Source organism: Artibeus jamaicensis, unplaced genomic scaffold, assembly GCF_021234435.1.
Source record: "Artibeus jamaicensis isolate MK-2021 breed Jamaican fruit bat unplaced genomic scaffold, CSHL_Jam_final contig_76, whole genome shotgun sequence".
NCBI lineage: Eukaryota > Metazoa > Chordata > Mammalia > Chiroptera > Phyllostomidae > Artibeus > Artibeus jamaicensis.
In genome coordinates, this window is record NW_026521954.1 from 25,810,359 (window position 1) to 26,085,358 (window position 275,000).

The 275,000-nt window shown below is 61.9% G+C and overlaps 5 protein-coding genes, 2 long non-coding RNA genes and 1 pseudogene across 19 annotated transcripts; 4 read left to right on the forward strand and 4 right to left on the reverse strand.

The window, feature by feature from the left end:
• Window positions 1-241: 241 nt before the first annotated feature.
• Window positions 242-3,185, reverse strand: LOC119035554 (uncharacterized). 2 transcript variants are annotated; one of them, XR_005079826.2, is made up of 4 exons: window positions 3,123-3,185; window positions 1,941-2,472; window positions 899-1,210; window positions 242-722 (listed from the first exon to the last, which is right to left on the reverse strand). It is a non-coding gene; the product is annotated as an uncharacterized LOC119035554 (long non-coding RNA). The 2 variants fall into 2 exon arrangements; XR_008392848.1 differs by having other exon boundaries at window positions 899-1,255.
• Window positions 3,186-3,394: 209 nt separating this feature from the next.
• On the forward strand, window positions 3,395-42,934 carry SH3TC1 (SH3 domain and tetratricopeptide repeats 1). 8 transcript variants are annotated; one of them, XM_053672346.1, is made up of 19 exons: window positions 3,395-3,546; window positions 4,876-5,042; window positions 15,849-16,068; window positions 18,418-18,495; window positions 19,924-20,051; window positions 21,061-21,166; window positions 21,838-21,984; window positions 22,604-22,805; window positions 23,533-23,609; window positions 24,337-24,532; window positions 26,745-26,878; window positions 27,560-27,601; window positions 29,287-30,951; window positions 32,984-33,164; window positions 34,185-34,335; window positions 35,528-35,650; window positions 36,358-36,508; window positions 37,352-37,548; window positions 39,057-42,934. In XM_053672346.1, the coding sequence occupies exons 3-19, from the start codon at window positions 15,897-15,899 to the stop codon at window positions 39,312-39,314; spliced, it is 4,008 nt and encodes a 1,335-aa protein (XP_053528321.1). In that variant the 5' UTR covers window positions 3,395-3,546; window positions 4,876-5,042; window positions 15,849-15,896; the 3' UTR covers window positions 39,315-42,934. The 8 variants fall into 8 exon arrangements, with proteins under 8 accessions (XP_053528321.1, XP_053528320.1, XP_053528326.1 ...); XM_053672345.1 differs by lacking the exon at window positions 4,876-5,042; XM_053672344.1 differs by lacking the exons at window positions 3,395-3,546; window positions 4,876-5,042 and adding an exon at window positions 12,469-12,663.
• Window positions 7,158-15,144, reverse strand: LOC128628445 (uncharacterized). The gene is made up of 3 exons (XR_008392822.1): window positions 15,034-15,144; window positions 11,655-11,754; window positions 7,158-7,501 (listed from the first exon to the last, which is right to left on the reverse strand). It is a non-coding gene; the product is annotated as an uncharacterized LOC128628445 (long non-coding RNA).
• A 14,087-nt stretch (window positions 42,935-57,021) lies between the features above and the next one.
• On the forward strand, window positions 57,022-85,407 carry HTRA3 (HtrA serine peptidase 3). Of its 2 annotated transcripts, XM_037126978.2 has the most exons (9): window positions 57,022-57,643; window positions 67,756-67,855; window positions 70,320-70,542; window positions 71,813-72,007; window positions 72,624-72,656; window positions 74,206-74,320; window positions 81,065-81,113; window positions 82,667-82,762; window positions 84,445-85,407. In XM_037126978.2, the coding sequence occupies exons 1-9, from the start codon at window positions 57,259-57,261 to the stop codon at window positions 84,608-84,610; spliced, it is 1,362 nt and encodes a 453-aa protein (XP_036982873.2). In that variant the 5' UTR covers window positions 57,022-57,258; the 3' UTR covers window positions 84,611-85,407. The 2 variants fall into 2 exon arrangements, with proteins under 2 accessions (XP_036982873.2, XP_036982875.2); XM_037126980.2 differs by lacking the exons at window positions 81,065-81,113; window positions 82,667-82,762; window positions 84,445-85,407 and adding an exon at window positions 75,234-75,964 and having other exon boundaries at window positions 57,164-57,643.
• Window positions 85,408-98,480: 13,073 nt separating this feature from the next.
• On the reverse strand, window positions 98,481-130,329 carry ACOX3 (acyl-CoA oxidase 3, pristanoyl). Of its 4 annotated transcripts, none has more exons than XM_037126857.2 (18): window positions 130,172-130,329; window positions 122,566-122,723; window positions 121,953-122,186; window positions 120,890-120,964; window positions 120,345-120,434; window positions 119,670-119,813; window positions 119,110-119,198; window positions 115,111-115,207; window positions 113,365-113,547; window positions 112,708-112,830; window positions 111,261-111,381; window positions 109,237-109,359; window positions 108,332-108,445; window positions 106,587-106,702; window positions 103,891-104,065; window positions 102,875-102,942; window positions 101,021-101,107; window positions 98,481-99,127 (listed from the first exon to the last, which is right to left on the reverse strand). In XM_037126857.2, exons 2-18 carry the CDS (start codon window positions 122,707-122,709, stop codon window positions 99,011-99,013), a joined length of 2,100 nt encoding a protein of 699 aa, XP_036982752.2. In that variant the 5' UTR covers window positions 122,710-122,723; window positions 130,172-130,329; the 3' UTR covers window positions 98,481-99,010. The 4 variants fall into 4 exon arrangements, with proteins under 4 accessions (XP_036982752.2, XP_053528376.1, XP_053528377.1 ...); XM_053672401.1 differs by having other exon boundaries at window positions 115,096-115,207; XM_053672402.1 differs by lacking the exon at window positions 130,172-130,329 and adding an exon at window positions 130,015-130,127 and having other exon boundaries at window positions 115,096-115,207.
• A 4,671-nt stretch (window positions 130,330-135,000) lies between these two features.
• On the forward strand, window positions 135,001-153,647 carry TRMT44 (tRNA methyltransferase 44 homolog). The gene is made up of 11 exons (XM_037126923.2): window positions 135,001-135,613; window positions 137,790-137,904; window positions 139,875-140,094; window positions 141,455-141,523; window positions 142,195-142,302; window positions 143,325-143,396; window positions 144,549-144,655; window positions 145,315-145,498; window positions 146,668-147,058; window positions 149,245-149,361; window positions 152,405-153,647. Exons 1-11 carry the CDS (start codon window positions 135,025-135,027, stop codon window positions 152,629-152,631), a joined length of 2,199 nt encoding a protein of 732 aa, XP_036982818.2. The 5' UTR covers window positions 135,001-135,024; the 3' UTR covers window positions 152,632-153,647.
• Window positions 153,648-176,051: 22,404 nt separating this feature from the next.
• CPZ (carboxypeptidase Z) lies at window positions 176,052-191,944 on the forward strand. Its single transcript, XM_037126767.2, has 11 exons — window positions 176,052-176,187; window positions 177,849-177,881; window positions 178,718-179,092; window positions 181,281-181,496; window positions 183,214-183,410; window positions 183,944-184,105; window positions 184,487-184,645; window positions 186,179-186,314; window positions 187,834-187,973; window positions 190,727-190,826; window positions 191,486-191,944. The coding sequence occupies exons 1-11, from the start codon at window positions 176,097-176,099 to the stop codon at window positions 191,830-191,832; spliced, it is 1,956 nt and encodes a 651-aa protein (XP_036982662.2). The 5' UTR covers window positions 176,052-176,096; the 3' UTR covers window positions 191,833-191,944.
• Window positions 191,945-253,383: 61,439 nt separating this feature from the next.
• Window positions 253,384-253,478, reverse strand: LOC119035614 (uncharacterized; annotated as a pseudogene).
• Window positions 253,479-275,000: the final 21,522 nt, after the last annotated feature.

Consider the following 275,000-nt stretch of genomic DNA (forward strand, 5'->3'; position numbering starts at 1 on the left):
AGATAAGGCGATTTGTTTTTTTCCGAAGTGAATTCCAAGCTCCACAGCACCAGTCCCCAGGGCAAGACGATGTACGCGTCCCATCATCCACAGCCAGAACCCGCTTGGGGACCAAAAGGGGCCACACATGAAACCCGACAAGCACAGAGGAGGCCCGCGTGGGGGGCGTACAGGCTCAGAGACCTAAAGCAGCCACAGGGTCTGGAATACGCACTTTTAAAAAACCCTCATCTGAGGATATATATATTTATTGATTTCATTCTTTTTAAAGATTTTATTTGTTTGTATTTAGAGGGAGGAGAAGGAAGGGAAAAAGAGAGGGAGAGAAACATCGATCAGTGGCTTCTTATAGCGCCCCAACCAGGGACCAAACCCGCAACTCAGACGTGTCCCCTGATGGGGAGTTGAATTGGTGGCCGTTCACTTTTCGGACACACAACCGGCTGAGCCGCACTGGTCAGGGCCAGACTCACTGATTTCAGAGAGTAAGAAAGGGGGAGGGGGAGGGGGAGAGAGGTCAGTTGTCTCACACGTGCTCTCCAACCAGGGACCAAACCAACAGCCTAGGAACGTGCCCTGATCGGGGATCGAACCCACGGACCAGGGCTGACCTGAAAACTTCTGAACTGGAAACAAGTCGTGGCGGGCAGTCCTGTCCTAGGCTGCAGTGTCCTTGACACAGGCCGGTCTGTGCCTTCACCGAGCCCGACGTCTTGCTGCGTCTGTGATGACGACACTCCACAATGTCTCCGAGGTCTCTTTTCCAGACTCCTCGGGGCACAGTCTCTCCGCCCCCCAACCCCCGGGCAGAGGCCACCGGAGCCCCTCGAGTCACCTTGTCCCCCACACGCCCTCCCCACGCGCTGGACGGGTTCACTGATAACCATCCCGTGCCCACCCGCAGAGAAGAAGCGCGAGTCTCCGTCTCCCTCTTCCTCCGGCCTCCGCGGTCTCCCTGCTCTGCTCCCTCCCGCCTCCGGAACCACCAGCAGTGAGTTTCCTGGGACCCCCCCCCCCCGCCCCTGCATCTTCTCCTTTGCTTCTGGTGTATAAAATACGAGGCAAAGTGGCCATTTTTCGCAGCTTTCTCCCAATGCGTTTGAGAGTCTGCTTCCTGGCAGCTGGCGTCCGTTTGGCTCCAATAAACGTGCAGAAGTTCCCTGCCGTGTGGCCGATTCTCACCTGGACCCCTCACGCGTGCCGCCTGAACCTGGCAAAGCCCAGGGCAGGCTGCCGTGAGCCTGAGGGTTCACACCTAAAGAGAAGGGGCAGCGGCTTCTCACGCTGGCTCACCCCGAGGTCCTCAGGGATGGGGGGACGGAGCCCAGCCCAGCCACCCCCCCAGATGGCAGATGGGGATGCTGAGGACCAGAGAGAGCGCTGCACTGTCTGCGATGGAGCTGTGATTAAAAACTCAGGGCTCCAGCCCTGGCTGCTGTGGCTCAGTGGCTGGGCATCCTTCACAGACCGAAGGGTAGCTGGTTTGATTCCCGGTCCAGGTACATGCCCGGATGCCCGGGCTGTGGGCCTGATCCCCTGATGGGGGTGTGTGTGTATGTGCATGTGTGTGTGCACGCGCGTGCATGTGTGTGAGGGACACTGTTTGGAGCCCTCAGCATTTGTGTCCTTCATTCCTCACAAGCCCTGATGAGGCAGACCAAACACCTCCTGTTCTTCCATTTCAAAGACAAGGAAGGGGAGGCACAGGGAGGTTAAGAAACTTGCGTGAGCCCTGGCTGGCGTGGCTCAGTGGATTGAGTGCCGGCCTTTGAATCGAAGGGTCGTGGGTTCAGTGCCCAGTCAGGGCACGTGCCTGGGTTGCCAGCCAGGTCCCCAGTAGGGGGCGTGCAAGAGGCAGCCATACATTGGTGTTTCTCTCCCTTTCTTTCTCCCCCCTTCCCCTCTCTCTAAAAATAAATAAATAATGTTTAAAAAGTAACCTGGCCTGAAGTCTCACAGCCAGTGTGGGAGCAGTGGGCCCGTCCCTGGTGGTCCGCAGGTCTTTGGAGGGCCAGGGAGGCAGGGTGGGCCCCAGGCCCCAGGCCCCAGGCGACTGCCCACCTGTGTCAATGGGGGACTCGATGTAGGACAGGGGCCCAGACTTGCCCGGCTGAGGCGGGTCCATGAGAAACCAGTACGATTCCCTGTCGAGCGGAGTGAGGCAACAGAAAAATGGCTCAACAGGGAGTTTGGGGGGCGGGGGTGTACTGGGGGGAGGAACAGCCGGCCATTAGCAGTTAGGGAATAAATCTAAAGGCCCATCCTCCCCCCCCACCAGGTGCCTGAGAGCAGACGGTTCCAGTCCCCCTAGCCAGGGGCCAGGGCCAGACGAACCAGAGACGGAGGGAACCGCAACCAGAGCAGGGCCCGGACGCCTTCCCGCTCGCTGCCGCGCCAGCACGTCCAAGGACTCGCCGGAAAGCTGGAGAGTGTCCCATTGGGATCCTCCCGGGGGCGGGCCAAACTTCCCGTCTACAGGAAACAGATAAAACCCTCCGGACAAAGGAGGCCAGCAGTTCTTTGAGCACAGGCACCCCCCCATCCTCCCTTGCTTCCCCAGGGGCCCAGACAACACCCCCATCCGGGGAGCAGGGCCCTCAGCAGCTCCCTGATTCTGTCCCCAGAGCCCTTCCTTTGGCGCACTGATCTCAGCCTTAGTAAATTCACTCTTGCTTTCACCTGCACTCCTGCCTGGACATTTGTCCTCCGCCTCTGGAACCTGGAGTCGCCCGCCGGGGCTGGGGCAGGGCCAGCCCACTGAGTGGGAGTGGCCCGGTACCGGGCAGAAGACCCCTTGGGAACGTGCCATAAGCCCAGGTTCCTGGGCCCTGTTACCCTGAACACGCCCTGGGGGAGCCGCTGTGAGCGAGTCTAGGACGCAGCCTCTCCGGACCCCAGGGGGAGAGGGAAACACTCTGTGGCCCACTGCGGGCGTCACGCTGGGCCCAGCACTCAGCACTGCTCGGTGACCATCTGCCGGACTCCAGGCAGCCGCCCCGCGGGCCCCACTGCAGGAGGCAGCCAGGCGGCGAGAGTGCGAGCTCTTCTCCGCCCGGCTGGGGGAGGCCCAGCAGCCCTCCAAGGGCCCAGCCCCCCTCGTCTAAGAGGCCAGGGTGCAGCACCTGTGCGCAGGTGTGGCCTATCCACAGCCCACCAGACGGCTGTGGGGGCCCAGCCGGCCCCCCGGGCGGCTGGCTGCTCCCCGCCCAGCTCGGGAATGCCGGAATGCCACTCCTCCGATGCGCGCTCCGGAATGCGGCCGGCCGGGAATGCTGACACTTCCCTACGGCCCCGGTCGGGTGATAAGGAGGAGAAAGGTCAACAAGGAGACTTGGCCCCTTCCTGGTGGGCGGGTCAGCCCGGGCACAGCCAATGACCCCGAGGACTGCTCCGGCCACCCAATCGGATCCGGAGCCGGGAGGGCCAGCCTGGCTGAGAATGTGCGCCTTCCTGTCCCATTCTGTGCGGCACTTTGGGGACCCTCGAAGGGGCCCTGAGGAGTCTCTCTTCCTTCCTCGGCAGCGGCAGCGTCTGCCCCCTGGCAGGGTAAGTTCTAGATCCCTAGCCTGGGTCTGTCCCTGGAGGGGCTGTCCCCACACTGCAGCCCCTAGCCCCCTGCTGGGTCACCTGTTGGAACAGGTGGGGTGCACCCCAAAACTGGACTGGCTGGGGAGCAGGGCTTAGGTGGCCAAGAAGGGCCAGCCTGGTGTCCCCACTTCTGAGAAAGGGGCCAAGAGCCCGGCGGGTGGAACTGGATGTTGTCAAGCTGGTAGCCATAAGGGGGGGAGGTGCTGCCCCATGGGTCCCATTGAGAGAGGAGTGTCCTGCTGGGTCAGTGCGGTGCCACCCAGTAGCCCTGCAGAGGGGCAGAAGCCCTGGGCTGGGGGCCAGCTGGGTCCTGGCTCCCCCCCACACCTCCTCCTTAGAAGTCTGCACAACAGGGACGGGTCTCTGCTCCTCCTCCTCCTTCCCTGCCGCCACCCAGGTCCCTCAGGGGCCAAAGTCTTACAAGCCCTGTGAACCTTCCCTCCTTCCCTGAGGCCGGGCATGAGAGCGGGTTCTGAGCAGGGTGGGGGCCTGACCAGAGCGGGGGAAGGAGAGGCTGGCTGTGGGTTCTGCAAGTGCTGGCTGGTGCCAGGGCAGCTCTGCGGCTCAAGGCCTCAGTTTCCCCCATGGGCACAGGGGGCCTGCTGGTCACCCCTCCCTGCCCACAGGGCCGTGGGGATCAACTCCCCAGGGGTGCAGCCCAAGGCAGAGCGTTGCTCACAGCACTTCACGTTGGACAGACCCGAGGGCAGTCACTGTGCGCTCTGGGCAGGAAACTCCTCTAATCTAATGAGTTTTGCTGCTCAGGTCTTCGCCATCTCAGCCACTGGGGGCTCCTTCGGTGGCTCCTTTGTCCCTGGACATCCCATCATTGCAGGGTCTCGCTTATTCTCTGTTCACTCCCTCATTCACTCACTCACTCCTTACCCTTCTGGCACGAACCCGCAGGGCTCGCCCTGGGTGGGTTCTGGCCGGTCCTGGAACCAGTTGCTGGCCCAGAGTCCTGACCTGGGCACCGGGAGAACGGTCTCGGAAACCGAGGCCCCTCCATGGCCCGGGCTGCTCCCGGTGTCCTTCGCTTTAGGGCCTCTTGGCCAGCAGAGCCTGCACACAGAAGCGTGTGTACCAACGTGGGCACGTACCTGTGTCTATAAGTGTGAAGCACACTCGCTCACGTCATACACACGTCTACAGTTAGTGTGCTGGGTTGGCCAAAAATGTCTGCTCAGTTTTTTCCATAAAATAAAAGGCTGGCTTGCCATTTTCGCCAATAGCATATTGATCTGGGTATTTTGAGGCTGTCGGTGACCTCTCATTCGTGGCTGCTAGGGGAGAGAGGCCGGGGGCTGCTGAACCTCTTCCGATGCAGGACACAGCTCCGCCGCAAATAATTGTTTAGCCGAAATGTCAACAGAACTCCACAAACCACTTCCGACACGTTCCATCGGTCCCGGCGGCTTCTCCACACACCGCACAAATCTTTCCTCGCACTTCAGGTGTGTTTTTACCTTTCTTGAAATAATACAGCATAATATGCCAGAAATGTTGCGTATTTTCTTCCATCTTCAATATTAAAATGGCTGCAGGAAAATTCACCCATTTTGATAAGTCTTTTTTAGCGCACGCTGGTAGGACGGCTGTCACAACACGATCTAGCAGAATCGTTGTGAATGGAGTTGAGGACAGCTCGGCGCTGCCCGGGCATCGCACAGAAAACACACGAGGGACTTTTTGGCCAACCCAATAGATGTGACCCGCCCTCGAATAGACGTACATACGTCTGTAAGTTTCCCAGCACACACTGCGTGCATGTGTGTCGCTAATGCGTGTCTATTTGTCACACGTGCACCTGTGTGAAGGGAGCCGTGAGTTCACACTGCTGTCTCCTCCGACCCCACCCCTCAGCTCGGTGGGGGGCCCTCCTGCCTCTCTCCTTGGTTTCCCGAGCCGCCATCCATTCCGATAGCCAGGTCGCTGGCTCCCGCCGCCCGCCCTCCTCGCCGACCGGTTCACATCCAGCCATCCCATCCTGGTACAGCAGGGAGGACTCTGGCACAGCGCCCCCCGCGGGGAGCCTCCAGGTCCGTGGCAGCCCTGTGCACACATGCCGTCCACCCTCCTCCGACCCCAACCCACCCCCAGGGAGGCTGCTGTGTGCGTTCGTCCACCCATTTCCCTCCGTGTCCTCCCTTGGGCTCCTCTGCTCCCCTGGAACTGTTCTTATTGCTCTGTTCTTATATGTGCTGTGTGCTGCCAAGCTCAGTGTCTTTTGACAAGTGTGCAGTGCCATGTGCCCCCGCTCACAGAGTCAGGCAGAAAAGCCGTCGTCTAACAGGGTCGTCCCCTGAAGGGCCAGCACAGGACAGGGGTCCTAACCCGAGAGCTGGACAGGGGACTGGACACGCGGTCACCATGCTGCTCCCCTCTCCCCCACTCCCCGAGCCGGCTTCTCGAGCCTCTTCGACCTGCGGAGTGTGGCGGGTGCTTGGCTTACCTGACACCCGGGCTGTTCCCGAGGCGCTGCTGCTGTCAGGGGGTCCACACCCTGGCACCTGCAGAGTGATTTCCTGGAGGTGGGGCTGCCGGTCAAAGGGTGGACACGTGTGAGGTTCGATGGCCGCCGGTTGGCAGCTGCCCTCGGCCGGGCCCGAGCACGGCTTCTGCCCCGCCGTCAAAGGTGTGCTGACATGCCGGGTGTGGCCAGGCTGGGGGACACAGGGTGTTGGGGTCACTCTGCGCCTCTGTGCGGGGGGATCGAGCATCACTGCACACACTCGAATGAGGCCGCCGACAGAGGGGCCGCCCCCGAGCCGGCCCTCACGGCTCGCCCACGGAGCCCCTGGTCTTCCCTCCTGACGTGGGCCTCGGGGTCACCTGCACAGGGGGGTCTAACTGAACAGAGCTGCTGGCAGGGGTCCGGCCCAGCCAGGCTCTGACCCGGAACCAGCAGCTGTCTTGTTCGTTAAAAGTTAAAAGTGAAGGGACCGAGAGGAACGCCAGACAGATCCCAACGGCAGTGCCCCGCACACGGCGCCAGGCGCCACCGGCTTCCTGGGGCTGGGAGTTCTGGGGACCAGGCTGCCGCGCTGTAGGTTTGGCTCTGGCTGACGCTGCCAGCCCCGGCTCTGCCCCTCTGGATAACATGGTAATGACGTCTCTCCTGTGTGGGACCCCAGGTCCACGCCAGGGGTGCTGGGTCCAGGAGCTGCCAGGGCTCAGAATCTATGCTCTTCCTCCCTGTCACCCCCGACGTGCGCGGTCCGTGTGGGTGTACGAGATTTGGGCACTCGGGAGGTTGTGCCGCAGGTGGGACGTGCCCATCCCACAGTGGGCGCTCTGGCTATGTTCCCCTCCCCCCAAAACGTGACCCGTGAGGCCCACAGCTGGGTGGCTGGCATGGGAAGGGCACAGGTGTGGACGTCTGTCTGGCAGGGCTGCTGCTCGCGGCCATCGAGAAGCCTGTGACCAGGGCCCCGTCCCCAGGGGGCAGAGTGTGGTGGCCCCACACTCTGGGCCCCAGGCCCCGCCCAGCCGGGCTCACCAGACGAGGCTGGGAGAGGCCCTGGGGCCCACTGTGTGATCCCGCCCAAGCCAGCTGCTCCCTCCCTGGAGAGCCAGGAATCAGGGTGGGACCGGACCCCCGGGGGCAGGAAAAGGTAGGCGTGGCGCGTGACTTTGCCTGCTCAGAGGCATGCGTGTCCCGGACTCTTCCCCTCTGCAGGGTCCGAGGCGCTTGGTTGGCCTGTTGCCCCCTTGCTGGTGCTTCTGTTCGTTAGCCATTCAACAAACATGAGCCGAGTGTCCGTCCACGGCCGGGAGGGTGCTCCGGATTTCACCGGGGCAGCCTGGGTAGAGACCCCAGTCTTGGCGCGGTGTGATCGGGGCCCGGGGGCAGAAAGGGCTGGCATGTCCTCCATCTGCAAAGGCTGTGGAAGGAGGTGACATGTGGGGACACCTGCGGGGAGTAGGCAAGAGCTGAGGTCAGTGCCCGCAGGAGGCCACTAGGAAGGGGGACATGCATGTGCCAGGGCCACGGGGGACATGTGGAATCCTGAGCCCAAAGGCCCCCACCATGGCGCTGGGCGGGGGCCCGGGTGTGAACAGGTCTGGGCAGTCCAGGGACGCAGATGATGGAGGGGCCAGCCCTGAGGGAGGTTCAGGGAATGGCAGGAGGGCTGCGTTACGGTGGGGGGTAGAGGCGAGGCAGTTGTCCAGCCCCAGCCAAGGGGACCGCCCAGGAGTGCGGGCTCAACCCTCATCTCCGAGGTGGCACCTTGTTCGTCAGTGTGGACATGGACGGCTCTGCAAGTCCTACCTGGCTGCTGGCATTGGAGGGGGTGCTGGGCCTGCTGGAGGCGGGAGGAGGGGTTGGGAAGGAGGGCGGGGCCAGCCGGGCAGGGAGGCCCGTGGGTGAGGCCAGAGAAGCGACCCTGGCACTGAGCAGCAGGGTGGCTGCTGGTGGCCCTGACAGGACAGTTTCAGGGATGGGGGTGAGGTAAGGCTGTTTTGGGAGGGGAAAAGAAACCGGGCTGGGCCCCAGAACCTGGGCAGTGCCCTGAGGACTGACCGCACCCCCAGGTCTCGGCGTGGCCCGTGGGGACACTGGGGAGCCCTGTGGCAACTCCCTCCAGCCCTCCCGACCCCTGGTTTCCTCAGCGGCGGGTCCTGCGAGGACGATAGTCACAGCCCCCCACACCCCGTGGCTGGGCTCCAGAGAGTGTCCAGCATTCCAGCAGCAGGTGGGGGTCCACACCCTGAGTCAGTAATGTTGGGGTTCTGGGCAGTGAGGGCCAGTGGGGTCGGGGTGTTCCTGGGGTTCATTATAAGGTGGGGTGACGCCCCAGGCTCCCAGGGAAGTGGCGGTTGTAAAACACATGCCATGTCCCCCACTGTCTGCTCAGTGCACCCCCTCCTGGTCACCCCACGACCTTGCACCTGCCGGCTACAGTGTGACAGGTGACAAGGAGGAGGGACCAGCCTGGGCCTCGCGCCAGCTGTGGGCCCTGAAAACAGCCTTTAATGCCTTTCGCCGGCGGGCTCAGTAGGGAGCAGCCCTTCTGAAGCTCTGCCCCAGGTGGGGGCGCAGTCACCCTGAGTGCCCCTGGGGAAGGAGCCCCCGACATGGACAGGCCCAGGCCCCCCATCAGCTGCTGAGGCAGCAGTTCCCCACCGGGAGGGCCAGGCCACCTGATGGGGCCAGAGCGGGACAGAGGCCCAGGCCAGGCGGGGTGGCCCAGGCCGCAGGAACTGCTGACCGCTTCCTGCGGGCCGCCACCCGGCCTGGGGTGGCCACGGGTCACCTGGAGAGCCTGTTGGTCCCAACGCCCTCGTCCTGCAAAGAGCAGTTTCTGCAGTCACGGGGCCTAGCGCCCGCCCATCTTTGACCCGCAGGGTTTCGGCCGTGAAGGCGAGAGTCATGAATACAGAGCCCCGTCCCACCCCTTCCCTGGGCCGGGCTCCAGGCCAGCAGCTTCTGCCTCTGTCCTCGAGATGCATCTGCGCTCAGACTTGGTGCGGGAGGGGCTCAGGAATATGCTTCTTGGAAGGTGCCATCTGTGTTCCTGTGTCTTTCTGGGAAACTGCATTAAGCTGGGTCACATCTGCATGTCACCATGTTGAACCAGGAAAGACAGGGGTGCTGCAGGGCATGGGACCACGGCGGGGCCACCCCCTTTCGGCCACCGTCCCCACGTAAGGGCCAAGTGACCTGGGGCAGGGCCCATCTCTGCCCGAGTCCCCCTGTCCCCCCCGAGAGCCTGCAGGACTTTGCTCCCCTGCCACCTGTCTTTGGCCCTCATCTCTGATTGTGGACACCCGTCCTGCCCTCCTGGGACATTCTCGTGACCTTGAACCCCACATACCCTGGTCCCAGTGTGGTGGGGACACCTGTGTGCTGGCTCCTCCCGCTCTAGTGGGCAATCCTGAGATCTGCCTCCACTAAGCCCACCCCACTCTCTAGATGAGGGACCCCCAGCCCCGTGGGCACATCCAGCCCACCGGCCACCATGGGCTGTGTCTGCTCTCACGCAGGCGTGGCAGGGTTGTGGCAGAGGCCCGCCCCCTGGCCCCTCACACAGAGCACCGGCCCTGGGACAACCTGCAGAGCGGGAGCCACGCCCCCGCCCCCCCACAGGCCTGCAGGCCGGGCGCCTCACTTACACCTACCGTGGATGGACCCTCAGGGGTGGGGACCACCCAGGCCGGTCCTCCGCTCCCTCTGTCTGCTGTCACCTGGGAGTGGCTACGGAGGCTCAGCCACTGCCCCCCTGGGAGCAGGGCAGGCTGTCCCAGCCCTGACCCCCTGCTAAGGCCACACAACCACGTGGGGGGCAGAGCTGCTGAGCTCAAGGGCACTTAGGGATCGCTAAGCCCAGCTCCACCATTGGAAAGGGGAAACTGAGGCTCAGGGAGTGACGGGCCCACCCAGAGGGGCACCGGGCCGGGCTGGACTGGGGTTGAGAGCAGCCTCTCCCAGGTGGGGCTGTGGGTCCTGGAGGTTGCAGCCTCCAGGAGGGACTGTGTTTAAAAAGCCCTCCGACCTGGAAGGCCATGTTCTGGAAGCCCGTGGGGGGCGCGCTGTGAAGCGTTGGGGCGCCCCGTGCAGAAGGAGGAGCGCTGGGCGTGGTCGGGGAAGCCTGGGGAAACCCCCGCTGGCCTGGGGCCACGGGCACAGCTGCGGAGACAAACAGGATGTGGGTCGCGGGTGGTGGGGACAATGGCCAGGGGAGGAAATGTGTCCGGACCCTTTTATGGACGTGGGGCCTGCCTGGGGCCTCTTCCCACACGGTTTCCAGCACAACAAGCAGCAGAAGCCACGCCTGTCGTGTGCGCACGAGGCGGGTTCCGGAGCACAGGGCCGGCCGCCTCACACGCGGGGCGGAGGCCAAGGCCAAGGCCAAGGCCAAGGGCAGGAAGGAGGCCTCGTGCCCTCTCCCGGCTCCTCCCTGCAGCCCCTTCCAGGCCTCACGGGGCAGCAGGCCCGGCCAGTGCTGTTGGGGGGCATCCGGGCCCGGGGACTGGCTCTCCAGACCCGCTCCTCTCTGCCCGTGCCTGCAGAGCCCCGCGCCCTGGCCCAGGGGAGCCCTGGACACCGGCGTCCGTCACCTGAACAGTAACTGAGTTTGGCTACATCGAGCGCTCTGTGCTTGGCCGGCTGCAGAGCGCCCAGGTCTGCTGACTCCTCAGGACGGCCGGGAGCGAGGGCACAGGGTCAGCCCAGCCCCACCTGCAGTGGGTCCTCTGTACACAAACACCAGGGTCGTGGCACCGGCACAGCAGCGCCGGTGTTCACAGTGGATGTGGTGGCCTCGGGCTGGGCTGGCTCCTGCCCTGAGTGCCAGTCGTGCTGGAGATGAGGGGACCCAGGCTTTCCCCCCGGGGGGAAGACCAAGAAGGCGCCTGGGAGGCCCCAGGCACAGTAGAGGAGAACAGGACCGGCCAGCGGGGCTCACCTCTGGACGGGGACAGAGGGCTGGCCCAGGGGAGCGGCCCCACGAGGGAGTCCCCATGGCATGAGGAGGCTGCAGGAAGGTCCCACCGCCAGGGCTGTGCGAGGGGTGGTGTGTCCCTGTATCAGGGGCAGCGGGGAGCTGGACAGGGCACCCGCCCACTGGAGCAAGCTATCAAAGAGGGTAGGGTGGGCCCGTGTCCCAGAGGGGGCTCCTGGGCCTGGTTAAGGCTCCCGAGGCCCAAGGCGTAGGCAGTGGGGGACACTGGGTGGCTGCACTGAGGCCTGGAGTTGATCAGAGAAAGGCCAGGCGGGTGGGGAGGTGGGGACAGGGCCCTGGGCGGGAGTGGCTTGGCCTCACCCAGAAACAGCTTCACCTAGAGCGACAGTCCTCAACCCAGGTGACATAGCCACGCCTCACCCTGGACAAATGTCTGAGGCTGTGTGTGGTTGGCACAGCTGGGGAGGGCCAGGGTGCCGCCAGAATCTGCCCATGGCGGCTCCTCCCCAGGACACCGGCGCTGCGGTTGGAAGCGCTGGCCTTTGGGCTTCGACGTCCCTCAGATGGGGCTCCAGCTCCTCTTCCAGTTGTCACTGGCCCTGGGCATGTTCCACGACCCTGCTGAGCCTCAGTTTTGAGTCTGGAAAACAGGCACCTTACCACTTCACCTGGAGGCTGTCCCTGGCGTCACCAGGCTGTGTGCGAAGGTCCGGATCGCCCTCCCTTCCTTTTCTTTTCTCTTTTCTTTTCATCGACTGAACTTCAGAGAGAGAAAGGAAGGGGAGGAGAGAGGGAGACATTGGTTTGCTATTCCACACGTTTATGCCCTCACTGGTTGCTTCCTGTGTGTACCCTGACCGGGAACATATCCCACTTGTGTATCGGGACGACGCTCCAGCCAACGAAGCCACCAAGCCAGGGCCACCCCCCAACCCAATTCTTGATTTCCAGGGCTGGGCGGGGACCAGAGAGCAGACGAGAGGGAAGGCGGGGTGCAGGAGGGCAGGCCCACCCCAGCTCAGTTCCCGCTTCTGCTCTGAGACAGCAGCAGGCCCAGCGCGAGCTCCCAGGCGAGCAGGGCTGGTGTCCCTGTTCTCACACCCAGGTGTGGGCTGAAGCCAGCGGAGAGGAGGGAAGGAGCACTGGGGGCCGACCCTTGTAACCTTGTCGAAGGGGACCGGTGGGAGGGAGGCGCACCTGCCTCTGTGGGGGTGAGTGCACGCACACCCCTGCGAGAGCGTGCCCCCGAGGGCCCGTGCGTCTTCGTGCATGCGAGTGCCCTACGTGGGAGAGGAACAGAGCCGGGCTGAGGTCGGCAGGGAGGCCTGGCAATGGCTGACTTCCCCAATCCTGGCGTCCCCGGGCCTCTTTCCCGCACCTGGGGGCCGGGCAGAGGGCTGGCAGGAGGGCCTGGAGCCGGCCCAGGAAGCAGCTAATGATCAACTGGCTGTCTTGGCTGGGCCTGCCTCTTGCCACTGGCCCCAGGCGCAGGGAGGAAGTGGGGCAGGAAGCAGGGGGCGGTGGCCGCCGTGGAGCAGTCCGTCTGGCTGAGGGCGGCCCTGCCTGCCCTGGCTGGCAGAGACGGCCTTTCGGGGCCAGCCAGGGAGGAGCCAGGAGCAGCGACCTGGCGTCTGCTGTCCTGGGAGCTGCCTCTGAGGAGCAGGCGCAGGTATGGGGGTGCCGGACAGGCGGGTGGCCAGGGCCACATTGTGGGGAGGGGGTGACAGTGGTGAGGACTGGCCTGCAGAGCAGGGCCTGGCCACAGCTGGATTGAAGAACAGTCTCATGTCCTTCCCTTTCAGGGAGACGTTCCTGACCCTCTGGGAGGTGGGGGAGCAGACCTGAAGTCTGGGCAGCCTGGGGGTGTGGGCCCAGGCAGACAGGTCCCCAGAAACACAGCCCACGCCACTTGGCAGTGAGGGGGCCAGTGATGATGTCACACCTGACAGAGCGCTGTGTCCCCCTTGACCTCTGCTGAACCTGCTCCCCCAGGGCTCAGCTGGTGAGTCCCCAGCCGGCAACAAGGGGGTCTGTGGCAGCTCAAGTGGGATCTCTCCCCAGGGGGGCACCAAAGGGGCCCTGCCAGGGTGGCACCGTAGGTGTGGCCTGGCCACTCTGAGGCTATCACTTCTGGGCCAGGGAGGGGCACCAATCAGGAAGGACTCAGACTCAGGCCTCGCGACCCCAGGTCCTGCCCTGGGCTTGTGACCCGGGGATGCCTCTGAGACCCGGCTCCCAGGGGCCCCTCTGGGAACCCTAGACGTGCCCTGTCTGCAGGGATCCCCAACATTGTACATTCTCAGGGGCTCCTAGAAATGACGGCTGGCAGAGCAATGTCGGGTTGTTTGTCACCGACTCAGCATGGGGTGGCCTCCCAGAGTCCTGTCCCAGGAGCTTCGGCTGAACCCGTGGTCAGGGGTGGGGCAGGGGTTGAAGCAGTGCATCCGTGTTAGGCCCGGGGCTCAAGGGCGTGGACCCACCTGGATCCTAACCTCACCGTTCAAGCCCAGCTGAGTCCCTGGCTGACCACCTCCATGCCCGAGTCGGGGGTGGTGCGGGCACTCAATGAGACTAAAGTCCTTTCCTTCTGCTCACGAGGACGCCCTGGTGTGGGGGAGGCTAGCCCTCTCTAGTAGCAGGCAGAGTCAAGGCGCAGAGTCCCGGAGCCACTGCGACCAGCCGCGACTCAGCCCGCATGCCGGGCTGGCTTCACCGCCACAGGCTGGAGGCCAGCAGTCTGACATCACAGTGTCACAGGGCCAACTCCCTCCACAGGCCCCGGGGAGGCACCGTCCTGCCTCTTCCAGCTCCGGGAGGCCCCAGGCAGCCCCAGACTCAGGGCCTGGTCAGGCCTGTCTGTCCTCTGCTGTCCCAGGGCCTCTCCCTGTGCCTGTCCCTCCTCTCGTTCTGAGGATACTGGGCACTGGGTTCGGGGCCCAGCCTTCTCCAGCGTGGCCCTCTTTCCAAAGGAGGTCACCTTCTGAGGTTCCAGGGGGACAGTGTTTGTTCACCCCAGCACAGGAGGCAGCCGGACAACCCTGGGAGGGGCTTCCTGGGGGCATGGCCAAGGTCTGCTCGGGCCCTCAACCTGTTTGTCCAGCACGAGCCGCATGGGAGCGCCGGCCAGGCCCCCAAACCCGTTGGAGCCTGGGCTGGTACCACGTCCTCCCCTTCCGTGGGGCCCCCACTTTGTAAGCGCCAGCTGTACCCCAGGGGCACCGCTCATTCGGTCCACCAACCTCCTCATTGGGCAGATGTTCTCGTCAACGGAGGCGAGGAGCCCAGAGGAGCAAGGCCGGAGGGAGGAGGCGCTCTGTGAGGTGCCCGAAAGTGACCCCGCCAGCCGCCCCTGGGAGCCGAGGACAGCCCCTCTGCAGCCTGCTGGCCCCGAGAGGCCATTTCGGGGACCAGTAGGGGGCGGGGAGGGAATGCTTCCACAGAGGCAGCACCCACTTCCTCTTCGCCGGACTGTCACCAGGAGCTTTATGCCTACAGTTGTCCCCGGTGGCCCCGCCTGCCTGGCAGGGCCCTCAGGGAGCCCGTGGGAGGGCCCCCAACACACACGTGGAAGGCTGGCCCTGCTCCCCGGGAGGCCAGAAGGACGACAGGTGCATGTCTGGGGCGGGTGTGATGGTGCCAGGTACCCAGCGGTGGGAGACCTGCGCCACCTCAGGGGCACATCAGTCCTGGCTCCCGAAGGACGAGGTGGCAGAGAGGGAGAAGGACGAGGACCCAGGTGGGGACAGGCTTCAGGACTGGAGACCGTACAAACAGGGTCCCAGCTGGCCAGGGACCCAAGAGCTCTGATGGGACGCCCGGTGGGCTGCAGTGGGTCGCAGCAATGCTGGCTTGGTGGCAGGGGTGGGGGTCGTGCCGGAGCCTGTGTTTGGGGCCGAAGCTGGGGGTCTGCCCACTGTCCCTATCGCCCTGTGCCTGCGTTCCCTGTCTGAAAGGGGGCTCTGCGTTCTTCTGGGTTCTCCGGCTGTGGTGAAACCCCCAACCCAGGAGCAGGGTCTGCCCGCTGCAGAGGGCCTCTCACCTCTGGCCCGGGAGGATGAGGCAGGACCACTGGCTCTTGGATAGGCTGAGGGCACCCCCGGGTGCCGAGAAGTATCTCTTCTGCGTCGGCCACTTCCACTTCCCTGCCCTCTGTCACCTGCTTCCTTCCACCCCAGGTCTGGGGCCTGGCCCATTTCCTGACAAACAGGATGCGTTGGGAGACACGGCCAGAGCCAGGCCCCTCCCAGTGGGAGGGACGGACCCACGGAGCGGGTTGTTCCAGCAGCCCCAGGACCCCCGGGCATCCCAGCTCGCCGAGGCCGGTGGGACGGGGAATGATGCAGTTACCTATGGGAGATAAGCATCTTGGGGGTCCTCGGAATGTTTCAGCCCCACCGGCCGGGCATGCAGGGGCCTGGTCCTCGGAGCACAGTGCCATGGTGTGAGATGGGGACGTCACAGCTCCTGTCCCTACGAGTCACCTTGCTCGCATGTTGTCTGGGCATTCTCGGTCATATCTGGGTGTCAAGGGTGTGGTGGGCTCTCCAGTGACCCCTGACTGCCAGGACAACCCCCCGGCTGGCCAGGGGGCGTTGGCAAGGCCACCATGCAAACGTTGGCAGGTGGCTGCAACAGCCTATTCCAGGGGAACCAGAGCTCGTCAGGGGGCTGGTGACCCACAAGCAGACCCACAGAGGCTGAGTAGGGCCCTCCAAGTACAAAGGGGTGGGGGCGGGGGGCTCCTCTCCTCTTGATCCCAGCTCTGGAGGCAGGGTCCATGTGGTCCCGCTGGTGGCCCGTCTTCCCGGGTGGGAGGTCGTCCCCACCCACCACCACCCTCACCTCTCTCCACAGAAGGCAGCCTGGCATGCCGAGCCCTGGGCACTGAGGACGTGGTCTGTCATGAAGGGCCCAGCGGAGGTGGCCTCAGAGGAGCCGGCCCTGATGGGGAGGGTGACTGCGGCGGGGCCCTTAGGTGGTGGCGGTGGCACCGGGGACCACAAAGAGGCTGTGAGCTCATTGACCAGCTGCCGACAAGCAGGACCTGAGGAGGCCCAGGCCAGGGCCAGAGATGGTGAGTGCGGGGAGTGAGGGGCGCCCCTGGGTCTCCCAGCGGGGGCCGGAGTGCCGCCTGCCCTGTCCCGTGTCTACTGGAACAGACCGACTGCCCAGTGAGTCCCCTGCGGCCAGCCACAACTTCCAGGGGTGCGTCAGTAATGAGCACACTGCAGGGAGAAAGGGGAAGGGGCTTGGAAATGCTGAGCCGCTGCCCGGGGACTCTGTTCGAACTGTGCTCCCACCGCCTGCTTTCTTCTGGACGTCAACCCCGGGGGCTCAGGGCGGGCGTCCCTTGGTCCCCGGCACAGACTGAGGCGCAGAGAGGGGAGGGACCGTGGCCTTTTTAGTCCACTTGCCTCCTCTCTATCAGTGCTCGTGGTGTTGTTTGTACGTGTCCTGGCCCCAAATCCTTGGGCATGCGTACTTCCTAAAACCCGGACATGCTCATACAGAAGCACAGTGCGAGGGTTCCAGATGACGGCCCCCACCTCCAGCTGGCCCTGCCACCTGTCCCAGGAACGTCCTCCGAGGCGGAGGAAACCCTGGGTGTGCCAAGCGTGCAGTGCCACGGCTCTGGGCAATGTTTAGAAGGACACAGCTGGTCGTTCTGCAGAAGAGCCCTCCCTCCGTGTGGGCACAGCCGATGACTGCCCACGGTGGTGGCGGGCATCTGGGGCAGGACCAACCGCTGAGGGCTGTGTCCCTCAGCGCAGCGCAGCGTGCAGCCTCGGTGGCGATGTGCCCGCATGCTGGGGACCTCCACCTTGACCACTCGGCTGAGGGACGTTGAACGTTCCTGCCTACCGAAAGGTTGTTATTCTTTTGTCACTGCTGCGCGGCCTGTGAGAAGACACCCAGAGACAGTGTCCCTGTCCCCTTCCTCGTGGAAGTCACGCTTCCTGTTGGAAGTCATCTATCACCCGTGCCTGGTTCTTGATGGAAATAATAACTGTGGTGATGGCGACCTGCTCCCCCGCTGTATTTCTCTTCTTCATCAATTGGCTTTCGACTCTGTCGAGGTCTGTCCCCTCTCCTCGCCATGCCTTCAACTGTGGGCTCATTGGTCCAGACTTCGTTCTCTGGACTGTGTCACTTGCCATCCTTGTGCATTTCGTCACCCAGATTACCCCAGCTTCGGCTTCTTCACACGTCCCCGCCATGCTGTGAGCACACCCTGCGCTTGGGGCTCCCAGGCCTGGCCGGCTCCCCACCCCAGCCCTGGAAGCTGCTGAATTGGGGGACAGCGCTTCACCCCCAGATCTGGAGGCCACCTGCTTTTCCTGATCAGACGGGCTTCTCGGAGTCCCTGTGCATGCACGGGTCTCAGGCGGGGCTGGGGACACAGAGGGGGGCCCCCAGGTAGGGGCTCTGGTGGCACACGGGGTGGGGCTGGTGCACCGAGGTGCTCCAAAGGCACCATTGGGAAGAAAGCAGGAATGGGTGCCCTTGTGCTGCCCAGCCCAAGGCCTCCCGGCAGTGCTCAGCCCGAAGCCCTGGAGGTCCCACGGTCTGTGAGAATCATAGGTTTTGCCCAGGCAGATCCGCCTTGGCCCCAAGGCCCCAGCTGCTCATCCTATTTTACAGATGGGTAACTGGAGCTGTGCAGAGACCAAGCACCGGGCCCAGGTGCACGCTGGGAGCGGCCTCAGGATGGGCTGCAGCAGGGGGACGGCAACAGAGGCCTGAGCTGCCATTCAGTTCACGAGTCCACCCCTGCTCTGTCCCGGTGTGAGCCCTCCGCTGACCTTGAGCTCCGGGCTAGGCCTATCTTGCTTGCCCTCACCAGGCAGTGAGCCACCCCCCCAGCCTCACGAGGCCTGTGTCACCCCCAGCAACGGACTGGGGCAGCTGGATCGGGACGCAGCTCTGCCTGCTCCCGACCTGGGTCACAGAATACTGACCCCGGAGAAGTCCAGACCCTCCTCCCAGACCCCACACACGCTACCTCCTGTGGCTAAAGAGGTTGGCGTTATGGGATGGCATTTAGAGTCTGGAGGCGGGGCCGTTCTCTGGAGGTCGCAGTTGGGGAAATCCACTGTGGTGGCGGGCCAGGGGCCCAGGGACGCGGGAGCCGCCAGGAGCTGAGACAGGCAAGGAGCCCGCAGAAGGAGGCGGCGCTGCCCACACCCGACGTCACCTGCCCAGGTGCCGCGCCTCGCTGCTTTCTGAGGCCACCAGGCTTGCAGCAGCTTCTCACAGCCTCCCGTCCTTGCTGGCTTCTGTGACCCTGGAGGAAAGGACTCCAGCGCTTGAGGGGGTGTGGACACACCTCTTTTGTTCCAGAAATAGCCGGGGGGCTGGGGCCTGTGTAGGGGACAGAGGCCTGTTGTCACCTGTGCTACACAGACCTGCCCTGTTGTTACAGATGCTGCCCCTTCCTCCGGTGTCTCTCCGACATCTGCCGCCCGGACCCCTCCCGGCCAGATGGGCGCGTACCCGACAGGTAGACATCCTCCAGCGCGATGCCGCCCAGCAGGCGTCAATCAGATGGGGATGCGAATGGGGGACCCCTGGCCCCCTTCCCTCCGTGGGGGAGGGGGAGGGGCTTGGGAAATGTGGAGCCCCAGGTCCTGTGCCCACCTGGTTCCATTACTGGAGCTGGGCCCAGGCCTCTGCATTCCGTGGGGGCAGAAGCCCGGGTCACCTGCGCGTGCAGAGTGCTTCCCTGGACTGTTTCATCTTCTCTGAAAGGGGTGTGGCCCTAAAAGCCACATGCCACTCCCCTCTGAAAGGGGAGGGGAAGGGACACTCTGGGGAGGCTGACGGGGTGAGGGACGTGGTAGAAACTAGACGAAGAGCCCCCAACAGAGGGGAAGGGCCCTCTGGGAGGTGTGCAGGGAGCGCGGATTTCTACAGGGTATGGACAGTGGGAGACCCTGGGCTGTAGTAAGAACCTGCCCCCGCCCCTGGGGCCCCACCCCTGACCCCCAGCTGTGCGGGACATGGAGACCCCGGTGTCATTGGCGTCTCACCTTTCCCTGCCCCCCCCTCTTTCCTTTCCGGTGGTCAGTGTCCTCCGTGGCCAACTGAGTTGACCATGGCGAACTGAGCAGCAAGGCAGAGTATTTTGAGTTTGAGAACAGGACCCCGCCCTTCTGCGGGAGTTGGAGGGGCCGAACCTCAGAACCAGTCGTGAAATGCCGGCTTCCTGCAGGGGAGAGGGCCTGACCCCACATTCTCTCCAGAACCTCTGCCACTGGCCTGCCCCACTGGGGCGGGGGGGGGGTGTGTTTGCTCCATGGCCCTTTGCTAGAAAGTTCTAAGACAGACACAAGTCTTGTTCAAAAGGTGCGGGAATCTCTCCCTCCCCGTCCTCTCTCTCCCTCTCTGAACCCCCCAGAGTAGCCCCTGCTCCAGGGACTCAGTGCTGCACGGGCCTCCTGGTAGGACGGGGTGGGTCGGTGGGTGGCATCTGAGCTGAGGTCTGCGTCACAGGGCTGCCGGCCAGACCTGGCATTGTCGGGACGGTCCGTGGGGTTCGCCGTGGAACCCTGGGGCCTGACAGAGGAAGGCGGGGTGGCCTGAGTTGGGCTGGGGAGGGGGAGGAAGGGGGGTCTGTCTGCGGGGCAAATGCTGCAGGTGGGGTGCCCCTGTGTGGGACTGGGTCTCAGTGACTCAGGACACCTGTGGAAAGCTCATTTGGGGCCGTCCTCCCCTGGACTGGACCAGGAGCCCCCTTCTTCCCATCACTCCAGGGTGCAGGCAGCAAGCCCCCTCATTCACCACAACGGGAGCTGGGCCCGGGACACAGACCCCTGAGCAGGGCTGGTACAGGCAGTGCCAGGCGCAGGCATCGAACCCGGGTCCCCCAGTGGTGTACTGGGGGCTCGAGAGGGAGGCAGGCTGCCTGACTTTGGTCTGCCCCCTCCAGACCTGACCTTGCAGTTGCTGGCCATGCGGAGGAAGAGTGGGCTGCTGGACCCCGGTCTGCAGCAGGCCCTGCGGGCCCGGCTCCGCCTGCTGGAGAGCGACAGCGGGGAGGTGGCCCGCACGCTGGGGGTGAGCCTGGCACCCCCGGGGCCTAGGGCACAAGGGGGTCACGCCCGGGCGAGCACAGGGCTGGGGTCCTCACGTGACCACAGGACCGGGAGGGACTGGGCCAAGCAGACAGGATGGGAGGAGGGCCCTGGAAGCCCAGGCCTTCAAGGGCCAAGGCCATGGGCAGGGAAGCTGTCCTCTGACCTCACCTTGTGATGGCGCCATGACCTGTCCCCATCTGATCTCCTGGGTGGCTGGCTCCTTGGATTGCCCAGACCCAGCCGCTCCAGGGCCACCGTGTACCCCATGTCCCCCATTCCTTCCTGCCTCTGCCCTCCACCAGCTGGGCTCACGGAAGTCCCTTCATGGGGAATAAGAGGCCTGGTGTGAGCCTGTTTCTGATGAAGCCCACCCCCGTCGGCCCCTGCAGAATGGACAGTCTGTCCTGCAGGAGAAGGGGGCTAGGCCTGGAGACCTGCCCTTGGCCAGGGTCTTGGGGCGGGACACACAGCCACCCTCTGACCTTGCAGTCTTCCCTTGGCCCCTGCCCCTCAGCCTCTGTGAAGCCAGCTTCCTGAGCTGCTTATGGGGGGCTTAGAATTATTACCGAGGGAGTGGGGGGAGGATCCACACACAGCACCCCAAGCTCAGTGCTCAGCAATCAGCCCCCCGCCCACCGATGACCCCAGGCGAGAGCACTGTGGCCCCGAGTGGTGGGTCTGGGCTGACGGGCCACTGAGCCATCACTGAGGGTCCGGGAAACAGGGAGGCTGAGGGCAGGCCCGAGCCGGGACAGCGCTGGTGGGAGGGGCGGAGGCAGGCGGCGCGGTGGGGGAAGGGGTGGGGGTTGCCTGCACATGGCCATTCCGGAACCCTGGAGGGTGGGACCCATGGTGGGGCACTGGGGAGCCGGCAGCGGGTGGGGGGGCTGTGGAGGGGGGCGGCTTGAGAGCTGGAGGGGAGCAGCCTGGGCTGGGGAGGCCCTGCAGCTGCCGGGACCGTGTCCGATTCCCGCTTCTTCCCCTGCAAGGAGCTCTCAGCCCGGCTGCTGTCCATCCACAGCGACCAGGACCGCATTGTGGTGACCTTCAAGACTTTCGAGGAAATCTGGAAGTTTTCCACCTACCACGCTCTTGGTAAAGCCGTGCCCTCCTAGAACACGTGACAAGGACGCCCCTCACTAGACACTGGTCACACGCCGAGCATGTCGGGGCTTTAGGGCAGATGAGTGCAGGGCAGCCTGTCGGGGGAGCTTCAGGGTCAGCGTGCTCCCCGTCATTGTCAGGTAGGGGCGCGGCGCACGGTGACGCTCCCAGTGCACGAGCGGCTCGGGCCGTGTTGGAATCCTTCCCACCCGGCTTTGCCTGACTGGCCCGACTGCCCTGGCCCAGGCCGGGAAACTGCTGACTTCGCCTCGTCCTATGGGGAGGCACTGGCAGGGTCTGCTGGAGAACCGTGCTCCTCCTCCCCCTGTCTGAGAGCTGGGACGTTTGGAATGACAATCAGGGGGACAATCCTTGTGTGCCTGGGGGGACACCCCTCCCGCCCCATGCACATGACCTTGTGGGTGGCCCTGGCCCCTCTCACAGAGGAAGAGACTGAGGGAGTGGCCTTCCCAATGCACAGAGGGGTCACATAAGTGCTCCGTGGCCACCGCTGGTCCCCTTGCAGCTCAGACAGGCGGCCAGCCTGGGGTGGGGATGGCCCTGTGAGTCCCAAAAGCAGGGCAGGCATGTCGCTGGGCCTGGCCAGGTGGGCTTCCCCGCCCCCTCCCGGGTCTGAGGTGGCCAGGCCTGTTTGCCCTCAGGTTTCACTCATCACTGCCTGGAAAACCTGCTGGTGGACCAGGCCTTCTGGCTGCTGTCGCCTGCTGACGATGAGGAGACGACCGTCCAGGTCCACGTGGATGAGGAGGCGCTGAGGCTGACGCACGAGGGCCTCCTGGTCCAGGAAGGTGAGCTCTGCGTGGGCGGCCACGACCCCGCCAGCTCCGTGCTGTGCTGGGCCCCCGCGGGGTCTCAGGTGGCAGGAGGGCTCCGGAGGTGCTGGTGTGCACACGGAGACCCAAGGGTGTGGGCAGGCGACCCCAACAGGGACGCGCCCGGGCGGCAGTGCTGAGCTATAGGATGAGGTCCACTCCCAGAGGCATAGCAGGCTTTGCAAGCACCACCCCCACCCGCCCCCTCCCCGTCCTACCGCGTCCTACCCTGGCCACAGAGGAAGACAGGCGGCCAGCTGTGGTCAAACTCCCCCAGGGTTATCCAGGCAAGGAGGTCCTTGGCCCCTCACAGCACAGAAGGGGAGACTGAGGCCCTGAGGGTTTTCGGCCGAGCTGGGCTCCCAGGGGAAGTCCAAGCAGAGCCGGGGCCCAGCCCAGGCCCAGTCTCCCAGTGGGGCCCCTGGGGCTCCGGGGTCCTGGTGGCTGGTGTCTGTGGGTGCAGACACCGAGGCTGGAGTATCCTGCGGGTGCCACCCCTACAGGGGCCCCCGAAGGACAAACGGGTGGTCCCACTGCAAAGCTACAGTTGCCTCTGACCAGCCACCCCAAGTGACCACCTTCTGCTGCTTTGAAGGGCCTTTCTTTGTCCGGTGTCCTGACCTCTACGTGAGAGCCACAACTGTGCCCCAGGGTGCAGGGAGGGGCCCCCAGCCCCTCAGGTGGGCTTCAGGGGCTTCCCTGGGAGAGGCAGCCCCGGCGGCCAGCTCTTCGGGTCCCAGCACACCCACCGAGGCCGTGGCCGCGTCTGCAGGGGAACCTTTGATTCCGTTTCATCAGTAGGTACCGACCTTTGTTCATCTGCTTCCTACTGTGTGGGCTCTGGGAGGCGCCCCTGGGCTGACGGGACAGGGATGGGGGCAGGGCAGAGAACCAGGTGAGCCCCCACAGACCCCGGTGCCCCCTCCTGCTGCCTCCCGGTCACCTGCATCGCAGGAGACAGGGCACTGACAGTCTCCGACTGGCTGGTGCTGGGCTGAGAGGCCCCGGATGTGCTGTCGGGGCTCCCATGTCAGAGTCTGGCCGGTTCTGGAAAGTGTTGAGGGAGCTGCACACGTGTGTGCCCACAGCACGGGAGCACACAGGTGTCTCAAACGTCACCCAGGGTGGAGGGACCTGGGGGAGGCCAGGACACGTCTCCTGGAAGCTCCTGCTCCCATGCTGTGGGCACACCGGGGGGCATGAACTTGGCTTGGAGCTTCCTGGCAGCCAAAGCAAAGAGAGAAAGTTGATCTTCTGATGTTCAGTGTCCTGGAAATAACAGGTTGCAGCGGGCGTCAAGGGCCACCGGTGCCCCAGGGACCTGGGCCAGGGCTGGGGAGCTGGCAGGGCCCTGGGGGCGGGGCCAAGACCACACACCTGGGCAGGTGTGAGTGTGCTTGGGGGGCAGGTGTAGGGCCTGCAAGAGGAGTCCCCAGGGGCTGCTAACTCACCCAGGCTCCGCACAGCCCCAGTCCGCCCCACCCCTGACGCCCTGCAGCCAGGCCCTCCCTCTCCCCTCTCCAGGTGGGCTCTCCGGGTCCCCTGGGACCCCTTCGAGGACTCTGTGGGTGGACCAGTGACGCCGGACAGCCAGCAGATGGGTAAATGTTTCCACTGGCTTTTCTCCCCTGGGAAAAAGACCGGGTGAGGAGGGGCAGGCACCAGTATTCTGGAAGCTTCTTCACTCTCCTGATGCTCCCCAAGCCAGAAAACGATGCTAGAACCCTGTCCAGTTCCCAGGTGATAACCGAGGTGCAGAGAGGCCAGTGGGCCATCGCTGACCGCAAGGCAGGGCCGGGGCCTGTTCACTCTACCCCTAAGTGTGGCTTCCATGGCTCACGTTCGGCATGCCGGGGGTCCCTGGGGTGGGGGGTGCTGGGACCGGGTGGGCTGCAGCTGGATGCCGCAGCAGCACTAACAGAGGGTGCTGAGGCCGGGGGTCTTCTTTCCAGAAGCCAGTGGGGCTTCGACCCTGGGCTCCTGGTCCAGTGCTTTTTGCTCCGCCCTGGCTGGCTAGTGTTTGGGTGGCTGGCGCCCCTGTTACATGGACATGAGGCCGGCCCCATGAGAACAGGAATGGGAGGGACCCATATTTATAACTGCTTGCGCCCTGGGCGGGTGGGACGGAGGGAGGGGCCCCAGCCCCAGTGAATGAACGTCTCTGGCCCTCAGTTCCTCACACTCAGTGTGGGGACCCCGTGGATGTCCAGCCCCTTGTGTGCGGTGGCCAAGCTTTGCCGCAATGCCGGACAGGAGCTGCGTGTCCCTGCTGAGGGCCACCGTCTGCCCCCTAGCACTCAGCACTGACCTCGTGCCCTGCCCCCGCAGCTGTGGGCCTGGCCTCCGCAGTGGCCGACTACCAGGGCTCCGGGCCTGAAGAGATGACCTTCCGCAGTGGCGACCTCATCGAGATCCTGGGCGCCCAGCTGCCCGGCCTGCCCTGGCTCCTGGGCCGGCACGTGTCCTCGGGCCAGGTCGGGTTTGTGCGGACGAGTCTCATCCGTGTGCAGGGCCACATGTCTGAGTGAGTGGCTGAGGCCCCACCCCTTCCCGAGCCCGCCCCGCCCCTGTGGGAACCTGCCACTGTGTACCTGCTTCCCAGGTGACAAGCCTGGACTTGGTCCTGTACCACACCTCCCAGGTCTGCTCCCAGCTGCAGCCCCAGGGCTGGAGAGGCACCTTCCCCTCTGCGCCCCTGCGTCCTTGCTCCCGGGGCCGCCCGGGCCCTTCTCTGAATCCCAGAGCTGTCCCGGGCACACCAGAGTCCGGCGCTGTCATGACACAGCGCCTGCAGCTCAGGGGCCATACCACAGTCTCCCCCACTCTCTTGTCACCTGCACGTCCCTGCTGCCCGACCCTGAACAGCAGTGGGGTTCTCAGGAGAGGGGTCGGCAAGCTCTGCTCAGGGGGAATTCCATTCCCCTGGACTTGACCTCTCCTTGCCAAGACTTGGGTCAGGAAGCCCAGAGAAAGTAGCTTGGAAAGGACCTTTCAGGTGGGTCCTGAGTCCGTCCCCACCCTCGGGGACTCACCTCTACCATCCAGCCCTGACTTCCCGTCTCATGCCTGCTGGCCCTGGGGGAGACTAGCTCCTTCCAGAGCAGGACTCAGGGCCCCCTTTGGCTTCATGATGGACCCCAAGGTCTTCTTGCCCCCTCATGGCGGTACCTGCCGGCTCCCTTTGCCTGCCCGTCAGGAGCAACCCGAACCTGGCTGGGCCCGGTGCTGAGAGCGGCAGCCAGACCAGCTTTTCCCAAAGCGTGTCCCCTCCCCTTCCTGTCCCGAGCACGCATCACAGACCTCGCCTCGCTCACACGAGCGGTGCTGGGCCCTCCACGAGTCCCATGTCCTGCCAGCAGGCTCAAGGTGGGCGCCAGGGGGTCAAAAGCACTCCTTTTTCCGTGGGTGGGGGGGTGCTTCCACACCGATCCGACCACAGCCCTGCAGCTGCATTCTCTGGAATGCTGTCTGGGGACCCTTGTGTAGATTGTCCCCACTGTCTCTGGGGAGGCCACGTGGCTTAAACAGGTCCCAAACTTAACAAGTGTCTGAGCTGGAGGCCCCGGGTAGGGGCTGAGCAGTCTGTCCCCATCCCTTACCCCGAAAGGGCGAGGGGCCTGGCGCCACTTGTCCTGTCTGCAGCCCGAGACCCTACCGCCTTCCCTCACTGGCTCCACGAACGGTCACTGTAGCCTCTCAGTTCTGGGCCCCGAGCTTCGCCCTCCGTTCAGGGAGCCCCCAGATGGCCCCTGTCCCCAACCCCCACACCGTCCCTGCCTCGGGCAGAAGTCGCACTAAGAGCACCCAGTGCCCACGTGCCCTTCGCCCCGGCTGCCTGGACGCCCACTTAGGTCATTCACTGTCTCTTCCTTCTCCTTCTAGAGTTTTCTGAGCCCTTTGAGGGTGAGTTGCAAACACGATGCCCTTCACCCCTAAACAGTGCAGTGTCTCCCCAAATCAGGCCCCAGCTCGCGCAGCCTCAGTGCGGGGGACAGAGACGGGATTACCCCAGACCCGTGCCGCCGCCCGCGGGACTGGTTTCCCCTGCCAGCGCCCTCCGAAGCCGGAGGGAGTCCCAGAACCCCCGCCCCAGCCGCCCTGTCTCCTTAGCCTTGTCCCCTTGATCTGAAGCAGTTCCTCTGTGGCTCCTGTCCATTATGACACTGACATTTTTTCGACATTTATCTTGTCGAATGTCCCACAAGCTACTCTATCTACGACCTTCTCAAAAAACGGCTTCCCCCAGGTTTCAGAGTTGCAGTTTCACATTCTGTGGATGTGCAGTCCTACAGGCAGGAACAGCCTCCTCCCTCCCTCCCTCCCTCCGTTCCCCATCCTTCCTCCCCCGACCTCACGGAGCCCACGTGTGTTTGTGCCGGGTGCTGTGGGACGCACCGCGGGGCGTGTGTGAGGAGCGTGCTGTGTGCGGGGCCCGTCTGCCCGCACCACCCCGGCCGGCCTCCCGGGGAAGGGCATTTGGGGCGGGGCTCTGTGGGCTGCCCAGGAGCCCCTTTCCGCGGCCACCGTGGCTGCTGCGCCTGTCACAGCCAGTTGTGTTCTCTGGCCCCATGAGACACCCGCAAAGGCAGTGTCTGTCCTGTTTTCGTTTGTCACCCGAGTCCTTGTGCCGGCTGGGAGCAGGGACAGTCTGTAAAGGGAGGGAGCGGGGACTGGTCCTCCCGGGCGACCATCGCTTCGGAAACTTGGATCTCAGACGAAGCGCTTCTCCTCCCCAGGCTGGACAGCGCAGTCTTCCTCTGCGAGGAGGAACGGGCCTTCTTCAGCGAGGCGGGCCGCTTCTCCGAGGAGGACGCGGCGCGGCTGCTGAGGAGGCTGTCGGGCGCGGACGTCTGTTCGGTGTATAGCCTGGGTGCGTGCCGGCGCCTACACGCGCACCTCCGCCTGCTTGCTGACCTCGTCCGCCAGGAGCAGGGGTGAACTCCCCAGATCGCACAGTTCTGTCTCTCTCTAAACGGGCGCACTTACACTTGACCTCGGAGTAGCAAGGCTGGGCCTGGCCTGCCGTGTCTTCTCCTCCCTCGGAAGCCCCGCTGGGACCCGAGCTTGGGGGCCAGCCTCTCTCTGCCGGATGCCGCCCAGCTCCCTGCAGCTGGGCCCCCACGGCTGACCCAGTTAGCACCTGACACATCTTTCCTCAGTTCCTTTCTCGTGGACTCCCACGGCAGCCCGGCGAGCGCTGGGGCGGCCCGCTTTAGGGGGTGGACATGGAGGCTTGGGGGGCGCTGCCCTCGGATGAGGGTCAGAGCAGCCTGCTCCCGGGAGAGCCCGTGGTGTCCGGGGCAGCCCGTCCCCAGAGAGGCAGCAGTGGCGGCCACAGCCTCTAATGCGGGGCGGGGGATGGGTGAGGGTGGGGTGGGCAGACCCTGGAAGGTGTGGCTTCTTGGCCCCTCAGCGGTGGCCCCAGAGCCCACACCTGTCACGGCCGCTGGATTGGAGGTGCCACCATGCAGGGTCACCCCTCTGCCCGGCACAGCCCTGGACCCTGAGGAAGCTGGCTGGTAGCTGACCTGTCTCTTCTCTCCCTCTCCAGACACACTAGGGGAAGCCGAGGCCGAGCCGCCAGAACAACAAGGTGAGTCCTCCCAACACGGCAGGGGACTCCTCGGGCCTCAGGGCTGGGCCTCGGGGGACAGCGCCAGGGAGAGGCCCAGAGCTGGTGGCCCACGGGTGTCCGGCACAGACCTCCCTCGTCCACAGGGGGTGCTGGCGGGTGAGGGGAAGGTGAAGCACCCTCCGCCACGGCAGCGGGCCCCATCAAACATGCCTGGTCCCCCGGCCCTGTCCCCAGGTAAGCCGGGCGCACCCTCACTGTCTGGGCCCAGGCCAGGCCCTGGGTTTCTCCGCACAATCCAGAGCAGCTGAAGATCCCTGCGTTCTCTGCGTCAAAGGGCGAACAGGCTCTGAATTTGGAGCCTCCCCCCCCCCCCCGTTGGAGAAACCCCTGCAGGGTCCACTCCTTTCCCTGAGGAGCTGGTCCAGGGAGAACCCCCCTTCCGCCTCCCAGACCCCATTTCCCCCCAGCAGAGGGGCCTCACGCCGCCAGGCCCACTTGCTGCATCAGACGAGGGTGTGTTCTCAGCAAGTCCAATGTGAAGTCAAGTCCAACTTGCCACTATTTAGTTTTTTATTCCTGGACTTCACGGACTAATAAGGGCACGGTTATTTTCGAACAGTTTTTTATGAGAATTTGAAACAGAAGAGTCTTTGGCCGGTTCTTTCCTCCAAACAAATTCCCCTGAAAGCCGGTGTTTTCCCAGCAGGAAGTGGGGCGTGTCTGCTCCGAGACACTGGACAGGGCTCTGGGTCTGCCGCTTTCCAAAGCCAACAGACAAGGCAGGAGGTGTGGGTAGCCCGGTGTCCGGTGTCCCCAGATTCTCCAGCTCTTGCCCTTTTTTCTTTCTTTTTTTTAAAAATTATTTTTAAAAATATTTTATTTATTTATCTTTAGAGGGGAAGGGAAGGAGAGAGGGAGAGAAACATCAATGTATGGTTGCCTTTTCTGCCTCCCCTGCTGGGAACTGGCCTGCAGGGAACTGGTCTGCAACCCAGGCATGTGCCCTGACTGGGAATCGAACTGCGATTGTCTGGTTCGCAGGCCCGCGCTCAATCCACTGAGCTACACCAGCCAGGACCCCCTTTTTTTCTTTTTAACCCTTTCGTGCCTGTGGGCCTCCAAGTCTCAAACCAGCCAAGCTGGGGGGTTTGGGAGTCCTTCCCAACCTTCCCTGCGGGAAATGGCCGCACATTAGAGAGGGGCCTTCCTGCACCGTGGCCACTTGTCAAGTCTGTGGGGCGGCTCTGGAGCTCAGGCTGGTCCACCCCTTCCTCTGATTGGCTCTTGATGGTGTTACTGGGATGCCTGCGCCTGAGTGGAGGCTCCAGGTGCTGACACAGCCACACGTGGGCGGTTGTGGCACTGATGGATGTCCTGTTAGGTGGTTTGGGATCTTTCCAAAGGGAGAGAGGATCGCTGAGTAGTGATGGAGCTAAGTCACCCGTCTCCTGAAACTGCTCTCACACAGGAAGAGTAAGAAGAGGAGACCACTGGATGCTCGGCCGCACTGACCTGTGTTCCTCCTGTAACCATATGATTAAGCTCCCACTGTGTGCTGGCCTCCCGTGGGTGCTGGGCACTTCCTGGGAAGGCGGTATTTGCAAAGTGCCACCAGAGGGACAGTGTGCCCAGGGAGGGACGTCCCTTCTCCACCCTGGACTCGGATGAGACTCTAATCCATCTGGGGTTTTGTTGACTTGCAGAAATGCCTCTGCCTGGCCTGCACCTAGAGCCACATGAGACCCTGCAGAAGGTGAAGAATGTTCTAGAACAACGAAAGTCCTGCCCCAGCTGCCCTGAGGAGCCAGTGTCTTGGGGTCTCCACACGGTGTCCAGCGGCGTGAGCTCGCCAGACGCCGAGGAGCCCTCCTTCTGCCTGGACGCCGAGGATGCCTGGGCCGACCCGGAGGCCCTGGGCTCACTGCTGCGGTTCCTGGACGCCCCCGGGCACGAGGCCGGCTTCCAGGGCCTGTACGACCTCTCCCTGCCGGCGCTGAGCACCATGTTCCGTGGCTTCGCCGACGAGGAGGAGCTGGCTGGGCGCCTGGCGCAGGCCCGGGGGGTGGCCAAGAAGGAGGACTTCCCCCTGGCCCTGGGCAGGCTCTGCTTCCTCCTGGGGCGGCTCTGCGTGCGGAGGCTCAAGCTGTCCCAGGCCCGAGTGTACTTCGAGGAAGCGCTGGGTGCCCTGGGGGGCCACTTCGGCGACCTCTTCCTGGTGGTGGCCCTGTATGCCAACCTGGCCACCATCCACCTGAAGCAGAAGAACAGGGAGAAGTGTGGGCAGGTGGTGCCCAGAGCCGCTGCCCTGCTCATGGGGACAGCCGGCCATGTCTGCAGCACCGGGGCAGAGGCAGAGGTCCTGAGACTCGCCCTGCGCAGGGCCATCGGCAGCCGCAGCCTGCAGGCTGAGGCCCGGGCCTGCTTCCTGCTGGCCCGGCACCACGTGAGCCTCAAGCAGCCCGAGGCGGCCCTGCCCTTCCTGGAGAGGCTGCTGCTCCTGCACGGGGCCTTGGGGGCCCCGGAGGCCCTGTGGCTGGCGGACGGCTACCTGCTGCTGGCAGACATCTACAGCCGGCAGTGCCTGCCCCACCTGGCCCTGAGCTGCGTCAGGGTGGCCTCGCTGCGGACGCAGGGCTCGCTAGCCAGCTCGCTCAGGAGTGTGGACCTGGTCCTGCGGAACACCCCCCTGCTGCCCCGCCTCCCCGCCCAGATCGCTCACTACCTCAGGCAGGCGCTGGCCGCCACGGCCTCAAGCGCAGGGCCGGCCCACCGCGGCAGCCTCTGCGCCAGCCTGGCCCGGCTGCACGGCCACCACGGGCAGCACGGCAGGGCCATCTCCGCCATGCTGCAGGCCGTGGAGGCTCATGCCACGGCGGGTGGCGGCCTGCTCGTGGACCGCCTGGTGGCCCTCGCCCGGCTGCACCTGCTTCACAGGCAGAACTCGGTGGCCCTGCAAATCCTGGAGTCTGTCCTGGACGCAGCAGTGGCCAGTGCGGACCAGGAGGGTGCGATCGCCAACATGGCAGCCATCGCCCTGAAGAGGATGGGCAGGACCCGGCAGGCGGCCGAGAGCTACTACCGCGCCCTGCAGGTCGCCAAGGGCCAGGGCCAGCCGCGGAACCAGGCAGTGGTCCTGGCCAACTTCGGGGCACTGTGCCTGCAGGCCGGGGCCAGCAGGCTGGCCCAGCACTACCTCCAGGAGGCCGTGTGGCTCTTCTCACGGCTGCCCGGCAGGGAGTGTGGCCGGGACTTCACCCAGGTGCTCCTGCAGCTGGGGCAGCTGCACATCCACCAGGCCCTCACCCAGCAGGGCAAGTGCTACTACGAGTGGGCCTTTCTGGTCGCCGTGGAGATGGACCACGTGGAGAGTAAGTGCCATGCAGCCTCCTGGAAGGGAGACAAGTGTGCTTCTCACATCCGCTCAGAGGGCACCTGGGGCTGCGACTCACCGTGGGCGGCACCTCTCCACCCCCGAGAACGCTGAGGGGAGGAAGCTGTCGCTACCTGCACGTGCTGGAGGGTGTTCCCACACTGGACCAGGCGCCACCACAGGGCCACCCACCTGTCTTGGTCTGCCTGGGGCTTCCTGCCCTGAGCTCCGGAAGCCCCACAGCCTGGGGAATTCCCACAGTCGGGCAGATGTGGGAGGGTCACCCTGGACGTAGCCCAGGCCGGGTGGGGGGCTGAGCAGAGACCTCAATGGGCTCTGAACACATGGGCGATTTAGCAGGGGCATCCTGAGCCTCCAGCAGCACCTCACAGCAGACACCTCCCAGGTGTGGTGGCCCCAGGGCCGAGGAGCATTAGCTCTACCAACAGTCCCTGGTGAGTGAGTGCACCAGGCCCTGGGTGGCTCTAGTGGGGAAGAGGCCCAGGTCACAAAACCACAAAGTGGGTCCTCAGTGTGGGGATGGGCAGCTCCTGACCCCAACTCATGGGTCAGGGAAGCCTGTTTAGTGTGGGACCTGAGGGTTAAGGAGAGTTTAACCCGGGTGCTGGCAGAAGGTTCAGCTTGTGCAAAGGCCCTGGGGTACATGAGCTGGGCCAGGCACTGAGGTGGTAGGAACCTCCACTGGGGGCAGGGCAGGAGTAGGAGAGCCCAGGCTGTGGTTCAGCACTTTCCCTGAGACCACTGGGGAGCACTCTCTGAGGCTGGCAGGGCCCCCCAGAACCTCCAGAAAGAGCCACGAGCCAAGCCAGGGGACTGGGGACCTGTGGCCTCAGGCAGGTGCGGGTGGGGCCGGCCAGTGGCCCTGCGGGCCCCTCAGGGCACTCGGGGATCAGAGTTGGAAAAGAGAAGCTGGGGCACCTGGGGGATCCCGTTGTTCCCCGCTGCCACCCCCGTACTGAATAGCAAGGAGACGAGGGCTGGGTGACCCCCCAGGGCCACCTGGTGCTGTTCCAGGCCGTGGTTTAGGCTGCTTCAGTCACTGGCGTCCTCTTAGGCATTTGTCCCCTCTCTCTGGTCATATGATAAGCCTGCGTGCGTGACGCACAGCAGTCTGTCATCCCCCTTCCTTTCCGCGAGGCCGTGACCCTGGTGACAAAGTCCAACCTCTGCAGTTGGCGCCCCTCTGTCTCCCTCGGTCGGTCCAGCTACAGAGTCGTTCATGTCGTTCATCTTGTCAAAGAACCAGCTCCTGGTTTCGCCGATGTTTCAGTTTTTCTATTGTCTATTTTTTTAATTATGTCTTTGAATCTTTCTAAAACTTTTTATATTTATCGATTTGAAAGAGAGAAAGAAACACGTATTTGTTGTTCCACTTATGCACTCATTGGTCGGTTCCTGTATGTGTCCTGACCAGGGATCGAACCTGGAATTTCGGCGTATCAGGACGACGCTCTAACCAAGTGAGCCACCTGGCCAGGGCTGTGGACCATTTTAACAGACAAAGCTCTCAACTGGCCCCAGGCCCCTGCTTTCAGACTAGGCAACTAACGCTGTGGTTGGGAGCCTGGCGTCTGGATAGAGCATCGGTTCTGGAACGCCAAGACGGAACTGGCACCCCCTTCCCCCGCGTGGGGGGGCTTGACCTGGGGCTCAGCCGGCCCACCTGCCCCATGGGAATGCTGGTGTCCAGCCTCATCAGCTCGGCGTGACCAGCTGTCCTGGCCGGAGGAGCTCTGCAAAGCAGGAGCCAGGCGTGTTGCTGGGAGAGTCTGGCCAGGACCCCAGGCTTGGGGTTCATCAAAACAGCTGTGCCGTCTCTCCAGCACCCCTAACGTGGCCAGCCTGGCCCTGGCCGGACCTCAGACAGATTCCTCAGCCTGTCTGGGCTCGGGTTCCCAGCCTGCCAGGACCCCGGCTCACAGAGGTGTGGGAGAGGCGGGCACACAGCAGGGCCCTTACGTTGCCGTGATGAATGACCTCGACCTCTTCCCTGTGTCTGCCCTGCCCAGGCCAGCTGCGTGCCGTCCAGCGGCTGTGTCACTTCTACAGTGCGGTCAAGCCCAGGGCGGCCCAGTGCGTCGTCTACCACGAGTTCCAGCTCGCACTGGCCCGGAGGGTGGCTGACAAGGCGCTGGAGGGGAAGCTCCTGGAGACCATCAGCCAGCTCTACCTGTCCCTGGGCACTGAGCGGTGAGGCCTGGCTCTGCGGAGCGGCGGGGTGGCGAGGACGCTAGGCTGGCCTCCCGGGTGCCCAGTGCCAGCAAGCACCCAGTTGGCAGGCCTGGGGTCGTGCGGATTGATGATGACAGAGGAGTCCCCTGTCACCTGTCCTCAGTCTCCGCTTGCACCCCTCCCGGGGTAGGCTGAGCATGTCCTGGGCTGTTCTTTCTGCGGCGGTGGCTTCTGTAAGCTGACGTCCGCCTGCCCTGTGCCTGCTCGCACGGGCCCAGTGTGGACATGAGGACAGCAGCCACCTCTGTCTGGAGGGGTCTCGTGCACAGGAGCACAGAAGCTGGCTGCCCCATCAGCTTCCCCTGGGGCAGGGCTTCAGGGTCACGTGCCCCTTGTGAAGCCCACACTGAGCTTCCTGACCAGGTGGGGTGACAGATGGCTGGAGCCACGCAGCCCACAGGGCCCGGCAAAGCCCTTCAGTGTGGGGATTCTCGGAGAGAGGGAGGAGCCGGGCTTCCTCAGGGCCTGGCAGGGCCAGTCCTGGGCCTGGGTTTCATGGCAGAGCCCGTGGGCCAGTGTCCTGGACCCACGCTTCTCAAAGTGGGGTCCCCAGACCGGAGTGTGCTGGAAGTGCCTGCTCCTGGCGCCACCCCCGAGTTCACAGCGGGGAGCAGCGTCCAGCCTCCTGTGATTACGGCTTGTGGGCGGCTGCGGCTCCCTCCAGTCCGAGCCTCGGCCCAGATGCTCTCTGGATTCCACCCAGTGCCCGGTTCCTGCTGGGCCCAGACAGGTTGGTGGGCGGAGTCAGCACAGCGCACGCCTCCCGGACACCTGGCTAACGTGTCCCTCCAAAGAGCCTCCCGTCTTTGCCAGACGCGCCCTGCAGCCTGCGTGCTCTGCGTTCTCCCTCAGCCTGGGCGGGGCAGGCTCCGCTCCCACTCGTCGCCAGCACCGGCCTGGCCCTCGGGAGAGCCCAGTTCCCTCCCACGTGGCAGCCGGCCTCAGGGGGCTTGTTCTGACCCTTGCGTCTAATTCCAGGGCCTACAAGTCGGCACTGGACTACACCAAGCGCAGTCTGGGGATATTCATTGACCTCCAGGAGAAGGAGAAGGAGGCATACGCCTGGCTGCAGGCTGGGAAGATCTACTACCTCCTCCAGCAGAACGAGCTGGTGGACCTGTACATCCAGGTGCGAGGGGGGGGGGGCTGGTGCACCTGCACATCCAGGTGTGAGTGTGGGTGCACATTCACTCACTCAGTCATCCCTAAGCCACTGCTGAGCTGCGCACCAGATGCCCATGCCACCTCCCCGCTTCCCCTAGACTCCGCCCCCTGCCCCGCAGCCCCCAGCATCTTCCACAGACATCTCGGCTCCTGGGGGCCAGAGGCATATGCCCTCACAGACGCCCCCACTGTGCTGATACACAGCAAAAGCTCCACACGTGTGCACACAGCGTGCCCACGGCTTGCTCTTGCATCATGTGGCACGCCCCTTTAAACATGGCGTGACTTGGGACAAACTGGGAGGTTCACAATCCTTGTGAGGTGTCTCCTTTTCCACTACCTGCTCTGCACCTCCCCAGGCCAGGGGCTGAGGCTCCCAGGTCCTCGGTTTCCGGCTGCGGGGAAAGGCCCCTTGAACAGGACTGACTTGGGGCCCCAGGGCCTCAGCAGGGTGAGAGGGTGCAGAAAAGAACGGGAGGGTGTGCTCTTGTCTGCCCGGGGTCAGTGAGGCTGCCTCGAGTTGCAGCGAGTGGGGGTCCAGCAGCAGGGCTCACAGGCACAAGGGCCCAGAGGTGCACAGGAGGGCGGCAGGTCCGGGACTGCCCACGGCTGGGTGTGGCTGGATTGCCAGCAGGGTCTGGTCCTCTCATTTCCTCAGTAGCACTTGTTGAGCACCTGCTATGCGCCAGGCACTGTGCCAGGCCCCAGACGCGGCAGAGAAGCCAAGAGCCGCAGTTCTCTGGTGGAAAGATGGACAGATACGTGCCATCGGGTGTTGCTAAGGGACAGAGAGCACAAACAGTGGGGCGGGAACCCCACGAGGCCGGAGTGCAGGGTGCCGTGGTCTGGGCACGGCGGCGGGATTCGGGAGCCGCCTCTGAGCCCTGCACCAGGCTCCATGCCTGCCGGCTCTGGGCCCGTACCAGGACAAGCCTCCTCCGGGAACACAGGGCTGAACGGCTCACCCTCACACCACTGGGTGACGATGAGCCCGAGGTGCACAGGACTAGTCACTCCTGAAAGGTGTGAGGGACAAGGCCCCCAACGCACAAGTGCTCCAGGGTGGCCAGGAGTGGCTGCCAGGTCCCCATGAGGTGGGCGGGCCCCCGCCCTGCTGGCGCCCTGGGGGTCTCACGAGAGGCGCCGCATCCCCACAGGTCGCTCAGGATGCGGCCCTGTACACGGGGGACCCCAACCTGGGGCTGGAGCTATTTGAGGCAGCTGGAGACATCTTCTTCAACGGGACCTGGGAGCGAGAGAAAGCCGTTTCCTTCTACAGGGTGAGGGGCCTGGGGGCGGTACGGGGGCGGGGGGAGGCCCAGTGGGCATCCTGGGTGGGCCGAGGCACAGGTACTGCAGGGCAGTGCCTCCCAGGAGGCAGCGCTGTCTGGGAGGGTCATGACCCCCTGGCTCCCACCCACAGGGACGGGAAGGAAGGGCCGTGAGGGCCACAGGCAGACACAGGCTTGCAGTGCACACCCCAGTCACTTCCAATGACCCCGGGGTGTCAGCCCATCCCTGCTTTACAGATGAGGAAGCTGAGGCTCCGAGAAGCAGGGGGGTATGCCAAAGGACAGAGCACAACAGCAGGAGGATGGGGACCAGGGCCCAGTCTGCACGGGCCCCTAGGGAGGGCGGCTTCTCCCCTCCCGTCTGTCCAGCTCCTGGCAGGCGGCTCAGCCCTGGGGTCCAGATAGACGTGGCGTTTGCAGAGCACAGAGGGTGTTGGACCCCCGATCAGGCCCTCACTGCCCAGGAGCAGAGCGGCTGGTCTGAGCGAGGCAGTGTAGACAGGTGTCCTGCCGGCCACACCCCACTTACTCATGGCCCTGTGGGTGTCAGGACCTCTCTGAGCTGACCTTTCCATCAGGGGACAGTGGGACGGTGAGGGTGGGCAGCTCCCAGCACTCTGTTTGGGGCTCTGAGGGTCTTGGGTGTGGGCTGGCCACTGTAAGAGGTGGCCTGACCTCCCTGCCTGTGTGGACAGGACCGGGCGCTGCCACTAGCTGTGACCACAGGGAACCAGGAGGCAGAGCTTCGGCTGTGCAACAAGCTGGTGGCACTGCTGGCGGAACTGGGGATGGCGCAGGAGGGCCTGGAGTTCGCCCACGTGGCCCTGGCTCTCAGCATCTCCCTGGGTGAGCCCCGTGCCCCTGGGCCCAGCCTCCACATCAGAGATCAGGAGGGCCGGAGCTGGAGGTGAATGGGAGGCAGGGTGGGACTGGCCATCCATCCATCCATGGGCTGCCCTCTCCGTGTGAGTGGGCAGAGAGGAGCTGCAGCCTGCCTCCCAGCCCCTGCCAGGGCCTGTTCCCTGTGTGGCTGGATGTGACCAGCTCAGTGGCTCCTCATCCCTCCCCTCGCCAACCGGGAGACCAGCCACTGTGCCCTACATCCCAGACACTCCAGGCTTCTCAGCAGCCCTGAGCCTGCCAGGGCATGTTCTGGCCCTTCCCCGCAGGGGGCAGCCCTTGCTGTCCTCTGGCTGGCACAGTCCCAGTCCCCTTTCCAGAAGCCAGCCCCTCGGTGCTGAGCGTCCCTCCATCCCGGTACCTGACTGTACTGAGAGGGCCGGGCGCACAGAGGGTGTGAAGCAGGGTTTGCACGCAGGCCCCAAAGTACCCACCTGGAAGGGGAGGTGGGCGCAGCTGGTCTGATGACTTCCCAAGGATGGGGCGGGGCTGCAGCTGATACACCAGGAGGGTCAGATGTCACATCTGAGGTGGACCAGAGCCCTGGCACTGGCAGGTTCAGACTGAATGGCTTTTGGGGTCTCCTAGTCCAAAACAGCAACCAAAGCACCCCATGCAGGCCTGGAGGCGGAGCCTCCAAGTTCTCAATGTTACCATGCCCTGCAGCAGGCAGGGGACAGGCATTACTGGGCCCCCCTCACGGACGGGAAGAGTGAGACTCCTGACGGGCCTGCGGCCCTGCCGCCTGTGCAGCGTGTCCTCACGTGTGGCCCTTTCCTGCATCTCCAGGGGACGGTCTGAATGAGCGGGTGGCCTACCACCGGCTGGCCACCCTGCACCACCGGCTGGGCCACGGCGAGCTGGCCGAGCACTTCTACCTCAAGGCGCTCTCGCTCTGCCGCTCGCCGCTGGAGTTCGACGAGGAGACGCTGTACTACATCCGAGTGTACCTGGCGCTCGGAGACATCACCTTCTACCAGCTGAAGGTGAGTGCGGGGAGGGGCGCGGGGCTCCGGCAATCAGGGAACAGGGAACCATCTCCTGCCTCAGGTGGGATCTCCACTCAGTGCCAGAGGCCTGGGTCCAGGTCTTCTGTCCGGTGAGTCCCAGGCCCCAGGGGCGCCGGGCCTGGCTGTGGGGAGCCGGTGTGGTCAGCAGACTGTCCGAGCTCCCAGCAGGGCCAGGCCCTGCCCTTTAGAGCTCAGGGTCAGTGGAGGAGGCTGACATGGGAACAGAGGGCAGCAGCCACTGGGTAAAGGACGAAAGGAAGTATAACCGGGGGGGCCTCCCGGAGGAGGTGACACAGTGCTGAGTCTGGACAATCGAACAGGAGTTAGCCACAGACATGTGGGAGAGGAAAAGGACCTCCAGGGAGGGGGGGGGGGGTCTCACCATTATTTCTATGATGCAAGATCTAACCCAAAGCCTGGCACCTCTTCGAGGAAGCCTGCCAGTCTGTGCAGAGCTCTTCTTGGGATCTCCTGCCACGCTGAATCCTCCCATCGCCTGGGGAGGGTGGCTACAATCATCCCACTTCACAGGAGGAATCTTGGCGGTGACTTGCCTCGGGGTTCCAGGCAGGGACACCAGTCCAGGCAGGCACATCAGAGCTGGTCGCCTTGGCTGTGTGCTAGCGACACCTGCTGGTCAGGAGTGGTCACTGCGGCCTCCGGCTGTGCTGGAGCCAGGCGGTTCTGGGGGCCCTGTGGACAGTGGGAGTCCCCACTGCAGCTGAGCTCTGTGCGACCCCAACTCTGAGACTTCCAGGCTGCGGTTGGAGACAGGAATGGGGGGGTATCCTGACTTGGGACCTTGGGATGGAGACAAAGATGCCTCTGAAATAGGAGTGGGGGTCCGGGGGTGGTCCCGCCCCATCAAAATCACTCGGAGAGCTTCCAGAGGTGACACTGCAGGGCTGTGTGTCTGGAGGGGCCCGGCTGTGCTGGCCTGAGTGCAGACACCGGCTGGAGGGACAGGAGCCATGATGGCCCTGGGCTGGGGTGGGCCCTGTGGGGGGCTCTGGGAACTGCAGCCAGGCCCCACCTCATGGCAGAAGCCCAGGAGGAAGCCACATGGGTCTCCGGGTGGAGGGGGCAGCCTGGGCTGCGTGGATAAGACAGCGGCTGGAGGAGCTAGGGGAGCGGACTACAGGGTGAGAGGCCCTGGCTCCAGGGAGGGAAGGGGGAACCAGAGCAGGCTCTGGGTAGGGGGTCGGGAGGGACTCGGGGTGACCAGGCCCACGCAGATGTTCGGGTGCGCCCCCAGACATCAGGCAGCCACTCTGGAGCAGGTGGGCTCCTCCCAGAACACCACCAGGGGCACCTTCGCCTCTGGCCTCGCAGGGGTCCTGCCTGCAGCAGGCTGCAGCCAGTGTGTGGTGACTAGTGTGGGTGGAGATGCCGAGGGGGGCGTGGGAGCAGCTCGCCCCGCCCCCTACTCAGACACAGGGTCAGTTCACGTGCAGTCCCTGCTAAATGTCACGTCCGCCCCTCAGGACCCGTTCGACGCAGCCGGGTACTACCAGCTGGCGCTGGCGGCGGCCGTGGACCTGGGCCACAAGAAGGCCCAGATGAAAATCTACACACGCCTGGCCACCATCTACCACAACTTCCTGCTGGACCGAGAGAAGTCTCTCTTCTTCTACCAGAAGGCCCGGGCCTTCGCCTCTGAGCTCAACATCCGCAGGGTCAACCTGGCCCCCCAGCACCGCTGGGGGCGGGCACCCTGGCTGGCCTCCGGCCACCCGCCCTGAGGGCCCGTCCTCTGGGAGTGGGGCCTGGTGGCTCATTTTCTGGGAAACAAGGTGGGGGGGCCGAGCAGCACTAAACGTTCTTGCAGTCAGCTCCTCGAGTCCGCAGGCAGCGCCCAGGGCCAGGCCCTGTCCAGGGGGCCACGCTGCTGCTGCGCCCTGCCCTCAGGTATAAGTGGGGGGCCATGAGTCCAAGGCACCCAGGCCAGGTCCAACGGCAGCCACTCAGGGTGTGGCCTTGGGCAAGTCACTCTCCCCCTCCCTTCCCAGAGCCCTCACTGCGCTCTGCCTTTCACCTCCAGGTGTCCCTGTGAGGTTGGGGCCGTTGTGGGCCCCTTTTACAGCTGAGAAAACAGAGGGCCAGAGAGGGCAGGTGCCTCGCCCACGGGCACACGGCACAACGGTTGGCACCAAGCCCCAGAGATCAGCGCGGTGAGCAGGTTAGCACGTCAGGGTCCGCCTGCCTGGAGGAAGGCTGGAGGCCTGCCGCCCACCCCGGCCCCACCCGCCTGCTCCCACCAGCCCAGGGTGAGAACCCCAGCATCCTCACTGAAATCCTCCTCCAACTTCCAGACAGGGAGCCCCAGGCCCAGGGGGGCGTGTCCAGGTCCTTGTCGCCCACAGGGCGCTTCTGTTCTTAACTTATTTTGTGAATGAGGCGGAATTGACACAACATAAAACCAACCTCTTCAAGTGACAGGCTCAGTGGCACTGTTCCGATTCGTGATGCTGAGCGGCCACCACCCCTGTGTGACACGGGCCTCATCCCAAGGAAGCCTGCACCCAGGAAGCAGTTACTTCTCATCCCCTCTCCCCAGAGCCTCTGTTCACAAAAGGGGAGACCAAGGCCGGGAGGGGGCTCACTGGTGTGGGCCGAGTGCTGGTTTCGTCCTGGGTCTGGGTGTGCACCCGGGACAGGTGGTGGAGCCCAGGGGCCCAGTGGCAGGGAGCAGGGGAGATCCATCGTTACTCCTCTGGTCCTGGGGTACCTGGAGCCCCAGAACCCGGCCCAGAGCTGAAGGCCTCCCACCAGGGGGCAGCAGAGAGCTTTCCAGAACCCACACCCAGGGGAAGGAGCCCGTCCCTGCAGAGTTGCTGACAAAGCTAACCCTGACCCCAGTCCGCCTTCTCCATGGCTGGGCTGAAAGTGGGGAGGAGGCCACACTGCAGTGGACAACAGGAGGCCTGAGGAAGCGCCTGTCACAGTAGCCCCGGGGACACAGATCCCTGAGGCCTGCGACCGGCCAGCCAGCACCCCAGTCCTGGGCCTGCAGCCACTCGGGTGGGGTGGGACCCGCAGCAGGTCACCCATAGACCACCCGCCTCGGACAGCGTGGCCTCGGCACCCGCACCCTCCCCATCTGGCCACAGCCCCCAGTGCACTTCAGGCACTGGCCTCCCGGGCCCCCAGTGCCGTCCTGGAGGTCCAGGGGGGAGGCTCAGTCGTCCACACCCCGGGGTCAGATTCCAGCCCCCCACTTGCAGGTGGTGGGATCGGTGGGGACAGAGTTTATTTCTCCCAGTGCCAGCTGGTGACGCTGACAGGAGGCGGGCAGACCCTGCACCGGGTTGAAGCGAGGACCTCAGCAGCCGGCTTGGCTCGGCTCGGCATAGATCCCAGCTAATCGCGGCCTGGTTCCTAGAATGATACTTATTTCTGTGGAAAGGGCGCGGGCAAACGCGGCTACAGAGCACGAGACCCAGGGCTGCCTTCCTCTGGCCGAGTAGCTTAACCACTTAGACCCCTCGGTCTCTTCTTTGGTAACCTGTCTGTCACCAAAGACAAACCGCACCTCCAGGCTCTGAGGATGAAGAGAGACTGTGTGCTGGGCACAGAGAGACCTCGAGACATTGGGCAGCCAGCCCCCCGTCTGTGGCTGAGGTGAGGGGTGGGCAGGTAGAGGCCGGGGCTTGATGGGCTGGGCCCAGGCCCCCAAGGTCAGGACCCCGGGCAGCAGCCCCAGAGCCCTCTTTTCAGCAGAGTGGCCGTGAGGGGGGCACATGCCTGGCACTGAGTCGGCACTCAGCCCCGTGCCCTATGGGCACCAAATCCAGAGCCCCACCGGGGGTTACCGGGCAGGTTTTAGGAGAAGGTGCCAGTGTCTTAACTCAGTCACCTTCCCATACTGGCTCACTGCACACCTACTGCGTGCAAACTCATCAACGACTGCAGGCCAGGGCACTGGGGCCCCTGTGGAGAACTCCCGGGGGAGCCCCTAAGATGGCACAAAATCACACTCATTGCGGGGGGGGGGTCTGGGGAAGCTCTGCCACCCACCTCCCCCAGCAGCAGGGAAGCACCCGGCCTGGAGTCACGCTGCTCCTGACCGAGGGGCACTGGAGCGCCATGCAGTCTGGCTGTCTGCACCCTCCGTCTCTGCTCCGACATCATCCACGGGGCCAGTGTGAGCCAACCCAAGGCGGCTTCTGGATTGGATAAGGAGACCATAGCTCAGAGAGGGAGTGTGACTATCCCCAGGACACACAGAATCACTGGCTGTTATTATCACTATGGGGGTGTGAGGAGGTGGACGTTCCTCTCTGTGGAGAGGGGGTTTCTCTCCCCGATCCCCCCACTGGTGGGCTTCCTGGGAGACGGGAGGTGGGAACGCCTCTGGGAGAAGTGAGCTCCCCATCGGTGGAGGAGTTCAAGTGGCCACAGAGGGTGTCCCACATGGACAGAGAGGTGCATCTAAGTGACCCTGCGAGAGTGCAGGGCGGGGCGTCAGGGGGCCCCCAGGGCTCCAGGCGGCACCGTCCAGGACCCCAGTGGCATCTGGGGACATTGTGGTAGTGGTTGCTAGTGCCCTGGGCCCAGGCGGGGGACTGTTGGGCGCAGGACATGTCCGCAGTGGGGTGGGTGGGTCCCGGCCAGGCCAGGCTGTGCCTCTCTGGCAGTGTGGCCTGGGGCCCCGCAGAAGGCGTCCTTCCTGTGGCAGGGGCCTGCCCTCTGGGCACCTGGATTTCTGGGCCTATAGCAGGGTAGCGGTCCCTGCCAGGCTATTAAGAAGAGGAGCGCCTGGCCGTTGCCCCCAGGGTGGTTAAACTCACGGGGCTGCTGCGAAGGCAGGAATAAAAACACTGGCGCGTTCCGACCCAGGCGGAAGGCAGGACGCTACCCGGGCTCTTTATAACCCTCCCTGGAGCGTGGGTGGGAGGGAACGTCTGGGTTCCCGCACGTGGGGAGGGAGAGCGTTTGCAGGAGGGAGTGAAGTCTCTCACCAGTTGCCTGTTACTTAAACGAGATGCCATCCAGGTGGGCCTGACCTGGTCAGGTGAACCCTTTAGGAGGGGCCAGGCTTCCCAGCTGGGAGAGCGGTGCGGCCACAGACCTTCTCCCACGGCCTCCAAGAGGCCCACAGCCACGGGACGAGCTTCCTATGGGGGGCGCCCCGAGCAAGAGGCTGAGCAGTGTGGCCAGCGGCTCCCAACACCACGTGGGCCTCAGTCCTGCAGCAGCAGGGATGGAATCTGCCAGCCACCAGGAGGCCTGACTCTCGGGGGTCATCACAGCCCCAGCAGTCCCTCAGTCGCAGCCTGCGGAGACTCTGAGCAGAGAGTGGGGCCCCGACTCCGGATCCACAAACACTGAGATAATAAATGGTGTTGTTTTCAGCTGTTAAGTGTGGGACCCTTTGTTACAAAGCACAGGTAACAAGCACCTAGGCTTAGCCCAGGTGTCCCTGCAGCCCGGAGCCCCACCTGGAGGCTCACCCCGACAGGCCCCCCGCCTCCCCCGCCTGCCCTCGCCTCGGGCTCCACGCACAAGTGCACGAGGTTGAACTTGAACTCCCGATGCTGAGGAGGGCGGAGGGCCAGGCCTCCCGCCACAGGCTCCTGGCCACCCTCCAGCTCCATTGAGGGGCCTCCGCTGAGCCCAGGGGTCCTTGCCCCCAGCAGGCCAGGGCCCCGGGCCGGAGGGGCTCTGGGCTGGCCCCCAGGGGCCACCATTGGGGGCTGCAAGCCTGGCCCTTGTCCACCCACCGCTGTGCTCCTGAAGCTAGCCTTCACCGCCCAGCCAGAACCAGAAACGATTTCACAACCCCGGCCTCTGGGCTGGGTTTGCAGGCGCCCCAGAAAGAGGGAATACAAGGCCTGGGGTGTCTCCGGGAAACAGGGGCGTCCCTCCCAGAACAAACAGCATGGGCTCGTCTGCAGGCTGAGGGAACCTCTCTGGGAACCTACCAATTTGGGGGGCTGTGAGGCTGAGGGAGGGCAGAGCTGGGTTCCCAGAAGAATCGAGGGAGGCCAGCTGTCTCAGGCTCAGTGCAGGGCCCTGCCCCAGAGGGCATCGGGGGCAGCCGAGGGGGCAGTTTCCTGGCAGGACAGGGACTCTGCTCTCTGCTCACCTTCCACCCCACCAGCCCCCTCCCACCCTGCGCTGGCCCTGCCTGGGCTTCCAGAGGACCACAGGCTGGAAGGGAGGACCCAAGGAGTGGGGTCATGACCCCGCACACTGCGGGTGTCCCGACCCAGCTGAGCAGGCACGCCCGTTCCCAACACGGGCCAAGTGTGAAGTTGGCCGGGCCCTGACCCGGTCCCAACAACATCACGTCTGCTTTTCGGGACACACCCCAGGGGCCCTGCCAGGGCCGGGGAAGCTGGGGGGGCAAGGAAGGGGGCCCTCCCCTCCTCACCTCTGCCTGGCCCGTGGGGGACAGCCCTTCGAGCCTCACCCCAGTCTCCAGCCAGCACATGGGGCAGATCAGGAGAACCCCCAGAGCCCTGTGTGCCGGCCGGATGCACTCGGGACCAGTCCTCCGTGGCCTTTTGTCCCCACTGCATGGGACGGATACTGGGCAGCGGGCACAGCCCACCACACCACACACTGGGACGGCAGGAGCCATCTGCTCCCGGGTTCCGGGCCGAGGCCAGTGGCTTCCATGCTTCTAGGCGACGTCACCCTGTAGGTCAAGTCCCAAAAAATGCAGCAAACCAAGAAAAAAAAAACAGACTTGAAGTGTCACAGAGACAAGTGGACGTTACTCACAGGCAAAACGACTGTTTACGTGGAGAACCCCAGAGAGGCGCAGGCTCGGGGCACACGGACCGACCGAGGTCCCCGGGCAGGGTGAGCACGCGCGGGCCCCTCGGCGAGTGGCTGGGACGGCTGCTCTGAAGCTCACACAATGTGGAGTGTCACAAAGAATTTGAGATACCCCGAAATAAATCTAACCAAGTATTTACTGTGCTCGTGGGTACCAAAACTCACTGTGGTAAGTAGAGATGTCGGTTCTCTTCAAGTTGACGTACGGCTTCCGGGCAATTCCAAAACAACATCCCACAGGGTTTATGTAAAACTTCATAAACCTTCTAGGATTTATGTGGCCGGAGGAGCCCTGGGAACAGCTGCTCCGGAGGCGAGCGGAACAGAGCAACCACTCCGCACCGCTCCGCTTCCCGGGCCGTGGACTCGGCAGGCGATGCACCAGGCAGGCGATGCACCAGCCCGCCACTGAAAGCCCCCGCTCCCGGGCAGCTCCTGTGTCCCCGTGGGGTCGCGTTCCAGTTCCTGCTCCTACTAGAAACCGCTGTGACCAGGACTCCGGGCGACACGCTCGCCCGGCTGAGTGAGGTGGTGGTGCCTGCTGGTGCCAGGTGCTGAAGTCACAGGCCCAGGACGCAGGCCCACAGCCCCTGCCCAGGGCTTTGTTCTGCCTTCCCTCCCCCTCCTTCAAAAGCCCCTGCCTGCCCTGAGAGGGGAAGGTGGGCTTTGCCACGAGAGTCCCTCACCTTCCAGGCGGCCAGCACCTGAATATGCCACTTCCTTTACATCAGTACCTGTGTCTCCGGGAGTGGCTTTGCGAAGCGGGGTGCAGCCGACCCTGCGCTGGGTTACAAGAGGAAGAGTTGGGGCGCGGCCTTTGCCCTGCCAGGCCCGATGGTTTAATATAAAGTTATTTCATGAATACCGAATAGCGCTGGGACAGGGACCGATAGCCCTGCCCAGGAAACGCCAGGCAGCCTCGGACTGAATGAGCCGAGGCGGGACCCCTCATGCTGCCCGTGCAGGGCGCTTGGCCGCCCCGTGGGAATTGGGGTCCCTGCCTCAGGACCTCCTCAAAGTGCCCTTGCTCTCAGATGAAAACACACAGTATGGAAAAGCAGACACCATGTGAATTTCTAACACACAAAAAGTGAGAGTGTCTCATGAGCCGGGGTGGGGAGGGATGTCCCCAATGAACAGATACCAGAGAGGGAAGGACCGAGGGACCCGGTACACAAAGACTGCAAAGCAGGGTGCGTGAGAGACGGGGGGACAGGGTGAGACCAGGGGAGAGCAGGGAGGAGGGGCCCCACACGGGTATACAGAGCGGGGCAACCTCGGGGACGTCGTACGTGAGGACAGCCCCAAAGGCGGTCCTCCGGGGCTGGGGACCGGGCGGGGTCCCTGCCTCCCTGGGACCCCTGGGCGGGTGTAACCTGGCAGGTCAGGGAAGGGCTTGGCGCCCACACGGAGGGAGATTCGGAGATTTCCGCTCCGAACCCTGAGCAGGGCGTCCTCTTCCAAGATACCCCTTAGGCGCCCCTTCCCGGGGCCTTTTTTTTTTGCTGTGAGTTACTGTTGTGTATAATTTCCGCTGAGGACAGGCCGAGCTGCAAGCTGTTGGACTTCCTGCCGTGGAGGACTTGGCCAGGCTGCGTGCTGGACAAACGCACGTTCTCCACTTTCTGCTCCGGACCACCGCACGGGTGCTGGGCCGGGCCTCGCGTTTCCAGGACGCAGCATGGCGGAGGCCCGGGAGGGCAGAGCCAGGCTTCTCCGGTGGCGGCCGGCTGCCCCGACCCGCACCCAGGGCGGCGTGTCATCCACAGGCACCCTGGGGTGGTCAGGCTGGAGTGGGAGCCTGGACACGGTCTGGGGGGGGGCTGGTGCTCTCACTGCTGCCTCCTCGTCACTTGAGTGTGTGTTGACACTTTGCTTATCTTGTTAACGATTTATTTATGTGACCGTGGCCTGAGGCCTTGGTCTGTTCCCCTGCAGCTGGGGAACAGAACCGCTTTTCAGAGTCAGAAAACCGGTGGCAAGACGTGGCACTTGCCACGTGCCTGTGGCCGGGCTGAGAGTCCAGCTGGAACTCCAGGGGCCGGGTGGGCCTGAGGGCAGCTGGAGGGTCCACCAGGGGCGGGACCACCCCTGCATCCTCACTGTCCGTCTCCGTGGGAGCCGGGCGAGGGGCCATCGCCTGTCCCCAATGCCTGGCGTGGCTTCTGTTTTCCTGGAACGACGCTTTTTCACCTCCCGTTTTAAAACAACCCCTGGTTTGGAAGAAGTTGCAGAGGTTACACGGGGAGGCCCAGTGAATGAAAAAGACATTCACACCCACTCACACACTGACACACAGCCACTCTCACCCCACTGACACTCTCACACCCCACTCAAGCCCATGCACACCCTATCACACACACTGTCACACACTCAATCACACCTCCACACACCACACTCACACTCACACTCAATCCCTCCCCCACCCCCGGCCCCCTCGCAGACCCGAGGGAGAACAGCAGCCCCGGCGTGAGTGAGGACCGGCTCGCCCATGGGGACTGGGGCCAGTGTTCGCCGCCCCCCCCCACCCTTGGCTGCAGAGACAAATCACCGTGATCGCAGCAACCAGAGCAACAGAAACTGGTCCTCTCAGCATCTGGGAGGCCAGAAGTCTGAGCCCAAGGCGTCCACATGGCCACCCCTCCGGAGGTCCCAGGGGGGGTTCTTCCCACCTCTCCCAGCTCCTGGTGGCCCCAGACATTGCGGGGGCGGTGGCTGCATGGTGCCCAGGCTCCGCCTCCATCTTCGGGAAGCCTCCTCCCCCTCCCCCTCTCCCCCTGCCCCTCCCCCTCCTCTGTGCGTCTCACTCGGACACTCACTGTTACACTGTTACGTAGGGGCCTCCCCGATAGTGCAGGGCAGGGTGGTGTCGAGGTCCTGAAGTGACGCTGCGTTCACAGGACTCTGCGGGTCAGGATGGGGACGTGCCCCGTTCAGGGCCTCCCTTTAACCTGCGCGGGGGCGACCTGCAACCCAGTTCCCCCCCCGCCCCCCCCTTATGCTTTGCTACTTTCTAAATCATCCACAATGATACTTTATTACTAGACACAGTCAGATAATGCTAACCCTGCTATTCACGAACAAGTTTCATAAAATTAGTTACTTTTCACAGCTTGAGACAGAAACAGACAGGGCGAGTTCGTTGACAAGGAGGGAGCCAGCCGGACCCTCCTGGGTGTTTGGAAGTCCCCGTCCCCACCCCCACCCTGAGCAGGGCTGCTCGCTGCCTGAGTGAGTGGCTGCGTCAGCACGTCAGGAGAGCTGTCTCGTCACCCCCACTTCACGGGTGAGAAAGTGGCACCTGCACAGCTGGGCCCCGTCCCCAGGACACACAGCTGGGCCCCGTCCCCAGGACACACAGCTGGCACAGCAGAGCTGCGGCCTGGACGGTGTGCGTGGCTCAGGGATGGTTTCAGCGCAGACTTTGGCGGAGCATAGACTGGAAGTCACGCTCCTTCGGCTGTCCCAGGCGAATGCAGTGGTGCTCAATAAATGCTCCTGGACCCCGTCTCCTTGAGGGCAGGGCTTGTGTCGAATGCGCTGCTGCGTCACCAGGGTCCTCCTCGGGGCTGGGGCCTGGCGAGGCCAGCGGGAGCGTGCCCTCGAGGCGGGACGGGGCAGCTGTGGGGCTGAGCCGCAGCCCGGGCCCCCGGGTGCTGCTCGCTGGGTCTGCCACCCGGCGGGCTTTGTGCCGCCCTGGCCTGCGGTGCCTCACCTGCACCTAGAGGTGGCCCTCTGTCAGCCACTGCCACACTCTGCTCCTCCGGCAGTAAACAGAAAAGCCAGTTGTCTCCCCGGGGACCCGGCCTTCCGGGCAGCGGAAGGCAGCACGGAGCCCTCGGGTTCCCAGGCCAGAGACCACAGGACCCCCGTCTACTCCTCTTCCTCCCAGAAAGAGTCCCGGGACCGCAGGGCTGGGAAGAGCTTTCATCCCAGGCTGGGATCGGGCCTTAGAGACCTGGACATCCGCTGGCGAGACGGTGGCTAGAGTTGGACACAGACTCCCCCCACCCTGGGTTGCAGAGTGACCACCCACGGGGCAGGCCCCCACCTCACACAGTGCACATGTGTGTGCATGCAGGCACCACACTTAACGCATACATGTGTGTGCACACACATGAACAGGACTCGAAAATAACTATTAAAAGTTACACCCTCAAAGCCTGTTTAGCAGCAGGGAGGCCATCGACACACCGCCTGGGCCACCTTGGAGGGTCCCCAGCTTTGACAGGGGGTGGGCAGGCATGCACCACTGCCACCCTTTTTCACTGGGGGGGGCACGGCGACCCCTTTCGCATGTGGAGGACATCATGCCGCCAAGGCCCGCTGTGCGGCGGGGAAGGAGACAGTGTGTCGGTGTCACCCGCGCCCCGAGGGACGCACCTGCAGCCGATGTCTGGCAAAGCCTTCGCCATTTCCTCCGGTGAGTCCCTGGGGACCCCGCAGCAGCCTGTGTGAGAATCCGCCCCCGTCTGTGGTCCATCCGCTCTCCCGCCCCCACTCCCGGGTCCCTCAGAGCAGGAGGCGCCTCTGGATGGGGGGGGGGGGCGCCTTGAAACTGTCCTTGGTTTTGTTCAAGCAACCACACGACTTTCCTCCCAGCCACAGAACCACACTGCTTGTATCTGAGTGACCGTCCCCCGGCCCAGACCATGGTGAGCAGGGCCAGGGTGCTGGGGATGGGTCCCAGAGGCCTGGCCCTGTTCATGGAAACCTTGGCCCATGGCGCCATCTTTCTAGTGGATTCCGTGGAAGACCCCTCCCCGTGGCGTGACTGCACACACTGTTCATGGGACATGGCGCTGGGCTCCTGGCAAGGCTGAGGCGATCCTGGTGCCTGGGGCGTGGCCCACCTAGGACACCCTTCCATGCCCAGGGGTGGGGACCCTAGGGCGGGTCCGGGAGGGGGGCCCGGGAGTTCCGACATGGGTCAGAAGCACGTGGGCATCTGGCCATTGGCAACAGCACGGACGCACCTTGAGGGCCTTGTGCCAAGTGAAACGGGTTCGAGAAAGAGAGTGCAGGGGGGCATCTCTGATGAGTGGAACCTGAGAAGGCCGAACCCGCGGGGACGTGCTGGTGGGCAGGGCGTGGGGGGGGGGCAGGCGTTGGTCCACGGGCACAGACGCCCAGGTAGAAGATGAGCACGTTCTGGGGACATGCCGGGGACGTGACGCACTGCATGGTGGTCACAGGAACGTAAAAGCTGCTAAGGAGCAAACCTTAAGTGTTGTCACCACAAAACAGACTCGGCGATTGTGTGACGAGACGGAGGTGGCAGCTGTGGCAGCGGTGGCGGTGTTACAAGGCAGACACACGTCAGACCGACGCCATGTACACCGTGAGGTCCCACGAGGCTGCAGGTCGGCTGCACCACAGCAACACGGGGGACAGAACAAATGGAGTGTGAACCTTGCCAGGCCCGCATCTGGGACTCGTCCTGGGAGGGGGGGCTGCCTGAGCCAGGGAGCAGCACCTGCAAGATGCAGGCTTGGCGTGTGGCAAGGCGGATGGTTTTAGTCCGGGCCGTGGTGGCCCAGGAAAATGCAGGTGACACCTGCCACATGGGGCACTGAGGGAAAGCCCGGGGCCAGTGTGAGTCCAGGGGCCAAGCCTGACCCCGAGGGCTGGGGAGGCGGGGCTACACCAAGCGCTGAAAGATGAGGAAGAGTCGAGGGTGGAAGAAGGAGGGTGGAGGGTGGCGGAGAGGGAGGGTCGGGGGGGAGCAGAAAGCTGCTGCTGCGGGGAACCCGCACCTCAGGGAAGGAGAGGGCTGGGGGAGCCCCAGGAAATGACGGGGGGGGGCGGCGGGGGGGGGGGGAGGCAGGCCTGGGCTGGGCTGGCGGAGGAGCCCCTTCCACTTCCCCAGCAGACAGGGCATGCCTCAGGGGTGAGGTCACCGGGGGCCACTGGGCCAGAGCAGGAGGGGAAGTGCTGTGTCAGCACCAAGCTGCCTCGGAGGCTGGGGTGACACTGAGGCCTCTCTGGCACGGGGCGCCGCGACGGCCGCATGGCCCAAGCTTCCTGCCAGTCGTGCCAGAAAATTACAGGACCCGGGCCACCGCTTGGTTGCCACAGGCTCCTTTGTCCCCCCGTCCCCCGCACCGCCCCTGTGTCCTTCAGGGCAGCACTCTTGTGCCGCGCCCCTCCTGCAAGTGTGAAGGCTGCAGGGACAGCAAGCGGATCTCAGCTCAGCCACCGAAGGGCCGACCCGAAGCTGGGCCCCACCGGGCAGTGAGCTGACTGGGTCCTGAAGGGTGGGGCTGTCCGCTGGGTGGTGGAGGGCAGGCCTGGAGCTGAGCGGGGACAGCGGCCCCAGCCTGGCTGTGTCCCCAGCAGTGGGCTTGCCTCTTTTGTGGCACTTTTTCCTGTCTGGCCAGCCAGCTCCCCGGCAGTGGCCGAGACAGTACACAAGAGGGCAGCAGCCAAGTGCGCCCATTCTCCAGAGGAGGAGACTGAGGACCAGGGTGGCGGAAGGCTCTGCTGACAGTCACACAGCGGTCAGGGCACAGCTTGGGTGCTCTGGGTGCGGAGCTGGCTACATGGGTCCCAAGGCACCAGGCGTTGGCCACACCCATTAGATGCATCCCTGAGAGGTGCCACCCAGAGAGCGCTGTGGCCCCGCAGTCCCGGATGTTCAGTGTGGCTGGGCTCTGGGCCCCAGGGCACATGCCGCGTCTGGGAGAAGCTTCCTGGGCAGAGGGAGACGCACAGGCTCTGGATGGAGACAAAGCAGGATGCGAACCCCAGCTGCGCGGTCCTGGGTGAGCCCCTTCCCTTCTCTTAGTCTCAGGTCCCCACCGGTAAAATGGGGACCTTGTGCTGTGTGCCTGGCACACAGTAGATGCTCTAAAAACGGTAGGTTATGGACCCCACTACGCGCAGCTGACTTCTGCTGGTGAATCTGTGTCTTCTCCCAGGGCCTGGCTGGGCACGGCCCCTGTACACCCGTCTGTGCTATAGGTAATCACAGGAAACCCAAGTCAGACTGACTTCAACATCTTAGGGGATTTGCTGACTCCTAGAGCTGACAAAGCAGCTTCAGGAACAGCATGATCCAGGTGCAGATCCACCCTGCAGGGCCTTATAAATTCTCTCCTTATTCAGTTCCTCTCCCAGGGTCCACAGAGGGCTGCCAGTCCCAGCTTTCCTGGCTCCCACACCCAGGGAAAGAGTCTTTCTGAGCAGGAGGGGGAGGCACTGCTCCAGCAAAAGTCTTGTATGGAATTGGCTCTCGTGGGTTAAAGAATGCACCACCAAACCAATCACTGAGGAAGGCGGGGGGGAAAGACTCATGGGCTCAGCCAATCAGGATTTACCCCTGGCTGGCTCTGGGTTCAGTGCCACTTGAGTTTCATGATCAAGAACAGGAAGCCAGCCCCCTGTTGATAGGGAGAATGGGGAGCAGTTCTGGAAGGACCCTGCGACCTGCCTCCAGAGCTGGACACTGCCATGGTGTGGATGCTGGGGGTCTGCCCAGAGTCCAGGCTGAGAGGGGTGGGGGCAGGTGAAGGAGGGGCTCCCACCAGACGGGCGCAAGCACTGGAAGATGCTGAGTGGGGCCTGTAGGCTCCTGTGGGGCCCCTTCTGGCTGAAATGGCTCACCTTTGTGACTGTGACCGTGTGACGCCAGCCTTTGATATCCCCGCCCCACGACCCCCTCTTCCAACTGGAGCCGGCTGTGTGACCCTGGGCAAGTCCCATCACCTCTCTGAGCCTCGGCACTCTTCCCTGTGACGTGCAGCAATGCAGTGGGGATGACACTGTTCCTGGGCTCAGAGAGTGCCCTGCAGACCCCTGCCCGTGACACCGGGTGGCCAGAGCGGCTCTGCTGGGGCAGCCACCCCCAGCCCCGGAGAGGACCAGGCGGCTCCTCCAGGAGCACAGACGGCGGCTCCTCCAGTGGGAGAGAGGCCAGGCAGCTCCCAGGAGAGCATGCAGTCGGCGGGGCAGGGCAAGCCGCGTGGCCAGACAGGGCGGGCAGGACCAGTCCTCCCCACGTGGAGAGGCCATTCCGGTCCAGGAGAAGGCTCACGCCCAACTGGGGTGGGGATGGGGCTGGGGGGGGGGTGATTTCCAAGAAGGGCTTGGGCCGAGGTCACTCCCAGCCAAGGGCTGTCGTCTTATGAGGAAGAGAGAAGACCAGCCCCCGCTCTCCTGGCCCAGAGGCCCCGACCACACCCCTTCCATCCCTCCCACCCCAGGGACCCTCCCACCGGTGCCCTCACTTCCTGTCCTGCCAGGTCTCCGCATCCTGGCCTCAGCACCTTTGTTGCCTGTGTTTCCAGGTGTCGGCGGGCCTGGTGCAGCGTCTCTCCAAGAGTTCGGGGCTGGCAGGACTCGTTCCCTTTTGGCTGTAGGACTGAGGTCCCATTTTCTTGCAGGCTGTCAGCTGGCGTCCCCCAGCTCCTACAAGTCGCCCCCAGATTCTTGCCTTGAGACCCCTCCATGGGCCCCTCACACTTCCAAGTTCTCTACCCTTTGGGCCTCTGACTTCAGGGAGGGCCCAGCCCTGTGCTGTGGCCTTGGGCACATCACCCCCCCTCCCAGTGCCTGGGCAACTGCACCTGCGAGATGGGGGACGTAATAGCACCTGCTTCCCAGGGCCCCCAGAGCAGGGCGCGTGCTGGCCACTGCTGTGCCCGCCTCCCCGCTCCTGCAGGCCAGGCCCAGGGCCAGGCGGGGCGAGGAGGGCGGCCCCCTGTCAGCGTGGGGTGTCAAGGGGGGGCTGCAGACAGAGCGTGTCCCACGTCACCACCCCGCCCCACCCCAGCCCGGAGCAGGGCCCACCCTCTGAGTCACCCACTCATGTCAGAGGACTCGTCTTATCGCACATCGGGGTGTGGCCAGGGATGGCCTTCCAGGTCCCCAAAGTGTGGTAAGCTCTGAACTCATCCGATGAGAAGCCTGGGCCCAGACAAGGGGCCAGTCAAAATGCCGAGCCTGCCCCGAGTTTGGAGAGTGTGGCCTGAGAAGCAGGTGCCGCCCCACATGCGTGTGGCACCCGTCCAGCTCCAGGCAGAGCTGGGGGTGGCCCTGGGGGGGGGGTGGGGGAGGTGAAGGCCCTGGTTCCCCACCAGGTCCTGGCTGAAAGGGCTCAGTTCCGTTCCCAGCACCATAAGTAGCGCAGGCGCCACCCCCGGGTTAATGGGACATGGCCGCTCCCCATCTGAAGGGGTGTCAGGCGTGGCCCCGCCGCTGTGGGACCCTGAGCCTTGCGGACAGCAGCCCCTGGGCCCAAGAACTCAGGGGGTTCCCCTGAGGGCACTGCCCAGAAGCTCAAATAGACAGAGTCTGCAGGGGACGCCCCTGCCTCCGGAAACCGCTGGACACCACTACGACTCCGGCATGTGGGAAATGCCCGGGCCCACAGGGTCCTCCAGCTCTAGGCCAGGGGGCAATGACTCAGACCCCTGGGACACGCTGGGTCGGAGAGCCCCTCACCAGAGCACGGGGGTCCTCACAGACAGGCCTCCAACGTCCTTCCTCCCCCCAGCGTTCACTGCTCCTCCAGAGTCCCCGGCCCTGCTGCGAGGTGTGGGCGGGCCCCGGCCCACCCCGTGGGGGAGGTTCGCGGGGCTCTCCACCTGTGGTGACGTGTGTTGGTAGAGGGACATGGGGAACTGGCATGGGGAAGGCATTCTCGTGAGAGTGAGGGAGGCCGCTTCTCACCAACCTTAACAGCAGGCTCCTGCTCCTAAGTTAGCTTCTAAGTCATTCCACCAAGCTTGGGCACTACTGTAGAAGTGGGTGCTCCCCACCCACCTCCCCCAGGATTGGCAGAGTCTCCAGCTGACTCACGGAGCTTCTGGCAGGATCCCCAGTCTGCCTTGCCCGCAGTCCGCACGGAGGAGTCTCCCACAGGACTCCAGGTAGAAGGTGCTGTCCGGACGTCCCACGGTTCTCTCCCTGAGGAGCGCTCCTCCCCTCCCGGTAATTCGCATCAGGCTGCTCTGAAGCATCCAGCTGTGTTCATCACACAGGCGTCCTGTTTCCCTTTTTGCCCTGGCTGCCAGGAGCCTCGGAGCACCATCTATGGGCACACACTCAAAGGCAGCATCTCGTGATAAGGATGTGCACCTTAACCTCACCCCTGGCTTCTCATTACGTTCCTACCACTCCACTCGGCCCCACTCTGGTTCTCGCCTCTCCTTATCTTGTTCTCGTTTGTGAGAGCTTTAACTATTTGGGGGTGACGAGAGGAGTAAACACAAACAAGCAAATGATAAGTGTGTGTGAGTGGAACCGGCCTCCCTGCGCTGGTCGGAGAAGGGACTGTGATAACACTCGAGAGAGGGCCAGGCGCGGTGCCCGGACGCACTAGCAGCCCCCACGTCCCTGCAGGGCCTGACCGGAGGAGCAGCCCCCGACCTGCAGAAAGCATCACCTGGGCGCACTCCAAGGACCCCTCCCCCACGGGAGGCGCAGAGCCCAGGTAACGAAGCAGAAGCCCCTGCTGGTTGGACTGGCAGAGCCAGAAGCAGGAAAGCGAGGGAGCAGCAGGGGGCGCTGCTTCCCTCGGATCCCTCACCGCCCCGGTTCTGGAACCCGATTCCCTTTTTTGAAGCCACACAGAATAGTCTGGGCCTGGGCCAGCCCATGCTCACCGCACCTCTTCGAGCTGGCAGCCCAGGCTGGGAAGAACAAAGGGGACTCCGGGGGACAGCTCCAGGCTCCGAGTGGAGAAGGGAAGCTCCTGGGTGTCCTTTCCCTCAGCCCCAGCTTCCCCTCTGTCCAAGGAAAAAACATCCCCTTTGCAGGGTGGTGGTGAAGATCAGGCCAGAGGCAGGACTTGACGGGCAGGAAGACCCAGGCCTGAGTCCCAGCCCGCCACATGTGGTGGCCTTCACCGACCAGAGCCCCCCTCCCGGGGTCGCAGCCCCCACCCCCAGAGGCCAGGATCTGTGAGTGAAACGAGGCATGCGGAGCCCCCCGAACCCCACAGGGCCCGCACAGCGGCAGGTGTTGTCCGTGCTGAACAGGACAGGGCCTGCGGGCTCCGGTCAGCGGCGACAGCCAGCCCTGCCTCCTCCCTAGACTCGGTTTCCCCATCTAAGCAAGAAAGGTTTAGAAGTGTGAACTCTGGACCCTGTCATTTAGGGTTCTTCCAAGGAAAGGCCTCCACCCCCACTCCCCACCCCTGCCAACGTCTCCAAAGCAAAATGCACTTGCAGGTTTCTGACCCAGAAACACTTGGCCCATTGCCCTTCGTCCGGGGGAGGCCCCGGCCCTCTTTGCACCCCACCTACCTGTGGCCGCCTGCCTGCGGCCCATCGCAGCCACGCCACTCCGTGGGCGCTCACACCTGGGCCTCCAACACACCTGTCTGACCCCTCCGCAGGCACTGCCTGTCCTTCGAGGGCCCCACGGCCCTCACACTAGGACCCCCTCACTGCCCCAGACCCCACCCCCTCCACTCTCCCCCGCCTCTGAGCCCAGGGTTCCTAACCTGTGTGCCCATGAACTTGTGTGAAAACAAACATCTCGATTCTCACCAGCATCTCCCCCCGAAGCTTCCTGCAGTGGGGAGGCAGCTCTGAGCCACAGCCCGCCTGAGACCCTGTCCCCCAGGAAGAGCACAGGTGTCCCTCGCCACACTGTGTCACCGGGGCAGCTCCGACGTCCCTCTGTTCCCTGCTACTTGGAAGTCTCACTGCTAACCTGCCACCAGCTGGGATGGCTGATAACGTGTTCAGAGAAGCCCGGGGCACAGTGTGGGTTCATTCCTCATTTCACTAAGTGCATTCCAGTCTCATTGTTTCCCTTGCAAGGCTGTGAGTTTGCTGAGCGCATTTAAAAAACACCATTCTGAGCCGGGCTCCCCAGCTTTCACCAGGGGGCCCAGGGGCTCCCCGCGGGTACCCCACCGACTGCAGCCGGGGGAGTCTCCTCCCGACCGCTCTGTGGTGCCGCCTCTGGAGCCTTGGACTGAGTGATGACCAGCTCCTGGTAGTGGCCTCAGGTCCTCGTCACCAGGCTCTGCGCCCCTCAGGGCAAGGTGCTGAGTTTAAAGTGACCCTTCAGAGGCTGTGGACGGAATAAGGAGAATGGAATAGCATCCATTTTCTGTTAGCCTTGTGCCCAGCAGAAAAAGTGCACCCCACCGTCTACTCTGTGGGGTCCCCCCACCCCCGTGTGAGATGGCAAAGAGGGGACAGAGGCACAGAGCTGGGAGCCTGGGAGAGGGCGCCCTCCCGGCTCTAAGGACCCGGGAGTCCTGGCAGGGGCAGGCGCTCCCTGAGGCTTTGTCCCCGAGGCAGCTGGGGTCAGAGGGACCTCCATCACCGCTGATTTGGGTCGCACAGGCCCTGTGTGAGGAGGCCTGGGGGGAGTTGGGGGGAAGGGGGAGGGGTAGGCTGGGGAGGAGGAGCAGCTCAGGCCCCTGGAACCCTAGACACCGACATGCCCGGCGCAGGGACTCCAGTGGAGCCTGAGACCTGCACCCTGGTGGCTCCCCTCCCCGCTGCTTCCACCCCTCCAGGTCACCAGCATGTCCATTATGAGTTTCCCAGACCAGGAAGGCCCAGTTCTGCTGCCGCTGCCTCTGCCTCTGCCGCCGGGTGGGTCCAGGCCTGGAAGGCCGGGCGGGGGCTGGTTTGGGCTGGGGCGGGGCTGGCGGAGGGGGCGGGCCGGCTAGAGTTTTGCCTTTAAATGCGGTGAGGCCCGCTGCACACAGACTGTTGGCCTGGAGGGAGCCTCTTCTGTCCTGGAGACCCGGTCCCCGTCGGTCATGTCCCTGCAGTGCCAGCACCCGCCCTCCTGAGCCTGCTGGCGCAAGCGGTCCGCGCCGGTCCCCAGCCTCAACGCAGGCGCCGGACCTTTGGCCCGGACGCGGCCTCGGTGTCCTCGCCGGCCTCGGGCCGGGTCTCCGAGTCCCCGTCCGCTGCCCGCCCATCCGCTATGCTGGCGCGGGTGCTGCTGCTGGCCGCGCTGGCCGCCCTGGCGCTGGCCCGGGAGCCCCAGGCGGCCCCGTGCCCCGCGCGCTGCGATGTGTCGCGGTGCCCAAGCCCCCGCTGCCCCGGCGGCTACGTGCCCGATCTCTGCAACTGCTGCCTGGTGTGCGCCGCCAGCGAGAGCGAGCCCTGCGGCGGGCCCCTGGACTCACCGTGCGGGGACAGCCTGGAGTGCGTGCGCGGCGTGTGTCGCTGCCGCTGGGCGCACGCGGTGTGCGGCACCGACGGGCACACCTATGCCAACGTGTGCGCACTACAGGCGGCCAGCCGGCGGTCGCTGCAGGTCTCTGGGTCGCCGGTGCGCCAGCTGCAGAAGGGGGCCTGCCCATTGGGTAAGTGCTCCGGCCGGGGCGGATCGCAGGCAGGGGCGGGGGAGGGGACCTGAAGCCCTCTCCTGGGGAAACTGAAGCTCAGAGCGAGGGTAGAGCCTCAGGGTCCGCCATGCCTGGGCACAACTGGAGCGCCCATTAGAAATCATCTAGCCGCCCTCTGGTTTTCCAGATGGGGAAACTGAGGCCCAGAGGGGTTACCTGGCTGTCTCCGAGGTTGGCCAAGGTGCCGGGCAAAGAACAATCTTTCCCGGCCCTGACTCCCGGCTGGGCGCCCTCTGGAGCAATACTCGGCGTTTTCTTTCCTCTTAGCTGCACTTAAAGGCTCGTCTCCCTTGGGCTGTCTGGGAACAGTGAGCGGAGCCGGCATGTGGGCTCCTCACCGAGTGGGGCTCCGTGGGCAGCCCTGCAGACCCCAAGTGGTCGCCACCCCCCAACTTAGAGTTGGCCCTGGCTGGCTTCTTGCCACACAGGTTGACCCTGTGCATGGAAGAAAATGCTAGAAAATCCCGCTGTCCCCTTATTTGTTTCGGCTGTCCCTTAGGAAGGCAGGCTCCCACACGAGGTCAAAAGGTATTCCCGGTGCCCTGTGTTGGGCCCCGAGGTCATGGGTGAGGCTGGTGTGGGCCCTCAGCCTGCAGCCTCAGGGGGACGGGGCGGCCTTCCAGGAAACTGGCAGGGAAGGAGGGGTCACCGGACCAGCTGGGGAGGCCGGCTGTTCGAGGTGGGCGAGTGGGAGGGGCAGACAGCCCCGAGCACCTGGTGTGTGGGGGACGAGCATGTGCCGGAGCGTGTTGTATGTGTGCATGCGCATGCGTGTGACACCCGAGGCGAGTTGGCAGGGACTGGGTGACCAGTAGCCACAGCCCGATGCCGACAGCTCGGGCTTCGTTCTGGAGGCCAGGCTTCCCACGACGCCTGGCGCTCGGAAAACAACCTGGAAAGGTTGGGAAGGGGAGCTCTGCCCCTGCAGGGCGGGTCGCACTGGACTCCCTCGGAGGTTCTGAGAAAGCCTGCGGGGAGAAAACACGCGTGTGCACACCGACAACAGGACCCAGGGCTCCCCAGGGGGATTTCAACTGAGAGCACTGCTCTCCCGGAAGAACATGCCTGACCTGCTCCCCGCACTCTCCCGGGACCAGGAGTGAGGTGGGGCCGGCTCTGACTGCTCCGAGGAGCCACCACCGGCCCTCGGGAGGAGAGCATGGTTCCCCTGGCTGTCGGGGAGGTGGGTGCTGGGCCTTGAATGGGTGCTGCAGGCCCATCTGGGGTGGCCCATCTGCTCCAGGGCTCGGTACTGGCGGGCCCAACTCGGGCCATGCCGACGGGTCTGGGAGGTGGAGGGCTCAGGGTGGGCGCCTGCCCACTGCAGCCTGGTTGTGTGGGCGGAAACCCCCCAACCCTAACCCCACCATGCGGTAGACCTACTAAACTGAGACTCCGGGTCTTGGGGGCAGGCGGGAGGGTGGAGGCCTGCTCCTTGACCGACTGTGTCTGCCCTGTGACGTCTGCCCCTGTGGCCGGGCTGGCCCTGGGCTGGTGACAAGGCCCCTCCATGAGGCAGACACTGTGCCCTGGAGAATCTCCAAGGATGGGAAGGGGAAGTGGCCTGCTGACCACAGACAGCCCGCAGACGGCTCAGCAGGCAGCAGGGGGTGTCGGGCCTGGGACATGGGCAGGCGGGGGCATCATGGGCTGGGCCGCCCCGGTACCTCTTACTCGTAAGGGCCTTAGACAAGTCAGGGGGCCTCCGTCTGCCCACCTGGAACGTGGGAGTGAGAGTAGTGAGTACCGGGAGTTGCTGCGTCAATGGGCTGCCTGTGACGTCATGCACTAGTGTCACTGTCACGGCTCCTGCCTCCCCCAGTCTGTCCCGGTTGCAGGGTCAGGACACCTCGGTGCTGCGCTACCAGAGTGGCTCTCGCCAGGCAAAGGGAGCGAGGACGGAGGAGAGAGGGGTGCGGCGAGGCCTGGGGGCAGGCGGAGAGCCGCAGTCCTGGTTCTGGCGGTCCCAGAGGGCCCCTGGGCCCCAACGCTCCACTCGACACTTAGATTTCCACAAAGTTCCGCCCTCGAGGAGTCCTTGCTGGGCCCGTCTCTTGCCAACGCAGGCTCATTTGCGAATCTGGTCCTTCCTACACCTTAGATGTGCCCATGGAGGAGGTAGAGGGCAAGTGACTCGTCTGAGGTCAGTCGGCCAGGAAGTGACTGTGCCAGGCTGGCCCTGGGGTCTGTCTGGCTTTGAAAGCCACACTCTCTGGGTCCCAGGCTTTCTCCTGCCACTGGGAGGCAGGCAGCAGGGTCCCCGACACCTGGGGTCAGGCCAGGCCTGGGTCTCCAGCTCCATTCCCTTCAGCTTCCACAGAGGGTCCGCCCCCCCCTCTGGAGGGACTGGCCAGAGGCAGTGGGCAAGTCTCTTCCCACCCCCAGCTGACCCTCACCAGGGCTGCCCTGGCGTGTACCCGTGCCCAACTCGTCTAAGGGCCTTTAAGCAACTTTAAGCAGGAGCTAAAGATAGGGTCCGGGGCTGCAGTCCTGGGTGTCAGCTGGCCGTGGTCCTCCACCAAAAGGGCCACCCTGTGAAGCTTAGGTCCGAAGCCTTGTCACCTTTGACCCTCCACTCCTCCCTGTTACTGAGCTTGCTCCCACCTGAGGCTCTAGCTCCGCCTTGGCACCTGCCCCCAGCTGGGCATCGCTCCTGTTGCCCTGGTGATGATGGCCTCCACTTTCATCCCCCCCTGTCCCCTCCTCCCTCCGAGCACTTCTGGGCAGAGCCACCAGGACAGCCTTGCAAAATCTGCCCTGCCTGTCACTGGCGGGACCCCTCGCCAGCTCCCCAACACCTACCCTGACCCCGGAGTCCCATGCCATCTGGCCCCTCCCACCCTGAACACTGCCTCATCCGTGTGCTCCGGGCTCCCTCCCACCTCAGGACATTTGCATAGGCTGCACCCACTGCCCAGAGTCCCATTCCCTCCCCTTCCCGTGGCCAAGTCCTCATCCTGCCTTGGCCAGGATGTCCCTCCACCCTGGAGCCACCTTCCCTGACCACCACGCCTGGCCGCCCCCTTCGTTAGCCTCGTGAGCACACCCTGGGCTCCACTTACACCCTCGCACCCTCCACCTTGACGTGGAGGCTTCTCTGTCTCACCAGGCTCTGGGCTTCACAGGGTGGGCGACTGGTCGTTTGGTCCCTGCCGGGCCCGGCCCAGCACCTGATGCCCAGTAGGTACTGTGAGTCCTCATTCTGTGGGAATCTCCTACAGCCCTCCCAACCATCCTTGCATACATCCAACGGCGGGGGGCTCACCACCTATCCGGGAGGCAGTGCCATGCCCTGGTGTGGAGGAATGCCACCATGGGGCGATAGTAGAAGTCAAGGTGAAGGCCTACACAGAGAAGAGGCCCCCTTTCTGCCCCAGAACCAAGGGCCTTAGAGGCCACTCTGCCTCACCTGCCTGCAGACAGGCCTAGGAGTGTGCCCTGAATTCAGAACCTGGAGCCCTGGGGTGGTTTACGACTTGGTGTTTAATACTCAGCTTTTATTATGCAAGCCCCAGTAGGCTCTTACTGCAGCTCTCAGTTTTATTTATTTAAGAGCTTTGGTTGGCTTTTGATTTTTAATCCTCTTAGCAAGTCAGGCTAGAGGATTAGCCTCCCCCGCCGTCCCCCCACCGGCTCCCTCCTCTCCCTCGGGATGGCAGAGCTGAGCTGCAGCACCTGGCCCTGGCTGGGCCGCCGCACCAGGGTCGCTGGGGGACAGGAGGCCAGCCGGGGAGGACCGGAGAGGAGCGGCCAGCCCAGGGCACTGGCCTGGCACACAGCCCTCGGCCGTCCACCAGCTCATGTCTGTGGGGTCCCTGCAGACTGGACAGGGGAGCTGGCCTCTGCGTCTGTCCTGACCGAGGGCCTGAGTGCCACCTCTCCCCATGACCTGCGTTGAGGAAGAGCAGCCACCCGGTACACCAGGGTCAAGGGCGAACGAAACACAGGCCTGGTCTCTCACTCACATTACACACACGTGTGCAGGTGCTCTCACGCGGCCCTCTGCCAGAACAAACTCAGGGCGGCGTGGCGAGCTGCCCCGGGGACTCCAGTCCCAGTCCCTGATTGTCTTGTAGCTCTCTGCCCACCCGGGGGCCTCAGGCCCCTGAGGAAGTGGCCTCTGCCTGCTTTCCGAGAGGGTTTCGAACAATCAAGTAAGAGAATAAAGTCAAAGACCGCTTGTCCTCAGGGCAGCGGAGATATGGCCAGGATGTGTGTGTGGCCCTAAACACCAACGCCAGCTGCAGCGTGGGACACAGGTGGCCCCGGAGCAGTGTGGCGCACCCCTGCCGGTGGGCGGTGTGCCAGGGCCATGGGCAGGGCCAGCGCTGGGACCCAGCTCTGCTCCCGGCGTCCAGCTGCTCGGGGACCCGTCCTAGCCCCACCACTCCCCATAGCCAGCCCCTGCAGGTCTCCTAGGCTCTGCGAGCCTCAGTTTCCTCCTCTGTGACATGGGGATGGCAGCGGTCCCCCTCACTGGCTCACGGGACGGCCCGTGACGGGGCAAATGAGGAGCGCTTTGCACGGCGTGGAGGCCGACAGACATCCATGCCTACACAACCAGAAATGGACAGGCCAGACTTCTGACGTAGATGGAGCTCGTGAGTGTGAGGGCAGGGGTCAGGGAGCCCGAGGGCGGGCCCGTCAGGACAGGGGCGCATCCTACAGACAGGGTCCAGGTGGACCCCACCTTGGCTTCGAGGTGTGGTGGACCCTGCGGGCGGCCTGGAGCCCCGCCTCATCTGCGAGGGTGCAGGTGGGCAGGTGGACTGTGATAAAGCATAACCACCTCCTCTTCCTCAGGGCTGGGTGCAGCACCCAGGGAACCCACAGCTGGAGCCGCCAGGCTGGCCCCGAGCCAGTCTCAGGTCCCTGTGTGGGAGTAGCCAGTCACATCGTCTGAGGACTGGAGAAGCCTGGGGCAGGGGACAAGCGATCTGGCTGTGGGCCGAGGGTGGGTCTCTTGTCTCCTGTCCTCTAGGAACCTCTTGGCCTCGCCTGAGTGACAGGCTGAGGGCTCCTGCCCTGCAGACAGGTGGGGAGGGTGGGGAGGGTTCGCTGTAACCCTGCAGGCCCCAAGCGCATCCACCGTGGGCGTGGTGAGCAGTGGAGGGGGAGCCGAGGCTGGGTCCTAAGGACAGGGACTGCCCCCCCCCGCCCACCACCCCCCTGTGGGATCTGAAGCCACTGTCCTTGGCTGGAGGGAGAAGGTTCACTGGGGACAGACAAGTTTTCAAGAGGAAGAAAAACACAGGGCCTGTCTGGGAGCTGATTGGACCAGGAGAGGTCCCGGGGCCCCACAGCCTGGCTTGGTGGGGGCGGGGCCTGGGGTGGGTGCCGGGGCGCCTGGGGGGCCCTGCTCCCCTGTCCCTGGAGCACATCCATGCACCCCCTGCTCCTCCACTCGTTACTCATTCTCTCGCTGCTCCCTGCTGTGGGTCAGGGACACCCGGGCCACAGGGACAGATGGAGGAGCCAGCTGTGAGGAGAGGTGGCCACGGAGCCTTCTGAGTCAGACCAGCTCCCAAGAGGAAGTGTCTTGTCCGGGCCTTGAGGGACGAGGGGTGGGCGGAGGCCGGGGCCTTCCAGAGCCTGTGTGCTCAGGGAGGCGGAGCCGGGGCCAGGGTACGGGGCAGCAGGCAAGGCTGCGGCCCTGCAGGGAACCTGGACCCCAGGGGCTGCTGGGAAGTGGCACCTGGCCTGCAGGCTGTGGTCACCACCACGGGCAGATCGGCAGGGTCCCGGACCCAAAGACGGCCCATCCGTCCCTGGGCTGTGCCTAACCACTGGGTGACATGAGTCTTCTGAGTGCACAAGCAGGGGGCAGAGGGGCAGGGTCCCTGGGACTGGGTGCCAGAGCCGGGCAGGGGGAGGTGGAGGTGGCATGCGCAGTTGGTCTGCAGTAGTCCTGGGCTGTGGGGTGCACGGCCCGCTCGGCAGCACTAGGGGGCCTGCGGGGGTGCGCCCCTCAGTGTCCCCGTCTGTCCGAGGCAGTTAGGACTGTCCAGAGCCTGCACGGAGCAAGTCACCTCGGGGTGAGCGCTGTCCCCGAGCCCTCCAGGTGGCCCAGCATGGCCGCTGTCTCGGCAGGTGGAATGCCCGCCCGTGTCTCCCCTCCTTCCCGGTGGGGCCCTTATTGTCCCCAGAGGCGCCTCGGGACACCTGGCCCGATGGCTTTCCTCTGACAAGTTCCTCCGACTGAAACGCCCAAGGCCTGTGGATTAGTTTATTTTTAAAAAAAAAAAAAAAAAAAACTCGAGCAGCTGAGTCTGGTCGAGACTGACTGTTGACTTCAGAGCTTTGGCTCGAGGATGAGGACGGGGTGGGGTGGGGTGGGGGTTGTCCAGCCCCCAAATAAACAAACAGTCTGCTTCCCAGCCCGGGGCCGAGGTTTTCATGTGGAAAGTGGCAGTGGGAACCGAGTCCTCCCTTCCCACTGATTCAGGGGTGATTCATTCGTGTGGGGGAGAAGCACCAGGAACCAGGCCCTTCTCCCCCCCCCACCCCACCCCAGCCCTCCCCTTGCCCCTCCCCTGCCACCATCAGCTTAAAGGGCCAGGGCCTGGCTGAGTCCCTGTCAGCAGCTGGCTGGCCTGGGCGCCCAAAGGGGTGCTTCAGATCCTGGGGTCTGGGAGGCTCAGCCTGCAGTCCGTGGGACCTTGGGCCAGTGCCAGGCCTGTCCCCACCCCCACCCAGCTTTGCCTCCAGCCTCAGGGTCCTGGTCTGGAACCTGGACATGACACCGCACTTGGGAGGCTGCTCCTACAAGACCTGCTGGCTCTGTGGTGGTGTTTGCAGACCTGCTGCTTCAAGGGGTCCGGGGCAGCAGCCTGCCCTCCCTGCCCCGCCCCCACTCCCATCCTTCTGGATGGGTGTTTCTGGGCCCCGCCTGCCTGTGCTGGGTCCCCGGAGGCAGACCCGGAAGGCCCTGATTCCGGGTGGCCGCTGCTGCGGCCCGTCCTTGGGGACAGGGTGCCTCAGCGCCCGCCTTTCCGCTGCCACCCCAGCCCCATCCCCAGCCCTCCTCCAGGCTTTCCTCTCTCTCTTTTCTATTTTTTAGATATATCTGCATATATTTGCCTGTGGCAGAAAATTTGGAAGGTCTGTGAAAGACAAAATCACCCCTAACTCCCCTGCCCCCAAGTAGCCACCATGAATTACTTTGATGTGTTTTCGGCCAGTCTTTGACTCCTGGGGATTTGACAGAGGGTGATTTTTTAAAAAAATCACGGGGAAAATTGAGGGTCGCCTGTTCTAAGTGGTCTATAGAGAGACCACATCCGAAGAACACTGTCCGCAGAGGCCACCAGGCCGCCCAGATCTCTGGTGGCATAAGGTCAGGGCCTCAGTGGCCGAGGCACTGTGTGGCCTCCCAGGGCACACGGGACCTGGGCCTGGCCAGTGGGGGTGGACAGACGTGCCTTACGGGCTTCCAGCCCCCATGTGGAAGCCACTGAGAGCCAGAATGAGGCCGTGTGGGAACGTGGCCTTTTCTGATCAGACACATGATTCTCTCGTGGTAGCCACGCAAGGCCCCGCTCCAGGTCAGCCACATCCACCCGCAGCTGACTTCCCACGCGATGCTGGACCTTTGCATGGACCATTCCGCTGCCCAGTGCGCTATTCCAGGCCTGGGGTCAGGGGCACCTTGGGCTTCCCTCTGTCCATTCACTGGCCACACTGTGCCATGTGTGGCTGGTCATAGGCTGCATCAGCACAAGTGCACGCGTGGAAGGCACTTGGTACTCACGGGTGGGATACACTGCACACGAGAGCCAGTGCTGTGGGGGAGGCATTGTGCTGGGAGCTTGAGCAGGGAGACGCTCATTCTGACTGGGAGGAGTCTGCTGGAGGGCTGCCTGGAGGAGGTGGGATGTGAACTGTGCGCAGGAGCATCTTGGGAGGGAGAAGTGGAGAGTGGTCCTTGCACGAGGAGGCAGAGTGGTGGGTGATGGAGCAGAAACTCAGGGTGAGTGGCCCAGCAGGTGACAGTGCAGGGTGGTGGGTGGTGCCAGGCCTCACCCACCTGGGACTGCCCACCTGGGACAGCAGCCCCAGCACAACAGTGGGGCGTGAGCCTCGGGCTGGGGTAAATCAAGCCCCGGTATGTATGGGAGAGCTGCAGACCTTGCCAAATCCCCCCAGTCGCTGCCCGCCGGGACTTGGGGTCTTCCAAGGCCCCGGGCCATGGGGACGGCCTGGTGGGGAACGTCGTGTTGGAGACAGACCTGGACAGGGGCGGGGTCCCGGACTGGCTGGCCCCCTTCCTCCTGCCTGCAGTCTCGGGAACAAGTGCAGGCTCCCGGGGCCCCGGGCAGGGCGGGCGGAGCTGAGCTGCCTGGTGGGCAGCCTCACCCTCAGAGTGCCTGGGAGCGCTCTGCCCAGAGTGGGGCAGCCGTGCGGAGCACCTGTGTGTCCTGGGAGCCCAGAGCCCTGGCTTGAAAAGGCTGGTTGGTAACCTGCCTCCGACCTTACCCCGCCCCACCCAGGGGACTGTCTACGAGGAAGGCTCTCTCACTGTGGCCCCTGGCTGCTGGTCGCAGGACCGTCAAGGAGTCGGGCAGTGGCTGGCAGCGGGCCCCCTCTCCCGGGCAGGCGGCCTTTGATTTCAGGCTGGCAGATGCTCTGTGGCCAGTGCCCGTGGCTACTTGAGGCACAGTGGAAGGGTCAGTGGGTGGGCCCTTCTCACCGCCCCTGACGCAGAGAGTGAGGCCAGCGCTCCTGCAGGCCCTGAGTCCCAGACCACACTTCATGGACAGCTGGGGCCTTGGGGACACCAGGTGGGGCATGAGGGGCCCCTAAGGAAGGGAGCCTGGATGTGTGTCTTCGGGCCAAAAGGTTCCTCTCACTGAGCTTCAGTTTCCCCACTTGGAACATGGAGGGCCATCCCCGGCTGCCTCTGAACAGTCGGGACATTCGTTGGGACAAGGGGAGGGACTGCATTTGCCGTTGCTGGGCAGGACGGTGGGCCCGGGCCGGCTCCCGGGGCTGCACTCAATGTCACCCCCCGTCCCCTCAGACAACCTGGAGAGCCAGGCTGTCTTTCAACCCCGACGCTCGGTCACTGCCGGGGTGGAGCAGAGAGGCAGCAGCTGCCACGCTGGACGTGACGGGTTCGGCCTGCTTTGCTGACCGACATCAGGGTGGCAGGCTGGGTGGTGGCGTCCCCGGCAGGGAGCTTCACACAGCATAAGTTGCAGACGGTGCCAGATTCCATGGGTGGGGGCAGGGGGTCTTCAATCTCATTTTAGATGAAGAGTCAAGGGTCAGAGAGGGGGAGTGATTTGCCCGAAGCTGCACAGCTGCAAAGTGGCCTTGCCGGCCTCCAGGCCCGGGCATGTGGGGTGCACAGCCCAAGGCTCATTCCGGGCCGAGGGACCACTGCTGGGGCTCCAGATAGTGCCCATCACAGGTGGGGGCCCGTGGCACCTTGGCACAGGCCTCAGCAGGGGAACCAAGGGCCTGGAGCCAACAACGTGCCTCCAGCCTGCGGCCCCAGGAGGCAGCAGGCCTGCTGCTGACGGCAGCAGAAATCTGAGCTGCGGAAGGTTCCAGAAAAGTCTGCGAACAGCTTGGCAAGTCAGGCTGGGGTGGGGCCAAGTGAAATGCAGATGGGAGCCCAGGGTGGCCCCCACGGGCCCGGGCAGGTCAGCCAGGGCAGCTCAGGGGGGAGGACCCCAGGGCAGGGCCAGGGCCGGGGCCAGTTCCAGTGCCTGCGTTGCCGCGTGTGTGCAACAGAAGCACCAGGGCCCAGGGGATCAGCCCAGACCCAGCCTGAGCAGCCCGTCAGTGCTGTGCCGCCCAGGGCAAGTGTGCTAACCTGTCTGAACCTCCTGGCTGGCGAGGCAGCCTCCAGGCAGCTATGTCAGGGAGCTGGGCATTAACAGTTCTGGGGGAGAGTGAGACCCGTTCCCGATGTGTGGGTGTCACTGCACTGCTAAGCATGGGGTGTCCCCAGAGGGCCATGAACCCAGGGGGGTCTTGTGGGGGAGACTCCTGCCCCTCCCCCAGGCAGGGTCTGGGTGGCACCTGGGACTCACTGAGGCCCCGGGTTCTTCCTGCCAGTGCAGGTCTCCACAAGCTGAGCAGCCCGAGGTACAAGTTCAACTTCATTGCCGACGTGGTGGAGAAGATCGCGCCAGCGGTGGTCCACATTGAGCTCTTCCTGAGGTGCGTGGAGCCCCCTCCCTGTCCGAGGCGTCCCCTCCACCGGCTGAGGCCCAGACTGGACTTCATGCTGGTACTGGGGGCAGTAGGAGCCAGGGTGGGCTGGGGTCAGGCGAACCCCGCCCAGATCCCTGACCTGGGCAGCAACCTCGCCCCCCCATGGAGCTGTAGCTGCTGGACAGTGCACAGTGGGCAGCAGCTGCGGTTCTTTTCATTCATACAAGAAACCGACTTTATTGAGCAGCTACTATGTTCTTAAATTCCAGAGGGGCTGTGGAGGAAAGCTTAGTGAGTGAGCATGGTCCCTGGCCCTGGCACAGGGTCCCCTGCTCGCCGGGCCTGAGCGTGCCCAGTGGGAGCCCTGGTCACTGGCATCACTGCCCATCGCTGGAGGGCAGGCCCAGTGCCCACCGGCAGCAGTGTGCCACAGGGGCAAGCAGATGGGAGGCAGGAGCCCGGCCCTGTCAGAACAGCGGTCCCCTCAGACACCTCCTGTGTGTCCCCTCTGCGGTAGCTGCTTTGCCCACGTTTCTCAGACAGCCCTGAAGCACCGCCCCCCCCCGCCCCCAGATGAGAGGGAGCCAGGCACCTGTGGGACTCACCCTGAGATTCAGGCCTAGGCATCCCCCGGTGCCTGCGCCCCAGTACCCTTCCATTCTCTGGCCCACGGCATTTTCCCATGCCCCCCAGAGTAGGCTGTTGTGTCCCCATTTCCTGCCTGCGGGAGCAGAGCCCGGGCCCTTCCCCTGGGCTCACAGAGCTACTGAGTGCCCAGGGGGTGTGACCGAGTTCCCCGGGCCTCAGAGCCCGGCCCCACCCTCTGCCCCACTCTGACCTGTGGCCTTTCTGTGGGTCCCAGACCCTGAGATGTGTCACTGAGGAAATTATCACTGAACATGCTAAGTGGCACTTGCGAGAGGTCCCTGGCCCTGCAGGTGACTTGGGCTGGGGCCGGGCTCGCCTCTGCAGAAGGCTCCAGGCCCCGGGCCCTGAGCCAGCTCACTGCTCACCGCAGCCCAGCCCGGCAGGCGGTGGCGGTTCCGCATCAGCCTTAGAGTCTGGCGTCCTAGGGATGGGGGCCAGATCCCAGATACAGACGAGATCCCAGACAAGGCGAGATGGTCACCGAGCAGGGGAGGGCTCCGCTATGACCCCAACCCGTGTGAGCAGGCCCCCGGGCCGCCTCAGGCCCTTCTCAGACAAACACCCAGCACCGTGCGCGTCAGCCAGGCAGGCGCCGGCGGCAGGTTCTCAGGTGCGGCCCTGCCCAGGACACACGGTGCCGGGTGGGCACAGGCTGTGGTCGCCCGAGAGGGGCCGAGTCCCCAGGATGCCCGGCTCACACCCCTGCTCTGCCCTTTGCTGGCCTGGCCCTGGCAAGTGACTCATTTCTCTGGGCCTCGGTTTCCCCACCTGTGCACTGGAGACCTACCCACCTTGTAGGGCACCTACCAGGAGCATCGAACAGCTTCGTCCCTGGTTCACAGGGAATGCTTGGTGGCGCTAGCTGCGGTCACTGGTCCCGCCCAGCCAGAGACTCAGTTCCCTAAGAAATCCCACCCCGCTTTCGCTGGCACAGTTTTCTCACTCATTTCTGCAAAGCCGCCTCCCACACCGAGCCCTTGCCCCCCCCCCCACCGGGCCCTGGAGGAGGCCCTGGGCTCCGTCTGCCCTTCTGCCTCCCTCCACCCCGGGACGGGGCCGTGGCTCCTACTCAGAGGGCTGGGCATCGTCGCCCATCAGTGAGGACCCACCTTGAACCCACGCCAGCTGCCTTGCCCCTCGATCCCTGTTGCCCTGCCATGTCCCTTGCTCCTCCTGCCCCTGTGTCCTCAGAAGCGTGGAAAGGTGTGGCACTCCCTGAGTGGAGGCCACCGCCTGTGCTGCTCGGCCGGCCCCTTGGGGCTCCCAGGCAGCTGGCCGAGGGCAGGGTCGAGGGGAGGTGCCAGTGCGCCCCCCTCCCCAGTGCTTGCCCTCACTCCCAGTCAGAGCTTGGGGACACTGACATGCCCTGGGGACCGGCTGGCGACTGCCCCTGCTGCCAATAATGCGCTGCCTCCAGGGCTGCAGGCCCCGGGCCCCCCACCCCGAGCAGAGTGGGGGTTGCTGTCACCAGTTGCCCGGATGGGGAGGCCGCGGCTCAGAGAAGCGCGGCGCGGCGGCCCGCCCACGGACAGGCAGGCACGTGGAGGCCGCCCCTGCAATTAGCACCCCGGTCGGTCTGGCTCCAGTGTCCTGTTGTCCGAGTGGCGAGTGTCGGCTGTGTCATCACAGGTCTGACTCGATGGCCTGGTGTCTCACCCGGCAAATTGCAGGTTCGACATTACTGCCCCTTCCGGTGGCTATAAAATGGGGCAGACTTAGTGACCTGGCCAAGACCACGGCCAGGAAGCAGGAGAGTAAGTGTTTGGACTTGGGCCTGGGGGACCCCGCACGGGCTCAGCCGTCACTGTGTCCCCTCCCACAGACACCCGCTGTTTGGCCGCAACGTGCCGCTGTCCAGCGGCTCCGGCTTCATCATGTCGGAGGCTGGCCTGATCCTCACCAACGCCCACGTGGTGTCCAGCTCCAACGCCGTCTCGGGCCGGCAGCAGCTCAAGGTGCAGCTGCAGAACGGGGACACCTACGAGGCCACCATCAAGGACATAGACAAGAAGTCGGACATCGCCACCATCAAGATCTACCCCCACGTGAGTGGGCGGCTGGGCTGGGGCACCCTCCCGGGCGCCAGAGCATAGGGACTTGGCAGCCAGACCCCTCGTGGACAGCTGGAGGGACCGGGCCCCAGGGACCGGCAGCTTGCACGGCTGTGGGTCAGGCCGGACAAGCACGAGGCTGCTGGCCACTGCCACAGGCACCGCCACGCAGGGGTCCTCCAAGGCGCAGGGCCGCGCTCTCCCTGCTGGGACCACTGCAGGAGTATAGCCGTGCCATGGGTGTGACAGCGGAGGCCAATGGGGAACCCTTGGGACGTACGTCCTGTCCCTCCACCTCCACCCTGGTCCCCCAGCTGCTGTGAAGAGGACAGCGTGGCCCCTGCGACCTGGGCATGGCCGTCTGCCGTCCCTCCTTGAGCAGCTTCTTATCTAGAGAGAACTCCAGACCCACAGAAGCTGCGGAAGTGGTGCCCAGAGGGCCCTGTGGCCCCCCAGCTCCCCCGGGGTGACATGAGACATAAGGGGTGCAACACCAGCCCCAGGAAACTGACGTGGCTTCAGGCACAGAGCTTCAGCCTGCGCCGATTCCACGTGCGTGGGTGCGGGCGTGGGCACTTTAGCAGTTCCTTACAGGCGCAGGGCACCCCCTCTGGCCCAGTCCCCACCGCGTCAGAGCTCCCGGCCCCATTGTAGAGGCAGCTGGAGAGACGGCTCCGCTGCCCCACGCAGGAAAAAGAGAGGGTGGGTGGGTGCCAGCCAGCACGCGGGGGGCGGCGGAGCTTGGTTGGGCTGCTTCGTCGCTCGGGGCCTCAGCTTCCCTGTGTGGCTGACCCGGGGAAGAGGTCGAGTGGGTCAAGGATTTTGTAACGGGGGTTCCCAGGCACTCAGCGGGGCCCCGGGGCTCCCGCAGTCTCCAGGTTGCACACACCAGTGTGTGCGTGGGGCACCTTCGGGGGCGGTGTGCATGGCTCCTGTCAGATTTTCAGAGACCTGTGACCAACCAGTGGGTTCAGTGGCCTCGGAGGCTGTGTCCGGCTGGACCCTGAGTGCCTCCTCCCTGTGATGGACCCTGTGGCCCATCCTAGGAAGCCCTGCAGTCATGGGCGGGGCTCCACGGGTGCCAGCCTGGGTCCTTCTCATTCACCATGGGTCAGTGGGAGGCCAGCCTGGCCTTGGTCCGCGTTGGGGACTGGCCTTGGCTTTCACCCTGGTGGCCCTGCGGGGGCCATGGTCTCGCTGTGGTCTCTCCACCAAAGGCGCTCCGATGAGACTCCCTCCTGAGCCCTTCCCCTTCCCCCTCCAGAAAAAGCTCCCAGCGCTGCTACTGGGCCGCTCGGCAGACCTGCGGCCCGGCGAGTTCGTGGTGGCCATCGGCAGCCCCTTCGCCCTGCAGAACACCGTGACCACAGGCATCGTCAGCACGGCCCAGCGGGACGGCAGGGAGCTGGGCCTCCGGGACTCGGACATGGACTACGTCCAGACGGACGCCATCATCAACGTGAGTCAGTTCTCCGGGCGGTCTCCTGTCCCAGGGCCCACCCGTCTCTGCTCAAGTCCACTTGCTGGAAAGTCCCGTGGTGCAGGTCTGCCCCGGAGTTTGAGGCGGGGACAGCCCTCCAGGACGCAGAGGTGCAGCCTCGCCCGTGGGTTATCTTTGCCCGAAGGACGCCCCGGGCTGCATTTTCATAGGCAGTAGTGTGTTGGATGGCCCGTGCGCTCTCACCGAGCCCCTGGCCAGACCGGAGAGGTGGCTGTGGTTGGGGTGCTTCACCGGGGGTGTCAGTCATTGTCAAGGCTCCTGAGTCCCCAGAGTGACGACTGAGGCCTGTTCTGCCTCGGCCCCAGTGGCTGAGACTGGCAGGAGCCTGGCTGTCTGTGCAGAGTGCTGCCCGGGTCAGACCCGAGCCTCAGCCTGCCATCCACTTGGCCTCTGTGGGCCTCAGCTGTCGTATCTGTGAGATGGGGGGTGGCGACAAGGCCTTCCCGTGCCGGTGGGGATGAGATCTGGCCACGTCTCTGGCCGTTAGAATGAGAGTTGGAGGGGAAAGCTTCAGGATGTTTGCTCGGTCGGGGCTCAGGGCTCTCAGCTGACTCTGAGTTTCCTCCCCCTGCAGTACGGGAACTCCGGGGGACCGCTGGTGAACTTGGTGAGTGTCCCCGGGGCTCAGCTCACATGGAGTGGGGGTGGCTTTGGGGCGGAGATGACGGTTAGGAAAGCAGCTGAGCGAGAGAACAGGAAAACGTGACCCAGCTGCGTGCTGCCCTGTACCCCCCATGCCCCCAGGAACGCAGTGGCTGTCAGAGGAATCGGGGAGACCGGGGCAGCGGCCAGGTTAGGGCTGTGTGCCCGTCTGGGACCTGAGGCTGTGGAGGCACAGGGTGGGGCCAGTGTCTCCGGCCCTTGAGTTTATGTGCAAGATGGGGGGCTGTCCTCATTCTCGCTCATGCCCCTCAAGTCCCCTCCCCCAGGTCTGTCCTGGGTCCACCCCGAAGACAGGCTCATTCTCATCCCAGGCGAGATGTCTCAAGTGAGTCAGGAAGCTCGGTTCATAGCCCCTGGGCCCAGGGAAATGGTCCCCTGCAGCCCCCCCCCCCCCCAGGGAGCTCCCACTGCGGGGCAGGAAGTGTGTTCGACACAGACACATCCAAGTTCAGTGTGAAAAGCAGGGAGAGCGCTCTGGAGGGACACCCGGCAGGGAGGGTGTCGCAGCTGATGTGGGACCGGGGGCCTTCTGGAGGTGGAAGCGTCTGACCTGGGCCATGGACATGTGGGAGGGAGACACTGAGGAAGAGGGCACAGCAGGGGCGTGACGGGACGGGGTCCCAGTCAGGCACTGTGGCTGCAGATGCAGAGTGGGAGGGCCGGATGGCCGGATGGTGGGTGTCCATGCTGCGCCCTGAGGGCCTTTAGCAGGGTGCGTCCCACTGGCGTTCGAGAAAGCTCCTGTGGGTGACTTTCAGTGGGGGCCCAGGACGCAGTGGGGTGGGTAAACAGGGCCAATGGGAGACCCCCGGATCCTTTCACCTTGAGAGCCCAGAGGACCAGGCAGGGACCCACACTCGGGGGACCAGGCAGACGAGGTGTGCCTTGATCCAAAGTTCTGCCCCCAAAGGTGGCCCCTGGGGAGCAGGGCAGGAGGCTGCCCCCGGGATGGGCAGGAACAGGTGCAGGGGTATGTGTGCCAGGCTGTGGGGAACAGCCTTCCCAGGGGCACGTGGGCCTGATGGCCAGGGTGGATTCGGCCCAAGGCCCCAGCGGGGGATCAGGGTGGGGTCAGGGTGGGAGGCCAGTTCCAAACACATGGACCTACAAGAGAGAGGGGACACTACAGAGCCTCCCGGGCCGCACCTGCCTCCGGAGGGAAGGGACAGAGGGGGCCCCAGTCTCCACAGTCCTCCGCACCTTCCTCTCCGGGCTCCAGCCCCTCAGAACACTGCTTGGGGGGTCTGGGGTCAGTGGCCCTGCTTCCAGGGGGTGGCCGACACTGTCCAGTGAGGGAGGAGGGGTCAGGTGTGGAGGAAAACGGTGGGACGGTTGGGGGCCCCGACCCAGGTGTCAGCTTCTGCGCTGCCCCGGAGCCTCCTCAGGCTGGGGCACGCCGGCCAGGGCATCTCTGGGCACCGTGCCCTGCAGCTGGGGGCAGCGGCTGCCTGTGCTGCCACTTTGACCGCCCGCTCTGCTCTCCCCACGCCCAGGATGGCGAGGTCATCGGCATCAACACCCTCAAGGTCACAGCCGGCATCTCCTTCGCCATCCCCTCGGACCGCATCATGCAGTTCCTCACAGAGTTCCAGGACAAGCAAGTCAAAGGTAGAGAGCGTCCCAGGGGCTGGCTGGGGCCAGGGACATGGAACCCGGGCTCGGGCCTCCCGCCCTCCCACGGACGTCCGCCATCCTTCAGCCCGTGCTGTGTGCCCTTGCTCACTGCTGAGTCTTGGACACTCTCAGGTCTCCCCCCTTCTCACTTCATGGCCACGTTCACCACCTGCCCCACTAGACAGGCTGGGGATCTCTGACCTCACCTCCCACCTCCAGCTACTTGGGCCCCTGTGTCTGCAGTGCTCCACCGGTGTCGAATTCCGGGGCTCCCTCCTTCCACCCACCACCATCCATCCACCACCCACAATGCATTCATGCATCCACCATCCATCCACCCACCATCCATCCACCATCCATCCACCCACCATCCATCCACCATCCATCCACCATCCATCCACCCACCATCCACCCACCATCCATCCACCGTCCACCCACCATCCATCCTCCTGTCCTCCCATCCATCTACTCATTCATCCACCCGCCATGCACCCTTTCTACCATCCCTAAGTACTTCCTCTTCCTGCCCTCTGCCCGTGCAGACTGCCAGGCAGGGTAACTTGCACTCCAGGAGCCCTTCCCTGATCCTTAGAAGTCCCCCTTCTCTCAGCCCCCATCTCCTCACCCCATCTACACAGGGATGGCCAGCCCACCCTGGGCACTCATCATGGCTTGCACCTGGGAGAGGCCTGGATGGGCGCAGGTGACTCTCCCGAGTGAGGCCGTGCCCAGAAGAGGGTCGAATTTCTGGTTTCAGGACCTTTCCCGGCGGTCTCCACCTTCCCACCTTTCCTTTCAGACCGAGTGAACTTCCCCCTCCCGCCATGTTGTCTCCACGCCCACCTGGCCCACACCTGGCCCAGCCCTGATACTCACACAGTCACATTGCTTCCCTGTCTCCTCCCAGCCCTCTCACCAGCAATTCATTGACAGCAGTGGGGCTCCCGCATGCTCGCCCCACCCTCCACCCTTCCGCCAGCCAAGCACACAGTGCCCAGTTCAGCCAGGACCGGTGCCATGAGGACTGGTCACGTGAAGAACTGCTGTCGAGGACTCTGTCTGGTCATCCGAGTCCCTTATGTGGAGATGGCCTGCAGCCAGGGCTGAGGGCTTCTGTTGCTCACCAACTCACCAACCAACCCCTGAGCCCTTTCCCTTCAGCTGCTGAGAAGCTCAGAATGTGACCCAGGGCTGCATCTTTGTCACCATCGGAGCCTTGATTCTTCCTCTAGTAACTGAGCCTTCCTGTGGAATTATCTTCTGCTCCAGGGGTGCCTTTGACCTTGGCCACCTTCCCAGAGGCAGGCAGAGCTGCACTTTGCACAGAGTGGGTGGGGAGGTCCCTGTTTCACGTTTGACGTGGGATGACAGGGTCCTCTCTCTTCTTGCCTCTGCTCCTCTTGGCTCTGGGACAGGACCCTCCAGGGGACAGGCTCGCCCCCTGGTTGCATGGGGACTGTCCTTGTCAGCGCTGACCTCCACTCACCCCCCAGGAAACACCCCCCACCGTCCCCAGAGCTGCCACTCTGCCAGGGCCTGTGGGCTGGTCGGAGAGCCCGATGAACCATGGCCGAATGACCGAATCTCTCATTTAACATCCCCTGGTATTCACTTCTGCTTTTCTAAAAATAAAAACATCAAATTCTCTAAACCCAGCTAACCTAAAGATCTTTAAAACAAGCCTTCTTTCCATTAAATCAAGATGTTAGTTAAGGTTCACCTCTTGTTCCTGTCCGGGGGTCAGGGTGCAGGAATCCCTGGGGACCATTCACGGTCGGAGGGGCTGGTTTGGGGGCTGTAGCGTTGCCTGGGCCCAGGGGTCTCTGGGGGTCCAGCCAGCCTTAGGACTGGGGAGTTGAAGCTCATGGGACTGGGCACTGAGGGGTGTCTGCCCTCGGTGACAGTTGGGGGTGGCCCTCAGGGGTCGTCTCCGGCCTGGAGAGGGGAAACTTTGCCTCCAGTGGGCTGTCCCCTGTGGCCGGGAGCTGAGAGAGAGCTGCAGGGAATCATGGGGGCAGGGCACAGGGAGGAAGGGGTCCGAATGCACACCCCTGGTCCCAGGGTCACAGGTGCCGGAGTCCCAAATCCATCCCGGGCAGAGGAGGCAGGAGCTGGGCTAAGGAGGGGAAGGGGCCGGTGTTCTGGACCCCGTGCCTGGGTCCACTGGGCTCCAGCCCTGACCACCGCTTCCAAAGCATGACCTTGGGGTTAGAGCGAAGCGGGCCAGTGCCTGTTGGGAGCAGGATGGCGGGCCGAGGAGGGGACCTGGGCTGGTCCCCTTTCCTCTGAGGACCCATCCAGTGTCACGGCTGTACCTGCCACCTAGAAAGTGACGCCCCCGCCCCCAAATGTCTGTCTCTGCCGGATCCCCTCCCTCAGCTCTAGACTGGGATGCGTACAGATGTTTGTGGGCGTCTCCGCTCCAAGCATGCCCTGTCACCTTCCTCCTCAGTCTCCTCTCTGTCCCCCTGCTCCTGTACTCAGTGCCCCCGCCTGTGGGCCTGTCCCTCCCGCACCAGCCCTGTCCCAGTCTCCAGTCCCGCCACTCAGTCCAGCCATCAGGGCCGCTCACGGGCCGACTGCCGCCTCTCCGCTCCGGTGCCACTGCCCCCCCCCCCCGCAGACATCTCCCCCCGCCCCGGCCCCCGCTGCTCCTTCGGGGGCAGTTCTCTTCGGGAACCCCTCCAGGCTCCACCTCACTGTGTGGGGGGACCCTGAAGCCACCTCCGGCCCAGACCTACGTCAGTCGGGCCTCCACCCTCCCTGACCTCATCTCCCACTGGGCTCCCTCCACAATTCTGGTGAACCGTCTGTTTAAACAGTTTGTCCATTTACAAAATTAGGGTTGCTGTTATTCTTGTGATGTCTTGAGAGTTCTTTATACCTTCTGGATGGGATGCACGCCCCTTTATCAGATGCCAGACTGCGTATTTTTCCTCTGGCCCGCGGCCCATCTTAACCGCCTCTGAGCAGCGGAAGTTCTGTGGATGCGGACCACGTCTGAGTCACCGCGCGTCTGAAGGGGCCGTGGCCCGGTGGGGTGTGCGGGGAAGCTTGGCTGCCTGGAGGTCAGGAAACACCCTCCTGGAAGTTTCGCTCTCCAGTTCGGGATAATGATGCCCTCTGAGCTGGTTTTGCAAAGTGCGGATAAGCGTTCTTTTTTCTGCTCTGGGTGTTCAATTGTTCCGGCGCCATCTGTTGAAGAGGTTACCCTTTCTCCATTAAACTGCCTCTGCAAGTCGGTCAGCAACAAAACGCTCACATTCTGTCCCAGGTGTCCGTCTGTCCCTCTTTATGCCGGTGTTGGGCTGTCCTGGTTGCTGGAGCTTCGTGACCAGCCAGCCCTGAGAGCAGGCGGGACTGCCCCACTGTGACCTTCCAAGTTGTTTTGGCTCTTCTGATCCTTCAATCTCTGTGTAGATTTTATTTATTTATTGAAAGATTTTTTATTTAGCCCTGGCAGGTATAGTTCAGTGGATTGAACGCAGGCCTGCCAATCAGACGATCACGGTTCCGTTCCCAGTCAGGGCACATGCCTGGGTTTTGGGCCAGGTCCCCAGTAGGGGGCATGCAAGAGGCAACCACACATTGATATTTCTCTCCCTCTCTCCTTCCCTTCCCCTCTAAAGAGAAAATTTTTTTAATTTTTAAAGATTTTTAATTTATTTATAGTCAGAGGGGAAGGGAGGGAGAAAGAGAGGCAGAGAAACATCAATGTGTGGTTGCCTCTTGCATGCCCCCTACTGGGGACCTGGCCCAAAACCCAGGCATGTGCCCTGACTGGGAATCAAACCAGCGACCCTTCGGTTCTCAGGCCAGTGCTCAGTCCACTGAGCCACACCAGCCAATACTCCATATGGATTTTAGAATCGGTTTGTCAATTTCCACCCTCAAACCACACTGATAGTTTGATTGGAGTTCTGTTGAATATAAATTACCTAAATCCAGTGAATCTAAAGTTCTTTAAAACAAGCCTTCTTTCCATTAAATCAAGCAGACATTAGTTAAGTTTCACCTCTCGTTCCTGTGCATGGGTTGGGGTGCAGGAGTCTCTGGGGGGCCTTCGCAGTCAGAGGGGTCACCGTGCTGGTTCGGGGGCTATAGTGCTGCTGGGGCCTGGGGCCCGAGGAAGGTCTGGGGGTTCAGCCAACCTTAGGGCTGGGGAGTTTGAACCCATGGGGCTGGACGCGGAGGGGCATCTGCCCTTGGTGACAGTGGGGGATGGCCCCTCAGGGGTGGCCTCCAGCCTGGAGAGGGGACCTGCATCTCTGATGGGCTGGAACCGGGGAGAACTGCATTGCAGCCACGTGGCATCTTCTGACGCTTGGATACGGGCCGTCTCCCCTCTGTCCCACGTCCCTCGGTTGCTCTCCGTGGTGTTTCCCAATCCCCGAGTATGAGGACTAGGCTGCCTCAGGTCAACTCCTAGACATTGCAGAGTTTTAAGGCTGTAATAAATGGGATATTCCTAAAACTTCCCATTTCTGATTGTAACTAGAACGTACAAATAAAGTGGATTTTGGTATGTCGATCCCAAGAGACCCTGCCACCCTGGTAACTCATTCGTTCTAGTAGCTTTTTGTAGATTCTACCGCTTTGCTGAGTGGGGCACGACCCAGTCTGGGGATGCGGACGGCTCTCCTTCTCCCAGTCCAACCCGAGTGCCTGCTGACTTTTTTAAACCTCGTGGCCCTGCCCCATGCTGGTGCCTGACCACGTAACTTGGACCCGACACTGTCTTCCCGGGGGCGGTGTCAGACCCGCCGGGGAAGGGCTCAGTCTCTCAAGTCTGGCCCTTGTCTTCAGGTGCCCGTTACAAGTCCCGGTTGTCACCTGTGCCCCTGGCTGACTGGCTCCCACGACTCCCTCCTGGACTTGGACCATTTGCTAGAGCAGCTCAGGAACTCAGGAAAGCAGTTTACTTACTAGGTCAGCTGTTTACTATTAGAGGATACAACTCGGGACCACCCAGTGGAAGGGCGGCACAGGCAGGGCAGGGCAGGGCAGGGGAGAGAGCGTGGAGCACCTACCTGTGCCCTCCGGGGTCCCCCTCCCCAGAAATCAGGGAGTGGGGCACACAGGGTTGGTTCTCCTGACAACAGGCCCCCTCCCCAGGGCCTTCTCAAAAGTCCCCTAGCTGACCCGAACTCAGAGGAACTCAGACTTGTTGGAAGGGACTCGTAATGAATAACAAAGCCCGTCCGTCTTTTACAGCCTTGGGACTACTTTCAAGAGCTGGGAGCAAAAGCTGCCCCGGTCACTAGGGACTTGTAAAAGTTTTAGGAAAGACACGAAGCACAAGCCCAGGGAGCCAGGGTTACAGACCAACCACACCTTTCTCACCATCTGCGTCACGGTGCCGTGAGCATTCCCTGGTTTTCGGTTCTGTGGGGAAGTTTGTTCAGAAGTGGTACCATTTCTTTCCTAGACATTTGGTGCGACTCCCCCGTGGGGCCTGAGGGCGTGTGAGCCTGAGGTTTCTCTGTGGGCAGGTTTTTAACGACAATTTCGATTTCTTCAGTAGATACAGGGCTCATCCTGATGTCTCTTTCTTCCTGAGTGAGCTTTGGTTGCTTGGAAATTTGAAGAAACCTGTACATTTTGTCTTAGTTGTCCAATTCCTTGGTGTGAAGCTGTTCTTATCTATCTCTAATTATACTCTAACAGCCATAGGATTTGTCTCAATGTCACCTTTCCTGATAATCGAAAGTTGTACTTTTCTCCTTTTCTGATCAGTTTGCGTAAAGGCTCATCGGTTTTACTCAAAGAATCAGCTTTTGGTTTTCACTTATTTTCTGTATTGTGTTCCTGCTTCCTGTTTCATTGATTTCTATGTTTTATTATTTCCCTTCTTCATTTACTTTGGGTCTCATCTGGTCATTTTCTAGTTTTTAAGATGAAAGCTGAAGTCATTGGTTGGAGATTTTTCTTCTTTCCTAAGTGCAGCATTTTAGTACTATGATTTTCCTCTAAGTGCTGCTTTACCTGCATCCCACAAATTTTGATAAGTTATATTTTCACTTTTGTTTAATTTAAAATATTTCTAATTTACCTTTTGGTTCTTCTTTGAATGAGTTATTTAGAAGTGTGTAATAAGTTATTAGGAACCTTTCTATTACTGATTTCTCATTTAATTCCAGTGTGGTCAGAGAGCATACTTTTATAATATGGAATTTTAAAAATACACTGACGTTTGTCCCTTGGTTCCGAATATGCACATGTCATTTCTGGGCCCAGGACCCCAGCTTCGTCACAGACTAGGGTGGCTGGGGAGAGCGGGGGTGACTCTTGGAGGGTTGTGTGTGTGATGCTGCAATGGGAGGGCCTGGCGCACTCCAGTGCCCGCTGGGCATGCGGATTAACACCGGTATTTGGGGGACAGGCAGGGGAGGGGACACGTTCAGATCTGAGCAAGGGAAGTTGGGAGCCTACGGGATGCAGGCTGCAGAGGAGAACCCCGCTGGCCCCCGGGGGTTGGGCGTGGAGCACAGAGGGAGAGCTGACTTGGAGCTTTGAGGTTGGGTAGTGCGGGGATGTGAAGCCATCAGACTGAGCCCGGACATCTCCTGGCCTCAGAGCAGCCACGAGAAGAGGCAGCCCCGGGTGTCTGAGCTCACAGGGGCTGGCCGACCATGGCAGGACGCATCTGTGCCCCCTGCTCCCGTGGGGCAACATCTGCCCCATCCACTCCACCCCCCATGGCGGTTCTAACCAAGGCCTGTCATGTTCCCTTTCCAGACTGGAAGAAGCGCTTCATTGGCATACGGATGAGGACCATCACGCCCAGGTGAGTCTGAACACCGCTCCGCCATGCTGCCTCACCGCGGCCCCAGACGCCGGCCAGTCCCGTCCGGCCACCTGCAGGTGCTCCTGGGGACCTGGTGCACTTGGGCTCCAGGCTCCATGCCTTGCTCAGGCCGGTCCCTCTGCCTGAAGTGCCGCCTGCCCCCTGGCCCGGCGGGTGCCACCCCTCAGGACTTCATTCAGGTGCCCCCTCCTCTGGAAAGCCTCCTAGGTCTAATTTCCTGTGACTACTGTAGCAAATTCCTGTATACCTGGCTTAAAACCACAGAAAATTAGAAAACTCATTTTCTCTCAGTTCTCAAAGCCTGAAGTTCAAAATCGAGGCACTGGCAGCTCCGTGCTCCCCCCAGACTCCAGGGGAGCATCCTTCCGGCCTCCCCCAGCTCCCGGGGCTCCCAGGGGCATGGCCGCATCGCCCCAGTCTCTTGCCTCTGGCTTCACGTAGCCCCTTCCTTCCCTGCGCACCCCCTTTCCAAACACCGCTCTTCTGTCTCTCGGAAAAACACCAGCCGTTGGATTTGCCGCCCAGCCTAAGCCAGGATGGTCCCCTTCGGGGACCCTCAGCCAATCATATCTGCACCGACCCTATTCCAACCAGGTCACGTTCGGAGGCCCTGGGTAGACGCGAATTTTAGGGGGCACTGTTCCCCTGGCACAGGCTGCTCACGCAGACACTGGTGCCTCCTGTTAGTGTGCACGGCGTGCTCCCCCGCCCACGCTGTCGCATGGGTCCCGTGGGGTTGGAGCTGCCTGTTTGTGGTCCCCAGCCCACCATGCTGTGAGCTCCTGGGAGCAAGGACTGTGGCCCACACCACCCTCTGCTGCCCCCAGAACCGAGCCACAGCAGAGCCGGCTCCTGAGGAAGGGAAGGAAGGAAGGGATGGGGAGGAAGGGAGCCAGCTTGAGGAGCTAGAGAAGGAAGGGGTCGCCATGGCGGGGGGCTCTGGGGAGGACTAAGGCGTGCTGGGCAACCGTGCCCTCACGCCCACTCGGCGCCCAAAACGACAGTCGCTCCTGTTTCAGCAGCAGCGAGTCCAGCAGTAAATCTGCCGGCAGCGCCTGATCGACAGGACACACGAACTTCCCTTCTACTTGTGTTCTTTCTTTCTCTCTCTTCCGCCCATCTGTCCATCTGTCCATCACGCCTGTCCAGACTTCTGTCTGTCCATTCCATGGGAGCGAGGCCTGTGGCTCGCTCCCTGTGTTTGTCCATCCCAGCTTCCATCTCTGCATTCATCTTTCCCTCCTCCCTCCCTCCCTCCCTGGTCATCCGTCCCTCTACCTTTCCACCCCTTCTCTCACCCACCCTCCAGCACCTCCTCCCACACTTCTACTCATCCGCCTTCACTAAGGTCTCTCTTGAGGAGCCCACAGGGAGTGGGGTCCCAGGTGGGCCAACGGCAAGGCCGGCAGCAGGGCAGCGCAGCGTGGGGGCCCGGAGGAGGCTCCTCGCCTGGCCTGCGGGTGCGGGCGGAGGGGCCGCTCTGCGCCTCCGAGGCCCAGGGGAAGGGCCTTCACCTGGGGCTGTCTTTCCAGTCTGGTGGAGGAGCTGAAGGCCGGCAACCCGGACTTCCCGGACGTCAGCAGTGGTATCTACGTGCAAGAGGTCGCTCCGAATTCTCCGTCCCAGAGGTGGGCCCCACTAGAGGAAGCAGGGAGGCTGCGTGGGAGGCGGTCGGGCACCCCAGTGGGCGTGGGGCCTGTGCTGGGCCCCGGTCACTGACCTGGAGCTTCCTGGCAAGACCTGGTGTGGGAGTGGCCGGAGGGCTTCTGGCCTGGCCTGTGAGCAGGGGCAGGCTGGAGAGACCACGTGTCCCACAGAGCGCTGGCCATGCCCTTCGGTGGTCTGAATGTCCCCGGTCCTCAGGGGACACAGAGCGGTGGAGCCCCCACACCTCCCACGCTGAGAACCAGCCTGGCTCTCGTTAGCCCAGTGGCTGGCCTGGGTCTGTTCTCTCATCCCCCAAACGGGCGCGCTCCGGCCTGCTCCCTGCGCCCGGGAGGCGTCTGGGCCAAGCACTGGAGAAAGGTGCGTCGGCCAGCACCGTGCGGGAAGGCTCACAGGCAGCGCGGTCTCTGTGCGCAGACAGGGGTGGTCCCGGCCCCTCGGAGGGCTCTGAGCAAGCGCCTCCCCTCCTTTGGCTGAGTCACCCTTTGGGGCCGTCAGTGGGCACATGGGACCCACGGTCCTACACTGTCATTCCAGGTTCCACAGGGGTCAGGGGCTGCGTGGAGGGGTGACGGCGGGGTGTGGGCGTGGACAGGAGCCCCACCCCCACGGCCCCTCGTCCCAGCAGGGCCCCCCGATGTGTTCACGTCTGCGCTGCTCCAGGAGGCTGTGCTGGAAGGCTGCTCACGTCCTTTAAAAAAGTTTCTTAAAGATTTTACTTATTTTATTTTTAGACGGAGGTGAAGGGAGGGAGAAAGACAGGGAAAGAAACATCAATGTGTGGCTTTCTCTCACGTACCCCCTACGGGGGACCTGGCCCGCAACCCAGGCATGTGCCCTGACTGGGAATTGAACCAGCGACGCTTTGGTTCGAAGGCTGGCACTCAGTCCACTGAGCCACACCAGCTGTGACCCCTCATGTCCTTCTGGGGTCAGAGCACAGGCCCTGCCCCCTGCTGGCCGGCCGGAACACTGTTGAAGTACAGGTCCAGGAGGCATGGGGGTGACCTCCCCGACGCCGGCCCTTTGTTCGGGGCTCTTGTGCTCTGAATTCGGCAGGGCAGTTACCGAGAGCGGGCCCATGTGCCGGGCACCCCAAGAGCTGGGTGCTGCCCTCACCCCACTTCACACGCAGGGACAGGGAGGCTTAGAGAAGTCACCCTCTCGGCCACGCAGCCGGCACTACTGACCCAACACAGAGCCACCCCACCGGCCTCCCCTCCGGGGACGGGCAAGGTCACAGTGAGTCCAGCCCAGAGGGAGGCGACCCAGCACCCTCTGCCTCTTCTGCGGAAGCCTTAGCAACTGGGCGGCTTTGGGACCGACTCCCTGGACCTCCTGTCATTCTCGAAGCGTGTCCCCATGCCGGGCTGCAGGTGTGGGGACCCAGGCCCCAAGGGCCAGCGTGCGGGCCCACAGCAGTCCAGCGGTGGGGGGTGGCTACAGCCGGGACTTGAACCTGCCCTTCCAAGGGAGGGAAGGAGTAGACGTCTCTGTCCGTCATCTGGGGGGCGAGTCTCACAGGCGGGCACCATCCCGCCTGTTTGTTGAAAGGGTCCGTCCCTTAAATAGCTCGTGTCAGGAAGCCCCAGGGGCCTGGGCCTGGCAGGGCTGTGCGGTGACCACAGGTCTCTCCTGTCAGCAGAGGGGGCATCCAAGACGGCGACATCATCGTCAAGGTCAACGGGCGCCCGCTGACGGACTCCAGCGAGCTGCAGGAGGCCGTGCTGACCGAGTCCCCGCTGCTGCTGGAGGTGCGGCGGGGGAACGATGACCTCCTCTTCAACATCGCGCCCGAGGTGGTCCTGTGAAGCCGGGGCCGCTGCCGCCGCCCCACCGCCAAGCACCCGGGCCTGTGGCCGAAGACAGGTGCCAGCCGAGGGGCTCCCCCAGGAGCCGGAGCCTGGGCAGGGCCAGGACGAGGGACCGGAGTCGGTCCTCAGCAGAGCCAGTGGCCTCCTCTCTCGCCCCCAAGGACAGAGCCACAGTCTGGGCCCCGCCAGGGGTCCAAACTCAGCCTCAGGGAGTGACAGCTCCCGAACCATGGAGCCGTGGGGGCAGCTCGAGGTCCCCCACGTACAGATGCCCCCAGGAGCCACCTTCCACATTCTCTGGATAACACATGAGCCCAATTCTTGGAGAGACACCTCTGTCGTCCCTGAAGTCCACCCTCTCCCCCCTACCCACCCCTTCTCCTGTGTTTGCATCATGTGTCTCTGTCTGGCCAGAGCTCCCTGCTCTCAAGCCTCCCTGGCTGGGCGGGCCTGGCCTGGAGCAGGCACTGGAGGGACACCCCCTGGCTGCCCAGCAGGGCCTCCCAGCTGGCGGTGTGCACCCCTCCCCCATGGGAGAGAAGGCAGCAGGAGCCCCGTGTGCCGACACTCTCTGGAAGGATGCTTGTCCTCCTGGGGGTGATCCGGAGTGGTGGGCAGAGGAAGTTGGTACCTGGGGGGTGGGGCTGCCAAGATGGAGCCCTCGGGAGCCGCAGCAGCAGCTGGGGGCACCTGTTCTGGCCCTGGGCGTATCTGTGCGCTTCGCTGTACAATCGACCCCTACGTGGCTTGTATTGTGTTTCTCTACTGTATGAAAATTAAAGTTTACAAGCACATGGTTTTTAGCCAGCAGGGACATTTGAGGGCCCCACCCCACCGGCCACCACTGCTCCGAGGACTCAGCCAGCATCCGTAGGCACTGGTACCAGCCGTGGTCACGGCATCTCCCTGGTGCTGCAGGGACAGAGGCCCTGAGCGCCAGGCGAGTTCTCGGAGTGCGAGGAAAGGCGCGGCCTGACCACCGGTCCCCACTGTGCTGCGTGTGCCGCTGCGGGCGACACCCGAGCCCCTCCCAGGAGCTTGCGGACAGTGTCTGGAGCCTGAGGCACAAACCCACCTCCCCACTCTCACTGCCCCCAGGGCCCCGGGGTTGGAGAGAGCCCCCAGACTGAGGGTAACAGGGAGGCAGGCTCGGAGGGGGCACTGAGGGCGTGGCAGGGTCACCACAGCCCCCGCGACCCAGGTCCTGAGAGACAAAGAGCAGAGACACCTGGAAGGGCCAGCGCCTGCCCAGCGAGTGCCTGTCGCTCACGTGCCTGCCTCGCGGCCCTTCACGTCCCTGACCTTCTTCACCCTGAGATCTGGAGCCCAGGAGGCAGGGCACCGTTCAGGGGGGGACAGGAGGGGTGACAGCTGGGACCCAGCTCCTCTCTACAGTGCCAAGGAGGTGCCCGCTTTGCTGCAGTTCACGCCGAATCAAATGACCCGGACTCAGGGTCTGGCCCCACAAGGGCACAAAACATCACATCCTCTCGCTCCCTGTCACCAGCCCCGTGGTGACTGTCCTCATCGCCCCTGTGGCCTCAGGTCACCCACTTGGGAACCAGAGGAGGTATGTGGGCGTGTCCAAGCACGGGACTGAGGGGCCTGACGGTGCTCTCGGCTCTGGCCCTCGCTGGCTGACCCGTCGGGTGCTCATCCCAGCCTCTGTGTCCAGGGAGGCCAACGTTCCCCCAGGTGGAGGGGCCCTGGCAGATGAAGAGCGCTGCCCTGGTGGACACAGTCTGTGGGGTTTGAGGCCTCTGGCAGCCGCCAGCCCTCCCCACCCCCACTCCCCACTCCCTGGCGTCGCTGGCCCCCAGCCGCTGTTCCAGCTCTGCTCCGTGAAAAACAACTTTTCCAGAGCCCGCCAGCTGCCATCGCTGTGCAATCCTCGGGCTGTGACCACACCCCCTGCCCCCCACCCCACCCTGCCTGTGCTGGAAGCTGTAAATGGAGTGCTGACTGGGGAGCACCTGCAAAGACACGCACCCTGTTTCGGCCTCAGCATCGCTCCAGAGGCACCTGGAACCCTCCCAGGACAGGGAGGGTTGGACCAGGACCCAGACCCCCGTGTCCAAAAGCCCCACCGGGCAGAGGCAGAGACCCAGCCCAGAGAGAAGGCCCGGGGCTCACGTGTGAGCTGGCGGCAGGCCGCCAGAAGAGCAGGGCTGGGCCAGAGTGCACAGCTGCAGCCGCAGCTGGGGCGGCACAAACACCGCTGCTGGGGGCGTGGGGCGGGCCTGGAGCAGCCGGCTTAATGATCACCCCCCGCCCCGGGATGAGTGGCTTCAGAACACGGTGACCAAAGATGGAAATTCTGCCAGGGTCAGGCGCCTGTGAGGGAGGTGGCCCAGGCGCCTGACCCTGCTCCGCCAGCCCTGAGCAGGGCTGGGGGCCCAGGCTGCAGGCCCACCAGCCCTCACCTGCCCCCGCTCCCCCCACCCCCTGCACCTGCTTCCTTCCCAGTGGGTGTGTGCTCTGCGGCTGGGCTGAAAAATGGCCCCACACGATCAAAGGGGGCCTGCAGGGGGATCAGGTGACAGGTCCTGAGACCGCAGGTGACCCTGGACTCTCTGTGTGGCCCTGGGGAACCACAGGGTCTTTGTCAGCGGGAGGCAGGAGGAGAAGATGTGACTCGGGAAGCAAGGGGTCGGGTGTGGCTCCTTCGTCCGGACACACGAGGGTCTGGCTGTCCCCTGACCATTCGCTGAAAAGGCAGCTCCCTCCTCCCTCGTCACGGACCGAGCTCCCAGGCACGTGTGTGCCTGCCGCGTCCGCACCCTCTGCCGAGACTCTGCCCCTGTCTCCGCCCAGGGCCGCCCAGGCGTCAGGGCTCTGCTCTGCAGCATCTCTGTCAGTTCGTACGGTGACCCCGCCCACGACCCAGGCTTCCCTTGAGGGTGCCCCGCGGGCCCTGACTGCTTTTCTGCGTCCCTTTCGGAACCTATTTATCAAGTTGCATGTCCCATGAATTTGGTTAGAATGGCACTGACCTATTGATCAGGTTTTCTAAGAGTTTTTTATTTATTTAATTTTAGAGAGAGGGGAAAGGAGGGAGAGAGGAAGAGAAACATCAGTGTGTGGTTGCCTCTCGTACGCCCCCTACTGGGGACCTGGCCTGCAACCCAGGCATGTGCCCTGACTGGGAATCAATCCAGTGACCCTTTGGTTCACAGTCTGGTGCTCAGTCCACTGAGCCACAGCAGCCAGGCCTACAGATCAGTTTTGGGGGAGGTGGCCTATTTATGATATCCAGGCTTCCAATACATGGGTCTGGTATTCCTCCACTCATGTCAATTTTTGTCCATTTCTCCAAAAATGTTCCATAGTTTTTTGTGTAGACAGCTTATATTTGATACTGTAAACAGTAACCTTTAAATGTTTTTTTAAATTTTCTCTATTACTGATATTATTTCTTTTTAATTTTTAATGATTTTTTTACACTGACCTCCTGTCTGGCAGCCCCTGGTTAATTCTACTATTTATCGACAGATTCTTTCAGATTTGCTACGGAACCAATCGCAACATCTATAAAGTAATGAGTTTTGTTTCTTCCTTTCCAATCCTAATAACTTTTCCTTTTTCTTGTCTTCTTGCATTGGCTAACGCCCCTTGTTCAATGACGAGTACAATTAACGATAACAGACATCCTACTCTTGTTCCTGATCTCAAAGGAGAGTCTTAAACACCTCGCTATTAAATAAAACATTTGAGGTATGTTTTTCATCATTACCCTTTATTGGCCTAGTTTGCTAAGCACTGTTTATGCACGAACGTTGCATTTTAAATGCAACATCAAGTTTTAACGTTGCATTTTCCTGCTTTTACCGCAATGAGGAATTATTTCCTCCTGGGGTCGAATCCCTTGATTTTGGAATATTCTAGCAGCCTTGAATCACTGGACAAAACCTAATTTTACTCGGATGTATTATCCTATTCAAATATTTTTACTAGTGTTTTGCTTGAGGTTTTGGTGCTCGTAAATGCAGCTGGTCTATCATTTTTCTTTCCCCTGATGTTTGTGTTGGAGTTTGCTCCGAGCCTCTCCTGACCTCACTCTGGGACTCGGGCAGTGTTGACGCGTCTCTGGTTCTCTGGGAGGGAGGGAGCCCTCCCGAAAGGCTGGGGGGGGGGGTGAAAGGCGGGAGGGGCGGAGCAGCCGCCTTCGAGGGGAGCAAGCGCACTGCGGTCCTGTGCGTTTCTCTGCACCCTCTTTTGTCGGAGGCATCAGTGCAGTGGGTCCTCCAGGGGCTGGGCCGGGATCTGTCCTCCACCCTCAGGAAGCCACCACCTCTGCCCTTGGTCCCTGTCACCGTGGCTGGGGCGTTCTCTCTGCTGGTGTCTCAGAGCGGGCCTGCCCATGGCTGGGGTCCAAGGTGGCCATTATCTTGACAAAGTATTTGCATTTAAAGCTGAATTGGGTCTAAAAATAGTTCTGGGAGACGTGGCTGCTGAGGCTGGCCTTCTGCATGGCCAGGGCAGGCCGGGGCTGGGGACGGACCCAGCGGACGCTGAGGGAGCATGTCCGAGACCCTGCCCGCTGCACTCTGTGGCCCGCCGCCTGACCACACTGCCCGCTGCCCCTGCTCTGGGGAGGCTCCCAGACCTCTCGGCTGGTGGGCTCCTTGCCCCTCCCGCTGTCAGATTACCTGCCTGTCACCCCCTCCACACACGGGACTGAGCTCCTCAGGACAGGGCTGGTCGGTCTGAGCCTCCTTCACCTTCCTAGCAGTTGGCCTCCAGGCCCAGTGAAACTTCTAGTTCAGGCCTGCCTGGGATCGCACCTGGTCCCTGCCATCCCTGCGCTGTGACCTCAGGCAACGCGCTCTCCCTCTCTGGGCCTGGAGATCGGCAGGCACCTGGTGCCCATGTGATGAGGGTGGAGCTGAGGCAGGCAGTGCAGAGCACCCTGCAGCGCCCGGGGGGGGGGGCCCAGGTGCCCTCCCCACCCCCTCCCCACAGGGACCTCCGCCCCCACCTGTGCAGCAGGACGGAAACCCAGGCCAATCTCCCGCCCCAGGGTCTGAGGGCCGCATCCCCAGGGTCCTGCCAGCCGGACAGTTTGGGGGAGCCGTGGAAAGATGAGGTCACAGGAATGGAAGGTGTCACTTGTTTATGGTAACACCCCAGAGCCAGAGCTACTGCGTGGAGGGTCACACACAGCCCGTGGATGGGCAGCCCCTGGGCGGAGAGGGCAGCCCAGGAGGCCCCGGAGGGGAGGGGACACCGCAGGGAGGACACCATCGTCTTGGGCCCGTGGGCACAAGGCTCTGGACAGCAAGGCTGTGACACGGGGGTCCGTGGGAGCAGCTGGGCTTCAGCCACACGGCTGCCAGGGAGCTCGTGCGGACGTCAAGCCCTTACCCTGCCAGCGGGCACCCGATGCAGGGCAGCGAAGCTGGCACAGGGGACGCACAGAACTGTGCTCGGGGAGGAGGCAGAAGGGGGCAGGAAGCGGGTTCAGAATTCCCACGAAGGCGCCTGTGCTCGAGGCCCTGGTGGAGTGGGACCCGAGGGCCACCGGGGAAGGGATGTTCCAGAGGACAGGGACCGAAAGGCGATCCAGGGCAGGAGACTGGTCCCTTCTGAGACGGGCACTGGGGCGGGCCTGGGGGAAGCACTCGCCCAGCACCCGGCCAGGGGTCCAGGGACCTCCCAGACACCCGTCCACCCGCCCCATCCCATTCACTGGAAGACCACTCTGGGCATGGCTGTCCCCCTCAGTCCCCTCTAGTGGCCCCAAGGCCTCTGGGGACAAACCAGCTTCCCATCGCAGCCACCGTTCCGGTCCCTGCCCGTCCCTGATTCACCACCTGCACGAGAAACTTCCTCGGCCCACCCAGCACCCGAGGCCCAGCCGGGCCTCCTCTACCTCCCCTTTCCCGAAGGCCCAGGGTCCCTGGCTGGACTCTGACGAGGTGACAGGACTTACTGGGCTGTGATGGTCCCCAGAGGGCTATAAGGAGGGACACTGCCAACTGGAAGCGGGCCGGGGCAGGGGAAGTGACAAGTCCTAATGAGAAGCACAGAAAGCCGCCCAGCCCTTCCTGGCGGGTCCCCTGCATCCCAGAATGCCGTGGGGCCAGGGGGCCAGGGGGCCAGGGGTGGCCAAGGCCCTGTCTGTCCTGAGCCTCCGGGCCCACTCACAGTTCAGCAGTGAATGTGTCGGCCTACTGTGCACCACGACGTGCTCCTCTGATTGCATCTCATTATTGATTTAACTTTCAAAGTAGCGCTCTTCCCTTCAGTGCACCGACGAGGAAGCCGAGACCCAGGGTGCAGCCCCGAACGTTGGTGGACACGGCCAGGAAGGCCACCTCACTATCTCACTTCCTAAGCAGTGCCCGAATCCAGGACAGTCCCACTCCAGGTGAACAGGAGCAGGGGACAGTCTGCTCCCCTTGGAGGGTCACCTGCAGCTTCAGGGGCCTCAGATGCCCCCTGCAGCCCCTGCTCGCCCCCAAATTGGGAAGAGGTGTGTGGCCCACTCAAGCTGGCGAAGGTCCTGCAGACCTGGGACGGCCTGACCCAGGGCCAGCAGGGCCTGGCGTGCACTGGGGGGAGCCCCTGCTCCAGGGTGGGTGGGAGGGCCCCGGGTCCCCGTGTGGGGGGAACAGCTCCGGAAGCTGCAGGCCCACAACGTGCCAGGCACTCAGCGTCCACGAACACACCCGCTTCCCACAGCACAGATCCGACGGGCATGAGATCCCTGGCCGTGGTGAGCTTGGGGTGTCTTCAACTCCCTCACACCTCGAGGCCCCCGAGTCTCCATACTGGGTGGATTTGCGGGGAACATAGTTCTCCTTCGACTGCTCTGGGGCTTTGTTGTCCGGCCGACATGACTGGCAAAACCGAGACCCGCTTTTCCTGTTTGCAGGACATGGGAGGAGGCCAAGAGAGACCGTCCAAAAGTTTGTTCCATTTCCATCTTGGTTCCTGAGCAGGTGAACCAAAGGGGAAAGCTGCGTCTCCAGCATTAGGAATCAGGGTGGCTTGGCCGTGACAAGGGCTGGACTGGCCACTAGAGGAGGTGGCCCTGCCTCTGAAGTTGGCTTCTGCCCACACTTCTCTGTAGGAAAAGGATTTTCAAACGGAACTCTGTCCCAGTGCCCTAAACTGAATGTTTGTGTGCCCCCAATTCATAGTTTGAAACTTCATCCCCTGACGTGATGGCATTTTGAGGTGAAAGGTCAGGAGGGCAGAGCCCCACAAATGGATTATTTTCACTGTCCTCATCAAAGCCACCACGGATAAAAAGCCAGAAGACGCCAGCTCTGAGCCAACGGTCCACCCGCAGCTTGCTCCTGGCTTCTCAGCCCCCAGAGCCATAAGCACCAGTTCTGGCTGTTCCAACGCCCCGGGTCTGGTACCCTGTGATAGCAGCCAGAAGGATGGGGCCGGCCAGCCAGACAAACTGCCCACCCGGTGTGCGGACAGGACGGGTCACTCCCAGACACTCCTGACTTCCTGCCACACCTTCCCTTGCCCTGCACCCGTCTGGGTGGCCTGGGGATGTGCAAGAGAGGCGGGGGGTCTGGCTCGGAATTAGAAATATGCACGTTTGAAGACAAACAGATAAAACAACAGAGCGATTGATAACTGCGGGGGGAAACAGATAAGGCAGCAAAAGGCCTCTCAGCGCAGCCTGGGCTCTGCCTCGAGCAGCATCTCCGTGACCGTGGGGGCCGCGGTCCCGCCACGTCCGGAGGGGGGCGGGGAAGGGGGTGCGGGGTGCAGAGTGGAGCAGGGCATGGAGAACGCTCACCCTCCCCTCCTCGAGGGGAATCGGTGGGTGCACACGCACCACGCTGGAGAGCGAGCAGCAGCAGTACAGAAACATCATTTCGGACCCAGACACAGACACCAGACACTCGGTTGAGGAAAGGAAACAGGAAGTGAAGGCGGACTCTGGGGAGGGGGAGGGGCAGCTGGAGTTGGGGGGGAGGGGCAGCTGGAGTTGGGGGGGAGGGGAAGGCTGGTGTTTGTGACAAGCTGGGGGAGTGGCTCCTCGGAGGACGTGTGCACACACAACTTGGATTTAGGCGGAGGAGGAGAGCAAGTTTTCCTGGGAGCCAAGGGTACAGGCGAGCTCGGAGTGTGGCCAGAGGGACCTTGGCCCAGCAGGGGCTCGGCTCACTCTCTGGCCTGGAGGGGGAGGGAGGGGGAGGAACGAGAGAGGCGACCTTAGAGACCAGGTGGGCAGGTGGGGGGCGCCCACCTTCCTGCCCCCGCTGGAAGGACACACTTGGCTGGGTGTCCTGAGGTTGGGGGGCAGGGGTCGAGGCAGCAGCAACCGTGCGGGGTGGGCGCTCGGACAGTGGCACCTTCTGCACCTTGGGCTTGCCTCCCCTAGGTCTTAGCTGGGGAGCCAGGAGCGGCCCATGTGCAGGCCCGGGTGGGCCCTGCTGCTCAGGGCTGCTGCCAATTTGGCCGCCTCCCCGCCTCCCCGCCCCCGCAATGCTGGGCCCTGGCTCCGCTTCCGCCACCACGTGTGAAGCCAGCACGTGGGAGCGAGGGCCAAGACTCATTTGTATTCTGAGAAAAATACAGCGTTCTGGTCCCCGTGCGCCAGTGTGGGAACAAACACCACCCCCGCCCATGGGGGGGCGGCCCATCTGTCCTCTGGGCTTCGGGCTGGTCTCCTCCCCGCTCCTGGCAGACCCCGCCCGCAGCTCCGACAACAGCTGTGAACGCTTTGCTCTCCCCCGTGAGCCCGTGGCCAGCACGGAGGCTTCAGTCCGCTGGTGGCTGGATCTGCCTGAGCCCCGGGGGGCCCAAGCCACGTGGGTGTGGAGGGGCCGAATGTGGGCTCCACCGGGGTCCTGGGACTGTCCGGAGCCGGCTCTGTGCTTGCCTCCCACCAGCCTCCAAGTCCAACCTACCGGCGCCTAGGTCTCTGGGCCCAGGACCCTGTCGTCGCAGCGGCCCCTGTAGGGTGACAGCCGTACCTCCTTTCTCCCGAGTGCCACGTGCAAACCACCAGCCAGTCCTGGATGTGCATGGCCCCTCCTTCTAGCAGATCTAGAACCTTCTTACCACCTGGGATGCTCAGACCCACTGTCGGCTGCCAGGGCCTTGCAGGTGCTGCTGTCTGTCTCCCTGCCTCAGACCCAGCCGCCCTGGGCCCAGCCCCGCCCAGCCCTACTGCGTGGCACCGCAAGGGGCTCTGTCCCCGTCCCCTGCTTCCCAGGAGTAATCCTCTCCCCACACAGGGAGGCCAGCGCCGTGGGAGCTTCCCCACCCCAGGAGAGCGCCCGGAGCAGGGCTGGAGTGTCAAGAGCACAGGAGGATTGAGGGACCACATGCTGATTCACTTACTGGAAACAGACCAGAGAGCCCAGGGGCAGGGCCGGGACCGGCCGGAGGGGAAGCAGGAGTGAGGGGGTGCCAGCCTCAGGGCTCAGGAGGGTTTCCCTGGAGGAGGAGCGGCTCGGTCAGTCTCCTGGCTGAGCACATTTGGGTTGCTGCAAGTCAGGGAGTCCCCTTAGGGGTTTATTGAGGGCCTCACCCTCCCGCTAATTGGGACTCAGACTTTAAGGAGCATTAGCCGAGGCCCGGGGCCCTGGACACTCGTCACTGTGCCCCAGGCAGCCAGTCCATTAAGGCCTTCACCCGGCAACTGCTAACTGGACACTTGTCACACATGTGCAAGGCTCTAGAGCCCCAGAGAGCCACAGAGCCGTGGCCCAGACACATCGCAAATGAGCTAGTCCATGGGACAAAATCGGGGTCACAGAGCTGGGCTGGAGGCAAGGAGTTGGGGTTGGTCTGGGAACAGCCCCCAGGAAAGGAGCTGCTGGGAGGACAGTGAGGGGAACGGTGTTGGAGGCGGAGGGAACGGCCTGTGCGAAGGCGCTGAGCAGGAGCCCCAGCTGCCCCCATGTCCTCGGAGGGCCGGCGGGATTATGGCAGGATGGTGTGTGGCCCTTCGCACAGCTCGGTCCAGCTGGGGAGGGCTGGGACTGGTCTCACAGAGGCTGTCCAGTGCGGCAGTTCGTGTTCGTGTGTCCGACAGCGGCCTGGTGCGCACGACTCCGAAATCCGCTTCGTGTTTTGGTTTTGGTTTGTGTTTTTCTTTTTAAGGAAAAACAGCCGCAGGGCCAAGAGAGAATAGATGTTTTCAAAAAACTGCTGATGCAACAGGCCCGCTTTCCAAACTCGGGGCCAGGACCCCCAACAGCGCCCTCCCGTGGGCTGGCTGCCGCGGTCCCACACGCTGGCAGGGCTGCATTGCACTGCCCATCCGGGGGCAGCAGCAGGGTCACGGCTCTGCCCCCTCAGGCCTTGGGCTCTGGCGGCACCACCTGTGCCTTCCCTTGGGTCCCTAGGAAGTCACGCCCTGAAGGTCGAGGGCCTCAGGCCGGCGGCCCTCACAGTGTGTCTCCCTCCTTGCTCTTGGGCACCCAGCACGGTGGGCCTCCCTGAGTGTCTCCAGGCGCGTGGGGCCCAATCTCTGTGCTCCCAGAGGCCCAGGCAGCCCCACCCTCCTCGCTGGGACCCCTTGCCACAGTGGCAGCAGCAGCAGGCAGGCCTCACTGCACAGCTGATGGGAACCCTACACTGTGGGTGGCGCTGTCCCATTTTACAGATGAGGAAACTGAGGCACTGCATGTTGCATCACTTGCCTAAGCCCTGGAGGGGCCAGGGACTCTGGCGCCAGCATGCACTTTCTTTCCCCTCCTGCACATCGGGGTCCAGCTGGAAAGGGGAGAGGCAGTGGGGTTCGGGGCAGGGTGCCCGCCTGCAAGCCTGAGGGTGAGATGACAGCCTGGGAAGGGCTCCGATGGGACAGCGCCCTCCCCCCACAAGGGCAGGGCTCAGGGCTGCTGGTGCCTCTGTTAGAGCAGAGTGAGAAGGGGCCACGTGGGGGCCTTGGCGGTGGAGGCAGCAGGATGTCTGGAGAGGGTCCAGTCCGAGGCTTGAGGGTGTGACTGGGCTGGGAGGGCAGGGGCCATGGGGAGGTCCAAAGAGACCAGCACGTGAAGGGGTCAAGCCCACCAGGCAGGTGTGACAGGTGCTGGCTCAGGGGGCAGGGCCCCCACAAGAGGGGCACCCGCATCTTCAGCAGGACCGTGTTCCAGGGCCGGTGGTGACACCTGGGTGTCTGGCTGGGGTCCCAAGGATGTGCCCTTCCCTGGGGAGGGGGTCAAGGAAGGAGCCAAGGCTCCTTGGGACCCAACCACAGCTATGGACAGGGCAGAGGGTGACCCGGCGGCCTGGAACTGGGAGAGCCGCTCCAGGCACCTGCTGTTTCCATGGCTGGCTTTCCAGCCAGGGGTGGTCGGGACAGGCTGGCAGGTGGGGCCGGATGAGTGCATTGCTTTCTCAAAGCTTCCCCAGAAAGCCCGTCCCCAGGCACCTGCTCACCCCTCCTGCCCAGGTGTGGCGGGTAGAGGGCCCTTGTTGACTGCTGCGGCCACAATAGGGGACCGGGCTGCAGCCTCTCCGCTCCCGCCCTGGGGGTGGGGCCCAGAGACACAGGTGTGGGTGACTCCAGGTCGGGCTGCGACCTGGAGCGGTGGTGACTGCACAGGTCAGTGCTGCACAAGCCTAGAGCTCGGCGTTAGGGACAAGTCGTCCTGCATCTGGGAGGAGGCAGTGCTCTGGACAGGCTGCGGGGAGACGGCCCGCCAACACGGACCGGACGCCCACGATGGGGCAGGCACTGGATGCTTGTGCCTGAGTCCCTCCTGTCCCCCTAAAGGGCTCTGTGTCCCCTTCCCGGACTGGTGGGTGTCACAGCTTTCTGAGCAAAGCAGACTCAGTGGCCTATGCCCCCGTGGGCCAGCCGGGCGGGGTGGAATACCCTGTGGGGAGCGTGGGGGTGGCCACACACAGAGCGCACCTCTGTTCAGCATCCTCGCAATCCGGGCTGCAGATGGGAAGCTGAGGGGGGTAGAGAAGCAGGAGTCCTGCGGCGGAACAGCCAGACCTGCAGGTCTCCCGTCCCCTGGTGCACTTTGGGGGCAGAGCACCCTCCTGGAATGACCTGTCCTCCCCAGGATCTGTCTGCCTCGTTCTAAACCTGGGCTCCTTGTGCACCCTAGGAGCTCACCTGCTCAAAGACAGGTGATCGCACCCTGGGGACCGCCTACTGATGGCCACACTTCCTCCTGCTTTGTGTTCCTAACAGTCACTCCACCCATTCACCCACACGCTCATCCACCCAACCATCCACCCACCATCCACCCACCATCCATCCACCCACCATCCCTCCACCATCCATCCATCCATCCATCCATCCCCCACCATCCACCATCCCTCCACTACCCGCCCCCCACCCTCCATGCCTCTCTCCAGTGCTCGCCAAGCACCCATGTGTGGCCTTGTCCCGGGAGTTGGGAGCACAGAAGGGACTCTGGCCTGACCTCACTGACCCTCCAGGCCCAGGGGAGGAGTGACCGGAGACCAGTCAGTGCTACTGAGGAAGTCAGGGCCCCACTGTGGTAAAGGTGTCATGTCACAGTTCCTTCTGGAATACGGGCACCAGGTAGGAAGCGAGTCTCCTGTCAACACTACATCCAGGTCCACGTCCACACGAAGGCCATTGGTTAGGGAAGTGGGGGGCCCCCCAGTAAATGAGGGCCCCCCAATACCAGGGGCCAGGGGTGGGGGGCTGCACCAGCTAGGCTGTCACTGCTGAGAAAGGCCTCAGGGTCCAGGTAAAGTGGCCGGGCTGTGGCATTCCCATCCTACAAGGGACACCTGCAAGGAACCAGTGTGACCCCAGGCGGCAGGCCCACCTGCCGTCTTGGGCTGGGGCTCAGGCTGGGTGGCTGGGCCCTGGGGACCCCGAGGAGCAAGCCCCCAGGGCGTCCGAGGGCTCTCCGACGCGGTTTGGGTACGCCCGCAGGCCTGGCCGGTCTGAACCGCTGAGGGCGGGAACACTGCCTGCTTTTCCCATCTCCCTGAGAGCGGGCGCTGTGGGTTATAATGCACAAAACATCCCTAACATCAGGAAAGTTTACTTAAAACCACGGAAACCGCCCAGCCAGGCACGCACTGAATGTGGGCAGATTGCTCCCCAGTTAGCACTGACGGCGCAGGCGCAGCCCCGAGCTGACTGCTGGCTCCCAGGTGTGCGGGGGGCGGGGCTAAGGTTCGGCTGCTGGCTGCTGGCCCCGGACAGGAGGTTAGCCTTTGAGGGTCGGGGCCCTCACACGACAGACCGAGGGCAGCACCGCTCCCCTCACTCGGTTGTTGGAGAGCCCAACCAGCTGGAGAGCAAGTTTCTGCACGAACCACGTGCTCATTAAAAGCAGTCCCTCCGAGGCTCCCTGCAGCTGGGGTTGGGGCGCAGGCGCCCTTTTTCAAAGCATGAAAACTGAGGTTCCAGAAGTCGAGCGCAACTCCTGGGGTTGGAAGCCAGGTCTGGTCCGCACCACTCAGGGGCTCGCCGGCGCTCCTGGCTATTTTGGAAAATAAGGACGCGTCCAGACTGCCTTTGCACCACGTGGGCACCTGGGGCACATTGCCTGCCGGGCTCCAATGGGACAGAGGTCAGGGGACCCTGGGGCTGCTAGTGACAACACTCTGCACCCCCTGGGTGGGCCCGAGGCGGAGGAGCACACACCCATGCCCACAGGGAAACGCAGACTGGCCGAGAGCGAGAACCCGCCACCGGCCGCCACCCTGACCCTGAAAACGAGAGGGGAGAGCAAGCGCTCACCAGCCACGTCAGTCTGGCCTCGAGGGTCGGGCAGGCCCTGGCAGACCTGGGCAGCGCCAAGGGCACTGGCGCCCGAAGGGATGGCCGAGCGCATGCGCCATGGGGCGGGGCAGCCGCAGGACCCACCAACCGTGGGAACCAACCCATTCACAGAAGGCGCCCGCACCCTGGGGGTCAGGACGTTAAATGGACCAGAAGTTCAAATCATAATTTTTTTTCTTTGGAAATATTTCCTTGGTGGAAACTTCCAGTTCCACCCAAGAAAGCAATAAACCTGATTTTCTTTTCCTTAAATTTCTGAAACAATGCCATTCGAATGGCCCACAGTGCCCAACGGGAAAGTTCCGGGAGAAATGGTTACATGGTGAAGTCGCTCGGGTGAAGAATCAACCGCAGCACCGGTGCTGGCGAGGCTGAGCTCGCTTCTCGTGTGTAGAAACAGAAAGTGCCAGGTTCTGCTTGTCCAACGTGGACATTCCCTCCGGAAGGTGCCATCGCAGGCGTGTTTGGTGCACACAGCAGAGCAGCCTGAACCCCGGGGCTGCCCGTCCCGATGAGACGCAGAGGACGGGCCAGGCCCGCTTGGGGATCGGCCACTAGCAGGTTAGGTGACGTACTGAGGCGCGCTCCTGATAAGAAGGCTGGCGGCTGCCTGGACCGCAGAACCGGAATTTGAAATCCTCGTCCTCATTGGCTTCACCGGACTGAGCAGAACGTGGGCGGGGCGGCTACAGCTGGGACCTCAAACTCCCCACCACGGGCTTGCTGGCGAACTCCGGCCACCACGAGGCCCGCTCCAGTGCACCGCTCCCCTGCAGGACGGCGGCCCAGAGGTTTCTGTAGAGCTGCGGGGGAGAAGCACACACACCTGGTAGCAAGCACAGCTCTTCCGCCGGCCAGGGGCACATAGGCAGAGCCCCTGTAAGGCTCCCAGCACAGCGAGCGCCCAGGCTGTGGGCCTGGGGTGCAGACAAGCCCCCACTGTCCAGGGGGCAGGGAAGGGGCCTACTCAGTGTCTGGCTCAGGCCGACTCATTTTACTTGGAAGAACCCAGTCTCCCTGCACCTGCTGAACTCGCTTAGGGAAGTCTGCCCCGGACCACTGCTGTTCTCGGCCCAGAGAGGCCCTGACTGGGGCTTTTCCCACGTGGGGGAGGCAGTGGGGGGCACTGTTTCAGTTACAGAGGCCCCCAGCCACCTCCCACAGCTGGTTTGCTCGTTTCAAACCAGCCTCTGGCACAGCAGCACCCGGTCAAACCACAGTCCCTGAAATGGGGAGGCACGCGGTGCAGACTGTGCTGTCGGGCAAGGCCCCCACCCTGGGGCCAGCCCTCCACCGCCCTCCTGCCCCTGCTCCGAGGCTGCAGGCCCCTCCTCCCAAGCAGACACTGCCGTGGGCTCAGGGCCTCTCAGAAGACACCATTCCCAGGCCCTTGGGGACAGGTCACTCCCACCTCTTCTAACCTGGTGGCCTGCTAAGCCCCCTCGCCCAAGGCCGTCCCCTCTCCCTGGGGCTGAGCACAGCCTCCCCCTCTGTAGCCCCAACTACACCAGGGGACCGAGGGGCGCTCTCGGGTCTCCTCTCCAGACAGAGCTCCACCCAGACCCCGGCTCTGCCGCTCACTGGCTGGGCTCCCTCCGACCTCAACACTGGCACGGAACGTGCACCAAATCGATAGGGACTCTTCTGCCCTCCCCAGGCAGCACCCAGCACCTGAGTGTGGCCTGGGGTGTGTGGAGGTCAGGACACCCGCCCGGGTACATCCATCACAGCTGCGTAAAGTGACCACTACAGGACATCTCAGGGCCCCTGAGGGTGGGTGGAGGATGCCCGCCCCTCACAGTCACCCCCACGCAGCGCCTGGGCCGGCAGCAGGTGTCTCGGCAGAAAGGGCATGGCCTTGGGGGTCGGGGTGGAGGGAGTCAATCCCGTCCCGCCACTGGCGGCTGTGAGGCCTCGGGTACGTCCCCGCTGCGACACGGGGACGACCCCTGCAGGCAGTGCTGTGACGGGAGGCGCCGAGCAAACCCACCAGCACTGGCATCCCCGGGTGACAGGGAAAGTCAGTAGGAATATGTGAGCTCGGCAACAAGCCCTTCGAGGGGCCTGCAGCAGACAGAGGGAGCACGAGCCCGGGGCTGTCTCCAGGGGCCAGAGAAGACCTCCCGGGAGAGGCGGCCTTTGCCTGGAACGGAAAACCAATGAACGAAGGTGCTCCAGGCAGCGGTGGGGGTGGGGCACAGAGGCTGGAGGGCAGAGGAGCATCACGACCCTGGAGAGCCGGCATGCGGGCTGGGGCAATTTCAGGTCCAGGGGACACGGGTAGAGGGCTGGGTCTCAGGGCTGGCCTGACGCCATCTGCTTAGTAAGAAGCCACTCTGGGGGGCGGGCAAGAGAAGGGATCAAGGAGCCACATGGGGGCCACCAGGGAGTGCAGGCTCACAGGGCGAGTGGCCTGGTGGACAGGGGGCAGGAGCCGGGAGAGCAGGCCGGGAAGGGCCGTGGGCAGGTGTGCAGGGAGTGGCGGCTGTGGGCCCAGGGTCTGCATCACAGCTGTGTCACCCCACTTCCCAGAGGAAGGCTCTGTGGATGGAGGTCACCCCAAAACCTCCTGCTGCCCCCTCCACTGCTGCCCCACGGGGACAACTTCCCCGCAGGCCACCCCTCAGGTTCTGCGATAACCAACCCGCCCCCAGCGGCCCCACTGGGCAATGGCAGGAGTCGGGGGGGGCCTTCACCTCGCCATCAGCTCTGCCAATCGGGGAGTCCAGGATGAAGTCGGGAGGGGCAATCACGTCCACCAGGGCCACCGCATCGTCCTTCAGCTGTCAGAAAGCAAAGTCCATACGCTCGGCAACGCCCTGCATCTCCATGGCTACCACAGAGCTGCAGAGCCCCAGAGTTTGCTGCTCCACCCACTGGCAACGGGGGCCCTGGCCCTCGGCTGGATGCCAGGGCAGTGTCCCCTCACCAGCCTGGCTCGAGGGCCCTCGGTGCGTCTGAGTGGTTCCGCCATGTTGCTACCCACTCAAGACTCCCAACGCTTTGCTGTTGTCAACAAGGGGGGGTCTGCTGGTGAAGTGATGCCCTGCAGCGAGTTAGCTGGCCCGGGCCTGGTGCTGACTCACCCTCAGGGGCTGTTCAGAGTCCCAGCAGCTGTCCCCTGGGCTCTCCAGAGAGTCACAAGATGGTACCCGTGGGCGCCCGCCCCCGGCTGTGTGTTACCCGCCCCCATCCTGTCCGCTACACAAGTGAGTCTTCAGTGCAGAGCCTGTGAAGGCTCCCAAGAGTTCCCGTGAAATACAAAGACAGTTTTTTCCCTTACAATACTCCTGGAAAGCCATGGCTGGGACAGGGGCACCTTTGGTGAGAGCAAGCGGTCAGCACAGAGCAACAAAACCCACAACGCACAGGGCAGGGCACATCCCCCAGCCCAGATGCTCACTGGTCCCACTGCCCACACTCCTCCCACCTGCTGGCCACCGATGAACATGGACCGGCCGGGGGCGGGCTCCGTCACTGTACCTGTGACCACACGCTGGCCTCGGCCAGGGCAGGCATGACACGCTGGAGAGCCCGGGGGACGGCTGCTGTGACCCTGAACGGCGGTGCACCGCCCTCTCCACAGGGGAAGATGCCACCGTCACTGGCTGGACTGGGGGCGGGCACAGTGGGTGCTCCAGCGGCACCCTCACCGAGAGCAGGGAGATGGCGCTGGTGCTTCCACTGGCCAAGGGGTCCCCGAGCTCACCAACCCCGAGGGTGCCAACGGGGGACTGAGAGGCAGGGAGCCACCCCGCGCTGGGGTCCCCACGAGGACTCCGCTCTACCAGCCAAGCAGCCCGCGGCAGCGGCCACAAGCACAGGCAGCTCACTCACTTTAAACTCATTAAAATTAAAGAAAATCAAACTCCTCCGCCTTCTGGCCACACGGCCACTGCCAGTGCCCCTGTCAGTGGCGGCCGGTGGCCCGGGCAGCCCAGGACACCTCCGTCCCTATGGAACGTGCTACTGGACCGAGCACTGCTAGGACGCTGTGGGGGTTGGGGCCGCTGGAGTTCTCTGGGTGGCAAAGGTGAAAAACTTAAGTTAAAAGTGAAGAACTGCCCTGGCTGGTGTAGCTCAGAGGATTGAGCACGGGCCTGCGAACCAAAGGAAAGCGGTTCGATTCCCAGTGAGGACATATGCCTGGGTCGCAGGCCAGTTCCCAGCAGGGGACAGACACATGAGGAGCAACCAGACATTGATATTTCTCTCCCTCTCTCCTCCCCTTCCCCTCTAAAGATAAATAAATAGAAATCTTTTTAAAAAAGCGAAGAACGTGGAACAAGGCTACACTGGGGGCTGAGAGACCTGGGGTGTTGTGAACGGGCACTGGAGCCGGACAGGCGCGCACTCCAGGGCGTCTCCGGGACATCCCTCCCCAGGGCGGCCCTGGTCCCGAGGTCTCCGACCCCCGAGTGCCTCCGTGGGCTTCGTCTGCTGTGGTAACGGCGCGAGCGCGGGGGCGAGCGGGAGGCAGAGGTGAGCGCGCTCACTGCCTCAGTCACGGCGCGTGGGGCCCTTCACGCTGCACGGGGAGGACAGCCCACCTGCGCACACAGCTCCAGGACGGCGCTCTCCATCAGCTTGCCGGCTCGCTCCCCGGAACAGTAGCCGCCTGCAAGCACAGTGTCTGTCACCCCAAGTCCAAACCCTCCCCGAGTTCCCGATCACCCCAAAGCTGCTCTTCAAATCAGCTGCCCTCGCCCGGCTGAGCTGCGACCCCACAGCAGGAACGCACGGCCATCCTGAGCTCCAAAGAGGAGGAGGCCGCAGGCGGGAGCTGGGGCCACGGGAGGCAGGTGGTCTGTTTGGCCCAAGGCAGAGGGGCCAGGGGAGGCTGGTGGGCTGGGCTCCTGCCAGAGGGGGCGCTGGGGGACAACTGGGTGGGTGTGAGGGATGGGTGTGAGGGGAGCAAGGGGCTGGGAGGGGCCATCGGGAGCCGCCAGCACACAGGAAGTGCGACCTCCTCCTCCACCCCGCCTCCCACGCAGACCACACGTGTGTTGGGAGCTGCTCTGGTCAGACTTTCACTATAAAAAACCCGGTGTGGTCACTCGAGTCAGTGTTTCTCGGAGAGCAGGGTGCTCTACCCCACACCCCGCAGAGGCTGCGGGGCGCCAGCATCCCGAGGGCACAGCGCGGGCTCTTGGCGAGGGGGAGGGGCAGAGGCGCCCTGTTCTCAGTGCAGGCGCACACGGGATGAGAAAGGTGCTCGGACTAATAGTGGCACTAACCTGCCGGGAGGCGGTCAGGCACAAATGTCTGAAGTGCCTCTGCAGGGGACGGTAACAGGGAAGAGCTGAGGAACTCAGGCCTACGCCATTCTACCAGCTCCCCAGGCACGACCTCCTCCAGGAAGCCCTCCTGGTCCCCAGGTATTCCTGGGGCACCTCCCCCACCACCCGGGCTCCGGTCTGAGCCCCGTGGGCGCCATCCTGATGCTGCCCTGCCGTCCCGCCCTCTCGCAGCGGCACCCGGGCCCTCGTCTGCCCCAGCCCCTGGCACAGGAGGAGTCACCCCACACTGCGGAAAGGCAGCCTCGGGGCCCGCGGCAGGGCCTCACCTCGGTAGAGCAGGGCCGTGTGCTGGCTCAGGGACCACAGGCCGTAGAGGGCGCTGAGCCGCCGCAGCAGGGCCTGCAGCGGGGGCGGCACGCCAGGCTGGTGCGTGTACTCGTGGAACCTGCGCACCACGGTGAGCTCCAGGAACACCAGGGCCAGGGGGCGGCAGCAGTAGGCCTGGGGACACGCAACGGGGCCACCGCCCTGCAGGTGAGTGGCTGCTGCGGACTTCCGGACGTGCCAGCCACGCTGTCACTTCACAGCAGCCCCCAGAGCTGGTATTTGGAGGGGGCGTGCACACACAGCAAAGGCCCCACCCACGTCTGAAGTAGGGGGAACCCCGACCCTGCCAGGTCCCCACACTCCACACTAGTCCCAGTGCTCCCCCACCCACAAAGGCCACCAGCCTCTGGGAGGGAAGTGACAAGCCCACGGCACCCAGGTATTCATTTCTGCTGCACCCTGATTTCTGAGGGACCCTCCCCCCACAAGGGAGGGACGCTTAAGGCACTAAGTTCCGAACTGTCCAAGCTCAGAGGTCAGCTGCACAATCCTGGGGTCCGTGGGCTCAGACGAGTGGGGGAGCTGGGGCACTCCTCTTGGCCCGGTCTCCTCGCCCACCAGAAATGACAGTGCAACGTGGACGCGGGGTGGGCTGGCGCCGGGCAGGAGCGGCGAGGCTGGAACTCAAGGTGGGGACACCCCACCGCCCCTTTTCCTATTTCTCTTTGAACACATGACAGTGTCATCCAGCCAAAAAGTGCCATGGACGCACTCTTTGTAAAGAACCACTGGGCCGTCTGGCTGGCCTGGTGGCAGGAGGGAGCAGGCAGACAAGTTAGTAACCTGCCCCCCCCCGCCCCGCCCCCCATCAGGGAGGAGGGCTGCGTTCACAGCCCAGTACATTCTCCCAACACAGGGGCTGCGCTGTCCATTGCAGCGCTCGGGTGGCCGCAGTCGTCTGGACAGCACTAACTCCGGGTCAGTCCATGGCAGCCAATTCACTGCCACAGGAACCTCCAGAGTACAGTGCAGTGTGAGGTGAAGAGAGAACCCGCACGTCCGGGTCGGTCGGTCAACCTGCACGGTCGGTCAACCTGCACGCCCCTGGCCAGGGCCACAGTCAGACCCTGTGGCTGCGCCCTCGGGCCAGGCAGAGGCCGATTCCTCACGAGGGACGCTCTGTGGCTCCTGCGGTGTGCGCACCTACCCGCCTGCAGTGTGCCCGGCTGTCAGTGCCGTTTGCTGCTCAGACCCGCAGGCATCCGCACCGTCGGGGCTGACAGTTCCCATCTTTCCCGGCTCCCGAGTCTCCTGACTTCCTCCCGAAGGCTTGCCTCCCACCGCACAGAGGTCGCACACCATGGGCGGCATGGCTCCCGTGGGCTGCTGCCGCCGGGCACCCAGTGGGAAGGGGTGCGTCCCAGGGTCCCGAACACCCAACCCAGGGCTCCGAGTGCCCTCGGCACCAGAAACGGCCCAGTGCATGCTCTTCAAATGCTCCGTGACCAGGTCAGGGGTGGGGTCCTCGCCTCCCCTTCCAGGCTTCACGTCCCCGGCCACAACCTTGGCCACTCCGTGGGGCAGCACCTCCCCTTGTGCGGGCCGGTCAGCTCCACGACTCCCCCACGGTCCCTCTGTCCTCCACCACGCGCCCCACTGAGACATCGTTGCCACGTTCCCTGACACGGGTCTAACAGTGAGCCACGCTCAAACGTAGAGTTTGGGTTCCATCACCAGGGTAAACAAGCCAGGTGCCGCACGGCCGGCTGGTGCAGGGGGTGGGGGAGGGACAGCTGGGACAGGTGGACAGCGGCCTCCCAGGCCCTCTCAGGGATACAGATGTGGGGGGCGCCCTGCACCCTCCATCTGTGTGGCGTCTTGGTTTGGAACCAGGGGGTCGTCTTTTAAGAATGACGACCTGACACTCAGAGAAAGGAGTGACGTGGGACAAGCTAACCCGCAGCCATCGATGTCTGAGTGCAGAAGCCCATGGTGACCCCGGCCCCTGCCAGGAGGACCGTCTCTTGCCTCCTGTCTTGGTCCCCAGGGCACCGACCTGCAGCGTCACAGAGCCTGGCCACCGCTGAGCTCACTCCTAAGCCACAGGTTCGACCTCAGTTCAGTTGCCTTTGACCAGGCCCTTCTAGTCAAAACCCCGTCCTGACGCCACATCTCTTTCCCCCGACCCAAGGCAGGTGTGCCCAGCGGGTCCCTGCAGATGCCACGGGCTCTGTGGCCACCCGAGGGTGCGGCTGCCCCTCACTGAGCAGGAGGAGGGGCCAGGAGGAGACAGCGGAGCCTTGCAAAGCGACACCAAGGAGAGAGGATGACACCGTCACTGCAGACGTGTGGGGCACACGGGTCACCAAGGACCAGACCCTGACGTCACAGGCCAAGTGGGGCAGGACCCAGGCTGGCATCCCTGCCCCTCCATGTGTCTGAGGTCCCTGCAGCCGAGGGGCCCACCTGCAGGAACCCCAGCTCAGGCCCACGGGCCGGGTCCTGCCAGGCACCCGTAATCTCTCCCACACCCAGCGGGGCGGGGGCGCCGCCGTCCCCACCGCGAGCCAAGGCACAGAGGTCAGGCAATGGCCCGAGGCCACGGGGTGGGAAGGCTGAGGCCGCCTCTGTTGGAGCCCTGCGGTGCGGGGACCGAGACAGACAACACACAGCAGCCTTCGGAGGAAAGACGCACCTGAGCGCGGCTCCGTGCTGCAAAGTCGCTGCTTCCCGATTTCCTCTCCTGGTTTAGCTTCTGCTGACTCTCTCGGAGCAGGTAACAGACCAGCCACTCGTACGCCGCCAGGGGGACTGCGGACGGGGCACAGAGGAGACAGTGACAGCGGAGCGTCCACAGGTGCCCAGTACTCGGGCAACAACAGAGCACCCAAAGGTGCCGAGTTACACAGGCCACTCCTGGCCACCAGCCCCTGTCCCCCTACCCCACCTGCTCCCTGCGCTGCAGTTTCCTGGCGGACCTCCCGAGTCAGGCTTGCCCTGCGCACACCTCCTAAAGCAGGGCCCCGACCCGGGGGCGGCTCCTTGGTGGTCTCACAGGTCTGGGAGCCACCTGCTCCCACGTCCGGGCCCACTCGCCAGGCGCCGCCCTGTGATCCTACTACCCAAACGCATTCCTCTGACCCTCCGGGACCAGTGCACGAGCCGGCTCCCTGGGGCTGGCGGGGTTCACTGCCAGGCTCATGCTGCCCCAGAGAGCCTTCTGTAAGGTGCCCCCCCACGGCAGTCCCCCAAGGAGAGCGCAGTGGGGGCCAGGCCCTCAAGGGACACTAAGGCACAGAGAAGTGCCCGGGCCACGCGCACCTCACCGCCAGCAGCACGGAGCTCCCGGCCCTGCACGCGCCAGCCCACAGAGCTGCAGCCCTTCGCCCTGTCCACAGAGGGGCCGGTGCACAGAGCAGGACCTGGGCGCAGCCCCACCCCCCCAAAGAACGGTTCTGTGCCCTGCAGAAGAGTCTCCGGCACCGCCACCCGGGCTTCTCTTGGAGCTGGATGGGTCCCGCGGCTCCGGTCCTTCCCACTCCAAGCTCATAAATCTCTTACGCAACTGGGACTAAGATCCGGCTGAGGTGAAGGCTGGCCCGGGATGTGGGGCTGGGTGGTCCAATGCCCTGGGGACCAGAGTAGGTGGGGGCCGGGGGACGCTGGCCGAGGGCTGCGCTGCCTTCTCCGCGCTCCAGGGAGAAGGCAGGCGGCGGGGCGGTGCCAAGCCACTTTCGCCAAGTACACTTTAGCTGCATTTTTTCCCTTCCAGAAAGTGTTTTCACTTTGCCAGATCTTGCAAAAATTTGGGCGCGCAGAGGAAAAACAGATGAGGCCGCCTGGCGCCCCCCAAACACCCCCCGGGACACCGGTCCACAGGGACGGCTCCTTGCACAGGGCAGTGGGGACGGGCGCAAGCGGGCTGGCGGCCACACCAGCAAGTGGCGGCCCCCGTCCACTTTCCGTTTTACGACGGGTGGTGGTTTTAGGTAGGAGACACTCCGGCTTCTCGGCCCGGCCTGCCTCCTTTCCTCCACGGCAGCGCTTTAACCCGAGTCACCACCACACACAACCGAAACCCTCACCACCCTCTCTCTCTGCTCAGAACCACCTTGCCGTTCCCACCCCCGGAAGGATGCCTGTCCTGTGGGTCCCCTGACGCTTGCCCCTTCTTTCCACCAAGACCTTGGCTGCAAGGCCACTTCCTCAGGAGCCTGTCCCCGCCGGCCCAGCCCATGCGGGGCCGCAGGCTCACAGACCACCTGCTTCTCTGACCAGGCCCGCGATGTGCTTGTGTGTGGCTGTCCCCAAGCCAGGGAGATGCTGGGGAATGCGGAGGGACGAGTCAACAACCAGGGCTCCTCCGAGGCCACGTTGCCGGCTGTCCCGGGCACAGGGGCACAGCTCCCCCTTGCCGGACAGGTGGGGGGGCGTGGTTACCTGCAGAGTCCAGGCAGTCCTGGAGGCTGGCCACCTCGAACCTCTGGCGGAGGATGGCGGGGTAGGCTTCCAGAAAGTTCACGCTCTTCAGTGGGCTCTCACAGCGAGTGCCACCTAGGGACATGCCAGTCACTCTGGGGAAAGTCAGGGGACTCCAAGCTCTGAGCGTGTCCAGGGGAGTGGAGGAGAGGGAACGGGACCATGACCCCCCCTCACTCGGCAATGACTGCAAAAGTCGGACGGTCACTATGTAGTAACACCTCCCTTCCACGAACAGTGTCCAGCTTGAGAGACGGGCTAACCCTGGGGGCCCAAGAACCCACGCCCTGTGTGAGCTCAGGGGCTGCCGAGAATTCAGTGGAGTCTCGCTTGGGTCCTGGCACCAGCAGGCCGAGCAGGCAGTGCTCACCTGGGCCCCCACATTCCAGCAGGCCGAGCAGGGAGTGCTCACCTGGGCCCCCATGTTCCAGCAGGCCGAGCAGGTAGTTGCTCACCTGGGCCCCAGGTTCCAGCAGGCCGAGCAGGGAGTGCTCACCTGGGCCCCAGGTTCCAGCAGGCCGAGCAGGGAGTGCTCACCTGGGCCCCAGGTTCCAGCAGGCCGAGCAGGGAGTGCTCACCTGGGCCCCAGGTTCCAGCAGGCCGAGCAGGGAGTGCTCACCTGGGCCCCAGGTTCCAGCAGGCCGAGCAGGGAGTGCTCACCTGGGCCTCAGGTTCCAGCAGGCCGAGCAGGGAGTGCTCACCTGGGCCCCCATGTTCCAGCAGGCCGAGCAGGGAGTGCTCACCTGGGCCCCAGGTTCCAGCAGGCCGAGCAGGGAGTGCTCACCTGGGCCTCAGGTTCCAGCAGGCCGAGCAGGGAGTGCTCACCTGGGCCCCAGGTTCCAGCAGGCTGAGCAGGGAGTGCTCACCTGGGCCCCCACGTTCCAGCAGGCCGAGCAGGTAGTTGCTGGTCTGCTGTAGCAGAACGTTGTTGTCCCCTTCATACGTGCAGTTTGGGTCGTTTTCATTTCTGAGGTCACCTAGACGGTTCACTGCAAAACAGCCACATGGTTCCATCATATCAGGCGCGCACTTGAGAACGACCATCACCGCCTGCAAACATTAGTCCTGGGCCCAGCGTGGCTGGAGATGGAGCACTTCCCACCCTGCTCCACCTCCCACCTGCCGAGCGGGGAGCCCTCACCACCAGGCTCTCCCGGGACCACCCAGGAAGGGTGTTGGCAGGGATGTGGCAGGTGTGTCCCTGAGAGACATGCCTCGCAGCTGGTCATCAGGGAGCACTCAGAAGTGCCCGGTCTAAGCACCCTGCCCCGGAGAGGTCAGCTGGCAGAACCTGCCTGCAGTGTGGGCGTCGGAGACAGGCGCTCAGGGGAGCCGGCTACCTCCTTCTGTAACCGAACAAGCCCTTCCATTTACGCAGGGAAGGCCAAGCATCTGGACAAAACTCTCACTTTCCTTTTGCTGAAGTAACGCAGTTCCTTTGCTCGTTTTATAAGACGGGCCTTCCGGACCTCCCTCCGGTGGGGATGCTCTCGGCGGGAGGCTGGGAGGGAGGGGCCAGCAGGGAAGGGGCACTCGAGGGCCTCCGACTCACACACTGGGACACCCTGGTGAGTTTCCTGGCCCCCTGCGCCCTGCCAGAGTTAGACCACCAAGTGGGAGGCGCTGGGAGCAATGTTGGAGAAACGACACTCGGCCGACACTGAGCCCAGGGAAAGGGCCTGGCCCTCCTCCCCGGGGGGCTGCCTGGTGTGGGCCCAGCGGTTGCACACTATGCGTAAGGACACTGGACAGGGGTTCTGCTGTCTGCAGGGTGGCGGGACTCAGTCTCCTTGTTACAGATTATGTATAGCGCCTCTGGGAGCTCTAACAGCAAACAGACGACAGACAGCCCTTGGTGGGGGACGAAGCTCGGAGCTGTAGTTGCCCACGGGTAGCACGTGATGGAAGAGGCAGAGACCTGGGGAGCCGAGGGCCGCCCTTCCGGCCACCTTACTCGAAAAGTAGCCGGGACAGACCCTCCCTGGAAGGACATGACTGTCCACAGGCCACTGCCAAGACGTTCAAACTCAGCACGGGCCCGCCACGCTCCTGGGGGCAGGCACTGCTGGGAGGGTTCTGCCAGCTCTGGGCTTTGGCGTGTGCACATGGCCTGAGAGTAGCCAACATTTTACCCAGCGGTTACTGAAGGTCCGGACCCAGGAGCCTAGAACTTAAGCTTTGAATAATAACAATGATGACAATAATGATTCAAATAACGACAGCAAATACAGGTGAGGAAGCATGTCCCCCGTGCCCAGCACTGTGCTCGGAGCTCCCCGTGCATTCACTCCCTTCCTCACCTCCAGGATCCCCGTGTGGGCCTCAGTCACACCCCCACTGCACAGATACGAACACCGAGGCTCGGCGGGGCCAGGGGCCTGCCCACTGCCACGCGGCCAGAGGGCAGCAGAGCCCGCTGCCCAAGCAGCCAATGCCTCTCAAACTGAAGCTCTTTTTCCTATTAACTCATCAAAACAAAACTTGGTGCCCGTTTACTGCCAAGTCGTTAGCCGGAAAGTTACAATCCCCGTGAAGAGCTGCTCTCTTTCTGCCTTGGCTTTTACTGGCTCCCTCAGACCTTCCTGCTCAGTGCTGGGACCCGGCACTGTCCCGACCCCACGTTTCCAGGAGCGCCAGGCAGCCTGGCCGGGCGGCGGGTGGCAGGCGTGCTGTGGAAAGGGCCAGGCCAAGGCTACTCCACCCCACAGACACAGTGTGAACACGGCACAGAAAGTGCGAAGGCAAGTGGGCGTGGCTGCGTCCCAGTGAAACTTTGTCCATGAAAACCAGGGGACAGCTGGTGTGCCCATGGCCGTGGGGGCACAGCCTGGTCTGGGGCCAAGTGGCAGGGTCAGGATAGGAAACCGTCACATGTGTCTCCAAAACCTACTGGCCAGGTAGCCGTGTCCCCCGCAGGCCTCCCGGCACTCCTGAATCCCCCGCTGGGCCGTCCACGAGGCCAGGGGCTTCCCGGCCGACGCCAAAGCGTGGATTTCGCGTCCGAGCTCCACCTTGGGAGAGGAAGTCCAAGGAGAAAAGTAAAAAGAGGCCCCAGGCGCAGAGGGAGAGGTCAGTTCCACCACTGGGCACACGTGCCCTGAAGTCGGACCCCACACACCCGGCGACTCCAGGAGAAAGCAGGGTCCGACAAGGAACAGGCTCGCTGCGGCCCACGCAGCAGACCCACAGAACGAGGGCACACAGACCACACTCTGCCCCGCCTGCAGGTGGGTCCCAGGGAAAAGGCGGACAGCAGAAGCTACCTGCGGGGACTCGCTGACTCATGTACAGGGCGCACACAAACATGGCGCAGGGATGTGACAGTAAGGAGCAGGGGTCGGCACCACGCCAGAGGAGGCAGGCCTAGCCGGGCCGGGCGGCTGCAGCCGAGGCAGTGGCCCTGTCAGCTCTGCCGGGGCGCCCCAGCCAGGGGCCCTGGGCCTTCCACGTCCTATAAAGATCCTTTGCTTCTAGGAGGTGTTTAATAAAAACAATTCGGAGAGAGAGAGGCACACAGGCCTGCTTACTAAGTGTTTTCCACCTCAAACGCAAGCAACGTTGACGTCTCTCAGAGCTGGGTTAAACCAGTTTCAGAAGGAATAAAGCGTGATTACACTTTATAACATTATTAACAGTTCCTGTGTCAGCTGGCAGGAGCTGCGGTGACTCATGCTAAGGGAAAAACACGCTTAACCCCTGCCTTCCGAGGGAGGGGAAGGGGGGGTGCCCTTGCAGATCTGGACTCGGCCCAGCCGCGCCCCCTGCTGGCCACCGGCACCATCACGGCTCAGACACGGCAGGATGGTGCAGGGCATCCCTGCAAGGTCTTTCAGGTTGTTGCACAGACCCCAACCCATGGCATTCCTCATCCGTCTGCGCATGCGCTGTTTGTGGTTCACCTTTTACACCTGCCCAGGAGGCAGTGGGGTGGCCAGAGAAAGTCACTTTGTACCCTCTGCACCGGAAGTGGGAAGGCTGATCTGGGTGAGCACACCGTGTCTGGCCCAGGCCCCGGGCTGGTCCAGCTCCGGGCCTGTCAGCTGGATTCGGACCCGGCGGGGCTGTTTACGAGAGTGCCAGGGCCATGAAATCTGCTGCGGGGCTGGTCAAGGGGCTGCAAAACCCTTGCGCTCTCTGAAGACAAAGCCGCCAAAACCCGCTGTACTCCTCCCAGCGAGAGCTGCACTGGCCCTCCCTTGTGGAAGGGGGATGTGCGCACACGCCGCCCACGCTGACACTGCTCTGGGGCGGGGGGCACACTGAGGGCACGCGGGAGCCTGCGCCCAGTTTGGCTTAAATCGCCACAAACACGCAGAGACAAAGGGGGCCGCCCTCACCTGCCTGGAACTGCGGTCGTCCCCGCGGAGGCCTTGCTGCAGCTGCATCAGGTCCAGGAAAAGCGACTTGGAGAAGTGGTCCAGGGCGTAGGCGGCTGCCAGGTAGGGCAGCAGGCGCCATTGCTGAAGTGAACAGGACGCTGGCATGAATACCCCGCAGTGCTCATGGTGGGGCGGGGGTGGGGGGGGCACCCATCTCATGTGGGCCTCGGCATTGCAAGGGGGCGCAGTGCACGGGCCCGGGTCCAGTGTGACGACGGGATATCACCTCCCACTCACCCATTTGGCATGCAAGGTCCTCCCAGAGAGGTCCCCGACACTTGGCCAGTCCCTCTCCCACCCCGGCCAACCCCGCTGAAAGGCACAGTACAGGCAGCCTGCACGCCCAGCTCTCCCTGCTGCTTCTCTGAAGTGAAGACAGGCAGGGTAAGTACCAGTCCACCTGGGAACTAGGCAAACCAGCTGTTGTGCTGCCCGGGGACGCTTGGTGCTTCGTGAGCTCAGAAGGGAAATGGGGAAATGGCGAGACAGGAAATCAAAGGTCACGGAGAGCACTGAGCAGGTTCACTCAGCTCGCAGGAGCCAGACGGCTGCTGCCTGGGGGGAAGTGGGCCTGTGTGCGGTGGGAAGAAAGCGGCATCCTGCGGGGAGTCCGACCTGCAGCTGGTACTCGAGGACGGGGATCTCCTCCCCCTCTGCGGGTCCAAACTGACGCCGGGTGGCAGAGAAGCGAAGGGCTATGCACACAGCCAGCTTCAGGTTAGTGACGCACATGCCCACGATGCAGACCCGGCTAGCAGACAAGCTGCCCAGGGACGCCCCAAAGCGCTGCCTGTCGTCCTGCGGAGAAAGCAGTGAGGAGCATCAGTCAGACCTCCACCACCACCGAGGCCATGTCTGGGAGAGAGGCATGAAGACGGGAGCGTGTCCACCCTCGGCATGGGCCCTGCGCCTAGGGGCCCCCGACACAGACCTCCAGGTGCAGCAGGGCCTGGCGGCCGGGGTACAGGTGCCAGGAGTGAGCCATCATGAGATGGTGGGAGGCACTGGGGGACACTCAGCTCCACAGGGACCCCAGGCAGAGGGAGCCTACAAGCTGCCCACCGGGGTCCAGGCCACTGGTGTCAACCTGCCCGAGACCAGATGCACAGGTGGGGCGCCCCACACAGCCCGCTGCTGGAGCCCGTGGTGCATTTGTGAGATCTCCCTTCGACCCCCATCCCCTGGGTCCCTCTCCCCAAATGACACCGTGTGAAGGAGGATGACATTCACCTGCGTCCTGTCTGTCCTTCTAAAACAGATCATCGCCCAGTTCGAATCCTTGCCTACAGGCTGGGAGCACAAGCGGTGCATCCCTCAGTGGCCATGGGTACACCCTGCCCGGACTCTCCCAACCGACCAGTCGCCCGCTTTCCCCTGGGCTCATTCCCTGAGTTTCGGCTTTTCTTCCAAAACCGGGCGCCTGCGGTATCTGCATGGCAACCTCCACGAGCTCTGCGAGCTGGAACGTCTGAGTTCTTGCAGACAGGGGACGGTCCAGCTGGGTTTGAAAACGCGCCCTGAAACGCCACTTCCAGGAATCCTCGCCCTTTGTGTCCCGCTGCAGAGCCTCACCCCACTGGCGTCAGAACCCCCCGCGCCCCGGGGGGGTTCAGGGCTCTTGGAAGCACCTACGTCTTGGTGCGCACCCCCAGCTGCTCCCCTTCTTTTCCTGAGTCGCCCTCTTTTCCCGAGTTTAGACATTGACTGTCCCTGGTTCCCCAAACTTTCTCTTCTCCGCTCCCCCCTCCCCCCGTCCCCTCTGGCTGCCTCCAAAGGATCCTCTGCTCCATGTTTCCCATCAATGGCTCACTTTCCTGTGAATGTGCAGTTGATTAATCTCCAGATGGCTGTCCCCGTTTGTCAGACGCCCCATCCCGTTGCCATCTCTCTCATCTCCGGGCGTGCTCCCCACCGCGCCCATGCCTGACACCAGGCCTGCAGTCTGGGCGGGGCCTCCGAGGGGGTGGGCGCTGGCAACACACCATCTGTGCCTGTGTCTGGGGAAGGCCCGAGGCCACACTGCTGTGTCTGCCACTCCATGCACTCAGGGGGCACCGGACACCGGACTCTGTCACCCTCATCTGTGGACCCAGCAACCTGTCACCTTTGGGGGACTCCATGGGGCGCAGCACCACAGGGTGGCTCCCTAACCAACCCCAAGGGCTACAGGCAGCTGTCAGCGAGCCTCTGTGGGCACACTGGGGACCACACTGGGGACCCCGGGGGTGTGGCTGACCCAAGCACCCACTTCCTCAGTGCCAGCAGCGGAACCCAGACCTAGCAAGGCCTGCCACCAGCCAGTCTGGCTCCGGCGGCCCATCTGTGGGCTCAGGGGAGCTTCCCCACCTGGAGACACTTTACCTTAAAGTGGGTGACGTAGGTGCCCTCAGGGGTGACGTCTCCAGTCTGGTTCAGTAAGTTCTGGCGAGGAATCCGGACCTTGTGGAACATGGCAAACCTGTGGGGGATGCACAGGTCCTCGGGTCAAACAGCGGCTGGCCCGGCTCCCCGCCACTGCTCCTGACACCCAAAGAAAGTGAAGGACAGCTGGCAAGGGGACAGAAACCCGAGGACCGGAGAGAGAACACCTGGAGACAGGAAATTCCAACACACTTTTTTGTCCAAAACAGGTTTACAAAGCCGGCGGGGGAGCGTGTGGCGGTGTCCACCTGAAACAGAACAGCTGCACTGTTCCGGGCGGAGTAGCGTACTGGGCACCGGTGTCTACGGGGCCCAGTCTTGAGGTCACTAGGTGAGCTCCCACAACGGAGCCCACTCCCCGGGGACACGGGTCCCCCTGCCCGCCCCTGAGGCGGCAGCCGTCGGGCAGAGAAGAGAGGGCTGCGTTCTTCAAGACGGGGTCTCTGCTCTCACACCTGAGGCTCCTGCCAGAACCCAGGCCAGGAGGTCAAGGCAGCAGAGCGAGGCTCTGAGACTCGGGCGAACCCCATGCTCGGCCTCCAGGCAGTGCAGGGAAGGCCCCACGCGTGCTTCGCTGTGACCGCCTCTGAGTGTGTGGCTGTCAGGTCAGGAGGCCTCACATACCGAGGGACGTGGCAGGCCAGCCACTGACGTTCCCTGAGTGGTGCAGAGAAACCTACCCCACCCCGATGACACCTGCAGTCCCTGCTGTCCCCTGGCTGGCCGCCACCAGGAGCACCTCCCTCGTAGGGACTGTCCCTTCACCAACCTGCAGACCACACTCTGAGCGCCAGCAGCCCCCCCACCTCGAACCTGTCTGCTCTGCCCGACCCCTCCTCACCTCCACCCCACCCAGAGCCCTGGCGGGAGTGCAGTGCCCCCTTAGCTCTCTGAAGGCCCCGGCCCTCTGGCCTGTCCTGTGCGTAGGGCCCTTGCCGGAATGCCCACCAGGACATCCCACCCTGCACGAAACCTACCTTCAATCCTACAGCCTGGGACTCTAACCCACGAAATGCGGTGGGCCCTTGGAGGAACCCAGCCTGCCAGCTCCCTGCTGTGGGCTGCGTCTGCATGCGACCCTCGAACCAGCCAGGTGCCCTCCTCCAGGCCTGCAGTGGGAGCTGGTGGTCCCAGAACACCACTGGGGGCACTCCAGCGGGGACTGCCCACTCTCCGTGGCAGGCCCGGCTCGCACATCAGGGGCCTCCCTGGGGGTGAGCCATGGCACCGGGGCCTCTGTGGGGTGCTCCAACTGGCTGTGTGAGGCCCCCCAGGCCACAGAACACCCGGATGCAGTGCCAGCTTCAGGGGCTCCCACTGGTCACTAGAAGCGAGGAAGGCTTTTTCTAGTGTGACTGTGCCAACGCCAGGTGCCCTAGGTTGAGAGAGGAAAACTGTTGCCTTTCTAGCCGCTCAGCCATGGGCCGAGGCTGAACGCGCCTAAGCATTTATTCTACGCACAGACGTGCTTCTGAAGGCAGGCTCGCACCTTCCCGTCTGCACACGGGATGAACTCTGTCCACGAGGCAGCCAGCGGGGGCCAGCCCCGGGGGCACAGGGCCTGTGTGTTGGGGGGGACGGTGGCATGGGGGTGGCATGGCAAGGGCGTGTGTGCCGGGAGCTCGAGGGTAGCAACCCTGCTCCCGGGCGCTGACACACCTCCCTCCCGGGAGCAAGCGCACCCAGCCCCTTGGGGACGCCCTCCGGCCACTCGCTGGAGGGAGTCCCCAGGCCTAGGCCCCGCCTCCCCTCAGAGCCCTGGGCACGAGCTCAGCAGCTGCAGGTTCACAGGCCAGAGTCTCGCTTGAGAGCATCTGTCTTCTGCTTTTAGAGCCATTCGCCTAAATGTGTCCACAAAACTCACGCTCACTTCTGATTTCTACAGTCAGCCCACATCCTCAGAAGTTGTGAAATGACAGAATCTGACATATGTTTTCAAGATAAGTGACCTCAGACAAAAGAAAAAGAGAGAGAAACCCACTCGACTCAATGCTGAGGGCAGAGCCGAGGGCCGGGAGGCGTGACACCCCACAGGTCACCTGTCCTCACGGCCAGTGCGCCCTCTGCTGGGCATGGCACCCGCCGGAGGGAGGGAGCTGGGACCCGGGACCAGTCGCTGAACCTTCGAAGGCCCGGGGACCGGCCCAGCCAACTCCCACAGTCTCATCAGCTGAGAGGCTCCACGGTCACGGTGTCACCGTGATTTGGGGGACCTGCCCTCACAGCCCCTGGGTGGTCACTGTGCGGCCCCTGGCAGGGCCAGTCTCAGGTGTGGGGCAGCACCTTCTGAGAGACAGTCTTTGGCCTCTAGAAACCTGCGTCTGTCAGCGGGAACCGAGAGCAGGGCTTTCCACTGAACGGAGACACCTTCCCATGGATGCGACCGGCCCGTTCCCACGCAGCTGCACTGCCCAGGCCTCGCATGTACCCACAGGCCCTCCCAACAACGTGGGTCCCAGCACATGTGTTTTCTGAGTCCCAAACTGGAAGGCATGGAGCTAAGGCAGGGAGCTGCTTTTCAAAGTCCAGGACGAGGCAGCATGGACACCCCCACTTCCTACACGGTCCCCCTGATGCCTCAGGCCCACGACCAGTGTGATCTCAGTCACACTGAGCTGTGCCACCACCTGGCTGACGGCTGAGGGTGAAGGGCCACCGGCCTAACCGTCCCGGGCCCCTCACAGAGTGGTGGTCCAAGGGAGCCCCCAGCTGACCAGGCTGAGACATCAATCAACAGGCTCTTCGCTCGGGCCAGCAGCAGAGGCGCGGGCGCCGGGTGAGCACAAATCAGAAGCATCTGTGTCTGCTCTTGCGGGCAGCAGCTTCTGCCATTTCCCCCTCAAACTGACTGCGTGAAGTCAGTGGCTCCCGGCCCCCTTGGCACAGCCTGGGGGTCCAAGCAGACACCAGAGACGTACCCCCTGTGCCCAGCACCCCTACCCCAGGGGAAAGACAGGGGAAAAGAGGTTCCTCCATGCTCGGCATCAAGGGGACCACCTGGTCCGGCTTCTCTCTCTGAAGCTGGCCTGCCTCCTACTTTATACTCAAAATGACCGTGGTTGGGACAACCAGTGAGGCCAAGCCATCGACAGCAGGCTTCCTCTGCGCTCTGCCTGGCTGCCGAGCAGCAGGTGAGTGAGCACTCTCAACACAGGTAGGCAAGACCCTGCTGGGCCAAGGGGCGCCCTGGCTTTGCTCCCCGCCCCTCACAAACCAGCTCACAGGATCTGAGGGGCGAGCCCCTCAGCCCGGCTTCCTGGGAGACAGTGTGCCACGTGGGACAGCAGGCGCTCAGTGGCCAGCCAGCAATATTGCCACGTGCAGGCAGGACCCACAAGGGTGTGGTTCGGGGACTGTCATTATGCCCACATCACCAATGAGGAAATGGGCCAAGGAAGAACTCGAGGTGGACCCAGGATGTGAACCCAGATTCTGGCTCCAAAGTTCATCCCGGGCGCTCGGAACAGGCGCTCCTGCACACGCCACATATGTCACCCTCCGGACCCCAGAGCCTACACCGCCCCGCCCCTCCATCAGTGGGTGCGCCTGCTGGATGCCGCAGCTCCAGGTCACTGGTGGGGACCTCATGGTGCGGGGGGGTGTGAGGCAGGCCCTGGGCTGAGGCCCCGCCCGGCCACAGCTGCCTGCCTGGGCCCGAGGACAAGGCCACGTGTTTGCACTGGGGTCCTCCGTACCTCCCGGCACTGGGCGGATGCAGGACAGGGCCCTGTATGCCATGGCTCTCGGGTACGGAGGGGAGGACTGTGTCCCCACCATGTGTCTCCAGCCCCACAGGACCGTAGGAAGGTGTGGGGACAGTGCTGGGCATCCCTGTGAGGTCACAGGCATGAGGGGCTGTGCGGCCTTGAGCCCTGGATGAAGCTGAGCCCTGGGCCCTCGGCCTGAGGACCAAGCGAGATGGCGGAGTGGGGCACTTACCCGTTGTCCAGGCCGTTCAGCCCGATCTTCCTCCCCATGTCACCCACCATCACCCCAGGCACAGGGAGAAGGGTCTTCGGGTCCCGGATCTGCAGAGAGCACAGCACACGGCGACTGCGCTGAGCACTCGGAGCTCCAGGTGGACTTGTTCAAACCCCGGGAGCCGTCGGCCCCAAGCGCCCCCCCGCCCCGGGCAGTGACCTTCCTGTTTGTGACCCAGGAGTGGGCTCCTTCATGGCCCCCCAGCTGGGCTCCGTGTCAGAGCCCCCGGAGTAGCCCCGGGCCTGGCTGGGCGGTCTAGACCTGTGCTGAGTGTCTGAGACGATGCCCGTGTGGCTGCGAGGACAGAGTCCTCCCTCCGCCCAAGACCCCAGAGCTCAGGGCTGTCCAGCAGCGGCACCTGATACCCGGGGGGGACAGTCCTTTCCCGGGAGGGTGGGCTGCCCTGGGCGCTGTGGGGTGTTTAGCTGCATCCCTGTCTACTCACTAGACGCCAGAAGGACCCCCACCCCCGGGGGTGGCTATGTCTCCGGACGCCACGTCCGAGGCCAGCAGCCCACCTGCACGACAAAGGGGAACAGGCCGTGGCACTGGCCCCCCGGCGTGTACAGCTGCGCGAACACCACCGCGTGGGTTGCCGTCTTGCCCATGTTGCCGACCCAAAATTTGGCAGCTTCGAAGTCGGGGGAGTGGAGGATGAATTCCTGCACAGGGGGGTACGGGGGGGCTTTGATCGGCTCATGCACACAGAAGCCCCCTTTTGCTCTGGCGCGCTCTCAGCTCCGACCCTTCAGCTGAGGGCAGAGACTGGCGAGGGTTCCCCCTCCTGGAGGCACCGTGGCCCTGCCGCACTCGGAGCGTGTTCCTGGGCCGCGGGCCTGGAAAAGGAACCTTCCCGTGGAGACAGCACCCAGTGCATCAGACAAGGTAACAACGTACGCGAAACCTCAGGGCAGGGTGTGGGGCCGAGCCCCGGGTCGTGTCTGTGTTTGGTGAGACCTCCCCGACCACCTTTGCTAGTGCCGTTCCTGCCCACCCGCCTCGTGTCCGCTGGACCCCTCGCTGACCACCCATCCTTGCAGTTTCCGGGAGGGGCAGGTGCAGCCTTGCCCTTATCGGCGCCACGGATCTGTGCCACGGTGCAGCCGAGTGTCGGGTCTGATGACTTTTTCACTCATGACCGCACATAGTTTGTGGGCTGGAAGCCGTGGCAGCGCGGGGACGGGGGCACCTACCTCGGTGGCGGGGTCGTAGTGCGCGGTCGTGCGGATGGCTTTGGTGTCACTCCCGTGACTGAGCTCAGTTAGAGCCAGGCACCCAGAGATCTAGCGTGGAAGCAAAGGCAGAGTCGGGCAGCAGGGGCTCCTTTCCGTAGACCTGGAAGGGCCCGCCCCACCCTTCCTTTGAGGGCCAAGCGCCCTTTAACCCCAGCAGAAGCCCCAAACCCCAGTTTCCTATCTGACCCACTAGTGGTCTCGCAGCGTCCCCCCAGCTGTGTGGGACACCACACGGCCCAGGGCCCCACTAAGCTGGCCTGGGGCCAGAGCAGCTCCTGGGCAGCAGCTCCTTTCGCTTCAATAAGGAGAAGCCACACCCAGTCAGCACTGGGGCTCGGCAGCCCCGTCTGTTCAGGGTGGCGTGAACGACCTGAGAGCAGCACGCGGTCACCAGTCGATACAGTGAGATCCCCAGGCCCCCCACCTGCAGCTGCCCCGCCCACAGATTCCAGGAGGACAGTGAGAGATTGCAGGCTCACAGCCTGCCGCCAGTGGAAACTCACCTCCATGCTGAAGACCTTTGGGATGTATTCGAAAAGTCTTTCGAAACCAGAGTTGTAAATCGCTGACAGGAAGACCTGAAAAATGTGACGTCGTCCCATAAACAGGGGGAAGCTAACAGTGCTGCTGCCCTGCGGTGTCACTAATGAGAGCCCTCGAACCCCCATGGTTTCACACTGCCACACCGGGCCAGACAGCCAGTGCAGCCCCGAGAGGTTGACCACAGGCACGCGAGGCTGCGGGGGCTGGGAGGCCTGGGTCCCCTCCCAAGCAGTTTGAGCAAATCCAGCAGAATCGCCCAGCACACCCTGAGGCTCTGTGAGGGACGCAGGACAGGACGGGCGGGAAGGGGGTGCGTGAGGGCCAGGGGCCCACTTTCCATCAGACAACTGGGGAGACCATGTGCTTTGCCAAGGTTTTTTGTTTTCAGGGGTGTTCAGGGGGGCGGGGCGGGGGATACAGCAAAGGAGTCCCAAAGCTGCTCCTCTTACAGGGCTTTGCCGTCCACAGCGCTGCGCTCTCTCAAGGTCGGGTGTGTGCTGGTTTATGCAGATGGGTGGGAAAACTGGATTTCTCACTAAAAACCCCACGATCTGCTGACACGTTATCATCTCTGCTCATTTCCTACAATATCCTTGTTTTTTAAAGTACTACTTACTCATTTTTAGAGAGGAGAAGGAAGGGAGAAACAGAGGGGGAGGAACATCAGTGTGTGTTTGCCTCTTTTGCATCTCCTACTGGGGACCTGGCCTGCAACCCAGGCATGTGCCCTGACTGGGAATCGAACCTGAGAGACCTTTTCCATTCACAGCCGGTGCTCAGTCCACTGAGTCACACCAACCAGGGCTCCTACATTACTACTAGAAATCTCTTTAAACAAGCATTTCCCCAAACACACAAATCCCCAGAAAATATTAAAAGCAGATAAGCATGAACAACCCCAAAACCACGGCGGTGAGCATCTAAATCCCACAGGCTGCGTGTATTTTCTGTACACAAGTTCCTGTGGTAACAGAAGCCTTGACCCAGGGCAGCCTGGACATTCCTCTCCTGAGCCCTACTCACAGATGTGCTCAGTATGACCTTGCTGGCCAGGGACCAGTCGTACATGCCCAGGCAGTTCACCAGCACCAGGGATTTAAGCGGGTTCTGCTGCAGGTCACTGGGGTGGAGGAAGTTGTGTTCGAAGAGCCGCTTGTGGCGCCGGAAGGTCAGCTCGCGGTACTGCTCCAGGGAGAGGTCGTGCCCCCTGGGATGGGCGAAGAGGGGGTCGTTCTCCAAGGTCGAGAAGATAGTTTTCTGGAAATGCAAGAAACACAAGAACAGCAGTTTAGAAGCAAAGACTGCAATCTTACCACACTCTTACTTATCCCCGTTTTCTCGAGGCTGCGGCGTGGTGCACTAAGTCTAAGCCAGAAACACCAGGACAGAGACAGCAGTCCTTCCTGGCTGAGGCTTAGGAGGCTCCAACCCGCCGGGTGCCTGGACAATTCCCTGAGGCTCCACCATCCCGGGGTGCAAACAGGGGCCCAGCCTGCACTGCGCCCAGGAACAGCCACACCTTACAGAGGGAGACCTGAGGCCCAGGGAAGCCACGAGGCTTTAAGAACGCAAAGCCCCATCTTTGCCAGCGAACTGAGATGCCAACAGACCCCTCTCTGGGCCAGTAGGGCCTCACCTTCAGGCGCAGAATGTCCTCGCCTTCCAAGAACAGTGCCAGCTCCTTCCAGTTGAAGGACGCGCGTGCACGGTACGCCTGCAGGGGCCCCCTGGGGAAATCTGGGAACAGAGTGTCCTCGCTTCCTTCTGGCGTGGGTGCCATCGTTTGATGTCAACCTGTACAAAGTATACAGTCTGAGTCGGGGTGCTCCAGTCATTCTGTTCACACCATCCATGAGCAACCGTGTAAGTGCCACGTGTTACAAGAGAAAAACTAACTGGAAAGGGACAGCAAGAGAGAATGACCGCATTTGGAGCTAACATTCATGTTCCCCAGACCAAAGCGGGGGGGGGGGAGCTCCTTGTTTTCACTTCAGAACAAAGGTGACGGGGAGACCCACGGATGAAAGAGAAGGGCAGCGCCAAGGTAAGCTGGTGGGTCGTGGTCTCCCTGCACGGAGGGGTCCCAGAATCTCGCGCTTATTTGGCAGTTTCCGCCCGCTGCACTCGTGTCCTGGAGGTCCTCAAACTCTGAACTGGGAACTCACCTCGGCCCGCTGATCCAGCCTGCTCTGCACGCCTACATCCACCCTGCCAGTGGCCCAAGGAGCTGTAAACCCAGATGTCACTCTGGAAACCCCCGCTCCCCTCTTTAATGCCTACCAAACCCTTCCTTTCTCCCCACCCCCCATTAAATCTTGCAATAAAACCTCCGACTATTTCGCAATCCCCGCAGGCAGGTGGATGTCTCAGTGGTGTGGCAGTCTGTCAGAGCAAAGTCAGCTGCCCCATGTCATACAGCTGTCATCAGGCAGATGGACCACAAGTCCCATGATCCTAAGTGATCAATAAGTCCCCTACGGCCCCATGCCACCCAAGGTCACTAACATTAGTTACAGGGAAGGATTCTGACTCCAGAGCTCATGAGCTGGGTAAAGTCTCCCATTCAGTTACTGATGTGGGAAGCTTTGGAAAACCTTTGCTCACCCAAAACCCCAGGCGCCCTGGGAGAGCCATAAGGCCACATGGGAAAAGCAAACAGCAGGATAGTCAGTAGGACTGGGACTAGCACCCCCACTGGTAGAACCGATTTTCACATTTAGCCTTTGTACTCTGCTTCTGCCCCGTAGACAGAACTAACTACCACATTCCGCTTCTGTATCCGCTTTGCTACGTAAACAGGAAGACCCCATAGGCTATATAAACCCCAAGAATCCTTTGTTCAGGGCTCAGAATTTGGAGACTGACTCCTTTGCCCCCGTACACGTTAATAAACCTCGTACTCCAGAATCCCTCAGTGTCTGGTTGCTTCGTTTTCCTATAACATTTGGTTTCCTGACCGGGAAGCAACCTTACACAAATTCGGGTCGACTTGCCGTTGACTAGCCGTCGACTAGATAAGCAGGGAGGCAGCCGGAGGTCCAACTGGGGAAGCGGGGGTGCACGTGCCCTGAGACTTCTCAGACCCCGTCCGGTTGGGGCAATGGCCGACGGCCCACACTCCAGGCGGGAAGAGAGGGTTTCGGACTACAACCTGACCCGAGACCAGAGGCGCCAAATTGGTAAGAGCCCCGGGGACTTGACCCGAGACCAGAGAGAGGCTGATCACCTCAAATCAGAAATTTGGGTCAGATTCATGCTGAGTCTGACCACTTGACCCTCACTCGGGGAGGGATTGTTTAAACTCAGAGTGCTTAAGAGTGAAAGTGTGAGTGACTGTGTTTGTGGCTCCACGGGCTGGTCCTACGGAGCAAGAGTGGGCCCCAAGCTGCGGTTCCTGTGTCGGGTCATACGGCATAAGGGTTGGCAGCTAACCCCGAATTCTGCTGGGGCAACCTTAGCAAGACCGACTTCGTCCCGCGAGGGAGCAGGCCAGGCGGGTGAGCGAGTGAAACCCCCTTCCCTTTGTTTGTCTGCGTCGTTCTGGGAGGATCACCATGGGCGGGGGACCTTCCACTGTGTTAGATTGCATGCTGCAAAACTCTGACTGATTTCGGGGCCAGGAACCGAGCATAGATGCCGGTCAGTTAGAGGTCTTTTGCGCCTCTGAGTAGCCAACATTTGGAGTAGGCTGGCCCCCTGAAGGAACACTAAACTTAGGTATAATTAGGACAGTCCACCTCATAGTAACAGGCAAGCCAGGACACCCCGATCAGTGTGTTTATATAGACCGCTGGCAGGAATTAGTGCAGGACATGCTGTCAGGGTGCAGGTCAGAAGCCTAAGACAGTGGGAAAGGCTGGCGGTAGGCGAAAAGTGGTGCAATCCAGTGTTTTAGTCGCCCAGTCAAGAGGAACACGCCACCCCCCCCCACCCCCGTTTCAAAGGAGAGCCAGAGGAAGAGCCACCTATCAGTCTGCCTCCCCTATATGTTCTGGAAACTCTTGGCCAGACCCGGGGAAGCAAAGACCCTCAACTGCGACCAAGATTCCGGCTCCTGCTGGTCTCTGGCAGCAGAGTAGAGACCCTGCTCAAAGGGGTCGGCCTCTCTAAAATATGCCCCAGTATAACAGAGCAGTGAGGCAGAGGCAGTGACCTCCCCCCCTCCGCTGGAGGGACAAGAGGTGGCTGAGGCCCACATGGCCCCCTGCACCTGGTCCTGCTAAAGGGGTTGCCAGGGAGATAAGCAGGGCGGCCCCAGCCAAGCCCCGTGATTGAGCCAGGAGCGAGCTGTGAAGACCTCCTGGGCCTGTGCTGGGGGCCCTGGCAGTGGGTCCTTTAGGAAACCAGATACCTCCCAGGAGCAGGGAGCCACCAGATTGCCTAAGAAAAGAAATAGACCGGCACACAGGAGCACGGAACGAGACCAGTGCGCCTATTGCAGAGAGAAGGGGTACTAGAAAAGAGAGTGCCCCAAAAGGAAAGAAGAAAAGCCCACTGGTGGGCGACAAAGACCAGGGTTATAAGTGCCTACAGTCCTCAGGTTAGCTGGCTTGGACCCAGACCAGACTGCCACAGGGCTTCAGAAACTCTCCCACTCCCCTAGGAGAGGCCCTGGCCAGAGATCTAAAATCATTTACCAGGAAGGAGACTGACCCAGTGTTATCGGTGTGTAGATAACCTCCTTTCAGCCGCACCAACCTGAGACCGGTGCTCCTTGCCAGCTGTTTGAACTGCTAATGAAAACAGGGTGTCAGGTGTCCTTGAAGAAGGGGCACAGGTCAGGGCAGGGTGGGCACACTGCGTGCTGACCCCAGGGGCACAGGTCGGGGCAGGGTGGGCACACTGCGTGCTGACCCCAGGGGCATAGGTCAGGGCAGGGTGGGCACACTGCGTGCTGACCCCAGGGGCACAGGTCGGGGCAGGGTGGGCACACTGCATGCTGACCCTAGAGCTCGGGAAAAGTAGAGCACATGGACCAGACTCTTGGGGAAGCTCTGGCTGGGTTCCACTGGGAGGCTGGACTGCCTTGGACTGATTTGCTGCCGCCGGCGCTGCCTAGGGTTGGGAGTGCCCCTAGCCCTTCAGGCTGTGCCCCGTGTGAATTAGTCTTTAGGAGACCTCCTCCCATCCTCAGAATAGATAATGGGGGACCCCAGACAGCAGTAACTCGCATGGTGACACTGCTTTCTAGGGAGGTGAGGCCCACTAGGGCTTCTCCTGCCCCGCAAGTGGGAGAAGTCTCTACCATAAATTTGCAGCCTCTGCAAGTAGGCTCTGCTCACCCACTGTAGCAGGGGTTGCCAGGAGCTGCTTTGGCTCCCAAAAACGAAGCCGCAGGGCCCCCACCTTCAGAGGTGGGTGGGACCTCTGCCCCGCCCCCACTAGTGACTGCAGCCTCAGTAAATGACCCCAATGGGTGGAGGGTGGCTCTGTGGTGCCTCCACACCCAAAGGTGGAAGGGGCCTTGGGGGCTTCCGGGGTTCCTGAAACTGGAGCCCTGGAACCTCCGCAGGTGGGCGGAACCAGAGTCGGGGTACTGCCACTGTAGGTAAAACAGATGAGCCAAGTGAGTGCCCCACCTGGAGGACAGAGCACGCATGGGCGTTGCCATTTGGACCTGGATAAAGCTTCTCTTTAGACTATAGGCTGCATGCTACTGCTGTGTGGGCACTGCAGCAGTCAGGTTCTCTGTGTAACTGGCTGTAATAGTAATGGCTCTGGTTTTGAAGGTCATGAACTGAGGTCCAAGAGTGACCACCTGATTTACAGGGTATTTACAACGTCTAAGCTTCAAAAAGGTGCAAAATGTCCCTGCGAATCTAGGGACTTTTGGCAGAAGATACCTAAAATGCTAGGGACTTTTAGCTGCCACATACTGAGTTTAAGCACTGAGTTTAAGTACAGTCTTTCCCAGTGTGGGAAAGGAACCAAGATGAAAAGAGAATGATGATTAAATCTAGATGAGTAGAAATATGTATAAAAGATATGAAAGTTTAAACCTAGAGTAAAGGAAACCTCAACTACTTGTTTTCTGGTTTTGTGGGAAAAGAGCGAATTTCTCTGCCACTGGTTGTTTCTGATCAGAAACCCTGTGTACCTGAAGACCTAGAAAAGGTCACTGTAGCCGGTTGGAGAGGATGCCTTTGCCACCTGGGACCCAGGAAGGGTCATTTGGGGCTGATAAGTGTTTCAGCCTGAGGCAAAGCAGCATGTCTCTGCCATGAGACCGGGCCTGAAGGAGCATGTCTCTGCGAGGCACCAGTGGACGCACTGGTGCAAGAGAATGTCTCTACCTGTATTGTTTCGGAACTCTGTGTTTCGGGTTTTGCTCTGTATCTACTCTGAGGAAGGAAATTGAGGATTCCAGAAAAGTTTGAAACTTTATACTCTGTAAGAAAATGAACAATAGAAAGTATAAGATTTGTAAATAAAGAAGTATATGAAAGGATGTAAAAGTTTTTTAGATGTTGCTGAAGGTCTGTGGAAAGCTGTGCAGATAGAAAAGGGTATGTAGAAGTTTGCAAAAGTTTTGGAAAGGAATTATGTGGAGTTAGTAATAAAAGGTATAAGGCATGGAGATGCGATCTTAGTAGGTATCAGAAGGAAAAGGATTTTCCATCACACTTTGTATTTTTCTCCCTACCTGATCCCTCCAGAATTCAGCACTCTGAAGGAATGAATAATGACATAAGGTTTCTTTGCATAAAACCAGTAAGGCCAGTTATTAATAGTAGTTTTGTTAACCAGAACTTTGACTGGAATGTCATGCCTGAAGGAGGCATATATGGGTTCTGGTCCTTAACAAAAAGCTCAGAGGAACTGGGATTGACCTATGAGGCTAGTGAAAGCCCACGAGCAATGCCTGGTACTTTAGTTGGTTGTGCGGTTCATGCCAGTCTTTCCAGGGAAGGAACGAAGGTTGCTTTCCTGAAGGATGGCTGAAAAGGAACCTGCAGGCACAATAGAGGTTCAAGGACTTGAGTGAAACAACCGGTACAGGCGAAGCCAGATGGCAGATGTGTGGCTCTGCTTCTGTGCCCTGAGGGGCGGACTGAGAAGTCGATCTAAGAGTTCCCTGTGTGAGTTCCGACAAAGCAGACTTAAGGATCATAGTGATCCAGGCTGCTCTTGGTGTGTTTATGCAAACAAACAGTCAAAATCAAAAGCGGGACCCAAAGTAGTCCCTGTAATAACAGTGAGGGTGATCTTAAGGAGAAAAATTGTAGTTCAAAGAAAATCACAATGCTCAGTATTGGACATCAGAATGGTGCAGCTAACTGTCTTGAAAGTTTGTTTTCATTAGAGTTGAAACCAGGTTTGTGATATCACTAAAGATGTACAATTTACAGGTGCAAAGGACCTTGCAATGGAATGTCTTCCCAAAAGACAGTCTCACAGGCACAGAGACTGGTTTGGAGATTGTTGTGTTAATTAACCTGTATGTTCTTCTGTTTTCATAGGGCGTATGCCTATGACCTGCCTATGCCTATAAGTAATTAGTAGCAATATAAGCCTCATTTAAAGAGCCCATCTTCATTATCGCCCTCATGAGAATCAACGGTTTGGTTGAACTAAGTAGTTAAGTTAATAAAAGGTTGGGGCAGTCTGTGGGCTTCACTTTAGAACTGATTTTCCCTTTTCTGTCTTCATAGCTTGGACAGAAAGGACTCAGAAGTCTGAAAGGAGAGAAATCTTAATGTATTCCCCTCAGCCCGAGTGAAGTATAGTAAGCCACAAGAGTCTTAGATAGGTATAGCATGCCTTGTGCACCTTCCACTAGATAATTTACTGAAGTCCCTGCTTTTGTCAATTAATAGTTATAATTTAATTGTACTTCCAATTTCTTGCTTAATCTGTCACCTCCAGAATACAACCTGACCAGTATGCCAACAGTTCAGTAATGCCAGCCTTTGGACGCCAAGCCTGCGACGTCCAGGTGACAGCCAACTGACCAAGACCCTGTAAGGTCTTTCCCCTTACAGGAAGGACTCTCTCCATGCTGCACCCCCTTTTAGAGCACCCCTGACCCAGGAGTAGGTAGGACAGCGTCCATTTCCAGCCAGAAGAAGTCACAAGAAGATGAGACCTTCGTCCATTGTTCTGTATATAATTCCAGAAGGGAAAGAAACCTCATTAATACTCTAAATCCAGGGAAAGGGGGGACTTATTTATTCCTACTAGAAGAATATTGTTATGCTAAAACAAGCACTAGTGTTGTTTAGCATAAAAGGGGGGAATGATGTGGAAAGCTTTGGAAAACCTTTGCTCACCCAAAACTCCAGGCGCCCTGGGAGAGCCCTAAGGCCACACGGGAAAAGCAAACAGCAGGATAGTCACAAGGACTGGGACTAGCACCCCTGCTGATAAAACTAATTTCCACATTTAGCCTTTGTACTCTGCTTCTCCCCCTAGATAGAACTAATTACCGCATTCCGCTTCTGTATCTCACTTTGCTATGTAGACAGAAGACCCCGTAGGCTATATAAACCCCAAGAATCCTTTGTGCGGGGCTCAGAATTTGGAGACTGACTCCTATGGGCCTGTGCACATTAATAAACCTCGTACTCCAGAATCCCTCGGTGTCTGGTTGCTTCGTTTTCCTATAACATTACCACCTGTCTGTGCCTCGGCAGTGACCATGGTAAGGTCATGCTATTCTAGTGTCTAGTACACCAGGTGCTCCAATAACTCACTTTCTTCAGGGTTGTTTCATTATAAGGCACCCAGAAGTGTGGAAACGTTAACTCTGGTTTACAGCCATAAGCCTATGGACATGGGTTCATTATGCTTCCTTTTGCTTAAAGCAGAACCTATCAGCAACCATCAGCGACACTAAGTGAGGACTCACTGTACGCAGTCTCTGGGCTGTTGGAATTGGCAGGAGGCACTCGGAACAGTCCCAGCATGGAACTATGGCTTCCATGTGATCATTGTGCCAACAACAGTCGCCCCCCAGTTAACTGACCTCTCCGCAGTGGAAAAGAGAACACGAAAACTCAGATCAGATCTTTCTCACTGCAGGGAATAGCTCCCGTGACCTCCCGGGACTACGTCCGAGTTCCTCAAAAAGTCCCGCAGGCTTTACCCTCGGGTCGCCGGCCCTTGTCTCCTGTGCACCCCGCAATTCCTGCACACCCTGCGATGGCAGGGTGCGCGCAGGACCCCTGAGGGTGCCCCGGGCCTTTGCACGCGCCGCCTTCCCTCGCCCCCGGGCAGATATGGGCTGGACCTTCGGATCTCACCAGTCACTTCTGTTCGCCGGGTCAGCACCCCTTGGCGCACACAGCAGACGCTCGATAAACGTCTTTGGGGCGCTGTAACCTTGCAAGGGGGAGCCAACTTCGCTCGGCTGTGGACTTCCGCTCCGCCCCGCCTCTCAGCCACGCACCTCGGCCACTGCACCTCGGCCACCGTCCAACCGTGACGTCATCGCTCCGCGCCGCCCGCCTTCGTCGCCCAGGAGACCCAACGCGTTCGGAGCGCTCTGTCTGCAGGAGTAGCCGCGGGGATTCGCGGGGGCGGAGAACCTTGGCTGGTCGCTCCCCGGCGCTCTTCCCCGGGGGTCCCCTGCACCAGAATCCCTGGGACGTTTGTCTAACTTGCGGATTCTAGAGCTGCGGAGTCAGAACCCCTAGGCTGGGCATTCCCAAATTGGTAAGCACGCCCAAGTGCTCGTAAAGTCAGAAAACCATGGAGGGGGCTCCCCAGGCCGCGAGAGCGTCCCCAGTGGAACTGAACCCCGCCGCCCATACCAGTAACGAAGTCGATAGCTCATCCTTTCCTAGAGTTTCTTTCTTCTCGCATTTTCCACATCACTCCCCGTTTGGGGTCGGCTCCATATTTAAAACACATGCGCCCAAAGCCTTGCCTCAGTAGCTCTGTTTGGGGGCATCCGAATTAAGACAGGCACATCCTGTTAAATGTATCAAGACAGAATCAGCTGGACCTGGCAACTTGCCATATAAAGAAGAAGAAGCGGGCAAAAGGTATCCATGCACTGGAAGATGGGCAGTGCAGTCATGGGGAAGCGAAAGCTAAGTTCAAGTTTAGAGACCGTCATGTTGCAGATGTTGGTGGGACATCTGAATGGAGAGGTTCAGCTGATACCTGGAAGTTTTCTACTGCTATTCTACTTTGAAATACCTTCTCTTTCATTCCATGGCAACATTTTTCTTCACAGTTGCGACTCTTACTCCAGACTTCTTATTACAGGTGTCAGCTGGGCTTCCTGTTCCAAAGCAGAAAGGAGAGACTGGTGAACAAATTGGGCCATGTGTGCGCGCTCCTGAGCTGTGAGAACTGACCCTGCATCCAGGTGGTGTTTCCAGCAAGGGATCCTTCTGACACAAAGTTGACTGGCCGCAGTGATGTCTGTGGTTCCTGGCCAAGAGGGACTGTTGAATGATGTGCCGTTAAGGGACATGTACGAGATCATGGCCGCTTAATTTGGAGGTTTGGATTCGCAGACAATAAAAACTCCAAGTCAAAGATGAATAGTTCAGCACTTTATTAAGTGAGAGCAAAGCAAAAGCAGTAATCAAGAGCATCCATCACCAGACGGGAGATCACCTACACCTAACGCAGACACTGGGGAGTCCCGGAGACAGCAGCACTGGAATCCGATTAGGAAAGCTCCGAGTGAAGCGCCCTTCCCTGGGTGAGATCCCGCAGTGTCACTGTGGGAGCTCTGCTTAAATCTGTTTCAGGCAGAAGTGGCTTCGTGCCCAGGGCCTGGTGGGCTCAGCTAACCAACAGGGCCCACTGGGAGAAGAGTCAGTTCTTCCCGAAGGAACAGTTAAATATTAAAAGTACTCATCGCACCCTGGCTGGTGGTGCTCAGTGGACTGAAATACCTGCCCACAAGCTGAGGGGTCATTGGTTTGATTCCCGGTTGGGGCACATAGTTGGGGTTGGGGCCAGGCCCCCATGGGGGACACACAAGAGGCGACCACACATTGATGTTTTTCTTCCTCCCTTCCCTCTCTAAAATTAAATAAATAAAATCTTTTCCTCTTTTTTGAAAAGTACTAATCTCTCAAGGAGAAGGGCCAGTTCCCCCTGGGAGACAGCACGCGTATATTTCATTCTTACAATGAAGATTCAGGCATAAACAGAGAAGATCCTCAATGTCCCTTTAACCGGTCAAGTGGATATATCTCTGCTGCAGGTAAACCTCCATCTTGTTACAGTCTGTGTCCATGCCGTGCTGGACTTCAGAGTGTGGGGCATGCTGTACAGCCACCCCAGGATGGAGGGGCCGCCCCATTACAGCAGAGATTTCGGTTAGAGGTTCCCGCTCGCAGGGCTTGGCAGCAGGCACAGGGCCGTTCCACTGTTCAACTGGATCTTTTTTCATTCCCTTTCTGTACCTAGGACCTAGGGTGTAGTGGTTTGCGGCGTCCCACTTGGGTCTCTCTAGAGCTGCACTGTCCAATACAGAAATTACTAGCCTTCGTGTGGCTATTTGCATTTTAATGTGCACTAGTTAAAATGAATTGAGAGTTCACTTCCGTAGTTGCATCAGCTATTGTATTTGCAAAGATTCACAAAAACCTCGTTTAAACCTTAAAGCCAGGAGGACCAGTAGGGGGAGCTCTCACACCCTAGCACTCCTGGCCAATCAACCCAAACAGGAAAAACCTGCTTTCTTAATTAGGCGAACACAGGGAACGAGCATTCCAAGCAGAGGGATCACTTAGAGAAAAGCCCTGGGGTGGAAATGAATGAGCTTGGCAAGTTCCAAGAGCGAGAAGACCCCTGTGGCAAGAGCTGAGCTTGTGAGAGGAAGAAAGAGGTTAAAGGAGAATTTAAAGGAGAGGGGTTGGGCAGAATCGGTGTGGGGGATGTTGGAGGCAGGAGACTGGAGGCGGGTTAAATGTCTTCTTAGTTCAATGGTTGGGTTTCCAGCAAGAATATCAGTCCACGTAGAATTTTCCACCTCCCCCAAAACATTGGCCTCTGAATTTATGCCTGCTCAGTCCAAGTCGTGGGGCTCCAGGTGTCCATTCAGTAATTTTTATCACTCTGCTATGCCCAGATGGTGTGCAGTCAGAGCCAGGACATGGTGGCCCGGAGCATGGGAGTGCAGAGCCCAAGAGACAAGATGTTTGAGGAGAAATCAGAGCAGACACCTTGTTTGGCTCCTGTTTTGATTAGGGACGTTACATACTAAACCAAATGAAAAAACGAAAGCACTTTGCATCCTGAGATCAACTAACAGGCCAGAATACCCAGTCTAATGCTAGTGCCCTGAATCGATGAGCCTTTCCCATGAGTTGCTAACCCCCTGGTGAAATGCTGCTCTTGGCTGTGCTTACGGCAGCCAAGAGATTAGCCAAAGAGCGGGCTGGGTTGCCCAAAAATTCTGTAAAATGAAAGACACATTTGGACATTTTGAGGATGTCGGCTCTCCCCTGCATGGTATAACATTGAGTGTTCTCAATTAATGTCTCAATTTGATCGCTGTCACCTTCAGTGGTCTGCCCAATGGTGGAGCATTGTGCAGTGAGAATCTCCAGCACAAAACTTCACAAACCACTTTTGACACATTTGATCAGTCACAAGACCTTCCTCATACGTTGCACAAATCCTTATTTGCATTTCAGTTGTGTTTTTACCTCTTGGAATAATAAAGCATACTATGTCGAAAATGTGGTGTATTTTCTTCCATCTTCTGTATTAAGATGGCTACATGAAAATTCACCAATTCTGATGTTTTTCTTAAATGCACACTGATATGACAGCTTCCACAATACAATCTAACAAAATTGTTTTGAATGGACTTAAAGACAACCAAGTGCTACTAGAGCCATCTTATGGGGAAAAAAACAAGTGAACTTTTTGACCAACTCAAATGTATGCATAGCCCATGTACATAGACAACCAGTAAGATTTGTAAATAATTACTAATCCTTTGGCTGGCCCAACTACGTTAAACCTATTTGGACAGTATAGGGGACTGAATTATGCCCCCAACCCCCAGCAAGAGATGTCAAAGCCCTTATGTACTGTACCTGGGACCGTATTTGGAAATGGGATTTTTGCCGAAGAGACAACAAGCACAAGGAAAAAGCCCTGTGGCCATGAGGCAGAGATGGGAGGTATGTGGCCGCTAGCCAAGGAGAGCTACCGATTGATTGCGAGCCCCAGGAGTGAGAGGCAGGGAGCAGATTCCCCCTCGGAGCCCTCGGAACTGTAAGAGAATAGCTTCCTGTTGTTTTAAGCCACCAGTTTGTTGGTAACTTATGGCTGCCCTAGAAAAACTCAGGGACAGGCCGTCGCGTAATCAAAGACTGAAAGGGCCCGAGGGAGCAGGTGTGTCTCTGAGGTTCTATCACTCATTTATCTTATTTATTCCAGACATGTGGCCCGCTTTTTGATAAATCGCATGCTCTGAGTTAGTTTTGACTTACTCTGGTTCTCACAGACACCATCTGGGAACGAAACCCGCGCCCCCCAGGCACTGATGTACCAAAAGGATGACGAATCTCTGACGTTTTGTTTCATCACTAGCTTCTGTAAAGTGTGCCTGTGAGGTTGGCTTCAACTGATAGCGCCCACCCTTCCCTATCGCAGGTGACAGCTGACGTAAGACAGCCAGGGCTGCACTGGGGCACAGGAGCGCACGCTGTGGCTCTCCCACATAAGAATGAGGGGAACGAGCTTCCATAAGAGGCGTCATCTTGAACTTTCACAAACTCGGGCTCCTTGATCTTAAGTCATCAATACTGGAGACAGCTCGACGTCGGATGCCTGGTTGGTCCTTAGGATTTCGTAAATGCGCCACCTCCGGACTCTCCAAAGCTCAGCTCTGATCATGCTTCTATGAGGCACCAACGCGCCTGCAATGGATCAATCCCCCCAGGATGAAGCAAAGGCTAAATTCCTCAGCCGAGAACTCCGCAGAGCAATCCAGCCAGGGAATCGGAGCAGCGAGTGCTCTAGCTCGGGCCCGGGCCCCGCCCCGCCCCGCCCCGCCCCGCCCCCGCCCCGCCCCTCTCCTGCTCTGCCCCAGCGTCCCGCCCCATGACGTCATGTCCGCGCCGCCTTTCGTCATCGCCGCGAGCCGCCGCCTGGCTCTTGGCTCAGACTGACCATGGCGGAGGTGGGCCGTGTCGCGGTGCGCGACCCCGGTACACTGCTCCCGGGTGGCTTCTGGGCAGCAGTGGCTGTGTGGCTGGAGAGGCCGCAGGTGGCCAACCGGCGGCTGTGTGGCGTCCGCGTGGAGGCTCGGCGGAACGCTGCCCTACCTCGGACGGAGCAGGAGGCTCGGGCTGCGGCGGGATGCGTGTCCGAGGAGGGATCGGGACGTGGTCCATGTTCCCTCCAGGACTGTCCGAGCCCCAGGCCGAGTGCAGGCCCTGAGGAGCCCCTGGGCCAACGCCACCAAGGCGAGGACAGGAGGGAAGCAGCCGCAGTGCCTCTGCTCGCAGGAGCCCCGGGACAGCCCAACGAGGTTGGAGGCGGGGAGGGCGACTTCTCCTCGGAGCTGGATTCTTTCTGGGACTATTTCTCCCGAGGCCTCGTTGGCGACCATCGGGAGCTGTTGGCCTTCCTCACAGGCTCAGGGGCAGGATTGCAGCCACAGACTCAGCGCGAACTCGACGTGGTTCTCAGAACCATCATCCCGAAAAGGAGCCCGCATTGCCCCCTTGCTGCTCCGAGAAGGGAAATCGTCGTGCAAGGTAGGGGTATTTCTGATACCGGGAGGTGTCCAGATAAACAAAACCGGACGCGAGTTAACGGGGCAAGGACAGAGTTTAAAATGCAACAGGGAAACGAGTCCAGATTGCTCCAAACGCTTGGATTTGTGTGACCAGGCGTTTTAAAGGGAGAGTGAGCGGATGGACGTTGATGCACGCGAAACCCACCTGGGTTTGCTAACTGGAGCATCTAGAAGCCAGGCTCCTACCCTCCCACAGAGGAGAGGAGATGGGCTGGAAGAGTCCTTTCTTTTGTCTTGAATTTTCCCTGGAAGGCATTTAAAGGGAGCCTCGGGTCATCCTCGAGATGCAGCTTACAGCTGTTAGAAATCATATTAACGTTTGTTTAAGTGTTTAATGCGCCAGCGTTGAGGCCGAATGGAGAAAGGCCCAGAGGAGGCTGGCTCGAGTTTGGTCAAGGGACTCTGCCAGAGGACGCAGTTAGGTTAAAAAGCCTTCGTGGAAGCCCAGATCAGTGAGAAGGCACAGAAGGTACCCAACCGTGACAGTTCCTTTGCGGCGTCCTAGGAACGTAGGAGCTTTTTCACTGTCTGAGGGGGCGCATAGCAATGTATTGTCATATACGGAGGATGGTCATTGGTAGGGTGGTGCCTGGAAGGCTTGGGGGACACGGAGAACAGCAGACAGGAGTCCAGCAGGTAAAGGGGTTCGTGAAAAGGCCCTTCCTGGGGGAGCCCACAGGAGGGCTCTCAGGCTAGCTCCCTGCACCGGAAAGCTGGCTGGTGTCGACCCTCCTCACGCTTGGAGCCTTTCTGACTTCCCCTTCTGCACCGCTTCTGCCTCCAGCTGGAGGAGGTTCTCGGCTTCCAGGGCTCCCGTGATGGCTCAGTGGAGCCCACCTGCACGCTCCCTCGCCTGAAGTCTGTAACCTGAACCGCAGTGGCAAAGTCACTTTTTGCCATGGTAGGAGGTAGTCACAGGTTCTGGGTGTTAGGGCGGAGACACCTGCAGGAGGCTGTGCTGTCTGCCCAAGCAGTGATGCTACATCCCGGTAGGTGCGCACCTCCCCATCTCAGCACCGTCTGCTTCGGTGGACCTGTAAGACCCGTGCAGGCGACCCTGCCCCAGCAGGCCCTCTCTGGCCCGCACACCCAGGCTAGTTCAGGAGGCCTTCCAGCTTTCACCAGCTGCGTTCTCACATTGGCTTCCCTGAGAAGAGGCAGAGCTACACTTCTTTCCCTGGTGAGTGTGGACCCTGAGGAAGAAGATACTCACCAAGGAGGGTGCCTACAGGCCAACTGGGCTTGAATTAAACAACACCAGAGCCTAGCACCTACTTGTGCCCAGGGGCCTCTCACCCAAACTGCACACCTGGAGCCGCCTGCACTGGCTCCTGCCACCAGCGCAGCCCTGATACAGGAGCCCCTGGGATCCTATTTCAGCCAATAGGATGAGGCTTTCCCCAACCAAATGCTGCTCTGACCTATTAGAGTGGATGTGTTATGACCATCCAGGACAGCACACAGTGCCTTGTGGACCAATCAAGTTATGGAGATTTGGAGTCTTCATTTGCATGAGGACAGACCAGTGAGGTTCCAGGGGTGGAAACTTCCGTCTATGTAAGCCAGCTCCCCGGCCAGTGAGGGCTTTTCGTCTTTCTGACGATGAGATTGCTGTTTCCTGGCTGAGCTGAAACGCCAGAGCTGTCTCATCAGAGGGGCAGGTGAGCGGGTGCAGACCTATCGGCGGGCCCCAGAGCAGAGCCATCTGGCTGGAGAGGGGCCCCAGCTGTGCTGTTCTCATAGCTGCACCGCATCACACCTGAGCCGCTTTGCACTGAGTGAAGTTTCTTTCTTCACCTCACACTGCACTGCACTCTGGAGGTTCCTGTGGCAGTGAATTGGCTGCCATGGACTGACCCGGAGTTAGTGCTGGCCGACCGGACGTGCGGGTTTTAGGGCCGCCCCTGCTGAGCATGGCTGCTGTGTGCCCAGTGTGGCGTGGGCTCAGGGGCCGCCCGGAGCAGGGCGAGAGGGCCTGTCTGTCCCGCCCCTGTTATAAGTGGGGCAGGGAAGCCCTGGGAGGCTGAAGGTACAACACACCATCCATTTTGCTACTGTTTTTAATACTTTTAACACCACTTCTGTTAAGACACTCAACTAAGCTTTAATCTGTCACCTTTTTCTTTTCCCCCCAGATGTCCTCAGTGGGATGGTAACGTTTTTACCTCTGGAAGAAGATGACGAAGGGAATTTAAAGGTTAAGATGAGCAACGTGTATCAGATTCAGCTCAGTCGCAGCAGAGAAGGATGGTGAGAGCTGGGGGATGGACTCCTGAGCGGTTCAGTCACTTTTTCCAGGAGCTGCTGGTTCTGGGCCACTGAGGCGCTCGAGGGGCTGCCCTTTGGGGGGTTAGGCTTGTGGGAACGTGTCTCCCCGCTGCTTCCGTGGTGCGTGTTCCGCTGGTGCCTGGCCTGTGTGGTGTGGTCACTGCCCAGTGGGAGTCGTCAGTCTCTGCATTCCACATAGGGCTTCGTTTAGCAATGAATTCGAGTAAACTCATCCTCTCGTTACTTGGTTACTTCTTATAACTCCACCAAGGGGACCAAGTGTGGGCTTCTTTTTGTTTCCTGCCGAGGCCCTGTGATTTTTAGGTGCAGTGGGTGTTTGGAAATGCAGTTTCACAAGCTCCCGTGGTTCTGTGTGGTGGTATCGGGGCTTTTCAGAAGGTCAGAACATGGTGTACTCCCATTTGGTATTTTTTTAATGAAAAGGGTAAACTTGCTGGTTGCTCACGGTTTCCTGAGAGCCACACCCAGTCTGCACACTCTAGAACAGTCTTGGGGAGCCTGTCGACCAGAGAGCAGCTGCACCTGGTTCTGTGGAAGCCGAGTGCAGTGGGGGGGGTTCGGTTTGGGGTCAGGTGCACTTGTTTTTCCCCACTGGCAGCGTGACTTTGGTGACATAGTCTAGCCTTGGAGGCCCTCAGTATTCCCACCCCCCAAAAATGGGTTTCACAACGAAGCTGCTGAGCAGGGCCTGGGCTTCATGTTGCAAGCTGACACGCTTGGAGGGAGTATTTCTGGGCTGCCCAGGGCACCGTGCCTGTCCCGCAGCCCTTTTTTCCGGTGCGCTCACGTGGGCCAGCAGGGAGTGCTGCGCCCCAGGGGGTGGGGGCGAGCGAGGCTCCAGCACCAGTTAGTGCCGAGGACTGTGGAGAGGATCTAGAGATGCAGCGGGCCCCTGCTGCCACGTTCCCTCATTAGCAAGGGCAGTGCTGTGCCGGCAGGTGGAGGGAGGGTGCAGAAGGCCCCCGGGGCGCGGACCCCCAAAGGGGGGGAGGCCTGAGTGGACGAGGGAGCAGTGTGGGGACCTCTGGGGGGCACCAGCCGGAGCAGGAGAGCTCCCCAGGTGAAGGGATGGGAGAGCTGAGCATCTGGTGTCCTTGTCCTTCCCGGGTCCCTCCTGCATGGCAGCCACCTAGAGTATGTCTCAGTGGAGAGCCAGTACCTCTTATGGGAGTGGATTGTGTCCCTCTGATGCACATGGTGACAAAGTCTGACAGTCATTGCTCTTGCCAGGCCGACTGTTCCTGTGCCTGCCCCCAGCTCTGCCCCCTTTCTCCAGCCGCCTGGGCTTCTGCCTGTCCTGAAGGCCCCCGCCACCTCTGTGGAAGCCCAGCAGGCTTCACGCCCCACTTTTCTCTGGCTGCCCGAGTTGTAGCCTCGAGAGAGTGGTGGTCTGGCCTGCTGGTCACGGGATCAGGTGTCCCATGAGCCGGGGCAGAGCAGCGACAGCCGGGGCGGGAGCCACAGCTGCACCTTGTTCTTGTGCCGGCGAAAGGGACCTGGGTGCTGCAGGGGGTGGCGCGTGTGTCCCCAGCTCTGCGGCTCGGCACTCAACTTTCTGGCCAGTAACTACTGGGTCAGCCAGTACGCTCACGCTTCACTTGCACGTGTGAGAGTGAGTAAAGAACAGAAACATCAGGAAATCCACGGGGGTTCAGAACCCGGGGGAAGCAGAAGGGGGACCTCGGTTGGTTGTAGTCTGTCTGTCTGGGCGGCCCGAGGGGCATGTGACGTGCTTGAACAGTGTCCGTGGGAGGAGGAGTCTTTCTGCCTCTTACACGTGTTTTTCTCTGAGATGAAAACTAACATGTTTCAATCTTGAGTTTTGGGTAAAATAACCTAGCTGCCTTCTTTCCCTTTGGTAGATAAATGTGTAATTTAAAAACAAGAATTGAGACCAGCTCTGCTTACTGATGTCTCTCTTGTTTTTAAAGGTTCATATCTGTTTTGATTTTCTGTCCAGAGAGATGGCATTCGGACGGGATTGTTTACCCCAAACCCAGCTGGCTGGGGCGCCAGCTGCTGGCCAGGCTGGCCCGTTGGTCCGTGGAGAGCAAGGGGAGCGGGTTTAAAAGCACCCTGTCCCTCATCCCTGTCCTGGAGTACAGCCAGACTTACCAGGTGCTCAAGGACAAGTATAAGGACATGGTTAAGGTGAGTCTGGGGACGCCCCCACCCCCGGCTTAAACGAGGCGCAGGTGGGGCTGCTGTCCTGCACCCCAGCAGCTCCCACAGGTGCCGGCATTTAGTCCGCACGCCCTGGCTGCACCCCCCACCCCCACTGTGTGGCCCTGCCCCCCGTGCAGCCACGCGCAATGTGCTGAGGGGTGCGGACCACCAGCATGTCCACAGCTGTGTGTGGGGAAGAGTTTATATATCTGCACGTCACTGATATTTTCTTGAAGGGAACAAGAGGGAAAACATTAAGTTAGTTATTAAATTACCATAACTCTGGTAGGAACTTTAAGGTGTTTTAAGAAAATATATGGAAAATTAAAGCACACAAGTATATATTTACAAAAAGGTAAACTTTATCACACGTCCTTCCTGTCCAAGACATGACGTAACTCAGCGTCCTAGGTGTGGAAAGAAGGGGGCCCTGGTTCACACCCCCTCCCTCCTCCGAGCAGCCGCCATGACTCCACCCGCCACTCATTCTTCTAGTCACCTGTTGATGTGTGACAAAGCGCCCAGAGTCACAGGCGTGGGGCGAGAGCCCTGCTTCCTGCCCAACCCTCTGCAGGCCCCGGGCCCGGCCAGCCTGGGCTCCACTGTCTCCCGGGCCCCAGCCGTGTAGCTTGGTAACTGCCCAGGGCCTTCCCACGGGGACTGTCACGTTTTGGCCGGCTTTGGAAGTCGCCCTGAGCGCGGTGGCTGTCCAGTCCACTCTGACCGGAGTGGATGTGCACACTTGGCGTCGGCCGCTGGCTTGCCCCCCGCTGCCAGCCGCCCGCTCTGCGCGGTGTTGGCGTTGACAGTGAGACCCCCGCTTACACGTCTGTGGTGCAGTTTTCAAAGCATCTGCAGGTCATCCTGGTGCCAGGCAACACAGTGGGGACAGACGGCTAAGGGACGTGCTCTGGGAAGTGACAGCCACTCACCAAAGGCCGGAGGACCAGCGCAGGGGCCTCTGGACCCTGCTCCCCATCTGCCCTCGTTTCTTGTGTGACATTCTTCCCCCCCCCCATGGGTGAGCAGGCTGTGTAGCTGGGTGTCCTCCTGTGTGACGGCCGGTCCCCTCGTTTCCATGCCTCGTGCACGCACCGTCCTGGCCGCAGGGACTGGCCTTGGGCAGTGTTGCTTGACACAGGCAGTGCTGCACACGGGTGGGGCTGGGGCCCGGGAGTCTGCAGGTGTCCTGTTGAAGGAGTGCGGACTTCCATCCTTGGAACCAGTGTATCTTATTAAACCTACGGTCTGATGGTCCATTCTGACCTGCACCTCATGGGAGTTGTTACGAACTGCGACACGGTCAGAGTGGGAGAAAAACATGCGTGCTCTTGACATTCCCTAGGTGTGGCCGGAAGTGACGGATCCTGAGAAGTTTGTGTATGAAGACGTGGCGATTGCCGCCTACCTGCTGGTATGACCGTGTCTCATCCAAGCTCACGTGGAGGCGGGGGGCGGGGCACCTGCTGGCAGACGCCCCGAAGTGAGCAGCGCCTCTCAGACCCCATCTCAGGGCACCCAGGCTGGCTGCCCACATCACGGCTTCCAGCCTCACACGAGTGTGAACACGCGTGAACAAGCGTGAACAGGGCAGCCTGACTATAGGGTTCGAAGCTGAGCCAGTGTTTCTGATGTTACCCATCGGGGGGTGGGTGCGGGCCGGCATGGGCGGGGGGGGGGGCCTGCCGGGAGCTGGCTGGTGCCCCCGCTGCATTTGGACCTGCCCTCAACTCACTAGTCTCGACTTTCCTGTCATATTTAGGAGAGTATTGAACTGCCATTTTCCAGTTTCCTGTCCACCGCAGTTCTTAGTCATTTAGAAGCAGTGTGATTTTGTTTTGATTGGTAATGTGCACAGAATGTGGAGGGTACAGCGAAGGCAGCCCCCGCGGCCCCACTGCCCCTGCAGTGTCCAACGAGTGGGGCCGGTGCCCTGTCCCAGCCCCCGCCCCCCTGCACATCGCCGGCGCGGAAGCCCAGGGCCCCAGAGCAGCCTCCCTGCCTGTCCCAAGCACGAGTTGGGCCCCCCCCCCCCCCCCCCGCCCCGTGTGGGCTCCGCGCCGACTGCCGCGCTCCGTCCCCCAGGTGCTGTGGGAGGAGGAGAGAGCTGCGCGGGGCGAGACTGCAAAGCAGTCCTTCGTGGACTTGGGCTGCGGCAACGGGCTCCTGGTGCACATCCTGAGCAGCGAGGGGGTGAGGCCGGCTTGGAGCCCTTTCCAGAACTTTCTCTCCGGGTCTTTGGTCAGCGTGAGGGTCGCAGCGCTGTCTGTGGGTGCGGTCTGGACTCGGGGTCAGTCAGAGTGGCGGCTGCAACAGCCTCTGCTGCTCTGCAGGGGGCGGCTCACCCCCCGGGAGGAGGGACAGCGTGTCGTTGGCACGGGACAGGTGATCTCGGGGACGTGCGTGGGCGCCCAGGAAACGACGGGCTTCAGTGGCCCCCGTGTTGCCATGAGATATGTCCTGTGGCAAACGCACCACTTCAGGGCGGGAAGGCGGGCTCTGCCCTGGAAGAGCTTCGGTTCTGGCTCAGAGCTCAGCCGCGTGGGCAGCGACCACCGTGGGCAGCAACTGTGGTCTGGTCGGGGGTGAAGGCAGGGAGCCCTCAGGGCAGCACTGGGCTTGGTCACCGGGCCACCTGGTGCAGCCAGCGGGGGGCTTAGTGGCTTCCGACTCAAGGGGACAGCTGGGATTGAAGCCAGTGGTGACCCCAAAGCTGGTCCCCCAACCACAGCCTCTGCCTTGGCGGTCAGACAGGCTGGTGCTCGCTGGGGGGACCCTGTGGGGGCTTGTCTGTGGGTGTGAGCACGTAGGGCAGGGACTTAGAAGTGGGGCGGTGTGCATGACAGGGACGGCTGGGTCGGGAAATAAACCCCTGGTTGCCCTGGTCCATTGGGCTGGGGGAGACCCTGCGGGAGGACGAGGCTCAGTTGCTGAGCAGGAAGAGGGGGCTGTTTCCTGGGGCTCCAGCCCCTGGGTGTCCCGTCCCCTCGACTCGGTGTCCTCATGTTGAGAACTCACAACGGTGAGCGGGGTGTGGGGTCCGGCCTGGGCCTGGCCAGCGCGTCTGTGGTGGGCAGCGGAGAGGCAGAGCTGGTGCCCCTGGGGCTGCTGCGGGGGTCTCGTGCTTCTCGCTGGGGCCACAGCCGAGACTTCAGTTTGGCTGTGCTGGTTGATTGGGACACACTGAACGTGACCTGTTTTCTGAAACTGCCCAGCACCCCGGCAGAGGGATCGACGTCCGGAGGAGGAGGACCTGGGACATGTACGGGCCACAGACTCGCTTAGAGGTACCGGCTCCGCCCATTCGCTCTCTTCACGGGTCTCCCCTTGTGCCGGCTGATTTAACGTGCGTGCGTGCGTGTGTGTGTGTGTGTGTCCGTGTGTGTGCGTGCACGCGGTGGCCAGTCAGACACTGACCAGACCCTTCCCGTCGGTCTGAGCAATCCGAAGTGTAGGGAGGGGATGAACCGCTGTACTTCCCAGAGCCTCTCGTGAGGCTGGGGAGAGGGTGCTGGCCCCCGGCGCGGGCAGGGGTCCCCCTGTGGGCCTGCCGCAGGCGTGTTGCCGTGTATAACACGCACTGTTTCAAAGTCTTTGACGGAAAAGTAAGGATACCTCATGCGTGAGAGTCGGCCCTAAGCGCGGTGCGTGTTGCACACAGCTGGATGCGGTGCGAGCCGGCGGCGCGGTGCTGTTCTCAGCGTGCAATGCACGGGTGGGCGTCGAACCCCTCGCTCAGCAGCAGAGCTGCCGGAGTCCTGAAAGCCTGGCTTTGCGTCCTGGCCGCAGGGCTCTGCTCTGAGGGCCCTGCGGGGAGTGGCCGGGCCCTGAGAGCCAGTGAGTGTCGCCGAGGGTCTCCTCGTCTGTTCCCTCGGGGACCGACTTCGCTGCTTGCTTCCCTGAGTTCATTCTTCAACCTCGAAATCGGGGATGTGTTGAATAGTTACATAGTCTTTTCGCTTTTCGGTTTTGAAGGACAGATTCACTGCTGAGGCACCTGATTTCAGTGATTGATGGTTGGTTCTTTAGTAGACAGGCCAGTGTTCGAAGTCCTTAAATCGTAAGAGCACACTCTAAACCTTAACTTCACAAGCAATCAGCCCGGGGAGCGTGCCTGCGAGCCACGTTGTTACAGAAGGCGGTGGGGTTGTAGCCAACAAATGGGGCAGGAGCCCCGCACACTCGGGTCGGCCCGGCCTCCCGCACAGCAGGTGCCCCCCTCACGGCCATTTCTGCCCAAGGAGAAGCCCTTCCCGGGGCCCCTCTCCCCTGCGGTGCCTTTTTATCCTGCTGTGAAGCAGCCCATTTGTAATTGCCAGCAGGCCATTAGCTTAGAGAAGGGTCGGACTCTCAGTGCCGCCTCCCTCAGGGCTGGGCCGTTTCCCCACCCTCCCCCCTTCCCCGCGTGTCTTTACTAAAGCTCCGTCTTGTCTTTTTAGGAAGGCGCCATCACACCCAGTGATGAGACCCTCTTCCCTGGTGTTGACTGGGTCCTCGGGAACCATTCGGATGAGCTCACGCCCTGGATACCTGTCATCGCGGCCAGGTGAGGGGGACGGCAGCAGGGCGCTGCCCTGTGGAACAGTGGCCACTGAGCCCTGGAGGTGCGGCCTGGAGTGACAGCGTGCTGACTGTGGGTGACATCGGAAACCCACCTGTTTTATGGGTCAGGTTGTGGGGACAGGAAACCAAATCACCTGCACAGGTTCACGTGGTGTTTCTGCCAGCACCGAGAGACGCGTCATTTTTTTGTCGGAAGTGTTCCATTGTTTTCATAGGGGGTTTGTCCCCAGAGAAAGCCCATCACCGCAAAGACTCTGGCAGCCGTGTCTGTCATCAGGCGGCCTCACGCCCATGTCAGGGTCTCTTGTGCCCGGCTCCAGCTCCAGGGGGCCACGTGGGCCAGGGGGCAGATCCAATCTGCTCTGCACCCACCTCAGACCTCGGTCCCCCAGCCGAGCCCTCGGAGCCCCACTGGCAGCCGCAGGAGCGAGCTGTGATGGGAAGAGCTTTTACATGAGTCATTAGTGATGCGGTCCATCGGAAACCTCGACCGTGCCGCCTTGTCTCTAGGCTGGGTGGGGGGAGCTGGGTTCACTCGGGGTGTGTTTCCGGAGTCACCGTGCCACGTGGCTGGCTGCCGAGGTCCCTCTGAGGAACCCGCTTTTCTGACTCAGGTCTCTGTGCCTGTGGGCATTTTCGCAGGTCTTCCTACCGCTGCTGCTTCTTCGTCCTTCCCTGCTGCTTTTTTGACTTCGCGGGGAAGTACCGCCGCAGGCAGAGCACGCAGACGCAGTACCGCGGCTACCTGGACTTCATCCGGGAGGTGGGGGCCGCCTGCGGCTTCTGCGTGGAGGAGGACTGCCTCAGGATCCCGTCCACCAAGAGGGTGCGTCCTGGGTGTTCTCCTGGGTGGCGTGGTGGCGTTGGGTGCAAAGCTCAGGGCCAGGTCGCAGAGCCATAAAGGACACTGAGGAGGGAGAGCGTGGCGTTGGAGGCACCTGCGCCAGTTTCCCCATCCTGGTCATTGCTGGGGTCTGGGCGCTCCTTCCCGAGCAGACGCTCCCCCAGGTCACCCTTGTCCATCTGAAGGACGGCTTCTTGCCGTGCCCTTCCTCGGGGACGTCCCAGCGCTTCCTTCTCCAGGGAGCTCCGCAGGAACCCTCGCCAAGCCCTCGTTCATTCCCTCTCCAGAGTCTGATCACGCCAAGCTCCAGCTCCCCAGATTCGAAGATAATTGGCTGAAATGAAAGGCTGTTTGGAAGTTCAGGACAATTTTAAGTTTTCTCGTTGAAAGCCTTACTGCTCCAGACTTCCCTGAAACACAATTGGCCGGCCCCTCCCTGTGACTCCATCAGGCATCCTGGTGCTGGGCCAGGCCCACTGTGGGCTTCGGGTCCCTCGCTGTGGGGGTGCCCGTGCTGCCCGGAGCCACGTGGAGGTCTCCTGCAGGCCTCGGAGTCCGCGCACAGCGGACCGATCGTGGGAGCTACCTGCCTGGCGCACGCACAGTGAAGTCAGCTGCCCGATGTCACACAGGGTGCCGGGGCACCGTGAGGGGCGGCTCTGACGTGATCACACTCCTCCCAGCTTTGTAGTGTCTGCGCGAGGAGGAAGCAGCGCGGGGATGCTGCGCTCGGGCCGTGTGCCTGGGTGGTACCTGGCGCTCCTCAGAAATTGCACACCTGCCCTTGCTCTGGCGAGGCTGGTAGAGAGGTGGCTTGTTCCCCTGCCCCCTCCCCCTGAAAGCTTCGTGGTAGCCGTCAGGGTCCACGTGGGGCGGGACGTGCACGGTGACTGGGCGTCTGCGGCGGGGCGGCTGACAGGCGCAGTGGCACGGACGTCAGGGCACGGTTGTTCTACCGCTGCGTGGGTCTGCGCGGTCAGCGGTCTCATGCCATCACTGCCGCATCATTGGTACGGGTGTTCTTTTTTAAAGTTGGGGTTTCTGTTGCGGCTGTAGCCACGGCTTCTCTGGAACTTGTGTGCCAGAGCAGAATTCCAGGGAAGGTGCCGCTCACGAGCCATAGGAGCCTGACTGTGCGATTTCGAATGCAGGTTTGTCTCATCGGGAAATCCCGGACGTACCCGCTCTCCGCCGAGGTTTCCATTGACGAGCAGAGAACCCAGTACATCAACAGCCGGCGGGGCCGCCCCACAAGCCCACCTGTCCGGGGGCCTCCCCCTGCCCCACCCCGGGCTGCTGCCGGCAGCCTCAGCCCCTGTGGTCGTCCGGACGGCTGCGGGGCCCTGGACCCCGGGGCAGAAGGCCGCTGGCTGCCTGGGTTTCACCCTAGAGAGAAAGTGGAGCCTGTGCGGAACTGCGCCTCCCTCCCTCGCGAGTTCATTGACCAGGTGGTTTTGCAAGTGGCGAACCTGCTGTTGGGCGGAAAGCAGCCCAACCCCCGGGGCCCTCGCCATGGGAGTGCGGACACCTGGCATGGAGGAGGTAACCGGCCGCACCACCCCGGGTGCCCGTGGGCTTCCATCTGCCTTAGAGCCGATTCAGACACAGGGTCGAGGGCGGTTCTCTGCAGGATGCATGGTAATCAGGCGGTGGTAACGCTAGCTCGGGCTTGCCGCTCAGACGCCCCTCCCTGGGTTCGCTGGAGCTCCCTCCCTGGGGAGGTGGGGCCGCCAAGAACCGAAATGGAACAGGTGAGGGGGCTCTCTGGTCTGCAGCAACTCGTGTTCAGTCTGTGAACTCACCCAAGCGGAACGCAGGTGCCCGGTGTGGGAGGGACGCCCTGTCCCCTGCCGTCTGTGGTGAGATTTCATGACTCGAAGGCCCCCACATGCCAGTGAGATGTGAGAAGAGGGGACAGTGCCCTGCTGTTCTCATGGTGGGAGCGGGGGTGCTGTGGTGAAGTGCGGCATCCCAGAGCAGAGTCTAAGGATGCTTCCCGCTGCGATTCCCGGAGGGAGGTTCTGGGTCCCAGCCCCCTAAGGATCAGCAGGAGGAAAGGACCCATTTCCTCCTGCTGATCCTCTGCTCACGAGGACCTCAGCTGGCCACCAGGTGGTGCTGTGGGACCGTTGATCCTGGTCCAGCCTGAGCCCTGCTTTTTTTTTTTGTGACAATCTACAAATTTTATTTATTTATTTTTTTTATTTGGTTACTTTTCAAGTACATTTTTTTTTCCTCTCCCCCCCCCGCCCGGTCTCCCCCCTCCCTCCCGTTCCCCCCCCCCCAGTCCTCATCTCTGTGTCATTCATACTTGTTCCTCAAACTCCCTCCCCCTTTTTCCCCTTAAGTTCCCTTCCCTCTCCTTTTGAGGTTTGGGGTCACTGGCCAAAATCCAGGACCCCTCCCCTCCCTCCCTCCCTCCCTCCCTCCCTCCCCTGATCAGGACTGTGCCTGGCTGGACCCGTGGGTGGGACGGGCTAGTGAGGAGGGAGCGATGGGCCCTTCTCTGCCCCAAGCCTGGTCTTCCTCTGCCATGGCTGTTCTGGAATTGGTCTACGTCTCTCTCATCTTGTGGCCTTGTGATGTGGCAGCACCATTGAGTGTGTCCCCTTCTCCAGGAATCACCTGAGCCTCCCAGTCTGGTCAGGGGACCCTCCGGGAACCTTACAGTGGCCCAGGCCAGCACGGCCCTGGCCCCCTATAACTGCAGGCAGCCCAAGGTGCCTCCGGGTGTTCTGGGTGGACCCCACCGAGGCGGGGCCAGAGTTAGGAAGGCAGACTGGGTGGGCCTGGAGCCCAGACCTCCCAGTGCCTCTGAGCACAGGGTTTGGCCTTCCGTCCCCAGGCTGCTCTCTCTATGGCCAGACCCCTGGGGATGTCAGCCGTCCTCGCGAGCAAAGGTGGGCTCCTCCGCAGGTTTGGGGGTAGAGGGTTCTGGGGCTCGGTGTCATTTCTTGTCCCCCACCCACTGCTGACATCTGGGAGCTGGGGTGCTGTCTCCCCCGGTCCGGGGCTGGTCTGAGGCCTCTAGCTGCCCCAAGGTGGGGAGAGCATGCCCTGGAGAGGCACAGGTGCGTCCTGGGCCTCTGGGCCTCTGGTTCCCACCCACAGGTGGCCGTCCCCTGTTTGGATATGGGCATGAGGGACCACCTTCCCTACTGGCTCTAGGCATGGGGCCCTCTGTGGTTGTGAGATGTGAGAGTGGGTCTGTCCCTAGGCCTGGGGTCTCTCCTCGGCACGGCACGGCTGAGGGGCACACAGAGTGGGGGCTGTGTCCCCGAGCTGACAGCTGGGTAAAGGCAGAAGTGAGAGGGCGTGTAGCTGAGGTGGCAGTGGGGGCAGGGCTCCGTTCTGTCCTTAGACGTCTGCTTCCTCGAAGACCAGCTTTGGGGCAGCTGAGCGGTAGGCCCTGAGGTTGGCCAGGTTGAAAGGGCAGCTGCCGGCCCTTTGTGTGTGAGGGGTGGTCGCCCTGCTCAGCTGCAGCGTGGGGGCCAGCCTGGGCAAGGCCAAGTGGGCCTGGTCGGCAGCCAGCTCCTGGCCACTGGGGTGGGCCTGCACACCCCCCGGCTGTGCAGCGTGGACTGAAGCTTGCTGCGTTTCAGGGTCTGTGGCCCCTCCCTGCGAAGTATGGGAGGGACCTGAGCTCACAGAACTGGGAGGGTGTCCTATCTGTGGGACCGGTTTGTGACCACCTCTTTGTCCTTGCTCGGGAAACCCGGTTTCAACAGCCAGCCTTCCCTTGGCAGAAGTGGCCCGCAAGCTGGACGGGGCCACTCTGCACAGACTGAAGCGGGAGTGCGGCGGCCTGCAGACACTGCTCAGGAACCGCCACCAGGTGTTCGAAGGTGAGTGGGCGCACCCTGGAAACACCCCGTTCCTCCAGCAGGTGGGGGCCTGCCCTGCCTCGCCTGCCTGCCCATCTTCCCCTCAGCTCCCTGAGCGTGGCAGGTGGCCTGCCCAGTGTCCCCTCCCCATCCCTGTTGCCTCGCCAAGGCACCTGCTCCCCACCCTCTCCGAGTCCTGGCCCCGCCCACAGCAGCCCCGCCCACAGCAGCCCCACTGTGTCTCCTTCAGGATACCACCCGTCCTGTGCAGCTGTCCATCGCCCAGCCCTGTCTCCCAGGTGCTATTGCACCGAGTCCTCCTGAACTTGTCAGTCCCACCCGCCAGACTGGGCGTCCCAGGTGGAGGGAGCCGGGGTGCAGGCAGGAAGGACACTAGTGAGCCCCAGAGGGAGGCGCTGTCTGTGGACAGGGCTCTCACCGTGTGTGCTGTGCTGGCGGCCACACGCCAAGGTGCGGGTCTCTGGACACGGCCAAGGACACTACACATCCTGTAGTGGGTCCTACACAGCAGGACGGGCGCCTCAGCTGGGCTCTTTTTTGGGGGGTGCGGTGGGGAGGAGCCCAGCTGGAAAGACTCCAGTTGGAGTTTGCCCTGAGGGTGCTGCCTTCTGCCAGGGCAGCCCCAGGGCAGCGCGTGCCCACGCTGGGCGGAAGGTCTGGTCGGGTGTGGGGGCAGCTGCCCGAGCCCCTGGACTCAGACTGCTCCCCACCCTCAGCCCGACCTTCCCCCTCCTCCTGGGCAGGCTGGTGGAGGCGTGTTTGTCCGCCTGTCAGTCTGAACACTTCCCCAGGGAGTTGAGTCCTGTGTGTGTGCGAGAGCAGGGTGTGCACTCCAGCACTCCCCCGACCCCAGCGTGCACTCGAGAGCAGGGTGTGCAAGCTGGCAGTGCCTTTGGTGGCTTGGTTGTCCTGTGGAGCTAAACGTTAGTTTTTATTTCATCTTGACATCAGCGTGATAAACACCGCTGTTACTGTGGCGGCAGCCTCAGTCTCCACCTTCGGGTACTTGCAGGGGGGGGGGCGGCCCCCCTAGCCAGGAGAAGCTGGGAGGAGGGTGGTGCTGCCGAGCCATGGGTCCCGGCCACATGGCACGGAGGCCTGGGAGCTGCTCTGCCACGAGCCTGCATCCTCGGGGACTCGCTGCCAGCGGGGGCGGGGGGCAGCGAGTTTTTCCTGCTGCTTTTTCCTGTTTGGCTGTGAAAACTAGTATCTTTTTTTCCATCGTAAACATGCATCAGACTGCTTCTCTGTGCAGTTTACACGGCAGGGCGTAGGGTAGGGGCACGTTCATTTTTGGGAACACTTTTAGGGGGCTGGAGGGCACAGCCCCAGGTAAACAGCCTGCTTGGTCAGGCAGGAGCTATGCACTGAGCTGGGGCTGCTTCTGAAGCACCGGGCTGGGCCCCTGGCACCCCGACCGGGCAAGGAAGGGCACCTCAGGCGCCAGGCACTACCAGGCTGTGACCCAGAGGCCTGCAGCAGTGGGAGGGCAGCAGCTACCCCACCCTGGGCGGTGGTGGTGCGCAGGGCTTTTCCAGAAGGGTCTTCAGCCAGCTCTCAGCACTCTGGCGAACGTGATGTCTGGTCAGAAGCCGTAGGAAACGGCACGGCAGGCTCCACGAGCGCCCCATGCCCAGCACCATCCGGTGGGGGAGAACTCGGCAGCGGGCTTGGCTTGCCGTTCCTGCAGCTGTAGGTCAGGGCCAGGTCTGCACACGTGGGCAGCGTGCAGCCTGACTCTCGAGCCGGCTCGGGCGTGCCAGGAAGGGGGCGGGAGGCAGAGCAAGAGCCTGTCCTTAGTGCGTGGCCAACCGGCGTCCCGGCCAGCCTTGGGGCCCCCGCTCTGTCTCTTTTCAGGCCCCAGAGGTCCCGGCTGGGCCCCCCCCAGACGGTGCAGGTGCTGCTGCAGGGTTGGCTGGGCACCGTCCTAGCACCTGTGGCGGCCTGATCGCTCTGGAGGGTGGGGTGCACGCCCAGCTTCGGCCCCTGGGGCCTGCCCATATTTCTTGTGTGCCTGTCCAGGCTGTTAGGGGCTCCTTGCCTTTTTAAGGTGCACACCCAGGAGTTGGTGGGAGTCTTGCCTTCCACACACCGTTGAGGGGGTCTGGGCCTCCCACAGGCATTGCCACCCTGTGCTGCGGCCGGAGGGTCCGCAGCAACCTGGGCTTGCAGGGGAGGGAGGCTGCCCGGGAAGAGCAGCGCAGCAGCAGGCTTGGTGCGGGGGCGGGGGGGGGGGGGAGCCCTATTGCCTGGTGGGCATCCGCCTGCCAAATCTCTCTGTGGCCCCTGCACAGCACGCCTCTGCGGTTCCTTCCTTTGGTCCCAGGGGACAGCGTTTCACGAACGTCAGCCAGCAGGGACCGTCTGAGCACAGTCCACCCTGGTTCCCATGCCAGTGCTCTGATCAGGGAGCCGGGTTCATCCAACAAGCCCCTATATTTCTCCCGTGCTGCCTGGGCTCCAGGCGCTTTTACAGCTTCCAGGGAAAAGCGGGGCGTGCGGCTTCTTTGCTCTCCTTTCGCACAGTGGTGTTGGCTCTCGGGGAAGCGGCCAAGTGCACGGGGCGTCTCAGCTGAGCAGGGTGACAGCTCAGGAGCAGCTCTGAGGGGCCCTGGCCTGCTGCCAGGGCCACAGCTGCCCAGCTCTGAGGTCACCCAGGCCAGGCCACCCAGGTCCCTCCCACCGCTGCCCTCGCCCCTGTTGGCAGGGCCGTAACCCTCACTCTCGTTTACCTGTGGGGGCTGTGGCCATGCAGCCCCTGAAGCCAGGCCCTTGTCTGCCTGCCTTGCTTGTTTCCTCTGTCTGATGAGATGTGGCCAAAGGGCCAGGACCCCTTTGCGGGTGGGGCTGTCTGCTCCAATCAGGGCCATGTAGGTGGCTCTCACACCGAGTCTCCTGCGCCCTTGGCACTGGGCCTTCACCTTCTCCTCCCCTGTTACTTGCCAGCTCGGCCCCTCACACTGGGCTCGCGCCTGCCCGGATGCTGATGAATCCAGGCCGAGCAGGCTAACTTTCCGCTGTCTTGCTCTGTTCTGAACTGCAGTTGTGAACGGCACAGTCCGCCTCCGGGACTGGAGGGAGGAGACGCAGCGGCCAGAAGCCAAGCGCAGACTGCTCTCCGAGGCTTTCAAAACCCGCCTGTGCTGGTTCTTCGAGCACCACCCCGACGGCTGTGCTCTGCCCCCGGCCTGCTGCCCTTTCGCCCACGGGCCCGGGGAGCTGCGGCCACCCCCTTCCACCACCAAGAAGCAGCAGCAGCAGGTTCTGTGAGCTGGGGGAGTCCCGAAGGAACACCTGTCCCGGCTCCTGAGCTCTCAGCTCTGCTGCTACCTATGCTCCAGCCATCGGCTCCTGCCCCCCTTCAGCACCCCCCAGGGACAGAGTACGTTCCTGGGGGCTACGAGTTCCCCAGCCAGAAGGAGCGGCCGAGCCTCTCCTGCCGTCTCTCACGCCCCAACCCCCCACGAGCCCTGCTCCTGGATTTTGGATTCCAGGGGAAAACGTCCTGATGTGTTTTTACTTAAAATTATTTTTACAGCTTTACACACGAGTCCCATCAGTAAGCACCGTAGTAGTGCCCCTGATGTTCTGGGGAACGTATCCTGGCGACCTGTGTGGTGTGGGTGTTTGCAGTTTGCCCTTGAGTGAGGAGAGTCCACCTGCCCCAGGCCTCTGCCCCTCGCAGCAGCGCACCTTGCGGGTGGTGGGTGACCCAGCTGGACGGGGCCGACCCTCCTCCGCCTGGGGCTCCCAGGCACAGCTCTGGGCCCTGAGCGGCCCCTGGGGGGATCCCGAGTCCCTGGCAGCGGCTGCACAGGAGTCAAGCCCAGCAGCGCTTTTGTTTCTGGAGTTCCCAGTGCCCTGCCTCGGGGGCTCTGAGGGGAAGGGGGCGTGGTTCTCCTCGTGCCCACTCGCGCTCTGGCTGGCCGACAGGTTGTGTTCACCCCAGCGTCTGCGGCGTCCGACACGCGTGAACTGCTGTGACTTTCTGATCACTTCTCTTGCTTGGGGTTTGCGGAACCTTGGAAATCCCTGGGTTACTATTTTTGATCCCATTTGGAAAAATAGCCAGGATTCTACAAACACTTTCTGCTCCATGTTCTCTCCTAAAACCCCAGTTGCATGAGTGTTGGGCCGCTCGACCCCGCCCTGCCGGTCGTCACTGCGCGCTTCATTCCTCCGAGCTGTGGACCTAGTTTGGGGGCTTCCTGGCTTGACCTTCCCGTGAGGTCACCAGTCCTCCTTCCACTGCATCTAATTTGTGTTTCTAGGGTTTCCGGTGGGTTTTTAATACTATTTTTACAGGTAACTTCTGTGGAGTTTTCTCTCTGCCAGTTGTCACTGACAGGTTTGATGTCCTTTTCTGCCACACCCAGCATTTGGGCCGTCCCGGGGCCTGGTTCTCCCGACTGCTTCCGGGCCATGTCTGGCGAGCCGTGCGTGTCCGTGGGCTGTGTGGGTGCTGCCTACCGGTGGCGGTGGGTGCTGGGAGTTGGGCGAGTTGTCAGGAGACATAAGTCCTCTGGGTCCCTGTGGGGAGGGCCATGTGTCACTTCTACTCGCCAGTGATTGTCGGTGACTTGCTCCGGTGTGCCGGAGGTGGGGCTTGGGGCCCTGAGGAGGCAGGTCTGTCTGTTCTCTCCTGTTCTGAGTCCCCGTCCCATGTCCCTGCAGCCCTGGTGTGGGCCCTCATGGGAGACGGGTTCTACCCAGCCCCTGCTATGCCAGGACACGAGCTCCAAACTCCGTCTCCCTGGCCGCCCCACTCAGCTGTACTCTGGCCCTGGTCCTGGGCCCTTGGGCTCCACCCGCCCTGTGCACATCAGGCGTCAGATGGGGGTGCCCCCTGAACCTGTACATGAACTCCGGAAATCCTCGGCTGCCATCGTCCCAGGTCCAAGCTGGCCACTAGCCACTCGAAATGGGGCTGTTGCCACTGCAGATCTGACCTTTTTTTTTTTAACTGTTGTAATTTAAACAGCTACGTGTGGCTGGTGGCTAACACATTGGCCGGAGTGCTCCAGTCCTCTGCTGCCCAGAATGTCAGCCTCACCTGGGAGCTGGTCAGAAATGCAGAAGGCTGGGCCGCCCGAGACGACCAGTCGGCACCCCCGGGGTGGAGCCAGCAGGCTGGGCTTCACCGGCTCCGTGGGAGGCGGGCACGGGTGCCACTGACTGAGCACAGCCCAAGCCTCTTCGGAGACCACTTTCTCTCCGGGAAACCCTTTAGCTCTTTGCTCCTCCCCAAGCCCACGCAAACCCAGCTCTCTGGGAAGCCTGTTGCCCACGCACCTTGGCTCAGCCATCAGGATGGCCTGGGGCCAGGCCAAAGCAGCACTCACTCATGGGGAACCCGGACAGGAGCCAGGGTGTGTGTGAAGACCCCAGGTGGGGAGGCCGTGCCAGGGCCACGTGCCCACTGGCCAGAGTGGGGAGTGCTGCTGGGAGTGGCCTGTGCCCTCCCCCGTCCTGTGAGTGTGTGCCAAGGGCTGGCTGGCTGCAGGTGGAGGGTTGGTGGGCGCTTCTGCCGCCTTTCTTTCTCCCCGAGACCTGGATGCAGACCCCTGGGGGCCGGAAGGGGGCAGGCAGGGGTGTGGGGAGCTGGAAGCTCGGCTGTGGGCTGTGCTGCCTCCCATCCTCCGCCCCGGATGAGGGGGTCCTGTCACTCCAGGGGTGCGGGGTCTGCAGGGGGCAGAGGCGGAAGCCCATGCCCCAGGCTGCACAGTGAAGGGCGGCCCCGGAGCTGGAACCAGGGCCGTGTGGCTCAGGGGTGCACTCCCTGAGAGGTCGCCTGCTTCACAAGGAAGGAGCCCCGAGGGGCCTTGGAGACAGGGGGCCACAGGGCTGCCCCCTGCTGGGCACTGCAGAGAGGACCCAGGCTGCAGAACTGTTAACCTGGGGTCAGGGGAGGAAGTAAAAGGAATTTCCCTAGAAGGGCCCCAGAAGACAACACCGGCAGGCTTCCCGGTCCCACAGAAGTCTGCAGTCCGGGTCATCAGGCCCACGCTGCTGGAGCCCCACCCGAGAGCCGCCCTGCAGAGCCAGCGGAGTCTCAGCCAGGGCAGCGGGCCACACCCCTCTGGCACGTGGCGCCAGCTTCACCCGACTTCACCCCGGTCCTGGGTTCTGCCCAATAACGGGGCCCCTCTGTCAGCCTGGGGTCTCCCCTGCCGGGGGCTGTGTGTGCACTTCCTCCATGGCCGCCTCCCAGTGCCGCCGCCTGCTGGGGTCCCAAGCCATGGAGCCGGTTCTTGGCAGAAGCAAAACCACAGCTCAGCTCCCTCCTGCTCCGAGGGAGGGTCCGCTGCTGCGGCTGGGGGACTGGTCGTCGACTGTCCGACTAGCCGGAGGGGCTGCGCTCTCGGAGCCCACCTGGCACACGGCTTGCGGAAGGCCTGCGACCACACCTGCTTCTCCCCTGCCCCACCCCCCCCACCCTCCCGCACTGAGCCCCGCCTCCCGGGCGCCCGTGTGGAGCCTGCCTTCCCACAGCACCGCCTGCCTGCGGGCCGGCACTGGTCTCCCCACCCACCGCCCGCGCACACGCCCCAGCAGCGGCGCCTGCTGGTGAGCCGGGAACCGCTGACCTGGGCCGCAGAGCTCACAGTGGGAGTCTGCACGCTGAAGGGCACATCTCCACGCGGGCTGGACTGGTCCCAGTCCCCGGGTCACCAGGCAGGGTTGGCTCTGCGTGCAGCACTGTCCAGAGAACAGGGGACACCAAGGGGGGTGGGGCAGCCTGGTTCTGGGAGGATGGGAGCTTCCCGAACGGGGCTGTGGGCTCTGTGCTCCCAGTCGCCTCACCCTCTGCCTTCAGCCAGAGGTGGCTTCTGGGACTCAGGTCCAAGCGCAGCTTCATCCTCAGGGTACATGGGGCCCGCCCACTCCTCGTGCACCCTGGAGGCGGGGCTCGGAGATCCGGGACGGAGTCCTGAGCCAAGTGTCCACAGCTTGCAGGCTCCACCCCCCAACTCCACAGGGATACTCTAGAAATGCCCCCACCCCAGTGCCCTTTGGGGGCTGGGGGTGTGGACTCGAACCCTGGTCTCTGTAGCTTGGGATCTGCTGTGTCTGTGGGACCGAGCAGCCCCTGAGGCTCTGAGAGGCAGGGAGGTGACATCCCAGCTGTGTGTCGGCCTGGGGCCTGGGGCCCTGTCTGGCTGCGGGTTTACTGTGGGGCAGGGGAGGCCCCGCCCAAGGGGCTCTGAACGAAGAGTGAGGCCTCTAATGGACCTGAAGGCCAGTCAGAGTGACCTGTGGTCAGTGGACACGCAGGAAGCCTCGTGGGACTGGGGGGAGGGGAGGCCTGTCGCCGGGCCTTGCGGCTGTGGGTCGTGGCTGGGGTCCCGTGATGAGGAGAGCGACTCTGACACACCCACAGCGCAGCCCCTTTGCTGGAAGGTCCTCACACTCAGCTCTGTCTGGACTGGGCTGGTGCCTTCCCCTCCTGAGCCTCAGTTTGCTGACCTGCAAAGTGGGACAACAGCCCCCTTCCAGGCCAGTGACTTTCATGAGTCCTTGGGCCAAGGGACAGTCTTCTTTGGGACCTGGCTGCTTGAGGGGCCTGGCCAAGCACCCCTGAGCAAGTGACGGAGCAGTAGGGGTTTCCATGGAAACTGGAAAACCACACAGATCTATCTGAGTGCTTGTCATCAAAACTTGAAGTAAATCTGCCCTGGCTGGTGTGGCTCAGTGGATTGGGCACCGACCTCTGAATCACAGGGTCGCCAGTTCGATTCCCAGTCAGGGCATATGCCTGGGTTGCAGGCCAGTTCCCAGCAGGGGGCACACGAGAGGCAACCATACTTCTCTCCCTCTCTCCTTCCCACCCCCTCTAAAGATAAATAAAATCTTTTTTAAATTTTAAAAAAACACGAGATAAATCTAGTCCCAGCCCTTAGCACCTAGGTCCCCCCGCCCCCGCCAGCGCTGAGGAGCACCTCACCGGGGAGCTGGGGAAGGTGGGGGCACTGCCTTGGAGCCCGTGCCTCTCCTGCCTGATGCCCCAGGCGTTTCTGCAGAGGGGGCAGCTGAGGGCCGAGGCTGCTGACCGCTGGGCAGCCCTGGACTGAACGCCTGGCATGTGTTGGTTATTTCCGCCCCCAGCCTGTGCAAGGCAGGTGGCCTAGGTCCCCCCGGGGCAGAGCCTGAGATGGGCGTCCCGGCCACGTGGTTTACCGAAGGTGTGGAGTGGGCGTGTGCCGCCAGGCTGGCCCTCCCTGCCTCGCTGGGCCCTGGTTGGGGCCTGAGCACCCCAGCCCCACCCCCACCAGGCAGCAAGACCAGGGCCGGATTTTCTCTGTGGAGTCGGTTGGCAGCTGGGGAAGGGTGTGCTGGCCACCAGTGTGTCCTGGGCAGGACGCCAAGGGTTTCCTCTTAGCGGCGGATCTGCCCCATTTCAGAGAAGAACAACCGAGGCTCAGAGGGCAAGGGCTGGCACAGGCCCCAGAGCTCGTGTCGTGGTGGCTGGGGGCGGAGCCAGGCCAGTGTCACAGGGTGAGCACCCACCACCTCCGAGGTTCAAGTCCAGATGCTGCCCGGGGTCCCTTGTTCCCACACACCGACCTGCCAGGACAGGGGCTCTGGGCGGCTGGCATCACTTGTCCCCACGGAACTTGGTGTGGTGCCATCGGTCACAGCTGGTCTTGGGGGGACCCCTGGGGGCGGCAGAACCCCAGGCCTTTCAGAGGAAGGCTCAGAGCAGCATCTCATGCCTTCGGGCGGGCGGAGAGCCTTCCTCCGGGACACACGAGGCAGGGTCCTATAGGACGACACTGAGTCGGACGCTGCAGGGGTGAGGGTGTCCGTTCACCGAAAGCCACTGCTGAGGGACCGAGCCAGCAGGTCACCGCAGAGACGTTGGCAGTGCATGTGGCTGACACCCTGAACCGGGAACATAAGGAGCAGCTCTCGCCTCGAGTGGGTTTGTGGGTAAATGTTGGGAACGACCGAGTGACCGGATGCACCTGCGGAGGGTGGGGTCCCTCCACCTACAGTCACCCTCCTGCCCTTCCCCTCCCCCCTCCTCCCAACAAGAGTGCCTGGACCTGGGGCAGGCCCTGCGCTGGCGCTGTGTGGTCCCAGCCGGGGTCCCTTGTGACATCAGCAGTGTCATCGTTCTGATGGCCGCCGGCACTCCCAGCAGCTATGTCTTGAGAAGCCTTGCATCTGTCCTAGTTGGTGCTCAGTGCTGAGCGAAGGATGGGAGCCAACAAAGCCCCTGCTCAGCTGGCTGCCCCCCCCCCAGAGGGCACTCAGCCACGGAGGTGTGGGCCCCGGGTGCCGGGGGGCTGCTCGGGCCAGGTGAGGAGGCTCTGAGTAACTTACCTGTGTAGGAGAGGAGGTGGGGACGGGCCTCCAGCAGGCCGGGCCATTGGCTGGGCTTCTTGGTGCGATGGTTCACCCAGAAAGTTACTGAGAAATGGACTCACAGCCCTGCCTGCACAGGTGGGTGCCCGGGGCAGCACCTCCAGGCTCTGCAGGAAAGGGCAGGGAGCATGGTGGGGCTGCCGGGGGCCTTGAGGTAGAGGCCCTGCGTGGCCTGTGTACCCCTCAGACAGACGGCTGTGGGGGGCAGGCCTGCCCAGGGGGTCCTCTCTGTTCCCTCTCCAGAGAGCCCCCAAGTCACACTGCTGGAGGCCAGTTCCTCCAACAAGCTGGCCCCCTCGGCTTGTTCGCTGCACAGAATCCTAAGGAGGTCCCACGCCCCCCACGGTGGCCCAAGCCCAAGGCCACATCAGCAGCACGCCCTTGGCTGGGAGGCAGCCGGGTCCTTCCAGCTTCCACGAGGCACACACTTCTGGCCGGACTGGAGGGAGGGCGGGGCCTGGGGAGCTGCTCTCTTCTTTTCGGGCGGAGAAGGGAAAAGTGACTTCCAAGAACTGAGTTGGTTTTAGGAATCTTTCTGCCTTGAAAATGCCTTCTGGATGCTGTGCCCACAGGAGCTGCCGGTTCTGCCCGCGGCTTCAGCCAGGAGTTGGGGGGGGGGGCGTGGAAAGCCCTTCTGCCTGCCCAAGGCTGCCCGCTGTGCCCGAGAGTGAGCCATCTGTCTGGGCCTCTGCTCCCCCTCCAGCCATACACAGCCCGCCCTGCCCCCACCTCGCTCTGCCCTCCCAGGGGCCCGGGGGCAGGGGAAGGGGCGGAAGGAGGTTAGGGGTTCCAGGGGGAATGTGAAGTCCCTGCTGGAGGCCCGCCCAGCATGTCTGGTTGGAGGGCTTGACTGTTTTGTAAGAGACCCTGGTGGGTGCAGCCTGCTGACGTCACCGGTATCAGGTGGGGACATTGCTGCCGAGCCCATGATGCGGAAAGGAACACGGGGGCGGTACGGGCAACTTCATGCCCACGAAGCCGATAACTTTGCTATCACGGCGGATTCCTGGGATGCCAGGGCCTGCCGAGGAGAAGGACCCCGCGCAGCCCCGTGTCTGTCGGGGAAACAATGGCTGCAGCCTCCCCATGAAGGAGACACAGGCCCGGTGGTCCCACTGGGAAGTTTTGCCCAAAACTCTACCGACTGTACCCAGACTCTTCTGGGAAGTAGAAGGAGGAGGATTTCTCAGGCCAGGCTGGAAGGCAGCACCGCCCGACCCGGGACCGGACAGAGGCGCGAGGAGAAAATCGCACCGCAGACGGATTCCTCACGGGAGCGTAAGAGCAGGACGCTCAGCGCGTCGCCGGCCCTGGGCCCGGTGCGGCCGACACGCGGCAGAGCCCCTGTCCTCAGCGGCTCATCCTGGAGGGCAAGGCCGGTGTCACATGCAGGGAGCAGCTGCTGTAATTTGTCACCTTAAGAAGCTAAAAATGACCGAAACCACACGATCATCTCAAAAGAAGCAGCAAAAAAAAAAAAAAAGCTTTGTTAGAACCCAATGTCTATTTCTGATAAAACTTGCAGCTCACCAGGACCGGAAGGGACCTGTCCAGCAGACAGAGAACACCCGCCAGTCCGCCGCCACTTTGCACTCGGTGGGGCGAGGCTTCTGCGCCTCTGTCCTCAGAGAGGGGGTCCTCCCTGCCCCCAGCCCGGCGGCCTCCTTCCCTGCAGGGGGCGGGCTGTGCCAGCAGGGGTAGCTCCCGCCCGGGGTCCGCAGCAGGTGGGCAGTGTGGTCGGCTTCTCCCTGGGGGAGGCCTGCCAGGGCCATGGTGGCTTGTGCTTAGGGGTGGCCTGACCCTGGTGGCCGGCAGCAGGAGACCATTGCTGCCCCACAGCCAAGCCATGCGCTTCTGAATGCAGCCTGTCCCTTAGTTCTAGGTAATAAAGCAGAGATTTCGTCCCCACTGCCACCTGCCTGGTCTCGCTGTCAGCTGCCTCCAGGGCTGGGCAGCCCGGGAAGGCGACCGATGGGAACTTCCACACAGGGTTCCTGTGGGTGGGCCTTGCCATGACCCTCACTCTGCAGGCAAGGAAATGGGGGTGCAGAGGCGTGAACGAGTGAAGGAATGGATGGTGGATGGAAGGACCATCCGCCCACCCCCGGGGCCTGCGCCCTTGACCTGCCTGTGCTGTGAAGAGCAGGGGTGGCCCACAGGGTGGTGCGCGGAGCAGGGCCTGGCTGCACCCTGGACATGCCGCGTGGGCAGGACAGACCCTCTGGGGCTATGCCCAGTGCCCTCTCTCTGACCGGTGGACGTGGCCCCCAGTTCTGCCAGCTACCATCTTAGCAATGGGGACTTGGGTGGCACCTCTGTGTGGAGGGCAGGGGCCAGGCGTCATCTGTCACCTCCTGCCCTGCCCCCACCCCAAGGTTGGGCGTAGAAAGGGCAAGGAAGTCTCCCTGAAGGGTCTGGTGGGCTTGGGACGCGTCGGCTTCCCCGTTTGGACCTGCAGGAGAGGAAGTCAGAGAGCAGGACGCCTGTGCTGAGCTCCCCCTGTGTCCCTGGGGGGTGAGAGGCCTCCGGTCCCCAGCCCCCACACCACACAGTCCCGCCCCTGGCTGGCTGGGCCTGGAGAGCCATCCCGGCAGAGCGAGCGCAGCTGCGGGGCTGCGAGCCATCTGGAGAAGCGCTCTGCGGAGCTGGCCAGCGTGGGCGCCGCGGCGGGGAGGCGGCCAGGGCCGACTTTCCGCTGCGAGGAGCAGCTCTCTGGAAGGGCTGGGTGGCCACGCGGACGGGGCCTGTTCCGGCCACGTCCAGGCTGCTGGGCTGCTCCTCGCAGAGTCCCCCTCCCCTGCATCCAGGGCAGGGCATGTCCTCTGAGTGCCCCAGCTCTGAGGCTCCATTCCGCTCAGCAGACACACCACCCACCTCTCGGGGCAGCGCTCGGCCCACGGGGAGCAGATGGGAAGAGGGGCCGTAACAACCTGCATTGCAGGGGTCCCGCGACCACTCTCGGGTCCCTCTGAGCTGCAGGAAGCTCACACGGGTCGCCCTCATTAACCCTGGTTTTACAGACGAGGAAGCCGAACCCAGAGAAGGCGAGGAAACTGCCCAAGGGCACGCTGCGGAGAGAGGAGCAGGGCCCTGACCTGGGACGGTGGGCCTCCATCGCGTCCCCCCTGACAGAGTCCAGAGCAGCCTGCCCGGGAGGGGTGAGCGCACGGCTCGGTGGGAGGCCCTGCGTCACGCAGCTGGGCTCCCCCGTGTCACTCAGTGCGGCTCAGGAGCTCTGGCTGTGGGGCTGAGGCTCGTGCCCGCCCTCGAGGCCAAGGAGGACGTCCAAGCCGAGTTCTATGTTACACCATGAGCGAAACCGGACCCTGGGCAGGTCAGAGGCCTGAGCGGGAGGAGCAACCCTCTGACACGTGGTGGTTCTGCTCTTGGGTCAAACCCGGGACACAGAGTGTCTGGACCATACAGGAAAGCGCTTTCCACACCCCAGAGCAAGCGGGGCCAAAACCACACTCGGGGGGGCTTGCAGCGGGCACCCCGTGCCCAGAGGGGGACTCGCGCCCCGGACGTGCTTTGTGGGCTGTGGGGGGGTCGCCCACTCACCTGGCTACTTATCTTTTGCTCCTTTGTTTCACTCACATCCACTCCGACTTGGGGCCTCTCGTGGGGCTCCAGGAGACAGGCTGTCCCCGGACTCGGCTGCCCCCCAGACCTTGCTAAGGGCTCCCCCAGGACCCTGGATGCTCCAGGGCTGAGATGCCTGAGTCGGGACTATTGGGTGCCATTTACTCCTTGGGGGCCTGTCCTTGAAATGTCAGTCACAGGCCCACAGCGAGCACAGAAATCAAGGGCGAACGTTCGGAGATTTCTATAGCGTCTCCCAAGCGCCTAGACACACCCGCTCACATGGTGAATCCCGCGAGATGCAGGCCACACACAGTCACCCACAGCAGAACCACGTTTTGGCCTGGGGTGGAGGGGTCTTCCCCACAGAGAGTTCGACAAGTGCTGACCGAGGTAACCCTGTACCAGGGGGCAGGGGTCGTCAGGAGGGCTTCCCGGGGGAGGTGTCCCCCAAGGTGCTGTGAGTTTAAGACCCACCCTCTCGAGGCCCCTAGGATGGAGGGAGCCTGTCCTACTGTCTCCACTGGCCCCCTCTGAGCCAGAGCAGCTGGCCGTCCCCGGGAGAGGCCGAGGGCAGTGGAGACGGCAGGACAGCAGGGAGATGCATTTCCAGGCAGGCTCAAGAATGTGCTGATTAGGAAATAGTTCTGGGAGAGTTCAGCGGGGCATCTTGTGGAATCTCAAATATGGCCAGTTTCAGGGGAAGGAAGGCTTGCTTGCGTTCCAACCCCGAGGCCAGGGAGGCCCGGGTCGGCCTGTCCATGCTAGGATTCCACAGAACCGGCGCCCCGGCTCCAGGGTGGGAGGTCAGCAGTGAAGGGGGTTCCCCCCGGGCTCACAGCAGGACACGGGACATCCCAGCTCTGCCCCTCACTCTGAAGCGGGGTGGGGGGCTGCAGCGGTGGCCTGGGGGAACCCCTGTAGGCGCCAGCGGGAGCCTGGGGCCCGGACACCAGGCCGCAGCCCATGGCTTCTCGGGGTCTCCTCCAGACGCCTGGTCCTTTACCCGCCAGGAGGGAAACTAGGCTGCGCCTGCATCTCAGCGCCACGGCGGGTCCCTGAGACGTGTCCCTGAGACCTGTCCAAGCAGAGAAGCTCCGCCCCTGGGCCCCTGGCGACAGGCAGGCTTCCCTGGAGCACCCGGGAAAGACCGGGTTCCGGCTCGGTGCGCACAGTCCAGGGGGAACCGCGCCCAGTTGGACCACCTCATTCCCCAGCTGGAATCCCGGTGCCTCCTATCTCTCTCTTCACATTTGTTTCCGGTTGTGACCCCGAGGAAATCGAGGCACCGGGAGGGCCTGCGGCTTGCGCCCGGCAGCCCGGCTGACCCTCCCGTGCGCCCTGAGCTCCCTCCCTCTGTCCTACGTGGGCTCCGGGTCCAGGTGGCGACCCCTGCAGACCAGCCTGGGCCGGCGGAGGAGGGGGTGGGGGGAGCGCGGGCTCTGCTGGTTCGCCTGCCCGCGGTGCACGCGCAGGGCGCCGGTGGAGGGGTGTAGAGGCTTGTCAGCCACCGAGTCCCCTGCCCGGGCCCAAGTTTTCACTGAAAAAAAACCACTAACACTGACCACCTTCCACCTTCGCTTACCCTGGGGGTCCCGGGTGCCTTCCGAACCCGGGTTTAAAAAGTGTTTTGTTCTGGGTTTTAGTGCATGTTGCTGCTTCAACTACCCCACAGGCCGGCGGCCTTTCTGGCGTCTCCTGTGTTGTGGGCGCTCACAGGTGGGTGGGTCTGCGTAAGCCCCTCACACCCAGTGCAGAGCAGCCCAGCCACCCCGACCCCGACCCGGACCTGACCCTGACCACCAGCGACCTGCTCGCATCCACACGGGCTGTCTTTTCCAGACCGCCACGGAAACGGAGCGCACTTCAGTGTGGGCTGCGGAAACCTTGCAGATCGGCTGGAAAGGTGGCCTGGAAGGGCGGGCTCTGGCGAGGGGCTTCCCTGCTCGGTGCCAGCCCACCGGCTGCCATCCCTCTCTGTCACGTGGTCACATGGATGCAGCCCCGTCTGTCCGTTCATCTGCTCCCCCAGCCGAGGACGGTCGGCTCTTCTCACAGTTCTGTCTCCGCCAAACTCGGGGCGCTCTCCGCCGTTATTCCCTCAGATCTCCTTCCCACACCGCCCTCTCCGGCCTCGGCTTCTGGGAATTCGACTGGCACAAACATCAACTCTTGTATCATCCCCCCATTGGTCTGTGAAACATCGTCCACTTGTTATTATTCTCTAAACTGCACCTTTCGAGATACGATTCACACAACATACAGTTACCATTAAAAACCTCCCACTCTGTGGTTTTTGGTGCACTCGGGGTTGCACAGCCATTGCTGTGATGCGATTCCAGGGCGCTTCCGTCACCCCAAAAGGCCACCCACCTCTGTTAGCATTCCCCCTCCCCTGCCGCAGCCACCTGGCCCCTCCCCCCCCAGCCGCCCCATCTGCTCCGGCCTCTGTGGACTTGTCTGCCTCGACAGTTCACGTAGCTGAGGTCACGGAGTGCGGGGCTCCCTTCACTCAGGGCTCGTGGGGGGCGGCAGGTGTCGGGGCAGCGGGCCTTTGGTGGCTGTACCCCACTCAGGCCCCTCCAGTCCTTGGTGGATGTCAGGGTCGGTTCCCTGTTGTCATCAGTAGTGCTGCTGTGGACACCTGTGTCCAAGTTTTTGTGTGGCCATGTGCTTTCAAGCCCCTGACGGTCAGTGACCGTGGGTGTCTCTCCCTGCCTGTGCACCTCCTTTGGAGAAGCGTCCATTCAGACCCTTCGTGCATCTTTAGTTGCATTGTTGGTCTTTTTGTTGTTATGTTCTGGACACCGTGTCCTCGTCACATCCGTCATTTGTGAATATTCTATCTCATTCCGGGTATTGTCTCTTCCCTCTCTTCCAGCAAAGGCATTTGACTGGGATGAAGTCCCATTGATCTGCTTTTTCTTCGCTTGTTCGAGCTTCGGACTCATATCTAGGAGCCTGTCTCCACGTCTGAGTTCACGGAGCCTGACACCTCGTTTCCCTCTCTGGGCTTCCAGGCTTTACGCTCACACCGAGGTGGGTCTTCAAGTTCATTTTTGCGTGGATGTCTGCACGTGGTGTGAGGGACGGGATGCACGGGAATCCCTTCCTCGCCCGTGGGCAGCTGAGCGTTCCTGGGCTGCGCTCTCTGTTACACAGACGACGCTTCCCCCGTGCCTGGCCTCGGTCTTGGAGAAGGTCAGCGGGCCGCAGTCGTGTGGGGTTTGCTGGACTCCCAGTCCTCCGCCCGACCACGCCGTCCTCAGGGCTCTGGCGTCCCAGTGAGTTTGAGACCAGGAAGTGTCTGCCGTCCCCCGACGTGGTTCTCCGTCCTCAGCGCTGTCTGCTCTCCAAGCTCCCTCTCGGCCTTGTGCGTGGGGTCAGGACCAGGGCGCCCGCTTCTGCCCAACAGGCCCTGGGACTCGATCGGGATCGTGCCAGCGCAGACCGGTCGGGGAGCTGTTCCTGTCCAGACAACGCACCGAGTCCCACGATCCACGAACAGGCGTCTTTCCGTTCACGTGGGTCTTCAGCTTCTCCCAGCACCGTTGTGTAGCTCCTGGTGCGCCAGGCTTGCATTTCTGTGGTTAAATTTATTCTTCAGGATTTTTTTGTTTTAATGTTATTGAGGAATTTTCTCAACTCCCCTGGGGATCGCCCGAGGCTGGTGCGTGAGAGCATTTCTGTGTGTGCACTCTGGGCCCTGCGCTTGGCTCGGCGGTGTATTAGCTCTGGTGGGGCTTGGGGGCTTCTTCGCTCCAGATTTTATTTATTTGTTTTACAGAGAGAGTGGAAGGGAGGGGGAACAAGAGGAGGAGAAACATGGATGTGCCAGAGAAACATCAGTTGGCTGCCTCCCATGCGCCCCCTACTGGGGACCTGGCCCGCAATCCGGGCATGTGCCCTGACTGGGAATCAAACTGGTGACCCTTTGGTTCGCAGGCCAGTGCTCAATCCACTGAGCCACCCACCAGGGTTTGGTGGGTGGCTTTCTAGATATAGATCATGTCACATGGCAGTTGAGGTCGCTTCATGTCTCCCTTTCCCATCCACACGCCTTTTCTTTCTTTCTCGCCTAACCGAACCGGCTGGACCCTCCGGGAGAGGAAGGTGGGGGGACCTGTGGGCCCTCGCTACCCTGCCATCAGCGCCACCTCCGCTGGGGTCTGAGGCATGCTGCGTACACATGGAGCCCAGGCATCCGGGGCTCTGTCCCTGTCCCTTAGCTGCCCTCTGTCAGGTGTCCCCCAGAAAACTGCTCCCTTCCCTGCTGAGAGCTCCCCGACCTGTGGCCCCGCCTTGTTCCCCATCCCTCCTCCTCGCTCTCCTTCGCCCACCCCCTTTCCTCCCCACTTTCCCCCCACACAGGCACCGAGTCACATCTGAGTGCACCTCACATGCACAGCCTGGCATCTTCTTGTTCCCATCTCCTCCTAGAGCTGGCGACCTTTAAGGGGAGAAGCCTTAGAAAACCGAGGCTCAGAAAGGCTGAGGAAGTTGCCCATGGTTGCACAGCGCCTCCCGGCTAGTCTGTCTGAGTCTGCTCACCTTGCTCGCTAGACCAGAGGGGTCTGACGCAGTCACTGCCTTCCCTGCACGCCAGGCCAGGCCAGGCTTCCCAATGCAGGAAGTGCAGGTGTCTGGGAAACAGGGCAGGCTGCCCCCCCTCCCCAGCGTCCCTGTCCTCCTCCCTGTTTACCTGCTTCTCCCTGTGGGACGTGACACGGAGGCTCTGGGGACCCTGTCATCAGGCCCCCGAAGCCCTCAGCGGGCCCCTGAAGTCCTGTGTCCTTTCCTTTGTGCGGGGTGTGCCCCGCCCTGTTCTCACCCCGCAGAGTCCCCATCACCCCTCCGTGGAGAGGTGGTGACCCAGCTCCCAGCCCCCAGCCCAGCCTGAGCCTTGAAGGTCTCCAGCTGTGTGGGCTGAATTATGAATTTTTAATTGGTTCCTCACGCACCCACCACCCACACTTCCTCTCCCCATCTCGCTGGTGGGCACAGCCATGCAGAATCTGCCAGTGACACCTCTCCCCACTTCCACCCCCAGGGCTTGGGGAGGGAGGGCACCCACACTCAGTAAGCTCCCCTTGTAAGCTTGGTGTTGACTGTGTCCAATTTGCTTTACGTTGTGGTTCCCTCCCAACAACCCTAAGATGATGGGGGATAAGGAAGCTGAGGCGCACAGAGCCAGGTGCCGGGCCCAGGTGTCCGACCCAAGCTCAGGGCCTGCCCCGCCCGGTGCCCGAGGTGAACACTGAAGCTGTGCCTCCCACTGGTGGCCCACGCACCCCAAGAAGGGCTCTTTGGGGTCTGATGGCCTCGGGGTTGCAAAATGAACGCAGCGGCCCAGGAGGCGGGCTCCTGGGAGGGGCAGCTCTGGGCTGCAGAACAGAACCTCCTCGCTGCCTCCAGGACCCCCAGAGACGCTCTGGCCCCGCCCCCTTCCCCATCCTGGGCTGCAGCCCTGCACAGAGCTGGCCTTACCTGCTCAGGGCTCTTAGCAGCAGGAGCCAGGCTGCCCAGAGGAGCCCCCACAGGCCCCCAGGTCTTCCAGACAAGTCCTATGCAGAGCCCCTGCCGGGCCCTGCCAGAGCCCTCTGAAAACTTAGACGTTTATAAAGTGGAAAAGTTACAGTGAGCTCTGTGATGTTCATGCGATAACAAAATCATCCAAGGACACGTTTCTTAGGATGTATTCCCATCCTTTCGTGACGCGTGGCTGTACTCTGAAAAGCAAAGGTGTGCCCCTCACCGGGCCACCCAGCTCCTTCCTGCTCAGACGGCTCCTCTCAAGCTCAGAGCACAGCACTGGCTCCCGCAGGCCCCGCCCCTGCCCAGGACTACGGAATATTTCCACGCTGCCTGGAAAACTCCTTCAGGTCCCCAGCGGCCCCAGATCTGCTGGCTCTTGTTGCTGCTGTGGTCCCCCGTTGGGGCACACCTCTGAGGCCCGAGCTCTGACTTCAGACCTGGGGTGTCCCCCTTACCCTCCCCCCAAGCCTCTCGCATTGGGGGTCCACCAGCAGAGGCAGCTCCTCTGGGCACCGCCTCGACGCCTGTTTTCTGGGACCCGGGCTTCTGGGTGCCTTTCCTTCATCCTTGCCCCACCAGGTGAAGACCCCCGCATGGCGACTAGGTTCAGAAGCCCAGCGAGGTCAGCGGAGGAGAGAGATCCCCCCAGCCCTGCCCCCCACTGGGTGGGGGTGGGGGGCAGACCTGCAGCTCCAAAACTGTTGCACATCCCACCTCCCAGTCCGGGCCCTCCGGCGGTCTCCCCCTCCCCTCCCCCCACCTCCTCTCCTCTACCTCCCCTTCCTCGTCTCCCCCGGCCTCCATCCTCCCCCAGCCCGGTTGCCATTTCTTGTCGCCCTGCTTGGCTCAGCAAACGTGCATCAGTCCCGGGCCTTGAGCTGGGGGCTGGGAAGGGGAAGCCTCCGGGCTCGCGCGCTTTCTACCTGCCGCTCTGCCCTCTTCGCGGCCGCTCCCCGCTCGCCCCCCCCCCCTCCGCAACCTCTGGAGTCACTTCGGTTTGGTACCGGCGCAGAAGGGGGCGAGGCACAGGGCGAGGGACAGACGCCTCCGAGCGGCAGACCGGCTCGCTAGCGTCCCAACCGCTCCTGAGTCGCCGCCGGAGGCCCCAGCGCAGGTGGGACCATTGCGAAGGACCGACCTCCTTCGCATCCGTCCCTCCTAGATTCAGCCGAGGGGCAACTCGGAGCCGCCAGGCCCAGACCCCGCGAGCGGGTTCAGCACTGCGGACAGCGCCGCGGGCGGTGAGGCAGTGCGGCCGCATCTGCGCTCCACCGCCCGGGCTGCTCCTGGCTCCGCAGCGCAGAGCGCTTGGCCTGGGCACCGGGGCCCCGCGCTTAGCGCCGCTCCGCCAGCAGCTCCAGACCGTGCACGCCGGCGCTGCCTCTCCGTGACTCCGCAGGCGCTTCTCCAGCCCGCTCCGGGAGCCGAGCCACGAGCGCCGGGCCCCCGCTGCCTCTGGCCCACGGGGCGCCTGGCCAGCCGCTAGCGCCGCGGTCCCGGGCGAGGAGCCGCTGGCGAGTGTCTGGCGCGGGCTCTGGCCGTGTCGCGCTGTCCAAAGCGCTGGTGCTGCTCTGCTGCTCGGACAGCGCCCAGCTGCGCGCCCGCGTCTTTGGCGTTTTCCCGATGAAACCGTTTCAGGGCCACCTGCTCCTGGTGGCGCTGGACACACTCTTCAGCCTGATCCGCGTGGGGCGCGGGCGGCGACCTCGCGTCCTGTCCAGTGCCGTTTGTCGGCTTCTAGGACCCCTTGTTGGAGTCCTACATAACACTCAACCAGCCCCGGATCTCCCGTTGCCATATGCCCAGCCCCTGCCACCGTGCGACGCCCGCCTGCTGCTGGCCTACTCTTGGGGACAGTCACTGGCCTTCACGTTTGTCACCCTTGCCTGCTCGAGTCTCGGCGACCGGGCGCCTTCGGTCCTGCTTGCTGCACCTGCACCTGATTGGCCCCGACCGGCACCGGACTCCTTTGGGCACAGTTGCCTGCCTAGGCCTGGGTGGGCTTGTGGGGCTCCCCCTGCGCACCGCTCCCCGTGTTCCACGGTGGCTCCTCTGTGTGCCCCGTGCGCCTGCCGTCCGGAAGGCGTTCGCCCTGGGGGTTAAGTGCCTGCCTGCAGCGGCAGGAAGGCTTTGCCCAGCTGTGCCTCGGGCAGCCCCGAGCCCCTCCTCTCCTGGGGCCCGCAGGCGAGGATCTGAACACTCTCACCAGTCCTGCCCTGCGGACCGGGAGCCCTGGCCTGGCCCCGGGTCTCAGGTCTTAGAGAGGGCGCCTCTCGGTTCTGTCTGCTCACCGTTTGGTGGGCCGGTGCCCACCGAATCTCCAGCTGGTGTTGTTGCTCTCAGTAGGAGAGGCTTACAGAGGGAAAGGGGGAAGAACCGCCCCCTCTCCTGCCCTCGTGCCTCATTATTTTACTTTTACAAAAGAAAGCCCCCCTCCCTGCCTTGCTCCTTCTCTCTTGTCCCGTCCCTTGGTGTCTCTCGGGCTCTCCAGCCTGGAAACCCGGCCCCGGACCCTGCCTGGTCCAGCTCTGTGACCTGGACTTGGACTCTGCCCCCGTCCCCCAGGGTCCCTGCCTGCTGCCTGTCCCCTCTCACTGTCCTGAGGGCCTTCAGGGGGTGGGCTCGGCCTTGGTTGGGCAGGCCTCCGAGGTCTCCTGCTTCCAGGTGGGCCCTGCCCCGTGGGCTCCTGGGTCCGACGGCAGGGACGGCAGGAGATGCCGGCCGACAAGGACAGGCAGGTGTCTCCATGGGGTGAGGGGGGCATCCAGGGACTGAGCGGGGGCAGCACCAGGACTCTGAGCCCCTCGACCTTCCCTTTCTCAGACCGCCTGCTCGTGGGGGTGAACACTGTCCCGGGCCCTGGTGTGCCTGCTGCCCACCCTGAGCCTCAACCCCGCTGTTGACACAGTAAATAAAACCCAGGTCCACAGCTGGGGAACTGGGCAGAGAAGTCACTGGCTGCCACCCCCCTGCCCTTTGTCATGCACCCCAGGGGCTCAAGGTAGCTTTGTGACATTTCTGCCCTGGGCGAGCGCACCTTCACCGTGTCCACAGGACGGTCTCAGGACACACCCAGGCCCAGAGGAGTTTCTGGGAGGAGACCCCTCAAATATCTTAGCAAAGCCGTGCACAGCCTTTTGGGGGCGGGGGCCCTCGAGAGGCACAGATCGTCCCGGGTGTGTGGGTGCCGAGGGCTAATCAGCAGCCACTCAGAACCTGGTCTACATGCGTGGCCATGAGGGTCCCATGTGGTCCACCCTTGCGGTGTGGGGGGCGGCTCCTTCTGAGCCTGGGCAGCCGTGCTGCCCCAGATGGGACCCCTCGGTGCCCCTCGCTGGGCCTGAGGTGCTCTGCCAGGAAGTGCCAAGGCTGCCATATGCACTTGTCCATGGTTCTAGAACCTTCCAGACCTCCAGGGCACAGGTGTGTGTGTTGGGGGGGAGGTCACTGCCGCTGAGCCCCTGGTCAACTCCCCAGCAGGCTGGTGGGGCTTGTGCCCTTTGTCACTGTCAGTGCCACCGGGGCGCCCTGAGCAAGGTGGCGGCCAACCTGCACATCTAATTCCTGCTCCGCGGTTCTGCCAGGTCCCGGCTGCCTGGACCAACCCGCTGCCGAGGACATGCGCGCACCAGTGTCCACCACGACAGCTCTCGGGACTCGGAGTGTGACTTCTGCCAGCAGCAATAGGCTGAGGCCCTCACCCGGCCCTGCTGGAGCCCAGAGCACTCCCAGGCCCTGGTGCTGCCACAGAGGCGTCACCTGGGCCCCCACGTGGCAGTGTGGATGCGGGCAGAGTGGGGGCTGCAGGGGCGGAGAAGGTGGCACCGGTCGCAACTTGGTTCAGTGCTGAGCGCGGCTGCGTGGCTGCTGGGTGGCCCCAGGACAGCGTCTTTCTGTCTCGGAGCCTCAGTTTCCCACTTCCCTTCTGTGGGTGAGGTGACCTTGTTTGCTCCCAGTCTGCCGGGGTGACCCAGCGTGTTCCTGCCTAGTTCCTGGCCACGTGCTCCCCTCAGCATCGTCCAGGTTCGGAAGGTAAACCCTACAGAGCCCCCAGTTTGGAGCTCCCGGACCCACTTCTCACCTGACATGACGTACAGTGCAGCGGGGCCTGGGGTCTCCTGGGAAGTGGGTCCCGAGAAGCCTGGCCATCACTCCCTCTGCTCACAGCCGGTCCTTGTGGCGCGCGGGCTGGGCGCCGGGCCGCCTGCCTCCCGCCCGTCTCGTGGTGGTTTACTAGGAAGAACGGGAAAGAGCACCTGGGCCCTGCAGCCCTGCCCCATGGCCAGGCTGGGACCCTCGGTGACGGTCCTGAGAGGATGAAGACGGTCGCAGGTGCAAGCAGGGCCAGGTGACGGGGACAGTGGCCGGGAGGCTGGGCCTCCCTCCCCAACTCAGCCACTCTGCTCAGCGCTTGGGTCACGGCACGGTCCTCGGTCTAGTGGCCGAGGGGCCACTACCACTGTTGCCAGACGGGCCCAGCGACAGTGTCTGGGGCGCGAGCATCTTTCGGGCCCCGCGGCTCAAGGGGAGAGCAGCCTCGGCGGTCACAGGCCCTCCCACGGGTGAGCCGAGGGAGGCTGGTGAGCAGAGGGGTGACCGTTCACATCCCCTCGGCCCTGTTCACGACTGACGCCCTCTGCCTCAGCCCAGGCCACCCCTCAGAGCAGGGAGGGCTACGTGACCAGGGCCTCGTGGGATCCTGTGGACCCCTTCCCCGCACTGGCCCCTACCCAGGGTCCGGGGAACAATGGCCCCCACACAGCAGCCAGCATCTATGGTGGCCAAGGCTTCAGTGATGGTTTATAGCCTGGGGAATCCGGCCTGGCAAATCCTTTCCAGCAATGGGGTGCTGTCTGGCTGCTGTGGGCTGATTCTTTATAACCATTTTTATATATTTATTTATTGTTTTAGAGAGAAGGGGAGGGAGGGAGGGAGGGAGAGAAACATCAATGTGTGGCCGCCTCTCACACGCCCCCTACTGGGGACCCGGCCCACAGCCCAGGCATGTACCCTGCATGGGAATTGAACCAGTGACCTTTGGTTCTCCGGCTGGCGCTCCATCCACTCCATCTGGGTGGCGCTCCACCCAGCCAGGGCAGGACTGATTCTTTAATGCCTCCCCTGGCAGGACATGGTGTGAGTGCTTCCAAGTCATAGGTGCAATTCAAGCAAAATGAATTCTTGTTGGGAATAGTAACAGCGCCCATGCAGCAGGAAACAAGTTTTAGAAAAGCAAAAGACAAGCGCCCAAGCAGGTCAGCAGCAGCTCCGGCCCAGCCCCCAGCCTGGGTCCCAGTGTGAGGCTGGGTGACATCACACCTGGCTCCACAGGCAGGTGGGCCTGGTGCCCCCAAGGTCTCCCCACCCCGGGCGCCCAGGAGAGTCCGTCTCCTCCTGTGGAAGCCAGAGCCAGTCTGCGGACGCTCTCCTCCTGGGCTGGAGAAGCAGCGGCCACGTGGGCCCAGCCTCGCCCCGGGAAGGTTCTCACACAGCCTCAATCCATCGAGGGAGCGTGCATGCCCGCCCCGTGGACAGTGTTGCCGTGGGGGTGGCGCCTGTTCTTCCCCCACCTGCCTTCTCCGAACCCCCACAGAGTTTTCTCGAGGGCCACTCGGCATGGCCGCCCTGGGGCAGCGCCCTCCGCTGGGCTCTCTGTCCTGCTGTCTCCAAGGGCCGCCTGGCTCGCTCTCTGGGTCCTGTCCCTCGGGCCTGTGGTCTTCTTAGTTTGAAAGATGCTTTTCCCGTGAACCGAACTGAAGTGTATTTCGAAACAGCCTGTGTCCCGTGGGCTCTGTGAAACAATACTCGTCTTACTCAGAGGGGATTCCGTTTCTCCGCAAAGGGCAAAATGCCGAGTTTGCATCAGCCCGGAGCCAACTGTGGAGCTTCTGGGAAGGCATGTCCCCTGCTCAGCTTCCCCGATGACCCAGACTAGACCTGCCACTCCCTCCCCCCTCCGTGGGCAGGGAGGGTCCCCAGCTCCCCTGCAAACCTCCTGTTCCCTTCGAGACTGCCGGCAGCACCCAGCACTGTCCCCCTCTGAGTCCCAAGGGGCCGGAGACCCCGAAGGGCAGGGAGCACTTGCTGCCGCCATGGTCTCTTCGCCGGCCGCTCCGGGCCAGGCTGCGTGGCCAACAAAGCCTGTTCAGTGCCCGGCGGGGGCGGTGCCCAACTGTGGTTGCAGAGCCCTTGCGGAGGAATTAAACGTGGCTCTTGCTGTGCGTGTGCAGCTGGCGCACCAGCAGCCACTGCACCCCCCCCTCCGGCTCACAGCGAGCTCTGGCGCTTGGGCTCCGGCCCCTCGGCCGAGTCACCTGCTGCACCCCGACCTCCCTGCGGGCTTTGGGCTGCCCTGCCCTCTCGCCCCATTACCTGGTGGGCTAGCTGGGGGGGGGAGGTGGGATTCAGTGGGACGGGGAGGACCCACACACCTCTCGCCCTCGGGAAGGGCTACCCGGCTGGGCTGGCCCCTGACAAACCGCGGGTCAGTCAGCCCCCTGGGTAAAGCAGCCCTTGGTGGGAGGCTGCCCCTCCCAACATCCCCAGGGAACAAACAGGTCAGCCCCAGAGCGGGTCACCAAACTCTTCTCCCTGGGTCTTTCAAACCAACAACAGCCAGCACTGACCCCTCTTTATCAAATCTCAACGCCACTAGCTTACAGTGATGTCATTCCTGTATGCGCCACTCAAAGACAGACGAACCCAGAGGGGGCTGGGGGCGGAGGCAGGGCAGCAGGCTCAGAGCTGGACCTGCCTGCAGGAGGGGACGCGCCTGTCCCCACCGTGGCACACCGGCCCCCAGCACGGGCCTGAAGCCTGGGGGGGGCAGTCTCGGGGCACTGCCCCGACAGACGCGCTGGCCCGGGCCCAGGGACTCCCTGAGGGACGAGGCTGCGGTCCGTGTGGGCGCCGGGCAGTGAGCAACAGCGGAGGCCGGGCTGTGAGATGCTGAGGGGGCAGCTGAAGACCACGAGGTGGAGCCTCAGAGGGCTGAAGCCTGTCCCTGTGTTGACTCCATAGCACGGCGGTCACTGTCCTCCAGCCTCTGGGCTAAGTGGCGTGTGCAGAGTCCCTGGGCTGAGTGGCATCTGGCTCCGGGGTCCTGCCTCTTACCTCCCGGCATAGCCGGTAGTGGAGGTCCCTGAGGCCCTCGGCTCCTAGAGGCAGCCGGGCCGTGGTAACGCTCTGGGCCACGGACCAGCGCAGCGCCCTGGCCAGCGCTGCCCAGAGCCCAGGGCGCACAGATGTGTGAGGGCCGCCAGCGGGCAGATGTGCCCACATCTGGACGGCAGTCACCCCCAGTCCAGCTCCGCGGAGGGGGCACCACAGGCTTCGGCTGAACCTCAAGGCAGCCCTGGCCCTGGGAGGAGGGAGGGGCTCTGGGCAGAAAGAGAGCTGGGGCCCCCTTTCCCTTACCACGGGCCAAGCGTCCTGGGCCTCCCTCAGGTGGCCCTGGTGACACAGGTATGGGCTCGGGGGAGGGGAGGCCCGTCGGAAGGGGTCCTCCCACCCCCCAGGCCGGACAGGTCACTGTGGAGGCCGGGCCGTCTGCGTGGGCTCTCCGGGCCCCTCCACCTTGCCTCCCCTCGTCTGGGGGGGGGGCCGGAGAAGGGGGCGGTGAGCCCCCTGCCGGTGCCAGACCAGCCATCGTTCCCTTAGTGCCCTGGGCCACGGTTGACCCACTTCTCTGAGGACAGGGCCAGGCTCCTGCAGGGCCTTGCTGGGGCCCCACCGGGAGGGGCTGCTCCCGAGGGTGGGCACTGAGGCCAGGCTCAGAGGTGCAAGTCACCCACGGGGGGGCCACTGGCCCTTCTAGGGCCCTGAGGTCCCCACAAGCCCTTCTGGGGCACCCACGCCCTGGACAGGGTGGGGCGATGGGGTGCTCCCTCGCCCCTCTCACGGGACAAGGCCCAGAGCTGGGCGGCTTGGCCTGGCTCACAGGCAGTCGGGGTTGCTGGCCCCAGTCCTGGCCGGGAACCCGGATTTTTAGGCAGGATTAGCCGGGGGTTTGGAGGTTGGCTCCCAGGGTCGTCAGGTGGGAGAGGGAACCGGCCCCAGGGGGGTGCCCGCCCCTGGGGGCGGGACAATGCTCAGAGCGGCTGCTCTGGTCGCTCCTCCGCCCCCTCCTCCCGGCTTGGTGCCGGCGCCTCGCTGTAACCCGACTCCGCTCCTGGGGGGCGGGAGCGGAGTGTGCTGCGCCCCGGTCAGGCTCCAGTGCCACATCACGGCGCCGCCGCCCGCCGCCCACCATGCTGCTGCTGCCGCCGCTGCTGCTCCAAGCCACGCTGGCCGCCACTGCCACTGCCTGGCCTGGGTGCGAGCCCACCTGGGACCCTGCAGGTAAGGTGGTCCGGACCAAGAGTCTGGGGGAGAACTCAGCTCCTGAGATGGCAACGCCTTCCCCCCGCATGACCCACGGCCCCAGATAACATCCCCAAGGGGCGCCCTGCGGTGTTGGACCGGTGGCCTGCCCCGCATGGGGCACCGGCTGGCTGAGCACCTCTAGGCTGGGACCCCAGAGTGGAGCACACAAGCAGCTGGGGCAGCAGAGGGACACTGTGTCCAGACAGGGGGTCCTTGTCCAGTCAGGGCACAGCGGTGGTGGGGTGCCCTGCAGGTGGGGGACCAGGAGCAGGGGCCAGGACCTTGCAGGGGCAGGCCATCCGAGGTCCATCCTTCCAGGAAGCGGCGGCCTCTGCGCATGACAAACCCTGGACCCTCCCTCCCAGCTCGGCTGTGCGGTGGACGGCAGCGTCTCCGGACGTGGGCGCAGAGGGCTGGGCAGGAGCGCTGTCCCCTGGCTGGGAAGGGGTGGGGGCTTCTGGAAGGCAGGGAGTGGGACCCCAGGGACCCTCCAGGACGTGTGTTTGCCTGCCTGGTCTCACCTGATGCTGCGGGCCATGAGCAAGTTTGGGGTCCTGGTCACACCTCCCTCCCTGCAGCAGGCCTCAGGTTCCCTCCCTGTGAAAAGGTGAGGTCTCAGCCAGTCCCCTGCCTCAGGGTCTTTATCAGCAGCAGACATCTTTGCCCCCGGCGGGCGGGGTGCCCTGGGGCTCAGGGTCCAAGGTGTCAGATTCAGAACCTCTCCAGGGTTGGGGGGGAGTGGATACCTGAGGACCTGCAGCAGGTGCTAGTGCCCCCCCACACACGTGCACTGCGGCCTTGTCTCCCTCCCCCTTTCTGTAGAAAGGCCCGGGCCAGGCAGGTGCTCGGGCGCATGCGTGTGTATGTGGGTGCACACGCACATGCCGGTGCTCAGGCGGGTTGCCAATAGAACTCACACCATGTCCTGGGCAGACCCTCCCTGGGACCTCTGGGACCCCAGGAAACGTCCAGCGTTCCAGGCTGCTGGGGCCCTCTTCCCCAGGGAGTTCGCTCTGCCCTGCCTTCCCAGGGGGCAGTGCCTCTCTCCTGGACGTGGGCATCACAGGCCACCCCTCCTCACCCTCCTCTCTGGCGTCAGCGACTCCTCCTGGAACAAATCCTCCCAGACCCACCTTCCCTCTAAGTGTGGACTGTGGAAGCCAACCACCCCCTCCAGGCTGCAGGTGGGCGGGCTGAGGCTGGGCAGCTGGCATCGGGCATCCAAGGGCTGTCTCCAGTCCCCACCTCCCACGCCCAGGGCTGGGAGCCAGCCAGACCCTCTCCTGGTGAGGTCTCCAGGTCTTCACCCACCGGGAGCCTGGGGGCCGAGGACACTTTCACGCCCCTAGGGGCAGGTCTGGGTTCAAATTCTGGCTCTGACACTTGCTGCATAGCCTTGGGCGGTGGTGCGCCCTCTCTGACCTCACTCAGGCTTCCCCTGTGTGAGAGGCCCTGGCCCGGAGGAGTGACCGACCCATCCTAAGCTTCAGACCCGCCAGCTCGCAGCCTCCGTCCCTCGGCTGGAGAAACACTGACACCTTGTGGGCAAGAGGTGTAACAGCGGCCCGCCACAGACAGGGTTTTGCGTTTTCTCCGAACCACACCCCTAACTCACGCAGCTGGCTCTCTCTTTGCAGGTGGCTGCCACCAGCCGTCGGCCGCAGACGCCGGTACGTAGTGTGGTGGCCCAGTAATCGAGTCCAAACTGCTTCTTCAGCAGCTAGAAGTGAGACGAGACCGCAAGTGTGGGCCACGGAGGCCGGTCGCTAGGACTGGCTGACCCTTCCCCATCTCCCTGCTCCGCTGCCCCTTGCTGCCTGCTGCCCACTCCCCAGCTGGACTGCACAGGCCAGGTCCAGCCTTGAAGTGAGGCCACTGAGACTTGCAGTCCCCTCTGTGTCCTGGGCTCAGCCCTCTTAGGTGCGGGCACCTGCTGAGCCTGGGCTGGGCGGAGCCCCACCCCTCAGCCCGATCCCCCCTCAGTAAACTGAGGGAGGGGGCGCTGACCTCCAGGTGGGTCGGGAGGTCTCGTGCATCTGCAGGGCTCAGGAGCAGATGCCTTCCAGGCTCCCGCGGCCAGATCCGGCCTCTGCTCTCTTCCCGGTGGAAGGACTAGCCTTTTTTTTTTTAAGAGCAGAAAAATATCTTACCAACGCAAAAGTCAAGGACGTGCCCTAAGGTGGCAACCCCCCGACCCCGGCAAGACCGGCTCTCTGCTCCCATTTCACAGACTCGGGGGCTGAGACCCTGAGCCCGGCCTGCCCACCAGAGAGCCACTGAGCCCAGCCCAAGCACGGCCTTCTCTGTTCTTCCCTCCAGAGCAGCCCTGTCCCCGTCCCTCCCCGGCCAGACTGCGGCAGTGGCAGGGGGTGTCCCCCTCCCCATGGGCCCCAGCCTGGGTGGGTCTGTTTGGGCACAGCGGGCCCTCAGGGAGCGTCTGACAGACACCCCTGTGGGTCCTCCGCATCCCCGGGGGAGGGCCTGACCCAGTCCCCCGCCCCCACAGCCACGTGTGTGGACCTGCAGCTCAGCGCCTGCCGGGACGTGGCCTACAGCCAGACGGCCTTCCCCACCCCGCTGGAGCACCGGACCCGGGAGGCAGTGGAGTCCAGCTCCGAGTACATCCTGCTGAGTGTCCTGCACCACCTGCTGGAGGGCCAATGCAACCCGGACCTGCGGCTGCTGGGCTGCGCGGTGCTGGCGCCGCGGTGCGAGGCCGGCCGGGTGCGCAGGCCCTGCCGGCACATCTGCCGGGCCCTGCGGGAGGCCTGCCTGCCCGCCTTCGACGCCATCGACATGGCCTGGCCCTACTTCCTGGACTGCGGCCGCTACTTTGAGGACGAGGAGGAAGGCTGCCACGACCCGCTGGAGAAGCTGAGAGGTACACAGGGTGGCGGAGCCCCGGGCCCTGGTGCTGAGCAGGCGGCTGTCCGGGCGGCCCAGGAGGGCCGTTGAGTCCAAGCGGGCCAAGCGCTCCAGCCGGGCGGTGCAGGAGCGCAGGTGTGGAGAGCGCAGCTGTCCAGGCAGCCAGCCGCCTTGACCGAAGTCCCCTGCTGCGCTTCCCTGGCTGCCCTTCCCTGGCTGCCCTGGGCTTGGGGCTGGGGCCTGCAGGGCACCTGCAAGTCCGCTGGTAGGACACCGCCCAGCGGCCAGACCCACAGAAGAAGGGTCCACGGGACTCGGTTGGCTCCAGGAAGCTGCGAGAGGGGCTGCAGAGCGATGGGCTCTGGTTCCTGGGGTAGACAAACCAGCAGACATGGAGCGGGCAGCCCTGGGCAGTGGTGAAGAAGTCCTGGAGGGCTTCCCGGCAGTGGTGCTGAGGGGGGAGGGGTACCAAAGCCCTGCATGGAGCTGGGCCAAAAGCCTCTCCACACTTTTAACCACAGGCCTGCTGTGCCCTCTGCTGGGCCTCCCAGAGCAGGTCAGAAGGAGAGGGGCCGTGGGCGCCTAGCCTCTGGGCACAGAGCCATCTCTGGTGGCCGGCGCACAGGTTCCCACCTTGGTGACCGTCCTTTCTATGCTGTCCCAGGCAGACGTGGCCACTGAGCTTGGAATGTGACTAGTGCAACCGAGGGTCTGAGTTTTTACTTGATTTGATTCTAATAAATTTAAGCTTAAGTATAAACAGCCATGTGTAGCCAGTGTGTGCGCCGGATGGGGTAGGACATCAGCTTCTGGCCTCTTGTGCACTCAGGTCACCAGGCGAACAGCGAAGTTGTGTGACCTGGGGCGAGCGCCACACATGGGGTCTCATTTGCACCCCACGACAGCCCACACCCCGCTGTGCCGATGGCAGAGGGGCTCTGGGCGTGGACCAGGCTGAGGGAGGGACTGACCGTCCAGCCCCCAAACGCCTCTGAGCACCTGCTGCGCGCAGGCTGGTGCTGGGACGTGGAGGATGTCGGGGGCTGCGGGGACACAGCCGAGTCTCGGCTGGCCTCCAGTGACCCCCATTCTGGTTCCGCCGCTCCCTGGCTGTGTGGGACACTACCTTCTCCAAGGGCCGCTGTGCAGAGGCAGTGGGTCCCACCCGAGGGTAGCACTCTGTGTGTGCAGCGGCCGGAGACGAGCGGGAGGCGGTGAGGCGGGGCGGGCACCCGAGTGGGGAAGCCAGGCTCTGCGTGGGCCAGGCCCGCCCGCCCTGGGAAAGCCCACAGACTCAGACTGAAAGAGATTATTCTGGGCAAGTCCGGCACCAAATTGCTGGTTCTGTCTGCTTTCTTCCTCCTCGAGACCATTTTGAGTACAAATAAAACCACTGGGCAAGTGAGACACTGGGAGGAAGATTAGCTGTTAGCTCACCCCAGGGACCAGCCTGCCCGGACCTGCGAGGGTCAGGCAGGGACTCCGGAGACAGGGACGGGGCGGGCAGGGTGCCGGGCCTTGGGCGTGCACGATAGTGAGAGCTGGCTGTGGTTCCCCAGGCCCCGGAGCCCAGGAATTTCTCCTAAGGAAACTTTTAGAAGTGCAGTATGAGGAAAGAGACCCTGCTGCTCCCTCCCCCCCGCCCTGCCCCCACCTCCCCTCCCCCAGGCCCCTGCCCTGCCCTGGGGTCCGGGCAGCAAACAACTGCAGCCCCCCAGGTAGTAGAGTGTGAGCTGGACGGAGCCTTTCGGAGCTGTCGCCACTGACCCAGGGGGTGGACACTTTCTTATCTGGATGCTGAGTGACCGAGGCAGATAGGGACCCCGCCAACCTGGTCACGGCAGGTGTCCCAGGAAACAGACACCACCAGGAGACCACGTGACAAACAGCAGGTTTGGGGGGTTGAGGGTCCTGCAGACCTGTCTTTCCCTCCGTATTCACAAGAAGGGTAGGAACTGCGTTGCTCTTTGCATCTGTTGGGTGCTGTTATCAGCTGTGGACACGAAGTGTTCTGGGGGGGGTTCTAATTTAATACATGACCCGCTGGCCAGAGTGCGCTGGGGGTCGGGCCGAGAGGGTGCTGCAGCGGCCAGGGCCCCGGGCAGTCCTGGGTGGGCGGAGCAGGTGCGGGCAGGCAGATCGCGGTCCGTGGGTGGGCTGCAGGCTCTGGAAGCTGACCCTGCCCCCTCCCCTGTCCCCCACAGGAGGCCTGGACGCGGAGGACGCGCCGTCCCCCTCCGGCCTGCCTTCCACCTTCATTGACTTCACCCACCACTCCTACGCCCAGATGGTGCGCGTGCTGAAGCGGACGGCGGCCCGCTGCCCCCACGTCGCCAGGACCTACAGCATCGGGCGCAGCTTCGACGGCAAGGAGCTGCTGGTCATAGAGCTCTCGGTGCGCCCGGGCCAGCACGAGCTGAGTAAGCCACTGTCGTAGTCCACGCCCCAGGAGAGGCCGGGACACCAGCCCGCTCGGGGAAAGGAGGCCGGGCCTGCTTGGCCGCCGGGTGCACCAGCCGGGGCCCAGGACTGGAGTCAAAGTCCCTGGTGTTTGGGGACCGGGTAGGGGCCCAGGCCCCAGGGCTCTGCTCGGCCTGCGCTCCCGCACAGACACATCCCAACGGCCAGGTGGCGCCACTGGGCCGAGTCCCCGGGAGTAGAGGGGACGTGGGAAGGAGGGCACAGCCCTGGAATGGGGACTGCTGGCCAAGGAGCAGTGAAGCCCAGGGGCCCTGCAGCCTGCCTCCTGCAGAGGTGACAATGAATCCCACTCCCCCTTGGGGCGCTGAGAGCACCGAGGCACTGCCCTTGTCCGGGCCTCTTTAGGGGATGACGGGTGAGGATAGTCCTCCCCTGGCCTCGTCCCTATGACCTTGTGAGTCAGCCGGGGTCCATCTGGAAGCTGAGTGTCTTCAACCCGGGGTCCTTATGAGTTACTGGAAAACACTCATCTTAGTGAAGCAGCCCGGCCCCTTTGCTGGGCTGGACACCCTTGGTCCAGTTCCCATCCTCCTGGCTTGGGCAGCAGGGACAGGGGTCAGAGGTCATGCAGCCCCTCGGCCTCCAGGGCCGGCCCGCCTCCTGCCTGTCCCGCTGTGCAGGCTGCAGGCTGCAGGCTGCAAGCTGCAGATGGGCTCTGCCCGGTTCAGATGGGCTTCAGTGCAGCACACAGGACTGGCTGCAGTGGAAGAGCCAGGGGCCTTCACACCTGCCAGATTTGGGGGGTGAGGGTTTGCCCCCACAGCTGCAAGTTCTTGGGCCACACATGCCAGGGAGGGAGACATCTCCTTTCAGATGAGTAATGTGAGGGTCAGAGAGAAGATGTGACTCATCCAAGGTCCCACACACAGCTAGTGGGGCTGCCAGGCTCTTGGTCTGCTTTCTCCCCCAGAATTCATCCATCCCCCACCCACCCACCATCCACCCCACCACCACCCACCCACCCACCCACCATCCATCCCCCACCCACCCACCCACCACCCACCCACCCATCTGTCCATCTATCCACCCACCATCCACCCACCCACCCACCATCCATCCCCCCACCCACCATCCACCCACCCACCCACCACCCATCCCCCTACCCACCCACCATCCACCATCTACCCACCCACCCATCTGTCCATCTATCCACCCACCATCCACCCACCCACCCACCCACCATCCATCCCCCCACCCACCCACCACCCATCCACCTACCATCCCCCCCACCCATCTGTCCTCTACCCACCCATGTCCCCACCCACCCACTCTCTTTCTCCCTCCCTCCCTCTCTCTTCCTTCTTTCCCTCCTTCCTGTCTTTCTCCTCTTTCCATTCATTTATTTGTTTGTTGGCTGTCTGCCTCTCCATCCAAGCACCGAGGTATACCTTCTTCCACACTGAAGCATGGCCATCAGCGATACCACGCATGACTAACCAACGCCCTGATCCATGGTGCTACTCATTTTGGCCAAACGTAATGAATGAGCTCAGCAGAGGCAGCGAGCTCAATGAGACCTCGTTAGCCACGGAGATGCCGGGGCCAAACCAAGCACGATTCAGTACCTGAACAGCTGGCGACCCTGCCAAGGGGGCCCTCGGGCTGGGGAGAGCCCCGGGATCTGAGGCGACCCCTGGTCACCGTGTCTCCCCCCAGTGGAGCCCGAGGTGAAACTCATTGGCAACATCCACGGCAACGAGGTGTCGGGCCGGGAGATGCTCATTTACCTGGCCCAGTACCTGTGCTCCGAGTACCTGCTGGGCAATCCCCGCATCCAGCGCCTGCTCAACACCACCCGCATCCACCTGCTGCCCTCCATGAACCCCGACGGCTATGAGGTGGCGGCTGCCGAGGTGAGCGCCCCCCACCCCCGGGCAGTGTGGCGAGGGCTGCGTCTCCAACATCCCATTCACTCATTCACTGGTTCACTAGCAGCCAGGGAGGGTCCGCGTGCGTCCCCACCTGGGGGGCGAGAGTCCAGCAGGCAGCAACATCGGCGAGTCCTGCTTGGGCAGGGGGGGACAGGTGAGGTGACTCTGTGGGTGTCACAAAGGTGGTGCACACTTGAGGAAGACAAAGGGTGAGGAAGGGCTCAAGAGAGGGCGAGCGCTGGCTGGGGGTCGGTGGTTCCTGCCCCGCAGGAGGTGGGAAACTGTGTGAGAGCTGGGGGTCACTCCCGCCGGGGCCAGGCCCTGAAGTTGGAGGGCCAGCAAGGAAGCCGGGCGGGAGGGGCCGGACAGATGGCAGAGGAGGTGAAGGAGGGACATGCTCATCAGGATCAGCCAGAGGGAAACCACGGCCCCGCCCGGCTCTCAGGCCAGCCCTGCGCCCTCCAGAGGATTCGCGCCAGCGAGCTGACCCCCGCTGGGCGCGGCCTGGGTTGCAGGGTGCCGGCTACAACGGGTGGACCAGTGGGAGGCAGAACTCGCAGAACCTGGATCTGAACCGCAACTTCCCCGACCTGACCTCCGAGTTCTACCGCCTGGCCTCGTCCCGCGGCACACGCACCGACCACATCGCCGTCCCTCAGCACTACTGGTGGGGTAAGGTAGGAGCCGCCCTGCCCAGCTGCACACCCATCTGAGGGTCTCACTCATTTGGGGAGCCTCTGGTGTGGTCCCTCCCCAGGACACGAGATCCTGGCGGTTCAAGCCTCGCCCTCAGAGGACAGCCCCTTCCGGGGCGTTGGTGGCTTTCGGGGAGCTTGTGTTGAAAGCCCCCAGAGCCTGGCAGGTGCTCAGGGTCAGGTGCCCCGGAGGGCTGCCTGGAGGAGGTGATGTCCCTCAGAGGTAGGAGGACCGGCAGGCAGGAGGACCAGGGTGGGCGTGAGCCCTGTGGTGCCTGAACCCAGGCCCACAGGTCAGGCACTGGCCCCGGGCGGCCAGCGGGTGGCACCGGGTCCTGAGGACAGCCCGCCCCGCCCTGGCAGGTGGCCCCGGAGACGAAGGCCATCATGAAGTGGATGCGGACCGTCCCCTTCGTGCTGTCGGCCAGCCTGCACGGGGGCGACCTGGTGGTGTCCTACCCCTTCGACTTCTCCCAGCACCCCCACGAGGAGAAGATGTTCTCCCCCACCCCTGACGAGAAGGTGAGAGGTGGGTGCGGAGGGCGCAGGGGACGCCCCGCTGCGGGCGGTGCCTTGGGACTGGCCCAGGGTCACTGAACCACTGGGGGGCTTCCAGGCCCAGCTCCAAAGTGCCCTCCCCCGGCTCCAGGAAGCCTTCGAGCCCCCCGGGGGAGCACCCCCCCTCTCCTCTGGCTGCACCCACCTTGCATCAGTGTCCTTGTCTGGGGGTGTCCGGTGGGGACTGGCCACCTGCCCTTCTTCCACCAGGACACCTGGTGTCTCCTGGTCCCGGGGAGGGTGGTTCTGGGAGACGCCAGCAGAGGGCAGTGCCGCAGCGCGTATGACAGCCGCAGAGCCGGGTGTGCGCCTCAGGCCCTGGGAACGGCTGCAGTTGATCCGGCGGGAATCCGGAAGGAGGAGGCCCTCTGTCCCGGCCTCGCTGTCCCTCCCTGGTCCTGCCTCCGGTGACAACAGGACCCACCCCAGCCCCACTCTCCCCTGAAGCTGCCTGGGCCTCTCCCAGCGACTGGAGCTTGGGCGGGCTGGTCCGGGAAGGGTGGGAGTGGATCCCTGCGGGCTGTTCTGTGGGTGGAAACCTGAGGTGGGGGTGGGGCGGGTGATGGGGCAGGCGCCTTCACTCCCTGACCCACCTGGTGGCCCAGCCCCTCGCTCCCTCCCTCGTCACTCATCCACTGCAGCCCCACAGGCCTTGGGCTGCAGGGCTGCCAGGTTCTGGGCTCCTTGCTCAGTAAGTGCCCCCCCCCCCCCCCCCCCCCCGTGGCTGCGTGGTCCCCTGGTGGCTGTCAGAGCACAGGGCCCGCAACTGGGTGAGGCCTGTGTCCCTGGGTGGAAGGAGCCCCTGGCTCCAGGCTCAGCATCTCTGAATCCCAGGGATAGACACGGGAAGATGTTCCCGGGGGGATGTTCACCTCAAAGAGTCCCTGCAGAGCCAGAAAACCAAGCGTCTTCCCCACCAGCCATCAATCGGCAATCGATTCTCCAGAGCCCTGTAGCCTGTGGTGGTCTCTGTGGAAACCAGGGTCCCGGGAGGGGTGTCGGGGAGCAGGGGAGCTGATTCGGGGCTGGCCAGCATGTCCCAGGTCACCCCCAAACTCCCATGGCACCCGGTGGATGAGGGCCAGCACCTCAGGGCAGCATTCACTCAGGCTGGCCGTGGCCCCCTGCCACCGATCCCCACCATCCGTCCCTTGTACCTGCCTGCTCTGCAGGAATTTCCCCTTCTGAGTTGGACTCCAAGTCCGCGCTGCCCCCTGAGCCCCTGGACCCAGTCTGCAGCCCAGTGGGAGGGAGCTTGGTGTCCCCAGGGTCACAGGGGGCGGAGCCGGGCAGGCTGGTCTTCTCCACGGCCTGGGTCCCGGTTTTCCAAGCCTCACCCACCCACTCCCGGCTCCGAGGTGCCCTGAGTCTGGCCACCTCCACTCACCGGTTCCCCTCCATTACCTGCGTTGCAGGTGTCCACTGGGGAGGCCCCCCCACTGCGCCCAGCTCGGAGGGCAGACTGCAGGGCACCCCACCTTCTGGTGTTCTTTCCAGATGTTCAAGTTGCTGGCCAGAGCCTATGCTGACGTCCACCCCATGATGATGGACAGGTCGGAGAACAGGTGTGGGGGCAACTTCCTGAAGAGGGGCAGCATCATCAACGGGGCGGACTGGTACAGCTTCACCGGAGGTGAGGCCCTGCGGGGGTGGGGGTGGGGCCTAGCACCTCCTGTAGCAGCTTTTTCTGGGAGCTGCAAAGATACACCTGGGCTCCGGGACACACTCGGGGGAAGGGAGATGGGGAGATGGCGCTGGGCTTCGGTCCTCGTTGCTGGTGGCAGAACAGGACCTGGGACTCCCCCTGCCGGTTCTGGTTAGTGACCACTGCATCTCGGGACCCCCCTCTGTCCAGTTCTGCTTCGCCCCTGAGGGCTATCGTGGGCTGCCCCATGGAGTCCAGGACTCCCAGTGAAACTCAAATTTTGGAGAAATGCTGATGATCTTTGCAGAGCTGGATAAGTGTGTCCCTGATGCTGCTGGGGACACGTGCTTCACTCAAACCCTATTCGTTGTTTCTCCAAAATTCAGCTTGAATGGGACGCCTGGTTTCTGTTCTGGGAACCTGTGCTGGGTGAGGATGGGGCCCAGAGCCCTGTGGGTGTATGTGCTGCCCTGTGCGGCCTGGGGCTGCCCCACCACCGCCCCCCAGGCTGCACGCGTGCTCCCGCCTCAGTGCTCCGCCTGCCTGCCTGGCACACCCGCAGGGCACTCGCTGTTCCTGCTGTTTGGCAGCTGTGGAAATGGGCTCAGGTGGGAGCACCTGCTCAGGGCCACCGCACAGGTGGCAGGGCTTGCGAGGAGCCTGTCCTTCCCTGCTCGTGCGTGGGCAGGGGGTGGCCCCGTTCTGAGGGCAGCTCACCCCTGCTCAGCGGACTCTCCCCTGCTGCCCTCCCCGGGGCAGAGCAGCGTCCCCTCCCTCGGAACTCGGCCCCCAGGCTTCCCTGATGCCCAGGGCTGCAAGCTTCAGCACGGTGCCCGGGCCGGAAGTACCCGAACAATGGGTGTGTGGCTGTGCCGTGGGCCCGAATGTCAGGTCAGAAACAGCAGCACCTGGCCCCACGCTCCGAGGCAGCCCTGACTTACTAAGGTGGGGGGGTCCCAGATGCCCTGGGCACAGGGCTGCCCCATCAGGGCCAGAGTCGGATGGTGGTCAGTGGCCACAGCCTCTGCTGACCAGGAAACCCCAGAGGCAGGTGGGTGGAAGTGGGTGGGGCAGCGGTCAGTCCGAGTTGTCTGGGAGCCTCTCTCTGACACATCCTTGGTGTCTGTCCGGCCGGCGAGGCTGTGTGCCCCCAGACACGGAAGCGACAGGACCTTCCTCCCTGGGCTGTTCCCAGGGCCATCTGGGTAAATGCACGCGGTTACCACAGGGTCCAGGCCAGGGGAGGGCCCTCGGTCTGGCCACACACGCTCGGCGGCTATACTGGAGGTCAGCTCGGGCTCCCCGCCACCGCTGAGGGGTGGCTGACCTGGGCACCGCACCGCCTCAGTTCAAAGTGCAGCTAGCCCCCTGCCCTGCGGGCCCCAGCCCCTGCACCGAAGTCCCCTGACCTCTGGAGTGGGGATGGGACGCTGGCCCCCGGCACCCGTGACGTCGGGGGTGGTGCGCCGCCGTGGCCGAGTTCAGCTGCCCCTCCCCGGTGCCGCAGGCATGTCCGACTTCAACTACCTGCACAGCAACTGCTTCGAGATCACGGTGGAGCTGGGCTGCGTGAAGTTCCCGCCGGAGGAGGCCCTCTACACGCTCTGGCAGCACAACAAGGAGCCGCTCCTGAACTTCGTGGAGACGGTGAGCCGGGGGCCTGGCTCTGGCCTGCACCTCCCCCGTGGTGCTGCGTGGTGGGCTCCGAGCCCACGCGTGCAGACGTATTCCACTTCCTAGTCAAGCACCTGTTTACCACCAAAGCTCACCGGCTCCACCCCAGGTCATGCCCTGCACGGGTCACCACCAGGGGGCATAAGCCACAGTCTCGGAGCCTAAAGGGGCACAACTGACCAAGGAGTGAGTCAGGGGCAGCCCAGGGGAGACACCTGACCCTGCACAAGAGGCCCAGGGGCTTCCTGGAGGAGGCATCGCCTGGGCTGTGTCTTGAAGGACTAGGGGAAAGGTGAAGGGATGAGGAGAGATGGGGGGGCTGTGGGCGAGGGTCCGGGTGGCTGGAGGACGCGGTGGGCACTGGGTAGGGTGAGGCCTGGGCGATCGCACTGGGCAGCAGGCTGGCTGTGTGGTCTGGGCCTCGGGCAGTTGGCCCCTCGGACAGGATGCCACAGGCTGGTGGGGCAGGGGGCGGGGCCTACTGAGGTCACCCAGAAATAGCTGAGTGGCAGTGAGTGGGGGCCTCGGAGCATGTCCCTAATGACAACCCTCTCAAGCCTTGGGTGACAGAGCAGGAACTAGAATGCCAGATGCCTGGCCAGCCACCTTTCCCAGCCCTGCCACCTGCTCAGTGTCCCCAGCGTGGCTCACAGTCGGGGGTGTCTTGGGGCTCTGGGTAAGGTAACGGCATGAGAGGAACGGAGGGGGTCGGCGTGAAAGAGAGCAGTGGTTTTGTAGAAGCCTCTGCTACATTTTTTCCAAACATTAAAAAAAACCACACACAGTGCTTATCGGCACCACGTTCCAGGGAGAAGCAGGCTCTGGGGGAGGAAGTGGGTGGCCCAGGGGGGTGGTGCGTGCGCAGTGCTGTGCAGGGGACGCCCCCACACATGGCCTCAAACCCTGACGGCCCTCCTGGGCAGCAGACGGAGGGGTGGGTGCCAGGGAGGGACGGGGCCAGTCTGGCTCACTGGGCCACTGGCGGTGGCTGTCAGACAGCCGGAGCCTGTCTGTCTGCTGTCCCCCAGCCATGCCCAGCGCTCGGACTCGGCCCGGCTGCCCCAAACCCCAGGCCTGTCCGCAGCCTCCCTCCTTCCTGGAGAGATCGGGAGCCTTCCTCCCAGTCAGTACCTCCCGGTCAGTACCTCTCAGTCAGCAGCAACAGGAGAGAAGCCCAGACGACCACTGGGCGTCACCAGCGTGCGAGCTACTTGTGGGCGGCTGTGCCCGCGGCCTCCAGCCGCGCAGCCGGCCATCATTCAATCACAGCTCGGGGCCAGACCCTGCGCTCATCTCATTTTATGGCTGTCTGCGGAAAATGGGTTTTAAGGAGCCTTCAGTGGAGCTGGGATCGCTCTGAGGATATTGTATGTGAAGTCTTGGGATATGAAGATTTAATAGCGAGCAAGATTCTGCGGAAGGCTGGGCAGCATGCGCCGGGCGTGGCTGCCCCCGAGGCCGACCCCTCGGGAAAGCCGGGCCCGGCCTTGTGATAAGGATCGAGCCTGTCGTGGCCCATTGAGGCCCTGTTCCCAGTGATGCTGACCAGGCCTCGGGTGGGTGTCTCCATCCCCCCGGTAGAGAATGTGGGGCAGGGCACTCACCATCTCTCCTTCCCAGCCAGAGAGCTCCCCGTCCTAGCTCTGCAGGAAGATGACCCCTCAGCCTGAGAGCAAGGATGGAGTAGAATCCAGCTGGGGCGCACTGAGATGAAACAAGGCCCTACTATGTGTCTGACCTCTGCCCTCACGTTCAGGAGAGGAGGACACTGAGTGACATCACTGTGAGGTCAGGGCTGGGAGAGTGGACGCGCAGGACCATGAGACCCCAGAGGAGCTCCCTGATGTGGCCAGTCATCAGGGAGGGCTTCCTGGAGGAAGAGGGGTGTGAGCTGTGTGTTGAAGGGGAGAAGCATTGCTCAGGGGTTGGAGCCCACTCAGTGGGAGGTGCAGCATCCTGGGAGAGACCGGCCTCACTGTGCTGAGCCCCCTCCCACCCAGTCGTCCTGGCCCCATCCCACGTGACCTGTGGGCCCACGTTGTCCCCGGCCAATGGAGCGGCGGCGGTCTGGCTTGCATGTCGCCGACTTTCCCAGAAGAGGCGTGAGCAGGCTGCGGCAGTGCCGGGAGGGCTTCACTTTGGGGAAGGGGAGCGTCCCTGCCCAGCCCGGGGCCGTGTGCTGGAGCGGCAGGCGAACGCTCGGGCCGGTGCAATGGGTGGTGCAGGTCCCATGTCCCTACTCTGGCACCGCCCGTGGTTTTATGTGGCCTTATTCTGCAGCAGCACCCCGGCAGGCCACGTGACCCCGCTTTCCAGGTGGGGCCACCACACCGAGGATGCTGGGTAGCCTGTACACGGTCAGAGAGTAGGTCAGGGCCACAGCCGGGGCCGACGCCAGGGCCCGAACCCCGGCCCGTGTCTTCCTGGCGGCTGGTGCTGCCTTGGGGACCTCAACTCAGAGAGGAGCCAGCCAGGACTCTGATCACGGAGGCGGGGAGTTCGGCCCTCGGGTTTTGAAGGTTTCCTGCCCGCTGCCCGCTGCCCAGGAGGTGCCGGCAGCCAGACTCTCCAGCGGGACTGTGGGTTGTCCACACACCCACAGGGAGGGGAGGGATGTACTCAAGGCAAGGTGAGGGTGGGCTCTGCAGAGAGACATCTGGGGACTGGTGGGGTGCCACCCAGTCTCTCTGCACCCCACATACTCAGCCTCTCTCTGGCCCCTTCAGGTGCACCGGGGCATCAAAGGGGTGGTGATGGACAAGTTCGGCAAGCCAGTCAAAAACGCCCGAATTTCCATCAAGGGCATCCGCCACGACATCACCACAGGTGAGCGCCTTTCTGGGCTGTTGTCCTGGCCACTGGCTCCCACGAGTGTTCACAGTGTCCCCACGCTGTTCAAGGTGACTCACTCATCCTCCACCCACCTGGCAGGTGAGGGTGGGAGGGAACCTGGGTCTGTGCCTGCTGTTGCACAAGGGCCTGGGAGACTCCGCTCAGGCCCAGGAACAAGGACGCAGACTCCAGGTTTGTTGAGAAATACCTGTGCCAGGGGAGCTGCCTGCGGCCCACGAGCCCCTGTGTTTGCAGCCCAAGTTTACATCCCACCGATGAATGGGCCTGCCCCTCATGGGCTCCCAGTGCCGGTGGGCACTTCACGGCTGATTCGAACATTTTGGTACATTGCGATGTGCAATGCCTGGTGCAGGCAGGGAGGGGTGGCCAACCGTGTGGGTTGGGGATGGAGGCCTGGGGAGGCCTGGGGAGGCTTCAGAGGGGAGGTGGTGCCTAAGAAGGGCTTTGAGGGATGAGTAGGAGTTTGACAGAGAGAGGTGCTGGGAAGGCCATTCCAGGTCATGACAGAGGCCGGCATAAGTTTGGGGCCTGTCTGCCCTCCAGGCCAATGCTCCCTCCGACGCCCGTCACCCATCGCTCCAGGCTGGCTCGGGGCCCAAGGCTAGGAGTCACTTTATTCTGTTTGTCAACAGCCCCAGATGGCGACTACTGGAGACTGCTGCCCCCCGGGTCCCACATTGTCATCGCTCAAGCTCCTGGCTATTCCAAGGTCATCAAGAAAGTCACCATCCCTGCTCGGATGAAGAGGGCCGGCCGTGTGGACTTCATTCTGCAGCCTCTGGGGACTGGACCCAAGAAATTCCTTCAGGGCCCTCGGAGAGGCGGGCCGGGGCTCCAAGACCCGCCAGCAGGCACCGGCCCACACGGGGAGCCCCTCGGGGCCCGGAGGCAGCCTGGCGCCGGCGGGAGCAAGCCCTGGTGGTGGTCCTACTTCACGTCGCTGAGCTCGGACAAGCCTCGCTGGCTACTCAAGTACTAGGGCCTCTGGCCGTGTGACACCGAGGCCCCACCACCTCCGGCCCGGGGCTCCTGGCTCTAGATTTTGTCTCACAGACGTCCCACAAAGCCTTTCCCTTCCATTAAAGTTTTCCGTTCACCTCCAGCCATGACGGGAGGCTCTGTGTGCGGGGCACCTGCTGGGGGGAGAAGGGGACCCTGGTGGCCACTCACAGGGCCGCCACTCAAACTCTCCTGTTCGTGTGTGGCCCCCAAAGCAAGGGGGCCCTCTGTGTCACAGATGGGAGACCGAGGCTCACCCAGGGCCACCCACGGAGCAGGGGTGCCGGGCTGAGCAGGGGTGAGCCCCTGTGACTGAAGACGTTATGTCTGGGAGTACGGGACGTGGGACGCAAAGACGAAAGGTCGGGTGCCTGGCTGGGAGGGGTGGCAGGGGCAGCAGGCGACCCCCCGGGGTCAAGGCCTTGAGGGCCAGAGAGCTGCCAGGGACTTTGAGCCCCGCACCTGCACCTGAGGGTCATACTTAGAGACACCAGGCCCGAGCGCCTGAGCCCAAGGGGAGGGTCTCCCAGCCCCTGGTGGGGGGCGAGGGCCTCTCGTGTCCTGGGGGCGGTTGGCGGGGGGCAGCCCTTCCAGTGGACTAGAAGCAGGTTTTCTTATAAGGGGGGATGCCGCTGGGTCCGTAGTGATCGTTCTGGTTCAGATTCAGAATCACATCCACCCTTTTGCTGCCGTGAGAACGTGGTTTTCAATGATGCCGGGAAGGCAGAGTCACTGTTTCTCGCAGTTGCCTCTCTGCTTGATTGATCACCCACGCGGGTTGGCTTCAGGGGACGGTGCCAGCAGCGGCACCCACCGGGTGACGGCCGAGAACCGGTGAAGGTTTTTCTTCTCCCTTTCCCTGCTTCTTTTTCCTGGGGTACAATCCGTTAAGGATATAAAGTCAAATGATTCCATTCTGCTAATCCGGGCAGCAAAAGGCCCCCGCCAGGCCCACAGTCAAGGGCTGAAGCTGGGGGGGGGGCGGGGCTGTGGGTGGGGCAGAAGGGCTGCAGAGGCCACAGGCCTGCTGGGGACCGGCCAGCGGGGGAAAGACACGGCGAGAGGACTCGGAGATTTGACGAGGTGTGAAAAACATTTGAACCGAACATCGTGATACGTAAAACAAAATCCCTGCGTCAGCTGAGTCGGCGGGGCGGCGGGGGTCTGCGGGCTCTGACCGAGTGTCGGGGAGACGCGGTGAGGGAGCCCGGTGCGCGGGCGCAGGGCCGCCGGGAGGACGCCCTGAGGACAGACCCAGCAGCCCCCTGCGCACAGGTTCAGGGGAAGAGGGACACGTAACGGGGACAAGGTGTTTGTGAGCCGTGGACATGCAGTCTGCCTGCCGACTGGAAGGGCTCACGGGCACACAGACAGGCAGGCTGGTGCCCCACTGGCACAGAGCCCGTGGGGTCGGACGAGTGTCTGCACCAGGAGGGAAAAGCAGACACCCTATGAGCGTCAGAGACCGTGTCATTTGTTACGTGAGGGCCTGAGGTGACGGCTGGAGCCCGCATCGAGCTCGGAGTGGAGGGCTCGGAGCGGAGGACCTGCCGACCGCTAATAGTAACTGGGAGAGTGTGGCGGTGCCCTGCACACAAGCTTGATCGGTGCCCTCTCCCTGCTGACGGGGCACTAGCACGACCCTCGTCTGAGAGGCAGGGTGGATTTAAGCAGCTGACCACGGGCTCAGCCAGGCTGGGGCCTGGAGTCCAGCCTCAGGGAGGGCCTGTGCCCTTCACCCCTCTTACATAAAATTCACAGGCCACAGAGACAGGAAGGGGTTTCCGGATTCACAAGGATCGAGGGTGGCCCAGAAGCTCCTCTGGGTGAAGGGTCACCGATGTGGGACAGAGCTGACATGAGGGGCTGGGAGCGGGGACTTGCCCGTGGGGCTCAGCATGAGGCTGGAGGAGATGGCCAGGCGCTGGGGACCCAGAGGCAGGAGACTCGAGGCAGTGACACCAGCACCGACTCGGGAGCTGGTTGAGCTGTTCTCCAGCGGGGCCAGGCACGGCAGGGGGAGGGGACCCCCACCATCCTGGGGGTCACAGAGTGCGGCCCGTGTGACCTGGAGGTAGGACATGGGACGGTGGCCCCTGGTGGGGGACAGAGCCTGGGACCACTCACAGATGTCACCAGGAGCGAGGGGAGGTGACCAGCACCCAGAGCAGCAGCAGCAGTGGGAGGCAAAGGAGCACACGCCAACGACGAAATGACGAGCCCAGGAGAACACGGGAAAAGTGGCACGCAGAGGGCGTGGGCCCGTCTACCGTGACCCTGCAGCGACCACGGACCAGGGGCGACAAGCAGACTGGATGTGTTTCAAAGCAGCGTCGTGTGAAAGGCAAGCAGCCACGGACGCTGGGCAGTGAAGGTGTGTGGGGGACTCGGAGAAACGCAGGCGGAGCCGCGAGGCCTCTCTCCCGCGTGGAGCAGGCGGCGCCCAGGTCCATCCACGCCTCACGCGGGGAGGAGGGACACTCAGAGAATGAAAAGAGCCGTTTATGAACTGGCAAAGCAGTGAGTCTGTGTACGCACTAACCAACTTAGCAGCTAACTCCGTGAGGCCGAGTTATTTAAAAATACAAGAAGAATGTAATAAGAGCAGAATTCCGATAGGAACTGCAGTTTTCAGAACGAGACTAATCTAGTCGATGATGAATAAATGAATCAGGTTTTAGAAAAATGGAATCGCGTAATCAGCAAACTCAATTTAATAGCGGAATACAAACCATTTCCCATCTCATAGATAGTGCGTTCTTCCCGTGACCCCTCAGCATCTCTAGAAAGAGATGGTGCACTTCGGTTCAAAAAACCAAACACAATAAAACAACATACAAAAAATTTAAAGGTTGAAATTTTTTCTGGCCACATTCCAGAACAATTAAAAATGAAATATAAAGACTTAACACCCCCTCCATTAAAAACAAACCCTTTACTACATGGAAAATAAGAAACACTCTGAAATTCGGGTTTGTCGTGGAGAACAGGGTCAGCTGCCTGCCAGAGCAGGAACAGGAAGGGACTAACGATGACGCTGTCTGCAACGCCAAAATCCGGGCTGCGTAGCCAGGGCGGCTCGGGTGGCCGAGCCCAGCTCCAGGGTCTCGCTGCTCTGCAGTCCCAGCCGCCCCGCCCCTACCGCCCCTGCTCGCATCCCGTTGGCCAGAACCCAGGTGCACGGTCCGTGCCTTGGTCGAGGGGGCGGGGAAGGGTAGTTTTCATCCCGGGTAGGACGAGGCCTGCTAAGAACAGGTCTCCGTCACGGCAGAGAAAATGGAGAACGGGGTTTGGAGGACTCAGTGCCACCTCCTTAGAGTGGAGAGGAAGTGACAGCTGAACCCTGAGAGCCCTGGAAAGGGAGGGGCCTCCACGGGCCACCGTAAGGCCTCTGGGACCATCACTGTTGAAGGGGGAAGTCTGAACGTCAAGGAATCAATTCACCACCTTAGAAACGTGCTTTTCATTATTACGTATTTATTTTTGAAGATTGCATTTACTTTTCGAGAGAGGGGAAGGGAAGGAGAGAGGGAGAGAAGCCTCCACGCGTGGTTGCGGATGAGAAGGACATGGTGGAGGAAGAAGCTAGAGAGGCGCCGCCCAAACCGTCCGAAGTCTCGGTAAAGCCCCAGCGCCGGGTCTTCAAAAAGACCCACTGAGCAGACCAGCTCTTGCAAACACAGGGAGACACCCAGAGAGCAAAAGGGACGTGACCAAGAACCAGAAGAAGCACAGCTAGAACCCCGGTGCCGTCAGGGGAAACCTCGAGGGACCTCAGTGTCACCCAGAAGGCCCGGAGAAAAGAGGCGGCTTCTGGGGAAACGACACATTAAATACAATGCAGGTGAAGGCAAATTACAAAAAGTGACCGTGGAAGAAGTAGGGACTAGAGCAGGTCACACTCCGCAGAACAGGCTGGATGGTGTTGGGGCCAGCGGGGGGCAGGGGTGGGGGCTCCTGGGGTCGGGTGGGGGCTCGGATTGTGAAGGCAGCGGTGAAGGTCGGGCAGCTCTGTGAAATGCTAAGACTCAGTGAGTCATGCACTTCAAAATGGTTAAAGCAGTGAGTTTTGGGTGACGTGAATTTTTCTCAAAAATTTTAAAAGACAGAGAGAAGCTTTTTGGAAGGAACGTGCAGATGCCGTGGGTGACGCCAGGCGACGGGGCTGCTATCACCCAGCAGGGCCCCCCACCCACCCCGGGCTGAGAAGCTCCGTGCGTGGTGGGTGGGGGTGTCTGGGGCACACCCAGAGCTGCGGGGACTTTGCATGCGCCTCACCGGGCTCCCCACCTGGGCTCCGTGTGGACTTGGGAGCCCCACGGGGGATGGGACAGGGTCGAACCCCAGGCCCTCCTGGGAGGCTGGTGTCCCTCGAACAACGAATGAAGACAAAGGAATGAACAGAATAAATGGGAAATTTATTTGCTCATCAGCCGGAAGCCGTCTGGAACGTGTGCAAGTCACATGGATTCGTCAAGGACGGGTCTGGGGGTGGCGGCCGAGGGCGCCCTGGGGTGCTGGCCTGCTCTCCCTCCCGCCTGGGGAGCAGTGTGAGGGCCTGCACCGGAGGAAGGAGGGGGGTGGGGGGGTAGCTCATGGCAGGATGGGGAAGATTCCAGACCAAGGATGCCATGCTCGCCAGCTTTTGGTCCCTGCATCAGGCAGGCCCTGGGCTGGGGGCAGACAGCGCTGAGGCTGGGGGGCGGGGCTGGGGGCTGTTGGGGCCCTTGGCTGCTGCCGACCCGCAGGAGGTGGCCTGCAGCCCCAGGGGGCTGCTGAAGAGAAGGTGAAAATGGGTGTCTGGGCCAGGATGGGCAGTGGCACCAGAGGGAGACACTTGTCACCTCCCAGTTTCTGCATGTTTGCTGAGAGGGAGGGCAGGGGGAGTCACTCCCAGATGCAGGCGGGGTGGGGGTGCAGAACAAGACCAGGGTCTCGGGGGCCGAGGGGCGCACGCGTCTGTATGGTCCCACTGCCCGGGCTTGTGGCATTCCCTAGGACCCAGGCCTCTTGACCGGCAGTGACCTTGGGGGGTCTTGTGGCCGAGCGGGCTCCTCTGCAGTGTCCCTGGTCTTCCCACGTCACCCTCACGCCTTCAGGGGTGGGAAGGTGAGCCCCTCAGGAGGACGCCAGTTCTCGTTGGGAGAAAGCACACCCTCAATGGGACCCATCTGGTCCTTCGCGGTCCCTTCGAGGCTGCGCCGGCCAGACCCTCTTTTCCCCACGACTGTTCCACCACCCCAGGTCTCTCCGGGACGTATGACTCTCCTCTCTGCCAGCGGCCCGGCCCCTCGCCCCAGGTGGGCTGCACAGGGGGAGCTGGGGAGGCAGGGACCGTCTCCACGACCCACCAGGCATTAAACCGTAAACCACTCAAGTGATTTTATGACAGTCGTTTTTTCCCTTCCATTTTCGTGTACAAATCTAATCTTCGGAGACCCGACTCCCTTCTAACTCACATATGATGGGCTTTCATCAATAATAATATACGATCAATTACTCAAATATAATTGATTAGCCGAGAGAACCGTTGTTCCCCCCCTGCACTCATGTCTGATTGGGCGGAAGACGCAGCAGTTGCCATGGTGGGGGGGTGGCCTTGCCCTTGGCTGTGGACTATCTTTACCTTTTAGCTGAGATTAAATTTATACACAATTTTCTAATGTTAGCCTAAGAAGAATATAAAAGGGCATCTGTAGCCCAGCCCCCCGATGACACCATCCCCCGGCGCGATAAGCAGCCCACGAGGTGGATTACGGCCCAAATGGCCTCTTGAGTGGACTCTGGGCTCCGTCCATCTTTATTTGGCCACACAGATAATTTTTTTGTCATCAGAAAGTTGAATTCCATAAATCCAATATCGCCCAATTCAATAAAGGGAATCGGAGCCGGTTTCAGCCGGTCTGCACCTCTCTCGGCTGCAAGGAAACCAGGACGTCCTTCCAAGATGGCAGGGCATCCAGCCCAGCTGGCCGGCCGACGGCCTCTGTGCCCCGGGAGCCCCGGGAGGCCGGTGCCAGCCTGGGCTCCGCCCGCCTCCCCAGCCTCGCCCTCCCCACCAGCAGGGCAGCTCCTGGGAGCTGGGACTCCTTGGCCACGGGACCAGCTGGTGAGGGACAGAACTGTGGCACAAAGGGTCCGCTGGGGCCTCTTCTTTCCGGGTGGGAGGGCCAGCGACCACGATGACGATGGCAGGCCACAGGCGTGGGTGCTCAGGTGGTGTCTGTGGGCCACCGTGCCTGCCACCTGCAGAGTAGTGACCAGGTGAGGGTTCCTGGGGAGACCCTGCCCCGCCCTCCAGGCCCACTGCGGCTCCATCCCGTCCATGTAGCCACTGCTGTCACCCACATCAGAATCAATCTCCGCCCCCACCCCCGCACTCCCCGGTTCCACAGGACGGAGCTGACACCCTTCAGTCTCTGGGGTGGTTCTGCTCTGGTCTCCTCTCTGCGCCCACAGCCAGAGGCCAGGGCCTGACTGTGGCTTCAGGGAAAAGACCTGCTTCCTGCCCGCCCCCGCCCCCTGCCCGTCCTCCAGCTCAGGGTTTGCCGTTTTCCAAACCGGCTGGTTAGTCTGGTCCTGTTTCGCAGAGACTGATCCTGTGGGTGGCACTGTGTCCCCCTGAAAGCTCTGTTGACGTCCTAACCTCAGGCACCCGGGACTGTGACCTTACGGGGCTCAGCAGATGTCACACCAAGACGAATCCCACTGGAGTGGGTGGGCCCTGGCCCAGGGACCCGAGTCCTTCCAAGAACGGGACAAGCAGAGGGGGCTCAGGTGGCGGCAGAGGCAGGGACTGGAGCACTGGCCTCTGAGCCCCGGGAGCCCAGACAGCGCCCTGTGGGAGGGCGGCGGGGGGAAGTGTGCGATGGGGGGATCCTCCCCTGAGCTCGCAGACGGGGCGCGGCCCTGCCCCAGGCTGACGTCGCCCTCCTTGCCACAGACAGTTCGAGGGGAGATGGATCTCAGGAGCTCAGGGGCATCGCGTCTGCCCCTGGGGTCGGTCATCCTGGGAGACGAATGGAGGAAGGAAACCCTCCGACACCCTGAGCCCAGCCGGCCGCGTGCCCCGGGCGCAGTGGGACATGCATAATTTGTTTGCTTTGCGATTCTCTCCCTTCAGTGGAGACAAATTGCTTTGTACATGGAAATGGGCTGTTGGGGGGGTGGCGGGAGGCGGCCTTGTCAGAGGGCAGACCGCTGTGGTTAAGGGAGCGCTGCTGGGGGGTGAGGACCTGCTGTAGCCCCTCCTGGTGGCCCAACAACCCGCTGAGGCCTTGCCCCAGAGCTGCCTCAGCCTCCAGCCTCGGAGCCGCGCCCTGGTGAGGGCCTTGCCAGGCACCTGTGTGCTGGGTGTCTCCACAGGGACCAGATGCAACGGTGGCCTGACCTGGCGGTGGCCCCTGGGAGGCAGACACTGGGGAGGGATTCAAAGGAGGGGCCACGGCTGATTCCACAGGGGAGGGTCAGGGCCTGGTTCAGCAAATAAACAGTGGTTTAAAAACCTCCAAACACAAATTCCTACGAGAGGGGACAAGGGGTCAGTGTGGCGTGACCGTCTGTCTGCCCTCACGTCCACTGGGCACGGCCCACCGAGTGGCCGGTCAGCTCCTCCCGCCAGATGGTCTCTGGGAGGCACTGAGGGGCAGGTGCACGGAGTCCCCCCGTGCGAGGGAGGTCGGTTCCTGGGAAGAGAAGGAAGTGACAGTAAACCCCCTGAAAAGCACAGGCAGGGGTACAGGGTCCATGCCCAGGGGGCACGGGCGCCTGTCTCTGGGGGGCACCGTATGCGATACTCATTTTGTGCCCACGTGTTTTGAAGTTTCTGTGGTGGACACTCGTTCTGGTTCAAGTTGGGACAAGAGGTTGACTGAGTTCCGAGCTGGGAGACTCGGGCTGCAGCCCTTCAGGGGGCTGCTGAGCGAGGGGCTTGCCTCTCTCGGACTGGGTCAGTTGTCCTGCAGGTGACATCAGAGCTGGGGGGAGGGTGGCTGTGAGCCAACCAGCCCGCGAGCGTCTGTCCCTGGCGGGGCTGGAGACCCACGCCTGGCCTCAGGCTTTCTCAGTGACGGCTTCTCATGGGGAGGGAGGAGTGCAGACTGTGTGAGACTCAGAGCGCACCCAGCCCCTCCTGCCCGGGGCCGTCTGGAGAAGGTGCTGGCTTTCTCTGGATCTCAGGCTCTTCACCCACCAAATTGGCTTCGTATACATGCAGGCAAATGGCACTCACACAGTAGGTTCTCAAGAATAGGCCATGGCTGGTGGCCATCGCCATGCTGGTGGCCCGGCGGCATTACCACCAACTCAGGGCAGGTGCTGCCTCCGGCCGGGTACGGCCGAGGAACGTGGCACCGCACCCGGGCAGGCCCGGCTGGCACTGGGTCTCTCTTTTAACACAAGTTCATGGCTGAGACCCAGGTGCCCAGTGAGAATTCACTCATGGGACATTTACAAACATCCTATCCCATATCCCACAGCATCTGAGAGAGCGAGAGAGGCATGGACGCACAGCGGGGCAGAGCAGCCCCCACGGAGGGCTGGGCCGGAAAGCGTGACAGAAGGGTGGGGTGAAGCGGGGAGGGGGTGGCGAGGAAGCCACTCAGGGGCCAGCCAGGAGCCCCAGACACAGCTCGGGGGACGCCTGCAATCCCAGCCTGGACATCAGCCCCCGCTGAAAGTGGGCTGGTCGTGTGACCCACCGCGTCTGAGGGACAGTGACGTGCCCACAACCCGGAAGAAGGACAGCGCATGCTCCTGCTGGGGCCTGAGGGGGAGCGGTACAAGGGAAAGTGGGGACTGGTGACTGCACCTGGCAGAAGCGCATTGAGGACCTGCTGTGCGCCAGTTTGGGGATCTGGGGCGGAGCACCCCGGGCGTGGTCTGGAGTAGGGGTCTCGTGACCCAGGTCCCACGTGCTGTTCTAGCCCAACAAGCCGTCCTCCCGGCTGCCACCCCGGCTCCCCGCACGGCCTGCCCTGGCGGGCTTCCCGGACGCCTGATGGAGGACCGAGGGCAGCTGGGGACTGTCCGTCTGCTCGTCCGGCGAGGCCATCCCCAGTGACCCAGCAGGCGAGTTTGCCCTGGAATCAGGGGTCAGCCCACGTTGCCAAAACTAATACGTAAGGTAGACAGACCCCGGGGCGCTGGGCAGGCTCCCAGGCCAGGGTCAGAGGGCCGCTCCCCAGGTGTGGGGAAGGCCGGGGGAGCAGCAGGGGCCAGTGCGTGCCGCGGGCAGGTGAGCAGGGGCCGGCCCCGCTGCACCTGGGGGAAGGGGGCGGTCGGGCCGGGCTCATTACTTGGAAGGCTGAGGAGCGGTCTGCAGCTGCTCTCGGCTGCCTGAGCACATCAGCGTCAGCAGGGCGCCGGGCACCGGGCCCCAGGGCAGGGAGGGCTGGCCACTGGCGGGGCGAGGGGCTGGTTTGGGGGGCTGGAGGGGTCCGAGGTGCCGCGGCCCCACTCCTGTGACAGGGAGCTCACCACTTCGCAGGGAGCTCACCACTTCGCAGGGCGCGTTGGAGGACGCTGACCCTCGGGACCACTCGCCCCTTTGAGAAAGCCCTTTCCCACACGCTTTCAGAGCCTCAGGCCTGCGCTGGGACCCAGCCTTGGTGAAGCCACTTAGCCTTGGGGTCCTGCTTCCTGGTCCACCACAGGAATGACTGATCCCCAGCTCCTGGGGGGGGTGGCAGAAAGGCCTCCCCGCCTTGTTGGGGGTCGTGTTCCCAGCCGGGAGGCCCTGCCCAGCACCTGCCTGTCCCCCAGGCCAAGGACCCACCAGCATCTGTGCCTCCCCGCCCCCACCGCGTGCCCTTCCGCACGGACGGAGAGAGCACCTGCCAGGGGCCGGCACTGCTCTGGAAGCCAGAGCCGCAGCAGGGACCACACGATGTGGAAACAAAACCCCAATTCATGGTCAGAAAAGGCCAGTGGGGAGACCAGCTCCCGGAGGGGGACCGGCCACAGAGGGACACAGGGTCGGGTGCCAGAGTTTGACTGCCATGCTTACAAGGAAGGGGAGGCTGAGGCCCAGAGGGGAGGGGCGAAGAGGCTGCTGAACCAGGAAGAGGCTGGAAAGGGCTGCCAGCCCTGTCTCCAGGGCTCGGTGCCTCCCTGCTGGCCTGTGGTGATTTCAGCCCCTCGGGGCCCACTTCAGACCTCAACCCCCAGAATTCAGGCCAGTGCCTGGGGTGTTGGTTTAAGACAGCACATCTGCGGTAGCTGGGCACAGCAGTGGCGGAACCAGTGCAAGGCACCGTGCATTCTCCTGCCGCTGCTCACGTGGCTTCTTGTCCCTAGGACAGCCTTCTGCTAGCGAGCTCCTACGCATCCTTCAAAGCCCTGCCCAAACATTGCCACCTCTGGCCAGGCTCGCTCTGTCCAGCTGGTGGCTATTTTTCCTCATGGTGCCCACCTTGTGGGTAGCATGCTCCCTGGTGCTGTGGCCACTTTTGCAAGCATGCAGCGTCCACCCAGGGGTAGAAGGTAGAGGACCCTGTGTCTTCCTACTTCCCCGGGAGGGGCCTGCTGCTTTGTGAGAGCTGGGTGAACTCGGCTGGACTGACCGAGGAACCTGACCCCCTGCCCCATCCTGCGGAGGTGCCCGAGCGGGTCTGTCTGCTCTGGGGTATGAGCATTTATGCAGGACAGGTTTACAGGGGCTTGGGGAGGACATATTGATGATTTGCTGATCAGCACAGACTCGTGTCTGCCAAGTAACCACGGGGCTGGGAAATGCAGGGGGCTCTCCAGGGGAAGGTCTGGCTGCAGGTGGGAGGGGACAGGAGCCTGAGGGGCAAAGGGGAGCAGAAGTGCCTGGTGGAGATTAGTCTGACCGCAGGGCCCAGGGCCTCTCTGCAGACTCGGTTCCTCTCTCTACAGGAGGAAGTGAGTCCAGAGGGTCCCCAATGTCCCTAGGATGCTATGACTCTAATGTGACCACAAGTCCTTTGCAAGAGGCCGAGAACGGCGCCCTGGCAGCTGCCCCCCCCCCACTAGAGGGTGACCTTATGCACCTGGGGAGGGGGCTCTGCATGTCCAGCCTTCAGGGGGGGTGTGCCAGTCAAAACCAAGCACAGCCCCACAGGTGCCACGCCCACCACCCACACAGAAGCTGCATCAGGGCCTCAGCAAGTGAGGCTGGCCCGCGGAAGGCCCGTGAACCCAGCCAGGAGAGAAGCCCACCTGCTGGGCTGGAGGGGGCCCTGGGCAGCAGCCAGGTGGTATGCACCCAAGGTGGGGAAACTGAGGCACGGGAGTCAGAGATCCACCTGTGGTTCCCTGAGGGTAAGGGGCCCCGGTCCAGTCTGTCTGCCCACTGCACCGCGGGGCCTCTGGCTGCTCCTGCCACCAGCCTGAAATAACACTGGAGGAAGGGCTCGCTGCAGTCGGAGGGGTAAGTGCTTTGCCCTCCTGGACCCAGGCCCGCAGCCGTGGGCCTTCCTGAGCTCGGCCCTCTCCCACCCGCCACCCAGCACACTGGAGGCCCTGGGGGGTCTTTCCCCTGCGGGGTCTCTGTGAGGGTGCCCGGTGCACGTGGGGACCGCTCCCTTAGGGTTTACAACAGAAAGGGCCTCGAGTCTCTCCCTGACTCCACGTCAGCATGAGCCCCTGGCAGAGAGTGGCATGTCACAGGATGGCTCCCCGAGGCCACCTGGGTGTCCGCGCCTGCTGGGGGCGAGTGAGGGAAGGCTTCGGTCTGGCCTCTAGCAGCGCCAGGAAGCACCTGCGGTCCCAAGGGTGACCCGCATGGCTGCGCAGGCAGGGCTTCGGGGGTCTGCGTGAGGCCCCAACTCTCCAGTGTTGCCTCGCTCCCAGCCCCATGTCTAGTCCCCTCAGGCATCGGCACCCTCCAAGGTGGGTGCAGGCAGCCTTCCTGCAGGCAGCCCAGAACCTCCCCAGCTCCCTCGATGTATCCCTGCTGCTGGGGAGGGCGGAATGGGAGACCAGGGGGGTGGGGGGACTGGGTAGGGCAGGACAGCCAGAACCTGGGTCCCAGCTTCCCTTACCTAGCGGCAGGGCGACCAGGGGCAGACCTAGCCCCTCGGGCCTCGCTCATTCCTGCCTTCACTCTTCATCCACTGTTCTCACACACGCATGTCTGTGTGTGTCACATGCCGTGTTCAGTCCGGAGCCTGAAAACAAGCCACACACTCGACCCTCCGGGGCCAGCTCCCCTCTGTTTGCCTCATTCTGCACGCACACGGTCTTCTCCCCAAAGTGCTGATGTAACTTGCATACCATAAAATTCGCCCACTTGGAGCACGCAATTCGCCAGCTTTTAGCACAGGAAGCGTGATCTGACCACTGTCACAAGCAGCTTTACGGCACTTCCATCATCTCCCCAAAAGAAGCCCCATCCCCCCCAGCCGCTGCGCCCCACATCTACTCTGTCTCTGTGGACTTGCCTGTCCTGGGCGGTTCCAGGAGACAAACTGTGTCACCAGTGACTTGGTGTCTGGCTTCTCTCCCTGGGCCCTGCATGTTCAAGGAGCATCAGCATTTCCTTCCTCCACACGGCTGAGCAAGGGCCCCCCACATGGCGGGGCCACACTGTGTCCCTCCCTCACCTGCTGGTGGACCTGTGCTTGTGTCCACCTCCTGGCTGTAGTGAAGGATGTCGCTCTGCCCGTTCACACGCAGCTTCCTGTTTCCCGTCTCCTGGGGGGTGAAATCGCTGGGGGCGGGACTTGAGTTGCCGCCGCGGCAAAATGTTCCGTAGCCAGTGGGACAGTTTCCCGCCACGGTGTTATTCATGCGTGTCTCGGCTGTTGGTTGTCCGAGTTCCCACAACGTGGAGAACCGGCTGGTTGAGTTTCACACGTACGCACACGGGCACACACCCGCCCACAAGGGCACAGTGTGGTTGGAGCGGCCCGGACCCCATAGGCCGTTTGGGCAGAACTGGCGGGGGTGTTAAGTCCTGCCTGTGACGCCTCCGAGGGTTCAGAGTGCCCATTGGCGACACTCCTGCGCAGAAGCCCTCCCGCCCGCTGTCGGTTTACTTACGGGTGCTCCGTATTTGCCGTCGCTGTCGAAACAATTAGATTTTCAGACTCTGCTGCTGGCTTGAAGTCATGCGTCGTTAAAGAGGTATTGATCTAGCGTTTGGAAGCCTCGCTAATCTCTCATTAACTCTGATCGTCTGTCCTCAGGTTGTTTAGGGCTTTCTCCAGGGGACGGTCACGCTCTGTGACCATAACGACACCTTGAACTTCCTCCCCTCTCACGTCTTCTGTTTCTTTTTCTCGCCTTACTTGGCTGGTGGGGGGCCCCTCTCCCCTCATCCCTGACATGGCCAGAAGGCGCTGGCAGCCCCCTGACCCCCTGTCCCTGCCTGCCCGGAACAGGCAGATGCCCTGCACTGGGTGAGAAGACACTCTCCTACCATGCGTGCTGCGCTCCGTGCACGTGGTTTGTGGTGCGGCCCGAGCGGCAGGCACCATTTTCTGTGCCTTCTCGGTGACCAATGGAGAGGGGCCTGCCCGAGGCCACGCCCCACGGCTGGGCGTGGCCAGGCCAGTTGGTGCTGAGCACCGCTCTGACTTCCCACAGCCAGGACCCAACTACCGGAAGTCACGGGCAGCAGGAGCCGCTGCAAAGCCCAAAACACGGTTCTCGGAAACAGCGAGTTCAGGGCCACAACCGAGACGGCCGAAGGGGACAGCAGCCAGGGGACGGGCCGAGGGGCAGGCAGAGGAGGGACAGGATACGCCACCTCCAAACACCACAGGGACCGAACATGACAGAACGGGGTGGTGAACGGCCTCACAAGAATATGTTTGAAAAAGTTAGAAGAAATAGGGTTTTTTTTTCCCCCAGAAAAAAAAATGTGTTTTCAAACTGTATTTAAGGGGGAACAGAAAACCTACAACCATGAAAAACAGTATTCCCAGACTGTTCAAAGGTGCGCTTTCGCACATCTTCAAACTGCAGGTGGTGTCTACAACATTCACACAGAGGCCCCCCCCACCCCCATTGTGAGGGGCCGGCCCCTCCCGACAAAAACAGCTTGTCCCAGGGCTGACACAGACGGCCAAGATCATTCACATGTATGTAACTCTTACAAGAGGAATCGGCAAAGTCAGTCCGGCAGATTATTAGATAAACCCGTCAAGGACAAGCAAGGTTTGTGTTAGAAATGTGAATTTGTTTCAGCAAAAATGAGACCCATGCCTCCCACAAAAGTTCTAGGTCAAGCAAACATTTTCACGTGGAAAACAAACTTATTGGAAGAAAATACTGAGGGCCAGCCCAGGCCTTGGGGCAGGAACGTCCCAGGTCTGGACTTGAGACCCGTGAAGAAGGACGGGTGGGTGTGACCGCAAAGTCTCCCCCTAAACTGACCTCAGGGCAGGGGACGCCAGAGCAAAGGTCAAAGTTGGGCCGCAGACAGAGCTGGCAGTAGTGCGTCGGCCAAAGAGGAGACAGACGTCCAGGGAATGGGCGCTGCTGTCACGACTCAGTGAGGAGAAAGGCCACTGGCCCAATAAAAAGGGGACAAAGGCTATAAAGAGAAGAGGAAATCTCAGTGTCTGGTAAACAGACAGACAGACAGATGTCCAGGCATCTGTCAGGTCGGTTCCTCTGGCAACAGCATCCCAGCACCTGCCACCTGGGAATCGCCCTGAGAGGCTAAGACATGCACCTGGGGACGGGTGCCACGTGCAGGGGCCGGTGGCACAAAGCTGGGGACAGCTGGCCTGCCCACCGTGTGGCATGGATAAGTGACGCGAGGGCTAGTCTTCGACGCACTGCCATGTTGCGGCCGGAACTCACTGTCGGCGCCTAGCCCGCCTGCTCCGCAGGTCCCGGCCTCCGGCTGCTCCCAGATGCCCCGGGATGCAGACCGGAAAGTGGGCATCGGAGCCTCGACGTTCAGAACAGGTGTGGCCGTGGGGGCGGAGAGCGAGTGTGGGCTCCTCTCCCGTATTTCGATAAAGGTAAGTAAACATGATAAAGTGGGAGCATTTGTGGATTCTGGGAGTTGGGAACACGGGTGGAAATTCCCTCTGTGCTTTTCTGTGTGTTAGAAAATTTTGGAGGCTACGGGGGACAAAAGACCTGCGGGGCCACCCACGGAGAACGGAGGTGGGAGGGAGGAAGGGGCGCGAGGCCGCTGGCGGAGGCGCCGGGGCTTCCCTCGCCCTCCTGGAGCCAGGGCTCACCCAGCCGCCGGCGGGTGGCTCTGTGTGGTTCCTGGTATTGATCGGAGAGCCACTCTCTGGCCACAAGCCCCCCGGGGGGCCTGCAGCAGTAGCCGTGATCAGGGGAGCGGCCCGGCCTGGTGGCAGCCGGGCAGGGTGCACGGGGAAGGCCGGGGAGAGCACGGGGCTGGGAGCCGCAGGGCGCACTCAGGCCCAGCTGTCCTTCAGAGTACTGGTGACATTGGGAGGTCCATGGCCTTTGTCACCCACACGCTGCCAAGGAGGTTCTGGCTGGCTTCTAAGGACAATTCTGAGGGCCCCGGTGTCTGCATCCTTCCATCATGCAGGGCTCACTGGGAAGGCAAGGGAGGCCTGCTGAGGAGCATCTGCTTGGGGTCTTGAGGGGTGAGTAGGAGTTTACAAGCTGGAGGAAAGAAGGGCGTGCTGGTCCGGGGGAAGAGCATGGACAAAGGCACAGAAAGGGCCTGGCGAGACAGGGAGGTTGCCAGCAGCTAAATTGGCTTCAGCCCCTCCCCCCAGGGGCTGAACACCACCCCACCCGTGACTCTGGCACTTGTGACCTCCAGCGAGAAAAAGCCTGCCCAGAATCCTCACTCTCGGCCTCACCACCCAAAAGGTAGGGAGACGCCGGGGAGCACGCCAAGCCTCCCGCACCCCACACAGGCTTTGCTTCAGGTTCCGACACGGGACAACGCAGGGCAGTCCACGTCACGAAGATATATGGCCGCAGCCAACGACAGCCAGCCCACGCTGCCTCCCGCCTCCATTACCGTCCTGGACCCAATCAATACTAAAGCAACCGAAGTCTAGACGCATAAACGTCAGAGTATTTAACTAGAAGCAGTTAGTGCAGAAAAAAACACTTAAATGGCAATCCAGGGGTCTGATGCACCTTGAAGTAGCTTACAAGGATTTATGGAGGATGAGAACAGGTTAACTAGGCCTGTGCCCAGTCCCGGCGGCCGGCTCGGGGAGATCAGGCTCTCTCTGCCCTGGCAGCTCGGCCTTGTCCGGGGACAGAGAATTCTTCTTCTGGCTCATGTCCATCTCATCCACGCCACAGGTTGCACCTGTATTAATCATATTCCAATGCAGCACCACCAAAGTGGCTGCCGTCCTGTAACCACAGCTGAGCCCCACAAGCAGCCGCACCCCCCATTACTGGTTTAAGTGGAGCAGCAGCTACGGGTATGAAGGGACCACCACATTCCAGGCACATATGCGACCTCATGTGATCTTCTCAGTGACCTGTCTCGGGGGGCTCACCTTTGTGGGGAAGGGGAGGAAGTGGCTTTGCTCACGGTCATGGCCGGGTTGGCCCCAGCCCCTCTCCCTGCAGCCTGTGCTCCGCCCGCCAGTCGGGCTGCCACACCCAACTGAAGTCCAGTGCCGACTGGTACTGCTGGTCCGTACGGAGGTCCGGCTGTCCCCAGGGAGGGAGGGCAGTGACCTCCCAGGAGGACCCACCTCAAGTGCCTGACAACTGGCCATTGCTGTTTAGTGGGATCAATGGCGCTTCTTAATTGCTGGAGATGACTCAGGCCGTCCAATCACAGCCTCGCCTCTCCAGGGCCCGTAAATCCCCTGCTGCACTCAGACGGCCACAGGGCCTCGGGCTGGGATTGGAAAAGGACTCAGACTTCCAGGGGTGCATGGCCACCCCCCCCATCAGGCTTCCTGGCCGGTTGATGCTTTCCTATGGGGAAAATTTGCCGTGAGCAACAGACACGGCTTCCAAGAGCGGCCAGTAGATGCCGTGGCTGGACCCAGCGCTGAGGCAGAGGCTGGCAGGGCTCCACATAGCTCCGGGCCTTGTACGCACCCAGCTTAGCCATGACACACTTCTCACGGCTCTGTGGTCTCAAGTTCAAGGGCAAGCTGCAGCCCAATGACACTGGCCACCACTATGAGTATGACCCAGCTCTGCCTGTCCTTTGCTGGGTCACAAAGCCCTCGGGGCAGGCACAGCATCAGCCACATGCCCCGGCACACAGTATGTGCTCAGTAAATGCTTCTGTCCAGAGAGTAAGTGGGCTGTTCTCTCTCAGACAGTGAAGGACGCTGTCTTGGCCACGTAACATCTGGGTGCCCGGAGACAGCAGCCCAGTGCAGAGCTACTTACAATGCTGGGCGAAATAAGTGTGTGTTATATACCCACCTCACGTATTTTTTGTAAAATCTTCCGAGGCGCATATCTCAGTGGGCAGACAGAAAGAGGAACCCTCAACAGCTAGAGATGGGGAGCACCGGGAATCCGGGGCGGCGAGCCAGCGTGTGGCAGCCTTTCCCTGGGAGGCGGCCGCCCAACTCAGGTGTCTTAGGGACGCACTCGGAGGAGCCTGTGTAACCGCAGGGTAAGACACGAGGGCCCGAGCAGGGTCATCGGTTGGGACAGAGCTGCCTCATAAGCCAGCACTTCTGAGGGGGGACAACAAGAAACACCACGAGGCTCCAGAGCCACACTGCTAGGCGTCCCCTCCACCAAAAACCGGGGTGTGTGTGTCCGGCTTACAGGTCCCAGGGTGCTGGTGATGCCAGGTGTCAGGCAGAGGGGCAGCAAATCTGTACAGGGGACACCCGGGCCCCAGGAATAGTGAGTTATAATTAAGGAGAAATCACAGTGAAAAATGAAGACCCAAGGCTCTGGCTGTGGCCGCACCGGGGGAAGATCAAGGGTATTTGCCTTCTTAAAGAACTCGGGGTGGGGTGAAGCTTTGACCAAGGACAGACAGTTACCGATGCCGACGGAGCTGACTCTAGATCGGCAAACGAAATTCCCGAAACGGAAATGGTGACAACTGAAGTTAAGAAGCATGTGCCCCGAGGGTTGGTACAGCTAAAGAAGGGCGAGTGAAAGGTGGAGAGACGCGAAGGAACCACCTGCAATGGAACACGAGGGGACGTGACAGAAGGGTGACAGCCTCTAACAGACCTCCAGGCTCTAGAGGGCGGGCCGAGAGAACGAGGGGGCGGAGACAATGGAAGGACTGGGCGAGGCTGGACTGTCCCATTGCAAGACCCGGAGGAGGCGGGGCTTTCAAAATCCACGCGCTGTTCACGAAGGACAGAGGGGCAGAGAAGGGAGGTGACAAACAGAGTCCCCAGGAAACTCGTCCAAAGAGCTGGACGGCTCCACCAAACCAGCTGCGAGGCCTGAGAGGAGGGACACTCTACCGACCGGCAGAGTCGCCGGCCTCAGGTGCAAATTTCAGTGCAATGTGATCCTAGGCTTGTTCCCCAACACCAGCGTCAAACTGTGTAACGCAAACTTGTCAGACTACATGGGGAAGAAAGGACCAATCCTTTCTAGCGGCATGTTTGGCTCATTTTGCAATAACTGGCAGAGAAGGTAGACAAGAAAGTCATACCGGTCTAGCACATTCTAACGAAACAGTTAATGACCTTCATCTAACAAACCTATGCAGAACACTGCGCCTGGCAACTGGAAAACCCAGTTTTCAAATGCCACGGACCACGGACGTAAAAACGAGGCCATGAGAAGAGCGATCTCGACCAGCTGCAAAGCCCACGCTCTTCGCCCACAGAGCAGTTAAGTCGACAACACATCACACGGGTGGAGAGTTAAAAATGCACGTCCAGTGAGCTCTCACGCCAAACAGTGCGCCCGTGAGTGCGACAAAGGAAGGACCACAGCGGTGTTGCACACCCGCACCGGAGGGAGCGCCGAGGCAGCACCGTCTGAGAGGTACACGGTCAAGCTCTTGTTTTGGAAAAGAGTCCGGGTCACAGTCAATGACTGAGGGTCAGAGTTAACACTGGACGGCCGAGCAAATCCAAAGAAAATAACTCGCGAAGATAAGAACACTGTAATAACAAAACGATGCTATGAGCAAGTTGGTAGCACCGAACAGAACAGTGGAGGTGGACTGGCCGGATTTCTAGAAAAACCTAAAATGCCAACCCCGCCCCAAGAAGCTATAGGAAGCGGAATCGGTAAGGAAGCTCGGGGGAGTGGGGCGGGGCTCCCTCACTGACAGGGAGTGAGCCAGGCGGGCTGCTGGGGAGAGAGCCCCCAGCAGGGTGGGCAGACCGGGCAAAGGCTGCCCAGGGGCTCCCGGAGCAGAGGGCGGCTGGCTCTGAGTGAGCAGCAGGGGGTGACAGGGCGAGTGGGGGTGGGGATAACCTTTCACAGCACCGTGAGGACATGGAAGCGATGCAATGACCACTGTCCTTTAAGTCCCACAGGTTCCCAGTCTCCCCCACTGCCACACCCTGCTCCCCGGGGAGGTGGGGAGTCTTGGGACCTTGGACACCAGAATCAGAAAGGACATCAGCCGTCCTGCAGTCCACACCCTGCTGGGCTTCCCACCCTGGTGGGTCTTCCCGCCAAGTGCTGGAGCCGGTGTGCCGTGTGGGGGGCGGGGCAGAGGCCTGCTGTCAGAGGGAGGGGGGCGACCTCATTCCAGGAACAACCTCTTAGCCATCGATTGATCTGAGGGCCACACAGAGGACTTAGAGGCTCCCCATGCGGCCCCCACCTGGGCCGTTCCCGCCCTGCCCACAGCTCTTCTGGTCGCCTGTACCTCGGGGAGAAGATGTCTGCCTAAATTTAGAAGCTGTTCTGGGAAGAGAGGACCTGGCGTGGCAGTCAGAGGATGATGAGGGGACACACCGCAGACCCTGGGGCCGCCCGCGGCTGTTTCCTCGGCCAGGCCCCTCCGTGGGCGGCTCATGCAGTGACACACGGAGCCGCGGGCTCTGTCCCCTTCGCAGTGCCGAGGAGAAGCAGGTGTGATTGTGGCCACTGTGCAGCCTAAGAGCCCTGATCGGTGAGACCCAAAGTCTCAGAGCTGGTGAGGGCGGGAGTGGACCGCGCTCTAGCTCAGGCCCCTGTGCGGCCCCTCTTCTCTCCCCACACGGGTTATTTCCCCTGGTGACAGTCTCAGTGTTGAGGGTCAAGTCCCTGGTCCACACTCGGCTTTGAACCTCGGTCTGTCTCTGGAGGTGGGTGGTCAGAACAAGGTAGGACACACCCACAGGGCCCCAGTGCAGCAGGCACCTGAGAGCCCCCCTCCCAGATTCACCAGGGGCGCTCTGTCTCCACAGACGCCAAGCACCTTTAGCAGGTCGGGGCTGAAGCAGAGCCTCCAGCCGCTCCCCTGCCCCACGTCTTCTTCTTCAGGTGCCCCTGCCTGGGGCTGGGGCGGGAGCAGGTCTCGCCCTCCTGGTCCGCAGCTGCGAGGGAGTAAAATGCCCTCCCCAGCCGTTCCTGCCTCCTGCTCCTTTTCCCTACCCTGCCAGCCCGAGGTGGGTGGCCCCTGCTAGGTGACCCCACACCTCCGCGGAAAGGGTGTGCAGGGTCTGCTGCCTCCCTGGACCCTGGGCAACTGGCAAGAACAGGAGGGGCCTTTCCCGCCCCCCAGCCCCAGGGCGGAAGTGTCCCCGGGGTGTTTTGGGCACAGCCTGGGCGCTGTCCGTGGTGCTGACCTCAGGCGGCTCCTCCGCCAGCCAGGTCCCTGTCCCCAGAGGTCAACCCAATCTGTGGCCCGCCCTGCCCTCCAGCCTCACCCAACTCCCACTGACATCTGTCACCTGCTGTCCTCCGCTCACTCACCGGCACTCACTGCAGCTGGTACAACGTCATCCAGCGTGGAAACTAAAGAAATAGATGAAACTTGCTCTGCCTTCCAGGAGCTCCCAGGTGTGTAGGTGGATGTGGGTGAGACGGAAGGGCTCAGGACCCTGGGGGGGACAAAGGAAGTGGCATGTCCAGTGTCCTGACCCCTGGTCGTTCGCTCACTAAACGCTGCCGGGCCCCTGCTGCTCCCCAGGCTGGTGCCACCACAGAGGCGGCTGAAAAGCCAGACGCTGGTTTTACTGGTTGTCACTGGGATGTCTGAAAACACTGAATTTCAGCGTCCACTCTCAGGCCAAAGGCTCGTTTCCACCCCCAGGTGCGTGGGTGACCAGGGGCCTCCGTGTCCCTGCCTGCAGAGTGCGGACACGTCGAACTTGCTCTGGCCGCCTTGGGGGGCTGCAGGAAGATCGATCAAGTACTGTCGGACCCCTGAGAAGCATTCGGAAACCGCGGCCTGCGTGAGGGTTAATAGTTTTGAGTCGGAACTGAGATCTTACATGTCCAGTAGCTTTAACAAAGTATATTGGACATGTGTGATGCTTCATAGCATAACAGTCCCTCTCATCCTCATGATCCTGAGACCCTGTGATCCCTCACGTGGGGCCCATGGCGGGAAGACCTGCATCTCCCTGAGACGCCCTCTCCCTGCCGCGCTGGGGCTTGTCCCCAGTGGTTGACATCACTGCCTCCCAACTCACACCCTGGCTTCTGTCCTTTCTGCCCTACAATCCCGTCTCCTAAGTGGCCAAGGACCCTCATGCGATGCAGTGCAACCATCTTCACGATGCTGATCAAGCGATGGTGCCCACCTTCCCCGGGCAAGACGCAAAGCCTTGTCCAGTTTGCCCAAGGCCCCTTTCCCTTCCCCCCGAGGAGCCGGACCGCTGGGAGTTGCTCGCGGCACCGTCTCTGCTCCGGGACGCAGTCCCTCCCGCAAGATCTCTGCCGTGTGCCCGGAGCCGGCACCAGCCTGGCACACTGTAGGTTCTCAAGCAGTATTTGTGGGGTGGCTTAATTGTCAGAAACATATTTTGCTTAATATTATGACAGTAAAAATAGCTCTTTCTTGGTGTAAAGACTTTGTCTAGAGAGCTGACCACTCGGGGGAGGGAAGTCCAGTGTAAATGAGACAGTGGTGTCGCGCAGCTCCAGCACACCCAGGTCCCGAGTTCTCTTGGGCTCAGGAGAGCGAGGGCCAGGGCAGCGTCCCCTCGGACACGCTGGCCATAAAGAGCTCCTTGTGTGCAGTGTGACCTCTCGGAGATCCGAGACTACGGGGCAGAGAACCTCACTCGGCCTCGCTTCGCTCCCGTAAACCCTTCAGGGTGGCCGAGAGCCCCTCTAAGCTGTCCCTGCAGCCCAGGTGTCCGTCCCACTGAGGGGCACCTGTATCTGAGCCTGGGCTCCGGCACTTACTTGCTGCCTGACCTCCAAGTCCAATTTCTTCAAAACACTGAGATAATCATGATGATAGCGGATGTGAACAGTGGTTATAAGATTAAATGCAGTAATTTCTGTCAAGTAGGAGCTCAACAAATGGCAGTTGGGTTTTTTAACTGAAAAGCACATTGAGAGAAAGATTCAGAAAAGAGGCAAATTGTGGTATAGTCTCAGAATCTCCAGCCCCTGGACAACATCTACGAGGACATGGGTGACAAGACGCCACCCCCATGAGCTCCAGCATGCGAGGGGACTGGGGACAAACAACCAGGCCCACATCCTCTCGGCACCTGCGTGAGAGACAGTGAGGGCACGACAGGGCAGAGCGCCAGCAACACCCGCAGAGCGTGGTGGGGCTGCTTGAGAACAGCCGCCGATGCCAGGTGGGGCTCCGCTCACCTCGATTCGCCATGGTCGGAGGACCTGCAGGTTCAGGAAGGGCCGGGACCCTGCCGCACTCAGACGCAGCTGACACCCTGCCCAGGACAGGCCCTCCCGCTGGGGAGAAGCTGCTGGGAAAGGAGCCCCGTTGGTCAGGCTGTGGAGAGAGAGGCAGAGTGTGGGAGGGGGAACCGGGCCAGGACCGCCACAGTGTGCCAGGCTCATGCTGATGGGTCCCGAGAACGGCCAACATGTGTTTCAGAGACCTCCCTGCCCTGCTTCTAAAAGCTCAGGTCTCCTAATTCCACACAAAAGAGAGTGTTGAGGGGTGACAATACGTTCCACACAGTTATTATAAGAAGGGAGTATGAAGACAGAATAACATCTCCACATACAATGAAAGTGAGAATTCCCATGAAATACAAAGGCCAATATTTCCCAGTCGGCTGAGAGAAATGAGGGCAGTGGCAGAAGAAGTGGGAGAACGACAGAAATCAGAATCAGAAAGGCCCAGGCACTAGGACCCAGGAGATCAGGCTACAGGAGAAGGCAGCTGAGAACACAAATGAAAACAGCAGAGACCGCCTTCAGACTGAAGGGGAGAATTTTAGAAATCGAAGTGGTGAAGAAAGAGAAAGAGGGTTTTGGGGGAGGGACAGTCACGGGGCATGTGGGGACGAAATCCCACATCCGTTAGATGCGGCTCCCGCAGAAGGCACCGCAGCAAAGGAGCAAACTACTGAAATCGAGAGACATCACGCGAGGTCACGCCGAAATGTGTCCGCCATGGTCTGCAGATGCTGAACCGGAGGGACCCAGCCCGAGACGCGCTCGTCTGTAGACACTGGACTTCACACAGCCTTGGACACCCAGGCAGAAATAGCAAGTCACTCACGGGAAGGAAAAAACCGCATCATAGTCGCACTTTCCGACAATCGAGCTTTGTGTTGACAGGCGGTGGAGTCGCATCCCTGGGATTTCCGGGGAAGAACATGTGCCCACAACTCTGGGTTCCCACGCATTGTCTCAGGAACCGCACAGAAAGAGTGGCCATGGAAGTGACCAGAGAGAGATCAGTGTAAGGGCTGGCGGTGCCTATGACGGGTGACGGGAGCGGCCTGAGATGGCCGCGTGGTCTGAGGGGGCAGTGCCCAGCGACGAGAGGCGGAGGCCTGGGGAGGCAGACGGGCCTGCCGCTGTCTTTGTGCTCGTTCACGGAGGATACAGGGGCCTCATCAGTCCAGATTTTCTGGGGAACAGTATTTCTCCTCCCCCCAGGAAAGGGGGGAAGGGGCACAGTGTCGTTTCAGTATCAACTTTCAGAGGGCTCCCAGGTCAGTGGGCAGAAGCAGGGGCTAAGTGACTTAGGTCACAGGGGGACCATGAGGACGCGAAGCAATGACCACAGGGCCACAGGAGGGCCACGGAGGGCAAGAAGAGAGACAGGGCAGGTAGACTAGAGCATGTGGTGAACACGCGTGTGTAAAAACTGTGGCCACGTAGATATGAGGTGTCCCACGGGGCAGACCCGGGGTCCCTACACGGGATGACCCTGGGCTCACATTTAAAGTGACAAAGAGCACAGCGGGGAGAGTGGGTGTGCCATTTACCTAAGAGGAAGAAGGGTGAACACATACACATTCACTGGTGTGCTTATCACACACGCGTGTACCCAGGTCTGCTTGTATCTAAAAAAATAATCCAGGACGACGTAACACCAGGCAATTTAAACCAAAGGGTTGTCACCAGGGCTGGGAGGAAGTGGAGTCGAGGGGACAGGGGTGGAAAGCAGGTTTACAGGTGTACGCATCAGTCAGTTCACATACACAGGACAGTTACTTTTCCAAAGACATCCCCAAGTGAAAAGTAAAAGAAAATAAATGAAGCTAAACGCCAGTCTGGTTGGCAGCAGGACCCCACAGGCAGGAAGTGGCCCAGGTGACTGCAGAACCCGGTAATCTCACCAGGCACCTGGGGCAGGGGACACACACGTGACCTTAGCCTGTCTGGATGCTCCGGCTGGATGCCACAGACCAGACTGGGGGCTTATCAATGACAGAAATCCACCTCTCGGGTTCCAAAGGCCAAGAGTCCACAGTCAGGTCTCCAGCAGGTCTGGTGCCTGGTGGGGACGCTCCCTGGTTCCTGTGTGGCCATCTGCTCACTGTGCTCACCTGGCAGCTGGGAGGTGGCCAGGAGGTGGCCGCTGCCTCGGGTCCCCTTTGTCAGGGCACTAGTCCCACTCAGCAGGCCTCCACCCTTGCGGCCTCATCCCCTTCCAGAAGCCTCACTTCCGGGTACCACCCCATAGAGGGTCAGGGTTCCAGCCCTCGGCGGGGGGAGGGAAGCACAGTCTACGGTGCCCCTAAGCACAGAAGCACAGGGAAACAGCCTCCGGCCACTCTGAGTGAGCTTGTTGTCCATCGTGTTAGCCATTGTTCCGAGACCACTGTGGGATTTCTGCCATTCGGCCTGTCCCCTGGTCAGTGAAGGTCAGTGTCCTCAGCTGGGGAGAAGGAGGCCCAGACTGAAGGCAGAGCCAAAGGCCTCCAGCTGTGGCGTTGAAGTGGAAGCGTCAGTGTAACCTCCTGAACCACTTCACGATGATGAAACACATTCCTGACCTCTGTCCCTGGGAGGGCCCGGCAACGGCTGTGGTGGCGGCCGCAGCAAGGCAGGAGCAGTGAGCCCGTCTGAGCCCCGGTGCCCGGAAGGCCTGGGACCCGAAGTTCCCTTCTCGTTGGAGAGACCAGGGCTGCTCGGGGCCGGGTGGACTCCAAGTCTGGGGTGGGAACCACGTGGCAGGAGTCTGGACCGTCCTGTCCAGTGTGCTGGCAAGGAAGCTGTCATGACGATGGAGGTCACATCGAAAAGGCTCAGGACCCACACGCCTACTGGGACGAATGGGTGTCACTGTCGTGACCGTCTTTATGCCTGGAGTTCAGGGGCATTGACCACATACCTGTGGGTGTGAGGCCATCGCCACGTTTCTTTACAGAGCTCTCTCCATCCTGCAGAGCACACACCTTGTCCCCAGGAAATGCCAGCCCCCCTCTGCCGCCATCCCCAGCCCTGACCCCCAGACCCCTCCCTTCTGTCTCCGGTTGTGACTGAGCACCTCCTACGAGCTGCTCCTATGTGACTCCTGTGAGTTAGGCTGGGAGCAGGTCCAGTTCCAGATGAGAAGCGCGAGCAGGGCCTCGCTCACAGCGCCATCTCCTACGACAGCCCAGGCGAGAGGTGGATGCACAAGCCGAGGTCCACCCGCGCGACAGAACACCATCGGCCTGAAGAGGGAGGGAGCGTCTGACAGGGGCCGCGCCACGGACGAGCCCCGAGGAGTGCATGCCGAGTGAAATGAGTCAGCGATGAGGGACACACCCTGTGTGATCCCATCTACAGGAGGCCCTTGGGGGAGTCAGAGTCACTGGGACAGAAAGGAGAACAGGGGTTCCCGGGGCTGGGGAGGGTGCGGGGATCGAGGGTTCAGTGGGGACAGAGTTTCAGGTTGGACCAGGGGACGAAAAATCCCCGGAGACAATGGCGGTGAGGGGTGCACAGCCGTGGGAAGGCACCCGATGCCGCCGAACTGTGCACTTTAAATGGTGAAGATGGCAAATCTCGCGTTATGTGTATTTTACCACAATGTAAAAGAACATTGAGAAAAGGAAGATTGAGAAGCCAGCAAGGTGGGGTCTCCACTGGCCATGTGTGGAAAATTTGAGCTTCTCTGGAGATAATACGGGTATTAACGGCTGCCATCTAAGATGTATTAAATGTGTTTAAATTGGTGGGTTCATAATGATTTAAAAGAAATAAACCCCAACTGGCCATCGCTGGAGGACACGGTTATGAACACTTGTGTACAAGTCTTTGTGTGGACAAATGGTTTCGTGTCTGACGTGTAAATAAACAGGAGCAACATTCCCAGATCGCAGGGTAAATATCTGTTTAACCTCATGAAAAACCATCAAACTGGTTCCAAAGAGGCCACAGGATATAACTTCCAGCAGGACATGAGTTCTAGCTGCTCTACATCCTTGCTAACACTTGGTATTATCTGTCTAAGTTTTAGCCATTCTGGTGGAAGTGTAACAGCATCTCATTATGCTTTAATTTGCATTCTCATAAAGATCAATGATGATGACTTCTCACGTGCTTCCTGAGCGTTAATGTGTCTTCTTTAGGGAACTGTTCAAATCCATTGCCCATTTTTAAGTGTAGTTATCTTATTGATTTGTCCATTGTGTATATGTATATTCTGTATGCAAGTTCTTTACCAGATGCATGTTTTGCGGATCTTTCCTCCCTGCCTGTGGCTTGTCTTTTTCATTTTCTTTAAAAGCTTCTTTTGTAAAGCAAAAGTTCTAGAGTCCAATGCACTGATTTTCTCTTTGGTAGTTTGTGCCTCTGTGTCCTGTCAAGGATTCATCCACTTCATTTGTTTGGAAGTTGTATCATTTCAGCTCTTACGTTTAACTCTATGTCCCTATGAGTTAAATGTGTGGGAGCACAGCAGGGGGATGGGTGGCAGGGATGCTGCGCGGGGACCACGGATGGGCTGTCCACGGTCCCAGACTGAGGGCTGTACCCTCTGTGAGCTCAGAGTGGCATCGGGGAGACTGGGAGGAGCCCCAATCTCAGGTCGATCACTGGCAATTGTGAATGGCACCGGGAACTTCCGCGGGCAGGATTCGACCACCCTCCAATCATTTCTTCGTGTGACCCACATGACATCCTGGCCAAACCTCTCTCCTCTGCTGTGCAGGGAAAAGGCTGAAGCACAGAGAAGCTCAGCCACCTGCCCAAGGTGACACAGCAGGCAGGGGTGGAGCTGGGATTTGAACCCAGGGCAGCTTGGAAATGGCCCCATTCTTGTGCTCCTTTCTGTGTTCACTGAGGGAACCCCAAGGCCCATCAGCCAGCTGTCGGGGGAACTAAAAGAACGATGGGTGCAGAGCACCTGGCGGCTGGGGTTCGCAGCCGGTCCTCACTGAGGCTTGCCAGTGTGTGTCTAAAAGGGTGGCTTGGTTTCCCTCCGGGCAGTGGCTGAGCCGGGCACCCAGGGGTGGCCTCTCCGGGGCTCCCTGTCCCCCATCTAACACAGCACTATTGAGGGACATGTGCCATCAAGGAGCCACCACAATCCAAAGACACTCTGAACACAGGATGGCAGAGGGGCCCTTACAGAAGGTGACCAGAGAACCAGGGTCAGCAGCGGTTGAGCTGCTATCACCTCTGTCCTGATGGGATGGGGGGACCCATTGTCACAGCACCACAGGTGGGGGGCAGAGGGGACAAGCGAGCATGAGAGGTTCAGCCTTGGGCTGCGGGACCCCAGAGGCACAGGCCACCCAGAGCACTGACCTAATTGTGCTCCCTCCTCCAATCTTCTCGGGGCCCCCTATTGGCCAAATGCAGCTGGGGGCACCAGTCACCACAGGCCAGCCCCTGGGGGCGGGAGAGGATGGGGAGCGAAGGGGCGCTCTCAGAGGCCATGACAAAAGTCCATGTGGAGAGGCCCTTGGGCCAGTGACCTGTGTGTCACTCCATGGTGACTGGACGAACAGACAAACGGGGGAATGAGGAGTCTCTGGGAACAGGAGTGAGGAGAAGCTGGAGGGCGGCTGCGGCCGAGAGAGCCTGGGAGGACTCGCACCCTGGGCTGTGGGTGCTGGACCCCGACTTCACGGCCACCCGGGCCGCACTGCGTAATGGCAGGGACCTGCCGAAGGCCGTTCATCACCTTGTTGATCTTTGGGATTCTCGACCTGGGTCGGAAAACCCAGGCAGGGGCTCCGCAGAAGGCACGTGGCTGGAGCCGCCCAGGATCTGAGAGACCCCCTTCGCCTCCACTGGGGAGTGCCCTCCAGGAGACGCACTGGAGGGCTCAGGCCGGACGTTCGAAAAACATTCCGAGACATCTAAAGAGCTCGGAGGACAGGTGGCTTTGCTTAGGGCCTGGCCGAGCTGTCTTTCTTGTGGGATTCGGCCGCTCTCTCGCGGAGCACAAGGAGCCGGGAGGGGAAAATGAAAAACAAAGTTTAAAGAATCATCGCAGCTTCTTCCCTCTCTTGCGCCTCCTTCCCTTTCAAGTCGGCGGAGGCGAGCTCTGCCCCTCCCAGATTCCTTGCAAATGTGCAGCGGAGCGTTCTCGCAGGCCCGGGGCCCACATTTGATTCTGATTTGCACCAGGAGTGCGATGACAAGCGGCCCTGGCCGATAATGGACGAGGCCGGGCTCCGTGCGGGGGCGGCCCCTGGCCCGGCCATCAGTCTTGCTGCCGCAGCTATCAGCCAGCCGCTGGGGGTCTGGCGAGCCCCAGCCAGGGGCGGGGTGTGGGGGGTGCACGGGGGTGCACCGACCGTGGCGAGCGGCGGCACCTTGTGCCCACCGGGGGCTGAGGGCTGATGGTCAACCACGCGGCAGCGAGATCAGAGGTCACTGTGAAGGTCAGGGACCACGGGGCTCAGACACTCCTGGGGATGAGTGACAAGATCGAGGCAAGCTGGGGGCAGGAACATCTCCAGTCCCAACGGCCTGGCGGACAGGGTGGGCGGAGCCAAGCAGGGGCCCAGACGCTGCTAGTGCTCCCAGCCCATGGTCAGGCCAACGGGTCTCACGTCCAGGCTTTGAAAGCAGAGGCAGAACGTATCCCTTGACAATGGCCCATGGGCAACCTTAATTTCTAGGGGAGTATGTAACAAATTTTTACACGTGAGAGACTATAAATGTCACTGGATACACAAACACATAAATCCATGGACAGTAGAAGGACGAGGAAGCGTCCGGAAGGACGAGTCCGAACCAGGCCCCAGACACAGGCCTGAGTTCTGCCGGGGAGACAAATCCTCATTCTCCTGAAACACCGAAAACGCCCCTGTGACCCGCAGCTTGCCAACCGCGGCTCCCATTCCGCTCCTCCCTGAGGCTGTGGCCGTGGAACGCAGGTGTGCTTTCTATTTTATTTTATTTATTTTTTATTGATTTGAAAGAGAGGGAGAGAGAGAAGCATCAATTTGTCCCACTCATTGGTTGGTTGATTCCTGTACGTGCCCTGACCTGGCTTTGAACCTGCAGCCTTGGTGTATTGGGACGACGCTCAAACCCACTGAGCTGCCAGGCCGGGACCCTCAGCTGTACTTCCTACGGCAGCTCTGGTCAGCCTGTGACTTTCTTTCTTGGCAACAGGATGCAGCAGAAATGACGCCGTGTCGGTTCCCGGTCTCCGCCTTCAGAGCCGAGAGTCACCGCCCTGGCGCGTCTGGCTTCCCTGTCCTGCAGGGCCAGAGACACGTGGGGCATAGCGGGTCCCCCAGCGGTCCCTACTGGAGCTGAGCGGGATGACACAGTTCCCCAGACTGCCTCAGGGGCCAAGAGTCTGCGCTGGTTTGTTGCCCAGCCGCAGCTGACCACCCAGAGACCAGTGTGGGGAGGTGTGCCACGTGCCAGGAGTTGCGTCTGCTCCCTCTTCACTGCCTCTCCCTGGCCCAGCAAGACTGTGAGTCTCTTTGGGTTCCATTCCCAGTTGGCACCCTTCCCCCTTGAGGACACCCCAACTCTAGCCCACGCTGGCCACTGCAGGACGTGTAGCCACATCCAGACTCGGCCTTGGGCGTCCCCAGATGGTACTGGCTTTGAAGGCCCGTGTCCCGGCTTTGCCCGCTGCCAGCCCTGGCACCGTGGCAGGGCTTCGTTTCCTGACGGGGGAGGGCGGAGGCCACCAGCGCCTGCTTTCCAGAACTGCAGCGCAGACGTACGTGCTGCGTAGGAAGGGCTGGGTGCACAGTGGGCATTTCGAGAATGAGGCCTCCCAGGGCTGCCCATGCCGGAGGCAGCCAAACATCGGCCTGGGGCGGCACGCCAGCCCCGCTGTGCTGGGGCGTCCTCTGGGCTTGGCGGGGTCTCCCCTCCCTTCCGGAGAGTGAGCGGAGAGACACTGCCAAGTGCAAATTTGATAACCAGACGCCGTGCTGGGGCTCGTGGACAGCTCAGCCCGCTTTGATCCTGCGCTGTCTGGGCCGGTGCTCCCGGGCTGCCCGGGGTCTGTTTTCCATTTTGGGTTCGGCTGCGCCCTCCTTTGTGGAAGATCAGTTTTCAGGCCCCGGCTGACTGAGCAATGGGTGTGAAGGAGAGGCGTGCCCCCCCTTCTCTGTGGGGGACACCTCTCATGTGGCCCCCAGAGCTAAGACGGGGTCCTGGGAATCACGTGAAAGAAGGAACATGTGCTTTGGGAAGGAGACAAAGGTGCTGGAGGAGGAAGGGGTGCCCAGGGTGGCCGTGCGAGACCTCGGCCCCATCCCTGCAGCCCCTGCCAGCGCGGTGGTGCAGGGAAGGTCGCGGGGCCCAGCCTCCCATAGGCCACTGGGGCGGCTGGCAGAGCAGCAGATGGAGTTCTGAGGGCAGGCGCTAACTGGAGGAAGAAGGGCGAGGATCGTGACCTTGATGGTTGTCCAGGGGAAGTTTGCTGAATAAATCCGGGGGTGGATGGATGGGTGAGCAGGTGGGTGGACATGTGAGCAGGTGGCTGATTGGGTGGGTGGACCAATGGCTCCCACCTTGTTTTGGCTCTAAAGGGTGGGGTCAAGCCGTCTTCATCTACCCAAAGCAAAAAAACCTTTGTCCTGCTCTTCCAGGGTCAGACCCAGGAACAACCTCACAGTCACTTTGAATGACAATGTAGTGTCATGAGAGGGAACTTGGAATTGGACTAGGAATTTGGCCAAGCTGCTTTCTCTCCGGAGGAAGTCCCCGGGATGACGGTTCCACGGGTTTGGGCCTCCTCTCCCTCCCTGGCCTCTGTATTCAGCGCCTCGCTGCTGTGGACGGAAGGAGTGTGTGTGCCCCCAATTCAGACGTGAAAGCTGGAACCTGGCTCCCAGCCCTGCACCGCCCGCCTTCCAGATGGGAGAGCGGGGTGAAGAGGCTCGTGCCGGGAAGGGCACCGCAGCTGCCCTGTCCCCCACGATGCCAGGACCTCTTAGCCATGCTCAGCCTGTCCCTTACTGGGTCCCCCGCTGTGATGAGGCCCCAGATCCTGTGCTAGGAACGGGAACTAGGCCCCAATGAAAAGGCCTCACCGCTGTCCCACCAGGTGTGAGGGTGGGGGAGGGGGTGGCAGCTGTGCCCCGCAGGCCTATGCTAACAGCCGCCTCTGCCCCCGCCCCTCCTGCCCCGCCCCTGCTCCCTCCACCTCTCCGCACCTCACCCGCCTGCAGTGCTGCGCTGTGTCTACAGTAGGCACGGGCACAGGAAGGCTGCAGCAACGGGACCAGTAGAGCAAACAGTGGGGGGTTCTGGGGGAGACTTCTTCTATTTTCCTGTATTTTCCAAGTCCTCTGCCAGAGAGCCCATGTCGAGTTTTTGTACGGGCCCCACCCGCTCCCGGGCCTCTGGGCTGCATTCCTCCACGTGAACACTGGGGGCGCACTTGCCACCCAGCGGCCGTGTCTGTCAGGAGGCCAGAGGAGAGGTGGTCGGATTCACCCACAGCCACCCTCGGTTCTCATTAAACCTTCCCAGGCTTTACCTTCAGCCTGTTCTGTAATTTTACACTTAAAGCACATGAACGGTGGGGTACTTCCCTGAGTTACGAGGCTGATTCGTTTTCCCATTCCAATCATACTTTTGTTTCCCTAGTGACCCTGCAGAAAATGGGGCCTGTGCTCAGGAAGGCGAGGGACTGGGGGGCCCGGGAGCCCCTCTCCCCACCCTGGCTCCTCAGCAGGTGCCCAGACGGCGGGCGGGGACCCTTCTCCCGGGCCCGTCCCGGCCCAGGCTCTGGCTCACCTCGAAAGGCTCCCCGAAGTGCACGAACCGGTGTCCCTGGCGGCCGAGGTTCCAGGGCACGGGCTCCCGCCTCATGCCCGGAACAATGACAAAACCGAGCCCACACGGCCGCCAGGCCTTGTCCCTGGAAAGGGAAGGCGGTCCAGCCACGCTCTCAGGAGGCAACGCTCACCGCCAAGTGTGTGGCTTACTGCACAAGTGTCCCTGTGCACGTGTGTGTGTGTGTGTGCAGTGTGTGTGCAGGGAGTGGGGCAAGAAGCAGGTGGGGGCTCACCTAGCCCGTGAGTAGTACAGGAGTAAAACAGTGTATTAATGTCCAGGGCATATGCTAGAACCTTCTATGAGCCTGGCCGAGGGCAGAGCTGGGGTCACAGGTGACCGGGCCGGATTGTTTAAGGCCTCAGAGCCAAAGTGTGACCTTCAGCCTAATCTCCAGGTAAGACAGGGACAAGGCAGGACCCTGGGCCACGTGTCCGGTCGACGGGGAAGGATAGGAGCGCCATCCGCAGGGCCGGCGCTCGGGGCCAGCAGAGCCCTGCCTCAGGGTGGGTGGGCTGGGGGCTCAGGGAAGGGGTGGAGGACGGGTCCAATCCTGACATTCAGTTGGGACTTACGCTGTTGCTCAGGGGAGATCTGGGGGCTCCATGCAGACCTGGGACTGGGCCGGTCCCCGTGGGTTGTGGGACAGCGTCGCCAACGTCAGGAACCGCCCAGGTGCTCTTGAAGGGACTCAGAGTCTTTGTGGGGTGCAGGGCGGTGTCGACGAGTCCTTTGGTAAGCGGTCACCAGCTGGTCCTTGTCCCGACAGAGCTGTGTCCCAGGGGCCCACCGGGACTGAAGCTGGCCTCACGTGCCTTTGGGGCTGTGAGTTCTTGCTGGTGGCATTTTCTAGTCTTGCTCTAGACTCCTGGCAGAAGGACCTTGGGACTGTTACACGTCTGTCTTCAGTCCAGAATCTTGACCTAAAGACCATTCTGTGCAACACAGACACGCCTGGTTCTGTTGTGGTTCCCTGACCCCGCGGTTTGTGCAAGCTGGAAGTTGGTGGCCACCCCACGGCAGTCGGTGAGCGATCATGAGCCATGAAGCATTTTTCAATGTCACGTGTGTCCACGGCTTCCCTAGAGAGCACGCTGTCGCCCATGCAATAGTCAGGAGCACTGTCTACTTGGGGGGAGACAGACACGGTTTTCCCGGCCTCAGCCCTTCCTGCGCGCTCCGTGTCAGATGTGTGTTTTCTGTGCCTCAAGCATGTTCAAGGTCGGCCAGCCCGTGGCTTTGGCGCTTCGGTCAGTCTGCATCTCATGTGACTATCACGATGTTTCTGTCCTAAAATCCTCCATGTTTCCTGTTTGTCCACCTGCTTGATGTTCTTTTCTCTTTTTCTTCTGCTTTATTGCCTCGCTTTAGATTAACCCTGGATGTTAGGTCCATTTTCCCCCTCTCCTGGCTGGGTAGCTAGCTGTCTGATGACCCGTTACCCTGGATGGCAAGGGCATTCTCCATGTATTACAGTCAAACACAGACCAGTGTGTCTACCAGTCCCCGGTCACGGCTGGGACACGCTCAGAGAGCGAGTGGCCGCCAGGCACCCTCTTCCTGCCTCATGTGCCCCCCCCGCCTCAACTCTGCGTGTCCGTGGAAATGACTGTCATTTCTGTCATCTGCGTGCACTCAGAGTGGCTCTTCATCCACGCCCGTGTGTCTGTGGTTCTCTGTCCGCTGGCTGAAGACCGCCCTTCAGCCTCCCCTTCAGGGCAGGGGGCGAGCAGCCGATCCCCTGGAACCCAGTTTACCAGGAAAGGAGCCCACCTCCCCTGTCGCGGAGGACGCGTTGCTGCGGTCGGACTTCGGAGTTTCAGGTGTGGCCCCGTCCCGCTGAGGGTGCCATCGTTTCTGCAGGACGCCGCCTGCTTGTCTTTCCATCGCCCCTTGGAACGGCGTTCCCGGTGGAACGTCCGTGTATCCTTCCTCCACGGTGCGGCGAGCATCTTCTCTCCCATCTCATCGGCGGTGGTGCCGCGTGCGGCCATCTTCGTGCCCGCCCTCCGGGTCTCTTGGGGATTTCTAAATCAGTAGTTGGTCCCCCCTTTTTTCTATCTTGGAGAACTCCTGGCCCTTATTTCTTCCAGTCCTCCTCCTTTCCGCTCTCCTCCTCCCCTCGGAGTCTGGGTATATCCACTTATGCTCGCCCTTTGCATCCTGCCTCATGCGGTTTTTCCCTCTCGTCTGTGATTCCGTCCCTCCTGCTCCCCTCGTCTCCGCCGGCACGTCTTATGCTCCCCCAGCTCAGAATGCACTGGCCCTTTCCACCACTCCGCCTACCAGGCTGGTAAGTCCATCAGCTGATTTCCTAATTTGGGGGTCAGACTTCGGTTCTTCGAATCCCACTGAGCACTTCACAGAGCGTGCCCCCCACCTGCTAAAAGTCTCCGTCCTGACTCTGATCTTCCTGAACACGTTCGTCCCAGGGACTCGAAACTCTGAGTCCGTCACTGCACCTCCAGGTCACCCGTGAGTCCGTTTCTGCCGTCTGTGTTCGCTCTTGACTCTGCGTCTCGTTTTGCCTGGCATTTTTTTAAACAAACGTGAGGCGTTGTGCATAACAAGCCCAGAGGTTCTGGGCAGCGTGACATTCCCCCAAAGAGGGTTTGCTCCACCCTGCGAGGTGAGCAGAGGGGAGGGGGCAAAGGACGGGAACCCAGCCTGGGACTCGCCCCCTGGGGGCTGGTTCAGTCCCTCCCTTTCCCCTCAGACCCCCCCACTTCCAGGCTGTGTTCTCCCGGGGGCCCCAACAGGGAGCCGAGGTGTTTTCTGGGGCTCGACTTCTCCGAGGACCTTGAACGCCACATTCCGCCTCTTCGGATGCGGGAGCTCCACTCTGATTGACGGCTGCCATCTTCTTGGTCTGTTTTCCTCTGAGGAGCTTTAGGATTCGCCCAACGTCTCAAAGGGAACACTGCCACCTAGGACGCTGTCTTGTGTCTTGTCATCTCAAGTCCCTGTGGCCTGGGAGATGCTGACGCCTCAAATCACATTTTGAAAATTCTTTCTCTAGTGGTTCTTACGGCGTTGGCCTGTTGCAAACTCCTCCCTCATAGTCGGGGGCCAGGCGGGGTCAGGAGGCGCAGGGAGGGGCTGCTGCTGGGGCTGGGGGCGTTAAGGGTTGGGACAGATGACAGGCCAAAAAGCCTGGAATAAAGAAGGGGCCACGGGGCCGGTCACTGATCACAGAGGTGGCCCCAGGAAGGGTGTGGGAGGACACAGGTGGGACTCGTGCCGCCGTCCTGCAGGTGTGGAGCTGCAGCAGGACGGGGGCTGGGGAGGAGAGGTGGTGAGTTCTGTTTTGGACCCGAACATGCAGGGCCGGTGGGTGTCCAGGAGACAGCGGGAGCTCACAGGGGTGTCTGGACGAGAAGGGGCCAGATGGTCCCTCGTGAGTAGGGAAAGGACAGGCCTGGACTCTAGGAGCCCTGAGGAACTGCCCTGCATGCAGGACAGAGGACATGGGGTGACAGGGGCTGGCAGGGAGGCGGGGGGACCAGGACAGAGGGGTGTTTCAGGACAGCAGGAAGGGAGAGCATTTCCAAATGGAGGGAGGGTCCACATGGCAGTGTCCTAGGATGGAGGCTGACAGGTCCCACTGGTGACCCCGGCGCAGACGGGTGGGGACAGGAATCCGACTAGGGAGGTGTTGAAGCGAGGACTGGGGGGCAGCCGGAATTACCCGTGACCTCACAGAGTGCCAGCGGCTGGCTCATGCTGACCCTGGCCTCGAGGTCCCAGGAAGCCCCCGGGACACGCAGGCTCCTCCTGAAGGCAGGAGGAAGCAGAGCCCCCGCAGGACCCCCGGAGGGCACGGCAGGCGTGGGCTGGGCCGCGTCAGGTCCCCAAGGGCAGCTTCAAAGGGGCTGTGGGGCTCAGGGGGTCCACAGGCCAGGAACAAGGGAAGTGGGGGGGCACTCCTGCCAGGGGAGCTGCCTTGGCCTGCGATTTTAGGTGGTTCGAGGCCGAGGGGAAGCTCCCACCCTTGTGAGGACGAGAGGCTGGGATAAGGACAGACCAGGCACCCGAGGTCTGGTGCTGCCTGGCCCACCTGTCACCCACCCGTGGGACGTACGAAGGGTGGCCCGCCCTCTCCAGGCCCTGGCTTTCCTCACACGCTTTCCAGGGGCGACCCAGGCTCCCGGGGCCACCAGGTGCAGACGTTCCACCGCTGCCAGGCTGCACACACCTGTGGAGCGTCATGGCCGCTGAGCGCCACAGTGTGCGGGTCTGGAGCAAAGCCAGGACGGGGCTCCCGGGAGGAGCGAAGGGGCGACGGTTCAGGGGCCTGCTCTCTGTCTCACACACACGGGCACATGGAATACTGCGTGTGCACGCGTGTCAGACACTTGTGTGCACAGGCATGCACACCCATGTACACCCATGCACACACACATGCGCACGCCTACACACTCATCCGCAGAAGAACCCCCTTTCGTCGCGGTGACCGGTGGCGGAGGACCTGGCAGACCTCCCCTCTGTGAAAGCAAACACTCGGTGAAGGAAGGAAACATTGCTTCTGAACCATTCAAAACGCAGTTTGAGGAAACTCCATGGCTAATTGAATCTGCCGCTCCCCTGCACTGGGGGGGGAGGCAGAGGGGCCCTGGGGCTTGGTCTCCACGCCTCCCCGTCGGGCTGGGAGGTACTGTCCTGATGGCCAGCTGCGGAGGCCACAGGGCCAGTGACCTTCCCTGAGTCACACACCTTCTGTGCTTCTTCTGCTTGGCGGTGACTTGGACTGCCCCCCATCTGCTTCCCCAGGGAGCGCCGATCAAGCGCCTCCTCGTCCAGGAAGGCCTCTCAGATTGCTGCAGTGGGGTACCCTCCCCGGCATCCCTGACCAAACTCTCCTTTCACCCCCCGGGTGGCCACGCACCCCGTTCCAAGCAGGGTGCTGGGGGTCCTGCCCCGACCCAGGACAGCGCTGCCCCGCCAGCTCCCTTTCCTCCTGCCTGGATGCTAACCGGCTCCGCCTCACCGGCCCTGCAGCTGGAGCAGGCCAGTGTGACCTGTCCGAGCCTCCACTAACTCACCTGGGAAGTGGGACTGGAAACAATGTCCTTTATTAAACAGCGACACCTCGGTGGTTGTAGTGCGCTCACAAATACCTGCTCCCACCACCAGCCAGCGTGACAGCATCTCATCACCTGGAAAAGAACCTGTCACCCCCCCACCCCCAGTCCTAGTGACCGCTGACCCTCGCTCCGGCTCTGTGGGCCCCTCTGGGCATTTCTTCTGCACCAACCAGGTCACACGTGGCCATTGGTGGCCGACTTCTCTCTCCGAGCTTCAGGTTCTAGAGGCACCGAAGCCGCCGTCATCGCGCCTGCGCAGGCGTCTGGAGACACGTTGCGTTTCTCCTGAGCGCAGCCTCGGAGCGGGTCGTGGGTCACGTGTGAACCTTCGTTTCCCACAGAGGCGCCTGCCCTCTGCTTCAAACCGGGAGAGCTGCAGGAACTGGAGGAGCAGAGCGGGGCACGTGGCCCTGCTCCAGGCGTGTGGCAGGTGCGTCCCTTGCTCGGGGGCTCCCTGCTTCTCTCTCTGTTGCTGCCCCGTGCGGCCCGAGGCCTCACCAGGGGCCCATGTTCGTCCCCTGCCACATACGCTCACCTGCCTAGCAGACGGGGGCCTGCACAATTCACAGGCTCTCTACCCCAGACTGGAGGGTCTCGGACATCTCCCGCCATGGACCTGGGGCCCCCGGGGGGGAAGCTACTTGTCCAGGCCACGCCACTGCAGGGGCCGGGACGCAGAGCCGCAGCCCCAGCTTCTCCTGACAGGCCTGGACCTTCTCTGCACGTTCTACGAATGTCTCCCTGGTGTCCAGCAAGAGCTTGGCATATAGCAGGTGCTCACTTAATACGCTCAGACCTTCCAGCGGCTGGCACGACCCTGTGGGGGCCCTTCTGCCTGCCACCATGTAGCAGCCTTGTCTGGGACAGAAGGGTGTCCGCCTGCTGCTCAGACGTTCATCCCTGGCCTTGCGTGGCACTGGGCCCGGCAGAGAGCGGGGCAGGTCCTGGGCAAAAGCAGGAGGCAGTGGGTGGTGAGGAGGGTCCTGGGCTGTGTGCATCACGGTCGGGGTGGTGGCAGGGAGGGCAGGAGGGGAGGCTCTGGGGGCAGAAAAACCCCGTGGGCTGCAGTCTGCAGGCCCACTCTGTGCTGGGCACGTGGGGGCCAGGGTGCATCCCAGACACCCTCTCTATGTCTGTTAGGGGGTGGCGATCACCCGTTAATTCTCTCTCCTCCGTGACTCTGCAACCCCCACCTGCCCCTGCCGGTCCCCCAGGTCAGGGCCGCCCCCGGTCCCCGTGTGTCTGCTCTCACCCCCCAACCTCAGGCAGAGCAGGACCCCAGACCTGTCTCGCAACCGTAGACATGGCTGGTGGGAGATACTCAGAGAGACTGAGCTGGCTTGTGTCCCCAAACCCAGGGTTCAGCCAAATTCACTGCCCTGTGTCGGGGCCTGGAAACCCCAAGGTGCGGGAGCCGGCGGCAAGCAGCCGAGCGTGTCCATCTGCTCCCAGCCACGTCCTAGCAGTGACTTCGTGCCGGTCACTTGCAGTTGGCCCTGAGGGGTCTTTACACCATGGACGTGGGCAGACGCTGCAGATCAAGGTTTACGCTGTCAGGTTTCTGCTTCAGTTGCATGTGGGTTCACCAGCACTTGGCGGCCCGGAGAGGAGGAGGAGGACGCTGAGGGCAAGGACGTACGGCCGGAGGTGGTGCCATTTAAGGGGTCTGCGAACCTGCCGGAAAGGCTTTTGCACGGGGCGCCCGTTCTTTTGTCCTTCGGGGTGGGGGTGCTTTATGGCTTTCATCGGGTTCTCAAAGGCATTCCGCCCCGAGAAGGTGAAGGCTGCAGCCCGCTGCCCCGGCGGCAGCCCTGCCAATCGGCCACGAGCTGCTTCTCCCCCTCACGGGGCTTCCCTGTCGCCGCAAAGAGGGCCTCCCCAGCCCTGGCCCTGGGCTTCGCTCTGCTCCTCTTGGGGCGCCGCCCGCACGCCTGCCGTGAGAATTTTCCCACTGAACTTTGCTGGGACTGAACTCAAAGTCACTTTAAGGCATTTTCAATTAAAAAAAAATTGAAGACGGAAAAGAAAGAGGAAAAAAGAAAAGTCAGGGGCGGAGAGGGGACAACCCGAGCAGGCCCCGCACAATTACCCTTTGAAATTAGAATATTCGGGCAGATGTTTCTATTTTCGTGCCGTCCTGCTCTCTTTCCAATCCAGCGAAATTAGTTCCAAAGTCATTATTCACCTAATCACACTAATAGTTTAACATCCGATCTGCCCTCTGTCCAGACGGGAGGGCGGGCACGAAACTCCGTGTGAGCACTTCCTTCCCGCCGATCCCCTAATGAAGCGGCATCTGGCCGGGACAAGTCAAACATCGCAGTTGACTTTATTTTCCTGCGCCTGCTCCTCGGGCCCCGAGACAGGGGATAAAGTGAAACACATTGCCGCCCGGGAAGGAGGACGGGACACGCGGCTGCCTTTCTGGAAACCCGGCCCATCAATCATAAACTGATTACAAATTCGTCACCTTGAATCAATTTCTGTTCACAAGTTCAAAAGGCACTCTGAGCTCGGGGCTATCTGGAACATTCTACATGTGGAGAGGATTAACATTTGATCGAATTCCTCCTCCTTCGGAGGAGGCTGCTGTGGCTGCAGACAGGGGTGGGGGAGGCGAGGTGGGGAGCGGCTCCGGGGTCCCGGGGCACCCTCCGAGGCCGGCAGCGGGGTCCCCGAGCCCCAGAGCCCCTTGACGTGGACCCCCGGGGGTGGGGAGGGGAGGGAGAAGCTGGCGCAGTCCTGTCTGGTCAGTCAAACCGCAGGCAGGCACCCCTTCTCACACAGAGCGCTCCTCACGGCAACGGGGCTCGGCCCTGGGTGTGCGTGACTATGTACATGTGCATGTCTGTGTGCACGTGTCTGTGCACGTGCATCTCTGTGTGTGGTGCTAGTGTGCACCCCAAGATGCCCTCAGCCCCCACCCCCTCTAGAGCGTCAGGAAGGGGGTGTTCCATCCAGCACATCCCGAGCTTTGGCCTAAAAGTTAGTTCATGGAGGAGCCGGGCCTGGGAACTACCTTCCCCCGCACCAGGGCGATGAGGCAGGGTGCTGTGGGAGCTGAGGGTGGGGAGGCTCTGTCATTCTGCCTCCTGTGGCTGTGACAGTGGGACGGACCTGAGGACTCGTGCTCCGCGGACACACCCGTCTCAGTAGGACGAGCACCGCAGGATTCCATGCACACGAGGCGCCTCGCCGCCGGGTTTGGAGCAGCGGCCCACAGGATGGTGATGGCGGGTATGGGCGGGAGCCAGGCGGCGCCCCACCACAGATCAGAGGCCACTGTGGCCAGGCTGAGTGTGGCCCCAGGACCCTGCTGGCCGCACCACTCCTGGGTGGTGTGGGGGCCACAGTGCCGTCCTTGCCGGCCTGTGCCCTGGGCCGGAGTGGAGACCGGCTGCTGGCCCAGGAGGGGCCGTGGGCTGCTCTGTTCACTTGTGCCCTGTGTCGGCTCCAGTGTTCGGTCATCCTCCGGGTGGGTGTGAGGAAACACGTCACAGCGTGAAGTCTCTCCAGGACAGGGCTGTGAAGTCCCACGCGGGAGTTCATCCGGAGTGGGACGGACTCATCGTGGGGGTGAGGGGCAGGGCTCCTCGGAGGGGCTCCTGAGTGGGCGTCAAGCTGCAAGACTGGCGGTGTCGCCCCCAGGGCAGGCAGCAGATGTGGGAGCACTCTGTCCCCTGGGTCCCTTCCCTCCGGACGTCTCATTTCCTCTGAGCTGGTTCGCTCCGTTTCCCCTAAAGCTTCGTTCCTTTACAAGGTGCCTGTGACAAAGTACCCCACGCAGACTCCGGGGACAGCCGGGCTGGGACACTGGCTGCTCGGCGGGCAGCTGGGCATTGGGTCTCGCTGCTGTGTGGCATCAACTTCCTCACCTGCACGCGGCCTGACACTGTCCTCTGAGGGCCGTCTTCAGGACTGGGCGTGGTCGGGGAGCCAGGGCCGGGAGAAGTGGGGAGCCGGGCCGACTCGTGGGGACGGCCCCCAGGAGGGGTCCGCTGGCCTCTGCCCACCCCTGCAGGTGTGACCTCGGACTGGATCGCCTGCATGTGGCTGTGGCCCAGCCCACGGTCCTGGGACGCGTCTCTCCCGCCCCCTCCACAAATGGGCTTCCGTGCCCATGAATCGCCGTACGCTGTCATGGTCGCCCGGCACACCAGGTGGCCCTGACCACTCCCCATGAGAGAATGTGCTGGCTCCTTCGTACTCCTTTGCAGAGCCAAGCCAGCCGGCCTCCCCTGCCCTGGAGACCGCTGCGTGAGCCCCCGCTCCATGGGGACTCTTTCTACACCAATTTGGGCGCCAGGGTCAGAAAAGGCCGAGTGGCTCCTGCATGTGGCCGTGGGCTTTTCCTTGGGGACTGTTGCCTTGGCTGCCGGGCACCGCAAAGCTGTGATTTTAGGTCCCTTCTAGCAGAACCTGGCCAACTGGAGCTTAGCTTGGGGCTGGATCTTCCCAGTCCGGTTTCCTGCCCCCACCGCTCCAGCCATGGTTCTGTGTGTCGTCCTATATTGCACAACTTTCCGTGTCTGCTTGTTGGTTCTTGTCAGAGCGAGGCAAAGACGGGTGCTTGTGGACAGATGGATGTGGAGACGGACAGCGGCGGGGACACACAGGCCTCAGGAGTGTCAGCGGCCAGCTCAGCCCCTGTGTGCGTGGCCGTGAGGCCCGCGCCGCCCCACCCCCAACCACACCTGGCACCATTCAGGGCCCAGCCCGGGAGCAGGCGGCGCAGAGGCAATGGGGGCCCAGACGTGCGGCTCTCCGGGGGTCACCGTCTAGAGGTGACGGGATGAGGGACAGGATGAGGGGGTGGAACAGGTTCTGTGAGTCCTTTCAGGGTCAGGAGCCCACGTGTTAGGAGACAGGGTGGCCCCGGATGGCCTCGAGGCTTCCTTCTGGGCCCCCAGCCCCTCCCCAGGTGGTGCCCATGCAGGAGCCCGGCCCAGGCCTTCCTGGTGTGGTCGGCGGAGACCACCGGCTCCACCTCCTGAGCAAAGCAGGCCGGTGGGTGCTAGTCCGGGCCTGTGGTCATTTCCCAGATGCAGCCCCAGCTGGCATCTGGTTAGTCCCTGCACATGTGTGCCCCAGGGGTGCTGAGGACACACGGGGCTCGCACGTGTGGTCATGGTGCCCTGAGACCGGGCCAGGCTCAGCCCGCCACTCACCCCACCCCACTTTCACAGGGTGGCTGGCCAACAAGGCTGGAAGGGACCCCATGGGAGACTCAGTCCAGTTGGCCTGCCCCAGTTCTCCTCGGAGAGCGGATGGGGGCCCTGCTTGGAAGTCTCCAGAGATCGGGAGCTCACCACTCTCCAGGGACCCCCATCCTTGGACCCCTCTGCTTGTTATAATGTCCTCCTGGCTGAGCGTCCCCTTGCTGTCCCCTCCTCAGGCCACCCAGGCATCCCTCTGCTCTGCGCCCCAGCCTCTGGCACACTCTCCCACTGGGCGCTGTGTCAGCAGGGTGCTCACCAGCAGGATGCACCCACCAGGCCCTCTGCCAGTGCCGGGGCTTCTGGCGGCTCTGAATCAAGTCCCAGCACCAGGCGGCTTTCTGACAGATCTGCTGTGGGAAGTGCTCTGGGCTTGGGGTCAGCTGTTCCCTGTTCCGGCCCCGCTCGCCACGGAGGCCTCATGTGCCCTGGGGCGGCCACTTAACCCCTGGCCTGTGACGCTGTGGCTCCAAGGGGCCGACGCCACCCACCTTGCACACGGCTCTAGGAACGGTCCCCGGAGGGGGCGTCCTCACGGCCGTGCCCGGTGTCACCCGCTGTCTCCACTCCAGCCTGGGGTTCCGGATACAGGAAAGGAAGGGCCCCAAGGGCGGTGAAGTTCCCAGGCTGCTTCTAGGATCTGGGGGAAGAAATTTGTCACCCTCTGCCCGCCCCCCGCCGCCACCCCCTTTAGAAGTGAGAGGAAGCACAGAGAGAGAAGGCGGCTTCCCCAGCAAGTTGGGGCCTGAGACCTGCACAGGTCTGAACCCTGGTCCCCGTGACGGTGGCTTCACTCCGACAGTGTCCTTCCGATGCCGTGAAGATGAGGCCGTGCTGGGGCAGGGCGGGCTCAGGCCAGGGACGGGGGCTTCAGAAGAGGAGGAGGGAGACTTGGACACAGACCCAGAGAGCTCCCCGAGGCCAGAGGCGGGGACTGGGGCGGGGGCGGCGCTGCTATGAACCGGCCCTCCGCGCACAGGGCTCCCCGTCTGGGCCCCCCTGTCTGGGCTCCGGGGCTGAGAGGATGCACGTCTGCTGTTTCAGGCCCCAGTTTGTGCTGTTCTGTTACCACAGCCCCGGGAGGCCAACACAGCCTGATTTCCAATCACGCCTACCCCACGTAACCTGCTGTGTGGCCTTGGGTGACTCGCTTCCCCTCCCTGAGCCTTAGTCTCCGCGTCCAGAAAATAGGAGAATGCACGTTTCCCTGGGTGGGGGGAAGGGAGGTGTGTGAAAACAGATGCCACCAAATGGGAAGCGGCAAGCCAACCGCCTGGGTTGCTGGAAAGCCGGCCAGTGCACGGGCGGGGCCGGGGTGCTGCTGGGTCCCTGGCGGGGGTGGGCCAGGGCGGGAAATGGGGCATTAGAGGCTTCCTCCTCCGCTCCCTTTGATGTGCACGACTGCGCCGGGGGTGCCGTGAGGGCACCAGAAACACTTTGAGCTGTGAGCCGGGGCAGGGAGCACTGAGAAAGGCCACCCGGGCAATTAGCTGTGGATCAGGTTTCCGCTCAGGGCTGCGCGGTCCAGAGTTGAAAGCCAGGAGAGGGGCCTCCGGTCCTCGGCCGGCGCGTCCCCTGGTTTCTCATGCCCACCCCTCTCCTTGGGAGCCTGCTTAGTAAATATTAATTTACCCTTGATTACTGACGACAGGTTGGGGAAGGCCTTGCCGCCATCAGGGCCCAGGCTGCAGCCCGGGTGGGGCCCCTCAAAGCCAGGCACCAAACAGGGCAGTCAGGCCTAATGTGCCTGCAGGCCGGGGGCCCAGCTCCTGGCCTTCCACCCCCGTCATGGGGGTCCGGAGGGCCACTTCTCCTCTCTGGGGCCGCAAGCCAGCCATTCCGCCAAGTGTGGAGAGGGGGCCGGAGCCGGGGGTGGGGGCTGGAGCCAGCGGGGGCCAGAGCCGAGGACAGAGGTGGCATGGTGGCGGGTAGGGGGCGGATTAAGGAGTGGCCAGGGGCACAACAGACTCCATGGTTTTCCAACCACCCCACCTTCGTCCTCCCCTCCCCCACTCATGTGAGGAGTGGCCCTTCCCGTCCTGCTGGGCCGCCAGCTACACAGTTCTGCCCCATCCCCAACCCCCCACCTAGGCAGTCGGGGGACAGCGTCTGGGGCAGGGTCGAGGTCCAGTTCCCGAGGCCCAGCCGCCCAGCTCCCCCTTCACCCACAGGCTCTGCCAGGGCCTTCGGTCAATGCAGCTTTTGCTCAGGTGCTCAGACTGGGGCTCGGTTTCTGGCGTTTGCAGCCCCAGGACGTGCCTGCTAGAGACCGGGGCTTCCCGCAGGGACGGGGCCTGCACCCCGCACTCCACAGAGGGGGCCGGGGATGGGGACTGGAGGAGAGGGTGTGGGGCAGGGCGTGAGGACCGTGCGCAGGGGGAGGGCGCCGTGGGAGCCGGAGGACACTTCGCCCCTGTCCCCGGCCCCCTGCCCAGCTCAGTGCCCGGCCTGGCCACCCCGGAGAGGAGAGTGGCCGTGTGGGCAGGAGCCCGGTCCGACCTCTCGACCCTCCTCACCTGCTCCGGTGCCAGAGCAAGGCTGAGTGGGGAGGAGAATCTTCACACCGCTAGTACAGGGTGGCAGCTCTGAGCCACTACTCACTCAGTGACAACTACCTCAGAGTCGTTAACACGGGGAGGCACAACCAGTCTCCCCAGGCTCCGGGAGGTCTGAGCACCCCGCCCCCAGCCCACGGGAGCTCAGTTCCCCCCACTCGGGAAGTGGGGGAGCAGAGAGCTGGAGGCCGAGGAGACAGACGCAGGGCTGGGAGTCCGGCAAGAGGCCTCACTAGAGGCGCACGGACTGCCCGCTTCCGGCGGTGCCCTGTGGCCACGCTGGCACCGGGGGCTGTGCGGTCGGTCAGAGGTGGGAGCCCAGGCCAGAGCCCGGGGCCTGCCCCACACCGATGGTGGGGAGGATAGACCAGGGCTCGGTGGCCGCTTGCCCCCAGCAGGGAGTGAACCGCAGCCCAGGAAGAGTTCAGTAAACGACAGATCCACGGGGCAGCGTCAGACCACAGAAAAGATACCCCCAAGACAAGACACGGCCGAGGGCCAGGTCATATCACACGGGCCCCTGCCCAGTCCCCGCTCCGTCTCTCCCCGTGTCCCAGCCAGCTGTCCCCTGCACTGGAGGGAGGTTTCCCAGCGCTGTGTGGACACCCTGGTGGCGGTGGGAGAGGGTTGAGGACGCGGGCTTCCCTTCCAGTTGGCACTGCATCCACCACAGACACGGAAACTGGTCAAGTTCAACGTGGGGGCAGTCGCCCTGTGGGCGTCAAGTGCCATCCCATGTCTCCATGGCAGCGACCTTGGGAAGCACAGACTGGGTGTTAGAGCAGGTCCCTGACGCCCCTGTGCATCGTGGGAGGGGGGCTGACACAGTCCTGGGCCCGCCCACTAGGGGAGGTGAGAAAGGGGACCAACCAGCTGGCATCCCAGAGACCATTGAGGGGGAAGGGCCTCGGTGTCTCAAGGGACACAGACATGTCTCTAGGGTTCACTTTATTTTAATTGGCTCATGTGGATTTGGGGAAAACGGCCCAAAACAAATGAACCAGAGCAAAAAGGCAAAGATATTTAACCAATCAGAGAGAAGACAAGGGGAGAACCAAATGGTCCCATGGAGGCAGCTGGTGACCCAGAGCAGTGGGTCGCCAAAGTGGAACTGAATTTAGACATGAGAAATTGTTACCTAATAAGGTAGCGTGAGAGAAGAGTTCCCCGAAATGAAGGGAAGATTAGTTTGCAAACCGAGTGGCTGAACACTCCCAGGAAGACGGAGAACCGGCCGCAGGGACACAGATTCTGGTCAAACAAGAGAACGTTTGAGATAAGGGCGTCTGCAGGCGCCTGGGGGAGACGCAGCCGGCCGCCTGCTCTCGTGCAGAGCTGCGGCCGCAACGCAGGGTGCGTCTCCGGGGGCGGCAGCCTGTGGGGTAAAGACACAGTTTTGTTTTGTTTTTTTTGAAACAGCAGAGAAACCACTCAAGGATAAGGCAACCGGCTGATACCCTCACACGTGAGAGAGTCCAGGGCGTGGGTCAGCAGTAAGTCCGCCTCAGAAAGAAATCCTTCACAGTCAAGTCCAGTGACCACAGATAAAAAGAGAAGTTGGGACTAAGGCAGTCCGGACGCGCAGAAGAAAGCAGACGGCCAGCGGCTGCAGAAGGAGGGGACAGAGCCCCAAGGTCCACACGCCGCCTCCCAGATGGCCACTGGTGGCAAAGCCCAAATATCGGCTGTGTCAGATGGGCAAGGACTCAGGGAGTACGGCATCCATGAAGTTCTTGTGGGGAACCTGGCAAAAGGTGATTAAAAAACCTAAGCCCCCAGGTTGGAAAAGTTGTCGTGAGGTGAAACACAGAGGGCAAGCATGGACCGAGTTTTGTGCACTCAGTAAACACCTGGGTTAAGGTTACGGCAGAACTTACAGATGCTGTCACCCTCGGCAAAGGCAAACCCACACTGCAGTGGAGAAAAGCGCTTGGGACCTTGATGGGGACGGTGCGAAACCGAGGGACCAGGAGGGGCCAACGCTCTGCAGGGGCCAGAGAGACAATATTGCAGGCACTGAGGACCACGCGGTCTCTATCACGGGTCAGCTCTGCCGTTGGGGTTCAGACGTTCATAGACAAGACACACAGCCCTGGGCATGACTGTGTTCCAATAAAACTTTATTTACAAAAACAGGCAACCAGCCCGAGGGCCACAGTTTGCCAGCCCTCACTATAGACTGATTGGGAGAAAACGGACATCTTAACAATGCCGAATCTTCCAATCCGTGAGAGGAGCGTTCTGTAAGACTCCTACATAAAAACTCAAACCATTGTGGACTTACCAGCATTGTGGTTTGAGTTTTTATGTGGGAGTCTTACGAAATGGTCATCTAATGTATGCCTGTTTTTATATTATTTTGAATGGTATTTACAATTGTCTTACTTTGATTTCAAATTTTGAAAACAGAATGTCAACTTCCAAGCCATTGCTAGTGCAGAGAAGCGCTATTGATTTTTGTGTATTGACCTTGTATCACTCACTCTCCAAGTCTAGAAGGTTGTTTGACGATTTCTGATGATTTTCCACGTAGACAAACACGCTGTTGCCAAGAGACCGTTTGTTTCTTCCTTTCCAACATCTATGCCCTTTATCCATTTATTTTATTCCTCTTTCTTGCTGCACCGCGTGGGATACGCCCTCCCGTACCCCGAGAAGTGGAAGTGGTGAGAGCGACTGTTGCGTTGTCCCGGGTGCAGGGGTACGTTCGGTCTGCGTTAAGTGTGGTGTTGTATGTTGGTTTTCATCGGTGCCCTGTATCAGATCCAGGAAGGGCCTCTTCTCTTATCACAGATGAGTTTCGAAGTGTGGATATTACATCATGGTATTCCTGCCTCTGTTAAAAGAATCATAATATTATTTTCTTCTGATTCTGTTAATGTTGTGATTACATCGATGGATTCTCAAATCCTGAGCTGCCCTTGTGTGTCTGGAATAAACACCACTAGTCTTATGTGTAGTTACATTCAACTTGCTAATGTTTTGTTGAACTTTGGACCACGAGAGACAGGCTCGTGTTCATGGAAGATGTTGGTCTGATTTTCTTTTCTTGTCATTTCTTTGCCTGGTTTTGGTATCAGGGTCATATTGGCTTCAAAAAAATGAGTTTTAGGCATTTCTTTCTTCTAATCCATTTTTCAGAAAAAAATTGGTGTTATATTGGCATTATTTCTTTCTTATAAGGTTTTTTAATTTTTAGAGAGGGGGAAGTTAGGGAGAAATAGAGGGAGAGAAACATCGATGTGAGAAACATTGAGCGGTTCCTGCTCCCACACGCCCCAACCCAGGACTGAACCCGAAGCCCAGGCATGTTCCCGGGCAGGGAATCGAACCAGCCACCTTTCTCTTCGTGTGGAATGACGTCCCACCAACTGAGCTGTACCAGTCAGCTCTCTCTCTTATAAGTTTGGTAGAATGTACCTTTGAAGCCATCTGGACCTGGAATTTTGCTTCAGAAAGGAATTTGGTAACAAACTGAAGTTTTTCCATAGTTATAGAGCTGCTCACACTTTCTACTTCTTCTTAAGTCAGTTTGATCATCTAGTTTTCAGGGAATCTGTCCTTTATGTATCAAATTTATTGAAATAAGTTTGGGTTTTATGCTTTCTTTTCATTTTTGTAATAGACAGAAAGGTGTACATCATTAACATGCACATTTGATGAATTTGGAGATAAGCGTACACCCCAAACCATCCCCACCATCCATGCCTCACCTCCGAAAGTTCCCTCCTGCATTCTCTCCTGGGTGGTTTATAATACTTCCTGATTATCTTTTCACTGCCTGTAGTATTGTTAGTGATATTTTATCTTTTTTACACCTTTTTATGTAAATAAATTATGTTTTTGTCCCTGATTGTCCTTTTTAAGAAGGTTTTAAATTATTTAATTTTTTAAAAAACAAATTTGGGGCTTTATTAATGTTTCATTTGTTTTGTTGTTTCTTATCTTTATTACTTCCTTCTTTCTCCTTGCTTTGAGTTTGCTTGTCTCATCTTTTTCTGCTTCTTTGTGTAAACACGAGTCACTGACTCTATCCCATTTTTCGTCTCTAATGTAAGTATTTAAAGAAATAAATGCCACTGCAAGCATTTTTAGCTCTACATCACAAATTCTAAAACATTATATTTCCATGATCATTCATGCTAAATATTTTCTAACTTTCCTGGTGACTTATTCCTTGACCCATGGGTTTTTTAGAAGCCTGTTAATTTTCAAACATTTGGGCATTTTCTTGCCATCTCATTTTTATTGATTTCTCATGTAATTCTGCTATGGTGAGAGAACATGGTCTGTGTAGCTTCAATCTCCTGAAATTTATGGAGACTTACTTTTTATCCCAGAAACGATCTGTCTTGACCAATGTTCCATGTGCACGAGAAAAGTGCCTTTGCAGGGGCTGGGGGCAGTGCTCTGGGAGGTCAGGAGGCCAGCCAAAGGTCGGGGAGGTCAGCGAGGTTGGCGATGCTGTCAGATCTGCCCAGCCTACCATATTTTCGTCTCTGTGTGCCAAAAGCTACCAACAGAGAGGTGTCCCACTCATCTCTGCTGCCCTTCTTCCGGGGCCACAAACCCGCTGTGCTGGCAGCCCAACCCGGAGCACGGGACTCCGCCCATCTGCGCTGGACTGTGCTGTTTACGCCGGGCGGGAAAGCCCACGTGGCCAGCAGCCAAAATCCCAGCCAATTCGCCTTTACCTTACTTTTCTCCCTGCTGGAAATTCCTTTTTCCTCTGAAAAAGTTTATAGACTTCTTGCTCCAGTCTGACACACAGTAGGACCAAGACTGTGGTCCTACTGTGTGGGACCACAGCGAATGAGACTGATATAGATGATTATCGATTCATGGTCATCCCTCCCATTTCCCAGTGTTGAATATTTCCAAGAACTGTCACATCCACCCTCTCATTAGAATGTCACCGAGGCTCACGTAGGGCAGACTAGTCAATATTTCCTGCCCCCATTCCCAGACAGGGAAAGGAAGACCTGTGCAGATCGGCGGGTGTGCCCAGAGTTGCAGAGATGGGAAGCGCGGTCAGCACTGGAGCTGTCTCGCCCAGAGCCTTCCGCTGCGGCCACGCCCCTCCTGAGACCACGCCTCTTCCTGTGACCACGCCCCTCCCACGCCGCGCCCCTCCCCCTTTTCAGCCTCCCTCTCTGCTCTCCTGGGAGAAATCACCCCATGAGCAGGATTCTCCCAAGATGCACCTGACAGCCCATAAATCAGGAATAATCAGTGTCCCCATGAAAGTGAAAGCCGGCAGTTTGTGAGCCCCGACTTGAGACACTGCGTCACTAGATGACTCCAAAGTGCACTGGAGCTGGGCGCAGGCGAGAAGCAATTCGGGGAAGAGAACTTGGAACGACATGTCTGTGAACGCAGGGGTGCGGCCGACTTAACGATGCGTGCATCTTCCCCACACAAGGCTCAGCTCCCCGGGATAATATGATCCCCTCTCCGCGCCGGGAAGGCCGCCCAGAGCTCCTCTGGCTTCAGGCCCCTGGAAATGCCTCAGGAATGTCTCCTACGTCCTGTCGGACCAAGATATTATTCTGTTTCAGAGGCTCCAGGTTTTATAAAACCTTCGGGGGGGGGGACCACTTTGAAATATCGAAAGGTGTTCCCTCGGCTCTCAGGGTGTTCGAGATAAGCACCAGATGGGCCAGACGTCCTGTGCTGAGGCTCCGCTGTCCCCAAAAACCGGCCGCTCGTTCGTCTCCGTCGCCGGGAGCGGTCCAGGAAGGGCCTTCCCCGAGGCCTCCATCTCGAAACCAAGGCCCAGGTGGCGCCTAGGCGCCAGGGTGGCTGGCCCGGAGCGGCTCTGCGGTTTTAGTGCTCTCGCTCACCCGCTCCACAGAGATTTTTCAGGGGAAGAATAAAACCTGCAAGGAACCGGGTGCGCTAACAACTCAACTGACTCAAAACAAGTTAAAAAGCAGGCCAATGCCTGTTACATTTTAACACTAAAATAAAGCAAAGGAATAGCCCTGCCCTTACACTCCACAGGCTCCTTACTGCCCGCTCAGAGCCCCTGGGACCAGCGCGGGCCTGCGCCGAGTACCGGGCAGACACTCAGGGAGCGTCTGCGGAGTAAATGAACTGAGCACCCAGCGAGGCGGCCTGGAGCCCGGCTTCGGGAGCTTTCCTGAAGTGGGCTCTGAGACTCTGCCGATCACAGGCGACAAGTTCCACCGCCCGAGGAACCCGCCCGCCTGGACAGCCCCTGCGGGCCCCACCTCCGCAGGAAAGGGCTGCTGCGCCCAGCACTGCCCCCGCACCGGCTGGGAGCGGCGGGTTCGGGCCCCTTCCTCCCCCACCGCCAGGGGCTGCAGAGGGGGACGGTCACGCCCGCACCTGAGCTCAACCCGAGTGCGGCCCGGGGAGGCCTGAGTGCTGAGCTCCTGAGCATGTTAAACCGTTAAACGCATTCACATCTGGACCGAAAACCTTTGTGCACGTCTGAATGGAAATAGGTTTTCTTTCACGGAACTTAGAGAAATGAGCGAATAGTCAAACAATTCCTTTTTGACCTCCATCTACCACCACATAAAATATAATAATAAAATGCTATTAATGAATGTAGAAATATATAAAGCAAATATATTAAATGCATGTGTTACGGATAATAAATTTATTCTTCGTTCATAACAAATTTATTTTTATATGTATCTCCATCTCCGCCCTCACTCCCTAGAAAAAACCTGATGATTCTACCAGCTCCCTGGTTTAACTTGACTTGTTGGATTATCTCTTATATATAAGCTGAAAATGTGGGACTTAAAACCATTTACCAGAAGACAGATAGCCTTTCTGGATATTACATGAATAGAGGCAAATTCAAAACAGAAAGCTAATACCAAGCGGGTATTAGAAATGGATCGTTTGATTAAATCTTGTCTGAATTACCAGTTACATAACGAGGAAAGCGTCGGCCCTGCCTGCCACGCGGGGCTGTCACTCTGTGCGGTTAATCTTCATCTAAAAGAGACCAGATACCTCTCGGTGGCAACTGAAACCCGGCATTTTTCTTATTTAAGATGATTGGAATGACGGACGCATAAATCATAGCATATGAGATGCCCCGGTAACTTCGACTCCTTTAACACTAACCATTTGTTCAGACTTCTCGCCCACCCCTGCGTGCGGGGGCTCCTCCCTGTGCCGGCAGGAGCATTCTAGCGAAGGGTACCGTTGCCACGTGCTGCCTCCAAACCAGAGACGAGAGACGGCCAGAGACACTGACCGGGGCCCCACGGTACCTGGCCCTCGCTGTGGGCTTCTCCAGCACGTCTGTAAAGAACACAGAATGGCTTGGTCCTTCGACTGAATGATTTTTGTGTGTGTGGTGGTAGGTTTGATTTGTGTTTACTTCTCATTTCCTCAGGGTCACATGCCCGACCCACCACTCCTCCGGCAGAATTAATTCATCTTCAGGAAGTAGTCTCTCCCTGTCCGGGAGGTGCAGGCGGTTAGAGCATCATCTCACGCACCAGGTGGTTGCGGGTTTGATCCCCGGTCCAGGCACGTACGGTAGGCAGCCAATTGATGTTTCTCTCTCTCTCTCTCTCAAACCAATGGACATACCCTCAGGTAAGGATAAAAAAGAAAGAGTATAAGCTAAACCAGAGATTTTCAACTTTTTCATCTCATGGCTCACATCAACTATTGACTAAAACTTGGTGGCACATCTAAAATATATTTTTTGCTGATGTGACAAAAATAGTTACAATTTTTATTTATTCACGCCAGAGAGCTATTGTGTTGGCTGTTACCACTGTTTTATCTGGCAATTGAAGAGGCCGGGGCCCCTGACTAAACAGCCGGGCACTGCATGTTTTAAACATTCTCGTGGCGCAGCGGTCGGCACCCACGGGCCTGAACAATGGAAACGTGTTTCTTCGCTGGAGTATTTGTCACAGCAACAAAACCAGAGGGAAATAGCTTTCTTCTTCTTCTTCTTCTTTTTTTTTACAGAACACCATTCAGCCATTCTAAATTACATTGCAAGGCACTAAAAACAAACAAACAAACATGAGACGTGCCTGGACAGGTTACACACCGTGGTGCCTTTTGATGACATTGTAAAAAATTACGTGTGGACAAACCCCTGGGGGAGTCCCCTGCACATGCTCGAAGGGACGTTCCCAGCAGGTGCTACTTTCTCCGTCTGGCTCCCACTGTTTGTGGGCCCCTGGGACACGGGTGAGTCTCTCCAGGGGAGTGTGGCCTCGTCAGCCAGCCCCTGACTGCTCTAGGACACACCCGCGTGTCCCCACACCGGAACAGGGGACACACAATGAACGTGTTGAGTAAAACATGGCGTTTGCCTGGCATCGACGGTTGCGGGGGGTGACAGGTAGCCAGGCTTTGCTGGAGTCGGGGGCAGTGCCAGGGGACAGGCAGAGCCCACTGTGGACTGAATGGCATTGTGATGATCCTTTTTGCTCTGTCACTTGCTACAAACAGCAGCCAAGCCCCACTAAGCAGCAGCTCCCAGGCCCCCCCAGGTGCCAGCCCCAAGGCACCCAGCCCAGAACCCTTCTTCACAGGCACCTTGGCCACCCACCGCTCCTCCTTTTCTGCACCGTGGGTCTGCACTTGACTTTGAAGCGCATGCTTTCCCACCACCTGCTCCGAGGAATCTGGGGGTAACTGCACCCCATGAGAGTCATCCCTTGAGAGAGACTCAGATAAGGGGCAGTTGAGAGACAGCCCCTGTGCCCCAAGCCAGCCAAACAAGGCAGGCTCCTCCCCCTAAGGTCAAGACGACCGTGCACATGCGCACACGGGGCTTTACTGCAGGTTGCCTCTGACCATGACGCCCGCAGACGCACAAACCAGTCCAAACCCAGAGAGGCTGAGCCACTTGCCCAGGGTCACGCAGAAGGCCCAGCTGGGGCTCAAACCCCAGGCAAGCCCCACTGCTTACCTTGTGGAAGTGCCCCCAGGACTTTCCGGGGAGCTTGCTTCTCTGGGGAGAAGCAGCCCCTAGGTTCCTGAAGGGCAGGGGATGAGAGACGGGGAGAGGCTGGTGCAACATCCTGTCCCTGCGCCTCCAAGCCAGCCATGTCCATCCACACTCTGAGGACAGTGGAAAGACTGGCGAGGGCACAGCCAGCTGGGTCGTTCTGGGAGGCTAACCAGAGCTCAGCAGCGTGAGTGGGTGAAGCCAGGGCCAGAATCACTGGGAGAAGCAGGCCCAGCACCCAGTCCCTAAGGGGCAGAGGGCTGTTCACCAGAGCCCTTATCTTCAGAGCTGCGGGGGGAGGGAGCCTGCGGTTAGGCCTGGGGCACGTGGCAGGGAGCGTGTGGTAATGACTTCCGCAGGACGTGACCGGGGGGGCAGCCCCCAAGGAGGAGAAGAGGGAAGCTGGCCAAGCAAAAGGAGGGTCTCCCTGGGGAAAGACAGTATGTGCCGAGGCCGATGCAGGGACGCAGGGAGGGCGCTGCTGTGCAGGGAGAGGTAGCCAAACCTGGCGCCTGCCCTGCCGGGGCCGTGGGCAGGGCTGGAGCCCCAGCTGCCCCATGCCTGTGCCTGGCCTGCGTCCGGCCGCCGCCAGGTGCGGTGGAAGGGCGGCCCGGTGCAGGCCTGCCTCCCGGTCTGTGAACTTGAACAGGCCCGCTGGACCGGGCTGCTGCCTAATGAGAGCCAGGTGGGGCCACACCTCGCAGGCCCATCGGGCGGCACCTCGGGCTTTGATCAGCAATAAGGCCTAAGTGTTCCCAGGACCCCTGCCCTCCCCCTCAGCCACTCAGGCCTGGCCGCCGCTTCCCTTTCAAAGCCACCTCTCATCACTTGCCCCAGGCAGACAGACAGGGCCCCAGTCTCCTGTACCCCCCCATATGCTGCACAACACCCTCACTCCCCAGGAGCACGGGGACCCCGACACAGGAGTCAGGATGCAGACCAGACTGGGAACTGCCCATAAGGTCCCTCCTCTGGGCCCCGGGCCTGGTCGCCAGCCGGCTTTGCTGGACTGCCCGCCAGCCTCCCAGAATCCAGGCCTCCTGCGGGTGCTGGAGACCCTAAGGGAGATAGGGGGCTCAGACAGCACCCCAAAATAGCCCTGACATCACTCCCCTTGTTCAACCCCTCCTCCCCTCCCCTTGGCCCTTTTCCTGTTTTATTTCTCTCTTGATTTAAAAAATGGTGCTTAAAAGTCAACCTTCTCTGCCACAAAGTGGGACAGGGCTGTGTGGGGAGACCAGAGGTGGGGGCAGCCTGGGGCCCGGGGGGCGGGGGGCGAGGGCCAAGCAGGCCTGCAGGGGCCCAAGCCTTCCTCACCCCACCAAGGCTCGCAGAGGAGAACAGGCTGGGAGGGACACTGCCCCTGGGCCCCTGTAGTGCTCGGAGCCCCAGAGGGACAGCCTGGCAGACGCCTGGACGGTATCCGGGTGGGATGAGTTGAACTCCTGACCCCCAGACCTGCAAACAGTAAATGTGTGGCTTGGAAGAGCGGACTGAGCCCAAGGTGTGGGGCGGACAGTGGCTGTCCCCCCCTCCACTCACTGGGGGCCTGCCGTTGGCACCAGGGTAGGGCTGGAAGAGTGGAGGCAGGGGGATACCGGGGTGTGCTTGCTGACTCCTGCCCCAAGGAGGGGTCTTCTCTGACCAGCACCACGGCCACTTCTAAGAACTTAACCAGCAGATTGGTCCAGGGGGAGAAGCCGAGCGCTTTCCTTGATGAGTGGCTGTCTGAGAGCCAGGGCCGGCCCTGCTCGGCCATTGAGGTCGATGCGCTGGCTCATTTACATTCTGCTCTTCAAGGAAAGTCTGTCTGTGCAGAGATGGGGGAACATCCGGAGCTTATTTGCTCCCCAGGCCTCTGCGAATTATTTGGGCCTGCTCATGAGGCATTTCGGAGGGTTACTAGTGGAGCGAACCCTGCAGCGAGGGCCGGCGCCCAGCATCACTCCGCGCTGCTGGAAGGGCTGGCTCCCTGGCCGGGAGGCGGGGCAGGGCGCAGGAACAGCCACAGGGTTCCCGCCAGAGAAAACTCGGGAGACGCTTCACCCGAAGTCGCCCTGGGGGCAGTTCTAGGAATCTCAGAGAGCGTTTCAGCTGCTTCCTCAGGAAGAAAGGTCGCCTGGTAGGAGCGCAGAAATCTGCGGGTCCGGGGCCTGACCACCCCCCCACCCCCACCCCCGGACAATTGGAGCTGCCTCGCTGCGCTGGCAGGGGTCGGCTCCTCCCCAGCGCTGGGAGACCTCCGCCTGTCCTCAGTTTCCCCCTCGCGTGAATCCAACAGGCACTGAGCTGAATTCTGGGGAGCCAGGCGAGGGCCCCACGCAGGTGCAGGAGACCATGGTCAGGGCGCCCTGAGTGACCAGCTCCTCTGAGACACCCAGGAGTCTCCCAGACCAGCTCAGGGTGCCAGGACCCCCAGGCAGGGCCATCGTCGGCCTCAGAGCCACTCCCCTCGATGCCCCTGCTGTGTGGCCTGGGAGGTGTCCCGGTGCCAGGCCCAAAGCCAGAGGCCAAACCTCAGCCCCCTACATGTCACCTGGGGGGCACAGTAAGATGGGCGTTGCACAGCGAATCATGTACCCCCCAAATCCACAAGTTGAAGCTCTCCCGCTCAAGGCCTCAGAATGTAATTATATGGAAATGAGGTCTTTAAACCGGTGACTAAGGTGAATGAGGTCATTAGGGTGGCCCTGATCCAGTATGACAGAGTCCCTATAAGAGAGGACACGAGACACAGACACACACAGAGGCCATGTGAGGACACAGAGAAGAAGGCTGTCCACACGCCAGGGAGAGAGGCCTCGGGTCCCAGACTGCAGTCTCCAGGCCTGAGCCAGTGCACTCCTGCCGTCTCAGCCCTCGGCCGCGGGGCCTCCCGGGGCTGCCTGGGGACCAGACACGCCCAGGGTGCACGTGGGGCAGCGTCTGCAGACTCCCTGGACTGGGCCGCGCGGCCCGCCAGCACCTTCCCCGCCGTCCTCCGCCTCCACCACAGCCCCCGGGCTGCAGCGCAATGCCAAGTGCCCCCCTGACTGGATCCGTGCTCACCCTCGGGCCCAGATGAGTCGGGGGCTCCAGGCTGGCGAGACTGCCGACCGCCGCCTCCCCCGTGCAGCGCTGTGAGTGTGCTCGGGGAGCGCCGAGCGCCTAATTGCTATAATGGTGCTCGGGGAGGGCGGTCAGCCCGCACTAATCAGGTGTGAGCCGAGAGGCTTTGTGCCGCCCCCGCCCCGGTCCCCCCACTGCCTGCCTGCCTTCGAGACAGTGGGCTGGCCTGCCAGGAGGGGGGAGGGCGGCTCCCAGCCCCTCCGATCCGCAGCTGGGGGCCAAGGAGCCTCTTTCACGGGCTCACTCAGTCACACCCGCCGGGCTGCTGTGAGCCCTGCGCTGCGCAGGGAACTCTGCACACACAGACTCATGGTCCCCACTGTCCTGGGGGTCACCCCTGTTTTCAGTCGACAAAAATCAGGCCGAAGGCAGGTTGTACCGTTGTCCAAGTTCTCCCAGAAAGTGGGTCTTAAACCCAGGTGTCCGGCTGGCTCCAGAGCCGCTGCCCCCAGCCCCTTGGCCATGGTGGCGCAAGTGAGGCAGACAGGCCACAGAGGGCCCACCTGCCACCGGGCCTGGGCACCGCTGGGGCGGAAGCTCAGGAGCCTCGACGTAGGAGGGGCCGTGCTCAGATGTGGGGGCTACTCCCAGAGGCCTGAGCTCTGAGCTTGCATCTTGTGGCTCGAGCTCAGGATGGGTGCCCAGCCAGCCTCCTAGGAGTGCAGGGGACCCTCCTCAGAGACGGCCACTCCTGACCTGCCCTGCTCTCCACATGCGGCATAAATGACCGGCTCACCTGTCCTTGTTCACTCATGGCTTGTTCTTGTCCCTCCAACAGTAGGGAAGGCCCACGCAAGCCGCCCACCTGAGTGTCCACCGCACGCCAGGGCCAGCTTGGTGCTGTACCCCGCAACCCTGGCAGAAATCCCATTTGAGTTGGCTCACGCTTGGTGTGGGCCATGTCAGGGAATCAGACGCAGCAGCACGCCGACACGTAACCAACTTCTCCAGGGCTCTCAGCGCCGACCATCTTACCTGCAGACACTGCGTTTAGGAGTTCCATGTGCCTTGACTTTTCCAAGTTTTTTATTTTTGTTCTTTTGGGGTTTTTTATAAAGATTTTGTTTATTTTAGACAGGCCCACGGGGGTAGGAGGGGAAGGACACCCAGGGAGTGCGGTCCCTGAGGACGAGGAAGCAGCTCAGCACCTCACAGGTGGGTCTGATCTTTAAAGGGGCCCACAGGCCGGGACTTGAGCCAAAGGGGTGGGGAGCCAGACGGGGCAGAGCGCCCGCAGGGGTGGCTGTGTCCTTCCACGTCAGGCAGGTCAGGAGGCAGTGGGGGCAGGCTCTGGACCTGGGCCGAGTCCCTGAGCCACAGGAGCAGGAAGATCCCCTCGCCACTGGTGCTGGGTTTTGGGGAGGGTTGACCAAAGGCAGCCTGAGCTGCAGAAACGGGGGGTTTCGCTGGTATCTGTGTCACGGTCTCCCCACTGCACGGCGTCGTCTTCACCCACCGAGTCCCGAGTCCCGGACCAGGGCCGGTTCTCGGCTCAGCGCAGCGCCCACAGACAAACCTGCGAGTAGGCTGCTGCGGGCTTCCTCTCTGGGTCCCGCCTGCGGGCCGGTCTTTGCACTTCCACTGGGGCGGCGGATTACTCCACCCGGGACCTCGGTGCGCCCACCCGGCCTATGCTGCGTGCTGTCGCTGTGTTGCTCTGTTTATGCTGCCGCCACCAGCAAGGAGGCTCAGCCTAGCAGGGAGGAGTGAGGCTCAGGGAGCTGTCCCAGGCAGGACCACATGGCACAGGAGGCGCAGAGTCCAGACGCAGAACAGGGGCTCAGAGCCGGCAGTCCGCCGACGTCTCCCTCCGCCGGATGTCCGATGCCAGGTAAGCGCCGAATGAACAAACGAGAGCAGCAGGCTCTCCCGCTCGTGGCTGCAAAATGCAGGTCTTATTTAATTAATGACTGGCTCGGTAATTGCCGCTCTGTGCGTACTGCCTGCGCCGTCTGCAATGGGCTTTCTAGACGATTTTGGCGCCAGTGGCCTCCTGTGGGCGCGCTGGGCCTGCGCGCCGAGGGACCCGGAGGTTCGTCCATCACTCCTGCCGCAGCCACAGCAAATCAATACCCGCCCCTCCCGAGGCCGCCCCTCAGCCTGTGGCTCGGGCAGCGCAAGCTCCCGGCCCTCCATGCTTTGCTCATTGGGGTTGTCTGGGCCCCCTGGAGGCGCAGTTTCCTCCCCGTCAGAGCTGCATGTGGCCCCTCTGGGATCTGACCTCCCTTGGGCCTGTCTCCCGGGCCTGTCTCGGGGGCTTGCCCACGCCTCCCCCCCCCCCCCCCCCACCTACCTCCCCCCCCCCCCCCCCCACCTACCTCCCCCTGTAGAGATGAGCAGGCTCCCTGGGCTGCTGCTCCCCCCACCCCCCACCCCCGGGTCTCCCAGAATTTCTGTTCCTGCTTCCGGACTCTGCTTCCCTGTGCTGGAACTTCAATGTGTCTGTAGGGGGTGTTCACCTGCCCCAAATGGGGAGCTTCGGCCCCCATCAGCACTCGCCCCCCCTCGTTCTGTCCGTGCACCTGCCCCTCACCACCAGACCCCTCAGCAGCTTCATCCTGGTGGGGAGGGCAGGCCCGGGGTGCAGGATGGTGCTCCCTGGGCATCAACAACCCAGGAAGCAAACGCGAGCTGGCCCGAGCCACACAGACGTCAAATGGAGCCCGCCTGTGGGAGCGCAGGGCTGGGAAGGCAGGAGAGACAGCAAAGGGCTAACAGCCATGTCGCCTCCGCTGTGGGTGGAATTGTCCTGTCCCCCAAAAAAGATGTGTTGTCCCAACTCCAGCCCCTGCCAATGTGGCCTTAGATGTGTGCGTTGTATATGGAGTGGGCCCAGCATCGCCAATCTGTTAAAGAGCATTAACAGTCTTCAAGTCACTTGCCCCTGTGGCATGCCTGGTCCTGATCCGGGCATCGTATTCCGAATAAACGAAAGAGTAAAAATTCCCACCCTGTGCACACCAAGGCATTCTCCAGGGACGAAATCATCGACCAGGGTGCTGCAGCGGCAACAGGACCAGGAGGCAGGGTCGGTGCAGAGGGCGAGTCGGCCTTTTGTGGCATTTGCGGGTTCCGTCCTGGCAGAGGCGGGAGCCTGAGGATAGGGGCTTGTCCCGGGAGGAAAGCTGCTGCGGCGGGGGCCGTGGTGGCTAAAGGGCCCAGCGGGGCTCCTGGTGGTGGCAGGGCTGCTGTGACAACGCTGGAGGCTGCAGGAGCTTCAAGACCTCAGACCCCGTCCGTCAAGATTCTTGCCGGCTCCTGAAGCTCCGTGGGAGAAGGGGAGGGGAGGCTCAGGCCCCCACAGACGGAACGCAGCTTTCCTCAGTCTCTCGGGGATGAAGAGACAGACACACAGCAGGGTGATGGGATTGGGGACACAGCAAGCTGCGGGCGAAGGTCTGGAGGCCCGCACTGGGGGAGCAGGGAGCTGGGCCTTACAAGGGCAGGGCCCAGACCCCCGACGTCTGATCCTGAGGGCATGGGCCCCACCCTCGGTCTGCCCGGCAGGACGTGAGGAACTGTCTCGGTAGAAAACGGGTCACCCGGAGCCACTACAGTTTTCTGCGCAGTGTCTGCCAAAAGCGGGAACTCGAATTTCAGCAGAAAACTGGAATCAGTACAAAAATCAAACGAGAAAACCTAAAATCAACAACTCAACGGGCGGGTTTCACAACAGGGCAGATGCCACAGAAGGTGGGGCTTGCGAGATGGAAGGCGGGTGGGCAGAGAGTGTCGCAACCAGGGCCCCCCGGGCGGGGGACGGAAGGCGGGAGGGTGTGCGGACACACCAAACATCTCAAATACAGTCGTGAGAGGGGCCTAAACGGAGAAGGGGGAAAATGGGAGAAAGTCTGAAGAAACAGCGACTTAAAATTTTCCAAAATAGGTTTCAGACATAAACGCACAAATTCAAAAGGCTCTGCAAACTGCAAGCAGGAGAGATTTTTTAAAAATACGTGAGACACATCGTGGTGAAACTGCTGAAAAACATGGGCTGAGAGGAAAATCTTTAACACTCCCGAGAGAGAACAGTGCAGCCCGCACCTTCCCTCCGGTAAACAGTCGGACCGAGGGGCATGGCTCCCTGGCGGCCGGAGGGAGAATTACCCGCAACCTCGCGTTTTACACCCCGAATGCCCTTTAAAATGAAAAATTAGAGTGAATTACATTTTCATTTACTTTACTTTTCCATGTCAGACGGGTAATGTGCAGACAGGTTTGTGGGAGGCACGTGTCCCACAAGTGTGTGAACACCCAGTCGTCATGCTTACAAGCTACAAAAGGATCTTTAATTTGTTTTTTAATGTTTCACTTATTTATTTTAGAGAGGGGGGAGGGAGGAGGAGAGGACAGAAACACTGATGCGCAAGAGTAACTTTGATTGGTTGCCTCTCGGATGCCCCCAACTGGGGACCTGGCCTGCACCCCAGGCATGTGCCCTGACCGGGAATCGAACTGGCAGCCTTTTGGTTCACAGGATGACGCCCAACCCACTGAGCCACACTGGGCAGGGCAAGTGAGATACCCTTTTAGACAAACAAAAGCTGTTGCTCTCGGTCCCCGGTGTCCTTGCATACAAAATAAAAACTAAAACAGATACAGCAGACACAGGACAATACTGTGGCCACGGCACAGAAATGCAGGAAGAAGGAAAGAGTAAAGGAAGGTCCGTGAGTATCGGTGGTCCTGACTGTGCGTTATCACAAGCACACGTGTGAATAAGGGCACAGGAGGGAGGGGGAAGCGGCGTTCAGGTGCCCTGGGCTCCAACGTCACTGGCCAGCGGTTAAGAAAACCACTTGTGTCATCTCGGAATAAGTGAACAGTGTGTGTAACGATAATAAGTCAGCAGAGGGGAATGAGGTAGTAATAAAAACAGGATTCGTTCAAAGGAGGCAAGAGAGGAGGGCAGATAGGAAGCCGCAGCAAGATGGCAGTCACGACCCGGCTATGCCAGGAACCACACGCATGTGAACAGTCTGACAGTCTGGGGGGTGGGTGTCAGGCCCCGCTGGGACCCTTCTCGAGAGAAACATTGATGTGTGAGAGAGACATCCTCTCTTACATCCCCAACCGGGGACCTGGCCCGCAACCCAGGCATGCGCCCCGTTCGGAATTGAACCAGCAACCTTCAGGTTCGCAGGCTGGCGCTCAGTCCACTGAGCCACACCAGCCAGGGCTCATTTATTTATTTTTTAACGTGAGGCCTGGTCACACTCGGTGGGGGCGCAGGCTGTCCGAGACACCCGCCGCCTCCCGTAATTCTCTCTCCAGCCTCAGAGCCGAGACATCGGGACGTAGGTGCCAAGTCTCAGAGCATTTCTGCCGGGAGCCCAGCCCAGCCTTCCCGATCCCCAGGCTTCCTGGTCCTCGGCCCCACCCAGCACTAATGCGCCACCTCCTTCCGGGCCTCTGTTTCCCCAGGTGAGCGTGGATAGGCTGACCTCTCTTCCCTCGGGTGAGCCATCTCTCTCCTGCCCCCAAGTCACAGTTTCAATAGTCGAACAAAAGTGGCCCCACCCCCCATCACCAGGTGCACAGAAATGCAGTTAATTCCTGAGCAATTACTTCCACTAACAGGCAGGGATTCACACCCTCAGCCAGGAGGCTGCCCTCACCGAGCATCAGCCTGGCAAAGGCACACCCAGACACGGCGACTTCAAAGTGTCCGGGGCACTGGCTGCCCCACACCCCACCGCACCCAGGTCCGCGCACACCCTCTCCACGTGCCTGGGGCCACGGGGTCTTCCCAGTCCTGCGCGTGTGTGTACCCCGCACGTTCGGCCAATGTCAGCAGCCCACAGCTGATCAGGAGCGATTGTTTTCAGCACGGAGTCAGCCATGAATGGGTGCACCGAATTGCTAACCGTGCTCATTGCAAATCACTCTGATGATGCGTTAACATTTCATCAGATGGCCACTGAGCGTCTCGGACGACACACACACAGCCTGTGAACACGACTGTCGGGCACCAGGAGCCACCTCCCAGTCCCTGGCTCGCGCTCCTGCTGGGTGAGTTTCTGGGCACGTGTTTTCAATCTCCGGCAGGGCTCTTGTAAACCCTGCACCTCCGCGGAAGGGGGGCTGTGTTCACCTGGCGCATCTGTCCTCCGCAAGGCACAGGGTCTGATGGCACGAGAAGCACAGAGCAGCGGAGGACGTAGTGCCCCCCACTGTCCCCCCACCACTGAGGGCAGGTGTGCAGGAAGAGAGCTCCCACCCACTTGCTCGAGGCCCCGTACTGAGCAGGCCGGCGTTCGAAATGGGGGGTCGAGGCGGGGAGACTCGCTCCCTTGGTCTGTGAGGAGAAGCAGCCTCGCACCAGGGCGGGAGGGCCAGGGCACGGCGCAGAGGTGGCAGGGGGACGCCAGGGCACGGCGCAGAGGGCTGGGCCAGGGAGCCTCGGGCTGGGGCTCGCTGCTGCCGGAGCCCTGAGAGCTCAGGGCGGAGCCTCACAGTCCAGCCCGTATCTGAGGACATTAAGCCACTAAATTATCACCAAGGCTGATAATTAGGAACAGGGAGTCCAGGTGTGAGCCCTGCACCTGCAGGTGACTGAGGCTGGTGGGGCACAGCACGGAACGGCGAGAGCACCCGTCTCATTGGTGAGCACGCAGGATAGTGCCCGGTCTGGTGGGGGACCAGGAGGACCTCTTTGTCACACATATACACATGTGTGTGCATGCACCCATGACACACATGCATGCGAACGCACATGTGCCCCAATGCCAATGTACATGTGATGTGCACGTGTGTGCCGGGAAACAGGCTCTCCTAATGCACCCATGCCTGTGTGTGCATGTTGAGTGGACATGTTCCCACATGTGTGTGGACAGGTATGTGTCCGTGTAGCATGTGTGTGAACACGGGGGCATCCATGCATGCACAGATGCATGCTCACATTGCACATGCACACACTTGAGCACATGGGACACAGGATCAGCCCCCCGTGGCTCACACAACCACACGGGAAGACCCCACCTCTCCTCTCCCTCGCGCCGGTGAAGTCCGCGTGGCCTTGCTGCTCCCTTCATGGGTGTGACTCGGGCAAATGACCATTTTAAAAGGCTGTGTTTGGGCCCAGCCACTCGGCCCCCACAGCAACTGCCCCAGCTTGTCCACGGAGCAGCCCGGGCAGCAGCTGGGCTGCAAACCCCACCCCAGCGGTGCTCAAAGCCGGCTGGCCGCCGGAACAGCCCTCCATGACATGACGCGACCAGACAGGCGCAAGGAACAGGCCCCGCGGTCATGTAAAATGCAGGAGGCAGCCCCGTCCTGGACGCCTGCCGACCAAACAGTGGTGTGGCGGACAGTGCCTCTGGCCGGCTGGGGCAGTATGACCCGGCCCCCGCGCACCCAGAGCCTCAGTTTTGGACAAAGCCGGAGGTGAGGCATGTCTGTGACCCCACAAACCTTGCAGGGGTGTGGACGACTGGGGGGGCCGCCACGTGGCCTTCCATAGTCAGCTGGCCCAGCACGCAGATGGAAGCTTCCAGATGAGTCGGTCCGTGGGAAGAGAGCAGGCGTTTGCTCGCCAGGCGCAAAGCCTCGGGCGGCCTGGGAATGATTGACCGTGAGTGAAATCGTGCATCCGAAGCTGACGAGTCCTGGGTTGCCCAGCAGATTCCACATACGGGTCACCTCCCCAGACAGATTAAGTACCGCGGTGCCACTCAGCCCGGCGGGGGCAGGGAGCCCCAGGCTGCGTCCGCATGGCTGTGGATGAAGGAGCAGTGGGGGCCAGGGCTTCCGTCTGGCTCAGTGAACCCCAACCCTCTCTAGAGCTTGTATTTTTTTGCCCTGAAAATGGACACAGTAATGGCATTGCCCCTCAGCCTGGCGGGGGAAGGGGCTCCCGAGGGCCGGAACCCAGCCTCTGCTCTGAGCGGGGGCTGCCTCAGCATCCTGGGCCCTGTCACCACTCAGGTCACGTGGAGGTGGAAAGAGGCCCCAGGACCCAGAGCCATACCCGTTACTGCTCAGCGAGGTTGCACCACTCTGCCCCCTGTGCTCCAGGACATGCCGCCCTACTGCTCCACGCTGGGAAGAGAAAGCCCCATCCCTTTCGTGCACGACGCCATGCACCTGCCCGGAGCCATCTCCCACACCCGCGGGAGCCGGGTGGCTGGGTGGACCCAGGGCCTCGTCTACACACACACAGAGGGCACATCGGGGGCTGGCACCAGACAGCACTGTGAGGCCAGGCGGTGGTCGGCCCTTCCCCTTTTCCTGGGCAAGTTGAACAGAGCAAGACTGAGCAGCCGAAGGTGGGCCCAGGAACTCCCGGACTCTGCCATGGGGATGAGGACGGACGCCTAACGCCGTCTCCCAGTGCTGACCAGTCCTCAGTCCAGCAATTCCAATCCATTCCAGAGGGACCCGCCCAGGAGCACATCGGGGATGAGCGTAGAGGTGCCCCCCACCCCCAGCACTGCTCACGGTGGACCCAGACAGGGCAGCCCTCAGCGGGGGTGGGCGGGAGTGAGGGGACGCCTAGACAAGACGTGTGGTTTTCAACAAAAATTCTGCTGATGCAGAAAGACCAGAAAACAAGACACATTCCGAAGAGATAGAGCGAACATCAGAAGCAGACCCAGATACGGTCCTCACCCTGAGCCATTTGACGGGGTTACAGTAATGGCAGCTTCATGTCAGAGGCTGTGATGGAAAAGGAGAGGCTGTGTGCCGTCAGGCGATGATTTGAGCAGAGAGGTGGAGGCTCTGAGGAACGTTCAGTGGAAAACACATGGGGGGGGGGAGAGGGGGAGGAGCCATCTCCAGCGGGCTGATCACGGGCGCTACCCAGCGAGGAAAGAGTCCAACATTAAACTGGAAACCCATAACAGAGACAGCAAAAAAAAATTTAGACAGTAAAGAACACACTGGAGATAAACAAAGCTGAGAGAGTATCCAGGGAAATTTAAAAGTATTTAAAAGTGAGCGTAAATGGAAGTAAAACAGAGCGACCGTTCTGTGGGTGCGGCTGAAGCCGAGCTCAGAGGAAAACTTCCGGGCAAAGTGCCTGCATTACAGAAATACTTGAGGCCTCGAAGCAGTGATGGAAGCTTCTACTTAAGAAACTGGAAAAATGAGAGAAACGTACATTCAAAACAAGCAAAAGGAAGGAAATTATGCAGCTCGGAGACAAAATTAATGAAATGGAAACAGTAAAAAAAAAAAAAATCCATAACACCAGAAGTCAGATTAGTTTCAGAGAGTGACAAATTAATGAACCTGTGACACAAACACCCCAGAAATAAAAAGAGGGGACAGAAATTACCAGTACAATCGAGAAGAGAGTGGCCATCATGACAGACCCCACAGACTCTGAGAGGACCAAAAAGGACCGGTCACGCCAGCCCGTGCCCTTGCCGTCACAGCCAAGGTGAAACGGCAGCCTTTCGGACACACCAGGCAGAAATCAGCAATCGGAAGGGCACCGTGTCCAGGAAAGAAAACAAGGCCGTTGCATAAACACTTCCAAAAAGAGAAAACTCCCAACCCCTCGGCTTCACCGAAGAATCCCACCCAGTGCGTGAGGAGGCGGTGACGTCAGTCCCACGGGGTGTCTCCCAGGGGACAGAGCAGGGAGACATGGCCCCCACTGAGTTTTCTGAGGCCGCCAGTGACTAAGCAGCAGCGTGGACGAGAACGTTACGAGAAAAGAGCCACAGACCAAGGATTCTCAAGCACGTAGGTTTGTAGGCTTAACCGCGTATTAGCATCGAGTCCAGCAATATGCAGACAATCATGTCTCCTGACCCAGTTTGTCCCAGGGACACAGAGGCGGTTTGGGAATTCTTCATCAAATGATGTGCGGTGCCCTCTCGGTAGGCGACAGGTGGGAAGCCACGTGGCCCAATAAGTGAGACACGATTCAAAACCTGTTCCTGAGGAAAGAGAATTCTAGGTGCACTGGGAGCGGAGGGACTTCCTAACTTAGCCGAGAGCGGGGCAGCCAAGCCCAAGCCCAGGGTGAGCGTGAGCCCCCGCGGCCCTGAGCCAGGCATCCCTCACACTGGCCCGACTCAGCGGCGGGTTGAGTCCAGCCAGCGCACCGAGGCATGAAAGACGAACTGCAGAGAATAAGGAGAGGAGGAACAAACCTCTCTCCCCGCCTGGGCAGCGTGGTTCCTGAGCAGAAAAGCCCAGAACTAGCAGGAACGCAGCAAGGTCGCAGGTTCACGACCGACAGGCAAAGCCAAGTGCGCGCCTCTGCACCAACGGAGAAGACTTGGACTTTGAAATAGAAAACACACACACGGTAGCACCGAAATATGAAAAATTTCAGAATCGATGTTTTAAATGCAGAAATCGAAAGACACTGATGATAGAAATCAAACAAGACCCAGATAATCAGCTTGGAGGGGCCTGGAGGACTGACTGCGGTGCAGCCCCCGAAACAACAGGACTTATTCACAGATACACACGTGTCATGTCCAAAGTGTGCGTGGAAAGGCAGAGAGACGCACAGCCACCACGGGTCTGCAGAAGGACAAAGCTGGGGACCACCTGAAAGCCGGGTATCAGACCCCCTGGTGTCAAGCCTTGCCACATACCCGCCGGGATCCAGAAACCTGGTTCCCCACAAGGCGGCAGCTCAAGGGTCCCTGGGACCGAACACAGAGCCCAAAGACAGACCCACGGACACGCAGTCACACGGTTTTTGTCAAAGGTGCGGAAGCAGCTGGAGAAAGTTCGGTCCTGACAGTGAACGGCGCTCCAGACCGTGCGCTCACGTGACGCCGATTAACTCGCCGAAGCCGGAACCACACGCCTCTGGCAAACCAGCTCTGACAGACTGGGACGTTTGTAAAATGTTTGAAACCCCAGACGCCTGGGAGAACACGCAGGGGACATCACACTGGGACACACACTGGGGACATCAGTGTGGTCTTGAATTAGGTCTCGTTCCTGGATGGGGCACCACGAAGAAAAAATCAGGACGTTGAGCTTTCTTCAAGTGTAAAACTCGGCTCTGCCATACCAATGCTGCTACTAATAATAATTAAGGAAATGAAAAAAAAAGGCCACAGACCAGAGGAGGATATTTGAGAATCACACTTCTGACAGCACAGTGTACTCAGAAACTATATGATAAAACAAAAAGCTTTCAAAGGTCAACGATAAGGAAAAACCCACTTGTTGAAAGAGAGGGAAAGATTCAGTCACTGAAGAGGGTTCCGGACGGCGAACCGGCATGTTGAAAGTGGAAGGAGTGGGACCTGGGTACACGCAGGGCACCTTCGAGTTCCGGAAACCAGGCAGTGGCTTCACGAGAGAGATGGGTTCACGGTAACGGACCGAAGAGCTCACATGGGGTGGGCGACTGCTGGGGGCCAAAGCTAGAACCATTTACGCAACAGAGCGGACGAAGAGAGCAGTGGACTGGAACCCAAAGAATAAGAACGAGCGTCGCTGTACACCGATGTCGGAAACGGGCATGGCTGTGTGGTGGAGGGGCTCTCCCGTGGAGAAAGTCCAGAGATCAGGAGAGTGACCAGGAGGGCAGGCCATCGCCACGGGGACAGGGTGGCCATCCCTGCTCCGGCCAAGCGCACTGTGGCTGCTAAAGTTAGGGGCAGTGTTTTGGGAGAGAGAGGGTGTTTGTTGAGCCTCCGATGAGTCCTTCCAAGACATCACTAATTACAAAGGAAAGGCAGTCACTTTACAAAGGAGGGACCTGGCAGCTGCCACCTCACCCGAGGGACCCTGTCAGGGTCACCGGCCTGGAAACACACGCGTCAGCTGCGACGTGACCCCTGGGAAGGTCGCAGCTCCTCTGTGGCAGTCCTTCCGGTCACGCGGAGCCTCGATGACGGCATGGGAGAGCGTGGGAAGGACCCGAGTCGCTGGCCTGCACTCTTCAAGGCTTAATCAAGGCCACAGAAGGCCAGGAGAGACCGGGGGACCGGCATAGAGGGAGGAGGCTGAGGTGACAGGAAAGCAAAATAGAGACATTGTACAAAAGTGGGTTTTCTAGGACAGACCACGGCACTATGCCCACGGAGGGTGTTAACTTAGGGGAAACAGGGCGAAGGTTTGGGGGGTTCTGTGCCATTCTTGCAACTTTCCGAAAATCTCCAGTGACCTGCGGACAGGGAGCGAAAAGAAGAGAGTGCTGGCAGGGACAGGAGTCGGAATTCGCTCTCGGCCTGACGCCCAGACACCCTGCAACGCTGCCGTCAGCAAACCGGCCTGGCGTTGGCACCCGGATGGACGCGCAGACCCATGGCACAGAAGCAACCGTGAGACCTGGAGCCGCACACAGAGGGCCAGCTGGCTTTCGACACAGAAGCCAAGGTGACCAAATGAGACGGGGCTGTCCCCGCGTGGTGTGGCCCATAGTCCCCACCCCTTCCTCACATCTGTGGAGAATCAGCTCCAAATGCCGTATAAGCCCAAGTGCAAAATTAGGAACTCTTAGAAGGAAATCTCCATGACCTTGGATTAGTAAAGTGATCGTAGATATAGCAGTAAAAGCATGACCCTTACTAGAAAAAAGGGTAAACTTTATGGCATCAAAAATTGTAAAAGATCTTGTGTAGAGAATAAAAAGGCCAGCGGAAAACTGGGAGATGTTATCTCCAGGCCCCGCAGGTGGTACAGGACTTGCAGCCAGCGTTGTGTAGAGAACTCTCCAAACCCGGTCAGAAGCTCACGGACGAGCCCCTGTGAACCGGCAGGGATTGGAGCCGACACCCGATGGGAAAGACACGCCACGGGAAGAGATGCGCAGGGTCCGAGTTAGGAAAGCCCACACTGAACCCGTAAGGAGCGCCGACTCCGCACTGGTGACCGCAGCGGAATCGCAGTTCAGACTGACAAGGCCGAGTGCTGACCAGGGGTGGAGAGGAACCAGGGCTCTCCACCGGCATGTCGTGGAACAACAGTCCCTTATCCACCGAAACCTCCACTCCCCAAGGAGGGGGAGCGCAGCACTTACCTACCCCAGCGAGAGGGGAACCTCGCCCCTCATCCTCTGTGCCTGCTGGCGGCAGCTTTGCTCACCTTCGCTCGAAACTGGAAACGAGGCAGAGGTCACTGCGCTGGAGACTGGGCTGGCAGACTCTGCCCGTCACGCCCAGCGGGGATAGTGCTGCGCAGGCCAACAGGTGCGTGTTCAGTCCCAGACCCGGCCGGGCCGCGCCAGGAAGGGCTGAGCAGAGAGGAAGGAGCGGGATCCGACTACTCACTGTGGGCTTCGAGGACGCCCTGGAACAGGCCACCGTGGGTGTGGAGGACAGACCGTGAATGCCGTGGGGAGGCCAGGGGAGGCTCTAACTACAGGGGGAGTTGGGGGGAGGGGGATGGAACCACCCTGTGTTTTCATCGTGGTCGTGGTTACGTGACTCCATGCATTTGTGGGAACTCATTCAACTGCACACAAAAACAGAAAGAGCTGATTTTGCTGTGGGTGGTTTTTTAAAAACATGGCAACAGGAGTTCATGGTTTGGGTGTGTCTCTCGAGCTTTGTCTCTGACACAAGAACGGCCAGTCCCTAAGGGGGCTGCCTCCTCCGCCTGGATGGGGAAGTAGACAGCAGGACAGACACAGGGCCTCAGGGAGGCCGAGAGGCGGGGCCCGGAGCTGGCACCGCCCGCCGCGTGGGCAGGGACACAGGCCTACTCCTCCTCTCCACCTGGTTTGTAGCTCCCGGGCGAGCCAGGTACCTGCGCCGCCCTGGCCCACTGTGGGGGCATTCGAGGTTGCTGTGCCCAGACCCCTCCCGCCTTCTCTTGGCGGTAAATGCCCCCTCTCCCTCTCTGGGTGACCTGGCCAGGCCAATCAGAAGCCTGCCCGGGAAAGGGAGGCGGTGTCTCTTTTCCGTGGGTTTGAACAGTCTGGGGTGACAAGCAAAGTCAGTGGCCACACCCTCTGCCATGTGGAAGGCTCCCGGAGAAGGAGGCCCTGGACATGCAGCAGAGGACAGGGCCCTGGTCCCGGCCCCCGCCCTCTCCTTCCTCTCCCTGCCGTGGCAGCCCAGGGCGCCCCTTGGTCGGGAAGGAGCCTGAGGCTGCAGCTGGGAACAGGACTCAGCCGCAGGTCCCTGTGGCTCGCGCTGCTCCCTGAGCTGCTGAACGCCCCCTGAGTGAGCGACCTCACCCCCGCAGCCTTCTCAGGCCCCTGATGCACTGTCACGGGGTGGAGGGGTGGGAAGGGGATGGGAACACAGCAGGCAGAGGCCGGGTGAGTAGGAGGAAGGTCCCCAAACCGGCAGCCCTCAGCACACCTCTGTGTATAGGCCTGGCCAGCCCGAGGCAGGGACGGCATTGGGAGAGGACCCCACAGCCCAGCCACAGCTGCCGCCTTCCCCAGAGCCCCGCCACCGCCCCCCTTCACGACCTCATTAATCGGGCCACATCTGGTGGTTGTAGATCACTTCTCACTGCCACCTCGCTCCTGAGCCCGCCCCTGCCTTTCTGCCAGAGCCAATCAGAGCCGTGCACCTCAAAGCCGAGTGTCCTTCTCCCCCCACCCCCAGTCGAGGCTGCTCTGGCACTGAGGCTGCTGCCAGGCCGGATCCTGCCCGTCTGCTCCCCTGTGACCGGCCGAGCCACGCCTTGTGTCCGGCCAGATGCCCGTTCTCCCGTGGGCCAGTCTTCGAGCTCACTCCCCACGTCCCTCGGTGCCGGTTCCAGAAGTGCACTCGGCTCCACACCAGCTCTGTGGCCCAGGGTCCTGAGTGCGGCAGGGGCTCCGCACTGGGGCTGAAGCCACCTGGGAGCCAACAGGGCTGTCCCCGGAGACGCTCAGGGCCCTGGGGGAGAGGGCAAAGGGCACAGACACTGTAATTTGGGGACAGGACCCAGGGAGCCGGTTCTGCAACATCGAGAAAGGGGAAGCGAGGAGGGCAGCCCCAGGTTCCACTCCTGACAGCGGGCTCCGCGGGCTGGGCCTCACTGTTTGAATGGAGGAGGTGGCCAGAGAGACACCAGCACACAAGGCTGGCACCGGCATCTGAGAGCTGAGCCTGGGGCACACCAGGGGTGGCAGGCTGGCATCCTCCATGGAAACCCGCTGGGTGTGGGGGGGCCTTGAGGCAGCCCAGGGGAGCAGCTGGGCGAGCTGGGGCTCCCCGGGAGCTGGCCTGGGCCACACCTATCACCGGACAAGCCGGGAGTCTGGGCAGGCTCGGGCGAGGCCTCACCGAGCACAGGAGAGAGATCCTGGGTAGAAGGTTCTAGGTGCTTCAGGCAGTGGTGGGGAAGGGCTGAGTTCCCTGGCGAGAAATGGGCACCGGGCGCTGATGGAGCAACAGGAGTGGCTGCTGCTTGGGGAGCAGCCAGGTGCACACCCGGACCGACCGGACGGCTGAGCGTGGCGGGCGGCTGGTTCTCAGGGAGGACTCGTCTGTGAGCCCCGCAGATGCCGATCCACGCTCCCCGCTGAGAGTCCAGGGAGCTGGGAGCCAGCACTGTCTGCGGAGGGCGTTTCAGCAAACTTGTTGCTGGCCTGGTAGCGGTCCTTCGGGGCCTTGTGACACTTAGCAGGGGAAGCCAGTGTCCCCACGGAGCAATTGAGCACTTCTGAGCACTTCGGAGAGGTGACCCTCCCCCAGAGACCCGGCCTTCCCCTGGCGAGCCCCTGCCCCGTGGCTGGAGGGGGAGCTCTGGCACTCGGGGTCCGCAGCTGGGACATTACCGCGCGGCACGTGGAGATAATGGGTTCTCAAGGCAGCGGCATCGATCTGCTGGCCGCGAGATCTCTCCGTTCTAAACCCAAGGCCAAAGGCCAGGCTGCTGGGGCCTGGGGCTGCTCGGACGTGCACCGTGCGACACCAGGGTCAGGTGAGGTGGTGCCAGTGTCCCAGGTGCCCGGGCAGCAGGACCGGACTCAGAGGCAGCACCAGCGGAGGGGCAGCATCCGCCCTCTTCAGGGACATTCTCCTGCAGAGGCGTTCCCACCCCCACCCCCTCAGCTCTGCCTGGGGCCCCCACAAAGTGCTGTTGCTGCACAGGGAGGCCTCCAGGGAGGGGCCGTCCCCAAGCTCTGCAATCCCCTGCTTTTTGCCAAAGTGGTCACCAGGCAAGGCGGGCGGGGGCCGCCGGACCTCAGTGCTCGGTGCTCTGCCAGAGAGCAGGGCTTCCCGGGGTTGGGGGCGGGGCAGGGAGGTGTCCTGCTGGACACAGGGCCGGGCCTGCCTGTCCAGGAGGGGTCGCCGACAAAGCAGAGAAGACAGTTGGCTGCGCCCCGGCCAGGTGTGTGCAGCGCTGAGTCCCCGCATCATTCACCCCCGGCAGCCACGCTGGGCGGGCCTTCCCCTTCCAGACTCTTTCATCCATTAGTTGGTTCATTTGTCCATTTATCCATTTGGCACCAGCATGTGCTGGCCACTGGGGATGGACCCAGCCGTGTTGGGACAGCGTGGCCCCTGCCCACATGGGGCAGCCAGTCCACAGGAGAGAGGGAAGTTCAAGCCCCCAGCCCCGCACGGCTGGGGAGGGGGCCTAGGCCCAGGGGTGGGGCCTGCGGTGGACGCACAGCCATGGCAGCGTGGGATCTGCAGCCAGGTCTGCGTGGCTCAAGGCCACACTCAGTCTGCGTCTCCGTCCCCTCCTCTGTGGCTGCCTCTGTCTGACATCTGTCTTGGGCCACCAACCACCGCACTGAGGCCTGTCCCAGGGACCTCCGCTCACGCCCTCTGCACCTCTGTCCCAGTTGGAAAGTGAGTGTTTCACGCCTTCCCTGGCATCTTGTCCCGGGTGCCTGTGTGCGCCGCCAAGCTGGCTGGGACCCCAACTCTCCTTCACCCTCACGTCAGGGCAAGGGAGGCTGCGTGGCGATGGGGAAACTGAGGCGCGGGGGGAATCGAGCGGCCCAGGGCTGGAAGTAGGAGGTGGAGCTGGGTGTGGAGTTCCGGTGGACCCTGGTGGGTTAAGGCTTTTTACATAAGATTCCAATTCTGTGATTCTCACTTCTTTGTATCTATTATTCTAAATTGCCACGTATTTAGGTTTATTAATCCGGACAGCCCAGGCCCCTGCCGTCTCTGGAGGCCTCCCCCTCCCTCCTCTCTCCCTCCTGGCCACCGAGGCCTCCGAGCTATCGCGCTCCGCCGCCAGAGCGGGTGACAGCCGATTAATTGTCCACAAAGCACTCAGACACTCTCAGGCGACAAGAGGCATGTCGCCCCAACATTACTTCATTACCGCCCCTCAGAGACGAGGCCATCAGCCAGGGCCTGAAAACAGGGCCGGAGCCAGCGCCGGCCTGGCTGGGGCGCCCTGGGGACTGTGGGCTAGTCACTTAACTTCGGTCACACACACATTCCTCCATCAGAGCAGGGAGCCTGGGCTGGGCGCCCGCCCACTCCGCCTTTGTCTGGGGTGGGGGCCGGGCCACCCGCCCCCACCGATGCACTCTCCCCACTGCACTGACTGGGCTGCACCGGACGTCTAAGGCCGGGGGGGGGGGGTGTTTATTCGTCTCGTCTGAGACTGTGCTTGTGCAGCCGCACCCGCAGACCGGTCCCCACAGCCCTGTGTGTTCCACGTTCGCCCCCGCCTGTCCCCCTCCCCCACTTTGCCAAATGTCACGGCCCCCGCCGGGGACCAGTCTCAGGGAGACCTGGAGCCCTGCTGGAGGAAGGACCTGCCCCCAGGGGCAGCGACTTCGATGAGAGCCTGGCCCCGCAACCCCCAACCACTAACTCTGAGGCTGGGGTGAGAGTGAGCCCACCAAGGGTGGACTCTGAGCGGGCCTCACCTCAGCGTCCGCGGCTCTCCCCCCGCCCCACCCGGCCTTGCCTCCCCCCACCCCGCCTGCCCAGTCCTCGGGGGAGACAGAGCACTTACGGCCACTTTTCAGGCTTGGCCTCCGGAGGGGCCTCTCTGCCTTCGCCCCCTGCAGCCCAGAGCGGAAGCTCTTCTGCGGTGTCTTTGGGGAGCCCCCGCCTCCCCTCCCTGCACTCCTGTAGGGGCTTCTGAATCCTCTCCTCTCCGCGTGCAGGCGGAGAAAGGTGGGGAGGCCTCCCCTGGCCGTCCAGCAGAGGCCATGGCCACGGAGCCCTTGGTGTGCCCACCTGCCCCACGAGGGCCGCCCCCAGTGCCAGACCCAAGCTGGATGGTGAGGCACCCGGACCCAACGGCGCCCGCCCTCCCGATTCGGAGCTCATGACTACAGACCCAGCGCCCAGCACGGGGCCCAGCCCGGGGCGAGGGTCGCCCTGCCTAGCTGAGTGGGCAGTTAGCATGCACCGGCTGGGCGGGTTCGGGGGTCCTGCCTCGCCCCCACTGACGGTCCAGGCACTGAGCTGACATCCAGGAGGGGCTGGACCGCCTGTTCCCTTCTGAGCAAGGGGAGGGAGTCAGCAGTGCCTGAGGGGACCCCCACCACTGGCCTCACCAAGGGTGATGGAAATCCCATAACTGTCCCCATTAAGCCCCTCCCCCAGCTCCAGCACCAGCCAGGGGTCAATACAAGTCATTTGCTAAATGTGGTGGGAAGTGGACAGGTCAGGTTACCCCGCCTCAGACCAGCCGCCCGGAGTGGGGGGTGGCTGAGACGGCGGGTCAGCACCACCATTGGGGTCTGCACACCCAGGTCACCAGGAGCCTTGGTGTGGTCGGGATCTGAGGCGGGCCCTGCAGACCGCAGCAGCAGCAGGTACAGAGGCCCTGAGGCAGACTCGGGGGACCGGGCAGCGGGGGACGGCGCCTGCAGCCTGCAGCCCTCCCTCCATCCGCCTCAGTTTCCCAGGGCTACAGACAGCCCGTCCCCACTGGAGAGAGTAGGGGGTGCTCCTGCCCGGGGACGCTCCGGGCGGCTGGGTGGGGGGCTTCAGAGTCACCCCAGCACTGTCCTGAGTCTGCCGGCCCTGGGGGCCGCTGCATCCTCACCAGCCCATCGGGGTGCCCTGCTTCCTCCTTCAGACCCCCCCTCCTGCACACGACAGAGGAGGAAACAGCACAGAGATGGAAGCAGCCTGCCTCTGAGAGGGTGGCACGGCTCGGGGGCCCAGGGGCACCTGGCGGCTGCCCCTGCCCTCCTGGTCTGCCCGCTGCAGACAGCCCGGCCTGTGGCCGCATCGGCCCTGGCAGGTGCCTGCTGCCAGAATGGCTGCCTCTGCCGGCCATCCACCCTCACACAAGCCACAGAGAAGCTGACGGCCTGACCCTGCTCCACCTCCGGCTCCTGTCTCTGCTCCCCAGGAACCGCCCAGACGGCCCCTCTGCTCTGCCCCCTGAACCCCCTCTCAGTCTCAGCCTGCGACTCTGGCTTCTGCTCCGACCCCACGCCAAGTCCCTGTGACTCAGGCGCCACTGTGCCCAAACTGCTGCTTCCAGCAGACCCCCTTTCCTGAAACCGCAGGGCTGTTCAGGCCTTCAGTTCACTGGGATAAGAGGCCGTGCAGACGGTCGCTGAGCTCGCGTGCACCTGCAGGTCCCGCCTGCAGCAGGCCTGGCCTGCACTGCCAACCCAGAGCCCCCGGAATGAGTGTTGGGCTGATAGACTTCAGACGGAGCCTGTGGGGCCTCTCAGCGGGGCTCCCCAACCGGAGGCCTGGCCAGCACAGCCTGGCCCCTTCGCCCTCTGCCTCCTGTCTGTGAAATGGAGCTGGTCCTGTCTCCTCTCCGAGGGGATGGGGGCAAGGACATCATCACAGGGCAGGGCCGGGTCTGCCCGGTTTGTGCCGCCGACTCCGGGAACCCTCAGCGTGGGCTTCCCAGTAAACGACGGGGCGGGGCCATGCCAGCAGATCCTGTGCCCAACGAAGACAGGAAGGAGGGGCTTGGGAAAAACAAAACAGACACGTGACCTCACACGTGCCCTGCCAGCACCCGCAACACCCCACCCTGCTGGGGGGGGGGCTGTCCTGCTTTTGTGCTGTGTTGTGAAATAGCACAACCCGCACACAGAACAGTTCCGCCCCAGGGAAGCCCCCGGGTTCAGCCCTTCCCTGCCCTCCAGGCGCATGGCCACCCAGGCTCCGCCCAGGCCAGGCTCTGTGACCATTCACATCCCGGTCGGGCAGTCGGGGGGGGGGGGGGGGGGCGGCCAGGCCTCAGCCGGCCAGGCAAGGGTCGCATCCACACCCAGGGTTTTGACAAGTCTTGTCCCCTCTGCTGACTTTTCCTTCTCTCTCCTCCATCCTGGAGCCACGCCCTGGGTGTTTTGAGGGAAGGAACTGGGAACCAGGCACAGCAGGAGGTGGGAGGAGGTGGGAGGAGGTGAGGAGCCCTCTTGGTCTCCAACCCAGAGGCCCCCCGGGGCAGGGAGGGGGGACGTGGGCCCCCGGGACGCCAGGACCAGGAGCCTCAGGTCCAACCTGGGAGGTGAGGGACACGGGCCCCAGCCCCTCCCACAGCCCCTAGCCCTCTGCCAAGGGCTAGGAGTCAGCTGGCCAGGAGGGACACAGGACTCCACCTGGACTGGCAGTCACCCTGAACCCTGCACTGAGCCTCACCCTCCCTGCCACCCCTCGGTGACAGTGGCTCTTTCTGGTCTCCGGGGTGGACCCTGCTCACCGGGGCACAGTGTGGCACTGCCCCGCCCTGCTCTGCCTTCTGCCTGGGCCAGGCCAGGGGGCCAGGAAGGCACTTGCCAGGGGGACAGCCTAGGCTGTGCCCAGCTCGGTCACAAGGGGAGAACAGAGCGGGGCGGCTGGGGTGGCAGCTGGCCTGTAACGGGCTGGGAACAGTTGGGGCTGCTCCTGCGGCAGCTGGACACACCTCCTGGCGGGTCCGGGGACACTAATTAAGAGTCGGGTTTCCATTGAAAAGCTTTATTGCCAGGAGGGCTTGTAAATCAATAGACAGGGTTTTTATCGCAGAATGAAAATTAATTATTCAGTGTCGAACATGTTCGCGCTCACTTCACTGCTGATGCGCTGGCAGGCCTCGGGGCTGGCCAGGCGACCCTGGCCAGGACAGTCACAGAAATGGCCTCCCGGGGCCCTGGGTGTGGAGGGAGACAGGGGCCCGGGAGGGGACACGTTGAGGAGGGGACGTGAGGCGATTCCAGGCAGCACTGCGGCCCCCACCGAGTGTGCTGGAAGCCCGGCCCACCTGTGCACCTGGGCGGGGCCCTCGTGGCAGGTGTAGCCAGAGCCAGTGGGAGGAGAGGGGCCCCGGCTGGGCCGGCCGAGCAGACACGTCACTGCCCCTGGTCACCTCTCTCCCTCTTGTCCCCATCATCCCTAGTGCCCTCAGCAAAGTGGGGTTGTCCCATCAGGAGACAGACGGGAATTGCACCTGCTGCGTCGATACATTGTTTTATTAATTTATTTCTGCATCTGCCCGAAATTCACAGAGCAAGCAGGCAGCAAGCGCCGACATGGGCTCCAGGCCAGGCCGGGGAGAGGCCGTCTCGGACGGCTGTGGGAGGCCCTGGACTTGGCCTGGAGGATGGTGCAGGGGCCTGGCCCTGCTAGGAGAAGTGGGGGCCGGTGTCGAACTCGGATGGCAAACTCCGTGGCCTCGGGCCTGCGGTGGCTACTCCTGAGCAGGACACAGCCCCGGAGTCTCGAGCAGTGACCCAGAGTGGCCCCAGCCCCACAGCCTCAAAGGGACACCCGGCCCCCCTGGCTCCCAGGTCCTCAGGTGGCTCCTCTGCCCCTCACCCCTCGTCTCCCCCTCCTCTGTCTGCTCTGTGTTGTGATGGGGACAGCAGCCAGCACGGCCGAGTCAAGGACACCCATGTGTCCTGGGGCCATTCCAAGGGCAGTGTGGCCACAGCAGGCAGGCACTAGAGGGTAGTGAGAGGTGGGAGGGCAGAGGTGAGAGGTCAGCAAGGGCCACAGCGGGGCCGGCCTGAGTGCCCCACAGAGAGTGGACTTCACCTGAAGGCAGGAGAGGAACAGGGCCAATCGGACCTTCAGAGAGGTCGGCCTGGACACGGAGGGGACAGACTGGGGACGGTGGGAACAGGGCAAAGGCAGGGTGGTCCTGCAGGGTTAGGGCGCAGCCAGGAAGGGGGGGTTGCCACGCTGCCTGTGGTCGGGGCCTTGTCCGCTGCTGGCCCGGGCGGAGGGAGGGGGAGAGTGAGGGAGGGGGACCAGAGTCAGAGCAGGCTGTGGCTGCCCGGAAAGGTGGGGTGCGGCAGTTGGCTGGCTCCTGTTTGTCCCCTGCCCCTGCCAAGGCACTTTATTTATTTTTTTAATATTTTATTTATTTTTAGAGAGAGGGGAAGGCAGAGAGAAAGAGAGGGAGAGAAACATCGATGTGAGAGAGAAACACTGATTGGCTGCTTCTTGCACACGCCCCCACAAGATATCGAGCCAGCGACCTTGCTCTGCAGGACGACGCCCGGCCACTGAGCCACACTGGCCGGGCCACCAGGGCCCTTTGAAGTGGGCGAGGCCTCATTTTCTCAGCTGCGAGCCTCCAATGTCCTGGCAAGGGGGGTGCTGGCCCTCCCCTGCCGGTCTGTGGACCGACCTCGCGAGAAGAGAGACTTGCAGCCCAGTGTCTCGGCAGTGTTGGTGCCAGGGCTGGGCTGGAACCCCGCACCGTGTGGCCGGTCCTTGTGGCCGGGTGACCTGAGCCTCAGTGTCCTCTTCTTCAAAATGGGTCACAGCTCCACAGGACCTCCCTCCTTGGGGGCTTCGGTCACTGCAGAGGCCCTGACTTGGGAGGGCGTCGATGCCCATGTGCCATCCATGGGGCTCTGGGTGCCGCTGTCCCAACTTAACTAGCTCATCTAAAACCTCCTCCAGCCCTGGCTGCTGTGGCCCAGTGGACTGAGTGCCGGCCTGAGGACCATAAGGTCACCAGTTCGATGCCCGGCCAGGGCACCCGCCTGGATCACAGGCTAGGTCCCCAGTTTGGGGCATACGAGAGGCAACAGATCGATGTTTCCCTCCTTTTCTTTCTCCCTTCCTTCCCCTCTCTAAAATAAATAATAAAATAAAATAAATAAAAATAAAAATAAACAACTAAAAAACTTGCTCCACAGAGCACAGAGCCTCAGCCAAGGGCAGGCTGCCGGCACTCCTGGTGTCCGGGATGCGCCCACTCTGTGTGGCCGAGACCCTGCTACCATCAGATATTATTAATATTTCCAACACTGATCTTTACATGCCTCCCCAGAGGCTGGGCTGATGGAATATTGGTGATCACGCTCAACTAAAGAGAGTATATTGATCTGGGGGAAAACAGAGGTCACTTTTTAAAAAAATAACCCAAACCTATAAAACACTGAAATCCATAAACCCCTGGTTTCTGGGCTGCAGAGTGACATCTAACCCACTGCGGTCTCTATGGCCTGGTCAATACGGCTCCATTAAGGGCCACTTGCCGCGCCCCGCCCACCCCGTCCAGGCCTCCGTGGCTGCCCAGATTAATCTGGGCCTTGGCGTTTTAATTCTGCGTCCATTAGTATCACGTTGCCAGCTGATCGGCTTGGCTATTGATCTGGAGGGAGGCTGAGCAGGGGCCCTGTGCCCGGCGAGGTCAGCGGGGGGCACGGGACAGCTCTGCGGCCCGAGGGCAGAACCCGCCCTTCTGCACAGAACCTGGTGCCTCAGACACTGGCTGCAGGAGACCGAGGGGGCAGGATGTGAGCTGGGCCTGGAGCCCGCAGGCCCTCCACTGCGCTCACCAGCGGGGCCCCACCCGCCCCAGCACCCACCAGGCAGGGGCAGAGGAGGCCACGTTTGTCCAGCACCTTCTCCCACCAAGCGCTGCATGGGCCTTTTGGAGAGGGGCTGTGGCCATACCTCACCATCCAGCAAGCCCCCAGGCGATATTTGTAAGGAAGCCACACACCTCTGGCGGGGGGGGGGGGCGGGGGCCAGAGGGGGCCACGGTGTCTCGCTAGACGTTTCCAGACAGGACATGGTCAGCGCTGTCCAGGAGGGAGATGGCAGAGCCTGGACCTCAGGCTGATGAGATGGACGGGCAGACAGATGGACAGACGGGGCCAGAAACTTCCCCAGTAACCACCGAGCAGCGGAACTGGCAGTGAGCGGAGGCAGCGTTATAGGAGGGACCCCTCCCCCCTCCGCTTCCTCCCCCAAGGGCACCACCCCAACAGTGCAGAGCAGCGTTAGAGGTCACGAGTGCCCTTCACAAGCAGAGCGTTTGTGGGGGCTCCTCTCGTGGGGGCGGCAGGGGGGGGAGGGAGGCTGCGCTGGAGGCCCAGACCCTGGCGAGCGGCCCCCGGGGCAGGTGGGCTCAGCTCTCGGAGCCTGAGGGGACTCCCCTGCCACGCGGAGGCGACCTGCTGTAGCTGCGGGCTGTGGCCCCAGGATCTGACGCCGCAGCCCCGGGACCCACACAGAAGGGTCGGACTGGGGCTCAGGTGCCACCTCCCGTCCCAGGCTCCAGCCTGGGGACCTGCAGCGTACACACAGGGCCGCAGACGCCAGCCTGCCCCGAGGGCCCCCGCTGTCTGTGGGCAGGGAGCGGGTGAGAGGACACCGGCCGGTGTGGCTCACTGGGGTCTGCCCTCGGGCCTCGGGGGCGAGAGGGTTCTGGAAACGCTGGTGGTCGCACAACATCCTGAATGGCAGGGACGCCACCGGGCCCTGCACTCGCGATGGTGAACAGGCAACTTTCACAGCACATGTGTGTAAACACACACACACAGGAGAAACCCCAGGTCGCCCGCTGGGTGCCAGGCGCCCAGCACCCCTGGGGAGATGTGGGAGGGGCTGTGGATCCAGAGAGAGGCCAGAGCCATCAGGCAGGATGGAAGCTGGTGGACGGAGGCCGGGAGACAGAGTGAATGCAGGGAAGGAAACTGAAGACGGGGTACAGCTGCTCAGATGGGGGGAGGGGTACACGGGGGAGGAGGAGCCCGGGGCTGCGGCCAGCCCTGTGCCCTGCCTGCACCCTGCCCCGAACTTCACCAGGGGGTTGTCAGCCCGGCCTTGCTCCGAGAGGCAGACCTCTGGACTCCTCCGGGTTGCTTTCCCCGCCCTGCTCTGAGGCGCAGCATTTGGGGGTCTTCTTCCGACAGACCGCCTGGCAGCGAGGACCGCCTCACCCCGCACCACAGACTCTTGTCACCGATGGATCAACAAGTCACCCGAGGCTCCCCTGGGAGCTCCCAGTCCCCTGGCCCCTCTCCAGTTGCAGAGTGGGAAGGCGAGGTGGTTGTCAGTGTTGTTCCGGAGCGTGCGGCCGGCTCTCCTTACACGGAGGGCCCTGGAGCAGCGGGGAGGAAGCCAGCCTGCTCCCCCACCCCCACAGGGCCGGCCTCTCACGGGCGCCCTGAGATGGGCCACAGGACAGGTGACGGCTGCCAGCAGGCCTTCCTTCTCCTGGGGGCATCTGAGCTGCAGTGGGGAGGGATTCAGCCCCCATGGGACACCCGAGGCCCACAGGGAGGGAGACGGCTGTGCCCTGAGGCGGGTGACTGGACCCCGAGGGGTCACTGAGGTGGCTCAGTCTGGGCGGTGGTCCGGCTGTGCAGGCAGGGTGGGCCCACCCACCCCTCCCCAGCGGTCCTAGCCTCCGAGTGGTCCAGCGTCGGGCCTGGCCCAGCGCTGGCTGCGTGTGCACCTGTGACTGCCCACATGACACCCCCCGTCAGCACCACCGGGGACCCGGCCCCAGGCTCGACGCGGGACACAGAGCCCCTTACTGAGCTCTGCCCTTTACCTCTGGCGCCGACCCCCAAGGTGTTCTCAGTCCTACTATACAGGTGACGAAACTGAGGCCAAAGAGGCCCAGTCAGTATCCCAGGGGGACACCCCACCCCCACTCAGTGTCACTGGAGCTGTGAGCCTTCCTCTGCGACAGTGGCAGGAAATGGGGTCTGAGGTCTGCCCTCCTCCCCGGGAGCCCCAAACTCACAGCCCAGAGCCCAGCCCGGAGGGGAGCCCCCGCCCCTGCCAGCGACGCTCAGCCGGCAGCAC

Coding starts and splice junctions, on each gene's coding strand:
- SH3TC1 (XM_053672345.1), top strand. CDS start 3,439: ATGTGCGCCTTCCTGTCCCATTCTGTGCGGCACTTTGGGGACCCTCGA. Junction 18,496..19,923: donor GATGGGCGCGTACCCGACAG/GTAGACATCCTC, acceptor TGCCCCCTCCAG/ACCTGACCTTGCAGTTGCTG. Junction 37,549..39,056: donor TCACCTTCTACCAGCTGAAG/GTGAGTGCGGGG, acceptor TCCGCCCCTCAG/GACCCGTTCGACGCAGCCGG.
- HTRA3 (XM_037126978.2), top strand. CDS start 57,259: ATGCTGGCGCGGGTGCTGCTGCTGGCCGCGCTGGCCGCCCTGGCGCTG. Junction 70,543..71,812: donor CCATCAAGATCTACCCCCAC/GTGAGTGGGCGG, acceptor TTCCCCCTCCAG/AAAAAGCTCCCAGCGCTGCT. Junction 72,657..74,205: donor GGGGACCGCTGGTGAACTTG/GTGAGTGTCCCC, acceptor CCCCACGCCCAG/GATGGCGAGGTCATCGGCAT.
- ACOX3 (XM_053672401.1), bottom strand. CDS start 122,709: ATGGCACCCACGCCAGAAGGAAGCGAGGACACTCTGTTCCCAGATTTC. Junction 120,965..121,952: donor AGGTCATACTGAGCACATCT/GTGAGTAGGGCT, acceptor CACATTTTTCAG/GTCTTCCTGTCAGCGATTTA. Junction 99,128..101,020: donor TTGGCAGAGCTGATGGCGAG/GTGAAGGCCCCC, acceptor TCTCCCCCGCAG/CTCTACAGAAACCTCTGGGC.
- TRMT44 (XM_037126923.2), top strand. CDS start 135,025: ATGGCGGAGGTGGGCCGTGTCGCGGTGCGCGACCCCGGTACACTGCTC. Junction 135,614..137,789: donor AAGGGAAATCGTCGTGCAAG/GTAGGGGTATTT, acceptor TTTTCCCCCCAG/ATGTCCTCAGTGGGATGGTA. Junction 141,524..142,194: donor CGATTGCCGCCTACCTGCTG/GTATGACCGTGT, acceptor TCCGTCCCCCAG/GTGCTGTGGGAGGAGGAGAG.
- CPZ (XM_037126767.2), top strand. CDS start 176,097: ATGCTGCTGCTGCCGCCGCTGCTGCTCCAAGCCACGCTGGCCGCCACT. Junction 181,497..183,213: donor CCCGGGCCAGCACGAGCTGA/GTAAGCCACTGT, acceptor GTCTCCCCCCAG/TGGAGCCCGAGGTGAAACTC. Junction 184,646..186,178: donor CCCCCACCCCTGACGAGAAG/GTGAGAGGTGGG, acceptor TGTTCTTTCCAG/ATGTTCAAGTTGCTGGCCAG.